The sequence below is a fragment of the Meles meles genome, chromosome 5 (genome assembly GCF_922984935.1).
Source record: "Meles meles chromosome 5, mMelMel3.1 paternal haplotype, whole genome shotgun sequence".
NCBI lineage: Eukaryota > Metazoa > Chordata > Mammalia > Carnivora > Mustelidae > Meles > Meles meles.
The window spans coordinates 21,180,319-21,424,111 of record NC_060070.1 but is presented as its reverse complement, the minus strand read 5'-3'; the positions used below and the strand labels follow the sequence as shown (position 1 = coordinate 21,424,111).

At 44.6% G+C, this 243,793-nt stretch overlaps 1 protein-coding gene and 2 long non-coding RNA genes across 8 annotated transcripts; 1 reads left to right on the top strand and 2 right to left on the bottom strand.

The window, feature by feature from the left end:
• Positions 1–3,374: 3,374 nt before the first annotated feature.
• Positions 3,375–215,529, bottom strand: FYN (FYN proto-oncogene, Src family tyrosine kinase). Of its 6 annotated transcripts, XM_046004793.1 has the most exons (15): positions 215,068–215,527; positions 186,139–186,178; positions 185,284–185,388; positions 121,189–121,258; positions 59,769–60,026; positions 55,785–55,881; positions 48,158–48,256; positions 45,332–45,435; positions 44,206–44,355; positions 41,235–41,399; positions 38,103–38,282; positions 36,338–36,414; positions 36,086–36,239; positions 16,177–16,308; positions 3,375–4,883 (listed from the first exon to the last, which is right to left on the bottom strand). In XM_046004793.1, exons 5-15 carry the CDS (start codon positions 60,013–60,015, stop codon positions 4,675–4,677), a joined length of 1,614 nt encoding a protein of 537 aa, XP_045860749.1. In that variant the 5' UTR covers positions 60,016–60,026; positions 121,189–121,258; positions 185,284–185,388; positions 186,139–186,178; positions 215,068–215,527; the 3' UTR covers positions 3,375–4,674. The 6 variants fall into 6 exon arrangements, with proteins under 6 accessions (XP_045860749.1, XP_045860753.1, XP_045860748.1 ...); XM_046004797.1 differs by lacking the exons at positions 41,235–41,399; positions 185,284–185,388 and adding an exon at positions 40,675–40,830 and having other exon boundaries at positions 215,068–215,529; XM_046004792.1 differs by lacking the exon at positions 185,284–185,388.
• On the top strand, positions 4,763–9,297 carry LOC123941511. The gene is made up of 3 exons (XR_006818300.1): positions 4,763–4,898; positions 6,210–6,311; positions 7,210–9,297. It is a non-coding gene; the product is annotated as an uncharacterized LOC123941511 (long non-coding RNA).
• Positions 14,402–15,534, bottom strand: LOC123941512. The gene is made up of 2 exons (XR_006818301.1): positions 14,868–15,534; positions 14,402–14,753 (listed from the first exon to the last, which is right to left on the bottom strand). It is a non-coding gene; the product is annotated as an uncharacterized LOC123941512 (long non-coding RNA).
• Positions 215,530–243,793: the final 28,264 nt, after the last annotated feature.

Below are 243,793 nucleotides of genomic sequence, written 5' to 3'. Positions count from 1 at the left end.
TTATGAAAGGTTTTTGGGAAGATAGGTATAGATACATTATGAAGGTCTATTTGAGATTTCAAAGATATTAAAGATACTAATTTTTCATTATTTTTCTTTTCTGTAGTTGTCACCTATTTTTGAGAATTAAAGAAACATACATTACTGGTACTCAAATCTGTACCCCAGTCTCATTTTTAGAATAAGATATTTTTGAGCTCCCTTCTCCCTACCCCCAGATTATTTTTTTTCTTTCCTTCTTTTTTTCCCCCTCTTTTTGCCCCCCCCCCCTTTCTTCCTTCCAGCAAATATTTTGGGCAGCCTAACTGAATCCCCACAGCACAGTATCTAGTGATAAAAAAAGCCAACAAAAGCCATCTAAACCTATTATACTACATTCAGGAACAAACGGACCAAACACCATTTTATCCAAATATAACTTGTTAGGAAATGCCTCTTCTGTCAAGAGAGGCTCCCTTGTCCTGAGCACTGACACAGGGACAGATGACATCCCTCCGGAGGTAGGCTCCCTTGTAGCTCCCCTCCGCACACCGCTGAAAACCTCACCTTCTTTCAAGACTCCTGAAAGAACCATTCCAATTAGTGCAGTATACATTCTTCAGGTCCCGGAGGAAATTTCAGATAAAAATTCTGCAGCTCCAACGCTACTAGAAAAATCCTCTGGTGCCAAGATGTAGCCACAGGAGGATTCCTGTCTTTCTCCAGGCGGGTAAACACCCTCTGGCACCTGTCAGAAAACCTTCAGTAGTGTGGCTGTATTTGAGGGTTTACGAATAGCCTTCATTTTTCCGGGGGAGCTGCCTGGCTCCCCATACACCTTTCTTTGCCACGACTGAGTCAGAGTCAAATAAATGCATCATTAGCTCGGTCTACACCCGGGGGCCCGAACCCACGGGAGGCCCCACAGCCCCTCCCGGCTCGCGGGTCCTCCCAGCCCATCAAGGCACCAGGGACGAAGCGCCTGGGAGATCGTGAGCTGCCGTGAGCGTGGGTGAAGGCCCGTCGTGTTCACATTTTCAGCGTCTGAGCTTTGTCAAGTGGCCTTCTCCAGTCGCTCTATTATTCGGTTTTGAGAAGATAAGAAGAAGGAGTGTATGAAGAAGTCCCCCTCTGCAGTGCAGCACTGCCGGAAGCCCGCTCTCCTAAGGCAGCAGAGACAGTACTGACTAGGCTCCCAAAGACAAAAAACATCTCACCATCACTTGCGGCCAAGGTCACAGCCATACCTCGTTATACGGTGCTTCGCCAATACCGTGTTTCTCACACGTGGAAGGCTTGTGGCGTGCCCGCGTCCAGCAAGTCTCTCAGCGCCAAGGTTCCAACCGCTGGGGCTCACTCCGCGGGGCTCCGTCTAATTCTCGCGATATTTCATCCTTCCTCGTTATTTTATTTGTTGATGAGCCGTGGTCAGTTATTACAGCTCACTGAGAGCTCAGATGCGAATCAGGATTTTTAAGTAATATTTTAAAATTAAGTTCATTTATTTTTTTTTAAATTTTAGTATATGTGCTGCCGAAGCGAGCATTTTTTTTTCTTTTTAAAGACATGCTCTTGCACACACACTTACTAAACTACCGTATCGTGTAAACATCACTCTTCTATGCACTGGGAAACCAAAGCCTCCATTTGACTTGCTTTACTGAGGCGGTCTGGGTTGGAACTTGCACTATATCTGAGGGATGCTCGTGTTTTTCTTTCTTAGCCAGACATCTTTCTGGTCAGTGAATTCAGTTTCCTCACTCCACACTTCTACAGCCTGGGCGGGGGAGGGAGGCTTCTTGGAGGTGTTGGGAAGCCCCGCAGGTGGTTTCATTCGCCTGGTCTACCTCAGGAATATCTCTGGGCAGCACAGTAGCTTCTGGAAGAAAACCCTGAAAACGTCTCTGATGTCTCTGTATCTGTAGCTACTCATCCTACAGCCCCACCAAATTTAAGAGCATTTTGTCAGATTGCCCTCGAGTTAACCCAAATCCTTGGTTCTGCTTCATAGGAGAAAATCCACAACAAACTCAATTGATGTGTTAAAGGCTACACTTTGGTTTGAAGAAACCAAATTTTGTCTTAAAGAATCTCTGTTTAGGGGCGCCTGGGTGGCTCAGTGGGTTAAGCCGCTGCCTTCGGCTCAGGTCACGATCTCGGGGTCCTGCGATCGGGTCCCGCATCGGGCTCTCTGCTCAGCAGGGAGCCTGCTTCCCTCTCTCTCTCTCTGCCTGCCTCTCTATCTATTTGTGATCTCTCTCTCTGTCAAATAAATAAATAAATAATCTTTAAAAAAAAAAAAAAGAATCTCTGTTTAAAGCAGGTTGTCACTTTTTTTTTTTTGAATGACCGAAACATAAATAACAATCCTCTGGAGAATATTTGCAAATTATCCAACCTAGTGGAATGTGAAGATGAAAAACAAAGTTATCTTTAAAAATACCTAGAACATGTTAGTAAATTGCCCACTAATATGATAGTAATTGTTGAAGATGTTTGATTTTTTATTTTTATCAATTTAGCAATTCATTAATACCAAAAACAATACCAGAAAGACTTGGTTAACCAGAAAATTCCTTTGTTTCAACCATTTTTTTTTTAAATGTTGGAAACCCTTTCTAAATATAAAGGTTATTTGGCAAGAAAACTCTCTTGCTTATATAACTCCACATAACAGCAATGATCTCAGAATTATAGGATCTTAGATCTGTAGGAACCTACAGCAAATCTCATCCAATCCCCTCATCTCTACAGACGGGACCCAAAACAGAGGTGCCAGATGGCTGCTGAGGGTCCCACAGCTGAATGAGTGCAGAGCCAGGCACCTGGACAGATAGTGCAGTCTACCCACTGCCCCTCCTACCACACGCGGTTGTTTCCCTGCTGACAGAGGTAAAGGATCACAAGAAATACATACACTGACTCTAGGGCAATAAAGATTCTTCTTGTAATTGTCTTTCTCCTACAGGTAGAATATAGAACATTCTAGTTAGAGATGATGTCTGGTAGATTAAAACGTGAAAGTACGCTTAAGCTTGCGTTAATAATCCTCTGAAATAGCTCAACAATGGTCCAGCCTTTCTAGGGGGAAGAACCCACTCCCAGTGTTCTGAATGTTTCTGTCACTTGGAAGTCACTGTACAATGGTTAAACGGACCAGAGAACTCCTTATCACCCGGTGTGGGACAGATATGTCATTACTAGAGTATCTTCCATGCTTTAAACAAATGAGCAAAAATAAAATTCAAATGTAAAATGCTCTCTTTTTAATTACTAAATTAAGAAAGTTAAACAATTTAAAAATGTAAACTCACAAATAAATCATAACAAAAAAGGAATTAAGATTTCAGAGTCGCTACCCAGTATTAAAAACTTAATAGAAATAGGCTTTTTGATTTGTTGTTGTTAAACATGTAATTCAAGGTTGGTACAAACAGCAACTAAAAATGTAATTTTTTTTCTTTTCTTTTCTTTTTTTTGGTGCATCCCCATGAAATGTAAAGTAGTGCATAGTTATTCCACTGGAGACTTCTTGGACATAGAGAAAGTCATTTCATTAGCAGTACAGAACGTTTAAAACACTTATTTTACAATGGGAAATGTCCAACCCCCACCCTCAGAAGTTTTAGTTGCATGAGAAAGTTTAGCAGGTCGCCATGATTCTAATGCTATGGGTTTTAGACCATTTAAATGTGGTTACAAGGTTTATTAAATAAAAAAAGTTTGAAACATTTCAGCATTCATATTTTTATACAAGAAGTATGTGTGGTATCCATCTTTCAGTTCCCCTGGTAGTTATTGGCCATTTGCTTGCTTCAATATGCTTTTAGGCTTCGAGAACAGATCGCAGTTAAGACAAAGCATATACTGGAAACAGAACTTGTGAATTCAGCTCTGGGGCTGCTTGGAAAGAGTCAAAGGAACAGCATCTACAGGTACAATCATTAACCAAAAAAGTGCAATCCAAATTAAAAAAAAAAAAAGAAAAGAAAGAAAGAAAGAAAAAAGAAAAAAAAGGATCATGCTTTGCAAAAGCCAAAAAGGAGGCCACTGGTTTGCAGAACGATACCAGTGCTTTTATGCTGATTTGGCAGTAAAATCCTCACTCTGGGTCCCGAGGCTTTATGGCCCAGGTGGGCCATGGTCTCCACGTTAGCACCCACATGGTGTATGTACAGGGACATATATATGATATATATTCATATTATAAAAAAGAAAAAAAAAACAAACACCTGTCCTGATTGGTTTTTGTTAAAACATGAAAAAAAATTTTATTGTTTTAGACAAAGAGGCCACTTTTGGAAAATAATACTTTTTTTTTTTAGTTGAATCAGGTGAAGACAGTTAAAATCACATAGGATTTGCATTTTAAAAAAAGGAAAGCACTAGGGTCGTTGGCACTGGAGTAACTATTTACATTGAACAGAGGTTTGGCCTTTTACATCACATCGATACAATGCATTTTCCAAAAGTCTGAGAAATAACAAGGTTCTGTCTCGTATGCTTCACAGAGGAGGTTCGGATTTGGGGGCAAGTGTCATTAATGAGGGCCATGGAAGTTCGTCAGCTTCAGAGTCACATGCAATCTGATCCGGGACGGCTCGCACTGCTCGCGCAGCTGGCTACGGAACTGAAAGCTAATGGGGAAGGGGCGGGAAGCCTCGCCGAGAAGGCCTCTCTCTGCGGACCCCGGCCTCACAGGTTTTCACCGGGCTGGTACTGGGGCTCGGTGGCGGTGAAGTAGTCTTCCAGGAAGCCCTGCAAGTACTCGAAGGTGGGCCGCTCTTCAGGGTCCTTTTTCCAGCAGTGGATCATGAGCTCGTGGAGAGAGATGGGGCAGTCCTGCGGGCAGGGCATCCGGTAGCCGCGCTCCACCTGCTCCAGCACCTCCCGGTTGTTCATGCCTGCAAGACAAGGCCGTGAATGCGCCGCCCCGCCGCGCCCCTCTCCTCCGCTCTGAGCCTGCGCATCGCGAGGGGGTGGGGAGCTTCCCGCCTCGCCCGGGGACTGGGCCGGGGGGTGTAGTCCGGCCTTTTATGGCGCGCCGCCCCCCCCACCCCCACTCCCCGCTCAGAAAGGAGCCGGGACTGCGCCGCGGCTGCATGCGGAAAGCTGGGTGATGAATCTTGAAAGCGTCGTCCCCGAAAGGAGCCAGACACAAAAGGCAACGGACTGTGAAGTTCTAGAAAAAGCAAAGCTACAGTGACAGAAAGCAGATGAATCGTGGCCAGGGGCAAGGGGAGGGGAGTGCCTGCCGAGGGTCAGGGGTCAGCAGTCTCTGCTGTAAAAGGTCAGATAGCAAATATTTGAGGCTTTGTGGGCTGCCTATGATCTCTGTCGCATAGTATTATTTTGAATAACCCTTAAAAAATATACAAAACAAAAACAGGTGGGAGTTGGATTTGGCCCACGCAAGGTAATCTGCCAGCTTCTGTTCTGTATCCCGCGTGTGGTGGTGGGGCCGTTTCTGCTTGTCAAAACGCAGTGTTCTTAAAATGGTTGAATTCTGTTGTATGTAAATTACAGTTCAAGTAAACCAATCAAAAACTATGAATGAGGTAGACAAAAATAAATAAATAAATAAAAAGAAAAGAAATCCATGGAATGAAAAATACACTATCCCGTGTTTATAGCATCTATGAACTCCATCTTTGAACTTCATAAATTTGTTTGGCTTCTACCCGGGCCAGCTTCTACCCCACCAGCTGAGATCTGCCATTGTGTCCCCATGGCTGGGCACCGTCTGGCCCAGTGACCCCGAGGTGCCCCGGGATTTGGTGACTTTGATGGGGAGACAGGGCGCCTCCAGGGCCCGTGTTTACTGATGACCTTGGACAGGCCATTTATCATTTGAAACCTTTGTGACCCTCCGGGGGAGCTGCCTCATGTTGAAACCTCAGGCTGCCCCCACACAAACAGGAGACCTCTCGGGGAGAAGGCAGCCTCCCTGCATGCTGGCCTTCCTGACAGGGCAGGAAATACCATAGGTGGGGTGAGGTGAATGTCCTGACCCCTCTCCCAATCACTGCCAGACACTCGTCTCTACTTCTCCTTCCTTTTCCTGCCCCGTTGCCTTCTGCCACCGCCCGCCAAGCACTTGTATGTTTTGGCTGCTCCTTAGCTCCAGGCTTGTAATCTGGAATCCTCCCCAACTTCTTGCCTGGTTTATTTACAAAATCAAGAACCTGGTTTCAAGCCATACAGAAACCTAGATAGATGTCTTCCCCCAGGTCTCAGGGATGTCAGCAGAAGACCACGGCATCTGCACGCAGCAGCTCCCTTCAACTCTGGAGGAACTGGGCCCAGAGCACAACCCCATCCTGACTTTTGGGGTCTGTTGCCATTCTCTTTGTTTTGCTGTTACTTTTGGAACTGGGTTTACCCCGGCTCCCAGGCTGTCAGTCACATGTCTATATGAGCCTTTTTGGGATGTTTTTTTATTCTCTGCCACTGTAACGTCTTGTGATAAAATCCATGTATCATTATTCCTGCTGTGTTGAAGTTGGCCTTCGATGTGATTATTCCAACAGAACCTTGCTCACGTTTTGGGAGTGACCCTTAGTTTAGTGAGAGGGCTTTAGTGAACCAGCATGGGCCCCCTGCCTCCACGCTTTGTCTGACTTCAGGTGCCCTGTGCAGTTGGGTGTTGGGTCAGCTCTGAGGCTAATTAGCTGAAATCCTCCTCCAACTGCGGAAGACTCATTTTGAAAACTCGGTTGGGGCGGGGAGCTGGGAGCAAGCTGGGAGCAAGCAACGTGCTGCTGCTAGCAGAATGTCCTGTGGTGCTCTGGACAAACTGGGTAAGGGACAGGGACCAGTGTTTCCTTATCCACCATCCCGAAACCCAACAGGCTCTGGAAACACAAAGTTCTGGTAACTCACCTGGCAGCAAAACAGGTCTGAACTGACCTCATTTAGCCATATAACCCAAGGCTGTTTACTGCTTTTATGTATTCATACATACTGCTATAGAAGTGATAATGTCTTATTTGAATATGGAGTGTGGCCTCAGACTCTTGAGGATGTTACCTGGTCTATGCACAGTATGGATGTTCTTTTTAAAAAGTCTGATTCTCGGGTACATCCGGGCCCAGGAGTTTTGGCTGGGAGGCTCTGGCCTGAGTGATGGCAGCGACCACATTCCAGCTCGCCCAGAAAGGTTAGGAAGCCAGCGTCCTCACGTATGAGGAACGGCACTCTCTAAAGCCTTTGCTTTGTGTTTGACTACAGGTCTTGGTTTCGTATCTCGGAAGCCATGCTACCCGAACCTGTAGAACTCCCACCCCTGCCAGGAGTCTGTAGGAACTGGGAGGAAAGAAGGGCAGAAGGTCTGAACCTTGGAAGGCTCTTCTGGAAGGGGTTTCACCTCCCCTCCACTCTACCCCCGGGCTCCAAACGCCTTCTAATGCTTTATTCTGGCATTGAGACTGTCCAAAACGGCACCATAGAGTTTAATTAAGCGTTCTCCTATTGCTCCGAGGAGCTTATGTCAGTAAATGTTTCATTTCATTAAAAAACAAACTACTCAAATGGAAAGATTTCATGTATTTTTTTTCAACTCTTCGTTCAATCTCTGCCAATGGAAAGTTTAATTGGCCACTTGGGTCAGGCCTATTTTTCCAGCGCTCTGCCCAAGTCCCAGACCCAGCAGATAGAGCAACTTGACCCTATCGTGTAGCATCCCCCGAGACAGCCTGCTTCCTGGGCGGACGTAGCCAGGGGAGTCACGTAGGCGCCAGCAGGCCCACACCATCAGTCACAGGCCCACTACTGTCTCGCTCCGCCTCCTCTCCTGCCTGACTTTCCTCCTGCTTCTCCTCTTCCTTCTCTTCTCATGCCTTCTCTCTACAGACTTCTCAAGGCATGGGGACCATATGTAACCAATTCCACACCCTGAGCCAAACCGAAACATACCAATGACAGCTTTGCCAGAAAAGTGGGAAAAGAGTGCACGTTCGGCTGGCATTGATGGTGTGAGTGGGGTCAGTTCTCTCCCTGCCGTCCTAAGCCAGAGCCCGCATGGCAGAGCGTGGATGGCACCTTCCCCACCCTGCGCGGGCAGGATATGCCCTCTGAGCAAGGTTCACTTAGCTTGGTTTTAACTCTATAAACAACAGCCAGATTAAGTGGATTGTGTTCTTCTTTAAAGAAATAGTATTCTCAGCTATAAGAATTTTGATAAATCCAAATTTGATAAATTCCAAGAATTTTTTTTTTTAGCAAAAACGGGCTTTACTCTATACATTCCTATAAAGATGAGCTTATTTCATTTTCCTTTTTAGATGGTTTCATATTTTTGTTACCAAAATAACTTGTTCCCCTCTTTTAGCCACTTTTCCCAAGATGCTGGCTTTACCTAGTACGTGGGAGGTGAAGGCCGGGGACCAAGGAGGGGCTCCACGTGAGCCTGAGTGCGGGGTGCTCAGAGGGGAGTCTGGAGGGACATGGGGCTGCCAGACAGGAATCTCGTTACCATACTTCCTATCAAGGAAGCAGACAGGGAGGGAGGAGGGCACTTGGGAACATTTTTCCTTTTTCTCTCTTTTCACAGGGGGTAATGCTAACAGAGAAACAGAAAAGGCCGAAGCTTGAGAACATGGCCTATGGGCACGTTTTAGGGAAACACTGTCATCAACAGTTTGGGCCTCCAGGTTTCCTAGCAGGAGCTTCACTAGAGACCATTTGTCAGCAGGAGGGGCTCTCCCTGCAGTGCTACCAAGAGTGTCACAGTCATGAAGCACAGTTGGATGTAGGCCCTGGTTCCCAACCTCCACCTTGGAGGAGGACCGGGGTTATGGGGTGGGGGGCTTGGCGGCCTGTGCCGCCCCAACCCTGTCCTTTTTCATCCCCAACGTGCAGCCCCTGGCTCTCTGCCCTCTCACTAGATCTGGAAAATGGGCCATATCCATGGGTCACTGCCACAGGGCGCAACTCACTGGTCCTCAGGCCACAGAAAACCCGTGGGGCCTGCTGTGCTAGGGTTTGCTTTCCAATTCCTTTTGCCTAGATCCTCCACATGGCCTCCTGTCGCCATGGATTTCTGGCTTTCAAACATGGTTGCAGAGAGAGAGCATCACTGCCAGTCCGTCTGCCCAAGGCCCTGTAGCTGAGACTCTCCAGCCAAGGGACTGCCCTCCCTTCCTGTCGTTAGGGCCGCACTATCCTTTCTAAATCATTTTGCTGGTTTCCTCGTGGTTTCTGAATTAGGGTCAAGCGTCCGACGTTCACCACACGCGGCTGCCCACCATGTCGGTTTTCACGTGAGTCTGTTGTCTTTCCCCCTCCCCTTCTTTTTTTTTTTTTTAATTTTTATTTATTTATTTGATAGAGATTGCAACTAGTCAGAGAGGCAGGCAGGGAGAGAGAGGAAGAAGCAGGCTCCCTGCGGAGCAGAGAGCCCGATGTGGGGCTCGATCCCAGGACGTGGGGCTTGATCCCAGGACGCTGGGATCATGACCTGAGCTGAAGGCAGAAGGCTTTAACCCACTGAGCCACCCAGGCGCCCCTCCCCCTCTCCTTCTTTTAGGTTGTCCCATCCCTGTCCTTCCAGCCACCTACGAAGTCCACAGAGCCTCCCTCCCTCTCTTCTGTCAGATTGTTTGCAGAAGGGAAAGAAAGCCATTTCCCCTAGCAGAGCCACTCCACTACGTCCCACTCCGCACCGCTCACTGATGACTCAGCCGCCCTGGCCTCAGTTTCTTCATTTGTCAACAAAATGCCTCCACAGTCACTGTGCTTTCAGCGGTTTAAAAAACAAACCCAACGAAACTGTTTTTCTGTGAAAGAGGAGGGTTTGGCCTTACAGCTTCCCATGTGTGCCGCTTCCTAATAAGGATCCCGGAGGGGCCGGCTCTGTGCCATCAGGCATTTTCACTGGTAGCGGATCAAGTCTGCATCTGGATGTGACCGTGGGTTGCAAGAACGTGGATTTCTGCGCCATGGGAAAACTGAGCCCTTTCACAATGGGAATGATGGGAGGTTCTCAGACGTTGAGATTCCTTTTGCAAACCGAGCTTTCCGTTCAAAGGAAATTAAGCTCTATTGTGCATCAGGCTTTCGTCAGGGGCTCCCCCTTCTTCTCTGCATAAACCCTGTGAAAAGCACCGTCTGGGTCTGTCTGTTGGGCAGCGCCAGGCTAACACCAGGGGAAGGAGGGCTGGGCTGACGGCGCTTGCTCAGTGCGGCCCTGTGCTGCAGACCATCACGTGTTCTCTAGCAGGCTTACGAGGCGACAGTCAGGAGGTGGCACATTAGGTCTGGTGAAGGATCAAAGTACAAATTTAGGGCGGATAGATACCGATCAAAGAGTGCAGGCAAAAATAAAGGAGTGACTTGGAGAAGACCCACTAATGTCCAGTTCTCTTTCTCTGGCCTCATTTGACCAGCTAACCTCGGGGCAGCTGTTTTTATTATGCCCACCATATGAATAAATACAGAAATGACTGTGACTCAGGGGCCATCATACAGAAAGGTCACTTGAAGCTGGTCATGCAGTATTATGAAGAACTCCCTTGTCTCAGAAAAGGAGAAGTGAGGGAGAGCATGAGGGTGTCCACCGGGAAGGCCGTGGAAACACCGAGCTGAGAACGAACGGCAGCAGAACGCAGGACTCAGTATAGTGGAAAGTTCCTCTCTGGCTGCCCTCTCCATGTGTCTTCTCCTCTCCTGCTTTCACCTCTCACCAGCCACACTGGCCAAGAGAAACCTTGTAGGGAAAGGTGGCAGCGTGACCCCTGGGCACTCCAGGCAGGCTTCCTGCTCTGGGGGAACCCGGGAGCTGAAAGGAGAAGCCCTGGGGGCTATGGACAGGGGCAGGGAGGGCAGGGGACAAAGCACCCTTGGCTGAGGGTAGAGGTTCCATTCTGCTTCCCATTTTCCTGGCTGGAGAGTCTAATCTTTCCCTAACCCAGGAAAAATCTGATCTGTCGGCACACTGAGCATAGCAGGAGTACTAAGACTGCCGGGGATGGACAATGGGCGGCTGAACACAGAGGAATCTAGGTCTACGATTCAGGGCTGTAGGGCATCTGAGTGGGGCAGAGGGAGGAGAAGGGAGGGACTTCTAATTCCCTAAGGAAGGTGGCTTCTAGCTTCACTAATTTCCCTGGTCTCTTCCAGTCACTGTCAGGTGATGGGATATAGTCACAAAAGCCAGGCAGCTGTTACTTACTAAAAGATTTCAAAGTGCTCCAAATGCATGGATAAAAGTGAGGTGCTTAAGAGAAGGCTCCTGCTTGCTAGATCCTGCCACATTCACAAAGCAGGTTTTCAGCTGCGAGCCAGGGCACGGAATGGCCAGGACAGTCGGCCTAGAATGGTACTGGAACACGGTGTTTCAACCAACCACAGTGTCAATTTCCCAGAACAACTCTGAGGACAGAGGCTATCTCGTGGCTGGGAGGATACATGCTGTATTTATGTGTGGAGATGATGGAATAGAGTTAAAAGGCTTTGCAAGTTATCAGTCAAACTAAAAAAAAATCTTGTTTTAAAACCTCATAGGCATCATCTTTTTTTTTTCTATCCTGACCATCCATCCATCCAACCATGTGCTTACACTTCTTGAAAGTCTACTACGGGGCAGACACTGCTGGGCACTGGGAATATCGAAAGGAGCTCCTGTCCCCTCAGAGCTGCTGTGAATTCCAGACACAGGGATGGTGGCTTTAATAGAGATGCACCGTGTGTCGTGGGAGCAGGCAGACAGGGCAAGTCCTTTGGTATGGACATGAAGAAAGCTACACAAAGGAGGTGATGTCTGGGTTGGGTTTTGCAGGATTCTGAGGCAGACAGTGAAGCCGAGAAGAGCGACTCACATCAGAGGGACAGCTCGGTGTGAGGGCTGGGGGTGGCAAGAGAGAAACCACGTCAGGTCATGTCCATGTCGCTCTCCTACTCAAGCCCCTGAGGGACTCTCCATCTCACTAACAACGAAAACCAAAGTCCTCACAATGACCTAGGAAGGCCCTATCTGATCTCCCCGGGGCCTCTCAGACCTCCTGTTCCCTCTGCTCCACCCACACTGGCCTCCCTGCTGTTTTCAGGGCCAGCCTTCCTCCACCCTCCCAGTGAGGCCCTCCCTTACCACTTTCCATCCCCTTCCCAGTTTTACTCTTCTCCCAGCCTGTTACCACCAGCCAATACAGAATAGAGTTTGCTTATTATCTTTGTTTATTGTCTGTCTCTTACAAGAAGAGTAAACGCTCATGAGGGCGCAAGTTTTTGTCTGCTGGTTCAGCGCACAAGGCAGGTGCTCAATAAATATTTGTGGAATGACTCACGGTGTCCCTCCCCCCCTGCCCCCCTCACGGAGAGAGTTATTAAGGGCCATGCAAACTTAAGGCTTCTGGAGTTTATCTGGAAGGAGAAGGGAAGCCACAGACGCTTTTAACCAGGAGAGCAAGATAGCTGGGTCTCTGTTTTCTGGGATAGCAACCCTGGTGGTGACAGGGAAAGAATGGGTGAGGGGGCAGGAAGTCCCCAGAAGAGGTCACTGCAGAGTGGATGGCCTGACACAGGGCAGTGGAGGCAGAGAGGAAAAGAAGAATGTGAGGGAGGGGGTTTGAAGGTGCCTAACTCTGACTGCATGCACCAACCCCAGAAAACTCCTTTCATGGAAGTGTCGTCATTTCTCACATTCAGCAGTCCCCTCACTACAAAATCCAGTCTGATCTCGATGCAAAGGATGGTTCTGCACCTCAGCTCACGGAAAAGCAAGGCCTAGAATGTGTTCGAGTGCGGCTGCTCCCGGGGAATCCATAGAGCAGAGCTGTTCTCTGGAACTGTGTGCATCTCTGTGACACGCCTTGGAAGCAACCTTTGTCTGGGTGGGTGGAGTGTGCGCAACTCCTTTCCGCTACCTCTCTGTTAATCTCAGCGTCACATTTCAATACTTTTTTCTTTGGCTCTAAGGCTGTCATTCCATTTGAGATTGTCCTTCTTCCCTTCCTTTTAATCCATTCCTTTTACAGAACTCGCTAACAAACCAGCCAGCCGGCCCACGTTTCATTGCTCCTCTCGCGTGGCCCCACATCACATACTCCACTCTACGCTCCTTCTCTGATTCTTACTTCTGGAACTACTGTCATGCTGGGCAGAAATGCCGGGAAAGCTTTGCGAACCTGTGGATAAGTCACCTCCCTTCCCTTGACCTCCATCCTCATCTACCAGCCAAAGGCCCTTTCCTCCCTTTGAAGGTAACAAGGTCATGCTCAGGTATGAAAGAATTCAGAAAAATACCGCCACCTACTGTTCTTGAAAAACGAATTACTTAAAAATAGCCAACTGAGAAATTTTTGCATGGAGATGTCAGGACGGAAGGCATGATGGGCGGGGACTGGGAGTCCATCCCAGAGTTCCCCCAACAGACACAAGGATCTGGCGTGGCAGAAAAGCAATGCCTGGGCACACACTGACTGGGCCACACCAGCAGTGAGAATGCAGAGGGGAAGGTCCTTCCTTTCACAGTGACGTCTGGATGAAGCTTAATGACATTGTGCCTCAGGAACTGTTATCCTTCATTAAGGTAATAGTCCTATAATTGGAATTCTTCTGTAAAAGCCTCTCCCTCAAGAAGACTTTGCTGTAAGATCCAGAAGTCCAATTAAATAGGATTATAACTATGTTAAAAAACAAAAACAAGAAGCCCCCATGGCAAGGAACAGGCCTGGGAACAATTTTCTGTGGCTGCTGGCTGTTTGTGGCTAAGACACAGCTCATGTCGCTCGCCCACTGACACAGCCCACCCCCACCCCCCACCGCCCTGCCCTCTACTGCGGACCCTCCTGGCCCCAGAGCCTCCCTGTGGCAGGGTATGAGGCCCCCACGACAACGACGGGCTCTGGCCAGCCTTTCCAGCTGCACATCCAGGCTTCACGCCGCCACCCTCAAGCTGCACCTTCTCCTGCAGCTCCTTGAATGAGCTCTGCCCTCCAAGGCCTTGGTGCCTTCCCATATGCCAATCTGTATCCAGGACCTTCTTCCCTCTTCCTTGACTTGTGGAAGAAACCCTGCTTGCCCTTTCCATGAAGCCTCCCAGACACAACCCACCCTGCTACCTCAGAGGAGCAGGGCGTCTTTCCCAGCCCACCCCTGGCACGTCGGCAGCTGCTCTGAGTATGTGACTCCCCCAATCCAGTGGACTCAGTTCTTACTGCAAACTCCTTTGCCCCTCACAAGACTCTGAGGGAAAGGCCCCTCTGCAGACACCCGAATCATGTGTCCCTGACCCCATTATCAGAATTAAGATTCGAGGCCCACAGAGGGTAAATTGAAGTAATTCATCCCATGAGGATGATTCCCTCTGATAATAAATAAGTATCAGAAAACACTGATTTCTTCCTGGACCTGATGCATATTTTATCTATGTGACTGTAAATCCCACGAGTGCAGGAACTAAATTTATTTGCTCATTGTCCTGTATCCCCAGCAACCAAAACAGTGCCTAGCTCCAGGAAGCTTTTAATCTGTTTCCTCAGAGTGTGAATGTCTTATTTGTACTTACTTCCCAGGTAGAGCAAAATGCCCGGCACAGTTCACGCTCACGGACACTGAGCTAAATGAATCTTAGTCTGAGTTATAAAATGAGGCCATTTTCCTTATGCTAAATCCAAACTTGGGCAAAGCCTCTCCCTCAGAAGCACACACCTGCCTGCCTTCTCTGGGGTCCAGCCCCTGCCCCTTTGTCTTGGTTTCTGTGTGCAACCCTGACAAACAAAAAGTGGCTTTGTGTCACTGAAAGGGTAGCCTTTGCAGAAACACAAAACAACATTAACCTTTTCCCCTCCGTGGCATTCCACACACCGGCTGACTGTAAACCTGGAGGATCCAGGAAGAAATTTGTTCAAAATCCAGCAAAAAAAAAAAAAGTGCCTTCATGTCTTTAAAACCCCCAGACCTGCATTTATTTCCCCCTAAAGAAGCCACTCAAAAATGCCCACGCTGCTCTCCATACCCCTCGGGGGCAGTCCTTCCTGCCATGCTTGCTGGCTGCTCGCGGCGCGTTTGCCCACCCGTGCATGCGGGGACCAGCCGCCGCCAGCCCATCAATAAAACTGGCTTCCACCCGCATCGCCAAGCGCCCCGTGCTGGCGCTTCAGGGACAGGGAATTTTGTTCATTTTGTCTCGGTGCCAAGCTGGCTCTCCTAGGAGTCTCAAGGCCACGCCAACCTGAAAAAAGATCCCCTCTCCCTCTCTGCATTCTCCAAAGATGGCCAGAAATAATCATAAAAAACGAACAAAGGGATTACACATTAATCTGCCCTCGCTGTCTCCTCTGCCTGCAAAGATAGAATTACAAACCCAGGATTTGCAAGAGACATCAGTTCCTCATTAATCTCCACTATCTTTTTTTTTTTTTTTAAGCTCCTTTCTTAGGCAGGGAGTGAGGAGGAGCTACGTTCTTTCTTCACTCAATAGTAACTGAAAAATATGTCCTTAACATTTCAGAAAGCAGATCACCCACGTGCTATAATATAATCACTAAAGCGTGGAGGTGAAATGGCACAAGTGTCCTTTGCATCAGCATCTGCTGAAATTAATGAAGTTAAGGGGGATCATCTAAATCTGTGGTTTCTTTGAGAAGCATGAATCTGACAGTCCAGAAAATTTCCAGAGCCCAAGACTCTCCGATTTCTTTACTTTACACTTGCTTTCGTAGGGCGTATTTCGACTGCTTGGATGGACAGCACGCGGCCTTGAAACCATGTTTCGCAAGTGCCTCTGCTCTGTCTGGCTGTCTGGGGCTGGGGCCTGCAGAGAGGGCAGGTCCTGGCATTTTCCTGCCAAGTTCACTCCATGGGTCAATGCTACAGTGTAATCAAAAAGCAGTGGGGGCTTTTCTCCTTCTCTTCCCTGCAAGGGTCTGCAAATTCTCTTTGGGTGAAACCGGGCCAGAACCCTTGTCCCTCCTGGAGCCAGAGCTGCACGCCCCTACCCAGAGAGCACAGGCTCCACGAACTGGGGTGGGCTGCAGCCCTTGTGCTAGCCGCTGTTTGCACGAATCCCGGCACCCCACGCGCGGCAGCTGCTTGTCTCCGTGATGCCCGCAGGGCTCCCAGTTCTGCTTTTCCCTGGCTAAATCCCTGTCCATGTTCCTCAAACTCATGTTGGGCAGAAAGTTGAGGGTGGGGCTTGGAAGGCAAAGTGTGAAGAGAGCCTCCAATGTGAGGCCCGCCTTGGCTAGGTCCCGCTCTTACCTGGGTATGGCACTCTTCCTTTGGTGACCAGCTCTGTGAGTAAGATTCCAAAAGACCACACGTCAGACTTGATTGTGAACCTCCCATACAGGGCTGCTTCGGGGGCTGTCCACTTAATGGGGAACTTTGCACCTGCAAAAAGAACACGTGGTAACTCGGCAGCCAGAGAGCATGGTCCGGGGTATGGGGCCGGGGGAGGAGCGCTAGGAAGTTCGCAAAGGAGGTGGGGAAGGCTGCAAACAAGAATGGGCTTCAGTCGAGCAGCTGTGGGGTCTAGTCTTGGTTCTGGTGCCTTAAGCGAGCTCATCTAATTTTATTTTTCCCGTCAAAAGGTTGGTGTTCAAAGCCCCTTAAAGTTCTGGCTTCTAGAATCTGAATCAAGGACCACCCTGAATGTCACAGGACTGGTCTGGTTGTGGGGCTGACTTGTGATTTAGGAAACTAATTTTACATGGTTTTTCTTTTGCTTTGAAATGATATAATATTCTAATTAATTCATAGAGAATTAAATCATAATGCTCCTCTCATGAATTCTTTGGTAGAGAAGGCCACAGTGTGCTTTTATGAGGTACACAGAAACCATATCCAACTACCATGCTTCTCCCAAAGGGAAGACAACTTGCGGTAGCCCATGTATTTTGTAGAAATGGGCTCTATTTCCCAAGGCCTTCAAAACTCATGGCAGAGAAATGATTTCGCCTCTGGCTACTTCCCTCTACCTTTTCCCTCATCACTGATAGTGGCCATCTTTACTCCTGGGACAGCTTCTTCTTCTGTACTCTATGATCCCTTGCTTACCTGCCTACCTTTCTGCTATTGGTCAGAGAGCGTACTGTTTGAAAGAGCAGTCTTGCTTCAGTGACTATCTTATGAGTCTGATTTCTCAAGACGAAGCAACAAATTCATGGCCAAGTCAGTAGAATCTTTTCTTTGAAACTTCTCAGATCATTAAAAGAATCCTCTCTCTAATCCAAAAGGGAGGGTGGCGTCCACCCTGCTCTTTATAAGGCTAGATGTGTGTACAGGGAATTAAAATTGATTTCAGCAGCCTGTGCGCTCATATATGAAGCTCAGCGATTATAAAGCAGTTCCAGAAATTTCACTGAACAAACTAAAAGAAAAATACAAGGAATTTTTATTACTGATGTAAACACAATTATATATTTAAAGCATGTTAATTTTCTTAGGACCTCCTAAAAAAAAATCATACAAAGGATGACAGAATCAGAATTTTTTGTAGTATCTTCTACGAAAAGTCACAATATGCAAAAGTGGCAAATAATTAAAATCTTTAAATTAGCACGGTTTTAATAACGAGAGGTATGATAAATTACAGCAATTAGATTTGTGTTTTAAACACAGTACATGATAATGTCTTTAGCAAATCTACCCTGGCATTTTCTGGCAATATAATTTTCCTCTCCATCTCTTTTATGCCAGTGTGAAATGAAATTGAAAAAATCCTACTATTTCATGATGTGGCATCTCACATTTACACTGGAGCAGAGAAGTTATTCTACAGTTTTCTTTTCCTTGTATGCGCAGAGTTATTTTTAATTAGCTGTGTTTCTCAAGCATAATTATTTCTATCTTTTCTTAAGTGCTGCATGATTCCACACAAGGCCTAGTATTCTCCGAACAGTCGTTTTGTTTTTTAAAGTTTCTTTCAAAGCGTTCTGCTGTGTGAACCTACCCTCGAGCATTCTGTTCACGCAGCTTTGGACTCTGAGCCGCTGGGATTAATGTGATAGATTTTCTTCAGTGCCGAGAACAGATTTTGCCCTGGACCAGACCTCAGCTGGAGTTCTCTTATTTCAGAGAATTAAAGGTATATTAAATTCATTCCTATTTAAACTATCTCTTGAGCCAAATGGCTTGGAAATCTATGTCCATCTCGAAAGCAAAAAGAACTTTCTTTTCTCCCCTGTGCAGACACAAATCCTGTAAATAAAATGATGACCAAAAGGAGCCTTTCTTCCCGCTTTGGAATCACTCAATGTTCATGAAGGGGTGTGTGTGTATGTGTGTGTGTGTGTGTGTGTGTGTGTGTGTGTGTGTGTGCACGCGCGCGCTTGCTTCTGAAAGGAAACTTCAAAATTTGGATAAAGTCATTTTGGATTTTCTGAGAGAAGAAGACTTCATAATCTGAGGTTAACAAAATCCCAAACAAATGTCAATACCTCGGCCGGTTGTGCTAGTCAGCTTTATCGTTTTCTCATTACATCATCTGCAACAAGAATTCTAATATGTAAACCTCTAACAAATACATTCAGATGAAGGCTGTAAAAGATCTATGATAGGAAACCATTTGAGGATATGTGCTTGGAGACTTATTAGCAGGGGCTTTCATAAATAAATTTATTTTGCATTAGTTTTCTTTCTAAAATAAGCAACATACTGCTTTTTGGTGAAAAAGAAAGAATGCCTTTGTCCAATTTCTCCTACTTCTTTTCAGCCTTAAAACAGCAGCCGCTGTTGACAAAAGAAACTTCTCTAAAGATAACTCATATTTTCCTTCTCACAGCAGAAAAAAGGTTAATAAATTACAGCAGCGATAATCTGTTAATCATTAAGTACGGTTTCAACAAAAGAACTGATGGATGTCCTCTTGCTCATCTCATTACCTCTACTTCCCCTTGCCTTGGTTTCCTGCCTCCTGGGGGTACAGATGCAGAGCCAAATGGTTTGTGGCGGGGGTGGAGGGTGGAGTGGGGGGGTGGGCAGTGGGGACTCTGTCCAGGGCCGGGCAGGTTGCACACTGCAAACCCCAGTCTATGAGAACAGCATCCCTGGGGCTGTCCGGAATACCACCTACACATCCACACAGGCGCCCCTGCGGGGGACTGTGCAGGTTCTTGCCTCCAGTGAAGTCAAGACAGCTCAGAAACCTGGAAGGAAGGATCTCCTGGGTGTAAACACTGCCTTTCCTTTGAAAATAAAGTTCTGCCCCCTCATGTTTTTTTAAAGTTGTCATGACAGGCAGTGAAAGTCAGGATCAAAGTTGTCTCCTAGGCAGTATGGATTCTTAGAGGAAAGGAGACAGGGTCCAAAGGCCTCTACTACAATGAACTTGGCCCTACTGTGTAACCAGCCGATTCACAATTCTTAAAATTCTCTGGTTTGGGAACAGGATTCAGAGGCCATCACCATTTCCCCTCCTTTGCATCTTGTCAGGGGAAACGTAGCCAAACACAGATTATCTGCAGGTAGGATCATCTGTGTTACTGGTGTCATGGGCTTTGGAGGACACAGGAACTCACTGAACTTGTTCCATGTTTGGATGGCCCAAAAAATAACTCTAGTATTGATTTCTGACTAAGTTACTTTGATAGTTCAGGGTTCTTTGAGGCCAACAGTCAGAGGCCGTACATGATACATATGCATTTAATGCGCGGACTTGAAAGCTCTTTCCACTGTTTTCCAGGCAGCGTCTGCAGATTTTGGACTTGCCAGGGGAAAGGCCTTGCAGAAAGCCTGACTCGGTGCTGTCACGGAGACCCAGTCCCTGAATCACCATCTGGACTTGCATCATTTACCTTCCTGTAATCCTAGTGAGGGCCAGCAAGACCAAGGCCGAGCCATTTTCTGTAGAGAGTAAACATGCCGGTGTTTTAAATAATAATCCGTCACCGACATCTCCATTGTGTTTCTCTAGATTCCGTTGAGAAGTGAACTCAGTTGTCATGAGCTCTGTGTGACGACAGGGGAGGGTACTCCCTCTCTTGGCTCCATCGGCTCTCCTGACTCCCATGTCACCTGCGTTTGGTCACCCGATGGGCCCTCCCTCCTGAATTCCTGATCTGTATAATCGAGTCTCTGCTCTCTGTCTCTGCTGGGAGGCCTCAAAGGGCCTCACAGATACAACATCCGAAATTTACCTTCTTTAGAATTCTGCTTCTTTCTCACCGTTTGTTGCCTTGTAAACTGCCCAGCTGACGCGACCAGAATGCCGAGAATCCTCCTTATCTGGGTGCTGGGTCTAACTGCCCATCCCCAGCCCTCACGAGGCAGTGCACGGCCTGCCAGGGAAGGAGCTGAGTCCAACTTCCCTATGATGTCTTTGGCTCCCGCTGCTTTATCTCCGTCCAGGCTGAGTCCACTTGCCGTGAATGTGTCTGGGTATCTTCACTGTCCTCAATCCAGTCCTTACTCGCCTGTCCTCTGCCTGCCCTCCTGCAAGGGCCTTCCGGCTGAGCCCACGCGCACAGTCTGGTCCCTCCTCCCTACGGCTCCAGCCGCTTCCTGTTACTGCCGCCCCCCCATCCCATTGCCCTTCTGGATTGTTCCTACCTGCTGCAGGGCCATAGGACAGGCTGTTCCCTTTGCTGAAGTCCCTACCCCACCGCTAACTCCTGCTCCTTTGCTCTTAGCCTAAACATTATAAGCACAGGGAGACTTCGCTTGATCACTAGGACCGGGGCTTGTCCCTAGCCCTATGCCCCCAGAGCCTCTGGTTCTTTGTGGCCACTACTACTCAAGGGCAGATGAATACATCAGTCGTCTGAAGCACGCCTCTCTCAAGAGACAGAGACTGTCCTCGAGGGCAGGAGCGTGTCTTTCTGGACAGCCACCTTATCTCCAGTATGGAGACCCGGGCCTGGTGCACAGAAGAAACTGGAGAAAGCTGTGCTGAATGACAGAGCAACTGGACAGCTGCTTCGCCCTTCCAGGCGGAACCACCACAGCCCCTCAGGAGGCTTGTTACTAGTTCCCTGCTCTCCGGCAGGTCCTCTCCTTGTCCTCAGTGACCAGTGTCACTGTCTGCCACCATCTGGATGCCCTTCTAAGGCTCCTAGCAGTGCCGACTGCAGTCGAAGAACATCTGTCACTCATGCCACTTAGAAACACTGGGAAAACCCTGTGTTCTTACTGTCAAATGAGGTGTGGAGTGAATCTGAGGTGGAAGGAGCCCCAGACTTTGCTCGGTGAGGAGCGGGGGGCCCTAGATCCCTGGAGCTGCAGCTGGGGGGCTTATCTCAGCAGAAAGACTAGGTGGCCAGAGGCCTGGGGAGTATTCACAGCAAAACAAAGTGGAAAATCCTTTTCTGAATAGAACGAGATGAAACAGTAACTGGATAACTGGTAACTGGTAACTGGATGCCAAGCACTCACGCCCCCCCCCCACCCCTAGGTCCCGATCTTTCTCTGGTAGGATAAGGTTAACAGTCATCCAGGCTATAGGGAGGGGAAGAGAGAAGGGCTGTGACTATATCCAGTTGTCAACGTTTGCCCACACAGCAGCATCAAGCCCCCACTCCCCGGGCTGGTTTTGTTCTCTGTCGTTTCCTACCATCAGTATTTCTGGATTTCCCACTCGTGCCGGGCACTGTACCTGGTGCTAAGGATGCAGCAGTGAGTGCAACCCGTGGCTCTCACGGAGCTTGCAGCTCAGACTGGGACGGAGAGGAAACAGATGAGGAGACATTATACATGCCAGGCAGTGACAGATGCTATAAAGAAGAACGAAATGGGCTACAAGGACAGATTTTTATGGGGCTTTGCAAGCCCCACTAGAGTCTTTGGATCCCATCCTAAGTGTGATGGGAAGCCACTGGGGCTTGTGAGCGGAACGGGATGACATCCCACCTCGCTCTTTCTCCTTCTCTTTCAAGTGTGGAGGATGACATATCGTTACCTTGAGAACGATTTATGATGAGAAAGAACGTGTAAAGCATTTTGACTTTTCAACACCCTTGAGAAGCATCATGACATTTCAAGGCCCATGGGTGACTCTTAGCAACGAGCATTGGGTAGATTATGCTTCTGTTTTCACTCCTGACATCATGTTTGTTTAACTCGTGGACCTAGTCACATCCGTGCTATTTTAGCACACTTTTCAGTATGAATAATACTAATAATCTCAGTAACAAAGGAGTAAAACTTAGCATACTCCAACACTTTGCAAAGCTCAAGCATTTCTATGAGAAATCAATTAATTATCTTCTCTGAGTTTATTCTTCCCTGATGTCCTTCCTTTCCAGCCTTTCTTGTGTCTCTGCTTTAGGCTCTTCTCCATCCTTCCCTTGCTCATTGCGAATGTCCGAGAGGCTTGAGAGGCTTCCGTGCTGGGACACTTTCCTCTCTACTTACTCCCCTGGGAGACACACCCTCTCTCAGGACTACCCCGTCTATCATCTCCATGTGAATAGGCCTGGAAACACTACACAGACTCCGTTTCTTCTTGGGAAGTCCCAGTCCTTGATTTGCCTCTAGGGTGTCCCACCCTTATCTCAAAAGTGGCAACTATGAATCTAAATTCATTATTTTACTAAGTCATCTTACTATGAATAAGACATTATGAAGGAGATTCTTGTACTAGGTGGAAAATTTTACTAAATGACAGATGACTTAAATGACTGACTTAAAAAGCTTATTCTCACTTGAATATTTTAGGATGAAAATGGAGTACTTTTTATTTTTAAAAAATATCCCTTTTCTGGGGGTCGGATCATCATTCTGCCAGGTTTCAAAGTGGGGAAAGCCAGCTGGAACTTCTCCCTCTCCTCAAACCTCCAAGCTAATCTATCATCAAGGTTTCTTTTCTCCCTCTCTCTCTTTTTTTAAGTAATCTCTGTGCCCAAAGTGGGGCTCAAGCTCATGACCCTGAGATCAAGAGTCACATGCTCTACTGACTGAGCAGGCCAGGGGCCCCATATCACCAAGGCTTCCTGTTTCTCTCTTTGACATGTCTCTCCCATTTGCCCTTTCTTGTTTAAGCTCTTCGCTGAAACCTGTCTTGGGTCCTTCCCCCCCCCCCCCCCCCCCCCCCCCCCCGGTCAGTCCTCCTGTCTTTGTCCCTGAACTGTGCCCTGCCTTCGGCTCACTGTCCTTCCAACAGGTCACTTAAACCCCAGCCCCCCAGTGCTCCCCTCGCGAACCGCACAGTGGGCCCCCCACTGCCTCAAAGCAAAATCCCCGGCCTGGTTTTCACACCCAAGTATCTAATCAGCTTCAGCTCTTGCAACCCCAAACACATCTTCTCCTCTGGTCTACTTTTCCAGAACCTGTACTCTGCCCTTGGTGAAGCCAGACCTGCTTCTTCTTAGCTTGTTCTAAACATCTTCTTTCCTTCCACCTACTCAGCGGAAGCCTACACTCATCTCAAGTCCCACCTTCCTCACAAAGTCATCTGTGATTACTTCAGCCTTCACTGACCCCTCCAATGCACTCGGAGCCAATCTTATAAGTCATAGGTTAACGCTCGACAGTAGTAGCCATAACAATAGCTACGTACATACTGAGTGCTTGCTCAGTGTCAGGCATTATGCTAAGTACTTTCCACGCAGGAGGCAGATGCCAGTAATAGTCCTGTCCTCCACATGAGAGCAGTGAACACAGAGAGGGAAAATGATAGGTCAAAGAACATGTGGTAATGTTGGAACTGGGATTTGAACCAAGAGCTTCAACACCATATCCCTTGCTGCTGTGCCCAGTCCCCAACATGGCTTTCTGCTAGTTCTGCTGGCAATATTTTTTATCTTCTTAAGTAGAATGTACATCCTTCGAGGTTGGAGACCATGTTCTGTACTTCTCTTCCTTGACAGTCCCTTGCCTAAGGCTGCTGAAAGAGCAGCTGCTCACCAAATCTTTAACTGGCTAATGGCAATTCGTCCTAGCCATTTGTCCAACTCTGTGATGGCCAAACTCTCTTCCCTTACACCGATTTAATCAAACCAGAAGAAGGAAAGAGTGAACACACAGCAGTGTAATGAACTAATAATTATTTTCACTCTTAGTGTTATAGGAATAAAATCATCCCCACCATACTCTGGGATGGTCTGACAGAATGCTCTTGGTTTTTAGTGAAAACAGGAAGACCCGTTAAATTCATTAAGTCAGGATGGTTCATCCCAACCCCCAGGATCCATTCCAGTTAATGGAGGTCCTATATCCCTAGTGGCCAGGCAAGCTGTTTTCTTTGCTTGGAGTGGAAACAGTTCTCATTCGATTCGGTTACTCACCACACTTTATGCATCTTCATGCATCAAGAGGATGGCAACGCATTGGAGACAGTCAAATGAAAATGGCCGAGACTTCCACTCCCACGTCTACCTCCTGCACTGTGCATGTGAGGAGGCCAGGAATCAAGGAGAAAATGCTTTTAAGTGACAGTGCAAAGGCCCCCCCCCCCCCCCCCCCCCGTGGCTGTGCTGTGATTGAGGGCTCATTTGTGAAGGCCCAGGATGGCCATTTACGAAAGGAGCTCTCCGAGTCAGTAGATCTGGGCTTGCACATTCGATTTGCTGGGTGACCACTTAAAACCTCCCCCAGCCTCAGTCTCCGTGTCTGTAAACTGAGACGATGATACCCTCATAAGCTTGTGGTGAGAATTATAAATAATGTAAGGAGTTCAGCAAGCCTCTGGCACCTTGTGACAGCTGCGTAAATGCCAAGCATTATTCTATCTGGACAGTAACGCAAAGGCACTGAGTCGAGTCAGGTTAGCCAAGGCTCTCCAAACTTTGAGAGCGGGAAGGAGCGTGAAGAAAACCCAGGGAGCTCATCCCTCAATTACTGACAGCTTACTGAGCATCTCGTTTGCCCCAGGCACAGGAGGAGGGCCTCCTGAGAAAACCAAGCGGGGGTACACTTCCTGCCATAAGCCTTTCCAGGCAGCTGGGGAGACAGAGCTCACAGGCAAACCCAACAGACAGCTAAATAGATGGCGGCACCGACTTTAGGGAAAAAAGGGCTCGGGAGAGAGGAAAAGAGAACACGCACGGGGAATGAGGGCTCTGGATAGAGGTGGCCACACTGAAATGCTGCAGTGTGACCCTGTAGTTCTCCTGGGAGGGGCTCCGTCCGGAGGCCAAGACGGGCCTGGGGGGTGCGGGGTGGGGAGGGAAGGGGGGTGGTTAGCCAGTTCACATCATTGGGGGTGGGGCCAGCTCACATTATTGGCTCTTGGAGTGCTGGGCTGTCAAACCTTTGTTTCCTCCCCTGTGACCAGACCAATTCCACAGTCCTGTCTCAGAAAACATCCCCTCTGGCTAAAAAACTGGGCCAAGGTGGAGGAGGCAAAGCCAGCGTGGAATAAAAGCGGCCAAATCCTTCCTACGGAGACTACAGCGGTGTCCTGATAGCATTTTCAAGGGGGGAGGGCATTCGCCTCAACAAAAGACGCTGTTTTTCTGAATTAAAGATCCATCCAGGGTCCCCTTTAATTAGAAAGCCACAAACTCTGCAAATTATTACATCCAAAATTAAATAATGTGCAGTGCTTGGACTTTCAAGTTACCCTGTGGAACAAAGGGAAAGAAATCGCACACCAGGCCAACAACAGGAAGCTGACTGCATTGGCGGGGAGGGGCGACAAGGCAGGACCAGGACGGGATATCCTGTAGAAGGGGCAAAATCAAAGCTGACCTGACCTGGAACTCTATGGTTATTTAAACAAAACAATGATTTCAAACCCAATAAAACCACACAAGGCAAAACCCAGATTTTTCACACTAGGCCAAAGGAATGACTTTCGAATTTCCCAAACATGTCTGGAGTAATACAACTGTGTGTTTTCCAGTTGTTCCTGGTGACGCATTCTGTTGAAATTTCTACTTTTAAGTTCATAAGATTTTAGCACCATGTTTTAAGAGTAAAAGTAAAGGAGAGGTACAGGGCACAACGAAGTCACGAGATGTTTCATCTGAAATGTATCATGGTGAGCCGGGATCTGAGAAGGAAGGAGGCAATGAGGAGGAGGAGGAGGAGTGCTGTCCCATCGGGTATGTGGGTGGAGGAAGAACAAGTTTGGACAAGGAAGAGAAGAACCAAGGGCCAGAGGCAGGGCCTGGACACACTACACAGGCAAGGACCGATGAGCGGGGTGTGGATCCAAAGCCTGGCATGGCCGACTCCCTGGCAGGGATGCTCAGGCTGAGAGGGGGTGAGAAAGTCTCAAGGGAGGCCCGGAATGGAGGACCACATGGAGAAGGGTGCAAGGTCCACCGGTGGGTATCGAACACCGAATCAGAAGACCCAGCCGCCTGGGAGAACAGGGGATGAGTCTGCAGCCAGGGCACTAGGCCTGGCATCCTGGAGCTGAGGAAGGGCAGGCAGGAGGTGAGCAGGGAAGGGCAGTGCAGCCTCATGGGGAGGAGAACAGAAAGCCAGCTGGGACACTTCTGCAATCCGTGGGGGAGCCAGCAGGTGATGGGAGGCTGCTCTGGCAGCTCGTCTCCCCACCACCCTTCCCAATGGCAACCCAAGAGAACTCTCCCCGAAGCATGAAAGACCAGAATGCACTAGCATCTCCCGAAATCATGGGGATTGGTCCCCTTCCTTTCAGGAAGGAAATCTAAGAACCACCCAGACGACTCTGCTTATAGACTGCACTGTGGGGGGTTTAAGTGGTTTTCTTGGGTGGAAGCGGGTAAAGGAGGAATCTTGCTAGCTATTCTAGAACTATTCTAGAACCAAGGACCCTTTCAGCTTTCCAAGAGCCAAAAGAGAAGCAAAATCAGAATAAAGATTCTGATTCGCAGTCCCAGTCGGATGGACACTACCTTTGTGGACTTTCATCCAGAATAACAGAAAAGAAAGCAGTGTGTCGGGCTTTGTAGCCATGTGGATACTGCTGTTCAGCGTGGTGGGGACTCAAACCTAAATAGTAAATGGGTGTCTGGGGATGCAGCTTAACACAAATTATTCCAGGAATCCAGCCGCCCTCAGAAGGGGCAGCAGGCCTGGTTCAGCCTGACCTCATGCCGCAAAGTATGCTGGGCAGAAAGGATAAGCACTGGGGTTGGGGAACTGCGAGGGAACAGCTGGTGGTCATATTGAGGCTTTGGTGGGAGTCAGCAAGAAATCAAAGGAAGAGAGGATATGCAAAAGGCAATAACCACATTGGGGCTGCTTTTTCCAACTGCCCCCACACACGGCCTGTGCCACGGGGGAGACCAGCCTGCTGCTGCTGTGTGCCTTCCTTCAGCTGCAAGAAATGGAGGCTTCCAAATGTGGGGCAGTTTTCATCAGCACTGCCTGCCCCTGATTATCCAGATGATGCAAATGAAGGAGTTCCTTCTGCCAGCAGAGCAAGACGAGGAAGCCAAGTGACAGTTTTGATGTTTGATGGCAGTCTGCAGTTCCTATTTACACACTTTAAAATCACAGAGGGTGACCATCTGCTTCCTTCTTGCTGATTACTAAGAAACATGGGAGGCACAGACCAAGGACATGCTCTTGACCATTCAGAAACAACCGCCAAATTGCTCTGCCCAAGACAGCACAAAGGAGAAAGACACCCACACGGAGCAGAGCACGTGACTGCCCAGTTCAGATAAAGAGGAAAGCTATTCAGAGGAGCGGGCTGTCAGGGATCAGGGCTTACAGCGGTCCCATCTGTTTCCCCTGGGCTGTCAGTGTGTGGAAGGAGTGAGTCCACCTCCTTCCTGTAGTTTTAATCTTAAAAGAGAGTCTGGGGTACGCAGGGGTGAGGTAAAGTCTCTTTCTTTTCACTGTGATCTCTGGCTTTCCGCGTGTTCTTTCTGTGCAGAAAATGGATGGTGTGCACAATTCATCTCGCTTTCCCCGGGCAGAATGACCCACCCTCCCTGGCGGTCAAGCCAGCCCCCGCAGCTCCAGGGTGGCTCGGCAGATAAACAAAGCATCCCTTTGGAAAGGCCACGGAAGCCCGGAGCGGGAAGCCGCAGAATACCAATGAAGGTGCTTTTCTGCCTAGTGACGGAAGTGTACCCAACTGGGGACCGGGAAGCCTGGATCAGAACCAGGCTCGGTTCTGGCAGGCACCCCACGAACTCAGCGGGCGGGCTGGCTTCCACCGGGCTGAGGGCAGGACGTTCTGCCCCCGGAGGTTCCCCAGGCTCTCACCAGACAGCCCCTCAGGGCAGGCTGTAAACTCTGGGGGCCGGAGGGTCAGGCCAAACAAACAAGTTTCCTGCTCTGTACTTAAAACAATGGCTGCTTTGGAAAGGGTTTGCTTTTCGTCAAAGGATGGTTTGCTTCTCTAGTATGGGAAGAATTAGATTAAGTCCAATGATTAAAAGGGTTCCCCTCCTACCTCCCCTTCCCTGACATTTGCTGTTCAGGTCACAGCACACTGTGTGGGAATTGCAATGCTGTTGTTGACAGAGAACAAGAAACGCATGTGCCGACAGGGGCAGAGGGAGGGCATCTCAGGGCGAGATCAGCCTTGATGTGCCACTGGATTACAGAGGCCTTGGATGAGGCTGATTAATAATTCTGCAGAAGCCCTTGAGCTGGAAAGCTGGCGTTCTGAGTCTGATAATCCCCAGTCATTGTAATACAAAGGAAGGACAGAAATTGAATTCACAGTTCTGAATTGCTGAAATTCAGAATTTGAAAGAAACAGGGATAGCTTCTTCCTGACTGTGTTTGTCAACCTAGCTGCCTCCTTGTTTGTGTTAAATGGCTACTGTGCTTTTTGAATCCAAAATCTGATTATATTTAATTAGTACAGGCATCTGGGATTTCTAATACACAAAGAGTTATTAAAGTAACAAATCTTTCTAAAATATGTTCACCATGAAAGAATGTGTTAATTTATGCAGTAACAATTTTTTAACATGAAATAATTAACATGAAAACTGCAACAATTATGAATTCTTCGCAGTCTAATTTATACGTGAATTTTCCTCCAGATACTAATCTATTCAACCTAAATCTGCAATACTGGGAGTGTTTGAACAGACGCATTTTTCTTCTTCTATTTAATACACAAGCCTAAACTCACAGCAGGTCTTATAAAAAGTCATGGAAGCCCCGGTTTCTACACACATTCCCAAGATCCAAAGATTAAATTGCCTTGACATTTACTTCCCCAACAACAAGCCGGTCATTAACTTAGACCTTAAAAAAAAAAAAAGCCAACCAACACACAGAGCGACTCTTATGTTCCTGTCTTTGTGATGATTCAGATCAGGAGAGGAGAGGGTTAAATAGGCAAATAGGCAGGTGACCTGGCTAGGAACTGTTAGGGACAGACCAACGGGGCCTCTGTGTGTGTGTGTGTGTGTGTGTGTAAGCGTGTATGGGAGGGGCAAGGAGGGACGGCGTGTGAGAGACACACAAACAGCTTGATCAACCCACTGGATCAGTAGTAGTGCAATTATTATCACTACTACTATGACTATACAGCTATCAGCTCAGCATTTGCTGTGTATTAAGTGCTTTACAGACATTCCCAGGAAAGCCATCCAACAATTCTGTGATGTAAAGAACTATTATTATCCCTGTTGTCGGAGGAGGGGAGGAAGGCTCAGAGAGGTAAAGAAACTTGTCCAGAGTTTATAGCTAATTAGCAGCGATGCTAAGATTCACACCAAGATCATCAGATTTCATGTGTTGTACTCTTAACCAATCCAGACAGAGAGAGAGAGAGTGTGTGTGTGCGTGTGCACGCGCGTGTAGGAAAGTAGGGTCTGGCTATCCAGAACGATGTGAAGCTAAGTGCTGCCAGGAGCAGTAGGAAGGACTGACGAACACCAACAACCTCTTCTCTGATCTTCCCAACCACCTGAAAGGTGACCAATACCAACCCTCGTCCAAGGGTGAGAAAGCTGAGGCTCCTCAAGGTGAGAGATTCTGCAAAGTCCACGAGAAGGAAGTGGCAGAGCCAGGATTTGAACCCAGACCTCCTAGCTCCAAAGCTCCTGTGCTTCCCATTACCCCAAAGACAGTCTCACTGTGTGCAGGGGGTGCTGCTGTAGCAAACCGTCCTCAAGGTATCCATGCCCGGAGAGAGCTGTGCCCGGTGCCCAGAGCACAGGAGAGCACGCCTGGGAAGAGCAAGCAGACGTGACAGTGATTTGGGCTGTTTTCACTGCCGTAAACAGATATCTGTTAAATACCTACTAGGTGCTCTGTGCTGATCTTCAGGCCAAATGCTCTAGAGAAGCAGCGAGACTGGGTCCACAGACACTTGGGAGAATTGCTGCAACAGTGCCCGTGCACGTGTGTGTGTGTGTGTGTGTGCTTGCGCATGTGCGTGCACGACCATCAGGGGCACTGCTGAGAATGCCCCACCAGACGCCCAGCTGGCAAAAGAGAAAAGGAAAAGCGACAGAGGCGACCTGGAGGCAGGGGCGGTTCTCAGCAGAGAAGGCAAGTGCGAGAAAAAGGACAGTCTGCTGGCATCTCTGGTTGGCTGTGTCAGGTTGGAGGGGCCCTCGGGGCAGGCAGGGAATATAGAGCCGTGACTGCCCAGACAAACTGACTGCCCAAACGGAGCTGCCCAGAAAATCATCAACGAGTTAGGTTTTTTTTCTCTTTGGAAAGACTGATTCTTCTTTATTGATTAGATGGCTTTTTTTTTTTTTTTTAACATTTTGTTTTTAGGTAAGAAAGATACAATATACATCAAACACAGAAGCTTCAGGTAGTAGGAATGGTTTTTATATTCCACAACCCTCAAAGAGCTTTTACAGACGGCTCGTGTAGTCCTGCACTAATTATGGGAGGTGATTATTTTCATGTCTCCATTTCCCAGATGCTATAACTGAGGCTCACAAAAGTCAAGTGATTTGTAAGTGATACAGTTAGTTTGAACCCAGGCCTTGTAACTTCGAATCCTAGGCTGCGCAGTCTCACTGGTCCTGTCCTCAGCCTGAAGGGAGGTACACACCAGCAAATAACACAGTAACCCCGTACTAGACCTTTAAAGATATGCCCACAAAGTCGGTGGACAGTATCTACAAATGCTAATGAGGTCTGTAGGACTAATGGTTCTATTTATTTATTTATTTTTCTAAAGATTATTTATTTATTTGAGAGAGAGAGCGAGCATGCGTGCGCACACACAAGCAGGGGGAGGGGCAGAAGGAGAGGAAGAAGCAGACGCCCCGCTGAGCAGGATCCCTATGCGGGACCTGGGGATTATGCCCTGAGCCAAAGGCAGATGCTTAACCAACTGAGCCACCCAGGCTCAGTTTTTAAAATTTTTCTTTAAAGATTTATGTATTTATGTGAGAGAGAGAGTGAGCATGAGCAGAAGGAGGGGAAGGAGAGGGAGAGAGACTCTCAAGCAGACTCTGTGCTGAGCCTCGAGGCCCACACAGGGCTCGATCTCATGAGCTTGAGGTGATGACTTGAGCTGAAACCGAGAGTCGGACGTTTAACCGACTGTGCCACTCGGGGCCCCTACTGCTTCTATTCCTGCGATTATCCAAGAGATAGGGAGGACATCTGTCTACCACCACGGCAGCCTAATTCCTAACGGTCCCAAATCAGAAATGCCAGTGGAAGAGAGAAGCGATGCATTTGCAGAGTGGCACACGGTGCAGCCACGAAAGGGAAAGAATCAATTCATGCAGCAACAAGGATGAAGCCCAGAGACACGACGGTGGGGAAGCCAGACACCAGGCAGTGAGACTCTGGGACTGGTGTTTATGAAGTTCCACTGCCAGCAGAAGGAGCTCTGCTGGCAGGGGTGGGGACGGTGGCTGCCCGCTCGGGCGCTACCGGCTGAATGGGGCTGGCGGTGGACTTCTGGGGCGCAGGCAGTGCCCTGTGTCTTCGTCCGCAGGTGGTTTCAGAGGCAAACCAATGTGCAAGAACTTACTGAGTTGGGCATTCCAGATTTACTCATTTTATTGTATGTATGTTATGATTAAATAAAAAATAAGTGTCCACAAAAGCAAGTTGTTCTTATCCACAAGCCAAGTCTATCTGAACTTGTTAAGTTTAAATCAAGGGCTAGTCAGTGCTGGGCTTCCTGAAAGCTTATGAAGAAGAACACGGAGTCGATCAAGAATTCTCCCCGTTCCCTGCATGTTTGGGTGAGCTCTGAAGGAACTGACAGTTGGAGGCGCTGGGAGTCTTAGAGAGAAAGGCCTGGTGGTAGCTGCCCCTGCTGGTGGTTATGGGAGGAGGTGAGGTGTGGACGTGTGAGGACAGACAGACAGACAGACAGCAGAGCCTTGGGGTGCCCACGGCACAGGCAGGGCTGGGGCCGTCTGCTGATGCTGGGGTAGAGAAGTGGCTGAGGGTGGACCTCAGGAGAAAGTGCAAGTCGGTGGGGAGAGGCCAGCGTAAGTGGCGAGGCAGGGAGTGGGGGGAGGTGCTGGGAGGTGAGCACCACAGCCGCGGCCCCCCCCCCCCGTGAGGGCTTGGACACTGCACTGGGGTGTACCACCACAACCACCTCAAGTTCAGCAAACCCAAAGCCAAACTCACCCTCTTCCTCTGAAAATGAGCTCTTCTTCCCGGACTCCCTCATTTCTGTTGCTGGCAAGTCCGTTCTCATGACACGGGCATTTGACTACGTGGACATTATCTTTGCTTCCTCTCTCCCTTTCCAGCACAGTGTTTGAGCCTTTCCATGGGGTCTAGAGTCCATTCTTGCACGTGTTTATTCCCCAAGGACTGTCTTGTACAGGATGACAACAGGAGCATTTACCACCTGCCATGTTCTGGGCACCGTGCTAAGCACTTTGCATGTATTGTTTTTTGTTATCTTGGCAAAAGTTAAAGTACAAAGCAGGTAAAACATATTTCCACCTTACAGAGAAGCAAACTGAGGTGTAGAAAAGCTCAATAACTTGGCCAAGGCCCCAGGCAATGGTTTTACGTGGCTTCGGCGCCGATTCTGTGTGTCCCTCTGCGCACTTGCAGACCTCTAGTGCAATCTCAGGTACTCTCAGGTCTGTAGCTCCTAGCAAAGTCCCTTTCCCAGACAAGGCATTCAAAAATAATTAATGCTGGCATCACTCGGACACCCTGATTGGACAGAATTTAGCAGTGTGTTTATGACTTCAGAAGATCTGCTGTGACGGAGGGAGGCGTACAGGTACTAGAGAGCAATACCAAATAATTTCGAGTTGCCTCTAGAAGGCTGTTGGCAGAGGACCACCCTCACAGGCTCTGACCCTGGTCTTGACCTTCTCCCTGACACGGCTTCTGCTTACAGTCCAGTGGGGTAGGGGGTGGTAGGAGGAAAGGACTGCAGGAAGGGCTGTTTAACACATGTCCAAATTTCAATTCTCCTTGTGCCCTGGGAAATATCGCTGGATCCACCCCCGGCAGGAAGGGGGATGGTGACAGACATTTCAGTGTTCCCTTAGATGGGAAACCCACAGCTGTGTTGAAAAACAACTGTCCCCAAATACCTGTGTTTGGCCCCTGCTTCTCAATAGTGCCCACACTTCCGTGATCAAGACTGATCCTGGCCGTGGCCTGTGGGTATCATAAAACCCGACTTGAAAATATTAGCCAGCACATGGACCAGCTGTGTGGAGGAGCTTGTTAATCCCAGCAGGAACATTAGCACGCGGCTCGCATGCCATCTGCAGAGCACACGAGAAGATACACACCGACCGGGCCCTTTCTGCCTCGTAAAGAGGCCAGGGCAGGCCAGGCCCTTGGGAGGAATTTTATAAACAGCTGGGTTGTCCCAGAGCTGGAAAATAAAGCTCTTCCAAACTCACTCACACGTGCACATCAGAAGCTCCCCCTTAACGACTTTCCCAGAAAATAAAGGGAAAAACGGACTCACGTCTAATCTTAGTTTTTAGTTTTGCAATGACTGTCTTGATGAGAGGCAGTCAGTACAGCTGACGAGAGCAGAAGCAACAGTGCTGGCCGTACCTGGACTCAAATCCCGCCTTGGCGCTTTTCCTAGCTGTGACTATAAGTTTCTTAAACCCTGAGTCTATTCCTATCAGTTCCCTCCACACTCTTCACAGTGACCCTCTCAGGCTGGCTCTCGGTAGGTATCCTGTAAATGCCCCAGCTCCTTCCTCTCCTTCTCCTGCAAGAGACCATTTCTTTTATTCTCCTTGCAAATCCTGGAGCCTTTGTTTTTCCCCAAGTTCAGTTCTCGACATCATTTACTTCTCCTTACTTATCTCCAGTGTTTAGCGCAGATGTGAAGATATTTGTGAAAGAGAAGAGAGAAGCAAAAAGGGTTTTAAGAGGGATGCGTGTTTGGAAGTTAAGCAAAGAAAACACCGTACAAAGGGTATGAAGCTGATCCTTCAAAAGGTGTCAGGACAGCAGGTGGGACAGTGACGGTGGGGGTGAGGAAGCCACCAGAAGGGGGATGGGGACAGCCAGTGGGAGACGAGGACTGCATGTGACGGCCAGGGCCGAGGGTGGCCAGTGTGGCCCCGCTCCACAGAATCAGGCCGTCAGGGAAACTGGTGAGGGGCTCTCACATGCCTTCCCCTCCGGTGCCAGGCACAAAGGGCCACAGCCAAAGGACCCCACTCCACGAACTAAACCTCTAGCCCTGTCTGCAGTGCCTCTGTTCACAGTGCCTCTGTCCAGATCCTGGGTTTCTGCCCTTCAACCTTCTGGATGGTTCAAGGCCAGAATTTGTTACCACAAATTCTATAGAGTCCACAGTCTGGGAGAAGGGGAGGGACAAATCCTGGACGGCCCCATCTGGCACCAGGACTCTACTCATGCACACAAGGATGCTTTCACGACCGTCTGCCGAGACCGACTCCCATCTCATCCCATCCCGGATCAAATAGTCACGTCTCCAAACCTTCACCTGCTCCCCCTCCTCTGGATCTCTGGGTTGGGATGTGATGGGTTTGCCACGGGGTGAACTCTCTTTTAGGGCCAGGTCTCAGGCCCTCTCAGCTCACCTTGACTCAAAATCACATCCACACTTCTCTCTGGATAACCAGCGCCAATCGCATCTGCCTGTGGGCCTTTGATTAGGGACATGGCCTGCCATCTGGCTCCGCAATAGCATGTGTGTGTGTGTGTGTGTGTGCGTGCGCGCGCATGCTGGCGGTGTGGGCATTTGGCTCCAAGACAGGAACTGCGAAGTGTTGGGAACATTCAAATAGCCGAGCTGCCTGACCAACATGTGACTGAGCATTTGGACGGTATCTGCACTAGCCAGGGTCTTTGTTTAACCATTTCCCCCTTCACTCGAGCCTGCTGAGAATGATGAGGGAAGAACAGGCATGAAATGAAAGAATTTAAGAAGAAAGGATCAGAATTTCGGGTGGCCCTTCTAAAACTCAGTAGAAAGCATTGCCCTGTAATATTCCACACACCTACCTGCTGACCGCTGTGTGCAGATCCAGGACGGTAGAAAATAACCCTGGGAATTCCCTCCCTGGCACTGGGTACTCTCAAAGCAGCTAAAAAGCTCCCCACTGGAGTGGCTGCTGGTTTGGGATGTGTTTGATCTACAGTCTGAGTTCTAGAAATCTCTGGGGGAGGGAGAAGGGAGGCAGATGATCTGGAGGGGATGGGCTGCTTAGAGGACACTGCTATTTTCTCTCCTTCTTCTAGATCCCTTTTCTGCTCTCTCCTGGCTCTGGACCCAGCTCACCAGTGGGCTCCTCTGAGCTCGGGCTTCCTGCCAGGTTGGGCAGGACATCTGGAGGAGGCCTGAGGAGTGAGCTGGGTACAAATTGCCGGATCCATGCCTGGCCTTTCTCTGTGTGGCCTCTTGTTCTTAGCTCTGGTGGCGGTTCCCTCCCTACTGCCTTCTGGCCTCTGGCCCACTGGGTAGCTCTTACTAGCTCTAGGGTCTCACACTATGCCATGTTGGTTTTTCTAACTCTGCCCATGCCTTTATGAGTAACTCCTTTATTAAATTCTCCAGGGAGCGTGTTTCTGTGTTCTGCTGAGACTTCGATGGAATGACGAGCTATTATCTGACTTATCTTTTGGCCTTCCACAGCCCTCGTTCCCCAAAAGTAAAGCGTCCCAGGCCTGGATGTGAGGAGGGCAGCACGAGCCAGGAAGACCACCTCGGTGGACACTCATTCGCCAGAAAGCAACATCTTGTCTGTCTATTGACTCCACTACAGTCTCCCACCTGCAGAGCTACCAGATTCCTGCCAGATCAAGAAGAAAAACCTCAGCCGAAGAATATTTTCTGGAGGAAGGGCACGGAAGGACAGAGGAAGGACTGTGCAGTAACTGTCCCCAAGGATGTGATCACAAGCTATCCTATGGAAATGCCCACCTTGTCTTGCTGTGTACTCGTTGTCTTCGATCAATCTGGCCAATCCAAAGTCAGCAATCTTGCATATGAGTCCATTCCCCACTAGAATGTTTGCTGATCGCAGATCCCTGTGGATGTAATTCATGCGCTCGATGTAAGCCATTCCTGCAGCAACCTGTGGGGACCAGGGAACAGGACACACGTCACACCATGACTCGATGCACCTACACGGCGCTAAACCTGAGGCAGGGGTCCAAGGGCCACGAGGCCTACCTGTGCTGCCATATCCACAAGGTTTGGTAATTTCAGAGCTCTTCCTTCTCCATCTTTTAAGAAATCAAGTAGACTTCCTGTGAACAAAATATAAAACCATTTCAATTTATTCTGAAAGAGAAAAATGCCTGACAAAGGGCGATATTTGGTTTTCTTCTTAGAACTAATGAGGTGATTGAATGAATAATGCTGTCAATGAAGAGAAGATTTATACAAAAAAAAGGAGGGTAGAAAAAAACTCTGCGTATGGAGAGGCAGCAGTTTTATCTTTCAGATACAAACAATGGTGACTCCATTTCTAAGGACAACAAAGGTTTGATAAAAACCACACGATACATGGAATACAGTTCCTTTTATGTCACAAAGAAGGACACGTGGGCACACGTGGGGAGTTGCACCATTTCAGCCTCATTCCCCAGCAGCCCCACAGGGAGGACATGGGGAAGATGCTGTCCGGCCCTGTGGTTTCCGAAGTGTGGTTCTGGGACCAGCTGGATAGCACCCCTTGGGGAATTTGTTAGAGATGCAAGCTCTCAGATTCTACCCAAGATTCAGAATCAGAAACTCTGGAAGCTGGGCCCAGAAACCTGCATTGTAAGAAGCCCCCCTGAGTGATTCTGACACATGGCAAAGTTCGAGAATCACTGGCTTCGCTTATTTACAGATTTTAAATCAAGGAAAGAATATCTGAGAAACACAGAGTGGGGCAGGTAGCTCCCCCTGCTAGTTCGGAGCCGTCCAGGAGCTCAGGACCAACACCAGGGCTGAAACAATCACTGGCAGAGGCTGGAGGCTCATAATGGTCATTCGCGATTGCTTCCGTGCTTTAATCACAAAGTTATCTACCAAATGACCCTGGACACAAAGGACAAAGCATTTGCCAGGTTAAAAAGAATTCCACACATATTGAAAAAGAAAGTACGTGGAAATGAAAAATTACACTGGTGTCCTCTGATGTGCAGTGCATTGCCTTTTAAGTTTATTTCTTGTTTGCTTTGTCTATTTTTCCAAAACAAAGTGATCTTTGGTCTTATCCCTGGCAATAATGCTTTGATTAGAAAGACAGGGAGAAAATGAGAATAAAATGTGCTCTTTGGGATGCCTGGGCAGCACAGTCAGTTGAGAGTCCAACTCTTGGCTTCAGCTCAGGTCATGACCTTGGGGTCTTGAGACAGAGCCCTGCATCAGACTCTGCGCTCAGCGTGGAGTCTCCTGACACTCTCTCTCCTTCTCCCTCAGCCCCTCCCACTTGTACTCTCTCTAAAATACGTAAATAAATCTTCAAAAAAAAAAAAAAAAAGTGCTCTTTAAAAGCATGTCTTTCTCCATCTCATGTTTAAGAAGCATGCTGGAAAAACAAAGGCGCTGAGAAGATGGAGACTAAACTGAGCACAGAGACCTGTGTCTGATATTAACTGTTCAGCCCTGAAAAAGAAAATTTAGCCCATGGCATTCGAAGTGATAGCAAATGATCATAGCCTCCCATGCCACCCCTGATATTAAAAATGAATGCTTTCATTATGGCCAGGAGCTGGGACTCCTGACATGTGCAGCGTCCAGAAGGTGTTGCATTTCATAAGCACGTGGGGGGCAAACTCAAGGTCATGGTCTGTTTTAAAAAAATGTTTTCATTAATGAGCACACAATTTGTGCTTCACTGATGGGACTGCTTGACTCCTGAAGAAACTAGGAAAAAAGCAAGCAGGCGCCGCCACTGTCCTCCGCAGAACGACCCCTGTGGGTTAGCTGTGAGGTAGGGCCCAACCTTTGTTCATGTACTCGGTGACAATGTAGATAGGCTCCTCAGACACCACGGCGTACAGCTGGACCAGCTTGTCGTGTTTCAACTTCTTCATGATCTGTGCCTCCTCAAGGAATGACTCCGGGGACATTGTGCCTGGTTTAAGTGTCTTTATGGCTACTTTTGTGTTTCCGTTCCAGGTACCTGCACACATCCCACAATATTAAGTTAAATCCAAGATCCTCTTTTGATGGGGGAAAAAAAAAAGATTTTAAATCAATAGCTACTTGCATAAAGTTAGAGTTTAACTTAGAAGAACTTAGTATCTTTTTTTTGTTGAATGAGGACAATCCAATGTAAGGACTCTGTCAAATATTTCAACAGGAAAAATGTGTTTCCTTATGGCTATATTATGATTTATAATTCTTGCAACTTTTTTCTTATTTTGATATATGCCGCTTTCCTGTTCTGTAATCACCCACGTGACTACAAATTAGTACCAAAAGCTCTGGACACTTCTTTACAAAGACGAATGTCCAAAGCCATCCCATAGCTATCCCTTAGGTAGTAGAGTGAATAGAGTGGAAGAAACTAGATTAAGTTCCATTTTATGAAGTGTGCCGTTAAAAACAAACAAACATGGCAACACATTGAGGATGTCTGGAGATTACCTCCAGACTTTCAACTGCCTTCAGTAGGTCGGCTACTTGACTGAGTCCTTAAACAGCTGATACAGAAGTAAGATTACAAGTATGCTGATAAGCATTGGCAAGAAACTCCCAGTCTACTTGCCCCATACTTCAACCAGGTAAGGAAAATTCCTCAGGTTTACTGATGGTCTGCCACAAGAACAATAGCTTCTATCAGTTTAGAGTGGAAAAATCAAATAGCAGCTGAGAGGGAACAGAAATATTTAGGCATAACATGTTAAAGTCAGGGAGGTACAGAGACAGGCCTGGTTTATGACCATTGGTTGCCTCATCTGTAAAATACAGGAATGGAGCTGGATTATCTTTCAGCCCCGAATGGAAGAAAAAAAATGCAAGTTCAATGTGTATTCCACTATTAGCCCTAGGACTTTGACTTATATCTCTAAGGGAAAGAGAAAAATCTGTGAAGCTAGATTATGCCTTTTCTATTTAGAAAAGGGGTTTAAATTAAAATTTTTATATTGAATATAATTTATTTTAGAATTAAAAAATTCAGTGAACTTTTGTCACCCTGTTCAAGACATGGTTCATACAATTACAGCATGCAACCTACAAAAATCTAAGTTATGAAAGAACAGTGGCTTAAAGAAGAGTTCATTCAAATCTTATAAAACATCTGACCACTAACCATAAATGGAAAATCTGACAGTCTGTCAGTGGTCTTTCTTATTTGAGTGCTGTTAGCATCCCAAAATTTTAAATAGAGATTTTCTTCTCTAATAACAACCCAGTTAGTCTCACTGGCATTCCCTCCTGATCCTGAACGAGCAAAACATGATGTTTTATGTTCAGTGGGAAACAGATTCTTAATAGTATGGCATACTGATTCAAAGTTGATAATTATAAAGTTTGATAATAAATTCTTATATAATGTCTGATTCTTCCTGACTGCGTAATTGATTGAATTAAAATCCTTGGCATCCACAACTTCAATTACAAACTGGGCGGATGAGGGAGAGGAAGGCCGTATAAAGATATTTATACACACTTATTATACGTTTCTTACACGTACACACACAAATGTGTATGTCCGAGCGTCCATCTCTAACCTCACTGCTGCATCTACATCTGTGTAACACTTGGTCCTTGCCAGGCTCTGTTCCAAGTGCTTTCACTGTGTTAAATCTTTTAATGCTGACCACCCTAAACACTGACAGGGACATGTGGCAACAGGTACCTACCTGTATTGTTTTTAATTGAATCTAAGAAAGAAAGAAGGAGGATTCCCTAAGCACCAACATCTGTCTCACTGACAAATGTGTTTGGGTGGGGCCAAATTTATGGATTTTCTCTAAGCAAAGCTGCAACAGGGCCCAAAGGGTGTTATGAAAGCAGTGGGAGGGGCCCCCTGCAGTCAGCCTGATCCAGACAAGACAACAAAATTAAGGGAAGTAGGAGTGTCTACTGAGCATCTCCTATACACGGGGACTCTAAGCGCATTGTCCCGTGTAATCCTCACTCTTACAAGTAGGTATCATTCAAATTTTACAGATGAGGGAACAAAGGCACAAAGAGGTTAAATTGGCCCCTTGCTCATGGTTAATCAGCTAGTAAGGATTCAAACCCAGGCCTACTGAGCAAAAAAACCCGTGGTCTTTCCTATAGTAACCCTCTGTAGTATCTTACCTTCCCAGGTCTTAGGAAGAGGAAACAATGGACTCATCGTACTGGTTGCTTGTTCTGTGTGTGCCTGCCTTCATTAACTATACGAAGGATAGAGAAGTGCAGTGGTTTTGCCACATTCTCAAATTCTGAATGTCCTGTGCCCATCTAGCTAGCCAGGTTAAATGTCTTGGTCCCAGTGGCTGCGTGGATGTTTCTGCCCCAAACGGTCTTTTAAATTGGCTCTGAGATGCATCCAAAATGAAATGTGCCCTCTGCCTTACCAAGCCACACTTCAGCGAAACACCCCTGACCCAGCTTCTTCTCCAGAAACAATGAATCACGTGCAACTTCCCAAGCATCTTTAGCCAATCCAGAAGTTTGTGGGGTACAACTCGATGCAATCCCAGTTAAGTTAAAACACAAACCATCAGCTTTCTCTACAGGAAAGGGAATTAATAAAGAAAACACAGTCCTTATAATCCATAATTATGCATGCACTAGCAAAGATGGAAGGTGACTTGCCCTGTGGGTGACACTGCACTGGGCAAACATTTGCACTTGAACATGAAAGGCAAAAGGCATTTGTGCAGGCTGGAACATGCCTTATGCTATATTCTGGCTTATATCACAGCATAATTTGAGCCATCTGCCAATCTTGACGGCTACCTCTCTTTTGGAAATTCCGGAATTCTGAAATTCAAATCGAAGGCATAATTCCCCACTATTAGTAATTTAAACCTTCTTCTAGGCCATGAAGTCTTCATTTTTCACCTTCCATCTTGGATGTTTGGGACTTCCCAAACGAGAGAGCTAGTAATAGAATAATCGAGTCTCAGCATACCCATCCATACTTCCCCAAACTGCCCATTTCCCAGTCTCTTGATCAACTGTAGGGATTCTCGAGGGATTTCCCAGACATCTTTGGTTTTGACAGACAGATCGGTAAGCCTTGGCATCCCTTTGTGGCAGGGAACTACTAGGCGGCAGCAGAGGCCTGCGGCTCTCTCTGATGGAGCGGGGACAGCAGCAGGAGAGGGAGAGAAAAGCAGAACACGTGAAACGACACTTAGAATCACACAAACCCAGCGAGCGCACGGCGTTGCTCAAAACAGTGCTACGTCAGCAGAGAACTGCACACATCTTGGAAGATTAGACACCAGACATTGAAACATGTTCACTGGAGGCAGGACAGAGGACATTTTAGGTGTGGACTGCTCTGTGCCTCCGGGTATAATATTGGCTACGCACATATACAGGTACAAGTATGTCGGTTTTGGTTATACTCACTAAGGAAGAAAAATGTTTTCTGCCCAGTATGCTAATATCATGTCTCTGGAATCCTGAAAATACTTCCATTGATTTCAAAGGGTACATCTGGACTACAGAACATCAGCACGACTGTCCCCTCCCTCTGTATGTCAAGGGCTTCGGGACTTTCTTTGCTATGAATATACTTAAAATTGTAACTTTGGTCAGGATCTTTCCACAGAATGTTAGACTATTATAAACTAGTAAGACTAAAGATTATACCTGGCAGGGGAAGAAAGAGGTCACGTTTCTCTAGGATTTCTCTGGCTTTTTAACTGACTCTATTCTACCAATCAGATACTCTTGCTTCTTTGATATTTCCCATTAAAACAAATCTTTATAACAATCTCTAATATATAATTTAGAAATCTGGTTTCAAAACAGAAAGAAAGGAAACTGAAATCTGCAGAAACTCAAGGATGTGAAAGCACTCTATTTCCTACGAAAAAGACAAAGGAAAAAAATGATCACTTATGGGTTATTTGGAATTTTCTTCTTTTTTTTTTTTAAAGATTTTATTTATTTATTTGACAGAGAGAGGGGGATCACAAATAGGCAGAGAGGCAGGCAGAGAGAGAGGGGGAAGCAGGCTCCCTGCTGAGCAGAGAGCCCGATGTGGGACTCGATCCCAGGACCCCGGGATCATGACCTGAGCCGAAGGCAGTGGCTTTAACCCACTGAGCCACTCAGGTGCCCCTGGAATTTTCTTCTTTTCTTTCTTCTTCTACTTCTTTTTTTTTTTTTTTTTTTAAGAATATACCTTTTAGAATCTGGCCGTGGTGAGGGGGAGAAATTGCTTGAATGCCAAGAGAAACATCTGTCAGGTAAGGGAAGGTAACGAAGCACAAGGAATCAGGGCTGCGACAAAGGCTGTAGAGAGTCTGGCTTGTGAGGTGGACAGAGCCCCACAGCCCCCTGGAGGCCCCTCAGACCCGGGGAAATCACATGGAGGGTTGTTATCTTTTCTCTGGGAACCAGCTCTGAGTTACTTTTTACTCCTTTCTTTGTGGTAGGATCAGGTTCTGAGATATTTAGGCAGGAAATTATTTATGTGTCAGTATTTCAAAGGCACTTTATTGTGTGGGAGAGGGAAAGAGGGAAGAGGAAAAGCCAATATAAAAACAAATCTAACTTGAGATGGATTTTTTTTGAGATTAAAAAACGTCTATTGCTCCTCCTATCCCTTCTCTCCTTCCAGCTTTACGATGTTATTAAGGTGCCCTTTCCAACACAATATTTTCAAATGATCCGAACCCTGGGGATCCTGCGGATGTCTGGCTGTAATGAAATATATTTCAGCATCTGAAAAAAATCCTTACACTTGCAGGCATTTTGAGTATGTTGTTTAAGCTCGGGGAGATATTCTGCTTCATTTCTACTACATGTTTCATTAGAACCCACATAAACGAAAGCTACCCAATGTCCTAATCAACGAGTAACTCCAAGTGTTGTTAATTTTTTCACTTTTTCATTAGTGCCCAGGATCAATCGAGAGGTGTTTCTTATTGTCATTTTCAAAAGATTGCTTTTCTTGGTGCTAAAAAATGACACACACATTTTTAAAAATGAATGTGCACAGAGCAATAGTTGAGATCAAGTCGTGTACTATTTTGTGGTGCTGTTATTGTCTTGAAGAACAACATAAAATGTGTCTGTGTGTGTATGCATATATATGCGTGTATATATATACACACACACACGCATACACATCACAAAAATACTGCTGGGTTTAAGGGGACATAGCTCTACATCTGTACATATGTATCTATATAAAAAACCCACTGTTACATAGTGGGAGGCTCTTGCTAATCTTGGAACGAAAGTGGTCATTTTGATACTTACGTGTTAAGACCACATCCTCTACGAAAATGTACAGACTGCACACCTAAGCACCTAGTAAGTGTACATCTCTAGGAACAACACGCTAGCAGTGACATCGGGGGTTAGGACAGCGACTGCTCTACTGACTGTTCCGAAGTTTCATACAAGAGCTGTGACTGAGCTACGTGTGGGGGGTCACACAGTCTACATCTTGTTAGAAAACACTGGTGGAGAAAGAGAACATGATAAGTGGATTGCAAAATTCCTCTGGTCATGGAATGAAAAGCATTGTGCAGCCACTCCTGGGAGTGCTGAGTGTGAACTGGGGGACCGCCGACAGGAGCCCCCTGTGAGTTCCCTCCCAGACACTGCTCCCTCTCCTGTCACAGTTTCCAATTCCAGACTCCAGAGGAACAGGAAAAGACAACGGCTTTTACAATTTAACTTACGGCTTTGTCCTTGGGAACTAGAATGTTACAGTCTTTTGACAAACGTATACATATGGAACTCATAATAGCTCTGGTAGAAACTATTCGGCCTCGCCCCACCTTGTGCAGCTGGCGAACTGTCACTGCTGACTTCGTATATGCTTGTACCCACTCCCCCAACACACACCCCCACCCCTCGTCTACCCATCCCCTCCAGGGTACCATGGGTTACTAGTTAGTCAGAATCAGGGTTACCTGAGTAATGTTGTACAAGCTGCTGAAGTGTTTCAAACTGGGCCCGGGTGGTAATATAGTATCCACCATTGTCAAGTTTGCGAATTTTATAATGTTTGACGTGGTCTCCTTTCATGTCGTCCCAGTCTCGGATTGACAGTGAATAGGCACCTGGTAAAAACGCACATGGCACAGCAGCTCCAATCATTTTGCGAGCTCGTTTGTTTTCTGGGTCTCGTTTACTTGAGTATTCTGATCAACGGTTATGAAGAGGACGCACACGCACGCACGCGTACGCGCTCACACGCGTGTGCACACACACACTTCCGCTCAGCGGAAGAAAACACCTTTTTATTGCAAGTGTCAGGAGATAGTAGCAATTCAGTGATTTTATCCTTGAGAATGAAAGCCCACCTGGGCTTTTCCTACAGCACTCTCTTTAGTACCCTTGAGTTGCCTAATAGGGTACAGCCCCAACTCCCCCGGGGGGGAAGATGAAGAGAAGAGAAACACAGCCCAGCCAGCTGGGGTGGCTCTCCTCATCATCCTTGTCCATGGAGTGTCGCAGAGGCAGAGGCAGTGTGAGTTAAACAGGAGTAAGGACTGTGTCTCTAGAAGGAAGCCTCCAGTTCCTTCTCACAACCCTGTCTCAGGAGCAGACCCCCATGTCTGGTAGATGGAGCTGGAAGGCCACTGCTCCTGCTTTCCCGTGGTCCAGCTTCTCTGCTGGGCTCTAACGTGTGGTTAAATAATGAAAGGCCAGTGGCAGGAGGAAAGCAGTCAGTTTTGAAAAAACAAAAGGAATGCAAAAACAACCCGTAGGATTGGTGCCTGAGGAACTAAGAGTTGAGGAAAATCGTAATTCTAAAGACCTGCTGCAAATTCTATGATCTTGTGTGCCTGCAGGAGTGAAGCTGCCTGGCTCCTGTTTTGGGACGAAGGGCTTGATTCTGAGCCTCTGCAGGCCTTTTAGCTGTCTGCAGTTCCAGTAGAGCCTGGAGGGAAAACTGAAAATAGGACTCCCTTCACAAGGCAGGGAGGATATGTGCCATTTAAAAACCCTTGTACATTAGAGATAAGCCTTTCATCCCCTCTGACTAATCCACAGATTTGAATGACAACCAAGTTCTTCAACTCCTTATCTTACCTTTGGTGGTTTCACTTTCACGGATAAGAAAGGTACCTCTCGGGTTTCCAAAGGACAAAAGCTGTCGCTCAGCATCTTTTCGGCCAAGTTTTCCAAAGTACCACCTTTAAATGAGATCAAGGGAAGGAAGCGTTTTTGTAAGGCTCATTTACAAAAATGCAGTAGCATTCCTCTTCACCTCCAATCACATCCACAGCCTTTCCCTCTACATGTCTTCCTAGCCTCATCTCGCTCCCTTTCAGTCGGCTCCTGATTCCATCCATCCCTAATCCATCTCTTTCCCTCTTTAAAGAAAAAAAAAATCAGATTCAAATTGTGGCTGATTTCCCTTCCCCTCCAGAGTGACAAGAACCGGTTTGTGTTAACACTGCCCCCTGCATTCACAAAAGGAGAAATCTAAGACCTTGTTTTGAAACGGCAACGGCAGGAGACCCTTCCCACGCACACCTCCAAGACCCTGGGATTTCGGAGCATAATTACAACCCCTGGGAAATAATGAAACGCAGCCTTCGTCTAGATAAGATCATTAATCAAGCATTTAAAAAAAAAGTCAGTCAGAACGGATAAAGAACAAAGACACGATATTTTCAGTAACTTTGTACCTACAGCAGCTTTGAATAAAATGGTCAAGACGACCCCTAATTTGAGATGACTGCTGCCCTGGATGCTTGCTTTCATGCTCTTCCTGGACAGCAGGTGTGAGGACTTGGGTAAATGAAAGGCTCTGCCTGCAGATGGGTGGGGATCTGCGCATGCGTGCCGGCACAGCTGCGGGGATGGGTCCCTGAGAACAGTCAACGAGCGTGTCCCTAACAAATGACTGGCGTTGCAGACGCTTCCTACCCTCCCTGAGACGACACTCTGGTGCCATGTAAGAAGGCAGCACCTCCAGTCGGCTCACAACCTCGGCCGTTTATCTTTTCTCTTCCCTCCCACCCTGCAGCCCTAACCGTGGCCCGGCCCTTGGCTAACGTCTCGGCACGGGGTGCCCAAGCAGCTGCCGCAGGTGCTGTGAGAACCCAAGGCGAAGTCAGGAGCGCCCTGCCGGCATCTGTCCCTGGAAAGAATTTTAGAATATTCGACTGCGAAAGGATCCAGTTTCTAAAATGAAATTTTAATTCATTATACTTGAACACAGCTATTATGTGTTCCCTGTCAAATTCTTTTGTGAATGAAAGAGCCTCCCTGAAGATGAGAAAAGACACGCTGCAAGCGAGCTCCTCAGTGACTTTTAAAGGCACCAGACTGGGTAACGATCCTAACTTAGCACTAGATGGTGGAAAGAGAATCACAACAATAATTTATGAAAAATGACTTTCTGGGTTTGCATCAGCCGCCCAATGAAAATGCAGCACGAACGCGAACAGTGCTGAAAAGAGAGCTGTTAGAACAATGGATGGAACTAAAACAATAGCATTTTCAGATAGTGGTAATTAATTGCCTATGTGAAACCATATGCGTTATCTCCTTAGAATGCTAATTTATTCTTTAAAAACAAAGTATTTAAAAAATGTATTACATTACACACGTATGTAACTTAAATATAGAGTTGGTAGGTTCCCAGTTAAATCAAAATGCCACACTTAGTGGTACCTTTTATTCGGAACGAACACAAAGATGTTTGCAAATCTGCCATAAAATTAAAATTCGATACAAATTCCTTTATTCTCTGATGACAAAACACACTCCCTAGGAGGAAAAAAATGAGCGCAGAAGCACTGAGTATTTGGGAGGAACAAAAGCAATCGTCTTAGAGCAAATATAAAGTAATTAAAGGCAAGACGGTGAACCAATTAGGGGTTTGGCTGGGGTGTGCAGCCTAACCCGCAGCACAAAATGCAGTACCAGAGCCAAAGACTGGGCCTCGTGTCTGACTTTCCTTGACTCCCTTACTGGTGAGGCAAGACTCCCAGAAGAGGCAGATCCCCAGGGCATCAGGGAGGAGGACAGGTCCCCAGGTTTGGGAGTCCTGGGCCAGTTTTCTTTCCCTCATTTCAAAAAAGAGGGTCCTCACACAAGCCACTCTGAGAGTTCTCCTTTTTGGAAGTGGCCAGGAGTCTTCCACAGGTCAGGAAAAGGAACAATGGCTGTCCCTCCTAGAATCCCCTCAGCCTGCGGACCATCTCCCCAAACTGGTACCAGTGAAATTCTTGGTCCAACCAAAGGCTAGTCACAATTTACTATCAAAGAAACCAACCAAGACCCCGACTCAAAGGAAAGGAGCATCTGAAATGCACGATCAGAGGGTTCCCCCGAGTTGTGGGACATGCTGTATGTGAGATACTTCTAGTACCTTTAGTATCCCCTTAATATTTCTGATAACATGGAGAAAGAAAATCTCATGCTGACCTTTAATAATTACTTGCCCCCTTGACCCCTCCCCCACCTTTCTCTTCCCCTCCCCACTCCCATTCTTTTTCCCACCCTCGCTCTCATTTCTTTTCAGCAGACTATAGGCTTCGAACCTTACGTTCACCTTAACAACATATGCTCTAGCCAGAACTTCATTGTGTTTTCCTGGTTAGTTTCTATCTATGGCAGGTAATATTGGGTTTTCATTAGGGTTCTGATAACGATCCCTTTCGAATTAAGTATGCTTTTAAGAAACAGGTGTAAGGAAAAATAGTAAGTTAGTAATAGTACGAGTGTTACATAGATGTGGCAAAGACCGCAGCACAAGGCCTGGCAAAACACGGCATGTCCTCTCAGCCCTGAAAGCGCTCTAGCGAATTTCTTCTCCCTCCTGCACAAAGTTAATGGCATTTTATTGTGACAGCTAGCTTTTAAAAGCAAGTAGTTGAGTGAAAACAACAAAACAAAACATACTCTTCTGCCTGGATAGAGTCAACGGGAGCCACGTAATTGCTGGGAATGTAACCAGTCTCCCCGGTTGTCAAGGAGCGGGCTTCCCACCAGTCTCCTTCCCTGCAGAGAACAAAGAGAAAAGAAAGTGAATGTGTTGACCATTTCAATGTCCCACAGTTACAGACTCAACACCGTAAGAGTATAAGACCATCTCCTAGTCATTCCACTGCCTGATTTCTCCACACTCCAACATAGCCCTTTGTAAGGGTCACATGACTACAGCTGGCGTTGACTGTTGCTCGACTCCGGTGCTCTCTCTCATTTCTTGTTTTATTTGCAAGTTAATAACATTGCACCCTAGTCATGAGAGCGCTCTCTTGGGGTGGAGGGGCATTTTGCTTGGTAAGTGTCCCTAACTTGGACAGAGGGGAAGGGAACCCAACCTCAGGCTACTTTAGAAAAATCCTGTAACAAAAACAGAATGGTAGTTATGTGAGGTGAAGGATGTGTTATTGTGGTAAATATTCACAATATATACGTGGGTCGGCCCACCACACTGTACACGGTATACCATACACATCGTACAACCCATCATGTTGTACACAACCCGTCACAACCTATACAATGTTATGTGCCAGTTATATCTCAGCAAAGCTAGAAGGAAAAACAAAGCATGCACTAAGTCTATGAATATAGCTAGGTCTCTATTTCGGTTCACATCCTGAGGTAAGCAGCATCCTCTGGTACTGCTGGACAGATGCAAACTGTTTGCTGGCTCTAGTGTTATTTTGTTGACCATTAATAGATATACCAGGAAAGAAAACAGCTCATCTGCCCATCATCTCAGACAGGAAGCCTGCTAGGAGGCCCAGGAAGGAATGAAAGCCTATCCCTCATACCTGCCTTGCTTGCTTTCAAGACAATGGGTAGAATGATAAGGCCAACAGGGTAGGCCTGGTTCAGAAGCCTTCAGCCTGAGGTTATTCCACTGACTACAGACCTGAGTCTGGTGCACGGGAGAGGAAGGGTCTAGCTGTGTGTGTACAAGTGTGTGGGGGTGGGGGAGACACAAACTGGCCAGGCACTGAGGTTCTGAGTCTCCCCACTCTGTCAGACCCAGTGTTCCAGGCAATAGCCTGTCTCATTTGGGAGGGGGAGGGCTCCCAGGTCTGCGGGCAGAAGGACGTGAAAGGGGGGCTTGTAACACCATTCTCAGCTTAGAGCAAACGAGTCAGTTCGATGGTTAGAGTTCACAGGTTAGACTCACGGCAATGGACGTGTGACGGAGAGAAGGGGCGGAATGTGTGACTCTCCCCACACACGTATGTGGGGCTGCAGCCCTGCCTTGAGCGGAGTCCACAGAACCCGGCACCAGCCTGCGGCCAGGGGTGCGAGGGCAGGGGAGGAGGCGAGGCTGCTGCCCTTGGGCATACCAAGACCTGTCTGATGGCTCTTCAGCAGGGGCTCAGCGCCTGTTCTCCTTCCTCTTTTGGTCCTTGGAGGTAGCAAGAGAAACCCTACCCTTTTTTTTTTTTTAACATCATTTTGTGGCCAGACTCTGTGTCAAAGCCCTCAGCTAGGGAAGAAAATACGTTGGCTTTTAGCCCTGGTCAAGATCTTCCTCAGGCTGATGGGATTAGGTAGAGAATAACCAGCCTCTGTATTAACACGGGCCTGACTCCAGAGCCCCATTCTCCAAAGACTGACTCTCTGAGCGAGGAGACTGAGGAGCAACAACTTAGACAGGACTTAATAAAGTAACAGGCAAACGGTGACAAGCCCTCATGTGCTCTGGGTGTGGTTGTGGGCCCGTGCTTAGTGGCCCAGTGACACAGATCAGCCCATGAGAAAACAGGGTGATGGTAAAGGCTTTTAAAACCTTATGTCTTTTGGCTTTTTAAAGATTTATTTATTTATTTTAGAGGGTGGAGGGGCAGAGGGAGAGGGAGAGAGAGACTCTTAAGCAGGCTCTGTGATGCGGGGCTCCATCCCACGACCCTGAGATCAGGACCTGAGCCGAAACCAAGAGCTTGACACTTAACCAACAGCACCACCCAGGGGCCCCCCAAAACTTATGTTTTAATTCACTTTTCAGTCTTCCCTTTTTTCACCCTATTAGACAAATTTAAACGGACAAATCAACCAAAACAAGGAGATAAGTCCTCATACCTGGGACGTTTGCTAAGAAACCTTAAATTTAATTTATGTCCAGATTTGTCTCAGGAAAAGACTGACACCACGGAGGAACATACGTGTGGATGAACCCCTGTGGGCCACCACTCGACTTAGGAGCTGGGTCTTTACTGATCGTGTGGCGTACTGTGCTGTTCCCCTATTGGATTCCTCTGGCTAGTAAAACTGTTAACCTTTGAACAGTTTGTATTGGTTTCATTTCTGTGTCCTCTAAAAGAAATACATGCAATTGTTAAGTATACCATCTAGGAACACATGTGGAAATTAATTTTTTTCTTTGAACATGTGCTAAGAAATGGCTTTGGAGGCTTCAAGCTGGTGACAATGTTTACTACTCTAAAGCTCCACCAGATGGAGACATTTCATCATAAAAAATTAACAATACCTACCATCTCCCCACTTTCTCCTTTCTCTTTCCCTTACTCCACCTCCCAAACCCCACACCCAGGAAATGCTCCAAAATAGTAAAAAATTAAGAGCTTTCATCAGCAGCTTATCTTTAATTGCAACCTCCATCAAGTTAGCTCTAATTGATTTAAATTAAGAAGACCATCTAGTATCAATGTTGGGGTACATGGAAATGTTACCTGAGGCAGGAAGCCAATACATTTTGCTGGGGCTGGGACACGCCCAGTCTTATTCAGATGATCTGGGATTTCTCTTCTTTTCTCTTTCTTTCTTTCTTTCTTTTTTTTTTTTTTTTTTTGACAGAGAGAGAGAGACAGCCAGAGAGGGAACACAAGCAGGGGGAGTGGGAGAGGGAGAAGCTGGCTTCCTGCAGAGCAGAGAGACAGATGCGGGGCTTGATCCCAGGACCCTGGGATCATGACCTGAGTGGAAGGCAGAGGCTTAATGACCTAGCCACCAAGGCGCCCCGTCAGATGATCCGGGATTAATCAAGTATGGTTGACCCTTGAACAGCACAGGTCTGAGCTTATATGCAGATCTTTCCCAATAAAAAACAGCGCAGTAAATGTACTCTCTTCCTTATGATTTTCTAAATAACATTTCTTTTCTCTAGCTTACTTTATTCTAAGAACACAGTATATATCATACATATATGAAATATGTGTTAATTGGCTATCGGTAAGTCTTCTAGTCATCAGTAGAGTATTAGAAGTTTTTGGGGAGTCAAGGTTATATGCAGATTTTTGACCACACGCAGTGGGGGGAGCTGGTGCCCCAACCCTCCCATGGCTCAAGGGTCAACTACAATTTCCATTTCAAATCCAGCACTAACATCTCATTTTGAAATTGGCACCTAAATAGTTTAGCACAGATTAGAATCCAACTATCAGCTCACTCTAAAGTCATGTATCAGGAATTCATGATTTTCTCTTAAGTGACTCCATTCATCTCACAAAGGTTTTCAGTTACTCATGAGAAAGAGAAAATTCTTTTCTTTTTTGAGGCCATCTAGGGTCACTTTTTCCATCAAAGGCAATATGAGGTGACAAGGAAACAATGTATTATGTAGTAAGCTTCACGGTTTGTGCCCAAAAAGGCTGGTACAGACTCAAAACATCTATCAAAAAAAATCTCTTGAGCAAATGAATAAATCATCTTTTCAATGCACTGGAAGTCCAATTCACCCGCAAATACTACTCTTCCACAAATCATTCACCTTGATTTAGGAAAACAGAATCTTTACTATGTGACTTATTACTTCTTAAATTATTGTGAGTAATTAACTTTATTAAAAGTGCACTTAAGAAAAACCTGTTCTTACAGTTCAGATATTTCATTAATTCAGCATTGGTGAGATTTTCTTTAACTTTATCTTGCTTTGACTCAAAAATATGATTTAAGGCTCTCATTTAGAGTTAACTTTTAAGTTTTTATAATAGCTTCCCCTATTCCTCTAGTTTAAAGAGGTACTAAAAGAGCCTGTTCTCAATCCCCTAAATCACTCACTGGGTTTGTGGGCCCCCGAGACAGCCAGGGATTGGCATCTGCACACAGAAGTGAGCCTGTTCCCTTGAGCTGTGGAGTGTTTTTATTAAAAATGCTATATTCTTTCTCAATTTGGTTCCTGTCATCTTACCGTCAGAGAGCATATCCGTAACAATGTTATCAAATGCGTAGATGGGACCCGCTAATCCCGGATTTCTCCTTAACAAGATGGAAAGAACTTTAAAGGAGTCACTACCGTGGGCACTATTCCACTCTGTGTAACATGTTTATTATTAGGTGGTAAATCGCCAAGTCACGAAATGTGAAAATAGGGAATAAAATAGATGCATTTAAGTAGTCTGTAAAATGGGTTCAAGGTTAATGATGTGCAAGTGCACTACACCGAGGACTTGTAACAGGTCCCTGAAGAACCCTTATCCTACGCAGGAAGGTAGTGCCGCCGGCTCTGGGCACAAGCACACACATGGACCCCGCGGGGCCTGCCACACTTGAAAACACAAAGGCCAGCCCTGCCGCCTTCCCTTTCTGCCTCTGGATGGGGTAAGGAATGGGAGGACACAAGTACTAGGAGGTGTGGCAGCTGCCCCAGGGAGAACAGAGTGCCATCCCCCTCCCCCCAGCGGAGGAGAGCCAGGGGCTGGGAGGGACTGGGGGAGGGGGAAGGAGGCGCTTGCCATCTGGTTCTCTATTATTGCTTTGTTTGTCCTTCATGATTTCCTCTTCCCTGTTATTACCCTTTACTTCGAGATACTGTATTTGTTGTAAAAACCTTATTTTCGCCCCCATAACCCTGGAAAAGGGCATTTAAATGGCATGTACGGCAAGGAATTTCATTGGCAAGAAGGAAAAACATTAAATAAGGGGGGGAAAAAAACCTTTATAATATTTTCTGATAAGAGAACAAGGCCAGAGGCTCAAAGCCTGTAAAACATGAAAGGCCATTCATGTAAATCATAAAACACAGATTGAGATAGACTGGATCTTCCTGGAATGTTTCTTCAAAATTTCAACTGGATGCCATTGTCTATCCGATCCACATCAACAAAGGAAGAAGTCACAAATTTGACTTCGGCAAGGACTGGCTTTCCAAGGGTCCCATGATCTGATGTGTGGATCCCCTTGCAGTGTGGACAAACCCGCAGAGGAAGAGCTGGGTGGTGCTTCCTACTCCTCCCTAGTTCTCACCTTTCTGTGGGTTAGAAGTTCTAACCAGCTTTGGGACTGAGAGAAAATGATACGGAACGGGGAGGGGAAGTGGAGGGTATTTCAGAATTCAAAGCAGGTAGACTCAGAGGAGAAGCATTCATCTGAGAATCAAAATAACAATAAGGAATCATAGCTCAGAAGAGATCAAAGCCCAATTCCCCTTTCTCCCACCTCCCAGCCGACCTTCTAAACTTTCATGTATCTTGAAAGGTTCAGTCCTCTCTGGGCTGGGGGTCGAGGGGGGGTGGTCCTCTGGGTGCCACCCCCACACCTCACCATGGCACTGCCGCCAGCTGGCTCCTCTGGGCACCCAGGCAGCTCCCTACCTCCAGCCTCTGGCTCCTTGTATGTCGAACCATGACTGTGAGGCACATCGCAGACAACTGCCTGCATGAGAACACTTGCGACTTCGTACACAGCTGGCACAGAGGAGCTGTCAATAAATGGCAGCTGTTTTCTATTAAAAAAAAATTCTCTGTGGCTGTGGGGGCCTTGTAGGGGGCAGGTCACGTTCTTCTTCATCTGGGTGCTGGTTGCACGGGCATATTCAGTTTGTGCAAATACAGCAAACTGTACACTTGGAAAACATTGTGGTAAAACATGCATAGCAAAATTTACCATTTCAACCATTTTCAAGTGTAAAGTTAGGCAGCAACAAGCCCAACGTGTTGCGTGACCACCACCATGCACACACATGTAGTTTTCTGCATGTATTTAAAAAATTAAAAAAAAAATACAAACCCACCCATACCCATTAATGATGACAATAATAAGTAAAAAAAAACCCGAGCAACCCTGTGGCTACTATGTAGACACTGGTTTCCGAGATCCAGAAGAGTGACCGACCTCTTGTGGGAGGAATCCAGCTCCTGTCCTTGAAAGGTGGTGTATTCTAAGAGTTGGAGGCGTCCCAGGAAGGGGTGGGCTTTCCAGGGAAGCAGCTTTTAGGCCCGAGGGAGTTCCCTGTTACAATGACCACTTGTCTTTCCTAGGACAGGGATGCTCTGGGGCGCCGTCTCGCTCCCCTCTCCTCTTGCTGGAGCTCTCAGGAAAGCTGAGGAGCCAGGCTTTGACCGGTCCTTCTGCCATCACGGTTTGCTCAGGGAATGGAGAACACAGCAAGTGGAGCTGGTGGCATAGGGCTTCCTGGTGGGCCCCCAGCCCTGGGGGGGCATGACTTCCCAGTCCCTGGGGAGTGCTCACAAGGAAAACTTGAGCTACAGGGTAAGAGGCCTGACTGCTGATGGGGACATCACCATTTTCTTTTTCTTTTCTTTTCTTTTTTGAGTGGATGGGGGGAGGGCAGAGAGAGAAAATCTTAAGCAGGTTCCATGCCCAGCACAGAGCCCGACATGGGGCTCCATCTTATGACCCTGAGATCATGACCTGAGCCCAAATCAAGACTTAGATGCCTAACTGATTGAGCTAGCTACACTCTTTTTTTTTTTTTTTTTTTAAGTAAACTCTACACTCAATGTGGGGCTCGAACTCACAGCTTCAAGATCAAGAGGCATATGGTTTACAGACTGCACCAGCCGGGAGCTCCCACCACCATTTTCTTTGAGGCTAGAAGTTCCTGGGCAGGCATGCTGCCTTAACCTAATAGAGGCAATATTTAAAACCCACAGGGAGATACGTTTCCCTATATATACTACCATATATACCATGTTTACTCTTCTATAGGTCTTAAGTGTAGAATTACAGTGAGTGATTCTTACCCTTAGAATGTCCACATTGCCTGTTTAACTGTTGTTCCTACGGGTCACATTTAAAACACACACATTGTAGTCATTCGCAAGTGGGCGAAGTCATTTCTCCTTCCTGCTCACAAAGATTTCAGTCACTTGTGAATTTTCACTATGGGGCAACGCCTCCAGAGCCTCACCAATCAGAGTATTTAGCAGTTTTGAAAACAGAAGGAACTTGTTGACGGCTGTGAGTGAGGGCTCAGCTAGTGCAACTTGCAAAATACAAAAAAAACCCCAAACAACCCATGTCAAGGCAGAGAGAGGGTGGTGTGGACAGCCAAGCTTTGTGCCAATCATCTGAAAACACAGATCTACAAGGGGCGAAACCGGAACTTTTCCAACCTGTAAACCAAAAGCCTCAACTCTGAGACTGTGGTGTCTTCCAAAAAGCTCCTTGGACACCAGCCCCGTGAAATACTGCACTGGTTCGTCAACTCTTGATGTCTCAAGTTCAGTTGTTACCCATTAATGAATTCAGCAAGTGTTCTTTTAGCATTTCAGAAACTAAAAAGGCACAGACTGGGAACACAAGTATCCTTTCTCAATCTGAAAGACATGCACACTTCCCTGTCCCTCTCCGAACTTACGAGCTGTTCAGTATTTGGAATTTCTCTCCTTTGTGAAAACTCAGGTCATCTTCCGTCCGTGCTTCATAATCATAAAGGGCTACAAACAGGGTCACTCCTGAGAACCAAAAGGGGAGAGAGTATTACACAAGGGGAAATTAATTCCAAGAAATGACATCGTTCACTGAAATCTCATTCTCGAAATCTTCATCTAATCAGCAGTGATAACATGGTGCGGTGATGTAATTAACATGAAACCAGGGTGGTGAGGCTGAAGTCATGCCTCGCTCTTTGCAGGGGAAGCACTGTGTGATCTCTGAACAAGTCCTCGGGAAGAGACAGATATTATTATCATGTCCACAACCAAGAGCAGTGTTAGAGGTCAGATCTGAGGAGGCCTGCGGCAGTTAAAGACACAGATTCCGTTCCTCTCAGGAGCCCACGTTAGGGTGAGGGTAAAACAGATCCCTCTCTCCCGTGACCTCACAGTAACAGAGACTGTAACAGGAAACTCCTTCTGCGGCCTGGGACTGAGAAGACCCTCTCACAAATGCTCACCCCAACTGATGTCTTGCTCTCGGCATCTGCAATTGCCCTGGGGACGCCTTCTCTCCTGCCACAAGTCTGCCAATCCTTGCAGTGATCTGTAGGCCTTATTCCTCTTCACAGCCCCCCTGTGTCTTCTCAGCTGGTGGGCTCCCCACAGAGGTCCCTCTTGCTCTGCACAAGTCTGCTATCAACAACAGGAAATCTCCAGCAGCCCATTTGACTTAGGACCTCCTTCATATAGTGGGTAGAATTCCAAGACAGTCCTCCATGATTCCAACCCCCTGGTGTTCCCCCTCTCCTGAGTGTGGGCTAACCCAGTGACTTGCTTCTAACCAAGAGGACATGGCAAAGGTGATGGGATGCCTTCTAAGTGACGAGGCTTCAGAAGATGGCAACTTCTGTCTTCCCAGCCCACTCTCTGTGTTGCCACTGTGGCCGGAACACTTTGATGAAGCAAGCTGCCATGTTGGAGAGACACACATGACAAAGAACTGAGGGTGGTCTCTGGCCAACAGCCAACGAGGAACTGAGTCCTGCCAGCACTACACGAGCTTGGCAGCAGATCCTTCTCAGCTGGGCTGTGAGGTGACCACAGCCCGGCCAACACCCCCTGACTGCAGCCAGTGAGAGGTTCTGAAATGGGGGACCCAGAGAAGCCATTCCTGGATTTCTGACCCCCAGGAACGGCGAGGTCCTAAATATGCTTTGTCTTAAAGCTGCTGAGTTTGTAGTAAGTTGTTATGCAGCCATCGTTAACTAACACATTCCATTTCTCCGCTCTCTGGCTCCTCGTTTTGATCTCCGCACACTTCAAAGTGCCTTTAGTGGCCTAAAGAATGCACAGCACGGATTCCAAGCTTTACCAAGCCGCCATTTTGCTATGTCAGTACTTCCAAGGGAGCAGATGTGCCTGTGGAACTATTTGAAGGAGAAGGAGGCAGGGCTTGTTTTTCTACCCCATCCCAAGTGGCACTTTCTGGGGGAGAACTGGCATTCAGAAGGTCTGACCATGCAAAGTAGCAGGGCTCACTTGGCAACTTTCAATTTCTTTGAAAGTTTAGAAACTGGCTTAAAACAAAGACGTGGAAGCCTGTAAAGTCACGCTTGTTCTCACTGAACACTCTATTAACAGATTCCTTTTGTTACATAATTCGAAAACAAACCCAAGCTCCATCGTGTGGAAGACAAGGCACACGAGGACAGACACTTCCAGTCTCCCACTCTTTCCCTGCTCAGCCAGTAAGTTCTCACTGGGGTTTTGATCTTTTAAGGATGGAGGGGAGAGTCAAAGGAGGTCACAGGGGCACACAGACGCTGTTCTGGGCCTTAAAGCACTAAGCACAGTGATGGAGAGACAGACACACACATATAACAAAGCCAAATAATACAAGGCAGAGAAATCTGCCAACATTTGGGAGTACTATTTTTTTTTTTTAAAGATTTTATTTATTTATTTGACAGAGAGAGATCACAAGTAGACAGAGAGGCAGGCAGAGAGAGAGAGAGGGAAGCAGGCTCGCCGCGGAGCAGAGAGCCCGATGCGGGACTCGATCCCAGGACCCTGAGATCATGACCTGAGCCGAAGGCAGTGGCTTAACCCACTGAGCCACCCAGGCGCCCCTGGGAGTACTATGTTTTAACTTCCAAATTTTAAAAGGGACCAGGTGGCCTCTTATACTAAGGTCGTCCCTGACTACAGTGTAGACTCCCATGTTCAAGGCAAGTTCCCTTTCTAGTGACTTTATGAATGATACCTACAGACACAGGGATTCAGATCCAACATTCATGAATGAATGAGCAAGGTCAATGTCTGCATCAGCAGAACTCAGTCTGGTTGGCAGAGAACTCAGCAGGCACAGGAAGTGTGTGCTGGTGCATTTTTGGCTCTTTTTCCCCCTCCCGCATCCTCAGAGACAGACTTCCGTAGAATGCTTCTTTCTTTCCTCCCTCCATTCCAGGTGCCTTCCAGGAAGGCAGGAAAGATTAGTGAGTGTGTTAACACTCATTAGCTCACGTGGGGCCTACTTTAAAGAGAAAGTTGGATCCACTACAACACAATGATATGGTGCCTAAAGCTCTGGGTCAGATCCCCTGGATAGAACTACCCTGCCGTGTGGCATGCAGAGGGGAAAAACAAAAAAACGAAAACCCTGCTAATGTCTCAGCAGTGCCAAGCCCCTAGGTAAAAAGGCCCAGTGGGTCCTCATGAAAGACTTCTGCTCCCAGATGAGCCAAGAGCATAATGGCTGATGTATATTTCTTTAAACTTTTCTAATAAACAAAACAGTTTTGGAACAAATAACGTCAAATATCTAGTTACCATGATTCACGTGCTGGGAGTGATTTGGAAGGCGAAGGATGCACGAGAGAACTTACAAATATTCTGCGAAACATATGTCTGAGCATGCATGCCAGATATTTTACAAAGTATTAGCTAAGTCAGCAAGTGTACATGGCAGTAAAACAGAGCGTCATGGTGGGAAAGGGAAGGAAACGTAAAAAAAAAGAGAGAGAAAAGGAGTCCTTAAGGATACATAAGATTTGATTTTAAGATACAAGAGATCACGATACACTTGAGGGTTGATAAACTCCGTCACATGGAAGATGATGGGAAGATCAGAAAGAGCATTACTGAGGATGAATGGCCCAAAATGAATGCTGCCAAATGTCCCCACTGGCTGGGAGGTGACAGGCAGGCTGGCGATTAGGAAGATGAGGGAGAAGGTGCTACCGCCTGCAAAGTGGCTCTTAGCTGGGGGAGAGGAGGAAAGTGCACCGATATCTAGAGGACTTAAAACGTAACAGTCTCAGATCCAGTCCCAGAGCTTCTGATTCAAAAGATCTCAGTGTTCTGAGAAAGCTGCTAGTTACTCTGAGTCAGCCAGCCACGGCTGGGACCACCGATTGGCCTGGAGTACCTTAGAGCCAGTTCTGTGTCTCCTAACCCATGCAGAATCCTCCCAGAGCGGCAACCTGGGGGCACCTCCCATGACTGAAGCCAGCATTTTAGTATATGTGCTGCCGAAGCGAGCACTGAAGCCAGCATTTCATTTGTCCATCAAATCCTGTTTGTTTTGTTTTTTTGTTTTTGTTTTTTTTTTCTTTTTTTTAAAGATTTTTCTTTTTTTTTTTAAATTTATTTGACAGAGAGAGATCACAAGTAGATAGAGAGGCAGGCAGAGAGAGAGAGAGAGGGAAGCAGGCTCCCTGCTGAGCAGAGAGCCCGATGTGGGACTCGATCCCAGGACCCCGAGATCATGACCTGAGCCGAAGGCAGCGGCTTAACCCACTGAGCCACCCAGGCGCCCCTTTTTGTTTTTGTTTTAAGAGCCCTTCACCTGGCAGTGGAGAGGTGGAGACTGATGAAAAACTTAATGTTAAAGCGGCAGTCAAAGGGAGCGGCCTGGAACAGGAATGTTCAGTTGACAAAAGAATGCAGAACAGCTCCACTCTTACCCGTTCCTCCCCTGGTACGCAAGGTCCCGGTGTGAGACGAAGAGTTCACCCCCCCGAAGACGGTGAGTCCTTGGCCTGCAGCTGCGTGGAAGTTGTTGTAGTTCGGGATGGAGGTCACGCCGAAGCTGGGGTAGTGCTGCGGGGTGGGGTCTGTGCCATAGCGGTACCCGGAGCTCTGGGTCAGGCTGCCGTCCCTCTCCTCCGTCAGTTTTGTTGCTTCTTTGTCCTTACATTGCACACAGCCCATTATCTAAATTCCTGCCGAAAACAAAAGGGAGCCACGTGAACTTGGATGCTCGGTAGCTGCTGGGCTGCTGGATGAAAAAGGAATCATTTATAAGCCTCGCCCTTGGCTATTTCAGGCCTAAAAGGGACAGGAGGAAAGGCAGTGGCTAGGGCTGATGGTTAGAAGCGATCTCATGGCCTTAACTTGACAATCATACTCGTTCCCCCTGTGCTCAGGGTGACAGAAGCCACACAGAATATGGTCACCAGGCAGCGATGTCCTCAAATGAGGCCTGCACCCCTTAAAGTCCTCGAACATTACGAACCTGCTTAAAGATAGCCCAAGACCACGTACTATGCTTTTCTTTAGTTATCTAAAAGGATAATGTATGCTCTACAAAGTGAGTCCATGCAATATTAGAATAAAACCCCCATTATGGCAAAAAAAAAAAAAAAAAAAAAAAAATCCAAGCAAGAGGGTGGAGGAGTGCTGGAAAAGCCAGAAAACAGCCCCTGAACAGCTTGTCATAATTCTTTTCTCATGGATGCCCATTATTCAGGCACACACCTGGTGAATTTTAAGCAGTCAGATGATAAGTATCAAAATTAAGAAATCTTTGCTGGATGAAAAATACAATTAGGGGCGCCTGGGTGGCTCAGTTGGTTAAATGTCTGACTCTTGATTTTGGCTTAGGTCATGATCTCAGGTTGTGAGATCGAGCCCTACACTGGACTCTGGGCTAGGGGTGGAGCTTCCTTAAGATTCTCTCTCTCTCCCTCTGCCTCTCCCCACCTTTAAAAAAATTAAAAAATAGAATAAAATTGGTAGAAACTAAGAGGTCTGGGTATATTTGCAGGATGTCATGATAGCCTACAGTAACAAAATCATTTTCAGCTGCTAATTAACTTTCCAAATTTCCATTAGCTTTTGACATCTTTCAGAAATATTTAAAAAAAAATTAATCTCAAGTTCCAGAGTTAGTGAAAACTCAGGTCATTGTCACCCCACCCTCCTCCAACCTACTTCTGTGTTTATTGTAAAAATGCCACCATCAATGACTGACTTGCTCAAGTCAGAATCCTGGGAAGCAAACTTATTTGCTTCCTTCTTACTTCTCACTCTCCCCGTCTCACACTCCACTATCCAGACATGCTGAACTTCTCAGTTACTTAAAGGTTCAGTTTTCTCTGCTTTCCTTTAGGCCTTGGAATGTGGCCTGGAACATTCTTTCCTGCAGTGCAACATACCCTTCATGTTCCAGGTAAGACACTGCTTCCTCTGCAAAGTCTTCTCTGATCCCCATACCCACCTTCCAAGGCTGGGGTGATGCTCTTTCTAAGTGCTCCCCTGGCATCTTGATTTCTCCCATCATGGCACCATAAACCATTAAAACATGGTTTGCCCACTTATCTCAAGGTCCAGTGGACTGTGGGTTCCAGGAAAACTGTCCACTTTTGTCATAGCTATAATGCCAGTGCCTGGCACACAGTAGGTGCTCAATATAGACAATCAGATGAGTGAAGGAGAATTCTCTAGCCCAGGATGTTTCTCTGTCACCCTTTCTCTCTGCAGCCAAGACCAACCCTTCTCTCAGCAACTTACATCAGCAGTTGACCATGCATTTTTTTAATCTATTGGTAATGTGAGAAAGCAAGAGGATTCAGAAATACAAGGTTAAGTTGGTTAAATGATTGTACTTTGGACTGTAATACCCATCAGGTCGATGGGGGTAGGTAGAACATGCAATGGATGTCCCTTCCAAAACTCTGAAGAGTGGTCCGTATGGAACCAAAGGATCAAATAAGAAATGCACGACATCATATGTAATTACATGTGTTCACTGGGGAGGGTAAAGCTGGTACGGGAATAGAAGGAACAGACAGTTATGAAGAAGAATGAAAGCACTAGTTGCTCTTAGTATCTTGCAATCCAAAGTGGGGAACGTCATATCAGATACAGAGACTCTTGGTGGGGAGCACTGTTCTGAGCACGCCCTTTCTGGGGAAAAGGGACATGAAAGCAGCATCAGACTGCTCTAATGTCCTCTTACATTACACATTTCAATAAATACTTATGGAATTCAATGTCAGTTCCTGAGAATGGAAACATCTGGAAACGAGCCGCCCACTGCCTGAGTTGAGATCACCCAATCTGGAACACATTTACGCGTAAATCATTCAAGATTAACTTACAATATACTGGGTCCAACATGCCCTCTAACTTATGGTAGATAAATGCCATTTTAACCAATTTCCAGTAGGAAAGGCAAACTATGTCCAAGGCATGATGTATTGAAGGAATTTCATCATTTGTTGTGGGTATTGCTTCACAGGATTGAGAAATATCTTGATTACTTTATATTAACTCCTTCATGACACAAAGTTGCTTTGAGCTCCCACAAAGGCCGGACAGAAGATGTTCTTGTTCCAGGTGCCTTTTTCAGGGATTTCACTGATCTACTGTAATCAGAAGCTATGAGAAATGAATCACAGTGTCACATTATCGACACCAGCGGTTTTCAGCTGGGGCTGACTTTTACTCCTCTCGCACCCACCAAGGGACATAACAGGCAATGTCTGGAGACACTTTTGGTTGCCACAACTCAGGGAAAAGAGGCACTACTGGTCCCTAGTCAGTAGAGGCCAAGGATACTGCTAAACAAGTACCATGCAGGACAACCTCCAGCAGCAAAGAATTAACTGGCCCCCAATGTTAAGAGCATCGAGGTTGAGAAATTCTGATTAACGGAGGAGAAAGAGATCTACATCCATTTCTTCAAAACAGTATCTAACAGCTATTTCCCTTATATGTGTGACCGATATGCAATTCACAATGCTTTTCTTAGGAGAACAGGCAGGCTAGGGAGAAGGACACAGTTTTAAAGATCGGTATAAAATGCTGAGTCTCCCCTGGAAGCGTGTTCCCTGTGGTAGAGAAAAAAGAATCTAAGCCAATGAGAACTCTCATGATGAACTACTCTTTCAAGTTCAACAAAACAGAACAAAAATGACACATCAGAACCCACTGGAAGCAGGACCTTATATCTAACCAAACTAAGAAAAAAACTCGTCTTTTACAATCCACCAAGAAAAAGTATTACCACTGGAATAAACAACTAACACCATCTGTACAGCTATGAAATAATGAAAGGAAACAGATAATAAGCTCCTTGAGGGCAGGGATTATTTTCTGGCTTGGTTTTAGCATTGCATCCTGAGGGTCTAGAACGGTGCTACATGCTGTAGGAGCTCAATAAATATTTGTTAAACGATTACACTGCAAAAACCCAAAACTCAGTCAAAATCATTTTGGAGGAAACAATTCTCTTTTGTGGAAGGGACAGCTCTGTCCCCACTACACACATTTGCAGTTTTTTTTTTTTTTTTTAATATTTATTTGACAGAGAGAAATCACAACTAGGCAGAGAGGCAGGCAGAGAGAGGAGGAAGCAGGCTCCCTGCGGAGCAGAGAGCCCGACGTGGGGCTCGATCCCAGGACCCTGGAATCATGACCTGAGCCAAAGGCAGAGGCTTTAACCCACCGAGCCACCCCGGCGTCCCACATTTGCAGTTTTGAGTAAGAAATGTTTTTGGACAGGTCTTGGCTTCCTTTCTTCCCTTGGTTGACAAAGAAACTGAAATAAATCAGTCAATGCAGGCTCAAGACATTAAAAGTTAATCACAATGAAAATATTTGTGTAAGAACTTGTGGTCTTCTTCCTCCCACTTGGGGTGGTCAGACTAACCATTTCCTGACAGAAGAGTCAGAAGCCGCTCTGTGAGCTGTACCCAACGTGACTTCAGGCTCCCTGCCATGAGACAAACTTCTAAGCACTCGAGTTAAAATAAAAACATCCTTTTTTATGCACAGTTCTGTGGTGTGGCACTTACGGCCAATGCTCTAGGTCCCTTATGAACACGAGATGTACTGATGTACCTGCCGAGATCTGTGGGGCCCTGGGAAACACGGGATAACGCCGTTCCAAAGGTGGGACCTTGGCATCACTCTGACGAGTAAATCCTGCGCCATGAACTCATGGCCATGCTTCTCTCCATGGGGCTGTGCCTAGGGAAACTGATGGACAAGCGCTTTGACCAGTAAGATCCTGTGACTGTGGTCAAGGTGTCGGAGTTATAGCCCTGAAGGTCCCCCTCTCCCCACCATTCTTCAGTCCTTTGGCAAAACCGAAGGGCTCTCTATTACGCAGGGAAAACCGGATTTACATAAAATTTCTTTAGGCCTGTGATCTTGTATGTGCCAGCAGCGTTAAGCAGCTCAGGAGAGAGCTGTCCAAGAGAGAATCTGAGGACCACCACACCCTGTTCCTGTGAGCACGGCAGACGCCATCAACTGATCGCGGCACTGTCTCGGGCTGTACCGCACGTGGCCCCAGAGTCCTCCTTCGCATATGCCCTCGTGTGGTGGATGGAAGCTGACATGAAAGATGGACTCTATCCCCGACTCCGGGCACAGGCTACTGTGATCCAGAATGAGTCCGGCTGAACACACCTGCCCTCCGGCAATGCCGCGGACCACAGTCCAGCTGCTAGGTGCACATTAAACACAGATATGACAGGTAGGCTCACATCGCCTTGGACGCCACTCAGCACAGCAACACCGTCCGCTCAGGCTATGATAGCAGGACTCCTGAGGAGAGTTCAGAGAGCTAGGGACCCAAAAGGGGGAAAGGCCACCGGCAGTCTTCTGCAACAGCAAATTACCTTCTCCTGAGACACATACATTTGCAGGCAGGAAGGAGGGATGGCAGGAGGAGGGAAGGTGAAATGACAAGAAATAATTTTAATTTCAGCAGTGTGAGCACTTCTGTCTCAGAAACCAGCCCAGGTGGGTGTGGGGAAGTGAGGGCCCTGAGGCATAAGTTGCCATCCTGGCTGTTGGCAGCACAGACTTGGAAGAATGACAGGTCTGGCCCCACTGGCCTGCACTGGGATGTGGCATGTTTCCCGCTTGTACCATTCACCACCCCTTTAGCTGGTCTCCCTTTTACTTGTGTGAAAATCATAACAAAAGCAAAGGAACAAGGAAGGGAACATAGAAACCAAACATAAGCAACCGAGATGGGGACATCTGAGAAAGAATTTAAAGCTGAATTGTAGATCAATGGCATGGTCTCATACACTTCTGCGAACACGGAAAGTACTGGTAGTTTAATGAGCCACCACTCTTTTCTGGTCAACAGTAGTAACATGAGGCAAGAGGGAGAGACGTGACAGCAACACATCAGAAATGACTTGACTTCTGGGCAGAAGAGCCACGGCAGGGGGTTCTTGATCCTTGTCAGATTGGAAACAGCCATAAGAATCCACCAGAGAGGGGCGCCTGGGTGGCTCAGTGGGTTAAGCCTCTGCCTTTGGCTCAGGTCATGATTTCAGGGTCCTGGGATTGAGTCCCGCATCGGGCTCTCTGCTCAGCAGGGAGCCTGCTTCCTCCTCTCTCTCTTCATGCCTCTCTGCCCACTTGTGATCTCTCTCTCTGTCAAATAAATAAATAAATAAAATCTAAAAAAAAAAAAAAAATAAGAATCCACCAGAGGTATCTAGCTACATTCTCCATTGAGTTAACAAATCTTCTGAACGTCTAGGGAAGGCTTACTTTTGTTTACACCATGTAAGTGCTATTAGCAGAATGTTCTGAGACATGTGAGTGCCATGTTGGAAGCAGGGCTATTGGGACACAGACCCTGTCACCCAAATTTCCCAGCACTTTCAATCCTTTTTGATGGGACTTTCCTCTTTGGAAGACATTGGGTCCTGACACCCCACAAGAGAGTAGGGGTGGTGCTGTCTTCTGGGGACACCCTGGACAGAAGGGCCACTGTTGGCTGGGGAGGCCAGAGAGAAAGCAGGACCACACTGGACCATCTTGGAAATGCAGACACTCTCCAAGATCCCAAGGCCGGGAAAAGTTCACAGCTGGGATGGGATGTTGGGCACGTCAATACACGAGGCCTGAACCACATACGGTATTGGTGTGGGGCCCAGCCAGTGGTCCCAGACTGGCTATAAAAGAAGAATACACAGGACTCTGCTTCTTTGCTGCCAAATGGAAGGAAGGAGTGAAAATCTGTGCCTTGCTGAAAAGGTGGTGTGGTAGGCAGAACTCCAAGGTAAGCCCCGGATTTCTGCCCTTGCTGTGACAAACCCCGTATCATCCCTAGGACTGATGGGATAATCACTCCCTCGATCAGGCTATTTCACTTGGCATGGCTGACTTCAACAAGGAGAAATGATCCCAGGTGGAAGTGACCTCATGAAGTGAGCCCTTGACAGTGACTGGGCTCTCTCTGAAGTAGATACAAAGTCTAAGAGGCATCCCAGGGATGTTCTATCCTGCTGGCCTGGCAGAGGGGAGCTATGTGGCCCAGAAATGTGGGCGGCCTTTAGGGACTGAACACAGCCCCCTGCTGGCAGAAAGCAAAGAAATGGGGACCTCAGTCCTACAACCACAAGGACCTGAAGTAGGCCAAGAACCTGGAAATGGATTCTTCCCTGGTCAAGGTTTCGGAGGAGAATGCTGTTGGCCAACGCAGTCTTGGGAGCCCAGGGCTCAGCCATGCCATGCCCAGACGCTCAGAACTGCGAGCTAATCAACGGGGGCTGTTTAAGCTGCTCTATTTGTAGTAATTTGTTACACAGCAAGAGAAAGTGAATACTGCTTTTGTGGAATGGGCACCACTAAGGGGAACGCTCCAATCTTGATAGTGACGACTAATATTAAACGAGGGCTCGCCGTACACCGGGCACTATGCTATGTACTGGAACATCCTATGTCACTCGACCTTCATGACAGTCCTTAGAAGTATCATGCTTTCCCCTCATTTGACAACAGAGGAGAAGAGAGGTTTGAGACTTTGTCCCCAGCTCTGTGCGGGATGGAGACAGGATGTGAAGCCAGCCAGACTGATTCCGTGGCTGGAACATGGAGCCTGTGGACCAGAGTTGCTTCCTGACCCAAGGACTCTTGGCCAGTCCAGGCAAGGCTGTGGATATGTGGTCAGAGGGGCCTGTGGGGATGGCCCCCTAGTTCCCTAGAGGCCAGCTTCATGTGTATGACTAATGGGGGCCCTGACATCAGGGACTGGACCTCACCCCCACCCCCACATTCACACCCTGCCCACACCCAGACCATGGGCTCTGTGAGCGTGCTGGGACCATGCCAGGCGTGCTGAGTCACTGGCGTCCTCCATGTGGTGTAGAGTCTTAATGAACATTTGGGCTAACGGCACTGACGTTCCCCCTAGTTTCCTGCTATTTCCTAGATGTGGTGAGTGTTGATGTACACCACAAAGGAGCGAGCACTGGTTTCCTTGGTATAGTGAGCTTGGCGGCTGCATTTAAAGCAGAATTTGCTTTACAGGCAAAACTTACTGGAACATATTTACCGTATAAACAGAGCACAAACAAGGCCTCCTTCAAGCACAAAATAACAGATTTCTACCCTTGGGAGAGCACCCCACCCCCAACAAGAAAATGTCACATCTTTGCGGTGAAAAGACTGATTTTGACACAAGAACGCATACAGGGCAGACACCAGCCACATGCAACAGTGGGAGAACGGAGCCTATTTAAAAAGCAAATCAAAGCTTTCCTTTGAAAATAACAAGAGGTGGTGTTGGATGGTCATTTGTGTGTGACTCTGCAAGGTCCTCTGGAGGACTAGGACCACGGATCTTGTTCCGTGGCGCACAGCTCATATTTACATGAACTCACATAAATCACTCTCGCAAACATCACATCACTTTAAGAAAAAAAACCCCACATTCCTGGCACCTAGAAGATTTTTTGGCTCCCCCGCCTGGTTTGTCTTGTTCAAATGACCCCCACGCCGAGAAGCAGCGGTTCACTGCCTGCAGCATGTTCTCTTTTCCCTTCTCTAAAACCTTCCATTCCCCGATGCCCGGAGAGTCAAAAGTACTTAAAAAAGAAATGGAAGCATTAGACCCCGATGGTGAGACTTAACACTGCAGCCAATGAAGAGCTGGAACCATCCCCAAACCCAAATGGCCAAATGAGGTTTTAACACCAGATCGTGGAAAGGCTCCAAAAGAAAGGGAGAACATTTTCTTCTTATGCTCACTGCACTTCAGACCTCAGGGTTAAGACAAGAGGGAAATGCTGATAAAAAACAAGGATATGTTTTAACTGTCTATGCCAAAGGGTTCAGAAAGAATTAGAGCACAGATTATATAGTTTTTCAGGCCTTCTCCCACTCTTTTGGGAGGAAAAAAAGGCTCCTTTGTGGTTACTGGTTTAAACTTTTATCTTATTTTTATTGATCTATAATTCCCATCCCATAAAATTCACCCTCTTAAAGTTTACAGTTCGGTGGTTTAAAATATATTTTTAATATATATGTATATATTACACATATAAAGTATTAATATATATTAATAAGTATACTTAATATACAAAGGAAACCATTGTCACTAATCCTAGGACATTTTCATTACCCCAAAAGGAATCTGTACTCATTCCCTTCTCAGCCTCACCTCTGGCAACCAGTGGTTTTATGTCTTTATGGATTTGCCTATTTGGACGTTTTGTATGAAGGCAATCATAAAACATGTGGCCTTTTGTGACTGGCTTCTTTCAGCTGGCACACCGTTTTCAAGGTTCATTCCTTTTGTAGCATGAATCAGTGCTTCATTCCTTTTTATAGCTGAAAATACTCCACTGTATGGATGGACTAGTTTACCAATCATCAGTAGATCGACGTTTGGCTTGTTGCCACCTCCTGGCTGGATGAATCATGAGGCTATGAACACTCACGCATAAGCTTTTGTGTGGACATATGTTTTCAATTCTCTCGGGTTCATATTTTAATATGTAAGGAATTTATATAGATTTAAAAAACCCTCTGATTAGGTACATGGGAAAGCATGTTAATTGGCAATTCAAAGAAAGGAAAAAGGGCTTGTGAAACTTATGGGAAAATGTTACCTTCAGTAGTAATCAAAGAAATACAATGTAGATTAATGAGAGACTTTCATTTCTCAATTAACAAAACTTCGAAAGGAAGTCTACCCAATAGTGAAGGAGGCCCCCTAAATGCCCATTCTCATATATTGCTGATAGAAGACCTGGAGTTAGGGTATAACCTTTTCATAGACCAATCTGACAGTGTTACATATTTTTTTAAAAATTTATTTTATTTTATTTTATTTATTTGACAGAGAGAGATCACAAGTGGGCAGAGAGGCAGGCAGAGAGAGAGGGAGAAGGAGGCTCCCCGCGGAGCAGAGAACCTGATGCGGGGCTCGATCCCAGCACCCTGAGATCATGACCTGAGCCGAAGGCAGAGGCTTTAACCCACTGAGACACCCAGGCGCCCCACATATATTTTTTTAAAAGAAAACTTAAAAAATGGGCCTGTTCTTTGTGAATCTGTGCTAAAGAGACACTTTTTGGAAAAATGACATGTGAAGAGGTCCTGTGACATGTTATTTTTAATTTGAAAGTTAGAAAACCAGCTAATTTTTTGGGGCACCTGGGTGGCTCAGTGGGTTAAAGCCTCTGCCTTCGGCTCAGGTCATGATCCCAGGGTCTTGGGATCGAGCCCCACGTTGGGCTCTCTGCTCAGCGGGGAGTCTGCTTCCTCCTCTCTCTCTGCCTGCCTCTCTGCCTATTTGAGATCTCTGTCAAATAAATAAGTAAAAAAAAAAAAAATTTTTTTTTAAAAATTAAGTTTACAGAAAATAATCAGTAATACAGAAAAATGCTCATATTATATTAAGAAGGATCACATGATTGTGACTTTATGACAAATGCCTAAAAAACCGTCTGGAAGGAAAGACACCAAGATGCTTGCTGGTGGTGTTGTGGGCGGGGGGGGGGGGGGGAGGGATAACACTATGGGTGACTGTTCTTTCTTCTGTTTTTTTCTCTCAGATTTTCTATACTGAGAAAGCACAGTTTTTATGAGAATTAATCATTGTTTTAAAATACGAAGAATCCCTTTAATTTTATCAGTTGCTGATTAAATTTATACATAAGTATATAACCATACACTGATGAAGCATGCTTTATGAACTGAAAAATTAAGAGAATGAAAGAAAGTGACTGATTCCAAAAATTAAGAGAGGGAGAGAGAATGACTGATTCTAAAGTCTATTAAGAAGCAACCTCTCCTCCTGGAAGGTTTGAAAGGTGAAAGGTACTGAAGGACAGAGAGATTCCTTTTTCTTTCTTTCTTTCTTTTTTTTTTTTTTTTGGTTAATTAATTTATTTGAGAAAGAGAGAGAGAGAAAGTATCCTCAAGCAGACTGCCCACTGAGTGTGGAACCTGAGCCCAAATCAGGAGTCGGCTGCTAAGGTGACCGAGCCACCCAGGTGCCCCTAGGGCAGAGAGGTTTCTGAGTCTTTCTAACATCGGTGCTGGGCAGTGCGCAGTGAGGGAGCAGCGCTGGGAGGGGTGGCGAATGCACCCAGATGGGTGGCCACAAAAATTTAATGAAGGCCACAGATTAAGCAAAGCCATGACACACAATAGCTCAGAGGACCATGTAGGTAGCAAGTGTCTGTAGAATCTATGATACCAGAACCAGAAGTTAGGTGGCTGGACTAGCGGGTTCTTAAAAACCTTCAGGTCCCAAACTCCAAGGTACCTGGGGAAACCCAATAAAGTCAGAATGACCGTATTCTGAACAAGTCGACGTTGGAATATAACCAAGGAGTTCAGGTTACTAAGGAATCTGCAAGACCTCTCTGTGAGCAAGGGCCTGGAGACCACACACTGGCATGACCCTAAGGAGCTGGGGAGAATGAAGCAAAACACTTCTGTTCTTTGGATGCTTGTGTTGGTGGAGACAAGGGGACTTGCTCAGGGCACCAGGCAGAAAAATTCTATCCCCTTCTCTCACTTCTCCTCTTCTTGCCCTCACCCTTTCCTGTTGGGGTATTCGGCCTGGATTTTGATGAGGTGAATTTTGACTTTGCCTAGAATCCCCCAGTCCTTAGAATCTGGTGCATTCCAAGCAGGGCACAGAGGAGTAACCAACATTGGTTTATGCGACCTAAAATTTTCCAGAAACATAAAAGATTCAATAAAGATGCTCCTTCCTAATGTTGATGTTTGTTCAAACATCTTTCTACTCTCCTTGGCCGTGTTGTATAAAAACAACCAGAGGAAAACAAAAATAAAACTGTAGGCTTCCTTTCACGAACTGGAAGAGAGTTAGTGTCACATCTGGGCCACAGTGGTAGAGACTGGCTTTCTGGGCTGAACTGGCCAAGGACCCAAGGATGGGGGTGTCACCAGCGGGGCCACAAGAAAGCACATTAGCACAAAGCAGGTGCGTGAACAGGCGTCATCAATGCCCCCTGCCTGCCAGTGTGGAGAATGAACGCTGAGGAGGTTCACTCTCCAAGGCCAAACAAAAACCCTCTGCCAATCTTTCTATTCTCTATGGAGGTTCCTCGCCAGATGATTCTGCAAATGTGGCCCCATCCTTTCAGAAAACAGTGAATTCTTTTTCCCTTTAATTCATCAGTTCCAGTCAAGAAGATCTACTCCTTTAAAGAAACAGAATGGATTTTGAATAAGGAAATTTTACTTTTCTTCTTTTTGCCCTCGAGCTCATGTTTGTGTTCCTGTCCCCATGAGACCCCCTTTCCACTGACTTATCTGGTTATGAAGTCAGAGCGCATCAAAATCCACCGCCCTGAGAATTTGGTTGTGAAGCCACTTGCATTCTGTTTTTGGGGCTGAGGCAGATGTCTTTTCTTTGAAGACTGACGTGAAGGCCCGCCCCCTCCCCCCCCACTTCCCCTGATCTTTCTGTTGGCACTTTGTCAAGGAATCAGCAACACTCCCATCCTTAACTTCTGCATCCCTTGCATTGGTTTTGAATTTCAAAGCTTGTTGGCAGCTGTTTTGGTGTGAATGCTGATGAAGTAGGCCTTCAGAAAACACGCCCCTAACTCTATGGCCTTTACTGGGACAAGGAACAACAGTGACAGTGATGAGGGGAACAAAGGAAACACAGAGGCTGGGGACTCTCGCCAGCCTCCTCCTACCACTTCCGTGCCTGAAGGGAGTGACGACTGTCTCTGCCCTCCCTCGAGCTTACTTCGCTTACCCACAGTGAGCCCAGGTCGGCTGACTCCGTGGTGGCTGCGTGAGGAAAGCTTTCACAAGAGGCCTGTACTCACGATCGCGAGCTGAGAGTCCGCAGAGACCCAAGGAAATTAACGATAAGTAAGAGGAAGAGAACGTGGGGCCCACTGAAGGCAGACCGTGATGCTTTCCCAACAGCACGTAAAAATGACAAACTGTGGCCATTCTGTGTGGGAGGAACACGTGTTGCTGGGCCACTCGATGATGACCTACTTGGCACCAGATAGAAATCCTGTCAGGTTTCTGTTAACCAATCGGAAAAGGAAAGATGTGGTTTATATAGCAGCATACACTTTGTAAACACCGCTGCTTATAAAATTTACGGTAAAGCAATTCAATAGTGACTTTTCACCTGGCATGTGAATGCGGCAGAGTGGGAATTTTAGAGTGTCTTGCACGGTCATTGAACTTGGGGTTTATCTTCTTAAAGAAGATCGCACAGCAGGGCATCCCCTTGCCGATTCTGGTACCAGATAGGGCTGTCCTTGGCCCGAAGGGCAAGGGACAAAGTCTTGCAACCCCGAGGCCCAAATCCAGATCACTGAGAAAAGGTAGCGTTTGGAGGAGCATCCCCCTCCTCCAAAGTGAGCCAATGGCTATGCACCCCAAGGCTCCACATTTAGTCTCCCTTGCAGCGAGGTGTGGCCATGTCTGATCCTAGCCATCCAGCTGAAAATGGACTTGTTCTATCCAGCCCATGTCTTCAAAAGACAGTGGGTTGCTCTCCAACCTCCTTCCCCCTTCCAAGGGCTGGACAGTGGATGTAGTTCTGGTGAATTGGCTTCAGCAAGGCAGAGGATGGCAACCCAACAGGGACTGGCAGAATCGCAGGACGGAGGACCCTGGGCTTTAGACGGTCTTGCGGAGCACAGCTGCCCATCTGCCTTAGAGGTGGGATGTCTGAGCCAACATGAGAGAGGCATGAACGCCTGTCTTGTGGGAGCCACTGGATTTTTGTGAGGAGGAGCGAGAGGGGTCTTTTGTTATAACAGGCAGCCTATACTCTACCACAAGAAGGAAGGGTATCCAGCATAGAGGTCAAAGGTGGCTCTACTGGTCACTTATTTGGTTTCTTCCCCTATAGCCTCTCAGACCAATAAGAGCTTCTGACCTCCTTTGATACTGACAGTTCAACTTGTACTGAGGCCGGCTAGCAGGACAACAATAACAACTTGTTAACAAGAGCTACCATTTACTGAGAACTTATTTTGAGCCTGGCACTTCACATGTGGTATTTCATTTAATCTTCAGAACAACCTCGCAAGGGGATTCCACAGTTAAGGAATCTTGGGCTCACAGAATTTAAGTTAACTCGTTCGGTGTCACGCAGTCAGTGGGACCAGGATCGGTGTCGAAGGCAGTCACACCCTCTTTCTACTCCTCAGGGTTCCCTTTTGAGAAGCATGTTCTGCTCCTGGCCATTTTCTCCATATTTTTTGAAAAGATCAAAGAATGAGAGATTTAATGGTGTGACAGGACCTGGGCACCGCTGTGTCCTACCATTATGACAGTTTTTGCACTAGGGCTGAAAGTGCTCTTGAAGTGTTCTTCTCCTTACAGGTCTTCAGCATAGGACTGGCTCCTAGGTCTCCAGGACATTTCAGTGCTGGGGTACCAGGCTCCTGGATTGGAGAAGCTCTGCGAGCAGTAGCATAGCCTGGGACAAACCTGGGGGTTGCCATGTGGCCCAGAACATATCACTTGACTCTGTGGAGCCTGGTTTCCTTCTCCGTCGAGTAACAAGCTTCAGCCAGGAGGACTAAGCATTCATAGCAAGCCTAACACTCCTGAAGGAGCCCAGAGCCTTCCTGTATACACTCAAGCAGAACTGAGTCTATAAACAGGCACAGAACTCTCCACTCCTCATAGCCCCAGATACCTGTTATGAATCACGAGGACCCACGGAGTAATGTGACCCAGCTGTCCGGTTTGGCCATCAATGCTCAGGTATCCCTCTACCATGGCCAGAGCCCAGACCATGAGTATTATGGGAGTTTTAATGATGTGACAGGAGCTAGGTACTGCTATAGCCTACGGCATTTATTTTATTTTTTTGCACCGTGGCCTAAAATGTCCTTTCTTACTGCAGTTTTCAGAAGACCTGACCACGCCCTCCTCTTCTCTTTGCTGCTAAAGTGAAGAACAACTTTCCACACGGCACACAGCTCAGGTACTCGAGACCTGCTGGGGTCCTCCCCCTCCTCACTGAGAGCCTCCAACTCTGAGTCTTTCCTAGCATTGCCAGGGACAGCTGTTCTCCTGAGTTGCTGGAGATGAGGAAGTTACACAGAAAACAATAAGAAGGACAAAGAAACATCCCCCACCCTCCCCAATAAAAGTTACTCAGAAATCACCATAGTAACAAATCACCCGTTTTCAACGATTTCATTTTCCTTGCATTCTTATCTCTTTCTTTACATCCAGGCCTACCTCTAGCCTCCCTTCGGTAAACGTATTTTGAACCTCTCTCTGTGACAGGTGCTGTGCAAAGGGTTGTGGGTATGGAGTCGAGTAACCAAGGGCCAGCCTGGGAGGAGCTTATATGTACTTAGGAGGGAGCCCCTCAAATCTGGACCCGGGTTGAGGAGGGAGCACTGAGGGGTCTGAATTCATCCAGGCCAGCCGCCGTGATGTACCTGGCCCAGATGAGGAGGGGGCGGAAGCATACACGAGAGGACAGACGTGTGGCTGGGCACGGTGCCGTGGGGCTTTCTGCATTTGTTCCTGGGTTTATAGAGCGCTGAAATACGTGCCAGGCAGCTTGCAAGGCTCTCAGAGGGAAGGGGCCCGGCTCCTGCTTAAAAGGAGCTTACAATTTAATGGGATGGGTATATGTAGCTGGGAAGGTCGCTGGAGATGAAGCCAGATCATAAACAGCTACACGTTCATGTTACCGAGCGCCCACTCCCGTGCCTGCAGCCGGTGCCATGTACGACAAGTCAACACTCTCCTTTGATCCTCCACCAGCGTCAACAGCCTTGTGAACGGGGTACCGTTATCATCGGCAGCATTTTACAGATGGGGGAATGCGCAGAGGGAGGGCAAGTGACTTGCCTAAAGCCCCACAGCGAGGCTGAGCTGGATTTCAACCCACAAGTGGCTGAATCTAAGACGTAATCTTAACCACGTGCTCATAGGCTAAAGTATCTGCACATTTTCTAGCTGATACTTAGTATTAAGTGGGAGTGGAACTGGGTCCTGATAGACACATACTGAAATGGGGTAGGGAGAGGAGAAGCATGGGGAGGCCAGACAGTGAAGCCAAGAGTGGGAAGAGACTGCACACAATTGGACGGAGGCATCGGGGTAAGATGTGACTTCTTCAGCTGGACAAACAACTCCATCCATTCTAGCTACCTGTCTATGCCTAATTCATACCTTGTATTTCATCCCCAACTATGGCAACACTGTAGCATCTGTTGCAAGGGAGAATACAGATCTAAAACCAGACTGCCGCTCAGGCAGTTGACTGTGGGACTGTGTAAGTTACATTTTCGGAGAGCCCTGTCACAAAAGCAGCCCAGGATCTTTGGGGGCTGGTAGGAGTGGGAGATGTGCAGCTGCGATGGCTGCCTAAACATGACAAGGACAGACAACAGTGGAGATAGCTACACACCAGCAATGTATGACATCTGTAAAAAGATAACAATTGTTCACTAAAAAGGGCATATAACGGCTAATATGCAACAATGGACTGATGACCTCTGTTGTCCACAAGAGGAGCCCCAAGAAGGAGCTAGGGGTAGGGGTGCAGGTGAGTATAAGGTCAAAAATGCCCCAACCCATGGGCAGTTTACTCCATCAAGCCAAACAGGAATGTCTTTTGGCAGAAATGGCGGTTACACCTCACCTTTGTGTGGACTACGTAATCTAACACATTCTTCAGGCTAATGTCAGAAGATGTCTTATATTTTAGCTATGATAGTTCTGCTCACATCTACAAGCTCACCATGGTCAGAGGATGGAGACTCTGCCCATCCACCAGCAACAGTCATCGCTCAGCAGCTCTGAGCAGCAATCTGGCCCAGCACTAGGCAGAACTGGCCTGTCCCCAGGGCTCATGCTGAGCTCCTATGGGGCGGCCTTATACATTCCAGGTGACAATGACCCAAGTGTGGCTTCACACTCTGCCCCAGTTCTGGTTCAATACACCTCAACTGACTGGGTGAGTAACAATGGTCCATACTTGGAATGAGCCCGGGCAACAGCTCTGTCATAATTCTTTCTGACAAAGGCTGACCTGACATGCTGATCATCAGTCCAGGAGGGGGAAGAAAGGTCCTGTGACTAGCCAGCATACACACCCTTGGTTTCTGCCAGGGTTCATCTTTATTTATTTTTACTTTTATTTTATTTTTTAAAAAGATTTTTTATTATTTATTTATTTGACAGACAGAGATCACAAGTAGGCAGAGAGGCAGGCAGAGAGAGAGGGGGAAGCAGGCTCCCTGCCGACAGACAGCCTGATTCAGGGCTTGTTCCCAGGATCCTGGGATCATGACCTGAGCGGAAGGCAGAGGCTTTACCACTGAGCCACCCAGGTGCCCCCAGGGTTTATCTTTAATATGGACAAACATTTCCTGGATGCACTCCCCACTCAGTCCCCTCTTTATTTCCTACACATTGTGCTTTTGTCTTAAGATTTGCATGTTCTATATAAGTTCCATTGCTAAAATGAAAATGTTGCTAAAAATTGGTAGATCTCTGTATCTCTTATAGAAAATTGATTATTTGTATCAACTCCTGCCTTCCAAAACCCACTAAACTGTTTCCAAAGTTTGTTTTTCTTAACCCATATCTTAACTGTTTTAAATCCGTGTCTGTCTTAACATGCTGGCTGGTTAATCTTCCTTTCCATTTTTTTCATTATTTTTTCAAACATCTGACTCTCCTTCAGCTTAAAATGATGCCTCAACTAAATTCCTCTTTTTCACGTTTGGCTCTGTTTCCCATGGCGGAACAAACAAACAAACACAATTTATCACTTTTGGGTACCAGAGCGCTTTTGCTTTCTTATTTGGGTCAGGTAACAAAATATCATTTATTCAGAAGCCAAACCAAACCTACCCCAAACTCTCTCCCCTCCTTTCTCTATTGTAATTCCAGCATAAAGAAGTGATGCTATTGGCAGAATTTTCAGTCTGCTGATACGAAATACTGATAAAAATGTGGACCAAGGGACTCCTGGGTGGCTCAGTGGGTTAAGCCTCTGCCTTCAGCTCAGGTCACGATCTCAGGGTCTTGGGATCGAGTCCCGTATCGGGCTCTCTGCTGGACGGGGAGCCTACTTCCTCCTCTCTGTCTCTCTGTCTGCTTGTGATCTCTGTCTGTCAAATAAATAAATAAAATCTTAAAAAAAGAAATGTGGACCAAGGGGTGCCTGGGTGGCTCAGTCGGTTAAGCATCTACTTTCGGCTCAGGTTATGATCCCAGGGTCCTGGGATCGAGCCCTGCATCGGTCTCCTTGCCCAGAGGGGAGCCTGCTTCTCCTTCTGTCTCTCCTATTCTCTCTGTCAAACAAAAATAAATAAATAAATAAAATCATTAAAAAAAAAAGTGGACCAACAGAATTCCCAAACACTGCTGGTGGGATGCAAATTGTTATGATTACTTTGTAAAAACAATTTTACATGAGTTAGTGAAGATGAAGATGTGTCTCTCCTCTGAGTCACAATTCCACTTCTAGGCATACATGCTGAAGAAACATGCTTATGTGAGCCAAAGGGTATGTGTCCCTGCAGGGCTGGGGCAGTGCCAGGAATCTGTATTTGTTACAGTTCTAGAGGCAATGTGGGGGCCTTACTCCACAGCAAGGGCCTGGGACCTTATCAAGGTAGGCCTACCATATCAACTCAGATCTCTCTCTGCGGCTGGGTCCCTCCCCAGCTTGTGGTTCCAGCCACAAGAAAGCTCACTGGAGAGGAGTGACAGGAAATGGCACAAGCCTGCTGGAGAGTAACTATGCTTGGGGTGCTGATCCCTGGTCAAAGCCAGCCTGTCTGAGGATCTGGGAAATTTCACGGTCATTTCCTCTTCTTCCTTTCTGTCAGCCCTGACTGCCACACGAGTTTGGGCTTGTGTTCTTCAATGCAAATTCCAACCCATCTGGAGGGGTGCTTGGAGTCAGCACGGCCATCACCTCAACTCCCGCACAAAGCCCCGAAGCACCCAGCCAGACAGGGTGCTCCCTGAATGTGCCATTCCCTGCCAGGAATGAGAAAACCTCTAGGCGCGGCTTCAGGAAAGAAGGCTGGCGGCTGAGCTCTTGTACGGAACCATGGTTCTTCTCTGTGTGAGCCTGTACGCGGGCGCCCACGTTTGTGATTCTTGGTGTACGGAGTCCAACATAAGTACAACACTAGGTAGAACTTGGCTTTTCATAGATCTTTCCAAATGACGATGAATAGAAAGTGAGATAAGGAACTTCTCAAGAAGTGAAAGCAGCTGTGTGCCTTCCGGGGTGAGCTTGCTCTCCAACTTCCTGCTGCTCTGTCCGCTCTCACTCGGGGAGTTTGTATAATGGTGGCTTATCCATCACCCTCACTTGGGTTCCTCTTTCCTCCTGGTGCCAAGAATGGCTTCCACCATCCCTCCCTTCCCCATTCTGGGTGAACAAGGGGAGAAAGTGTGCGGCTTGGCCAGATGACCTCCCTCCGTTTGTCCATTCCCATAATCCCATTTTGAAACTGGAACATCCCTGAGGCAAAGTACCGATTACCATGTGGCTGTTGTTCTTTAAGGTTTAAAAATATCTTCAAGGTGGCACAAGTTTACAGAGTCCACTGGGGACCTGAAGTCTGCCCTGTTACTCAGCCCCCGGAACGTACTGAGGGTGGAGGCAATTTGTTTAGTTTAAATCATTAAGTCCTAATAACATGGGGTTCTGGCAAGACCCAGTATGTGTGGGAGACGATGAGGTGATGTTGGGAGGAAATCAAGATGATGCTATGATGTAAATACAAACGGAGTTTGGGTTGGATTTCAGGGAGGCCACACAGAGCCCATCTCTGCATGACTTGGCCTCCTTCCCGCAGCCGTCCCAGGGTTCTGTCTCTCACTGAAGGCTGCTGTGGTCCCCACTGGAGCAGCCTGCCGCCTGCCCAGCCAACTGTCTCCAGAGAGGCCCTGGCCAGGCAGTTCATTATTTGAGCACGGAGGAGAGAGACAGGAGTGATTTTTCTTTTAATGGCTTCAATTCCACTCCTTCGGTTCTAAAATGGGTTGCCTTCTAAGTCTCTCCTCTTTGCTTCCTTTCTCATTGCCTTCGGGTGTCAGAAAGGTAGAAAGCTATGACTGAGGGTTAGAATTTATATTTTGAGTAGGTAGATAAAAGTATTCTGGTTTCTCCCTGTAAAATGGGGATTATGTCAATGTTTATAAGAATTGACATTCTACTATTAATTACTAGTAGGAAGTTACTGATACCTGACCATCTTTGATCTGAAAAAAGGAAACATCAATTTCATATAGTTCAGATGAGTAGATAATATCTAGACCATTAACTGGCCATGTAGTAGGTGCTCAGGAACTGCAGGCTTACTAGGCGTGCGTATGTAAAGAGAGGGGCCACTTAGGAGCCTGGGGGTTCTCCTGGGGTTATGGCTGGTCTTTCCATACCAGGCACAAATGACATCCAGTGACTTCCTGGCTGGCCAGGAGACAGCCAATCTGCCATTACTGGTGTCCAGCGACACTACCAAACTAGTCCCCATGGCTTAGTAATAACATTTAATGAGTTTAACTGAGTAGACAAACAAAATGGATTATTTTGACAAAAATTAAAAGACAATAAAAAAAGAAGGAAGGGAGAAAGCTGCATTTCTGCCTGATCTGTATTTGGTTTCAACGCAAGAAAGAATCCACCACCTAGAGTTCTCAAAAGGAACCCCAACATTTGTATGATAGTCACATTGTTAATGTATTAGTTGGAAGGTGAGGATGGAGGACTGTTTACTCTCAGAAAAAAAAAAGGAGATTTTAGTGTAACTCTTAGGTTAAAAATCTCAGTATGAATCACACCATTGAAGAGCCAGTTTCAGGGGCTACTAAAACTACAGCACTCCTGTCGGACAGCATTTTTGCATCAATTAAGCTCACTGTCACATAAATACTAATATCCGAAGCACAGATTTCTCAGAAGCTGTAGGCTGATGATATAACCAGAAGAACAGCACATGGATCTCTGCGGAAGGGGTGTTATATTTAGCTCTACTGCTTCCTCAGAACCACAAGAAGACTGTCCAGAAATCCCTGGCATTTTGGACACAGTCCTCATGGCCTGATGTGATCAGAAAGCTCCGAGGGAATCAGGAACAGGTGGGTTTGGGGCAGCCACATTCTAATTCCACACAGATCGCTCCTGTGGCTCCATGAAGTGTCATCAGTCTCTCCCATGACACTGTCTGTGCCCATAGGGCCCGAGTCACCTGAATGCCGACCTCTCCTTCACGCGCCAGGACATCCAGTGACTTCCTGGCTGGCCAGGAGACAGCCAGTCTGCCATTACTGGTGTGTGGTCCAGTACTGGGGCCGCTGGTCCAAGCAGGCACCAGATGCTGGCAATGGCCCCATCTCCAAGGCATTTGAGCAAGGTCACCTGAGGACCTTCTCCTTTGCCTGTGCTGGGTTAAGAGCGGAGGACTCTTCCTGCCAGATTAGACACTGAGCCTTTGAGCCGAACTGGGTGGTCTAGAGGGATACGGCTTTGCAACATTTTGGGTTAACAGTTTTTGGACTTGTGGCTTTTTCTGATGATAATCACTCTTGCGAGGCATCTACTCATAGACCTATATGCCCAACACTTATTTGTTTGCTAAAAATAGGCTCACTGGGGGTGGGGGGTGGTTTGTAATGAAAAGGAGTACACGATGGAAGAGAAAGACAGTTTGCTTGGTGGTGCCTGGAAGGTCTCAGCGTGCTGACGATATCCCCACCTCTGGTGTGCTGGGCTGCCTGGAACGTGTGTGGCCGACACCGGACGTGGGAGAGAGGTGTGAGTGTGTAAGACCAATGGGCCACAAGCACAGAAGCCCGACGGTTGAGGAGTGGGTATATAGGTACAGAGATTCCTCCTTTGTCTTCAGTCATTTGCTGAAAGGAGGCTAAAAGGCCTCGACTTCTACGTGGACACCACATGTTGGGGTGAGGCAGAGAAAGAAACCAACATATAAACTGAAAACTTATTTGGTTACTTGAAGGGTTTTTTTTTTTTTTCTTTTGGATTGTGGCCAATTTCTCTTTTCTGTGAAATAGAAAAAGCCTCCAACTTTACCTTTTTTTAGCTCCCCAGTTTTCCTGAGAAGGTGGAGAGAGTGAAGGGAATCACTGGCCACTGTCGGGACTATGTGGTTAGGCTAGTTAGACACCCCGTGGGCTCCTAGTGAATTCGACCCAGGAGCCCTGGAGACCTCCCAGTCGTAACGCCCAGGACAGCTGGGCAGGACGGGGAGGCAGATACTCGATCACAGCCATTCATGACTCAGGGAAAAACAGGCTGCTTAAGACAACTGTGCCCGGTCATACCTGTAAGGGAAGAATGGGGATCTGCACCCAGTACCTGTTACATGTTTGTGTTTCCCAACTGCCGAAGAATGAGGAGGCTAAAGAAGCACGCACTGTTACTATGTAGCTGACAATAAGTCAGCGACAGAACTAACTCTCTAACAGGGTAAGTAAAAGCAGAATCAAGCCTACAGACAAGTAATTACTTTCTTATGTTTTTCTTGTATAAAGGTGCCAGGGCCAGGTCTAGGATAAAGTGAGTGAGGCACGTGCCCCGAGAGCAGTATAAACAGATGCTGAAAGACTTAGTAATCAGGATTAAAAAAATTGCCTTAAGATATTTATCTTGATTACTGAGATTTTGTTTTTTGTTTTTTGGGTGCCTTTAAATTATGCACCCCAGGAGAGTGCTTCACTTGTCTCCCTCTGGCCCCTGCCTGGTAAAACACATCAGCTAAAGGTGTTAAGTAACTGGAGGACACCAGTTACATAATTACAGATGAAACCAATGAACAGACCCAGGAAAGAGTCTTCAAATTTCCTTAGGCTAAAGAAGTGGGGAAGGACTTCTACTCGAGGAACCATCCTAAGGAAACAACAAGAATGTACACAAAGATTTGAGAGCACTCCCTTTGCTGGTATCTCCCTTTGGTGTTCTTTTTTTTTTTTTTTTTAAAGATTTTATTTATTTATTTGACAGAGAGAGAGATCAGATCACAAGTAGGCAGAGAGGCAGGCAGAGAGAAAGGAGGAGGCAGGCTCCCTGCGGAGCAGAGAGCCTGATGCGGGGCTCGATCCCAGGACCCTGAGATCATGACCTGAGCCGAAGGCAGCGGCTTAATCCACTGAGCCACCCAGGCGCCCCTCCCTTTGGTGTTCTTCATGACAACAAAAAAATTGGGAATAATCCAAGTCCTCATCTACAGGGGATTAACAAAAGATGATTATCATACCAGATTCCTATACAGCCATGACAGAGGAGGACGCTGCACGACTTACTAATCGTGAGAGACGTTCATGTTAAAGTCAGGGGAGAACATGCAAGTTAGAAGACACGAGGTGGAAATAGGAATCTGCTTCTCCTGTTTCCATGCTCGCCCTCTATAATAATCCATCCTCTACCTAGCAGAGTGATTTCTTTTTTTTTAAGTTTCCCCTCATCTTTAGAATAAATTTAAACTATACAGCCATCTCTGTTCTGGCCTCCTCTTCTCTCTATCTCTCTGGTCTCCTCTTCTACGGCTCTCCTTCCATGTGTCTTCCCTAGCCAGACGGGCTGCCTTTAGAGCCTCCACACCAGCTCGTCACTTTGCCTGAAATGCTCTTCCCTCCCAATACCCACACAGCTGGACTGTTTCTGGGATCTGTCGGCTTCTCAGAAAGGTTTTTCCTGGTGCCATCTCTTAACTGGGCACTGCGCGGTCACTCTATAATATCACACTCTCATTCTCTCTCTTTTTTAAAGCTTTTATTTATTTATTTGAGAGAGAGAAAGAGAAAGAATGTGAGCAGGGGGAGGAGCAGGGGAGAGGGACAAGCAGACTCCACGCCAAGCTCAGAGCCCAACACAGGGCTCAATGTCATGACCCTGAGATCATGACCTGAGCCAAAATCAAGAGTCAGATGCTTAACCGACTGAACCACCCAGGAGTCCCTCATACCACTCTGTTTTATTTCCTTCATATACCTAATACTCTCAGAAGTGATCTTATTTAATTACTTATTTGTTTATTGTCCACCTCCCTCCCTGAGAATGAAAGTTCCACAGAGAGAAAGGCTTTTCTTGACTATACCCACGGATGCTACGTATGCAGGTTCCTATATCCATCTGCATTCTCATTAAAAAAAAAAAAAAAAAAGGACTAGAAGAGCACAAAAAAAAAACAACTGAGTTTTTGGAGGGTTCTAAGTTTCTTCATTTTGCTTATTTTTGTTTTCTACAACAATAATGTACCACTTTTGAAACAATGAAAACAAAGTTTCCTTCTGTTTTAGAGTACGATCACTATGAAAATGTTGCCTGGGCACAGCTAGGCTGAGATTAGAGCCACAGATGCTAGAACTGGAAAAGAGCAGAGAGAACGTTTGGTCCCTCCCAGCTCCCATTTCAGAGATGCGGAGGTCAAGGCGGAGCAGGAAAATGACTGCTGGCGCATAGAGCAGAACATATAATAACGAGTCTGGTGTTCTTCCCACTATACCAGTGGTTCTCAGAGTTAACACACATGAGAATTATCTGGAAAGGCTTGCGAATATTGACCGCTGGGCCTTACCTGCAGTTTCCAAGAGTGGGTCTGGGGGAGGGGCTGAGACCCTGCATTTCTGACAAGCTCCTGATTGATTTTGAAGCTGCTGGTCTGGGTCCACACTTTGAGAACCACTAGGCTATGCCACGTGGCCTCTCATAACTCCCACAGAAATGTCTTATTCTTCTTGTAGGAATGGTAGTGATGAAAACAATACCTTCAACCAAAGAATTAATGAAAAACTCTATCGTTTCGGCTCACTCGCCGAGTTCCTAGTGAAAAGAAGGAAAGGAGACAGGGATAAACAATTCTGAGAGCCTACTCTACACCAGGCATTGTTCTAGATGGATCTACTTTTGTTTGTTTAATCTATTTTGCCGCCGGAAACCTAAGCTACTTCAGAGGGATGAAGAAACTCATTTAAGAGCAAACAGCTAGGGAGTGATTGAGACAGATTTTAAATCAATCCATGTCTATTTGACTACATGAAGTCCACACTCATTCTCCAACCTTCAGAGAAGAAGGAAAAGCTGTCACTTGTGGCATTAAGTGTGGCAAATCAATGTCTCCCAATGCAGAAACAAACACCCCCAAGAAGTATTAATATAATGTCATGCTCCCAAAGATACTGAAGGTGTGTACAACAATATTAACATCCAGCCTTTTCTCTGGGCTTGAAGCCAAGGTTTATTCATGTACACGATACTCAGCAACTTCCAACTCAGACCCTCACAGTAGAGATGATTTGAGTCAATGCCTGGCTCATTGCAAATCATCTGTGAAATAACTGGGAAGGGAGAATGCATCAGTCTCAGCTTCTGACAAAAGGAAGAGTTCACACATGCTCTGTGGGAATAGAACCAAACAGACTTTGCAGCTGAACAGAACTGTCCCGCTATTTGAAGAACTAAATTTGAATTCAAAGGCCAACACCCAAATATGAGAACGTATCATTTACTATTTTAGGTAAAAAGTAACCTAGACATTAGTTATTGTTCCCTTTTTGTTTGTTGATGAGGAAATTAACAAGAAACAAAATCTACACAGCAAACAAATCACTCATACCTACAAACACTCACACAATCAACGAGTCACAGTTTGTCCTATTATTGTGGTCACACTCAATCCACGTTTGAGAAAGCTCTGGTAATAATGGCAAAGGACCTTGATGACATTCTTTAGCATTGTAGTTTTGATCAGGATTCCAAGTTAGGTACAAAGTTAAATGTTAGTGGGTTATTTCGGGACCAACAACAAAAAGGTGGTTTTCTTTACCTGTCTCTCTGTATTTCTTATTTCACCTCCTGATTTTCCCCCTTATATTTTATTCCAGATCCCTGAAGCAGCTATACAAATAGATTTCACATGAAAATAAAAGGAAATGCTTGCTATAATTCTGGCTATAGAATCAGAGGAATGAGGGCTTTGACGAAGAGGGCTCACATGATGGTCCCTTCTTGTGCCTTCCCCAAGCATCCTGGGAACCTCTTCTTTCAGAAGGTCATTTTCTAACTGTGATCACTGAAATGTCTGCATAGTTTGGCTAGCAAAGCTGGCCAGTGGAGACCTTGAAGATAAGTGGGAAAGAGGGAACAGGACGGAGTGGATGTGAATAAAGGAGAAGAGGACCCCAAAGATGGGTACCCGAGAGCGGTTAAAACGTGATATCAAAGGCAACTTTGCTTTAAACACAGTTGTGAATAGGTTTAAGGTTGGGAGTGACGGTGGTCTTCTCTGTGCACAAATCAGTAAGGTGGGCCAAATACCTAACCCCTCATTTACTAATGTCTATAAAGATATGGCTCTTCCACTCCCAATAAAATGCATGGAATTTTATTTATTACAGAAAAAGGAAGGTCTGCAAGGTCTTGTAGAACGAACCCTGGATCTCAAAGCCAATGGGCTGTCTCTGCAGACAGCTTCTGAGCTAGGGCTCTTACGCAAGGCGTGAGATTGGACTGTGCCGTATTAGGTATGAGCAAGCTGTCTTTTCATTCCCGACTCTCGCCTTTCACGAACAGTCTGGAAAAGAGCCATCTCGCCTTCCCCAGAGGAGTGATGCTGCTGCAGTGGCAAATGCACTTTCTGCAGCCGTTATTCCATGGTTAAATGTTTCCTTTTAAATATTAGACCGGCCTAGCAGAAAGAGCAGTCTCGCGGCCCCCTTCCCTCCCTCCCTTCCTCCCCCTGCTCCCCCCCACCAGCCTTACACACACTCACACACACATAGAACATGGGACAAAGCTCCATATCTGCATTAGCACCCACACCTGTGTCCCAGCGAGGATTTAAGAAAAGACATTCCCTAATTTCTATCCAAATGGACATTTATTCCATAAATTGCAAATATATTTTGGCAGTGTGTGGTCGCTGTTGATTCAGATTTCACAGTGGCCTCCAGCCTGGGGTAGTTCATGCCGAAGACAAAAGAACAGCTACTTGGCAGATGATACTCTTCAGGCCTTAGGGAGGGCACTCAGCTGGAAAGATCTGTTTTCGTTGGAGATCGGAAGTGCTTTTCCAGCAATTATTTGATCTTTCCTGGGAACTCGTACTTCTGAAAATCTCCCAGCCTGGTAGGAGCACATGGACTTCTATTCTGGTCTCAGCATTATCACTAACCAGACGTGTGACTCTGGGCAAGTCATCTGGCCTTTACTTCACCTCAGTTTTCTCATTTGCTTGCTGGAATAATTATCCCTTCTCTGCTTAAATTCATGCGGTTTTTGTGAAGATAAAACCAGGTGTTGTATGCGAAGGTATTTGGAAAACATAAAAAGGCAAGTTTATTGTTAGGTGGTATTTGTATGAGGTTTTTCATTTCGTCCCTGCCCTGGTGTACGTGACATTGGTATGTTCTGGTTTTCTTTCTGAGAACTAGGTAGGAATTCCCTCGTGCAGAGGAGAGGTAGAGCGCAACTCAGGCAGACAACAGGATCGGATCCTTGTTACTTCTCGGAAACAGAAAGTAAAAAAGCCAGGACCGGAACACTGTAACATCATCCTAGAAAGTCTGCTTTTGCTAGGTTTGCTAGGACCACAGCATTCTGGTCCTTATCTGCCGTATAGAGGTCCACACAGAGAAGTCTACTGCTACAGTGCCGAACGAAGGAAGGAATGAACGCAAACACCCAGCCAACCACCTTTTATGGACCAAAATTATATATCAAGCAGTGTGCATAAAATACAAGATGCAAAACGCTGTGCCCCTTCCTGAAGAGAGACCAGCCAGGCAGAGGCAGACATGCGAAGGATTTGTCCTGCCCCAGCGTGGTCAAGCGTGCCCTCCAGAGAAACACGCATGTGCTCTGGGAGCTTGAACATGCGGGTCATTCCTTCCCCGAGGAGGCTGGGACATGCTCTCAGAGCTCAGATAGCTGAGCTGGGCCTGCAGGAAGGACTGGCGAGGACAGGACAGGCGAAGTGCTCTCCAGCTCTTAAAGGCACAGATTCTAGAAGGAACATTCCAGAGAGCATCCTTGTTTGGTGTGATGAAAGCCAAGAGTGGAGATGGGCAACTAGAAAGTTGGGCAGGGGCCTAAATGTGAAAGCAGGAGCAGGTCATCCAAGCTTCTGAGCAAGAATTACACAATAGATTGGTATTTCAGAAAGATTACTTAACAGCAGGGAGGACAGACTGGAGGGAGCAGGTCGGGGGTAGGAAAACAGATTTAAAATCTAATGTAAACATCTACATTTCACAACACTGGACACTTTACAGCAAGTATGGTGTAACAGCGTTCCTCCAAATTCTAAATTAATATAGCCGATCACATAGGTGATTAGGGAGGCGAATAGTCAATGCCTTCCAGAAACTATTCTCCAAGCAATAAATTTCTCTTGCACAATTTAGAAAACATTGATTTCCCATATAATCTGGAAAAATCTTTGTGAAAAGGCAGTCACTCTGATTCTGAAATGTGGCTAAGGAGCAGAGTGAGAGAGAGAAGAGATTCTCAAGCGGACACCACGCTCAGTGCAGAGCCCAACTCAGGGCTCCATCTCACGACCCTGGGATCACAACCTGAGCCGAAACCAAGAGTTGGATGCTTAATGGACTGTGCCACCAGGCAGCCCCAGTTTCTTTCTAGGGTTTGTATAACTCACGTACAATACAACATATAGTTCAATGCGTTCTGACAAATGTACCTGTGTAACCCAAACCCCTCTCGAGAGACAGAACATTTTCATCACCCTAGAAAGATCCATCAGGGCCCCTTGCCATCAGCCCCATGCAAAACAATCACAGTTGTGATTTCTACCACATAGATGACTTTTGTTTGGCCTAGAACTTCATATAAATGTAGTCCTGTAGTGAGTACTTTTTCTATTACTTATTTTTGACATTTATCCACAATAAAATGCCCTTCACTAGTTCATTACTGTTGGGCAGTATAGCAGTTTTTACTGCTTCATTCATTACAGTACTTTTTATCACCGAGCGGTACTCCGTGGTCTGAATATACCACCATTTGGCATGTTTTTAACAGCCCTCTCTTTGGCAGGAGTGTGGAAGTGACTAACCAAGGCAAAGCAAACAAGAAAGGCAGGGTGTGCAAGGTCAGGTGAAGTGGACGACTGTTTTCTGTGTGGTTGGGGCCCGACCTCCCGAGTCAGCTTGGTCTTCAGTACCCCTAACAGCAACAGCGGCTAAAACTTCAGGTCAGTCCAGAAAACCGAGAGAGAGAGACTACCCTTTATATCTTCTTAGTGTTATATGTTTGGATCACAGAAACAGATGAAAAATAGCCCCCAAAAGGGAGAAGCCAGCCTGCTGAGAATCAGGTACTTGGGATGAATGGCTAGACTGAAGATTTAGGTAACAAAAGCCTTCTTTAAGACCTTAAATTGTGTCTATGGAGTCCTTCACGTAGCCTAGGGTTCTAGGTTGTTCCTACCGCAAGGGGCACTTCCGTAAGGGGACTGAGGGAGTTCAGCAGAGAAAGGGAGTGATTCAGAAATACTCTCAGGATTCCCAGTTTCCGACGAGAGAAGGGCACCCAGGAGTGCCGAGCAGCTGTGAGGCGAGACGGTCGCTGCGTTCAACCAGGAGATGATACCTGGAGGCTTCGAGGAGAGCCAGTGAGCTCCTGCCAAGACGGGTACTGCGCAGCACGGGCAAAGGTCCTTACTCTGTTGGCAGTGTGTAAGGAAGCATCACAAAGGATCCAAACGGCTTCCACAAAATGCTTATTCAGGCTTCCCTGGACATCTGTCACAGCTCACTATGAAATCAAATATGAATACCGTTCTGATGACTTGAAACACACCATTTGGGTCAGCTCCTCCCCCCGTCGCCATACAACGCCTGTCCTTTGAAATGAACTAGTCATTTTGGCTCCAACATTCCCATCATCACCAAAAGTGATGCTGGTTACAATCATGCTGAAGGCACACTGGAAACATAAAGCTCTCGGCTCTGGGTAGAGCCTGGTTTGGGTCCAAAAATCATGTGGATAATGTTCTACGAAAAGCTGGCGGGCTCCCTCTCCATTCTTCAGGCTAGACACCCCGATTTGCTTTCTCTTTTGCCCAACTGTTTTTTCGAAGCCCTTGCAAAGTAAATAATAACAGCTCTCATTTTTGTGGAGCCCTAACTATGGGCTGGTCACTGTGCTTTGCCCATCATTCTTACAGGCCCTTGAGGTAGGAGCTGTTACTGAGGAGTTAGGGTTCCATGGTGAGGAAATTAAGAGCTAGCCACAGCTCCTCCCATCGTCATTCCCATTCCATGTGTTGCCTTTGCCGCTCCGCTGGGCAGTGGGGGCTGGGAGATATAAGAGATGATGCTGAACAAACAGAAAGCAAAACGATCCTCTTCTCCGATCTCCCCTCCTTACATATTTTAATGTTCAGTTTTGTAATTAGGTCAAAGTGAGAGATATCACTGTGGAGAGTGACAGTTCAAGTTTAACCATTATTTCTTAGAAGACCGTTAATTAGGCGGACTGACAGAATTCATACTCTTTCTGAGAGCAGTTACAGCACAAGACATCTCATAAATAAAGGCCATTTAGAACATTATCCACAGGAAGCAGCTGCAGCTGGCAAGGGAACTTCTGACATTAAGGAAATGCAGAACTTCATGGAATTAGAGGAAGGCAGGAGTCATATATCACAGGGTAACACTATCTTAGCAAGAGTTGGACCGTGTTTTCAATAGATACACTCGTTTTACAGCAGTTTGTGCTTGCTTCCTTCTCTTGGGTTTTCAGGAGACAAGCTTGGCATGTTAAGAGCAAAAATTCAAAAGAAATGTGAACTAGACTCAGGGGTATTTACCATTTCAAAGGCTATGAGCCTGTGGTATGGTGCAAAGCTTGGGGCTGTTTCGCAGTAGAGACCTGTGCTGTCCAAAATGGTACGTCCTCTCTAACCGCATGTGGTTGTGATTTAAGTGCGAAATATATTAGCCAGATTTCAGACTTAATGGGAAGAAAAGTATGTAAAGTCAGTAATTGATAAATTTTGAAATATTGACTGCATGTTAAAATTATAATCTTGGGGACATGTCCTCCTAAATAAAATATATTAGTACAATTCCTTTCAGGAGTTTCTTTTCGCTTTTTCATCATGGCTCCTAGAAAATGTAAAATGACCTGTGCTGGGTGTCTGGCTGGCTCAGTGGGTTAAAGCCTCTGCCTTCAGCTCGGGTCATGATCTCAGGGTCCTGGGATTGAGCCCCATATCGGGCTCTCTGCTCGGCGGTGAGCCTGCTTCCCCCTCTCTCTCTGCCTGCCTCTCTGCCTACTTGTGATCTCTGTCTGTCAAATAAATAAATAAAATCTTAAAAAAAAAATGACCTGTGTTGCCTGCATTTGTGTTTTCCACTGTAAGTTTATAGACAGCACTGGTAACATACTCAGTAACTGAAAAGAGTATTTGATGAAAAGTGGTAAACCATCTGCAGTGAAATATGTTCCCTAACAGGTGAATAGAGTAATTTAAAAAGTCAACCTGCACACTGCTGTTCTGCTCTGACCCACTGGAGACCTCAGGTAAGCCACTCATTGGTCCTGGGTCTAGCCTCTGCAGTGGTTGAGTCCGAGAACGTATTTATTTATTTACTTATTTTTAAGAGATGGGGAGAGATGGGGGAGAGACAGAAGGAGAGGGAGAGGATATGATATCATAAGCAGGCTCCATGCCCAGGGCCGGAGCCTTGTGCGGAGTCGGATATGAGGCTCGATCTCATGACCCTGAGATCGGATGCTTAACTGACTGAGCCACCCAGCACCCCTGACCCAGATAATCCTGAACATTTCTTCTAGTGCTCACATTTTAAGTTTGTGCCAATTCCTAAGGGTTGTTCGCTCGAGGGTGACGTGAATAATAATAAAAAATATTTGCAGCTCCAATATTGCCTGCTGATCTTTCACAAGCAAGACAAACCTTTGACTGTCTTTCTGGAGCAACAGCTAAAATATCAAGGTAATAATAAGCAATTTTCAGAAAAGATTTTATTTATTTATTTGACAGGCAGGGAGAGAGGGAACACAAGCAGGGGGAGTGGGAGAGGGAGAAGCAGAATTCCCGCAGAGCAGGGAGCCAGATGCCGGGCTTGATCCCAGGACCCTGGTCTCATGACCTGAGCCAAAGGGAGACGCTTAATGACTGACCCACCCAGGTACCCCAATCATCATGTTTATAATAGACAGACTGGGCTCCCTGGAAGGAGGGACAGTGCCATTTGCTGGTGCATCTGAATAAGTGGGTTTTATATGATAAGACTATATTTCTTTTTTTTTTTTTAAAGATTTTATTTATTTATTTGACAGAGATCACAAGTAGGCAGAGAGGCAGGCAGAGAGAGGAAGGGAAGCAGGCTCCCTACTGAGCAGAGACCCGATGAGGGGCTCGATCCCAGGACACCCTGGGGTCAAGACCTGAGCCGAAAGCAGAGGCTTTAACCCACTGAGCCACCCAGGCGCCCCAAGACTATATTTCTAATATGGAAAAACTTAAGAGCTCCTTAACCCAACAGATGCTTACTGAAAGGTGAACCCAAGATGTTATAAAATATCCCAAGAGAGGGCAAAGAGAACCAGTTATTCTTTTAGTTCAGATTCTGCCCTATTTCTTTTTATTTTCAAAGCCTCGAATAATTTGCTGGAAGCTGTTCTGTATCTCTCAGGTAAATTACACACTTTTAAGATGATTCCAGAGTTTTTCCTTAAAAGGTAAAAAATTTCAATTTAGATAACTCAATTATAACTAATAGGGTAAAGTTGCAGCACAAGCACGACAGATGGCATTCATGACCCTGTGAAATATTTTGAGCAAATGTATGCTCAAAAATCTATGAGTGGAAACAAAATTTGGAATTAAATTGTAGGAATAAAGGCCTGCCATGTGTAGGGTTGGAAATCTTGCTTACTGTGAAGACCTCCAGAAGTACTGCATGAGCTCCCCTGGAAAGAATTCTAGAATTTACAACCCCATTTCTCTTTGTGTCCTGTTATATCTAATTAAAATCTGACACCTTGAACTTCTGAACATGGAGTGACAGTGTGTTTAACTGCCACTAAGATACTCACCCATTTTGAAGTAGTCCCTGCCTTTATTTACATGGCTCCAGATTCCTTCAGTCGTGACTTTCGGCAACATGACATTAACGTCACTAATACTGATAAATCTTGCCTGTACCAGAGTAACTCAAGAGATACTTGGTGAGAAAAGGAATGTTAGACAGGCAGGCTCCTTCTCTCTCTTCCTCTCGTTTCTTCCTGCCTTCCTTTTTTTTTTTTTTTTTTTGATCTATCCATAATCATGCCGCTATAATTCATGTCTTTTTTTTTTTTAAACTAACATTGAAGGCAAATTGGAAAATTTGACTGAATTGCTGAAATAAATGGCTTGGGCTTCAGCCCTCCAGACTTTAGGGGAACTTATTTTAAAAAAAGCAAGAAAGAGACTCCGACATCACTGAACAACAAAAGGACAGATTGGCCACCTTCACTTTTGAAATTGGTCGAGTGGGAGTTGGTCAACCCATGAATGAGAGCAAGTCCTGGTGGGCCTATTGTGCAAGATAACAATTTGACTTGAAAACGGAAAAAATGACCCTGCATTTCTTTCCCTTCGCCATTATCTACAGAAGCACATTTGAAAAAGCACGAAGAGAAGCAGATTAAAAAGAACAGCTTCTGGCTGGCTTTTCCTTAGCATTTTATACTTTCATTCCTTTGTTCTTTCCTCTTTCAACCTCATTCCCGATTATTGCACTGTTCTGGAGGCACTGGGGACAGGACGTCTGGGAAACATAACACATATTAGTCCATCTGCTTTCTCTGTGAGTTCTTTTCAGCATCTTCCCGCGGCAACAGGAAGGATGTGGGCTCCCTTTCAGATTCAAATGAAGCTAATCAGTCCTAGCTCAGGTTGACAACATCATGCTTTTGTTACAGGGTAGCCTGAGAAAGCCAGAACCACCTCACTTGTGGGGTAACCATTTCATCCCTGGGCTTAAGCTCTTATTTTTGACATCGGATTCCTAGGCCACTCCTCCCCCCAAAAACTGCTGACACAGTATGACTCAAGTGCATTCTTCCACTAAGAGAATTCTGATTTTCGCAGTTGGAAAGACCAAAGTTTCCAATGTATTTGAAGATGTTTTAAGTTGTGTGGCAAAAGGTTTCCAAAGTGGCAGTGTCTCCTTCTTTCACATTATTCATGAAGAATGTGGTAAGAAAAGCTCACCATGCCTTTCCCCCAAGTATATATTTCTAACATGTGCTAAAACAAGAAGTATTACAATCAAATATGGAACTTTTGGTCTAATTCTTAAAATTGGATGTTTTATGACTAATACTTACACAGAAAGATCAAAGAAAACCATGGAAGAGAATGTGGTACAGTGTTGGATGAATATCTTATTGTTGAATTTGGGAACTGACTCTATCATCAATTCTATTACCCAAAACTTTGTGATCTTGACAAGTTATTTATCTCCTTTGAATCTCAACACCATCATCTACCCATCCATCTAGTCATCTGTCCAACACCATGTCCCATTTACTAGCTGCCTGGCCCTTTGTGAGCTAAACAGGTGAATAAGCTACTGTCCCAGCCCTAGAGCAACTTTTGATAAAACAAGTAGAGAAACAATTCTATACAACTGTTACTTGGTAGTTACATAGCACTAACAGGAGCTCAGAAGAAGAAGAAATCACTTTCAGTGGAGGATCAGTCAAGACTTCATCAAGGAGAAGCATTTATTTTATTGCTTGAGAGAGGAGCAAGATTTCTAAATTTAGAAATTGATCGGAACATTCTCTACCTCAGGAACACTGGTAGCAAATATGGCATCAGGGAGTCCAGGAGGCAGGGGAGACTTCTAGGGAACAGTGAAGGCCCCACTCGGTGGTGTAAGTCTGAGGAATGGGGAGTGGCTCTGAGCAGACTGTCAGCCAAGGGAGCAGGATGGACCTAGTTTGGATTGTGGAAGGGAGGCCCTGAAGAGTTCTGAGCGAGTGACTTGGTCTGTTATCTCTATGCAGAATGGCTCAGCAAAGGGAGAACCCAGAAGAGGGGCACACAGCTAAGGAGGAGTTTGGTAGACCAAGCCAATATTAATTAATCTTGATTTAGGAAGTGATGGGGAGGGTTGGGGTAGAGGGACACGCAGGGTTGTTGACTGGTGGAATGGCACCGGGGAACTTGGTTTATCTCTAACATTCTAGCTGACACATTCTAGTACTTAATATCAGTTCAGCACACGTGAAGAAAATTGTTGGACCAAATGACCATAAAAGAGGTAAAAACAGCTTTGGATAAAATTCAGTCCCACTTCCACATTTGAAATCTCAAACATTAATTGGTCTTATTAAATAGATTGGTCTTGAGGAAAAAGTATCAAGGAGGGCTAGATGAAAAAAGCCCAGTTTGGGTCATCCCGTTAAAGTGTTTCAGCGTTTGGTCTGATCCCTCATATGGGATAGGGACGGTTAGCCCATTTTCTATTTTGAAAGGAATCAGAGAAATGTGGTTCTTTATGGACTTTAGCACTGCATCATCCAAAAAAAGCTTCTCACATTCCCTTGGGAGACAGGAAAATGTGGGCTGGATACCAAGGCAATGAAGGGAATGGTAATATTTAAATGGGGCTGATCAATGAGTTTGTGTCCTCTCGGAAGGTAGACTCCAAAGGACACAGAACAGGGCCCCGAGCCCTTCAACAACTCTGCCAACATCTTAGACGAAGATATGGAAAAATTACCTGTAAAATACTCAGATGAGTTTGGAGGGACGGGAAATGCTCGGTGACATATCTTGCTAGGCCAGGGTAATAGGGCCAGAACGGAGATGGTAAAATTAGTGAAGGAAAATGTGAGGGCCTGAAAAAAAAATGTTGCATAACTACAGGAAGGTGGGCGTGTGGTTTGAGCAGCAGCACGTGTGAACAAGATTTGGGGGGTGTTAGCTGAGTAATTTCAGTTTGAGTCAATTGTTTGACATGGCACAGGAAAGTCAGTGTGATCTAATGCCGTGCTTACTGAAACATAGCATTAGGCTTGGCCTCACTTGAGAGAAGGTTTCAGAAACAGAAAGACAGGAACTTTTATTATATAAACGTGTTGGGTAAACTTACTTAACAAACCTAGCTTGACTTAACCAAGAGAAGAAGTTTTGCTGGTTATCATGAGGGTCCTCCCCTCAGTCAGGCTGAGCTAAGGAGGTTAACAGATCACAAGGAAGGAGCTGTCACACTAGAGGCTGCACTGACCCATTCTTGGCAAATCTGAACTCTTGAGTCTTTAAGTTGCAATAATAGTGACATTTCAGGCACCAAGATACAGACACCATTTCAAAGGGCAATGGTGTCCCTCTCTTCCTCATTAAGTAAACGCTAAGCATTGTATTAAGTAATGAAGGTATTGTGTGTCTGTTTGAAGGTGGGACTCTTTAACTGTCTGAATAGTTCTGGGCACCAAGCTGGGGTTCGCTTTCCCTGATGGCTGGAGAGGATCATGAGGGAAAGGGGGTGGAATGCCCACGATTTATAGCCAACTCCCTGCAAGCACAATCGGGTACTATTCCCTCAGTGGGAGGAGATCTTCTGACACCTCTTATTATTCCCTCAGTGTATGAGTTGTGAATTCTAAAACTTCCGAACAGAACACTTACTTTATGTCAGCGAATCGGCATAATTTCTAAACAAAGTTGGAATTTTCTTTTTTAAATATATGAAAGGAAATCCGTTGCTGTGTATTGTTTCCCTTCCTCTTGTAGTTGCTGCTGATCTTCAGGGCAAGGACTGCATGGATCTTGGTGTACACTTTAGAACAACAGACAAGAGCCATAAATCTCTCATCTCAACTATTTCTTTTGGGAGAGAGAAATTCTTATATGATGTAGTCAGTGGGTTTGAGCCTCAATATGGCATATTTTTCTGAGGGGCTTCCCTAGTCATTATCAAATAAGATACTTTCAAAACATATATATAGAGAGAGATACATACACACACTTACATATGTGTGTGTGTACAATTTGAAAGTCTCTCAAGCCATGAGTATATAGAATCTAGAACTTGTCCAGAAAATAAGAGATATTGAAAAGACCTGAAATTATGTTGGGACAAACTAATACAAAAACTGAAAATTGTTTGGCTCTAAGCAAAAGAAGAAATTTAAGCAGTCTTTAAAAAAAAACAAACTGATGGGCTTTAAAAAAAAACAAACTGAAGAATATTTTCTTATGACTTGTTTTAATCATGAGAACTTCCCAAAGATTGTAGAGACCATGTGTCACGGGAGATGTCCTGGCGGAATTTGGATCAACAGATACTGGTTGGACTAGATGAACTTTAAGGCTCCTTGAAGCACAGTAGCTCTTCTCTTTCCCCCTGAAATGGCCCACAGTGTGAAATCTAAAAAGGTAATATGAAAGTGAATGCCTTGAGGCCAGGGCTTCTGAGAACTAGATTCATAGTTACTTAGAAGCTAAAGAAGGGAATCCATGTTCTAAGAGAAAGAGGACGGTACCAGCAAAGGGCTCTTTGACACTCTTCCATGATTAAGGCAAATTGTCAGAACTGTAAGGACAGAATGACAAACATAGTGGGAGATTTTAACAATACCTTTCTGAATGACTGGTGAATTAATAAGTCTGTAAAAGATTGAACAACATGATTAAGAGGTTTCATCTAATGGGTATATTTTTAGAGTTCTATCTCACCAGCACCCATCAGTGAATATGGATTTTTTAAGAAATCGATCACAGGGGCGCCTGGGTGGCTCAGTGGGTTAAGGCCTCTGCCTTCGGCTCAGGTCATGATCCCAGGGTCCTGGGATCGAGCCCCGCTCGGGCTCTCTGCTTGGCTGGGAGCCTGCTTCCTCCTCTCTCTCTCTCTGCCTGCCTCTCTGCCTACTTGTAATCTCTATCTGTCAAATAAATAAATCTTTAAAAAAAAAAAAAAGAAATCGATCACACACTAGGCCATGAATCAAGTCTCAATAAATTTTGTGGAACGGTTTCACATAGAAAACATTCTCTAACAACAATAGATTTTTTAAAGTTAGACTCCTAAACAAAATGGTTACTAAAAAACTCTCACTTGTTTGGGGATTTAAAATGACACGGCTAGTATCTCATGAATCAAAGAAGAAACAATTATGGTAATGATGACATTCTTAAAATTGAGTGATGATGAAAATATTCTGTAATACCACTGGGAAGAATCCACTCACAATGTAGTTAGAGGAAAATACTTAAATCTGATCCTAGGAAAGAAAAAAAGATGGAAAATTAATGAGTAGCCAACTCAAGAGGTAAGAAAGTGAATGAGAGTAAATCCAAAGAAAGTGGAAGAAGGGACTAATGAAGGGTAGAAACTAATAAAATCAGTAAACAAAGATATACTAGAGAAGATTAACAAAGAAAAAGTTGTTTATTTGAAAAGGTTGACAGGCTAATCACCAAAATCGATCAAGAAAAACAGGGAATACTCAAAATAATGTTAGGAATAAAAGAGAGAAAAAAACTATAGACACAGTAGAGATTAAAAAACAAGAGTGTACTATGAACAACTGTATGTCATTAAGTTTGAAAATTTCAGTGAGATGAAGAATTTCCGAAAAATACAGTCCTATAACCGTTGAAGAAACTGACGTATCAGTTAAAAATCTACTCGTCTCTCCATCAAAGAAAACAAAGCCAATAAGCACTAGGTTCAGATGGTTTTAGAGAAAAAAAGGTGCGAGTTTCAAAGATGGAGACTGGAAAAGCACTAGTATAATCTTACTATCAAAACCAGGCAAGGGCAGAAGGGAAAAGGTAAAATTACAGGACAATTTCAGATATTAATACAAATAAAAATCCTAAAATATATTATCAAATGAACCCAATAGTGCACTGAATATATCATGGCTAACTTGGATTTTTACCAATAATGCAAGGGTGATTTAACTTAAGAAAGTTGCTGACAGCAAGTTCCTCATTATCAGATTAAAAGAGAAAAAACCCCTTGATCTTATCAATGGACACAGAAAAAGCACTGAGTAAAATTCAACACTTATTTGTGATTTTAAAAAACAGAAACTCTTAGCAAACTAGGATCAGAAGGGAACTTTCTTAACCTAAAGTGTATTAACCAAATCCCAATGGTAAGCATCATGTTCAATGATGAGACGTTAGTTAGAAGCCTTCCCTTTAATATTAAGAACAAGTTGAGGTGTGCTCTCCCTACTCTGCTCAACTCTGTACTGTGGGTCCTATGCAAAGTGAGAGAGAGAGAAATAAATAAATAAATAAATAAATAAGAGTTGGAAAGGGAGAACTAATACTCAGAATTATTTATGGATGTCACTGATTATATAGACCAAAGAGAAATCGCAGATAAACTATCAGAGCTGGTAAAACGCCTTAGCAAACTATTAGTTCAATATGGAAAATTCTGTTCCTATACACTGGTAACAAAGTAATTTTTTTCAAAGAAATAGAACACTTATTTTTCTTGACCTTCATTTCCTTTTCCTTTTTAAAGCTTTTATTTATTTACTTGAGAGAGAGAGACAGTGTGTGAGCGTGCACACGTGAGGAGCAGGCAGAGGGAGAGGGAGAAGCAGACTCCCTGCTGAGCAGGGACCCTGACGGGAGAGCTCAATCCCAGGACCCCGAGATCATGAGTCGAAGGGAGCTGCTTAACCGACTGAGCCACCCAGGTGCCCCTTGACCTTCACTTCCTGCTCTTTGCTGTGCACCTCATTCAGATAAGCATAGGACGATAAAAAAATTATTCAGAAAAACAAGTAACCAATTATATTGCAAAACTATGAGAAGCAGATGGCACAATTTCATGGAAGACTTACAGGATTCCTTTCTAGTCTATGGTTCCCACAGAAAAATTCCACCTGAAAGAAACGGGGCGTTGTAGATGGGGTTACCTTGAATTGTGGTGAATCACATGTGTTACTGGAAAAGAAACACAAACAGGAAGTCCCAGGCCTCTGCAAATCGAACTCTGCCTCAAAGGAAAAATAAGGTTGCCACCTTCTCTTCCACACAGCTAGCAATGAAGTGAGTAGGAACCAGCCCTTCAAACAGCATCCCGCATCGGGAAGGAGACAGTTGTCTTGAAGAGAGAGGTGCGGGCGAGAGGTAGGTAGAGGGAGAGAGTTAAGAAGTTCTTCATCTACATGAAGATAATATTGAGGGTTACTTAAAAAATTTTTTTAAACTGAAATTTTGCTATATCAAGCACAGGGTATTTAAGTTCTACTATCTGCTTCCACTGAGACACCTACACTTATTCTACATTTGGGTAAATCCATCAGCAGGGGGCTTGGTCTGCTTGTGTTTTCAGTACTCTTAGAGCACTATACTATGGCACAAACAATGTTTCTCCACTCAGGGGTTGATTATCATTTCGATAAAGTGACAACAAAAATGAGATAAAACTTCATGAAGAACTGTTTATGTTCACTTGGATCCGACTGGGCAAGTCACTCAATAAAAACAAGGTTATCTGAAAATACTATAGTATGATGTTGTTTTTTAAAATGGTTAAAACCTGGGGTGCCTGGCTGGCTCAGTGGTTTAAGTCTCTGCCTTCGGCTCAGGTCATGATCTCAGGGTCCTGGGATCAAGCCCCGCATCGGGCTCCCTGCAGGGAGCCTGCTTTCTCCTCTCTCTCTGCCTGCTTCTCTGCCTACTTGTGATCTCTGTCAAATGAATACATAAAATCTTTTAAAAAATCAAAATAAAAATGGTTAAAACTTAAATCATTGGAAACAACCAAAATAAGCAAAAAAGAGGCTGTTTTCCTATCTGATTGGATAAACTCTGGCACATTCTTACGGTGGGATAGGAGATAGCACTGGCATAATACTGTAAAATAGCCTTATTGACACGCAGAAGTATTCATGGTAATTGCCAAGTTGTAAAAATAAGATCTAAAACATTAAGTGCAATTACTTTTAAAAAGTTCCCAGTTTGGACATTGAGCAAAAATACTAGCAACATGCATGATTATTTCTGAGTGATGGAATAATAGTGACTTCTGTTTTGTCCTTTGTGCTTTCCTGTATTTTCTAAGTACTCTACACTGAGGGTGTGTATTAATGTGGATATTATTTTTAAAAACTCACCCTAATGACACTTGTGACAACATGGATGGACATGTTAAACAAAATATGCCAGACACAGAGACACCAAATACCATATGATTTCACTTGTATGTGTAATCTAAAAACAAAACAAAACAAAAAAATGAACGAATATATGAAGAAAAAGAAACAGACCCATAAATACAGAGAACAAACTGGTGGGTGCCAGAGGGGTGGGGTGGGGGGGATGGACAAGATAGGTGGAGGGGAGTGAGAGGTACAGGTACAGAAAGGGAATGAATAAGCCACAGGGTTGAAAGGTACATCACAGGGAATACAGTCAGGGGGACTGGACTAGTGTTGTGTGGGGACAGGTACTTGTGGGGTACAGAGAAGCTGAACCACTATTTTGTATACCTGAACCTGTGTAACATTGTGTGTCAACTACATCTTGATAATAAATAAATAAATAAAATTCACCATAATAAAGTACCTAGAGTTCTGCAGCACAAACTTCTGGAGCTCTCCCAAAACACTCAAACTTAGCACAGCTTCGTGGCAGTCAAAAAAACCAAGAGAAGCAGTGTCTACTCACAGTCACACTAGAGGATCTTTTCTTACTCTGGTTCCACCACCCGAGGGGTGGTCATTGGGCTGCAGTATATCAGGGCCCCCAGGAGACACTGAAAAGGCTCAGTGCCCATCCCAAGGAGGAATCTGCTTCCCTCAGCTTCCCCTCCCTTAGTGCAGAGCCCCGAGCTCGGCATCTGTGGCTGCAGGACGTTAATGGGAATTCGGGGCATGGACAATGGTTCCACTTAATCACACTTCACTATTGCTTTCCTGCTCAGCACTCTCCTCAGCTCTCCAGCCCGGCTTCCAAGCCTTCCACAGTAGGGCCCCACTGTCTTCCACCGATCTCCCATGGCCCCTGCACAATGTCCACCCACGATGGTGCATGTCTCCACGGACCGTCCCTTGCAGTTCCCACACCTCATTCACATGCCAGGCCCCAAGCTGAGCTTACCCTCCAGAAGCCTTCCTTGTATCTCCTCCGGCTCACATTGATCTCCCAGTCTCTCGGTTCCTTGGCTTATCCCCCACACTTGATCATGTGGGGGTGGGACAGTCTCTTTGATTCACTGTTTCCTGCGCATGGCAGGGCAGGCCAAGTCCCAACCAAGTCCCAATAATCAAGGGAGAACCCTGATTCTCCCCCTTGCCTTCTCCCAGCTCTCAGCATGGGGCTGCGACCCGGTAGGCTCTCCCTTCCAGTCTGTCTATTTGCCTGCTTCTTTCCCTCTTTCTGCTTGTCCTGTGCTACAGAGCAGAGCACGGCATCTTCCCTGCTCATTCTTCTAAGTTTCTATCTATAGGTTTCCTCTGATGTCTTTGGCTCTTGTTTAGCTGCACTAATGGATGGCAAGTCACTAACGCAGACAATCCACGAGGGTGCCTGGTCCTCTTGCCTTCTCACGCCTAGGCACCCCCAGGGTGCTGCGCGCATTGAGGACTAGGTCTCTTTCAGTTCCTCCCTCACTCTCTTCCTTGTTTTTCAGGACTTTAGTGGGTTACATTACCCATTCATCTCCTCACCACTCATTCAACACCGTGTTACTGAGCGCCTGCTGTGTGCTGGGCACTGTTGCTTAAACTCACATTTGGCGGTCTGTTTCCTCCACTAGACGGGAAGCTCCCTGGTGGAAAATGTTATCTGTTACAATTATTTAAATATCCAGACAATTTAGCAGTGTGCTGATAAAATGTTGGGGGGGGGGAAATATGTATATATATTAAGATTTTATTTAGTTATTTGACAGAGAGAGAGGACAAGCAGAGGCAGGAGTAGAAGCAGACTCCCCACTGAGCAGGGATCCCGACCTGGGGCTCGATCTCTGGACCCCGGGATCATGACTTGAGCAGAAGGCAGACCCTTAGCTGACTGAGCTACCCAGGAGCCCCAAGGGTTTGGAAAATATTAAACTGAAACTAGAAAGAGAAAAGGAATGAAGCAGAAGGCTACAGTTTCATTCTATAACTCTCCACTTTGTGGTTTGACTGCAGAGATGGTGTAAAGACAAGGAAAAACTCCCACTCTAGCAAAATGAGTAGAGCCTTTGCTTCTTCCTGAGTTTAAAGCGGACAAACGGGACAGTGATGTAGGTGAAGGCACCCTTTAGAGGGCAGAATGGGTTACAAATACGAAGCACCGTTGTCATCATGATACGCATTATCATACCTGGATGTGGAAAGTTTGATTCCAAACCATCAGCAACGAAATCACCCCATTTTGCAACGTCCTGCAACCAGCAGCAGAACACAGCCTGAAAAGAAAGCTGATAGCCTGACAGAGCCCAAATGAAAGAAAAAATGAGCAAGAACAGCCACAAACCCAAAGAAAGAACAAACCCCACTGCTGGGAGCAAGAAATCCTCTAATTGCCTCCACACCCCTGCTTACTTCCATCTGCTCCCGTTTAAGCCCAACGACAGGGCTCCTTGCAGCTGCGGAGGAGAAAGTAAAAGCGTTCAGAGTGTCTGGACGGCTGCAGCAGGCAGGAGCCCACAATACGGACGGAAGATCCACAAGCAAGGCTAAACAGCAAAGCGGACAACAGATTCGATGTCTGTCATGCAAAACTGAGCAAACAACCTCTTAGAGACCACATGAAATGATAATGGAAATCATTGTTGGGAGGAGGGCAGCAGTAACACGGGTGGGCAGGAATGCCGCAGTGGCGTGTTGGAAGCAGCTGGGAGCCTCCCTGGGGCAGGGAGTCGGAAGGGGCCTGGGCTGCAATAGGTTTCCTATGCAGAAGGGACCAGAAGCGCAGGCACCCACACTCCTTAGCGTGCTGTAACCCAGCCTTGACAAAACTCCCCAGTGGTGATCTTCGTTTTTAGAAATGCTAACCTTTGGATTTTGGTGTCATTTTGATCATTTCTCCCCTGCTGTCTCTACCTCAAGCTCACCAGTCCCAGTTCTCAATGTTTCTGGGCTGCCCCATGCTCAGGAATTTCCCCTGTGCCCCCACAGTCTGAAGGATCCCCCCAAGGAGCAATTAGGTGGTGTAAAGTCACAGCATCTTGGAGAACAGGCCGTTTTTCGATGATGAGGTGGAGATGTACGGATGCAAAGAGACAAGGCGTGGTCATACCACCAGCTAGTGGCAGGTATATGACCCCTCATCTCATACCTTACAATATATCACACACGGGAGAAAAGGGAAACCAATGCTTAGTGACATTAGCTATTCATAGTGACACTATGTTAGGTGGCTTCACATACTTTTATCTGAGCTCCAACCTTACAATAATCCTATGAGCTGGGCTCAAAGAACTTAGGCACTTTTCCTCAAGTCTTACAGCTAGGAATGGGAGAAGTTGGGGGTCCACATCCAGTGTGATTACAAAGCCTGTTCTTCCTTCTAGCCAGGACTGCCTAAGCATTTCAGGATAAAGGAAGCTGATGGAATAGTTAACTTAAGGGACGGGTACCTTTTGAGGGCTTTAATTTCTGTTCAGGGCAGAGTGAAAGGAGAGTTGTACCATGGTATGAACGTCAGGGTCACACGGGCCCCAAGACTCAATCAGAATTTTGGAAATCAGTGGGAAAGGTGGTTACTAGAAACTTCTTGGTTTCCTTGTGTGACTATAGTTTTGCAATTTGTGGGGACCCTGGAGGATTCTGGTGGTGGCTTTCCTTTCTCTAAGCAGCTTCCTCCTGCAGAGCAGGTTAAAGCTGGAAGGGCAGGTTGGGTAATGCCAATGGCAACCACGCTTGGGCCACTGGGACACACAGGGTCTTCTGCAGGAGTGGGAAGGGGCCTGCTGGCTATACCTTCAGCAACGAAACACCCTCAGGAATCCCTTGAACAGAGTACATTTGCCTCCAACCATTGCTCCCAACAGAGCATAGACTGCTCAGCAGTTCCTGGCCAGGCCAAGTCAAGGTGAGGCCTGTGTTACACAATGGAATGCTGTGGGCCGCTCTGTTTCTGATGTAGTACAAAAGAAATTGATTATGTCTTCCCATGAGAAGGAAAGGCTTCAACATGCAGGCTGAATATACATAAAATGTTCCTTTGGGTAAATGATGGAATCCCACCCAAGGGCCAGAAATGGAAAAGAGGACCGTCCATCAGTATATTGAGCTCTAGCCTTCCATGAGCTGCAATGTGGGGGGCGGCTTCCGAGCTGTCAGCTCACTGGCACCACCTCCGGGAGGCTCTGTTTCTGCAGGGGTTTTCAGAGTTCTCTCGGACCTCACCAGTCAATGTCAGTTAGGTACACCTCCAAGCGATTTCTATCCCTGGCCTGACATTTCTAAAATTAAAATTCAACCAAGTCTCCACTCTGTCTCTTTGAGATGACATGAATAGGATGGGTAACTGAAAATAGCTTGGTGTTTTGTCCACTGTTCGATGGGTAAAACAAAGTGTGCTTCTGTTGGAATTCCCCTTCAATATTTTATTGTGAAAAACTCCAAATATGTAGTTTTAATAGTTTTACACTGATTATCTACCTAGTTCTAACATTAACATTATACTGTATTTGCTGTAGCGTACAGCTATCCACCTCCCCAGACTGTAAAACTTTCATAACTGCACATTTAGTAAGTTTACACTGAGCATGCACCTAGCTTCTAACATTAACATTATACCATATTTACTTTATCATACAGTGATCCATCTACTAAAACTTATCTATGCATTTTTTATGGCCCTTACTCTCCTAAGGTGCAGCTTGGGGGAAAAGCAATGGCTTTCAGACACGTCTGTCTGTGAACCCCTGCTTGAGCACTTACTAGCTGGGAGACTGCACACGTTTGATTTCTTAGCGCTTCAGTTTCCACAGTTATAAAATGTGGGGAACAATGCCTTGGGGTATTGTGAGGATTAAATGCCATATGGTGGGAGAAACACCTGTAAGGACATGGAACCATGTTTTAGTGCAGAGACAATGCATGAGCATAACACGCACGTATGCTCTCTCTTTTTTTTCTACGAAATGAAACTGCAGAGTCAAAAAACAGTAACAATAATCCAGGGATAGATGAAAAAAGAATGGCAGAATGTGGGTAACTGTGGGAGCTGGGTGAAGGATTCATGGGGGGGGGGGTTGGCCCATAAGGCTACACTGTTTACTTCCTATAAATTCAAAATTTTCCATAATAGAACAAAAAAATTTTTTTAAAGATTTTATTTATTTACTTGACAGACAGAGATCACAAGTAGGTAGAGAGAGAGGAAGGGAAGCAGGCTCTCCGGCGAGCAGAGAGCCCGATGCGGGGCTTGATCCCAGGATCCTGGAATCATGACCTGAGCTGAAGACAGAGGCCCTAACCCACTGAGCCACCCACGTGCCCCAGAACAAAATATTTTAAAAAATGAACTCATCACTGGATTTTGTCAGGGGGAAAAAAAAAGGCTTCCTATATTTGAAAGACTTAAAAAGAAACCTCTGAGAAAGTAATAAGGAAATGACACAGTGGTTGATAGTACAGGTTTAGGGAGGCCCTGGGTCATCTCACTCTCACGGATGGGAGGAGAAGCAGAAGCAAAGGGCTTCGGGATTTTGTAGATGCTCCCCAGGTGACTTGGTTCACTAAGGGGTGAGAACCTTGGTCCTGGCAGAAAAGTGTGAAACCACACTTTCCAGCAGATTATTGGTGAGAATAAATACTTAGCATAATGCAACACTTGTGGCTCCAGCTAATCTGCAGGCAGAGGACGGCGTGAGGAGCCTCTGCTCTAGCAGAATAAGAACTATTCGTAACCCAGCAGCCTCCCTCTGTAAGTCAGGGGTGGGTTAAGAAAGGACCCAGTTAGACTGCATTCTCCCACGCTGCCTACCAAGGGTCTAAACGGATAGAGCTAAGGACTTCCTTAGCAGCTTTCAGAATCGGGGACCTGGAGAAATCTGGAGGAACCAAACCAAACAAAACACCCGTGGACAGTGTTTAGCAGAGAAGTAAAAGGAAAGACTTCATTTCTTTCTTTTAAAACAAAAATGTCCCCCTCCTGTTCTTGTACCCTGATCCCTTCCCTTCCCTGCTGTGGATCAATCTCTTTCCCCTTCACTGGCAGCCAGGGGCCAGGAGGAGCTGCCAGGGCACTGCTGTGCTCTGGAGATGGTGTGTGTCTCCCGGAGCCCTCGCAGTGGCAGTGGGGGGGCTCTGAGGGGCAAAGGCAGCTCTACTGGGCCTGCCGGGCAGGGCTCCCACAGGTGAGCGACAAAGCCATCTGCTGCTCTGTGGGCTTTCTGCATGACCGCAGCAAAGACGAAAACTAGTAACAGAGCACAACAGGGGCATGCGCGCGCGCGTGCGCGCGCACACACACACACACACACACACACACACACACACACACCCCTCTCAGAGGAGTTGGCAGTATTTTTATTTTGTTTTTAAAAGATTTTATTTATTTATTTGACAGAGAGAGAGATCACAAGTAGGCAGAGAGGGAGGCAAAGAGAGAGAAGAGGAAGCAGGCTCCCTGTGGAGCAGAAAGCCCGACGCGGGGCTCGATCCCAGGACCCTGGGACCATGACCTGAGCCGAAGGCAGAGGCTTTAACCCACTGAGCCACCCAGGCGCCCCTGGCAGTAGTTTTATATGCATGTGTTATTGACTGAATAGTGTCCCCCCAAAATTCATATATTGAAGCTCTATCCCCCACTATCACGATATTTGGAGATAGGTCTTAGTCTAGGGAGGTAATCAAGGTTTGATGAGGTCCTAGGCTAACAGGTCTGCCCTTGTAGCAAGAGGAAGTGATACCAGGGCTGCGTCGGTACAGAGAGGCAGGTGAGGACAGTGCGAAGGCAGCCACCCGCAGGCCTCCTTGCAGACAATAGAGGCTTGACCAGGAGAGGCCTCTCTGAGCACCCGTGCTGACAGAGACACAGTGTCGGATGAGGAGGGGATTTTTCCAGCCCGAGGGCCTGAGAAGCAAGGGCATTTAGGACGAGCCTCGCTGGTGGCAGACTCAAAGAGATAGGAGGAAGGCATCCTGGAGGAGGAGAGTGAGTGTCCGAGGCCCACTGAGGGCACAGAGGCGGCTTGCTTTGGTTGTGGGATGACTATTAAGTGTAAGGGCAGATGTGGTAGAAAGGTAGGTCAGACGGGAACGGTGAAGGGCCTTGAACATCAGGTCACGACGTTTCTTTCTCAGAGGCTATTGGGAACCCTGAAAAGTTTTTCAACAAGAGGATGACAAAAATGGATATATATGCTAACAAGGGCAAAGTAAAGAGGCCGGACATGGCATAAGCATTTAATAGTGCCAGGCATCACTTGAGCACCACGTTATCTCCCGTGATTCTCGACTCCCACTTCAGAAAGTAGGAAGGCGAGGTTCACAGAGGTGAAGTGACTTGCCCAAGACCCCACAGCTCATTTGTAGTGGAGAGCTCAGATTTCAACCCTATGTCCAGCACCAAAGTGAATGCCTTGTCCATCCTGCCATTTAAAACCCTAAACCCAGTTCCCATGGCTTCATCTACTTTCCCTGCAACCAGAATGGCTACTTAAGGGGACAGAGACTGGAAGGCACATTTTCTTTAGGCTTTGGAAATAGGAAGAACAACAGCAAAAACTTCCAATGCACAGGGCACCTCGGGAAATCTTATTCAGCTTTCTAAAAAAAGCAGGATGGGAGCTAGTTCTCGTCCTTCCATGTCACAACAAAAAGCTACAAATGTTCCTGTTATGCTCAGCGGTATCAAAGTAACCAATGATGGTAATTTGCATAGTAGCTGCAAAAATGTGTAGGGAGAGCAGTTGCCCTGGGTGAGCTGACATCCTGCGCCAAGAATATTGTTTTCAATGCAGTGTCAACAGCTTCTCTCAAATACTCTTTGCCCCCCAACTCCTGAAAGAGCAGCCAGTACCCAGGAAAACACAACGCTGTGTCCCGGATCTGCTGGAAGGACAGACTTGGTAAGGGATGCCATGATCATTTCTTTTTGGCTCAATTGCTCATCCAAAACCTCAGCTATATCGAAAAGTGAAAAAGAATAAAAAACTGGGTTAGCAAGAAGAGTTACTGTTCTTGAAATATAAAAATCAAATTATACCGTGACACACACCATCAGGAACTACTTAAATATTCTTAAATGCACTCTCCTTCAAGGGCAAATATTTTTAGTGTTTAGGAAGCAATACTTACAGAGGTAACTTGGGTGCTATTTTGAAAACTACACACTACTATTATTATCCCAAGACGCAGTCGTGTATAACAGTTTGTCGGGGGCGAGGCAAACTACTGAAGGAATCAATTCAATTCAGCACACCTACTGTGTGGCATGCCTACGGTGTCAAGCACTGGGACAAGATAGAGCAGGATAGGCAAACTGAAGACTATGAAAGCGTGTGGAAATTACTTTAAAAACAACTGATGACATAATGACTTTTTAAAAAATTAACTTTGGAACCAAATAACCAAATTTTGAGAGCCATTCCTTTGTAAAACAGGCATAGTATTTTCCACTTCCTTGCCTAATCATGCCCCAGGACTCATGTTCTGTGGCTTCTCTGTGAAATTTTCCTAAGACTGCCTACCCCATTCTATCTTCAAGAAGGCAGGGGGGCAGAGCTGGGAATGTGTGTGTGTGAATGAATGTGTGTGCGTACGTGTGTGTGTTTGTTGGAGGTCTTCTTTTCCTTTTTTGCTCTATAGATATACTCATATTACACTTTCCATTTTGCATCCTAATTGGTGGATACTGGTCTCACATAAAACAAAACCCTTGTCAAGTACTGGGTCTCAATGTACCTCTGTTTTCCCAAGGCAGGAACAATGCCTAGTACTGCTTTTTAAATGTTTACTGAATGAATGAATGCTTGTTTTGACTGTGAGCTTTATCTCAGAGTCTAGTTTGGTAGTCAAAATATTCTCCATGGTGGGTGTCAGCAATTTCAAAAATCTCAATGCATGCACATAAATATACTTCAGGATATTAAGTTTGATAAGGTATAATTTACATATGGCAAAGCTATCCCTGAATTTTGACAAATGGACACAACTGAGTAAGAATGGGTGGTTCTTAATATACTGGTTGGGTCCCTTTCCCCAGGGCTTCTGACAGTGAGGCCTGGGACCAAGGTTTTTAACATCTCACGTGATCCAGATAAGAATCCTTGAGGTAGATGAAGCTCTGCCATTCCATTCCATTCTAGATTTCCTTTCCTTTCCCCGGTCCCTCATCCCTCACTCTCAACTGTTAAGATTGAAGATAAAACTGAAGCATTTCTAAAGTGAGGCAACTCAGTCACTTGCCTGGAGTCAACTATGATTTCTGGCTGTAGAGCAGAAATACAGTTAGTCAATGATATTTTGAAATGAACACAAGATAACCACTTAAAGAAATAAAAATGCCTTTGAATTAGAGTGAATAAAAGGGCTGTGATTTAAATGGGGACTGAGGGGCATCTGGGTGACTCAGTGGGTTAAGCCTCTCTCTGCCTTCAGTTAGGTCAAGATCCCAGCGTCCTGGGATCGAGTCCCACATCGGGCTCTCTGCTCAGCAGGGAGCCTGCTCTCTCCCCCCACCGTCTGTCCCTCTGCCTACTTGTGATCTGCCAAATAAATAAATAAAATCTTTAAAAAAAAATGGGGATGAGTACTGATGTAGGAAAGGGTTGGGGGGAGGTGATAGAAGAAAATCGCCCTTATAAAATATATTGTTTCGATTCCAAATGCAACCTTACACCTAAAGATTCAGGGGCCCTGTGAATAAGAGAGACTGACACAAGGTCAAAACCTAAGAATACAGAGTTGAAGCAAAATAGGGGAAATTCATTTCTCTGGTTTGATGGAGTCATCCTTCAATGACCGGAAGAGGCCAGAGGATGAGAAAAAGGCATCATCCTCTCTATCCTTTATTTAATGGAGATTGTTGGAAGATGTGGAGTCTGGCCTCTAATTAGGAATATGGGACAATCTTTACCGTATCCAAATTTCTATTTTCACAGTTCAGCGTTTCCATTTGGGTAAAGTCCATCATAACAAACTCCAGGGACCTGTCACCCTTCTTCTGTCATCCCCCCCCCCCACCCCAGGATTGTATTATAATCTAATACTTTAAGTGACAGGGTCAATGGCCAGGAGACTTGACATTTAGCGGAAATGGAATCTGACCTTTATTAATGTTTCATTGTGAATAATGTTCTTGGTTTCATTGTGAATAATGCTCAAAGTGGGACTGATGTATTGACTAGTATTTCACTAATGAAAAAAAAAAAAAAGAAGAAACCATCATGAATCAAAACAGAGGTATACCTGGTGTAAAAACAGCTAAAAAACGTATAATGCCTACTTGTTCTGCTGAGGTCCTGGGAGACTACAAGTCTGCATGAATTTTAAGAATCCATTGATTACAATGGGTCTTTCAGTAAAGATGAATTTAAAAACAAAAATCACCCTGGGTTTGCAAAGTGCCACGGAGTTACCTCCTCAGAGAAAGGACATCATGGAAAGTGCTGCGGAGACATTTGGAAGCGTGCTTTACACTGTCATTTACAAGGCCGGGGATGTGGGTCTCACCAGCTGCCAGGACTGGAAGAAAAATGCTGAGCTGGCCATTATGGCCAAACCCAGCATCTCCCTGTAATTAGACTTAGCTGGGGAAAAAGTGGCACACAGAGGATAGAAATATGTGGCCTCAGACTCGGGGGGAGGACAAGAAAGCTGATTAAGTTTCTCTCAAGACAGTCAATTAAAGAATCTTGCTGGGTGTGGCCCTGGACTGCTTTGCAGCCCAAAGAAGTAGCCAGGAGCCACACAGAGCGCTTGAAATGTGCCCTGTCTAAACTGAGATGTGCCGTTAGGTGTTACATACACACTGAGATTTCTAAGACAGTCCACAAATATTTCAATAAATTTTTTTTTAATTTGACAGAGAGAGAGGTCACAAGTAGGCAGAGAGGCAGGCAGAGCACAGAGAGAGGGGGAAGCAGGTTCCCTGCCGAGCAGAGAGCTGGATAGTGGGGTTCGATCCCAGGACCCTGAGACCATGACCTGAGCTGAAGGCAGCAGCTTAACCCACTGAGCCACCCAGGTACCCCTCAATAATTTTTAATATGGATTGATGATATAATAATTTAGCTATATCTTAGGTTAAAGTGTATTATTAAAATTCATTTCACCTATTTCTTTTTACTTTCATTTAACATGGCTACTGGCAAATTTTAAGTTATACATGCCCTTTGCCTTCTATTTCTATTGGACAGCATGGATTCAGACCTTCATTTCTTTGCTTGTTAAATGTTCCTGGTGGTGGGAAGCTGGGTCATGGAGGGTTAGCATGGGAAGAAACACGGTGTGTGTCTGTGGGACGAGTGTCCTCTTGGGGTGAGGCACTACGGTTTGTACTTGCTGACTGAAAACTTGAACTTCAGGAAATGTGAGGAGGAATCACAAGGGAACGAAGCTAATTAGGTCTGACCTAGGTCCGACTCAATGTGCCGGTGCCTCAGGTTGTTAATCTGTAAAATGGGAGGGCAGGACTAAATTCCTGCAGGATGAAGTAAGAACAGAGAGGGCCTCTACCTGCAATTGTTTCCCCGTCACTCCAAACTCAAGGATAATTTTTCCTACAAATGATTAGAGTTAACTAATTGGTCCTTGGCCTTGGCCAACAAACACACTGTGACAAGTGAGGCCCATTCTGAGGAGCCCTGCTCTGCATCCGTGTCAGCTCTGCTCCCGTTCTCCTCATGGGAACAACGCACAGTTCCTTCCGTGGCATGTTAGTGTAGTTAAATACACACAAAGAACGAGGAATGTGAGGTGAGTGAAACAGACAGGCTTCATCTCCTTGGTAAGGACTCAGAGAACAATTATAATATATTTTTTGAAGATTTTGTTTATTTGAGAAAAAGAGAGTGGGAGAGAAAGCACGAGTGGGGAGGATGGACAGAGGCAGAGGGAGAAGCAGACTGCCCTCTGAGCAGGGAGCCCACCGTGGGACTCGATCCCAGGGCCTTGAGAGCATGACCTGAGCCAGAGGAAGACGCTTAGCCGACTGAACCACTAAACTGAGAGGTGCCCCTCAGACAGCAATTTCAAACAGAAAAATCCTACAGATGATATTCAGAGGGAAATGTGTTTGCCTTTGTTCAAAGCCACAGATGAAATATCCACCACTGTGCTATTAACCTACTAATTAAGAAATACAAGGATTAATAATAATATATCAGTTAAAGAACACGTCTATAAAACCCAACTTTCCCCCTCTTCAAAAACCAAACGCCCCTCAAATCCAATTCCAAGAACGTGAATCTTTGTTTAAAAGAGTATGTGAAACGCAAGCAGAGAATTCCATTTTAAACAAAGCCTTGGCTGAGAGAGGAGCCAGCCAGCCGCAGTGCAGGTGCTGAAACCTGCCGGTTCTGCTGACGAGTGTCAGAATATATCAATGAGCTCCAGACACTGAAAACCTGGGAGGGTTAGAATACAGCTCGAGACTTCTGATGTACTGGGCCCGCAGCTGTCTGTAACCCCGGAGCACATGCACTTTTTGGGGGTGGGGGGGCCTTGCATTTCTCCAGAGGCACAGCCCCCCCCCCACCCCGGCCAACTCTGCCTTGTTTCACAGACCTGGGCATTCATCTAATGGCAGGAACTGTAGGTGCGAGGCACCGAGAGGGCCGGGAATCAGAGGGAACACGGCAAAGTGGAAAATCCCTGACAGATCCTGCTTGACCTCAGCTCCACCAGAGGAGCCGGGCGACCCTGAATGAGTCCCTGTGCTCGCTAGCCTGAGCCGGTGTGTGGGGGAAAAAGTGAAAAAAGTTCTATAGTTAAGGAGCCTATGTGGTACTCTGGCAGGTGGTAAACAGCTTTGTTAAAGTTACTCCTTCTTACCCTAAAGACAAGAAATCTATTATCACAGCAAAACCTAGCTGACCACGAGGGATGTGGCTAATCATCACTGTCAAAATATGAAGGCCTAGATCATTCCCTATAAAGAACCGAGGAAGAGAAAGCAAAGGGTAAAAGTATCAGACACTACCCCAGTGAGGCAAGTGATCCAGGCAGGGATTACCCAATGCTGCTCGCAGCACAGGACAAAAGGCAGGAGGGTGACAAGATGTTCACAAAGGATCCACAGAGCAGCCCGCAGATGCCTCACTGACTCCCGGTGTATCTGGGCATAGGGAAGGTCTGGTTACTACCGCGCCCGAGAGCGCGAACTGAACTCTTTGGATGGCGGCACAAGTTGACATTGTCAGCCTCCTGCAGCGATGTAATATCAGACACACATTACCATCTATGAACTATCCTTGCCAAAAAAATGTTTAACCCGCATCTAACACCAAGCCTCTAAATCTAACAATGTTCAGGAAGAGAGAAGGAGTTAAGTTGACCAACACCATGAAGAGACAGGCAAGGCCAGAACTCAAGATGTTCTATACCACATGCAGCCTGGATAATGGGGAAGGTCTGACTATGGACCAGACGCTAGACAGCATCATGGAATCACTGTAAATTTCTTAGGTGTAAGAGTTTGTGGCTATGTAGAAGAATCCATATTCTTAGGAGATACACAATGAAATATTTGAGGTAAAGTGTCAAGATGTCTGCAACTTTCAAATATGGCACAGCAAAAATTTATATATGTCATATATATTACATGCAATACATAGAAATATATATGTATAAATAATTGGAAGAAGGAATAAAGAAAACAAGTATGGAAAATTCAGAACAATTAGTGAATCTAGGTAAAGGGCATGTAGGTGTTGGTTTTATCATTCTCCTAAACTAGTGGCTTTGTTAAGAATAAAAAGTTGGGGGGTGCCTGGGTAGCTCAGTGGGTTAAAGCCTCTGCCTTCAACTCAGGTCATGATCCCAGGGTCCTGGGATCGAGCCCCGCATCAGGTCTCTGCTCAGCGGGGAGCCTGCTTCCCTCTCTCTCTCTCTGCCTGCCTCTCTGCCTACTTGTGATCTCTCTGTCAAATAAATAAATAAAATCTTAAAAAAAAAAAGTTGGGAAAGAAACTAGAAGAGAGATAAAAGAAAAGAAATAATAGGAAAGAAAAAAAATAATGTAATATCACTACCTCTTCTTTTCATAATCCTCTCGATATTTTTATTCAGGTCAGCTTCACTGTGTGCTTCGTTCAATATGGTTACATTTTTACCATTTTAATAAATTCCGTATGTGCTCATTCAAACTGAAGTAGCCACTGACTGGCTGCTTTGTTAGCCAACATCAAAATCAAACTTCAAAAAAGCTCCAAGAGCCGGCTCTTGAAGTGCACCAGGTAGGTATAAAGCCTAAGATATCATATCAAAAAACTCCTGAAATTGACACCCAATTCCCTATCTAGATGGTTTTTAAGTCAGTAAGACTGGATCAAAGGCTCCAGGTGGAGCATCCTTTTGGGCTGTGATCCTTTCCCAAGATGGCGCTCTTTCAACCAGTGCGAGGCCCTGATAGGAGACTGACAGGTACTGGGTGCTGGTCAACCTGGGCCACAGAGGTTTCAGAAAGGCTGTTTCCACACAGAGTACGCTGTGCCTGTGTTCTGGTGCAGAGCAGCAATGGCACAACCCAAAGAACAATCATTCAGAATTTGATTTTTAAAAAAATTTATTTATTTGACAGATGGAGATCACAAGTAGGCAGAGGGGCAGGCAGAGAGAGAGAGAGGAAAGCAGCCTCCTGTTGAGCAGAAAGCCCGATGTGGGGCTCGATCCCAGGACCCTGGGATCATGACCTGAGCTGAAGGCAGAGGCTTTAACCCACTGAGCCACCCAGGTGCCCCAGAATTCGATTTTTAATGCAGTGAGAGCTCTCAGTGAAGCAGGAATTCATTCTGTGATGCCTTTAACAGGGAGGGGGGCCATAAAGGGCCTGGATTCAGATAGCACAGATACAAGCCCAGTTCAACTGCACATGTTAGCCCTACAACTTCACAGCAATGTTACTGAGTTAGGGTGCAACCAACACCATGCCGGGAACAGCTCCTCACTGGGCAGGACTGTGAGAGACACTGTAGGACATTTACCCTCCTTACCTGACGCCCCGTGCCAACTGCATGCCAACACTCCTCCAGTCTTTGAGAGGAGGACAACACATAAACCCTGGGACATCTGGGTGGCTCAGTTGTTAGGCATCTGCCTTTGGCTCAGGTCACCCCAGCATCCTGAGATCAAGTCCCACATCGGGCTCCCTGCTCGGTGGGGAGCCTGCTTCTCCTTCTTCCAGTCCCCTTGCTTGCTTGTGTTCCATCTCTTGCTGTCTCTCTCTCTTTGTTAAATAAATAAATAAAAATCTTAAAAAAAAACAAAACAAAACAACCATAACTCCCAAATGCCTCCTAAGGCATAGGCTAAACACTCGGAGTCGCAGATTTTATCTGGGGATAATACCTGTTCCACCACCCAAGAAGTGATTTGGGAGGAGCGAGTACAGTGCAGCTCCTTATAAGCTTCTGTTAGCTCTACAAATGATATCACGAGACCCATTTACACAGACAGCCAGTTAGAGGCAGGGCTCTAGAGTTGGTCCCAATACCTATATCCCAGGTGGGATTTATTACACAGCGATAGCTGTCCAGCATGTACTAGAATATGCAACAGTTACTTATTCTGAAAGTGTTTCCTCTCCGTGAGTGGGAAATGCTGGTTTTATGGCACCCACGCTATAGTGTAAATTTTCGGCGGATCCATGGGCTACTGGAGTAGACAAGAAGGACACAGTCTCAAAGCAGCTTCAAAGAATCTGGCTAGGATGGCCCCACACTAACCTGGAATGAGAAGGACGCTTCTCTCAGTGAGCAAGGAAAAAACCCAAGGATCAAGAGAACGAAGTAACAATATGGTGCTCTACCCTCCCACGCACAGCAGAGCAAGGAGCATCACTCACAGTTTTGACCTTCAAAATGGCTGATCTGTTCTTTGCATTTTTCAGCCATGCTTATGGAAGAGAATCTTAGAGACTGGGCAGGGGTGCATATTAGTATGGACAAGAGCCGCCTGGAGAGTGGCGTGAAGAACACACCTGACACAGGGGTTTGGATTCTAGCCATCTGGACTGAGCCCGGGGACCCACAGCACTTTGAAATTCTCTCTCTGGGTGATCCAGGCACAGGCTGCAGCCTCTGGGAGAACAGGGACACCTCTCCAGAGACTTCTAGTTAGGAGGCTTTGCTTTCAACCCTCCCTCCCAAAACTCCCTCATGGAACATTGTTGCTCTCATTTTATTGCTTCCATGACTTAGAATTTAGGTGAAAGTACTTCTCTGCCCTCAGGTGTGATTGGTTTTGGGGTTAAAAAATTGTTTTTACTCGACCTCTGTTCCTCCTCCCCACCCACCTACCACACACATTGTGTAAGCGAAAAGTGAGTTTATTTTGTTGATCTAATTTCTCCTTTATCATTCGCTGTCAAATGAGAACTAGGAAATGCTGACTGGGCAGAAAGTTCCAACCCTTCCGCTGAAGAAGGCCAAAGGCCTCCGGTATTAACAGAGAAGTGAAGGAGGCCACCAAAGGCAGAGCTGGGGAAAGGCATGAGTCTTGACGAGCAAATGTGCAAACGGACACCCAGTCTAGGTCGTCAGCTGAGATAAAAAGGCAGTGAGGTGGCCCACAACAATTCCCTGGGGGTTGGAGAGGCAGTGCTGGCAAATCAGGAAGCGATAAATGTGTAGCTTTTCTATCATTTCTTATATTAAATATTCAGCATCACCCAACGCTGCTTACTATTCAGCCTTGGTACATTTCTCCAAATTCTATTCATCTTTTTTTTTTTTTTAAGATTTTATTTATTTATTTGACAGACAGAGATCACAGGTAGGCAGAGAGGCAGGCAGAGAGAGAGGGGGAAGCAGGCTCCCCACTGAGCAGGGATCCCGATGCGGGGCTCAATCCCAGGACCCTGAGATCATGACCTAAGCCGAAGGCAGAGGCTTTAACCCACTGCACCTAGGCGCCCCAAATTCTGTTCATCTTAAACACAGCAGACTGATGATGTAAAGGCCCTAAATCTCTGGACTTGGCCATCTGAAATGAGATCTTTAATCCTTTTCTTCTCCACGTTTCCAGAACGCATTTTCATAGCATACTTGCAAAGGGAAAGATTATCAGAAAAAGAAAAATGTTTGGTAGTAAACTAGAAAGAATATTATACCAAAGGTTTTGGTGGGAAAATATTTATGTCCACAAGCACAAGCCACACCCTTTCTGGGAAGATATTACTGGCCTTGAAGCTGGGTTAGTGGATCCCAAAATACACCTCACAGAAAGCACAGTTACCCTCCCAAAATAAGCCCTACAATTAAAGTCTTTTCAAGTGGATTGTCCTATATCACAACTTGACATATGTTGCTTCTGCTTCAGCAAATGTAGCCGTCTTTGGGCCTATAGAAGCTCTCAACAACTTACATTTAAACCAGACTGTGGTGTCACTAGGAAATTGATGCGAATAAACAGCCCTGTGTACCAAAATACCCAATCTCAATCATCTGTAATGAGATCTCCCTCCTCCCTAAGCACATTTTCATCACAACAGAATCACTGCCCTTGATTCAAAAGGAAGGACTAGCCCAGATTGAAATGCCATTTCATCTCAGAGACCATTGAAAGGCAGGCAATTCTGAAGAAGCTGGGGCTGAAATTAAAATTGGAGACAACCTCCTTTGTGTGAATGTGGGGGTCATGTTGTGTGAGTCTCATTTTTCGTTGACAATCATCAGTATAAGGCTTCAGACGCCCAACTGTCTGTCTGAATTCATTTAAATCAGTTCTTGCTTGGAGTTAGGGGTGGGATAAGAGAGAGATCCTCTTACAAGATCTTTCATCCCTATGATTCTCTGACCAAACTTCTTTATATTTTCTAGTTATATATTTACATATAATTAGATGTTAAACTATTTAAAATTTTAAACCTTCAAAATAATAAGTACTTTGGATATTTGAATTTTTTTATTACTTCCAAATCAGGTTTCTTGGTGTCAGCATCACTGGGGGCCTGATCATTGTGGGTGGGGGGGTGCTGTCCTGTGCCCTGCAGGACAGTTAGCTGCACCCACGGCCTCCACCCACTAGGTGTCAGTACACACATCACATCCCCCACCCCAACCCCCAGCTGTGACAACCAAAAATGTCTTCAGACATTGCCAAATGTCCTTTGGGAGAACAAAATTTTGGGCTGAGAACCACAGCTCTCTCTCTATATTTATGTATTTATATATCTCACCATGACATGGCCGGGGCGGGGGTAGAATTTAGATTTTTTAAGGCACTCACAAGTTCACGTTTTAAGAATTTTAAACTTCCTGTGATTCATAATGAATTGTTAAGATCTGTGACACAGTGCTACCTTGACAGATTTATAAACAGCACTACTGCTGTCTTCAACAGAGGGTGGCAAGGCCTGGCCTCATTTCAGTCAAGACACTTAAGAGAGAATGGTTTTGCTGTCACCCTATCTCTTGGATGGCTATCCTCCCTATGAGTAGTTCCATTCTTAGAAGACTACTGTTAAGAAATCCTTCACAATCTATTACCAGGCACTCAGTACCGACTGCAAAGGAAGAGGATTACGGTTGGTAGCTATTGACATTGTCTATAGAAGCAATGGCCCTCTGTACTGCTCATGGGCCAGATCACCTTAGGGGCAGTGTTCCTAATGCTGGAGAATCAGGGTGGGGAGGGAGAGGGAAATAACGTCAGGACACAAACAGTACAAAGATGGAACATGGTTAAGTTGAGCCCAGAGAAGACAAGAAGAATGATGAAGGAGAGGGTCTTCAAACACCTGAAGAGCTGGTGTGTGAGAGAGTGGGTAGACTTTTCTCTGTCTGCTTAGAGCGTGACTACAAGCATAGTTGGCTCAATAAGTATTTATCATAGGCCTTCTAGGTGCCAGGCACTATCTATGCACTGGGACCAGAGAAAGGAAGAAGAGCAAGTTCCCGGCTCACGGAGCACATACCATTCAACCTAATGACTAGATTGCTTTCCTCCCCCCTCTCTCTCCCTTCTTTCTTCCCACTTTCTTTTTAACAATTTGAGCTAAATATCCCGGTTTTTGTCTAAAAATATAAAAAACTGCTTGGTTTTTTATTTTTCCTATTTTAAAACTGAGATTTAATTAACAGCGCAATTTACCCTTTTATCATAGAGCTCTGTGAATTTTCATGAAACATATAGTTGTATAAATATGGCCACAATCCAAGATCCGGAACGATGTCGTCACCCCCTAACCTCTTCCTGTGTCCCTTAACTGCTTTCTTTACTTGGAGCATGCTGCTGCTCTACGCAGTAGCAGGCTCCTCACCTCTGAAAGAATTCGGACTCCCCTGTCACAGGTTCCATAGAAGAGACCTTGTTTTGGCTGGTGGGAGAATGGGCCAGACAAGCCCTGAGGCCATGGCCATCTCTTCGATTCTGTGAAACTGGAGGGGTCCACCTAGGGACACCAATCTTAAATACTAGCCCATCCGCAGTGAGTGACCTGGTTGATTCCTTCCAACCACAGATAAAAGCCCTATCCCAGAGCCAAATTCTTTTAGTCAAAGCTCAAAACTCTCAGCCCAATAACTGGACCTCTGCGAAGGGTACCTGGTAAGCACAGATGAAAAAAATCAGAAGAAAGGTTTGGAAACGAAAGCCTAAATATGGGAACTGCTCCCAACTCTTCTTTTCCTTCTCATTATTTTTGTTCAAAGTAACATTAACTTCAAAACCGAACAAAACTCTGACAAGTGTAACTGTACGTGTCTGCAGAGGTGGCAGGAAGGGAAGTTAAATTTGCCAAGCCTCTCTAAGAATGGGTAATCAGGAGGCAAGAAGATGACAAATGTCTTGGGGTTGCCACAGTGTGTTATGGAGTGGACTCTGGAGGACAGTCTGTGGTGACTAGCTGTGACATCCCTTGGGACAGCAAAGGTGGTGTGCCATCCCCAGGGGCCCTCCTGCTGGGAGATATGTGCACCTTTGGGTGGTTTGACTTCAGTGATAAATGCCCCGTTTCCAAACAAGGCTGTCCCGTTTTCAAGAATAACTGTTTTACTGAGCCACTCTTACGCCCCAGCACCACCTCGTTCAGTTTATTCTCGTGACAACCATGCGAAGTGTGTAACATTACAAGCCTCGTTTTACAGATGAGGAAACCGAGGCTCAGAGAGTGAATGTACCAACCAGTTAGCATTGAACTTAAATTTTAGCCCAGATTGCCTGACCCTGAAGACTTCTTCTTACTACTGCTAGCAAGGTATTCTGGGTGGTTGCCGAACTAATGTCCTTGATCTCTTGGGCCACTGTCATTGCTGGAACTGACTTCCACACATGACGGGGCTCTCGATTCCCTTCCGTTTCCCATTCCCCAAACAGCTAACTGCCCATTTCTCATTTCAACAGACAGGCCGGAAGGATTTCTCTGCTGGGGAGACTTTCTGTTGCTGTTGTTACCCTACTGGTCTGCCCTTCATCACGCTTACATTCTGTGGGTTACTTAGACCATAAGCTAACTGTCAAGGGTATTCTTTACCCTGTGTCCAGAAGCTTCCCTAAATCTAGACTTCTTATTGAACCTTAGACAACCCCCTATTTCTTAATAACATCAGCAATGACAAGAAAAAAATGTCATACTGTCAACAAGTACCGACTGAATGTCACATCTAATTATAAAATCCCGTTTTGTCTAAGTTTAGTGCAGATTTAAAAGATGCATGAAACGAGGCAATGGCTACCCTTTGGGACACCATCTTACGACAAAAGGTATTAGAAATAAATGCAGCAACACTTACCAAAATGTCCCCCAACTATCACAAACTTTATATACACCGCATGTCTTCTTCTATAGCTGCTGGACCGGTCCTGAAAAACAAACCACGACAAAAGGAAAAAAATACATCGCTGAACAGAAGTCATTTACTTCTGGAAACCACGTAGTCTTCCTCGTTTGGGGCACTCTTCCCTGTACCAAAGCCTTACTGCCAGATTCTTCTCTTTTTTTTCCCAGATGGAAACAATGTATAAGTTAACAAATAAATAAAAATCTGGAGGATGAAATAAACCAGAAGCTTTGCTCCTACTTTATTTGAATGTTTAGCCCTTTAAAATAATTGAAGACAAAACAATGCAAAAATATCTAAAAGTGAACTCCTAAAAATTTTCCCCAAACCAATTCTTTTTCCTATTTCTTTCAATAACACACTCTCTTTTCCTTTGCTGACTATGAGACCCTCACCTTTCGTTTCTGGAGTTCATTTTCTTATCTGTAAAACAGGGATTATTGTACTGACCTCCCAGGGTGGTTATGGAGATTAAAAGAGATAAATTTAATGACATATAAATGTCACAGAGCAAGACTTAAAACAGCATCTGGCGTGTTGTAAACACTTAGTGCATGCAAGGAGCTATTATCTATGTCCTAATCAGCCAGGCCTGAAAACAAACACGGCCTTCCTCACCTCCTTGGTAAGCGAGGGCCCCAGCCTGCCCTTCTAGTCCTGCGGGTGTGCTGGAACTCAGCGCCTCTCTCCATCTTATCATTACACCAGCTGGCATTGCTCCTTGAAGAAACCGGTTCCCTAGCCCCGGGTTTCTTCCCTTCCAATCATGTTCTCATGGTTCTGGAAGGCCTTCTTCCTAAACACGGCTTAAAGCCTTGTAGAAACACCTTCTACTGCTTCCCGTGACCTACAAATTTACGTGTGACGTCACATTAGCCTGGGACTCCAGCTCCCCTCTGCTCTATCCCCACAGCTTCCCACCGGAAGCTATAGTGTCCCGTCACCTGTCCTGCCTGAGCCCATGGGCATGCCAGTTCCTTCCCCAAGTGTCTCTGTCTCCTAATTGCCGGAGACCTAGATCTATTAAGAGGCCTAACCACTCTCTGTGGCAGGGGCTCTTTGTCTTTTTTGTCCCATAAGCAGTCTAGAGACATGTTTCTCAGAATAATGTTTTTAAATGCTTGAAATTATTGCAGGAAATGAACAGGATTCAAAAGAAGTGTATTGGTAAATAGTTATCAATATATATAACAAAATTATGATGTCTTTCTTTTCATATTTAAATAAGTTCCAGCAAAAGTCTAAAAATTACTGTAATTTGAAGTACTGTTGGGCATAAATGATATTTTAGGATATCTATAACCAAAATGTAATATGAAAATACCCGTAATTTCTATTGGTGAAAAAGAACTAATGCTACTTTGTAATAGAAGGAAATATTAGATTTTGGTTAAGGGTTAGTGAAAACAATTTTTCCCCCCATTCCAAGTTCACAGAGCCCTGAATTCCACTCACGGACTCAGGTTATGAGCTCCTGCTTTTAGGCCTGGCCTAACTCTCCTCTTTTTCTTGAGTCCGCCCGCGCGCACCCACCTTCCCTTCCTTCCTTCTTTCTTTCCCTCCTTCCAGATTTTGTTTGAAATAGAGAAAGAAAGAGAGAGAGAGAGAGAGAGAGAGAGAGAGACAGCAAGCATGAGCAGAGTTGGGGGCAGAGGGAGAGGGAGAAGTAAGCTCTCTGCTGAGCAAGGAGCCCAATGCAGGGCTTGATCCCAAAACCCTGGGATCATAACCTGAGCTGAAGGCAGATGCTTGACTGACTGAGCCACCCAGGTGCCCCTCCTTGAGCCCTTTCTACCTTAATTTTCCCAATGGCTATGATCTTACCCCTCTTTTTCTCTTTTCAAAAATTATGTTTTATTTGATACAGATACTTGAAATACACTTACTGTATCCTACTTTTTAGGCTGTAAGGGAAGGTGCTGTTTTTTGATTCCTCCCGTGGCTAATAGCATTTTGCCTCACAGCACACAGAGGCTGGAAGGCATGCAGCTGGCACTGTTTGAATCAATCAGTGAGTCTAAGGGCTTTCTTGCCTGCCCCCCACAGATCACCTATTATGACTATGATTTCACCTCTCTTTGGCAGGCTGTAAGGTCCTATATATGTAGACAGGACTCCTAAACACTCCATATTTTGAGTATAAATTACTGCAGCTAGGCAAAAAAGTGTTCTCTTCCTTTACTTCTCTTTAGAGTATGGACACTCAGCTAGGGCTGCTGACTGACAGATCTCCCGGGAACACACCAGCGGTCCAGTCACCCCGTCACACTGGGGTTCCTGCATGATGCAGGCACAGTTCTTGCCTGAGTCCAGCACTGAGTCCAGCAGCTTTCCCCACCTGGTAGAGAGGAGCTGGGAACCTTTCACGGGTTTTGCAAAGATGAGAAATATCTGGTGATTTCCTAAGTGTGGGCACCTTGGTGACCTATGTAGGCAAGGCCAGTGAAGATTTGCTCTGGCTTCCCATTTGTCTTACGGATGTGAGCCTGTGGTTCCCATAGATGGGGAACTGAAATGTCATCTTCACCCCTAAGTGACACCGTCCTTGCATATGATGTCGGAGATTAAAATCCCACCGAAGAGACTGTCTCAGGAAGGTCTACTTAACATCTGTCTGCGTACTTCACTCTGAGCCCCACTGGGTTTATGATGGATCTGTCGCGGCCTTTGGTCTCACCAGCTTTTCCCCTAAGCAGCTGCAGCCCAGGACTGCTGTGTATCTTTTATTAAGAAAACTTCAAAAATAACAGAATAGGAGTGTCTATCTAGTTCAGTTGGAAGAGCATGTGATTCTTGATATCAGGATCATGGATTTGAGCCCCAGACGGGTGTAGAGGTCACTTAAATAAGTAAACTTACAAAAAAAAAAAAAATCACAAAATAGTTCTTCCCTTTCAAATGGTGAGAGCATAACGATTTTCTCCCCTGATAATCACTCACAAAGGCACTGTGACCATTTGCTTTGGCATAAATCCACCACTGGCAGCATTTTTCATGCTCAACATCGTATCAAGTGACTCTGAGGACAGTAGGGGTGTACTCTCTCTCCTCGAGAACTAAGACAGATGACACATTCACTCAGATCGAAGGCTGGGCTTGGCACACTCTTTTTAAACTTATGGACATTTACATCCATCTCATTTGAATTTGTTCTTTTCGAGACACACTAGATAGATGATACTAAATAAAAAGAACTGAATGATAACGAGGAGGGCAACATGACTGTTTAATCTTTTGTTTCAAGAATTATGACATATACATCCTCATAAATAGTAAGATACTAATAGGCAGTCCCACACAACACATCGCCCTGCACGAACTTTTTTTTTTTAATATTTTATTTATTTGACAGAGAGAAATCACAACTAGGCAGAGAGGCAGGCAGAGAGAGAGGAGGAAGCAGGCTCCCCGCGGAGCAGAGAGCCCGATGTGGGGCTCGATCCCAGGACCCTGGGATCATGACCTGAGCCGAAGGCAGAGGCTTTAACCCACTGAGTCACCCAGGCGCCCCTGCACGAACTTTTTGCTTCTACTACCTAGACCCTGTGCAGCTCCTGGTTTAAAGTCAACATTCTCATTACCACTGGGAACAAATACCTCTAATACAGTCCTCAAATGCATGGGTCGATCATTCCTTCGCCCTTCTTCCTAACAGATCCCCTATGTGCCTTCAGCCACAGTGCCTCAGGGGCAGGTGACAGCCCTCCCAGCTGCTGGGTGGGGACCTGACGGGCCCAAGGCTTTGTGGTGTGCCACCCAGCAGAATCGGCATCACCGGGTAGCTTCTGAGAAACGTCAGCTCTGAGGCTCCAGCCCAAACCTACCGAACCAGACTCTATTGTATAAGATCTCCAGGTGATCTGTGTGTCCACAGGGTTTCAAATGCACTGATCTAAGGGGAACACATTCCTCTTGACAGGGATTGGTTCAAGATTAGGCATGTGACTCAATTCAGGCCAACACCATGTGAAGAATGTTTTTGCTGGGAACTTCTCATTCTGGGACAAATCCCCCCCCTGCTGAATGTTGTGTGGGACAGGGTGCCTAGGACTTCTGTAGCTCCCTTGCTCCAGTCTAATGACAAAGCTGGCTCAGAGACGAGGGCAAAGACAAAAAGCCCCAGTGAAGTGGAGTTGGGGTGACTGTATCAGGTCAGTCCTGAAGTCTGCGGAGCCAATGGAGCTCCAGTAAACTTAGTGCTGCTCAGGCCTCCTTGGGTTGGGTTTTCAATTATCTGCCGCTGGAAAGCATCTTTCCAGCAAATCAGTGCCCAGTAAAGCATTATAAAAAAGAACAGAACCCCTAGACTTTGGGCTCAGCCACATGCTGAAGAGTCCAGACAAGTCGGTGCATTGAGAGACTATAGCAACAGTTTAGAGACTTGTTTTCTGTGGGGAACTGACCCAGGAAGATTTCTGGTTCTGACAACCTTTGTTTGCTTTGCGCATTTCCGAAAGCTTTCTAAAGCAGCCAGTTTAAGTGATCAACCAGGGGAAGTGCTGAACACTTTCCAAATTGTTTTAACCAGAGTGGTCAGCAGTTGCTTACCCCAGTAGCCACACGGATGTCATTTCCTGTAAAGACAATGGGAGACTAATTGCTCAGCCTCAGACTCCAGTAGGGAAGGCAACCTGTGACATGTAATTACTGGCAGGGTAAATAAGGAAAAGCTTGAGGATCTCAGAATCTGCTTCTGAATCTACTCCAATAACTCGGGGAAAAGTAAAAAAAAAAAAAAAACAAAACAAACAAACAAAAAAAACAAAAACAAAAACAAAAAAAGCACCAGCTGGTCTAGGAAAAGATTTGAGGGGCTAGCAACTTAGGTAGTCATCTATCGCATTTTTACATACCCTGGACCTTACATACCCAGACCTTCCCAAGGAGACCAAATAGAACTGCTCTTGTAGAAAACCATAGAGGACTCTGGTGTAATTTTGCTTCATATACGGGAGTGATGTAGTCAAGGAGGCCAGGCGTCTAACTGGACATTATCTCTTCTGTGTGTTACAGCTTCTTAGCCACAACAGGATACTTTGAGGACGGGTTTGCTGTGTTGGCCTGATGTAGAAGGTGCTTTCTATCACGGAGTGAAATTAGTTGGTTCTCCACAGAATGTTCTTAGGTTCTATCACCTCAGGTCTTCTTTTCTCTCGAAACCTTTTTGCTTTCTCTTTGCTGGTACCTTATAGGCTTCCAAAGCTCCAACCATCACCCCTTGTCATGAGTTTCAAACCACACCCCTAAATCTATCACCCATGCGCCCAGTTCCTCTGTTGCCTCCTAGACATAACGTACTCTGGAAGTGGGGACTTCATTTTGGTCACTGCTATATTATCAATGCTTAGCACAGTGGCTGGCACTGAGTATTACCTGTCTGTTGAAGGAGTCCGTGAAAGCCCTCATGCAGAGTCTTAGGATGGCTCACAGAAGTTCTTGCTATCACGTCCTAATCGGCCTCTCTGACTTTGGTCTCTCCTTTTCCCACTCTATTGACATGCATGAAAGGTCTGAATTATTGGGGATCATGTCACTCCTAGAATGATCCCAGCTGGGAATGACTTATCAGTCCAGCCCTGTGTTTTCCAGGTGAGACACCGGTCCCACTGATACAGGGAGACTTGACTGTGGTCTTATGAACAGTGGGTGGCAGAGACAGGATTCTAACCCAGTGGTTCTTGCTAACATGCCATTGACTGTTGGAAATCTTCAATGGTCTTTCAGTAGAACCCAGTGCAGGGCTAAGAATGTAGGAGTCACTTAAAATATATTTGTTAATTGACTGGAAAAATGAATGGGTCTCTTTTGCATGTACCAATGGATTTGAGTTATTCTTAAAGTGGAATACTCTTTAAAGAAAGACAATTCCCCAGTAACAAAATGGAGACGAGAAGAGCTGCTCTGGACCTCTGCCCTGCAGTGTTTCTGAACCAACTCCTAGGAACCTCAGGGCTTGGTGGCATTGCAAACAAACAAACAAACAACCAAACAAAAACAACCAAACAAAAAAACAATGACTTACATAAACTCAGACTCTTCAGCTTTGTTCCCAAAGCCACCCACTATTATTCCAAACCCATCTCAGCCTTATCTTCCATTTCTTCTTCCTCCTTCATGCCCAGTCTTACCAAAGCACTTGTTGTTCGGGCACTTGCCCCTCCCCCGGGCCCTGTTTCTTCCCTCTTAGGTGCTCTTACCTCTACCTGCAAGAATGGAGAACCAACCAGTCCCTCTGGTCCAACTCTAATATAAACCCCTCCCTGAAGTTCTTGCCCAATTTCTTCCACTGGAATTAATCTCATTCTATTTGTACTTCTAGGACAGAACTTACCATACCTTCTGCTTCAAGGGAAAGAGTCAGCTCCTTGAGGGCAGGAACCTCCTCTCAATTTATCTTTGAACCACTAGCACCTTGCCTGATCCAGTGCCTTGCACAGAAGAGGTACTTCTAGTCATCTTGTTGCATTTAAAGGGCATTATCCTTTTGGGTCCACCTCTGTAACCAACTTACATAAACTCTGTAATGGGGATTCCAAGTCTCCCTCTAGATGATACAGGCTGATGATAAAGCCAGCACACAACCTGGGTGGAGCCCACTTGCTAAGAAACAGCTGTGGGAGTCTTTGCTGAGTTTTATTTTCAAAAGCAAGAAATGTGGAGGCAGGGAGAGTGACTCTCCCTCCCCTCCATAGCTCTCCTGTGGCTATGGCTGTCCTGCACGGCATGAGGCACAAGCTGGGCAGCTTGTGCACAAAGGTAACAATAGATTTAAAATACAGTCCTGACCCTTCCATGCTACCATATTCTCTGCGAGTCTAAAGTCAATTGTCTGAAAAATTAAAGCGTTCCAAATGGTGGGATAATGCATTAAACAAGCTAGCACACAAAGCCCAAGCACAAGGGAGGAGGATGGGAACCAGAAAACACTGGTTCCCTAGGAAACCAAGCCCACTTTATGACTGACTGTGGCCTTCATTGCTTTTGGGGGAAGAGAGGGGTGCTCTGAGAAGGTACCACTGACCCATCTGCTTCCCCTGCCTGCAAGGCCCTATTTCTTCTGGCTTCACTCCCACAAGTTTGGGAGACTTGAGCAAGGCTTGGTTTTTGCTTGTTTTATTATTTGCTGCAGGGGGGAGTAAAGAGCAGAAGAAAAGAGGAGGAAGCCAGCCAGACAGAAAAAGAGATGAGCACAGAAGGCACTTGGCCAGAGAAAGAAATTACTGACCACACAGTAGGAGGGCAGGAAGGCAGAACTACAAAAGGCCATTTCAGGGAGTTAGAGTCTCCCTGTGAGCAGGGCACCACCAAACCAGCAGATGAGTTTGTCCTCAGCGGCCCAAGAGGCCAGCTCTGAAGTCAGACTAGAGAGGTACACATTTTGGGTTCACTGTCACAGATGGTTGGACTGAATCATGCAAAGGGATGCTGGAGGGGTTGGGTGGGGCTTTAGGGCACCCCCTCGCCCCTGGTAACTCTCATCAGCCCCAAGCAGAAGTAGTAACGACATAATTTCTAATAATAAGAATAAAATTATTAAGTTTAAACCTTTGGGCTGAAGACACCCAGTTTATTTGGGGAAGAAATGCCACTGGAATAACTAATTAGTTAACTGTCAGAAGGAAAAATATTCTGCTTCTATAAGACTCATGAGAATGAAGTACAGATTTATAATAATCATGTCTTTTCTTAAATGAGTTAAAAGAATGAACAATGAGTTTCTGTCAGGTGATCACATCACTTATGTATCAGGTAAAGAGAAAAGAGAAACTTTTTATAGTACATTTGAATTTTGACTTTCTGACTTGTCCTTATAAGTGAAGCTATTTCTGGGATCTACAGTCCAGGGTCTGAACAGAAACACTGCTTTGCTATGATACAGGTGCAGTTTCTGGACAAGTCCCTGAGCTATCTTCCAATCTGCATACTACTCCCAAGACCCTTCGAACAGACATTCTGCACTGGCTCCTGGGAAGGCCTGTGGAACGCACATGGTATCACGACACTGCCAAGATCCAGGTTAATAATGATGTGTGCAGAGCCCCTGGGGTGTGTAGGCTGGCTACAATATTAGAATCCCAGAATCCTAAGGAAATGTTAAAGAACATCCAGTCCGGTAGTTTTAATACCATTATTTAAATCTAAGAACCTTGTGAATTCATACACATTTGTCACATTTTCAAGATTTATACTAAACACCAATATATTAAATGAAAGTAGAATGTGACAGTCCCGGTTCAAGGGGGGAAAGGACTCAAAATGCCACCACCTGGGCCATTCTCCTGGCCCACTTGGCACTTCTGGGGAACCCTAATGTTCTAAGAACACTGACCATCCAGATCTAGTCCCTGCCCCCACCCCGGATCTGCATCTCGTCTTCATTTCTTCCAGCCCAAGCACAGGCACCCCATGTAGCACTGTGGGTGACCAAACATCACCTTTCTTCTATCAAGGGCCTATTTTTGCCTACCCCCAAGGGCTCCACATTACGAATGATTTCACCTCATAAAAATTGCATTCCTGAAGCAATAACTAGTTTATTTGCCTAGTGAGACCTCAACTTAAAGCTTAGCCCTGCTGTGCTTGCTTAACTTGAGAAAATTCCTTAATAACATAAAGTAGAAGCCCAGTAGAAGCTTTTCTTCTCTTCTCTGCCTCCTATTTCTTCAAACAATCTCCATCAAAGAAACATCAAATACCTAGGAATAAGTCCAACAAAGAATAAGTCCAACACAAAACACTGAGAGAAATTAAAGACCTAAATAATAGAGGGTCATGCATGTAGAAGGCCTGGAAGTCTCACTGTTTTTAAGACGTCAGTTCGCAGGTGCCCAGCAGGCTCAGCTGGAGGAGTGTGTGACTCTTGATCTCAGGGTCATGAGTTTGAGCCCCACGTTGGGTGTAGAGATGACTTTTTTTTGGTAAAATATTACATAATTTTTTTTACTATGAAATGAGAAAAATCTCATTTGTTACATCATAGAGATTACTTAAATGAAAATAAAACTTGAAAAAAGTTTTCTCCCAAATTGCATCTTCAATTTCAAAAAAAAATTTTTTTTTCCTGGTGCAAACTGACAAGCAGATTCAAAAACTTATATGGGAACGTAAAATGCCAGGAGCCAAGATAATTTTGAAGAACAACAACAAGGCTGGAAGACATACTCTATCAGATTCAAAATTCATTATAAAATAAGAGTAATTTAGACAATGTGGTATTTGTTTAAGGATAAATAGGCCAATAAAACAAACAAACAAACAAAAAAGGAGGCCCCCAAATAGACCTACAGAGATAGTCACCTAAATTATGACGAAGATGACACTGAAGTTCAATAAATTGTGCTGGGTCCACTGGGCGTCATGGGTTGAATCGTGTACCCCAGAAAGATACACTGAAGTCCTAACCAACACTCCCCGCCCCCGCCCCCCACTTGAGAAGGTGATCTTATTTGGAAATACTACTTTGTAGGTGTAATTCACTCAGTGAGGTCATAGTGGATTAGGGTGGGGCCTAAATCCAATATGACTAGAGTCCTTAAAGGAAGGAAATTTAGACACAGGAGACATGAGGGGAACAGGGTCATGTGGTAATGGGCACAGAGATCAGAACAATGCAGCTTGCAAGCCAAGGAGTGCCAAAGATTTACTGGCTATCACCAGAAGCCATGAAGGATTCTTCCCTAGAGTCTTCAGAGAGAGCATGGCCCTACTCATACCTTGATTTTGAACTTCTAGACTCCAGAACTATGAAAGGACAAATTTCTGTGGTTTTAAGCCACCCAGTTTGCGGTACCGTTCATCAACGGTAGTCCTAGTTGATGAATACATTGGGTATCCATACGAAAAAATTATTCTTAATCTCTACCTTACACCATGTAAATATCAATTCCACATGGATCGTAGATCTAAATGTGAAAGGTAAAATATACATTTAGAAGAAAACAGAGAACACCTTCACACTTTGCAAGAGGTGAAGATTTTTAAAGAACAGAACCAAAGAAAATGCTAATCATAAAGGGAAAATATGATAATTTGGAGTATATTAAAACTAAGCATCTCTTTGTCAAATGACATCAACAGAATCAAAAGCATGCCCACAGTGGGAGATAACTGCATTACTACATCCAGCAAATGCCGCCTGCAAATCCATAAGGAAAAGGTAGGCACCCCATAAAGAAATAGGCAAAAACTTTAGAAGAAATTTTGCAAAAAAGAAAACCCAAATGGCCATTAAACAGATTGAAAGATGCTTTAGTCATCAAAGAAAAGTAGAGTAAAATCACAATGCTAGCAATACACACCTACCAAATTGTCTAAAATGACAAAAACTACAAAGTGTTGGTGAGGATGTGGAGTAAATGGAACTCTTGTACGAACGTTGATGACAGTAAATTGATAAAGACACTGGAGAACTCAAAGTATCTGAAGGCTGAACACACCCATAACCTATGACCCAGGGTCTCGCGATCAAGGGGTCTATCCTACAGAAATGTTACATATGCTCACCCGCTGATATGTACAAGAATGTTCCTGGCAGTGCGCTTTTTGATAGCCCCAAGCTGGAAATGACATAAAAGTCCATGCGCAATAGAAGAAGGGTTAAATACATTTTGGGGTAGTTATACAATATTACATAGCGAAGAGAATGAACAAAGTACAACTCATAACAACAGGAGGAATCGTCCAAATATACTGTTCAGGGGAACACAAGATTACATGGTGCAATTTTACTTATGCGAAGTTCAAAATAGACAAAGTCGATGTTGTTAGAAATAATGCTATTAGTTACTTTTGGTTGGAGTGGGGGTGGTTAGGGACTGGGAGTCAAAGGGGCTTTGATTATTTGGGTGACATTCTTTCTCCATCTGGCTGTTGTTCACATAAGTGTTCACTTCATGAAAATTCAGTATCTGTGCACTTAATTTCTGTGTTTTTCTGTATGAATGTTATACTTCAGTTAAAAAAAAATCTTGGTGGTTAATGCAGTGAAACCAGAAACAAAACAGGGCTCTTACACGTACTGAAAGAAGAAAGCACAGCAATTTAATTTAAGCAAAATAATTTAAAAATTTGCTTTGCTAAAAGCTTAAAAAGTGCCGTTTCATTAAATTGTGTTTCTTATTCACTTAAGAGGACTCTCATGCCAAAGCTATTTTATTATTATATGTTAGGATGGAATGAAGGGAAGAGTTTCAAAATAAAATCACACATTTTATTTGGTTTCTTAGAGTGAAAATTTAGATATTAAGCCCATTTTCTTCATGTCAGTTAGTTTTCTGGGTCCTTGGTTTACAGTCTGAAGAATCCCTACATGGGAGAGCCCTGGGGATAATGGCATTTTCCTTCTGTGCACACAGGCACTCAGCGTTTCCCTTCCAGAGTCTCTCCGTGAGATCAGCTCATCTCTCCAGTGGAAGCGACAGCAGTTCAGCTTGCCTTCACAACCTGGTCGTCGGTAAATGTGGTTTCTACCTGACAGTCTAAAATACTCAAGATAACCCCCAGGACGCTACTCCAGCGTTGGCCAACTTCGATGGCTCTTTGGATTCCTGCTACGTCACAGGCAGAGTTCTGACCTCCCTCAGAGCAGCCAGCATTAGAAGGATGGAGAGAGAATTCTGTCCTCTTGTTCTGGGGGGCAGCTCAGTCCACAGCTTCTCCTGGGCCCTCCTCCTCTTCTGGTCAGTGTCTGGCGAGGGGCGAGCTCATCATCATTAGACACGTGCTCTGTACAACTGCTCCAGCTACCACTGAAATAAAGCCTTTGGAGCACAGAAACCAGACGGCCAGACTCTTGGCTTTCTCAGACAGCTTTGTTCTCTCAGACCCTCTGGGAGGGAGATTTGTTTGAGTGCTTGCAGGGCATCCTGAGCCTGTACTCACTTCCCCACAGGAAGTGAGAGCTGGCCACAGCCACCATGGCCTACATGGTGAGCTGGGAAAGAAACTATGTGAGGGGACTGTGGAGGACGTGGGGCTGCTCTGAGGGCAACCTCACGCACCCTCGCCCTGAGAGGAAAGCGTGGGGACCGGGGCCCTGGATCTGAGCTACTATCCTCTATCTGCCTTGAGAACACCTGGGCCTTTCTCTGGCCACTCTATTTCCCTAAATATCAACTTCTAGAGACTCTTTTTAGATTCAAGTTCTGTTGTTTTGGTGCAGACTTTCTGTGCTAATTCTATTCCTAACTTTATTGCTTCACAAACCATGACTTTCTGGGCGCTTTAAGAATATTTCCACATCCCTAGAGTTCCCTCTGGTAAAACAAAACAAACAAACAAACAAAAAACAACAACACTTGCTTTTTAGATAATTTTTTTAAACCATGAGTAACCATGGAGATTTTTCAGAATTTACATGGACTGAGGAAAATCATCCAGGTCAAATTCCTTGAGAGCCTTTTAGCTAGACACTTTGGTTCTGCCGGCCAGGGAAGGGGTCGGCAATCTACAGCCTGTGGGCCAGATCTGGCCCACAGCCTGTTTTTGCCAGAGCCCATGAATTAAGAATGGTTTTTACATTTTTAAATTGCTGAGGGAAAAAAAGTCGAAAGAATATTTCATGATATGTGAAAATTATAAGAAATTCAAATTTCAGTGCTTATAAATGAAGTTGTATTGGAAAACAGCCATACCCATTAACTTACCCGTTGTCTCTGGCTGCTGTCATGATACAACAGAGCTGTCTTGGCAAAGATCGTGGGGCCACAGAGTCAAAAATACTTGCCATCTGGATATTTACAGAAGTTTGTTAATACCTAAGCTTAGGTAACTGTTACGTGTTTGCAGAAGGTTGTCCCCTCTGATCTTCTTACTCTCCCATACATGTTTTCAGCCTCTGAGGCTGTCTCTACAGACAAAGGCAAATCCTAATGCTGGTCCCAGTTTCACACTAATCAACACAACCCACTAGAGAAGTGCCTTTCAACGGTCTGGTAATCAAAATAGTGGACTGCAAAAATTGACTGACTTGGTTGTGCCCAGCATTTTCTTTGATAAAATAACAGAAAAATATCAAGGGCATTGTTAGGGACTGGATTATGTTCCCCTTGCCAATTCATATGTTGAAGTCTTGAAGTTTCTGGTACAACTGGTGTCCTTATAAGGGGAGATTAAGACATGCACAGAAGAGAGGCCATGTGAAGGGCAAAGATGGCCATCTGCAAGCCAAGGAGAGGCCTCAGAAGAAGTCAACCCTGCTGACACTTTCATATTGGGCCTCTAGGCTCCAGAACTGTGAGAAAATACATTGCTCTTGTTTACGCCACTCAGTTTGTGGTACTTTGTTATGGCACCCCTAGCCAACCAATATAGGCATCATTCATAATATTATTTGGTGAAATTTCCCTTTTCAGCCATGTAAGCATGTGATATGGTTGTGATGTAAAAATGTATATTAAATCCTTTGTGTTAGATGAAAAATAAATTGACGAATACTACACGGGAGAGAGACACGTGCTAGGTACAGAATCACAGAGGGATGCTCTAACTCAACCGAGACAAGAAAGGGGGGCGGGGGCCGGACCCTTGCTGACCACATTATTTCATTCTCACAGCAGCCCTGTGTATGGCTTATGCTACAACCGCCTCACACAGGTGGCAGGGCCAGGTCTGACTCCAAAGCTGATGCTGTATTATTCCTCCTCATCAATCAGTTTGCACTTCTAAGTCCCTGAGAATAGGTGTAGTTTGACAGTACTAAGGGATCAAAAGAAAGGGGAAACATTTACAAGTAAAAATAGTGCACTGACCAAGCACTCCCTGGTGCCAGGCACGGTGCTACGCTTTACGTAAATGACCTCACTTCATCCTTATCAACAACCCACAGGGTAGGTTCTGTTGTCCACGATTTTTAGCTGAGGAAGTCCGGAAAAAATTATTAACTTGCCCAAGGTTACAAAGCTGGTAAATTGTAGACCTAGGATTTGAACTCCCACTGGTCTGATATTTGAGCTGGAACTCTTGCCTACCACAGTCTCTCCTTTTGCCTGACTGTACTTATTGTCAACCTAAGTATAGAACTGTTTGCCGGTAGTTTCCACATGGAGAAAAAAGATGCATACTCTTTGTTCTTATATCCAATAAATACCAACTGAACACATATCACAGGGCCTGGGGGTAGGGATACAATAGTGATCAAACAGAATTCTTGCCATCATGGTGATCATTTGGAGAAGACTTTAATAATAGAACCATATTGTGGTTATTGAAATCCTCTCATGTGTGTCATGAGGAATAAGATTCAGGTGTGTTAAAGGCACAGACCAAGGAAACTGAAGAAACTGTAGAAAACAAAGGAAGGTGGGTAAGGTTTACTAGGTATTTCTTGTAATTTTAACATCTCTGGCATCCAGGTTTACTTATCATGTGGTCCTGTTGAGTTTCCAAGCTGAATGGAAATTTTTCAATGGCAGGGGCTACGTCATACTTTAAAATATCTCCTTTAGTCCTTGGCACAGTGCACAGTAGTTTGAATGTATTTACTTATTTTTAAGTTGTTTTCAAAAGAGATATATGGAGGTTACTCAAGGACTTTCAAGTCAGATGTAATGACAAGATTCAGACAGTCCTTGGGAAGTCCCAAGAGGATAGATAGATCCTGTCATATGGTATCTAGCATGTGAGCAAAGAACTAAACATTTAATGGGAAGAATTTTAGCTAAATCAAAGGAGATACCATTACAATGGTTAAGAATTTATAATGAATCCCTGGTCATGAGAGTGTGAGAAAAAACTTACTCTGAGTGAAAGGAAACCAGGGTGTGGAGCGTCAAGAATTCTAATATATTTGTGGCAAGTATTTTTCCTATGGTTTATTTTGGCTTTACTTAGGATTTTACATGTATAGAAACTTCATATTTTTAGTCAAGTCTATTGATTTTTCATTAAGAAATAATCAAGGAGATAAGCAAATATTTACATAGCAGAATGTTTACTACATGTTATTTATAATAGCAAGTATGAGAAATTTTAATTGCATTGTAATAGGATGGTGAATGTTTAATTATGTCTATTCATACAGTGGAAAATCCCATAGTCATTATTTAATTACATTAGAAAATGACCATAATTTAATATTTAGTAAAATCAGAATCTAAACCTTACATATATATATATGCATACATATATATATATATATATATATATATATATATATGATGCACATCCCCCCACACAAAGGAGGGGAAATAAATAGGAGCTTAACATTGTTATCGCAATATAGTGGGATTAAGAAATGTTTTAATTTTCTTGTTTACAGCTCACCATATTTTCTACAATGAGTATATATTTTAAAACCAGGAAAAAAATAACCATTAGAAATAATCTTAAATCAAAGAGAAAGTTTGCATATAGTTTCCCCATTCCACACCTCTGATTTGTTGATGGTCTTGGCCACCAGGGGCCTTTGGCCACTTTGACACATATGGCTAATTCTGGTAATGTTATTTAAAAAAGAAAAAAATAAATAAAATATGTATTTTTAACACTTACCTGCAATGGGGTTTCAAAATAGATTTGGCCATGGCCAGGGCAGTCACAAGGATGTGATGATAAATTATAATGAATTACGAGGCTTTGACAATACTTTCATTCACAAGCCTTTATGGAGTGCCTGTCATGCTCCAAGTACTCTGTGGGGTACTGACAGGTCAAGTTGGGTCTCTGGGAACAACTGGCCCCATCGGGCTAACACTGGCCCTGCACACCCCGACTCCAGCTAGGATCCAGCCACGGGCAGGGTTGGGCAGTAATCCTGCAGGTCTGCCCTCAATCCTCCTGACTCTTCTGGGCCGGGATCTGCAGCCCTGAGGAAGGCTGGCTTCACCTCCCCAGCGTCGGCCGCCTCATTTGTAAAACAAGAATAATCCTGACCCAGTTCCCAGTGCTGTGGTGAAGAAAAAGTAAAAAGTGTTCTGGGCTTGTTTCTATCTATTCAGTGCCAGATAGATTCTACCTGTTAATAGCCAGCATTGCTTCCTTCCTTTGGAAACTGTGTATTTATTCTTAAAAAAGAAAAAAAAGAAAAAAAAAGGGAGGGGTTGGAGATGAGGTTTAGTGTTAAAGGGATATTCTGTATTTTTCTTCCTTAGAATATCTAGATGAATAATTACAGAAATGAAAACTTGTTTCTCAACCTCCAACAAAAGCAGAGGAGACTCAAAGTTCTTGCAAGGTCTGACGACATTCCAAGGACAGAACTAGGTGAGATGCTGCCAGTCTTTAGGGAAATGATTCAATTATAACCAGCACTTCAAAACCTAATAAAATTAACTTATAGTTTTCCATCTCCCATGTTGGGTAGGATGATTTTCCAAAGAACAACATTTAAAAACACACAAGCGTTGGGGCACCTGGGTGGCTCAGTGGGTTAAGCCGCTACCTTCAGCTCAGGTCATGATCTCAGGGTCCTGGGATCAAGTCCCGCATTGGGCTTTCTGCTCAGCAAGGAGCCTGCTTCCCTCTCTCACTCTCTGCCTGCCTCTCTGCCTACTTGTGATCTCTCTCTGTCAAATAAATAAAATCTTAAAAGAAAAACCACACACACAAGTGTTAATCCAAATGTTACAAAATCTCAACCTTCCTAAGAAAGACGAACCAGCACTGAAAGGACACCATACGGTATGCCCAAATCAGACATAAATATGAAAATACCCCTTCTCTCACCCAAACTGAACTCATTTTCCAAACATTGAGAATATTTGTGTAATAAGCCCTATTACAGGCAGAAGAAGAGGTAAGGAAGGAGCAGGCAAGACAGAAGGAGAAACACACAAACCCGCAAATGGGGCACACCACGAGAGAAGTTTCCCTGGATCGGCTATCCGGTGAACACACAAAAAACATGCAGCAAGAAAGGGCAGCGATAACACCTCGTGTTTGCATTTCACCAGAAAGATGAAGGGTATTTTCAAGTTGTTTCTACACTGTCTTCCGATTCTTTGTGGTTCTTCTACCATAGCAAGGATTGGTAAATGGAGGATTTCAACAGCTTTACGTGTACCTGGACTGACTCCCCCCAACTCTCCACTGTTCATTTCAGGGACATTATCTGTCAATAACCACACAAATAGCTCAGGTGAAGCCAAAACCTCTATTTACTTTTCTTTGTCCTGTGGGTGACAATGTGTATGGCCTCTGTCCCACTTCCGGTGCCTTCTCCAGTGTTGTGATGCCAAGTCCCAAGTGTTCCAACAGCCCCCGATGGATGGAAACATGCAGGAACGGCGGGCACAAGGTTAAACCTCCCAACACGGACATTGCTCGGACGTTGGACAAAGCTGGCAACTTCTAGCCTGGGTGGGGCAGGACTGTACGAGTGGTTACACTGTTTATTCCCAAGGACTTGGGCATGCCGTGGTGATACATCCAGTAATTGCTCAATTTTTTAAAAAGGAGTTGTAAAAATCATATTTAAAATGCTTGTTGATGCCCTGTGGGTATGAGTCACTTTGCAAAGCAGGATCAAAATGGAATCCTCTGTTACCGGCTCCTGCGGGTTCTTTGATTCTAAACAATTTTATAAATGTTAATGGGAGTTACGCACACATCAATGAGAGAATAAATTCCTTGGGTTTAGTGGCATTTCAATTAATGATTTATAATAAGCAACATAAAATGCTTTCTAATTCTTTTTCCAGGTAATGACACACTACCCCAGGAGAGCTGAAGATGAGGCCCAGGTCTTACCCCGGGGTGGGGAGGACCAGAGGGGTGGCAGAAAGAAGGCTCTCCAGCTGGTCGGAGGCTCGCCCGAGGCTCTGCAGAAGTCCTCTGCGAAGCGCGTGGGAGCACAGCGGGAGGGACAGACACAACTCGCCCAAGGGATGATGAACGTGATGAAGAGAAGAAGAGAAAACTCACAAGGAGCGAGCCTGACGCAGAAGGAATTTACTATAATCTAAAATGGGAATGACTGCTGCCGTGCTTCTTAAATCTGTCACAGGATCATTCCCCCCCCCTTTTTTTTCAGAGCATAAGTTAATACTATTCATTGACTTCCAAAAATACCCACGAAGATGAAAATGGGAATTTAAGTTCCAGGGATGATGCAGCAGGATTCCTAATGAATAGGTTAGTTTGCAGTGACACAGAGATCTGCCTTGAATTTCTGGAAACCCAGCTTGCGATTTAACCCTCTCTTGCCCAGGCCTGCAGGCCTGTCCTCACCTCTTCCCATGGAAAACCAGGTGCCAATGATTGATACTTGTGAGGCTGGGGTGGGATGCTGTGAGGGCCCACAGCAGAGACAAGTGTAAATTGCAAAGACCTACATTCCACCATTCGGGAAGAGAATGGATTAATGTTCTCATCTAGGAATCTCCTCGGTGTTTGCTGTTCCATACTTAATCACCTTAGACCTCCTTACAATTTTATCCTAGTAACAGATACTGAGAAGACCTCTGCCCACAAATAAGACCCCACAACATCAAGAGCATCTGCTCTTAGCCACCGAGAGTCTGGTGTTGTATCTAAGCGATGCAGAAGCACTAAGTGCATCCCTTGTCCTGCTGCTGGGGGCTAAGCTCCCCTCCAGCCTCTGGCAGCAACAGGGCAGCGCCCTGATGGTTTGCTCAGCAGTCACCTCCCACTCGGCAGTTTCTGGAGCACTTTGGATTTTAAGGGTTTTGCATTTAGACATTCCAGTGTAAACCGTTTCCCAAATAACCAAGGCAGGGAGGGGTCCATACACCGTGGGCATTATATGAGGATCAGAGAGCTTTGCGAGGGAGTTCTTCCAGTAATATCTGCCTACAGGGAACACACGGAAACAGAATTCAGAAACTGTTAGGATGTGTAGTTTAACTGAACAAATATTTGTAGGGAGAAAAGTTTGCTGGCTAGGGAAATGAATACCAAAATTCGACAGAATTTCTCTACCAGCCACTCAGATATATCTGGGAATGGCATCATTCATTCTACGAATTATCAGAAACCTGAGGGGTCTCTCCCAGTGATCCAGGTCATACTAGAGAAAATGAACCAATGACACAAATAGCAAGTGAAGAGAATAAAGTATCCAAAACCATATTAGCCTTCAAGACATGTGAGATACATCCACATGTCAGATTGACTTACCAATGCAATACTTAACCACCGACTGTTTGCCAAGCTCAATGCAGAGTGGGTTTTGAAGAAACTGGGTAAAACTCCTAGATTTCCCAACCATACGTGTTTTTCTTGGCTAGGAAACTGGAAAATTTTGGACCAGAAGATGACCAAAATCCAGCTGAAGTTTTTCTAAGTGAGAAAAGTGACAACTACTCCAGAAAAAGGCCCCATCCGCTTTGGGAACTATTTCCCGGATCTGTCTGCCTCCAAACAGCAAGTTCCCACTGACCTTTAGAGACCACTGGGAGTTCCAAGGGCATGCTGCTGCTTCCTCCTCTGAGCATTGTTCTGGGCTAATTTATAGTTTTTTGGATTTTCTAAATCAGGTACCTTTCAGGGGGTACATACTTATCTGGCTCTTTTAAAAGTAGGAATTTCAATCAGTTTAAATATTTGGGCTTCATTAGAAAGATTTCCTTTCCAAACCATGCTGCTTTTGTGGCTTGACTCTGGAAGTGAGGTTTCTTCCATCCTATGGGTCATTTTGGGAAGTCAACAAGTACTCTAATAAATGTCCAAGAGGCTTTCTTATTCGCAAGCTACGCAGATTTGAGGACCAGAGTTTACAAAGCCAGTCAGCTCCTGGCCAGTTGTATTCCCATAGATCCTTTGCTTTTTTACTTTCCCATTCTCCAGTCTGCAAATGGTCAAGTATGATTCTTGGGACCATCAGGGAAGAAAGTTACCCACTTCGTAATGTTTTCGGCTGGCGTGGGTGTGGGGGGTGGAGGCCACGGAGGTAAAGAGCGAAGGAGGAACCTGAGTAACAGGTGTCTTGGCCTCCGGCTCTAGCTGTTTAACACTACCGCTCCTGAGATAATAAAGCAGCTGCTGAGGATCATCTCATTTCCGCAGCAAAGAGCGCAAACTGCAGCAGCACCTGAAGAAATAATGTGTGGAGGAGCATATGGGATTTCAGCTTCCCAAAGAAGCCATGCAACGTTAACGTGGGATCTTTTGCTTTCCAAGAAAACATCGCAAATATCCACCATGTCAGGAATGGGGCAAACCACATGAGTGGAGAAGAAGAAAAGCATCTTCTTTCCCATAAATGACCTTCTCCCCTCTAAATAGTTTCCCACGTGCTAATTTACTGAGAGGCTAAGACAGTGTGGACACAGCTATGGGTTCACTGAAGTATTCTTATCCTCAAATCCACAGTTTACATCAAAAGCTGCTAAAGTAAACAAAATAAACTTTAAAAAAAAATTTCATTCCCGCATATTTAAAAGCCAGGAAAAGGCACAGTGGTCCTGAAAATATAGGAAAGACTTGCTTAAGGCGTCAGAAGAGAAAACAGGGTAAATTCAAGCTTTGGGTAACATCGACACCTTCTGTTATCATACAGCACTCGGTCCCTGGAGGAACTGGGGGTGATGGTTTTTTCTAAGTCAGAAGAGACCCTCCCCATTCCTCTCTATCCTAAGCATTTCTTTCTTCCCAACCAGGCACTGTGGAGGGCCCGGGAGAGCTCATACACAGGCTTCTGCTGACTAGTCCGCCTACCACATTTTAGTCCTAAATAGGAATGAGTGCTACATTGCAAAATCACTGATACTTATTTTTTTTTAAAGATTTATTTATTTGAGAGAGAGTGAGAAAGCATGCACGACTGAGGGGAGGAGCACTGGGAGAAGCCGACTCCCCACTGAACAGGGAGTCCCATGCCGGGCTCCATCCCAGGACCCCAAGATCATGACCTGGGCTGAAGAAGGACACTGAACGGACTGAGCCACCCAGGCATCCCACTGATTCATATTTTTAAGCCAGAAGGAAGCACAACTTTAGGTTTTTCTTTCATGCTACCGAGTAGCCAGATTTTGGAAACATAGATAACCGCCCCCAATCGCACCTAATGCAATGAATGGCAAAACCTGGATGCTTCTGGTCCCTGGTTTTTGTTAACTGGGATCTAAAATGTAACCCAGCCTCTTGGTAATAAGGGGCTACACCAAGAAGGTTCTTACGCCAACAGAGAAGAAAATGAGGACAGTGATTCATAAGCAGAGAGTCCTTCCCACCGGGTTGGCCCGAGTGGGTAGAGCATCCTGAGCCGCGCTTGTGTGGAAACTTGGAGGTCTGAGTGTCAGCACTATGGACTGGAAAGAACTCAGGGAGGACTTAAGAAACCCGATTCTGCTCCCAGCTTCACGGATGTTGCTTTTCTGCGGCTGAATGCTCATTTCACATTGTCCTCCATGTCCTCTGAGGAAGGACAGACGTTCCTTCCAGGCCTCTGCCCCAACCCCACCTGTGTGTTCACTTCCTGGAGTCTCTGTCCTCCCAGCTCTCCAGGCCTTTTGGAAGGAAGCCCTCTGCCAGCCTCCAGGGCCCTCAATGCCACCGAGATAATACCAGATGACCCAAAGTGTGTTTGTGAGCCTGCTGTCTGGTGCTACGGTGCGTGCTCCATGGTTGGTCTGGGGGAACTGGGAACACCAGCTGCTGGAGGCTTTTCCACCAGCCAAGAGACTAGAAACCACAATCCCTCCTAGCCTCGGCTTTCCCATCACTGAGGTGGGGCCAACAACATCTTTCCCACAGAACTGCTGAGTGTCAGGCGCTCAGCCATTCTGAACACTGCCAGATAAAATTCAGAACACCCAGTAAAATCTGAATTTCGGGTAATCTGGGACAGACTTATACTTAAAAAATTACTGTTTCTCTGAAATTCAAATACTGTATTTTCTTTATTTGCTAAAGTTGGCAACCCCACATATGATGGATGGTGCTGTTGGTGGTGTTAGGTACCAAAACAGCCTTACACAAAACAGAACCCTTGCTGGCCTGACTTGGTCTTAGGAAAAAGACTCTATGTGGTTAAGGTTCTTTCTCCCGCATCTTCTCGCCGTTCCTAAGCTACCCCCTTCTAGTCCCGCATTGGCTTTATATCACCACATCTCCTCCCTGGGTCTCTCCGGGGTACCCAAATTGTCTACTGACCACTTTCCAATCACCCTCCCCTTCCCCTTGGCTGGGAAATCGGATCCAATGAATTCAACGTACATGTGTCACTAGTCATTTCATGAGTCATTAACCTCCTCTGAAGCAACTTTTTTCTTTTTCAAAGGTCACTTATAACCTCAAATTAAAATGATTGAACTGTAGGCCATCAAAAAATTGAGGTGAAAAAAAGTAGGTTGTGTGGGGAAAAAAAAAAGAAAGCATGGCAGGGGTTGGGCAGGGCCGCCCCCCCCCCCACCTCCTGCTGGCTCTCATGGCAGTTCCTCTAAGGTATTTCTGCTGCTTCTAGCCTTTTCCTTTTGTCGCCTTCTGAGCCCACAGCAGCTCTCATGGTAGCTGAAGACCCTGTGGATAAGGGGCAAATGGAAGGGTGGCATCTCCTAAGATGCCGGTCCCCACACCGCCCCCCCCTGCAGCCACCCTCTCGGTCACCAGTGCAGGTCCTGGGTGGGGGGGGGGGCAGCTTATCTAATTCAGTTAGACCGCGGAAAACACAAACCCTGACTAGCCTTTCTCTTTTTTGAGCACCATGTGTTCAGAGATGAAACCGTACTGCACACACCTGTAACTCCTGGCTCCTGAGTGCTGGTCGAAGGAACTCCCGGGGCCTTAAGGACTTCCTCTCTCTTTCCAGGGCATAATAGTCTAGATGGCTCTAAGAGCTAACCTGGCAAGGAGCTATCGAGGCAACGAGTGCCTTGAGGCGGATGGACACACTTCAATCCAAATCGCTCAAGCACCCCCAAGTGGGTCAACGGAATTCCTCCTGGCCCAGCTCTGCCCTCCTGGAAAGGATCTCTGTTCTAGGCTGTTCTATTCAAGATGACCTTTTATCTGAATCTCCACAACCCGTCAGCTAAAAGCATTTCGCCAAACCATTAAAAGGAAAGGTTTAAAACGAACGAAATGGCAAAATATTATATAACACATAATTTATTATCCTTCTCTAGCAATTAGCTCTCAGCAGAGTCCCCCTCATTCCACCTTCTGGGAAGACAGAACTGCTACATGCCTTGGCTCACTATTTGGCTGAGATGAATTACTACTTAACTTGGGACTGAGAAATTCTCTTATAATTTTGCAAGGCCCGTTGCAGGGTAGATGGGGGCACCTGGGGTCTGCCCTACTGACTCAGCAGGCTATACTTTGCAATTATCTTGACATCTTTGTAACTGCCCTGAGATTAGAGATGTGAATTTTTTTTTGTTTTTCTTTTTAAAAGATGATAACAGAGTTCTGGTGGGGGCAGTGGTTGGGGGGCGGGCAGGGAGTAACACTGAGACTCTCACATGTCCCAACAGCTTAACTAGGAGAAGCAGATCACTTGGCCCAAGCAGGATTTGAACCTGTGTCCTCTGGACACTCCCCATTGTCCATGATACCATTTTATTCAAGGCTTTGAGCCCCAATCTCTCTTTTCCCTTGGGAGTGTGAATGCTGACGCTTTTTCAGAGTGTGGTCACTGACAGGGACTGACTAAACATTTCATCGGTGATAAACAGCAAGTGCTCTACTGAGGGATTTGCTTTAAAACAGGATTTATAACTTCTTTTTTGCAGAAAGTGTCCAGTATTTAGAGAATTACGTTTTGCATCTTGAGTCACACTTTGGTAGTCAACAAGATTTTTCCCTTAACAGATGATGGTGAGGAACTCTGACAAGACAGACACGAGGCTTTCCTCCTGGATACTAGGCAAAGGTCTCTTCCTTTCCAAAGCTTACCCAGGAACCAGGAATCTGGCCATTTCGGCATTTAATGCATCAGTTCACTGTTGTTAACAAGGAGTTAAGAGAGCAGTTATTCTCCTCTCTGAGGTTTAGTTTTATTTTCTTTCTCATCAAACTATTTTCCAAGAGAATCTGTATTTACAACAATCAGGTGTTTCTCTCACTTACTTCCAGGTAACAGTAAAAACATGGCTCCTAAAGCCTAGTGCCCTTGAACCAGTTACCTGTTCAGAAGGTCACCTGGGTTTGGGACACTCTAAATTATCATATTCTGTGTCTAGTGAGCAAAGGTCAAGAGGTACAAGGGCCTCAGAGCCATCCTCAGCACCCTGAAGCCAGGAGCTGGAAGGGAGGGGCCTAGGAACCTGCATTTTCACAACCTCCCCAGGTGATCTTGAAGCACCTCTGAGTTTGGGGACCGTTCTGGTACACAACATATGGCTGTTAAAGCTGAGGTCAGAGGTCAGGCCGTTTGCGACCGGTCAGTTTGGCTGTGCTGTAATTTGCCCAATTCACCAGTCAAGGTTCCAGCAGGAAACAGGCAACATTCTCAAATTACGATAATTTGAAAGGAATTTAATAAAGGGGCTATTTACAAAGAAGTGGGCGGGGTACAGGAAAGCCACAAGACCTAGTGCAGTCCCCTGGGTCAATAACATGGGGGGAATCCAGTAGGCCAGGCTCTGTCATACCCCAAGGCAGAAGGGGCAAGATGAGAAAGTGGCTACCAGAACCTGGGACAGAAATGCTTGTTGGACGGCATTGCCTGACAAGAGCTGTGATCACCCTTCACGAGCCAGGGCCTGAGAAACCCCACAGAATAAAGGATCCTGACCTCACTCCCGCCCCCCAGGTTCAGGTGCCCCCCGTGCTGAACCCAACTGGGAACCAGAGGTAATGGCACCCACCAAAGCAGTGCACAGAAGTCAATTTTCAGGGGCACAGAGCAGGGCAGGAGAGGCAGGGCAGTGGACCTGGGTGAGCAAAGGGAAGATGCCTGGTACGGTATCACTAGAGAAACCACACCAAGGAGCATCCAGTCTTCACCAGCATCACAGATGACAGATTCCGTCTGCAAACGCCAAGTGTCTATGCTTCTGCCACACCCACTCAGCAAAGCACCTGGAGGGATAGATACCTACAGGAAGGGCACAACTTTGTCAAGTATTTCAAAAATAAATTCACAAATGTACCTGTCAACCATCTACTGAGCACCGATTCCATGAAAGACATGATATTTCACACTTTAGTAGTAAAGGTCTTGGTGCCTTTTATGTTGAACTCAATGGGGCTACTGCGGAGAGACGTGCTCACAGGGTTTAGAGAAGTGGCTGCTGCTGCTTCCTAAAAACGTGTGCACGCGTGTGTGTATGTTACAGAAAAGAAAAATATCTCAGATTTTTAAAGTGGAAAAACTGAATTTCTGCATGTACTCATAGCCTACAGCAAAAATGACTCCCCCCCCCCATTTTAATATATATGACTTTCCAACTAGGTTTCACCTGCATGTGAGCAGGCGATTATGCACAGAATGTGAGGTCAGGTGGCCTGAAACAAATGGGTGAGGGATGATTTATTCCATCCTTCAACTTCTACCCTGCTGATGTTGGTTCTGTGAAACCTAACAAGTTCTCAGGAGGCCTCGTGTTTGATCACCATCTCTCCTACGGTCACCTTCACTGGGTGCTTAATCAATGACTTTCAAGTCTCACCGTCTCCACACTGACCTGGTTCACTGCGCGAAGGGAATAGCCGCACGGTGCAGCGGGGTCTGCCACCAGGGATGCCCCAGGTGACTTCAGAGGCACATCACGGAATTACAAAATGAAAACCTTATTCCTTTCCCAGTGCTTTTCAAGCCTTCTCAAACACCGAAGTCTCAGCTAGATGCTGCATGTCTATGACAGCTCTCCTCCGGAACACCTGCCAAGGCCCCCCTTTCCCTGCAGAGGGACGGCCTTAGGTCCTAGTCTTATTTCACTTATTTATTTTCATGATGATCATCTGTTTGTATCAAGTGATACAAACTTTCTACTTGAGGAGGTCACAGTCTCCTTTCAAAATAAGTTTGGTTTAGTATAAAAAATTAAGGGCTATTATATAAAAAATGCAGGTGGTACATAGATACGGAGAAGATAAGACAGGTGGTGTACAAATGACTAGAGTCTGGGAAGTACTGATCTAACGCCAAGTATATGTCATGAGTCACAGAGACTTACGTTTAGTTCTAACTGCCATCCAATAGCAATAATGACTAATTTTATTGCCTTGTAAACAAACAGTTCTCTCATGGAAGGTAGTAGTTCTGGTCAGAGGGTTGCAGCTCAAAGAGAGTAATAAAAATTTAGTAAAATTGCTTTGTAATCCGAATCCTATCTTGTTCTTAACAGAGATGTCCCTGATAAATATTAAACATTTATACCGAATACTACCATAGGATGAAAACACAGTATAATAAATTATGAAGGGAGAAGAAAACAGCTAAATCTGCTCTCTTCATCAGGTCTGACAAGAGGGCCTTCGGCAGTCCCTGTAATGCGAGGAGAAAAACCTTCCCTCATTCACATAAGATTCACTGACCGTATTCCAGGTCCATCCAGGCAGAATAAATTACAAAAGCAATCTGTCATGGTCCGTGAATCCTTCTGATGTTTGGTAAAGGTACTGTGTATTCTGTGGTGCTGATCAGGGAAGACACGGCCAATGGTCCCTTCCTACACGAACTGTAAAGCTCCGAAGGCATTTTACTTCAGCCCTGTTTTGTTTCAAGTCACCCAAAACCCCCAATTCTAACCTCTTGAAAAATTTACATTTATGTTCACGTTCCTTTCGAGTCAAGACCTCAGGAAACATTAAATCAACCAATGCGTGGTGGCTTTTTCTTCTTACTATCATGAGCATGAGAAAGCAGAGTGTTGGGGCGCGCTCACGCCCACGTGCGTGTACACCTGCACACACACTTGCCCCCACCTGCCAACTCACCCTCGGGGTAGAGCCGGAAACCAAGGCTGCCCGGCTCATTCCAGAAAGAGGTGTTTGAAATGAAGTGTGCTGTCCTTCTGAGCCCGTATTTATCCTTGTCCTTTACTAAATATCACACATCGGCAGACACTCCGGAGCTGGGGCCCCTTCCCTATGCACTGTCTGCTGTTCACTTGTTTTAAAAATATTTCTACAATGCATCTATTGTTCTCCATTCATCATGTAATTGTATGATACATGGGCAAACAACTGTTCCTCAATGAATAAAAGTGTGTTTACCAAAGAGTAATTGGAGTTACTTGGCACAGGGACCAGACCTTGCCCAGCACCAGCTGATAAACGTGGCAAACACGGAGCCCTCGGCCTTCTGCCCCTGCTGCATGCGCACGTGGTCGGTACTTGTTAATCCCGCGACCTCAGTTTTAGCCATGTGAGATAACGGAATGCTATTTTATGCTGTATGATTTCATTTGTAGAATTTTTAAAATTATGCAGTTGCTAGAATTATAGAAAATAGACAGATTTTAATTTTATTTCAATTCTAAAATTTAGATGCAAACAAAATGGTTTAAAACAGGCCATAACAGATAGTAGTTTATTTTGGCGGGGAGTGGGGAGAGGTTCCTGTAACAGCATTTAGAGTTATAAATGTGCATATAGTGAAGAGAGGCCAATACGGTCAAGAGACTGCTATGCTCCTTATTCTAACAGAACCCAGTTTTGTAAAGAGACTTGTTTGAGGACAAGTATTTGAGAGCAAATACAGTTTTATGTTTCAGGTCTCTCAAAATCGTGTCTGTACCATACATGTTTCTGGGTGTCTGCCCCATCCTTGTCCTGTTCTCTAGGAATCTGTCCGCCAGTGGCTCAGCAGCAGATCATGTGACCACAGCTATCCGGCAGCATAAGATTGGACAGAAGCGTACAAATGAAATTACTGAATATCAAAGGACAAAAGGGGCTGCCAGAGCAAATGCTAAAGGGATGAAAGTAAGAATCATCAATTGAGGATTTGATGCTCCAGAGGAAGAAACCTTACTGATGGGACTTCCACATGCTGGTGGTAAGGAAGACTCACAAACGCCCCAGCAGATCCCAAGTGATTACCTCATAGCGCACACCAGTGGTTCCACGTGAAGTTTCCAGGCAAGAACAAAAAGGTCGTAACCCAAATGCCAGAGAGAAATGTGGCACCTGTGAGTCCTACCCAAAATCACAACTGCTGCTTTGCTGTGACTCTCCTCTACAGTAATTTTTAAACATTGTGGCAAGACGACCAAGGATTACCTACTCAGACAACACAATTATCTTTATTTCAAATTTCTAGGAGGTAAAAGAAAAGTCTGATCCTGACGCTTTATACATGCTCAAGGCCAGCTTATAAAACACTCCATTCAGTGATAACATAAATATGCAACAATGAAAAGAAACTGGCAAAATCCACCTCTTGCCATTCAGCTGAAGGAGCCCCACCCACAAATGCTGGCTGGGAAGCTTCGAGCTGTACAGCTTGGCTTACAAAGATAAGTCAAGCCAATCAGATTGCTCTGCCAGGAATTTGGAACTAGAAAGTGGAGAAGCTGTTACTGGTTAGCTGTGGGCTGCTAAGTTAACAGATCATTTCAGTCGCCAGGCTTTTTAAATCTCTTTTAATTTTGGGAAGGGGAGTAATAAATAGAAATGGCCAGATGAAAAAAAAAAAAAAAAAAAAAGAAATGGCCAGATGAAGTATCCACAAAGTTTTTTCTGTCCCAAAGAACATTTGGGGTCGAAAAAAGTTCGGAGTCCCTGACCTTTAAATACAGTTAATAATTATTCACCTAGAGAGAACATTTGTGAAGGAAGAAAAGCGTGTACATGATTCCATGGTGAGCGGCGCAGAAAGTAGGGGCTACTGCCTGGTTCCTCCGATGCGTGAAGTCTCGCAGGCCAACAGCTGCCGGCTCTCCAGGCATCGCAGGTGACAAGCCAAGCTGCATCCTTGAAATCAGAATACAAAGAAGAAACATATGTGCCAGCTCCGAGGGAGCCTGTCTGAGGACCCTCTGCGCCCCAGGCCCGAGGCTGGTGCGCGGAAGGTGCTCATGTCTGTGGAACTGCGTGGGCTTGAACCTGGCCCAAGAGCAGCCTTGGGTGGAAGCCGCACAGGCTTTGAGTAAAACTGGGGTGAGTGAGGGACGGGGCGGCTGCTGTCAGCACTGGGTCTGAGTGAACCAAGGGTGTTCTGAAGAAGAGGCCAGTGACTGCCTGGGCAACGGGGGAGGGTGCCATGGCCTCACAAGGGGCCGGGCAGATGGTGATCCTTCAGGGGAGCGAACAGAAATGCCCAGAGCGAAACCCCGAGACTCCTTCCTCTAAATGGATGTGCTAATGGCTCCCATGGCGCGGGTGGAAGAGGCCTGAGCACATATGCCTCCGTCTACTGCACTGGCTGTAAACAAACCATGTGCTCGTCGACGCCATCTGTTTCGTGTGCACTTTGTGGAACTGTGTGAGAGAAAAAAGTGTCTGGGGCCAAATGTCTAGAAATACTTGCTGTATACTTAGAAACCAAATGTGCTTACGCAGCTAAGTTATTACATTTCTTTTAAAGTGGGTAATTAATTTAAAATGCTCCCCCTTTTTAACAAGGGGGGCAATGCTGGACAATAGGAGGCCACACGGCTTTGAAAGGTCAACCTGTAGGTCGCAGGCACAGAATGAGGCAAGTTATCCTACAACTAGAGTACAATCTTGAGTCAGTCATACTTAGCCAGTCTTAACCATAAATTCCTCATCTATAAAAGAAGGGTGTCACTCATCTTCCTCAGAGTGGTATTTTCAGGAATAATTAGTTCCTTAGATAAAATATAATCTGAACATACAACACTTTTTTTTACAACACGTTTTTATGGAAACAGTCATGCCCTCTATAAAATACTTAGTATACATCATACATGATCATTGGCCCAGATATACACCGAGTTTTGCTTATTGTTCATTATTTTTAGTTCCTCCAAATTATATAAATAATGCAACTAATTCACTCATGAAGCAATCATTTACTGAGCATTCAGTATGTTCTAGACCATGGAATAACTTACATTAGAAGTAAGACACCTACAATTATGTTCTAAAATCACGGACTTAGTATGTTGCATGTAATTTCCAAAATACATAGTTGGATTTGTGTTTTCAAAATTAAACAGTTTACAAAACTTCACAGTGGGGTGTTTTCCCACTTCTGTATTGGTGATGATCTAAAGTTTAGTGATTCTGAAGAGTTCGAAGAAATCCCTCATCTAACCTGGATGACCTTTTCCCCCAGGACTAACACAGCAGCAGTTCGGGTAGATACTACACACACTGCCAGACAACCCAACGATTTTACGGAAAACTCTAGAATATGGCGTGAACTCCTGCTATATGAAGTGCAAAGTGAAAGAATAACCACACCGTCTGTGTTAGACTGAGTTACAAGCCACAACCCATGGTAACGGAATCCCCAGAGATAATGAAGGTCAAATCCTGATAAAACGAACCCCAAGGATTGCTCAAATACTTTTTATGGAGCAGAACTTGGGCTCCATCAGAATTTGCTTAGAGGAAGGGAAGGTAGTGAGTGCAGTACTTGGAGCTAGCACTTCGGTCTCAAAGTCACACGCCACGATGGATCAGTCATCATTTTAAATCGGCTACTTTAGGTTTTGTCTGTGGTTTTGTCATCTACAAAATGGAGACGATAATACCACCTATCTCAGAGGATTTCCAAGTGAAACAGTAAAGGTCTTAGCATATGGGAAGGACTCAATAAATATTAGCTAATACAGAGATCTTCACCGTGTGGAAACAGAACTGGCATGGAAGCCAGGGGGTTATCAAAGTGTTATTGAAACTGGAAAGTGGGTTGAGGAGGGGGAGACCCTGCTCCTTCTATGTTCCCATTGGCAGCTCTTTCGCCCTTGCTAGGTAGAAAGCACAGAGGTGCCAAGGAACTCGAGGGAGATGGACCATCCTTCTAGTCTGTCTCAGCAAGACTCGAGCTGAAGACAGAGTACAGGCCATTCTGGAGGCAGCGCAAGTGAACCTTAATTTCATATCATGTCCCAAAAGGGGAGTGCCTTGGTACCATCTCGATTTATGTTAATTCCATAAAGAGAAAGCACAGTGTGTGCTCTGGACGAGTTTTTAAACTAAAGGGGAAAATCCCACACTCACAATGCATTTTAATACTGTTCTTATTAAAATACTTAAAAAATAGGTCAAAATGGTGGGGAGAAAACAAATCCTAACCACTGGGTTAGTTTCAGAAGTGGCGTTGGTTTTACAAACTAAGTTTTGATTCTAAAGACAAAAGTGCAGAGGAGAATGATAAAGCTACAACTCTCTGACTAGGTCTCAGATTCTCACCCAAAACAGAAAGAAATAAAAGCCTAAAGCATGAAAGGATCTTTTTCTGTATGCGTTTGGAATTTCCTAGGAGAAGGATAAAGATACACCTAGAGCTGTGAATTTAACGCAGGTAAATTTTGATCTTCTCTTTTACCAAAAGATTGGAAATAATTAAGAACCTCAGATGGAAACAGGTTTATGCAAAAATTTTTAATACGTGGTACATAAAATGTATACATGCATCGAATCAAGCAAATATATACCTACACTATGAATTTCATACAGTGACAAGGATATTCTCAAGGACTATTACTAAACAAAATATTTTTAAAACATCTTTGATTTAGACCTTTGAAACAACCCCACACTTGTTACAAAAAAAAAGAAAAAAAAAAGGAAAATGGCAGTAAAATTAAGATGATTTTTCAACTAAAATAAATTACATGGAAATCCTAGGAGGGCAGAAACAAAAGCCAGGACTTGACTATAGAACACACAAGCTGAGTACAGAGAATATTTGAGTTCCCTCCTTTCAGAAAATTTATGAAATGTAATTCCTGGATAATCTCAATATGCAAGGCAGATAAACTGGTGAGTTCACAGGTGTGTGTGTGTGTGTGTGTGTGTGTGTGTGTGTGTGTGTGTGCCTGTTTTAAAAAAGATAGACAACAAGGCTTTTTTGAAGAACTGGCTTCAAAGGAATTCGAAGACCTTAAAAGAAATATGATAACAAAAAGTTAATTTCGACACTATAGTAACACAACTATCTCATGAAATCCAGCTCAGCCACACGGGATGAGACAGAGAGAGCTGAGAAAGATTCAGTCCACATTTGGTCAGTGCAAGATTGCCTCGCTGTTCTCCTGGACCGGAAGCAGTGTAGACGGGCTATAGCCTCAGCCTCCTACAGTCTGTAAACATCTTCAGAAATAAGGGGAAAAAATGGCCACATTATTTGATTGCATAACAAGAAGATCTGAATGATGAATTCAGAGGAATTGCAATGTTTATAGTTTAAATTGTCCAAAATGTCTTTCAATTACACTTAATCCTCACTCTAATAAAAAATGTGTTACAAGTAAATAGTAACACAAAATTCTCAATTAAACCACAATAAAAAAAAATCAATCTGGGTAACTACTCCTTCTTATTGTTGAAAAATTAAGTATAAGCATTTGCTGAAATTCAAAATCTTGTACAATTTTAGTATAGTCCTACTTTTGCAGAGCAGGTATCTGGAGAAAAAAAGGACTGGAATAAAACACCCCAAACCAGAAACACTGGTCCTCTCTTCCTGGTGGAATTTTAATAAAGGGATTATATCCTTTTCTGATATATGTTTCTAATTTTGCTAAAATTCCCTATAATCACTGAGCATGTATTAGAGGCCAGGCGTATCCAAGATGCTTTCTGCATCTCACAGAGGGCTCACATCTGCAAGAGGTGGGTGTTCTTATCTCTGCAGATGTGGAAGCAGAAACCCAGGCAAGTACCACTGGAGCGGTGGGGACTAGAACCCAGACCTGCCTGTTTCATAATCATTCTGCTGCAAACTGGATTTCATTTGTGGCCAGAAAACAAACAAACTTAAGAGTAAATTCAAGTGCTACACAGGCAGGTGAAGGGTGAATGAAGACAATATACTTCTAGGCTTTTTTTAATGTTTAAGATTTTTATTAGGTAATCCTTAAATTTAGCAACTATGATTCTTTTTTGTTGATATTTTCAAAAGTATGGCATCTATTTGAAAATAAAAGGAAATGAATGAAATCTTACACGATGCTAAAAGCAATGAACTGGATTTTGGTCGGTTATCATGTCTATATAACATCCTTTCAGTGAGGATTCTTTGACCTAAAGCAGACAATCTTCTCACTAACTCTAACCTGACTCTGAAGAAAAAAGTAAAAAAAAAAAAAAAAAAAAAAAGAATCTTCCCTTTTAAGAGGTATAGAGATAGGACTCACAGCAAATGGTATTCCATAGACCACATATGGAGGCCATGATTTCCTGGTGGCTAAAACTCCCATCCGAGCACCACAGAAAGCCAAGAAATAGAGGTTAAAACAGCGGAGCCTCATTTTTCACCTGTCACACTGACAAAGACGATAACCAATGAAAAGTATTATCATAAAAGTATTGAAAAACTGGCACTCTCTAATCAGTAGAGAGTGGGGAGGCAATAAATATGGATCAAACTTCAAAATGTGTAAACCACTGCCCAGCCAATTCTCCTCCTAGGGACTTACTCGAAGGAGAAAACTGGGTTCTGTATGCAAAGGTAAATGTGGCAGTAATTGCTACTCAATGCCGTAGTGCTTATAGCATAGAAAAACTGGTGAAAACCAAAATATCCTCTGATAGAGGAGTTTGCTGCTTATCCCCAGAGTTTAGCAGTGTCTACTTGTACAAGTAAAAATAAGTTTCCGTGGATGAATAAATTAACAGGGCAGAGCTATACAACGGAATTTTATGCTGACATTAACATTCCTGATGTAAAGCTATATTCAACCTAGAAAGGAGTCTGCAGCATTTTGTTAAGTGATCAAAACAGATTACAGACTAGCCTATGTCGTAACTGATCCCCCTTAGAAAAAATCCTATGCGTGTCCACCTGTATGTAAATGCATGGAATGGCAGGATAGGTGGGATTTGTGAAATTTTCATTTTTTTTTTCTTTAAACTTTTCTGTATTATTTGGATTTATTTTAAAACAGTAGCTACATATTTTCTATTTGGCTGAGGAGGAGGCTATTTTTTGAATTGTTATCCCAACCACTCAAACTCTGGAGAAGGACAACTCCTACCTACTAACAGGTAACATCCAGAGGATATAAGACAGTTCTTTCCCCCTTGACTTCTCAAATATTGTGCTACTTCTCTTTTCTGCAACTTACTCCTGTAACAGGCCTGAAGCAGAATGAACACAAGGCACATCTGTTTTAAAACAGTTGCAATCACGTCCTGGTAACCATTACACCCAAGAGAATATCTCAACGCACGGTATTTCACTATTTGGACTTTCTTTGTCCACAACCCTTCCAAACCCACCCTTGTTAACTTTCTGGCCGACCCTCAACGCCCAAGGATGCTCTCTTGTGCATTCAAGTGTATCCACCATCAATGGACGTCATCTGTCAGCTCTACACACAAAGACCGTCAAGTTATCTGGCAAAGAGACACTGCTTTTCTTGAATGCTGGATTGAGTTTAAAAGTGGACAGTTTGTATTAATAACTAATGGCTTCTGGTAATTTTTTTTCCAGTCCAGGAGAAAATACAAGCATTCCTAATAAACAAATGACAAAGTGTCTCTTTTTGGATTCAAACGAGAGCAACGTGATTCCTCCATTGGGGCACTGTCTGTGATTGTGGCCAGCCTCTGAAAGCAAGAGTCAGGGCCAACAGACGCGGCATCTGTGCACATGTGCCCCGAAGAACAGCCAGCTGTGAGAAGGACAGAGAGAACACATGAGCTGATGACTGATACGCTGCCCTTGCTGGATGCCACTTATCTGAAAATATAAAGTTGGCTGATGAAACATGCCATGCCAATGCCTGGGTTCATCAAGTCAAGAATAAACTACATATTCCAGTCCTGTCGCATCTTCTCCCAAATAATCAAGCCCAGAGAAAGAGCGAGATGGAGGGCTGAGAGAACAGAGATGGAAGGCTGGAGGACAACGCACATCTCTACTTCCTCCCTGCAGTTCCTGGGTGTGCTACCATTCCAGGCGGGTGTTGGGGACAGCAACAGGAGACATTCATTGTGAAAAGCATTCTAAGCCCCGGGCATGAGGGTGGCTGACTTGATCTAATCAGGTAGATTATGGATTTAATGTGGCAAATCCTCTTTTCTTAAAAAGGTACCACTGTCTATGAAGACGAGCCTAGTGGCATGAGCTCTGAGTGCAGGTGCAGTGGTGGTGACAGTTTGTAATCACACTGTTGAGGCCAGTACCACTCATTTACAAGACGCTCGGACAGCCTGGGGGCCGGTGCTGTTTGACGCCCTGGAGCCTCAGAAAGGAGCCCCGACCACCGCCCACCTCTGGAGCCAGGCTCCATCACGGTGACAGGTGCTGGATCTTTCACCTGGCTGCTGGCACTGACTAGTTTTCTCTGACGCTGCTGTCATGTGACCTGTCTACTCAGACCTGTCAGCTTCCAAGCCACAGCATTTCCTGAGGGATATAAGACTCAACAAACGGCAAATAAACAATACAAAACATGATTTCATGCTGTCACGCTGCTGTTTCTCTAGTCTGTAGCATTGTGGAGGCTCCCTGATTTATAAGTATCATTTGACACTCACTTTTCTCTTCCACTTACTTCTTTTTCCTGTTTTTACCCTTAGGCCATCAGCAACCTCTAATGCCTATACCCTTCCCCTGCCCCACACCCAGGACCCTGGCTTTTAAGGTCACCAGGCTACAAAAAGTGAACTTGTAAAGTTCACCAGCAAGTTAACCTAGGTTGTTCTCAAGAGTTTAACACTGTCTGTGTGTGTGTGTGTGTGGCTTTTGCTGCCAGCGTTGGCTATGCCTGATCATCCTCTCTGTCCAAATCAGCCCTATGTGCTCACTTCAGTCAGAGGCAGACATCCTCCCAGGCTGGGAAACTCAGTCTCATCTCTTTCCCCTTATTTCATCCCCTATATCCAGGCAGTCTGCCTCCATCAAACCTCGAGATTCAGTCTTCAAAAAGGCTTGCAATTCATCAAGATTTAATATAGATTTAATAAAATACCATTCCTAAAAGGAGTCTAGGAACCATAGTATGATATACGCATACAAGATATCAGTTATGGGCATAATCATTTTACTTCAATTATGTTTCCTGTTGAACTCATTCCAAGTCTTATTCCAGTATTTAAATCCTTCTGTAATCTGGAGTCACTTTAAATCTCTAACTAGATCATGATTATTGTTTTACGGTGGACCCTGCAAATGAAATATACCCTTTCCTCTAAAAACCTTTCTTTAAAAATGCAGCACTTGAACCGCCTTCTCCAAGACCTTGACCCAGATTAAATTGAGTTTTAGCCACTCCAGTAACCCCTCGGGCAGAATTTTAATTAGTTTAACAGACATATGTGCATTGCAGAAGTCTTTATGTAGTTTCCTTTTTCCTGCTTCTTTATTTTCTAATTTGTGTTTACTTATTTCCCAAATCAGCACAAGTAGGGATCATGTGTTAATATGGACTATTAGTGACCAACAGACTTCAGTTCACTACTGATGACAGATTAGTCCCAGCTCTCTTTGTTTGTTTAAGATTTTATTTATTATTTGACAGAGGGAGAGACAGGGAGAGGGGAACACAAGTAAAGGGAGTAGGAGAGGGAGAAACAGGCTCCCCACTAAGCAGGGAGTCCCATGCGGGGCTCCATCCCAGGACCCTGGCATCATGACCTGAGCCGAAGACAGAAGCTTAGCAACTGAGCCAACTAGGCGCCCCACCTCCTTCACTTTTTAAAATACATAAATATTAAAATATTATTCCTATACACTCACCCTTGGTGTCTCCTCCAGAGGGTCCAGTGACGAGAGAGTTACTAAGAGTATTTAAAAGCCTCATTTCAACTCAGGAGCAAGAAATTCATCTATCCCTGACAAAAACAGCTTAAGAATAAATTCCAAACACCCAAGTGTTATTTTCTTCACCCCACAAACCCACAAACATTATGCGACCATGACACAAGCTGGGACGACATCCCATGGCAATCAGATGATAGATGTTTCCACTGGTTTCTCCTTAAATCAGGGCTATTAACAGTAGCACGATACTGAATGAAAACCCTCAGCAAAAGAGCTCAAATTCTATCCAACAAGGCTCACTTTATAAACCACAACTACTTTCCTACTGAAGGGAGGGCGTATTAAGTCAACTCTGTTTATAAAACCATCATGTATTCATGTTCTCTTGAAACATAAATGATACTTTTATGAAGAGTGAATTGCACACAACATACTATCTGCCTTGGAAAAATGCCAATATACACAGTTACAATACACAAAACAAAAACAACCAGCCACCAATACTTCTTTGAAACAAAACAAGTAGTGTGCAGAATTCTCTTTTGTATAGCAGGGTGATCTTAATGAGGGAAGCAAAATTAATGTTACTGATAGAAAATGACCCGAGAAATAGATTAACTGTACCTTATGATAACTGCACTAACGTACTTACCATACAGCTTAGGATATTTTAATTTGAATTTAAACTATAATATTATATATAAATTAGAGTGAATGGGCAAAAATACCAACTTTACTCACTCATGAAATATTTATTGACAGGTGTTTTGGTAGGGGAATACGAAAACACACTGTCCCTACCATCTCAGAGTCTTAGGGAAAACAGATACATGACCATAAAAACAATCATTTGTTAACTACTATAATTATTCAATCGGCTTTGCTCGGAAATACCCACATTTAAGAAGTCGGTGAATCATAAAATGGGTATGGTGGAGATCTGTTTATCTTGACCGATGGCCTCTCCAAATAAAAAAGCAGCATGTATAAAATTATCCCATTCGTGATGAACACCACCAAACAAACAAGATTACATGGAAAGTGTCAGGAAAAGAAACCCATTTGCCTCTGGGATGAGGGTGGGTGGGTAAAAAGGATTAAAAAAAAAAAAAGGACTTTTTCTTTTTACTTTACATAATTCTGTTATTGTCTGAATTTTTAAAGTCATCTATATGTTCATGTAATACTTGACTACTGAAGAAATAAGTAATTTAAGCAAATAGCACAGGAGAAGCCAGCAAAGAAGACTGAGATGGACTCCCAGCAGAAGAAAATCCAGAAGAGGGAAGAGTCCTCGAAGCTACTGGAAGACAGTGTGGAGGGAGAGGGCTGGTCAACCAGATCACCAGCCTGCGTAACAGATGCGGAGGAGGACAAAGACTCAAGCAAGGACAGGCTCCTAAGGAGGAGGACTCTCTACCTGGGGATACGGCAGTTTCCCTGGAACAGCAGCAGTGGAAATCAGAGAGCAGCGGGGTGAAGACGTGGTGTGAGGGTGGGATGAGCAGCAGCAGGAGATTAAATGCCTGCAGGATAGTAGCAGGCAGGAATGAGGTGAACTGGGAGCAAGCTGCCCCGTCTGTGTCTTCCAGGTTGCCAAATGGGTACAAAAAAATACTTGTCTGTTTTGTGAAAATTGACAGTGCAAATGTGATCGCGAATGGCAACTAACACTTGTGGCCACAGATGGCAGGGGTGGGGACCCACCAAGAACCTGACAAACTGCCTAGGAACAACTGATGGGGCGGCCGCCGTGCAGCTCCTTCTCCAGGTAACGGCTGCCAAGTGGTGATACTCGCCCAATGTCGCGGATCATCTTATTTTTAAAGAGAAGCCATAAATCTGGATTTTCTTTTTTTTTTTTTTAGTGTGAAATTTCTTGGCTTTTAAATGCTGGCTCAAATTAAGCAAACCAAACCAAAACAAAAACACCGGACTAGGCAAAATATGCCTGTGGGTCACCTCTAGCATTTTGACTCTTTCAAGTTTGGCACTGAAGAGAAAATGTCAGGTAAAAATTTCATTTTTTTCCCCTTCACGCATGTATGTATGTATTTATCTTTTAAAGAATGAGAGCTTTTCACATGTTGCTAGGCTAAGAGTGAAGACCTAATAAGTAAAAGCCATCGTCTCCTTTTTTTCAGTACTTGAACAAAAAAGGGTTCACTTTGCTTGTCTTTAAAAGTCTATATACTGGGGTGCCTGAGTGGCTCAGTGGGTTAACGCCTCTGCCTTCCTCTCAGGTCATGATCTCAGGGTTCTGGGATCAAGCCCCACATCCAGCTCTCTGCTCAGTGGGGAGCCTGCTTCCTCCTCTCGCTCTGCCTACTTGTGATCTCTCTCGGTCAAATAAATAAACAAAGTTTAAAAAAAAAAAAGTCCATATACTCACAGGGCATCTGGGTGGCTCAGTCTGCCTTTGGCTCAGGTCATGACCTTGGGGTCCTAGGATTGAGCCCCATGTTTGGCTCCCCGCTCAGCAGGGAGTCTGCTTCTCTTTCTCCTGCCCCTCCACCCTGGTCCTTCTCAAATAAGTAAATAAAATCTTAAAAAAAAGAGAGCCTACACACTCACATACTCTACTGGTAAACAGTTAATCCACACTCTTGTCTCTTGCTAACATAACGGACCTCAGCTAACTATTTATTACAAGTGTTAAAGTATGTGTTTGGGTGGGAAGCACAAATTAACTGGTAATTTTTGAAAGGAAACATGAGGAAGGACCCAAAATTCTCACGGAAAATATATAAACACTCAAGTGGACTTTCAGTTTATCAAATTTCCTCAGGAAAGAACTTCCCATGTGCAGCTGACTTATATTACAACAACACACCCAGCAATTTCATTAGAACGTTATTTTTAATCAGTTCATCATATCGCTTTGCCTCAGGAACTGGAAGCAAGGAGTACATAAAGTCACCAACTATGGATACAGAACATTCAGAGTTCAAATAGCATTTTTAACCGGGAAAATAGGAAGGCACAGCATTGCCACAAAAGAAAAGGTATCAACAATTGACTCTCTCGCGTGAGTACACAGTCTTTAAAAAAAAAAATCTTCACAGCGAACTTTTGAAAACTGAAAAACATCTATTGCAAGATGTGAAGAGTCTATTTGGTCGTGACTCATCTGTGATAACATCACTGGCTGGGTCATTGCCATAGAATCTATTTTAAGCTCATTTCACTTTGCTCTAATTCTCCTAGTTTATTAAGGGGCAATTTGGATGATGATAAGTATTAGTGCCTCTACTTTCAAATGATTTTTCTCCTGACCCAACAAATACAATCTCGGGCCTGTGGAAAGAGAACTCAAGTGAAAACCCTCCTGTATACTAGGCTTAACTTTCTACTGAAACTTAGGGGAAAGCCTGACCACCATCCCCACCCCTCTGTTTAGCATCATTAACGCTGGCAGACATTCTTGCCTGTGGCTCTGTGTCTTTGTCTTTTCATCTCCAGTACATTTCTCTGTCACATGTCCTTCGTCCTCAGCTCATGCGTAGCTCTGCTCTGGCTTGCCTTTCCCTGTTCACTCTGTCTCATCTGTTCTGCCTGACGTGCTCTCATTCATTATTTCATATTTGTATTTGTTTAGGTTTAGCTATTTTGCTTCTCTGGTCTCTTATCCCTTCTTCCAGTTCGGACCCTTTCCTCTCCCTGCCCAAATGAGGTGGCCACAAAATGCATTCTTTGTATACTTTTACCCTTAAGCTTCTTATTTGTGAATTTATCAAATTCACAAATCCACACGCTGAAGCTGTGTGTCTGTCAGAAAATATATTTTATACTTGTGACAAAGGAACTGCTCAAATTTCCTGTAATTCTGGAAGCTTCTTCATGCTTCCATCTCTGTGCACTGCAGGCATTTCCTTAGACTGCCGGGCCCAACATTAGCAGGTTGTAAAAACTGCTAAGAAGACTGAGTCAGGAAGTGATGGCCTCAGATGTGTGGGACCAGTGGTTCACAGAACCTAACTGGGCTCTCTCTGGCCTGTGGGCAGAGAGGCCCAGACCGTTCTGTTTCCAAATAAGACAAAGATTCCACTCCACGTTGGGGGAACATCCTCTTCTCCAGTTAGCTCCTATGCTTCCAAAATCTTTGCTGACAGATTTAACTGCTTCAAACAAACACCAAAGACTTAGTTTTGTACTTGCGCTTCCCACCCAAACAAGTCTGCAACTGAAAGAACATGGAGCCTCTGGGATTTACGTTACTTAGAGGCAGCGCCACATAGGACCAAGAGCACCACTTCTATAACCAGACAGAACTGGGCTCAAATCCTAGCATTGTCTACAGAGCACACCACACAAGTTACTTGACTTCTCGGGCTTAGTTTATTTCAGCAGCAAAATGAAGCTATCAATACCTACCACCCAGGATTTCTGAAGGTGTAAATCACATGGGGCACTACGGAAGAATGACTAGCGCAGCAGTGAACAGTGGTGTGAGGGGAGCGGAAATCAAGAATGCCTGCTTTTAGGCTCTCTTCCTCCAGCCCCGAAGGTGGATTCTGACTTGGCTTTGCGGGTTTTTCCCCTTGCCTACCCTTCTGGGAAAGTCCTGATCTTGCCCCCCCCCCCGGGGGGGGGTATCTTATGATGCAGCATGAGAAAGGAAAGTGGAAAAGAAATGGGTCATGGTTAGGAAAAGGCAGTAAGTGTCCAAGTGCTGTAGAGTGTGAGGAAATCTGATGGGAGAACAAGGGGCTTGAGGTATTGCTGTAGATTCTATGTCCCCACTGGCGCCCTGACAAACACAAAGAATTTGCTCTTTGCAATGGTCACCACTGGACTGTATCTGCTTGACTCTAACATCATCCTGAAGCTGGACCGTGGGGCTCTGGAGGCATGAAGGTTCGAGTATTAAACCAGTCTTATTATTATTTAATTATCCAGACTTGGGAGTGGAGGTGGTTCATAAGCAAAAGGGAAGGGGGAGTCAAAACAACCAAGTTGTCTGCCTCATTGTAAAAGGAATGTAGGGAGGTACTGGAGGCGGGTGACTGATGGTCCAAGGGCCGGAGCCGGTCCTATTACCCATCCCTGATTCACACGGCTTCTGGTGAGTCATTAGCATTTCTGTGTTCCAGTTCTTCCCCTGGAAAATGGCAGGATGGGAGGGCTATATTATTATGGCCCAACAGCTGACCTTTTAAAAGCTTGCTGGGAGATGTGCCAGCAGCTGGGTTCACCCAACTCTGGCTTGTAGTGCTCCTTAAACAGAAGTACGTGTGTGTGCACACGTGTGTAAACACCTATAAATACATGTGTGTATGTGTGCACGCACCACACACACACACACGCACGTATGCACAAATTCTGGAGCTATCCCTGCACAAACAACTAAATCACTGGAAAAGAAAGCCTTCAAATGGATCATCTGGTTAATCCTGCTACATCTGAATGAGAATATCCCTGAATCTAAAAAGACGAGTAGAATGTTCCTTTCCTAAAATCTCCAAGGGAGATGTTTATAGCTTCCGATTAACAACGTACTTGATTTTCTAACAACTCTCATCATGGGAAAGTTCCTCTTTGTTACATTTTTTAAATTGCACTCCTGCCTGTGTTCTCGATCCCTCTTACTTACCACACTATTTTGTTCTTGGACAGAACACATCACCTTCTAACAACTATATAATTCACTTATACATTAACGTTTACTGCCTATTGTTTCATTTCCTCTCCCCTAACTGGAATAAGCTGCCTCATTCAGGGATCTATCCCAAACACCTACCACAGTGCCTAGCTCATAAAAGGCACTTGATGAACATTTTTAATTTGAAGGTGAATTCTTTTTGTGTTTAATCTTTGATAAATATCATCCACCTAGTGAGCTGGAAGGAACCTCAGCAAAGGATCGGCGGGGATGACAAAGCCGAGGCCCAGTGAGAGGAAGCAGATCGCCCCAGGTCAAACGGGTTCCATCAGGGCTCCTTCCCCTTCACCTCAGCACCTCCATATGGAGCTGTGATCCCAGGGGAACAGCATGGCTGGAAACTGGCCAATGAGCGAGGCCAAGTCTGAACTCATTAAAAGCAAAGGAGTCCGAGAGGATAAGCCATAGTATTTATTTACAGAACATAAAGTCTCCTATAATAATAATAATTTGTGCATCAGCAGCTGCTTTCATCTAAGGATCCCAGAGAGCTGATGAAATTCTCAACCCGCGGTGCCGGCTCTCATTACCTGCTCTGGGGCAAGGGCGCGAAGACACTGGTGGCCCTGCGGCCTTCCTGGAGGCAGCTTCGAGCTCTCTGCAGCTACAGATCCACTCCGTAGTTTTATCTTCTCTCCATGTCCTCATCTTTATCAATATCGCAAACAGCCTGACCGAGCTACAGCAGCTCTGTAACCTCCTGGTCTGTTCTCTTTCAGGCGCCCCGAAGACCACTCAGGCCCATGCCAGTTTTCACACCAGTATAGACAGAAACAACCCTGATCACATGGGCTGTTCTATCGTGTAGTAACTCCTTCAAGTCACCAAGGGCCGACCCCTCCTGAGCTTGTCCAGGAGAGAGGTGACCACGAGGACAGCTGATGTGTCCAGCGGCTTTTGGGGTTGGGACTTTTCTTCTTTCCTCACTTTACTGCCTTTGCCCCACATACCCCTTTTTCCATCTGCGGAAAGCAGATCAACTCGGTTGGCATTTCTACCTACCCACACAAGGACAGTATTTACAACGACCCCTCAATTATTCAGGAACCACATTAAGGGCCAATTAGATGAAGTCAGCACAACAAGTGGAGGAGCTCTTTCACACGCGGTTCTGACCAGGTGGCATTCCTTCCTCCTTGAGGAATGAGGGAAACGGTGGCTTTTGCACTCCAACACTTCTCACTATGAAGCCCTCTCCAGGCCCCTTCCTGCGTGTAGGCAGGGGGTGGCTCTTCCTCACTGTCCCACTGAGCGAAGGACCAACCTAACCAGTGCCGCCTACGTGCCGCCACGGCAGCCTCTTGGCCGGTGCCAAGTTCACAGCGTCAGTTCCAGGCGGAGGAACCCGGGCTGCAGTCTGTTGTGTATCCTGTGAGCTTCCTCGGCTTCTGCAGTTCCGGGGACCACCCTGCTGACTTCGCTCGTAGGCTGGCAGCTTTGGGGCTGAAATGCCCGGCCAGCATCCTGAGGTCTGCCGGCTCCTTGGAATAGGAGGAAATCCTTGGCACAAGCAGAAATAATCCCAGGCTCAGGATTTACCAGTGTTTTCTGGGAGGCCCGGGTTCTGGGGGATACTCGAAGGTACAATGTGGAAAAAGGATTCTGTGGTCAAATGAATCTGTGAAACTTGGGCAGGAAAATATGTTAAACAATGGTGGTTGCATAAAAAACTAAAAACAGAATCAACATATGATTCAGTCATTTCAGTTCTGGGTATATATCCAAAAGAACAGAAGTAAATTTTTTTTTTTTCTTTTTGGAGAAAGAGAGAGTATGGGGTGGGGTGGGGGGAGAGGGAGAAAGAATCTCAAGCAGGCCCCATGCCCAGTGTGGAGCCTGATGGCAGGATTTGATCTCACAACCCTGAGATCATGACCTGAGCCAAAATCACGAGTCAGATGCTTAATGAACTTAGGCACCCAGGCGCTCCAAAAGTAAATTCTTGAAGAGATAGTTGCACACCCATGTTTGTAGCAATATTATTCCCAGCAGCCAGAACGTGGAAACAACTCAAGTGTCAACTTGTGTTGGATGGAAAACAAACACGGACTATCCATACAACGGAATATTACTCAGCCTTACAAAGGAAGGAAGTCCTGACACATGCTACAACATGGACCAGTCTTGACAACATGTTGCTAAGTGAAATAAGTCAGCCATAAAAAGGTAATACTGTATGACTCCATTTATGTGAGGCACCCAAGGGTAGTCAAATTCACAGCGACAAAAAGTAGAATGGTGGTGGCCAGGGGCTGGGGGAGGGGAGAATTGTTACTTAAGGGGCGCAGTTTCAGCTGTGCAAGATGAAAAGAGTTCTGGAGACTAGTTGAACAACAAAGTGAATATACTTAATGCCACTAAACTGTTCAATGAAAAATGGCTAAGATGGTAAATTTCGTCATGTGTGTTTTGCTGATTAAAAAAAAACAACACGTACATTCAACAGTTATCCTTGCAGTAGGACTTGTCAGAACCTTTAAATGCTAATATGTATAGGGAATCCTCAAGAGGGGCATATACCAAGCAGCTCTGCCCAGCTTATCTGGCCATGCAACCCATTTTTCACTGAGTATCTGGCAGGACCAGTGTGCTTCAGAACATACTTTAGGAAATGAGCCACTAAACTAGAAACTGTTAGAAAATAGGAAATCCTAACTTTTTTATATTTACATCAAGGAAGGAAGGATTCCAGAGCTCAAAGCCAGATTTTCAAAACAGCTTTAACTTGCTATCATCCTCAGACGCTAACCTCAAGGGTGTCACTTATTTTAGCCACATGGTCTTGGTCTAGAATAAGTCACTATTTTTATCTCCTCTGATGTGTGAGAATAATACCGGCTCAACCTATCTTACTGGTTTGTGGTGAAAGCTAATGGAAAAACATATGTGAAAGAACCTGAAAAGTACAAAGTGCTATTCAAAATGTAAGATAATTGTTAAGTACTTATGCTTATTAAAGTGCAACAGATAACTTAAGGCAGCACGAAGAGCTCAGAATATCCAGAGGCCCCAAACAGGTACTAATAAGCGTAGAGATGAAGGAGAAGGGGAAAAGGAAGAATGGTGGGTGGAACACTTGTAGTGTAGGAAAGAGAGAGACTAGGAGTCAGAAAACATAGCTTCAATAGCTGGTTTTATTGCTGTCTGACCTTGGACAGGTCACTTAACCTCCCTGACCCTCAGCTTGCCCAGCTGTCAAATGAGGTGGCTGGAGATCATGTCAGAGGTCACTTCCAGCTGCGAAACTATCAAATACCATGAGAGATGCACTGTGGCACCTGCACACATCCCTTATCAGATACTTAGGCCCACCCTTGTCTCGTGCTAGGACACAAAGATGAGTAGACGACAGGCCATACTCCTTGGTGAGTGAGCGGGGGCTGCTGGCCTGCAGACCAGCAGGCGAAGATGAGAAGGTGCACGTGGGGGAAGCCACAGATTTATTTGCTTCATAGTATCCTCCTAGTCCCTTGCCCCCATGCTTTTTTAAAAAATCAACATATACTCTATTATTTGTTTCAGGGCTACAAGTCTGTGATTTGTCAGTCTTATACAATTCACAGCGCTCACCATAGCACGTACCCTCCCCAGTGTCCATCACCACACCCCTCCATCCTTCCCACCCCCTTCTCCTCCAGCAATGTTCAGTTTGTTTCCTGAGATTAAGTGTTTCGTATGGTTTGTCTCCCTCTCTGGGTTTGTCTTGTTTCATTTTTCCTTTCCTTCCCCTATGCTCATCTGTCTTATTTCTCAAATTCCTCATATCAGTAAGATATGATAATTGTCTCTGACTTATTTCACTTAGCATAATACTCTCTAATTCCATCCATGTTGTTGCAAACAGCAAGATTTCACTTTTTGACGGCTGCATAATATTCCATTGTGTATCTGTGTGTGTGTGTGTGTGTGTGTGTGTATCTCACATCTTCTTTATCCATTCATCTGTTGATGGACATCCAGGTTCTTTCCATAGTTTGGCTATTGTGGACATTGCTGCTATAAACATTGGGGTGCATGTGTCCCTTTGGATCACTACATTTGTATCATTGGGGTAAATACCCAGTAGTTCAATTGCTGGGTCATGGGGTAGCTCTATTTTTAACCCTTTGAGGAACCTCCATACTGTTTTCCAGAATGGTTTCACCAGCTTGCATTCCTACCAACAGTGTAAGAGGCCCCCATGCTCTTTTCTAAGAAGGTATTTCCAAAGTATCTTTACTTCAGTAATGACTCAATTGAGCTAGATGGTAGGGAAAAGTTACTAAATGAACAGAAATACAGACTTCCACGGAAGTAAGGCTGCCCAGACCTGGGGAGCCATCTTTCTGCCAGGTTCAGTGACTATTTACAGAAAACGTGAGATGCCCAACCACTGCCTATCAACAGACCGATCATCTGTCCTAGGCTCTCTCTTGGAGGGCCAGAGCTGTTAGCAGTGCAGGAAGACGGGAGAGGAGTGGCTGGATAGGGACAGGCAAGGCGCTTGGGTGAAAGAAACAGTCACTGGGGGAAATGGGAGAAGGAGAGCCAGCCCCCATAATTAAAGAGCTGGTGGCTTTTAACCTTCTGTGTGCTGTGATAGAGAATCCCCAGAGGTGTCCAAGAGGGTGGGGGCAAGGTAAAAGTGTGCCTGTGTGAGGCAGGCCACACACAGGAAGATGGAGTCCCAAATGAGGAGTGGGACAGAGGAAGTTTGGGGAGGGGAGGCTAGGCCCATTTACAGGAGAGATGTTTGAGGCTTGTAGCAGGATGGTGTTGATAAACGACGGAAGGGATGAAAGCAGTGGAAAGAACATGTGACAAAACGGTTATCAATATATGAGCGACATGGGGTAAGACAGCACCCTTGTTCCAGCTTTTGGGGAGACAGGGTAGAGGGAGAAGATGGTGACCACCTGTAAGGACTGAAGAAATGACAGATGAGCTAGAGATCAGTAGTGGTGGAAAAGGGAGCTCTCTATTTCTGTCGCATTTAGACTGAACTGTTAATGGAGACTCCGAGTAAAAATGTCCTATGGCAAAAAGGTATAAATGAAAATGAATTTGCAGACATGGGCAGTGGAGAGCCTAGACATAGGGCATGTGCAAAACAGAAGGGGCTATTTGTACAATTTGCATATAGATCAAGGATTCACATCTTTGGGTCCATGAAGAGGCATTCCGGAAGTCAGTCCACAGACATCCTGAGACAGCATACCGTATTAGTGTTTCTGTGTATGTGTGCACAGGTTTTTCTTGATGGAGGACTTCCCTAGCTTTCATCTGGTCCTCTAAAAGGCCCCCAACCAGTGGTTTAGTTGGTATTAAGATCCTCAATATTTGATGGAAATTTCTCTCCTATCTGCTTGACAAATCTACCGTGTGAGAGGACATTAAGAATACGATATTAAAACTGCACTTATTACCAAATTTAAGAACCAGGAATAGTCACTCTCCTATCATCTTATCAAAACTAAGGTACATTATAACACTCCAAAGACTACTGACACTGGCAAGCATGTTTAAATATTTTAAATTAAAAATGCTAAAAGTATATTTAGAATTTTGCAAGTACAGTTTCCTTGCAAGAGGTTTACTATGTGTGGTATTTTAATATAAAAGTACCTGAATCTGTTAATATTCACAGCTAGATTCAAAGACCTGCCAAAAACAGTTATTGGAACTTTTAATAGTCATGACCCCTTTTCCCCTAAAGGATGTTATCAAGTACACTGTGCAGTAATGACTATAAATACATGACATGTCTGTTACTATAAATAAATATTGCACATTCTCCCAACCCATTTAATTACCATTCACCCAAAGCAGTGCAATTAAGAAACTGTCTGTTGAATTCTGAAAATGGGAAAAGCCCTCGTGTCTCTCTTAGGTAGTTTTACAATCCTAACAATAGACTTAATGAAGCCTTTTAAAACAAGGACGATTACATTAAAATGACCGGGGCATATAAAAATTCATTACATAGACCCTCCTGCTGTCTGGTGGATTAAACGCCTCATCACACCCTGGAGAGAGGTAAGAACAAATAATAAAGAAAAATCACAACTTTCTGAGTGAACATCTTCTGCATGAGATTTAATTTGGCCCCATAAATCACTCAGGACTTCACTCTATACCCAAAGTGCAAAGGAGGTATGCTTGGTACCAGGTAAACTGTGACGTGGCCGTAGGAGGGCTGCATGGCTTGTTGAATACAAGATGACATTACAATCCACATAGTGATGATGCTAAACAATGATGCAAGTTGATACAGATTTCCCCTTGAGAAATGATAACGGCTACAAAAACCAAGTCCAATCCCTGCACAACTGTCTGGGACCATTAGCACCCATTACCCTTAAATGCCCTCAGAAACTGCACCAGCTGATAATTTTGTTACATTTATTTTTAAGTATTTTATGTGTTTCTCTTGCTGTTACACAGAGTTGTTTCTTAGCTTCATTTTCCACCTATTGGCTGCTAATATACAGAAATACAATTGATTTCTGTATATTGACCTCATATCCTATGACTTCACTAAGTTCATTAATTCTCGCTAGAAGTGGTTTTATATTCCTTAGGACTTGACTATGTAAACAGTCGTGTCACCTGTAAGTAGAGAGAACTGCCCTTCTTCCCATGCATTCTGTATGCCCTTCATTTCTTGTTCCTGCTCGATTCTCCTTCTTAAAGGGCTATAGCAGCTTGTTTCACCAGTGAGGAACCTCCTGCCACTGCATTCCAGTTGGCATCATGCCATGCCATCTTTGACCTTCATAGGGCCAAGAACACCATGCCATGGGGAACTATGGCCTTAGCAGAAAGACCTTGACCCTGCCAAGCCACCCACAGAAGACAGGAGGCCTGATTCTGAGGCTCAAACTTGAAGGAACAAGAATTTATAGTTGATTTCCTATAGTTTAATTACTTATACCTCTCAAGACACTGGCATGTAGAAGGAGAAAGAAGGAGAAGAAGAAAATAGCCAAGGGAATTACTGAATTTTTGGACTTTGGACCCAGAAGAGTACTTAGAGATTAAACCTCTCCTCTTATAACAAAAGTGAGGCTCAGCATGTCCAGTGACTCATACAAAGCCAGCTGGAGGTGGACGGAGAGTCTGCTATTCTAAACAGGACATGAACTGGGAGTGCACAGACCTGGATCCTAGCCTTGAGTAGGTCAGGAATGTACTCCTGTCTTCAGACTCTAAGAGTCTAGAGGAGATCTCAGATACTCTAAGAACTGGTCCAAGTAGATGAGATGACTCAGGCCCTGTGCGTATGGGCGTCCTTCTTTGGGCCTTTGCTAAGGATATACCCTAAACCAGGGCAAGATAACATTTTCCAGCACCTGGTCCATCTATAGCTGGCTCTTACGCTTAAGAAATGAGTTCTCAGGGTGCCTGACTGGCTCAGTCAGCAGAGCACGTGACTCTTGATCTCAGATTTGTGATTTCAAGCCCCACGTTGGGTATAGGGATTACTTAAAAAGAAAATCTTCAAAAAAGAAAAGGAAAAAGAAATGAGTTTTCCTCTCCTTGCCTGAATAAACTTACCCTGAAATAAGTTAAAAATTAGGATCTCATTGAGCAGCTCTGGCCCTGTTTACACCAACTGCTGAACATGATCATCTCCTATCATCAGGAAGCTTGGTTAACATCTTAGGGCTCACACACAGCCCCTGGGGATCCTGCTAAATCTTCTCTCATATGTTATTTGTATTTTTCTCTTTTTTTTTTTTTTAAGATTTTTTTTTTTAAGATTTTATTTATTTATGACAGAGAGAGATCACAAATAGGCAGAGAGGCAGGCAGAGAGAGTGAGAGGGAAGCAGGCTCCCCGCCGAGCAGAGAGCCCGATGCGGGACTCGATCCCAGGACCCTGAGATCACGACCCGAGCTGAAGGCAGCGGCTTAAACCACTGAGCCACCCAGGCGCCCCTGTATTTTTCTCTTAAAAGAACTTGATAGAGACAAGAAAATCACCAGTCTGTTTAGCAAGCATATAACATGTTCCCTCCTTATTACAAGGGATGTTAAAATGTCCTCAAATAAGGAAGCATGTTTCTGTCAAATATATATATATGTATATGTATATATATACATATATATATATATTTGAACAGCTGAAATTCTCAAACTTTTAGGAAGTCCAGTTCCTCAAATTTCCCCTCCTGTGACATAAGGCCAAACATTCTTACCAATCACTTCTCTAAAATAACCATCAGTTGTCACTGCTAAAACAGAAGTTCCGAGAGGTCAAAAGTGTTTACTGACATCAGAGTGAGGCTCCAACTGGACGAAATAGAAACCAGATAATAAAAGAGCATCACTCATGGCTGTTGGGTGTGTACTGGGCAAGGCCTGTTTCACAAGAGAAGGGGAAGCTGCAGAGGACAGGAACCGCCATACTAGCTACTTGCACCAGGGGCGGGGTGCTTGGGAATATTACCTGACTAGCAACAACCCTATGGGGGCAGATATAACATCTTGAACTCCTGAGGAAGCCAGTTAAGTAGCTTGCCCAAGGTCAAACAGCTGGTTAATGGTAGAGTGGCAATTTGAATCCAGATTGATCTCTCTTAAGTCCAGCCTTTTAATTAATTTTATTATAAAAGTAATATAACCACATTAACAAACACTGAGATAAAAATCCCTGTAATCTCATAACCTAAATACAACTGTTAGCATTTTGGTATAATTGTCGTAGGTTTTTCCTAGGTATGCCTTATGCTTTGCAAAATTACAATCATATTCCACAATTTGGTATCAAACTAAACTTTTGTCTAACTTATTTAACAATTTTTCCAATCATTTAAATTAGAGATTATATTCCAGAGTAGACATGTCATAGTTTACATAATGAGCCCTCAAACCGTGAAACACTGGTGGTTCTTTGCAGCTTTGGGAGCAAAGCATGGTTTTTTTGTTGCTTTTGTTTTTGTTTTTTAATGTTCAGTTAGCCACTAGATTGTACATCATTGGTTTCTGATGTAGCATTCAGTGACTCATTAGTCGCATCTAACACCCAGTGCTCATCTTGCGTGTAACATGCTGCCTTCCCAAATACGTACTGTCACCACTGAAAGCTTCAAATAGACAATACCAATCAACAGATGATTTAAAAAAAAAAAAAACTATGATGAAAATATTTTGAAAATGCTACCATCCCTGAGTTCTTAGGCCTAGAAGCAAATAAGTCCGATGAACACTATTAATGAAGGGTCCTCCCAAAATAACAAGTTCAAAGAGGCTGCACTTCTGAGACCCCAGACAGCATGTGCTGTGAATGATTCAGTGTTCTTACTTTCAGTTTCCCAGGAATGCCAACAAAAGAAGTTATCCTCACTAAAATCTAGATTTGGAAGAACGGAAATTCTTTGGAAAGAAAACAAGTCCCATCCGTTGTATGTATCAGAGCAGTCAGAACTTACAAAAACAAGGCCAACGTGCTCACCCAGGACTGTGTCATGTTTCATAGTTAATTTCCTATTCAAAATGCCACGTGCCCATTTTTCTCAGGCCAAGTGACTGAGCAGCAGCAGTGCAGCTCTGGGTTTTTGGCAAATAACCCTATGACGTAAAAGAGTCAGCAATATTGAATCCTGTGTAAGCTGACCGAATTAATAAAGTATAAAGCATGCCTGTCAGAAAAATCTCTTATGGGTGCCTGGGTGGCTCAGTGGGTTAAAAGCCTCTGCCTTCGCCTCTGGTCATGATCTCAGGGTCCTGGGATCAAGCCCCACATCATCAGGCTCTCTGCTCAGCAGGGAGTCTGCTCCCTGCCCCCCACGTCCCCACCTGCCTCTCTGCCTACTTGTGATTTGTGTCTGTCAAATAAATAAATAAAATCTTTCCAAAAAAGGAAAAATCTCTTATCTTTGGAGAAAAGTAATATCCAAAATGCCCATGTGCCTCTGTGTCTGTTTTGAAAACTTTATTAGAATCCATGCTGCCATCGGTGTGATGTGGGAACAGTATACTTAAATGCCCAGAAGCATCTATCTGCTCCCCAGATAGAGCACTAAAGATTCCCGCTGATCAGGGAGAATGAAGTAAAAACAGGGACAAATGGGGAATTCATTCCTACGGAGATGGAATTATGCCACTTAATGACAACTTGACTATAGTCCATGCGAGATAACCTACCACCCTATCCACAGTGCCTGTTTAAAACCCGTATCTTTTTCTTCATATCCCCAGCTCTCTGTACCGCACATTTTTTAAAAAGATTTTATTTATTTATTTGAGAGAGAATGAGTGAGAGAGAGCATGAGAGAGGAGAAGGTCAGAGAGAGAAGCAGACTCCCCAAGGAGCTGGGAGCCCGATGCGGGACTTGATCCTGGAAGTCCGGGATCATGACCTGAGCCCAAGGTAGTCGCTCAACCAACTGAGCCACCCAGGTGCCCCCTGTACTGCACATTTTGATGGTGAGTTGTACTTCATCAGACCCTAATGATACTCTTTTCCTCTCCAACGTTTAGTGAGTCCTGCACTTCGAACTTCCCCCTTCTCTTAAAAGTTAACATGTTTACTCATGGGAATGTCAAATGGAATGTCCAAATATAACCACTTTGGAAAAATAATTTGGTATTATTCAGTAAAGTCGAAAATGCACATACTCTAAGACTCCAAAATTCTTCTCTTAGGCACCTGTCCTATGAGTTTGTTTGCAGGAGGCTGTACATACAAGAATGCTCACAGCAGCACTATTTAAAATGGCACAACATTGGAAATGACCCAAATGTCCATTGAGAGGAGACTGGATAAATTGTGGTATCTTCCCGCAATACAAGACCATATAGCAGTAGAGATAAGTGAATTTCATGTTTGTCATTTCATGCATCAACAGGGATGAATCTTAAATGACTGATTAGAAAAAAAGCAAATGGTACAATACTACATGTCTATATATCCATATCTATATATGCCCAGGGCAAACAAAACTTAATAATAGATTACATAGAAAAGCCGTAGGGAAGCATACTTAAACAGATAAGCCAGGAAATAACAAACACAAAATTATTCAGCAGTGGTACCAGGAGAGAGGAATATGGCCAGGGTGGAACACATTAAGGATTCCCAAAGTAATGGTGATATTCTAGTTCTTACGTTGCAGGATGGGTACAGGGGGTTGTATTTCTTACCCTTTTTTTCCCCTCCACTCTCTTCTCTGTGTATGTATATCTGTAATATATGTATATAACTGATGCATACGCATACCTCTTTGTAGGAATATAAATATAATAATACATAATAACAAATATACTTATTATAGAATATTATACATATATAAAATTACACCAATATAATATATAGTAATAAATATAAATACATTATCTATCTACACACACACACACCTTTGTAGACATCCTCATGATCATCATCATTTTCCTTTTCACTTCGCACCCTGGACCTGCCTCCCTCAGCCCCTCCTTCCAGGCATTCTGACCCACGTGGAGTCCTCAGCTCAGACGTTCGTCTTAGACTTGAGTGCTTGCTCTGTCCAACTCCCTCCTCTAAACATGATAACCACTGAAGACCCAATATGACGGCCTTTATTCTCTGCAGATTCATGTGGAACATTCACCGTTGATGGAAGGTGAACCTCGTGGTGAGCTCTCATTCGGAAGGTGGTAACAACTGCGCTGCAAGGGAACCTGAAATGCCACTCGGAGTGCAATGACTGTTTGCTAAATTACACCAAGTTGCTGCAGGCAGCAATGTTGGCCTTGATCTCCCAACCTGACCCAACCACAGGGTGTCCTGTGCTCCTGAGAAGCTTGTCAAGTTTGCTCTATTACTGCTGCCTGGCCAGATTTCTCAAACACCCTTTCTTTCTTCCTGCAAAATAATCTTAATTCCACTCATCTCCCAGACACCCGGGCTCCTAACCTTAACAAAATTCTTCATCTTTTTTTTTTTTTTTTTAAGATTTTTACTTATTTATTTGAGAGCAACAGTGAGAGAGAGCACAAGTAGGGACAAGAGGGAGAAGCAGGCTTCCCAAGAAGCCCGACATGGGGCTCAATCCCAGAACTCTGGGATCATGACCTGGGCCAAAAGGAGAGGTTTAACCGACTGCGCCACCCACGCGCTCCAATTCTTCATCTTTTTACCTCTTTTAAGGGTAAGCTCTGACATTACTTTTCTCCTCCAACCTCAGGCTCTCTCAGGAGTCCCTGATCATGGTACCACAACCGTCATTTAGACAAAATAAGAATTCTTATTAAATTTGTTCCATTTCAGTAATGTTTATTCTAAAAGCTTTTCTTATTTCCTACTCAAAAATTAAAAGTGATAAAAAAATTATTTCAAAACAAATGAATTTAGCAAAGTTTTTTACATTGGGTTTTTCTCTCCTATTTGGTAGACTGCTTGGGGGAAAAAATACATAAATTGTAACCACGATCCTACAGATCTGAGTTTAGGGAATTTGATTTTCTTTAAAAAAAAAAAAAATTAAAAAAAAAAAAAAAAGGATCACAGTTTGCCAGAAGTTAGGGGTGAGGGAAGAATGGACAACCAGAGCACAGAGGACTGTTAGGGCAGTGAAAATACTCTATAATAGCATAATGGCAGATACTCGTGGTCGTACTTCGATCCAGCATACAACACCAAGACTGGACCCTAATGTAAACTATGGATTTTGGGGGCTACTGCTGTGTCAACTTAGGTTCATCAATTTTAACAACTGTCCAACTCTGGTGAGGGTGTTGAGAACGGGGGAACGCTATGCATATAGGGGAACATGGATATTTGGGAAATCTCTGTACTTTCCCCTAATCTTGCTATCACCTGCTCTAAAAAAAAAAAAAAAGTCTATTAAAAAAAAAAACTTGGGAAAAAAAAAAAGAAACCAAACAAGTGCTATTTCCCCCCCTGAGACATCTTGTTCCGCTGGCCCTGAAATTGTTTCTGAAGCTTTTTACTTTTTCCTTCAAAAAACATTACACAGCACCTTGTCGTTGGTGTATTTACTACCTACAAAACGTGGAGGCCTAATTATATTTTCCTCTAAGCCACTGCAAAAATAGAATAATAATAAAATTACATAATTGGGTAGTGGCCAGTATTTACATTAAAAAATATAACTGAATATGAGAAAATACAGTAAATATTATGGTAACCGTCAACATTTTTTTGTTCTTCCAGTTCATGGGTTAGACAGTGAGAAGCACTATGGACATTTTGCTAGTGAGTTCTCTCCTGTACCTAACACTTCACTGTGGATCCCTGTGAGGACTTCCAAACTCTGTGAATAGGTTTTAGAGGTTATTTCATTTCAATACCTAAGAATTGTACAAACTTGTAACCTCATTATCAAATTTATTTTTTGCAATAAGCATCACCTTGACACATGGGTCAGGCTCTCTGGTAAAGAAAAAAAAATTTCCCCCTTATTTGATAACTGTATAATAGGCAAAGTGACTGTTACTGTGTTTTTTAAATTACTGCTTCCCATACCACCAGTTTAGTAGGACTACTTTTCAGAATATTCTTCCAAAGATGAACAAAATCTCCCCACCACACACACACACACACATACACACACACACGTTCTGTTTGTTTTAAATGACTATGGCATTAAATCTTGATGAAGAGCAACAGAAAAATTAAAGTCATAGAAAGGAAACTTCCCCCTGCCCATTCTTCTGGCCCAAGCATGGATCTGTCCCGGTCACACTGGGAAGTTATCCGATCGTTGGCCAGTATTGCCCAAAGAAGGAACAGGAAACAGAAGTTGCGAACTCCGTCCTGGGATCCTCCTGGATCATTTCCCCAGGCCCCCGCACGTCCCCTCACTCACCACTGCTGCAACTCTGTGTCTGACTCGCCGCTTCCCCCACGGCCAACATCACACAGCTCTCGGGTGGCAAAGCAGGACCTCGTCAAGCCCCTGAGGCCCACACAGTCTTTCCACTACATCATGCCGCCTCGTGACTGACCCTGAAACCATCTCACTTGGTCTTGGCGAGTCTTATTTGGAAGAAATATGCAAATGAATGAATTGTTGTTTTCCCCTTCTTTCGTTCACATAAATGATCCACACAGCATCTCACTTCCTTTCCTTCACTTTACATGTTGACTACACTTAGTAGTGGCACATTTCACAACTTCATGAACACCCCTGCATCTTCCAAGATGCGGCCTTATGCACCCAACAGTGAGTCGGCTCTTCAGAGACCATATGCAATCTGCAAAGGAGGATGTCTTCAGTAATGGTGAACCCCAGAAGCAATGATTAGGACTCCTCATCTGATGCAGGCTTTGAGTCTCACCTTCAAAATCACCCATGGCTAACACCCACAAGTATGCTACAGGATGTGGGGCTCAGGATGGGGCTCACGGACATCAGTGAGAACAACCGAGGGGACCTCCGCCCTCACAGCAATGCTACTAACTCTCCCTTCCTGGGGCACTGCCCTCATCGCAGGGCATTTTCACGGGACTATCAGAGTGGTACGTTATGGACACAGAGCACCTGACCTCAGCAAAGCATCTGTCGCTCGAAGCATAGCTGCTCGAGACGGAAGGCCCTGGGCTAGGTGACAATTCAGTCTGAAGGCCCCAGAGGTGATGAGCAACCATACCCAGCAGTGCTAACATCGCCGAGGAGCAACACTGACCTGGAGGGAGGGCCCTGCACAGCGGGGCTTTGTAGGTTCATCCCTGGTAAGGTTTTCATCAAGATGTGCTTAGGCATATCACAAACAATTCACAACTGAGGGGACAGTCAATCAATTAGAGGAAAGAATAGAGATTTTCAAACATTTCAGCCAGCTGGAATGACTGATGGAACAGACCAAAAAAGAACCCAAGGAGTTCACAAAAATAAAACCCTGCCTTAAACAGTAAGAAAAAAAAATCAATTGTGGATATATAGGAGGGTTTCGTCACCTCCCTGACATCCTCTAATCTGCTCAGCTAGGACAACTCAGCCCTGTTCACAAGCTCGGCCATGTGACCCAGACCCTGGGCTCTGAATGGGCGAGGCTCCAGGCCACTGACACACAGACCCACCTCAGTGTTGTGACTCTGACGTCACACCAGGGGCTTCCTCTTACTCCCTGGGCTCAAGCTCCTATCTTGGGCCCTCCTGCCTTGGCAGTTGGTTCGAACTCGTTATTCGGGACTCATCTCTTCATCAGCTTCTTGTCTGAGTCTTGTTGCTGCCAATACCTGTCCATCTAGATGGCCACCTATGGAGGGCTTTCTCCAGTACTGTGCCTCACCAAATTGCCCTAACTGCCCTGTTTACTGTCTGCGGCTGGTACCATCCCCATGAGCACGCCCCAGCTTGCCGATGTGTCTGTTCTCTGGACCCCTGTCTGGCCTCTGTCTGGATCCCAAGCTGATCCCATCCTGCTACGGACAGAAATCCGGCTCTTCTATCTGGCAGGGCAAAAGGGGATAGGTTTAAAGCAATTCCTATTTTAAGTCTTAAGGATGTGTACCGAACCCAAGGTCGATGCAAGGCAAAAGTGTGACAGGGTGGCTAAATAGAGGTGTGACCTTGGTTCCCCTAGTTGTAGCACATAATGATGCAGAAAACATGTACATCTCACAAGACCAAACAGTTCCAGGAGTAGAGTTCTTATCCTACACTGGGCAAGTCGTCACAGAAGTACCATTCATGTCTGAGTGCTACGTTCTTAAGGGAACGCCTCCAGGGGGATGTGACCAGAATGGCAGAATTCCTAATACTAGATACTGTAAGAATATCTGTAAGAACAGGGCTGATGGCTGAGGAAAGGGGGATTTGCAGGGATGGGGTTCTCCAGTGCCAAAGAGCTGTCACATGAATGATGACATGGAGACTTACATGACGAGAGGACTCTCACACAGGGTCGCACACACAGGGACACATACAGGCACCCATGGAAGAGGTGGCCTGAAGCAGGAGGTGCTGGTCCCACCTCTGCTCCTGCCTCAGATCACCCTGTATCCTGGCCTCAGTTTCCCCCTAAGACTGGGAGACTATGATTTTGAAGGCCCCTCCCTGCTCTCAGAAACCATGATTCCTCAACCTCACATTAACCCCAATCTGAGAAAGAAGATAGACATGGTCTTGCCTGTTCTGTGGCCTGGGAGACCAGATGGGCTCTTAAGTCTCCCAAGGGCCCCTTGTAGGAAAAATCAAATTCATTGGAAGTATTGCGTGAAACCAGTGGTCAAAAGCTTTATGTTTCAGGAAATGAAAAATGTGGAAAAGAGAAGGTGTGGGAGGCAGAAAAATGTCCACCCCCTCCCCAAGATTTTCACTTCCTAATCCCTGCAATCTGTGACCATCAGCCCACACAGAATGGAATGCTAGGGTCGAATGAAGTGAAGGATCTTGGGAGGAGGAGCTTGTCCTGGATTATCCAGCAGGTTCTAAAATTTGCAGGGAGAACCCCATCCCTGCAAATCCCCCTTTCCTCAGCCATCAGCCCTGTTCTTACGGGCATCCTTACAAGAGAGATGCACAGGAGCTCTGATAGAGACGCACAAAGGAGAGAAGAGAATCTGAAGGCGAAGGCTGAGGCTGCAGTGATTGGCCACAAGTCAGAGGAGCGCCTGTACCACCAGGAGCTGGCGGGCAAGTAACAGCTTCCCCCCCAGCCTCTGGAGGGCATGCGCTCCTGACAGCCTGCTGTGGGCTCTGACCTCCAAAACTGGGAGAGAAGAAAGCTGTTGTTTTCCACCGTCCAGTGTGTGGTTGCTTGCTATGGCAGCCACAGCAAATGAACATGGAGATTTTCTACTTAAACTTTTGTGTAGTCCCCACGAAGTGGGCAGTAATAACCGCGGTTAGGGGAAAACCTTGAATTTTCCCGTATTTTTAGGTCTCTTCCCCATACACACAGCAGCTCAGAGCAAGTGCAGCTCTGCTTTTGAAAGTGTTTTGGGGCAGTGACAAAAGGATCTTCTTAGCCATTCTTTACACATATTTTACTAATAATCTCTCCTTCACAGGTGATTTCAGCAGACAATAAATCCATGCAAGGCAGACGACTGAAGGATTCCAACCTCCCCCCAGCAGGCCTGGCTGCAGTGGAAGAAATTATGCAGCAACTCACGGCTACAGGAGAAAGCCTGCAGAGTAGGTGGGAGCTTGTCTTGATTCTCCATTGTGACATGGGCTGAGTTTCTCCCCACTCTCTCTTGGCAGCATCCAGCTCTCTCCTTGTAGAATGATGAATGTTACCGAGAGGAGGACAATGAGATGATCCGGAGCCCAAGAACGGGACTCCCCGGACTCCCACTCCTACAGAATGCCATTGTGGAAAGTCACTCTCATGTGGTCACCCCCAAGGGACCCCCGGGTGGGACCAGTACAAGAGAACACCCACCGTAGAGTGAAAACAGAGGGTACTCTGAGTTTGAGAGCTACTTTTGGATCTTGTGACTTCCCAGATATAAGTCCTTGGGCAAATCATGTCATTTCTGTTGGGTTTCATTTCCCTCACATGTAAAACAGGACTACCGAGTAAGATAACATGTGGTCTAGGATGGTGGTTAGCCCACAGACGTTTGTTAATGTTTGAGGAACAAATGAAGTATGTGTTCAGCATCAAAGACTAGACAATTCACCCATAATTTTCCAACTCTTTCCTTGGATTACAACTTACATTTTGTTATCTATAGCTCTTCCAATGGTCACCAACATCTGCCTGAGTTTATAATGTCTAGGAAGAGGGAATCTTTTATTATCTTAGAAATTCAAATTAGCAGAGGACATGTTTTTTCTTCTCCCACAGCACTTAGGTTTATAATGCAGAGATTTATATAAAAGAAAGTTGGTCAGTTATTATGCGTGATGTATAACAACTGCTTTCGATGCAGAACTAGAATGATTTGCTCTTTGACCTAAAGCAGAACTCCATGGAAGTTCCTCCCTCCCAAACAACCCCCTCCCACCCAAATCATTCCTAAGTCACCAGGAAAGCAGGCAATAGGAAACCTGGTCTTTCCCCATGCCCAATCTCCAAGAAAATGGGTCAAGGCATGGAGAATGGGAGACAAGTGGGCATCCTATATGCCCTGGGGTTGACAGCCCTAAGCATGTGAATCACAGAAGGCCTAAGGCGCAGTCCCATCTGCACACCAGGGCTGCTTTCTCCATTCCCCACACCTACCTAGTGAGCCCTCCACTCCATTCAGGGAGTAGTGGCTTCTACAGAGGGCAGGGAGTTCTGCTCATGGGTGTTCTTCCCTCCTCCTCTTCACACCTTACGGCAATCAGCATACACAGGGACACGCTACACCCTGACACCGTCTCCTGCCCCCCCCCACAGACACATTGTCACTGAAGACACATCCTCATACCTTTGCACTCCCCCCAAAAAGCATTGCTGACCTCTGACTCCTGGAAATCCTATTCCTCCTACTAAAGAAGAATCTTACATGAATTAATTTTTCTACCTCTCAACCAGCTACATAGGAATCCAACATACAGGCCTTAAAGCTTGGATCCGGATGCAGTCTCAAACTTTGAACCAATTGTTTAGAACGACTTTTTTTTTTCTTTCCTTTTTTTTTTTTTTTTAAACAAAAACTATCAGCTCCACATTAAGAAACTAGGATATCGTTATCACTTCTCTTGGGACTTACTAAAACAAAAGAAATTGGAAAATGGAGCAACTTCTACGTGTACATACTACATTTATGGATGAACACATTTTAAGGAATTCACTGAGAAAAAGGAAACATTCTAAAGCATTCTGTTTACTTTTCTTTTGAATGACAATTTTTATTTGGGGTGCCCTCTGTAGCTATCAAACAGACAGTAGGATCTATGGCCATATTTGTGGCCTGAAGGCAGCCATCTAAACTTGCAAACGTAACAGCAATACAGGGATTCTTGTTCTCACTGAAACGACAAAAATGACAGGTCTCTCTCAAGGCAAGTGCCAAATGCTTTCAATCATGCTAGACAAAATCATGTAGGATACATGGATTTCAAGCCTCTCTCCTCAGTTCTTTGAAAGTCATTACGACCAAAGAAGATGTTGTTTTAACCAAACCCATTTAAATCATGATTTAAATTACCAAATAAGAGAACCCAATTTAATTAGTTTTATTTTGTAAAAAGTATATTTTGTCCTTGTGACATAATCTGATTACATATTCTAAAATTCACTTGAGTATCGGTTTTACTTTTAGAAGATACACTGTATATATTTAAATCAGTGATTTATGTAGACCATACTCAGAAATGTATCCCTTAATAATTCAAGAAGATTCTGTGAAGAGACCAAAACAAAGCAGTATTAATGTCTCCCTTCTGCTCTTACTGCTCCTCCCTCTTTTATCCTTAGGCTTTCTTTGCTTGCACGATTACTTAATTCTTAAGGATTATCTATTCATTTGTCTGCTTGGAACTTCATACTTTTGAAGAGGAAGCCAAGGAGTGATTGTCTTATCTCCATATAATGCTATTAATTAGCATGGCTTCCACAGATAAAACCTATAGATGGAAAAAAGGAACATGATTTCTGGAGTACACAGTAAGATTTTTTTTTACCTTGCCACTTACTAAAGTGGCTTTCACGGACTCTCTTTATCTGCTATTTTGGTCATGTGCCATTCTACTCACGCCTGTAGTCAACATTTTAAGAGGGCATTCTAGAAGTCAGGCCCTAGGCTTAGCATGTCAAGGAGTCAGATCTGACAAAGCTTACAGTTCAGGAGGGAACAGATACTAGATGGCCACTGCACAAATGACAGTACAACAATGGTAGCTTTGAAGAAGGGCGTGGTGGCATGGCAACCCTGTGGATCGTGAGGGAGTGTCAATGAAGACCTCTCTAGAAAGTAACATTGCTTTTTTATCACTCATAAAACTTTTTAGAAAGAAGTCACACAAACATATTATCCCAAATATTGTATCAATTTTAAGGTAGGGGATGGCATGAGAAAGAGAAGGCTCTAGACCCAGACAGATGTAATTAGAATCCTTGTGGTTACTGTGGTGCCTCAAGCAACTCGTGGTAAGGGACATGGTTCCCTCACAAGATTGTTGTAATGGTCAAGTGTGACACAGAGAAAGCACCCAGTATGTAGTATAAGCTCAATAAACTATAGATAATAATAATTACAGCATTTAGTTGACTTATCTTTGAGCTTTCACATGTCGAGATAAGGCTAATTTTCCACTCACAGTTCTCTCTTTATAAAAATGTTCAACTGAACAAGAAAACTCAAAAATCCATTTAGAAAAAAACACACCATGACTTCTGGGATTTTTCTTCCCTTGGGTTGGCCAGCAGGTATCATTTAATTATACAATGGAGCACACTCTACTCTAGATTCTTCTTGGCAGATATATAAATACAGGCGAAAAGAACAATTTATACATCTGTGCTCAACAGCTTTCTATCAGCATTAGAAAAAAAAAATCTGGAATTGGAGCTTTTGAATTAGAACTTTTAAAATAGTGAAGTCCCCTAGGGCAGTTAAGTATTTTCCAGGTCATTAACTATGGGACCAAGAGGGTGCAGCAGGCAGAGTCCTTTGCAGGCAGCTCAAATTCATGCAGCCCAAGAAGCATTTCCCACCACACTTTTAGCATCTCTTATTCTGAATTCCCCTCAGTACTTAAACAAATACCCAACCCACACGACTGGGTCGGTCACAGTTCCCTCATTAGACACTCCCTGCTGCCAGTGCATGAGGGTACAGACAACAGACAGGGCTGCTCCTGCCGGGAGCGCCCAACCTCTGGTGGGCCTTATTAAGCATCCTTCACACATCCTTCACACTTCACACTGGCGAACAGTGCTTTATTCTTTTTGGTACAAAGACTGAGTAAGAAAAACAAAAATAAGTGTCATTTGTGTTTTTGAGTTAAAAAATGAAGAATTTTACTCGATCCTGGAAGAGGGACCACGTTACTGATAGGAAAAATGAGGCTTGCACAAGAGAAAAGTTTTGCTTAAGGTCTCAGAGCAAGTGAACAGCAGAGCTGAAGCAAGACTCTAATTCATTCCACTCAGGGCTTCCCACCCCATTTACTGAGCCGTCTTGTCCGCCTGGCATTGGGTTATACTGAAAACACAATGAACAGACCCGCCTCCTCCATAAACTGGACCTCCCCCTTTCACGGTTGTAGGATTCACCTCACACAAGGCAGGGCAAGCCCTGCAACCTGGAACAGCTCCAGGCACTTCCTAAATCGTCCCGCCAGGGTTCTGGCTATGCCGGCTCTCCCACACTACACCATCCCAAGGTGGATCCGGGCACCCAAAGGCTCTTCTAACCTGCTGTGGGGCCAGCCTGGCCAGGAGGACCCACAGTACTGGCCCTCCCCACCCCTCCAGCCCCCATAGGGAGTATCTTTGCCAGCCTTTGGCTTCTACAGGCCAAACCTAAGCACCCCAGGATTTCAAAAATGTTCCCCTCCAATCTAGCCCTGACTAGAGCCCGAGTCACCTTGGTTTGCATGAGCTGAAAATGCCATGACTGAAAGTAGATCACAGTCCATTCTGCAGAAGCTAGGGGGCTACATGGGTCAAAGGTCAGGGGTTGCTCATAATCGTTCTAGAAGGAGGTTTCAGATAGTATACTTCCTCAACTTAAAGGTACAGCAACTGCATACAGAATGGCTCTAGTTCAGGGAAAAGAACCCGTCTTACACACCAAGTTCAAAACAAGAAATAACCCCAAGTCATTCTTAGACAATGAAGGAGAGCCCCTGAGTGCTCAGCCCCTGAACTGCTGAAAAATTACCTCCAAGGCAATGTGACTGGGCCGTGGAGACCAGGGCAGAATAGGATCCCACGGATGGCGAGTGAGACATGCTTAAGTCCAGCCTTTCATGGGAACCCAGGGCACCTGGGAGACGAGAGAAGGACAGGCAGAGAAGACTCAGCAAACGCTTGCAGAAGCAATGGATACATGGTTCCTTCACACATGCCCTCCGTCAGGGAGCTTTTCTGGACAGTTCAGCCTCAGTCTGAGCTTCCAGAGCCCCTTCTGCACACTTCCATCACATTCTATAATCATTGCCTGTTTACTGGTCGGTCACATTCATTTTTGTCTCAGCAGATTCCGGCATGGTGCCTAATACCCAGTGAGCATCAAAAAGTGTTCAGTGAATGAAAGAATGACCTGTGACACAGTGACTACAATTTGAAGGTACAACTAGGGCAGAGGTAAGCAGTAGTCGTCTCAGAGCAGAGAAAAACGAAAACAGAGGGACTGAAGGGGACCTTCCTTAACCAGTCTGAAGACAGAGTGCTACCCACCCCTCAGCAGCCCCTGAAGGCTCATCAGCCACAGGACAGCTGTCCCATTCTATTTCTGGGGTAAGGAGACACATCGTATCGCTAAAACATATGTTTCCCATAATTATCAAAACCAAGTGTTACAACTAAGAGAAGGGGGGAAATGGCAGAACTCCCTAAGTGAGGGAAGACTTTCTACTCATGTACCAATTCCATCTCCAACTCAATCTCTCTCTTAGAAACGTACAGACTCAGAGTCACGATCCCAAGTTCAAAGTGGACCAAGTCCTGGGTCCCAGTGGGACACCCTTTCTAATTCACAAGGCATGTGTTCTCAGTGCAAAACTTGTCAACTTACTTTTTCCACGTCTAGATCAGCATCCTGCTTCTTCAAAAAACTGTAGAAGAAAAAAAAAATAGACATCAAAAGAGAACTGAACACTCTTTGCCTGTAAACCTCCCACGAAGTACCACCACAGAATTTCCATGTGCTGCAGACAATCAGCTTGCTCACAACTTTTTTCTCGTTCATATAATTGTTGCTAAGTCACAGTTGCCACAAACACCTGCCTGCAACTGCAAAGACCTGGCCCTCCACCATCAAAGGAGGCCAACATGAGATTTTGAGTTTCTGGAGTCAGGAAAGATAAAGATGGAGGTCTTACACATACACACACACACACACACACACACACACACACACACACACTCTTCTGAGTGCCTACAAGTCATCCACAGTTGGGACACATTAAAAAAAAAAAATGAGTCTTCCAAGGTCTTATTCAACTCACCTCTTGGCTTAGATCTTCCCTTAGCCCCCAACCTATATGTGCCCTACTTCCTGTCTGGCTGTGGGTGGGCCTCACTGTTAAAACAGCCTTCTTAGGCTGGCCCCTCTTTCCCGTCAGCTGGTGTTCCCCTCTCTGGGAGGTGTGCCAACCCACCAGCCTGCACCAACTCGCCCATAGAACTCGATTCCCAGGATAACCTTAGAACCTTGTGCCAAGCCCCCGACAGAGCTGAGTGCTGATTCTGTGGCACCTGTGCCCATTTCACGTTACTCTTTAAAGTGCCAGGAGCAGACGGCAGCTTTCCAGTTTGCTCATGCGCTCTGCCTACAACCTGCCAATATTATGGTACCTAATTCGTTATATGCAATTTTAGCTATTTGAACCAAGTTTTAGTTTTAATAAGATGTTTAAAGAGAACAAACATGGCTGACTGGAATTATGTCGATAGTGTTAGGGAAGAAAGTAAAAGGTTTGAGGAGTGTGAATCAAAAAGCAGAAACAATTTTTCCTATCGTAGTAGAGACTCACACTTTTTTTCATTATGATTCTTCACAACCTGGTCCGTGGTTTAAAATACTGCCATCACAAATCTCTATCCCCATCAAAACCATCCCTATGCACGCACAGAAGAATTTCTGCACTGTTTGAAAGGGTGCATAATTAACAGTAACATCTTTGTTTTCTTTAATCAAAGATGACTCAGAATGAAGGAAAGAAAAAAATGACCGTGGGGAAGAGAATTAGAAACTCATATATTGTCTTCTGCAGACGGGTATTCAAATCATGAACTGACTGCAGGAGAAGCAGCATGAGGCTGGAGGGAGAGAATGTGCTAGTGAGCAGGCTAATGCAGCTGGTACCTTAGCAACCCACCTCACCCCAGCTCTTTCTTGCTTCGGACACGCTGTCCTGTCCTAACTGAGATGCCACCAGGCAATATATGCCTTTGCTTCTGGCGAACCCACTGGGGATGCAGACCCTGCCCAGCTGGAAAAAAAAATGGGAATCCCCATTGTCCAAAATTTTTAACTAGCCTCCCTGTAACCAGCAAAGAGTAATTCAGTGCCATGAAAACTTTTCATCGGGGGTGTCCGTGTGGCACAGCCAGTTAAGCAACAGACTCTTGGTTTTGGCTCAGCTTGTGAACTCAGGGTCCTGAGTTCGAACCCTGCATTGGGCTCCATGCTCAGCTCAGAGTCTGCTTAGGTTCCTCTCTCTCCCTCTCCCTCTGCCCCTTCCCTGCCTCTAAAGCAAATAAAAAAATCTTAAAAAAACAAAAATAAATAAAACCCCCAACTTTTCACCAAAGGGAACATATATAAAGTGGAAGTCTGACTTCCACTTGAACGTTTTCCAAAGAGGTTTAGGAAGGCGGTCATTCGGATTTACAGAATGGAATTTTCTATTTGCAAGGCAGAAGATTCCTTCACCTGCCACAGAAAGCGCACTTGGAGAATGACTACTCTTTCCCAAAGCAGGAAGCAAACTCGGCCTCTCTTATGTAGACAGCACAGGGCAAGCTCACGGGATGCCCAGTTCAACAACAGGGTCTTGAAGAATGAGCTTCGGCTCTGCAGCAGTTCGGCAACTGGTAGCAAAAGGAAAACTGAAAACCTGTCTGGAGCGGCTGGCTGCCCCGTGCAAAAGGAATATTACCCATCCGTGCCTACATGCAGCTGCATCCAACCTCTCTTTCAGGCTTTCAAAACAGGTGGAGTTAATTAACGAAGACAATGCATATATGTATCATCCTGCAGCACAACGCAGAAGGATGCCACAGCTTTAACTTCAAAGCCTCCCAGCAAGCACGGCCCGAGGTATTATTAGGCATCAGCTCCATTGTTTCAAAGAAGATCTGGTTTGGTGAAATAAAACTGCCACAAAGTAAAATTCACAGGACAACCCTACCTAGTACGAAGAGTGGCATCTGTTTTTAAAACCAGCATCTCTGTCTTAACTAAAGGGTGTGTTTCTAAAAGTTGAGAATAAATTTTGTCGTGAAATGTTTAAGTGAAATAGAAGTACCTTCTATCTGGGACGCCTGGGTGGCACAGTTGGTTGAACGTCCAACTCTCGGCTTTGGCTCGGGTTGTGATCTCAGGGTCTTGAGACTTCTTTCAGTCCTCTTCCCCTCCCCCTTCCCCACGGACCTCCCCTCATGTTCAGGTGCACCCACATACTCCCTTTCTCTCAAATAAATCTTAAAAAAAAAAAAGGTATCTTTTATTTGTCTTAACTTTAAAAAATCATTCTTTAAAAATTGACCAGTTATCCCATTTTATTTTTATTCTAGATCTAAATTTTTGGAATATCCAAGTTTTAAGTTTCCAAGGCTTAAGGCAAGATAGACCTCTCCTTCCCTGGGCGTGTGTTTTTGTACAGACACAGATGTGGATATGTGGTTGAACAGACCCTTTCAACAGTTGACTCTGTATTCAACTGTGGGCTTGTGGGCATTAGGGCATTTTCCATGCTTTTATTCTTCCTGCTGAAGTAGTGCTAATGTTTTGTTTGAGAAACATGACTGAAGTGACCCAGATTCCCCAGTGGAAAAGGCTGATCGATGAATGTTGCAAATGTGTGACTACCAGCAGGAATGGAAGCCAGAGAATAAGGCCCCGGCCAAAAACGAGCTACTCCCAACTATTTAGATCGGATCAAATCCTCTGTCTTTAGGAGAATACACAGAGATCTTTGTTCTTAGAGAAAACTCTAAAAATAAAACTGAGAAGCCTCCAACTGTGGGTTTTCTCTTGATGCAGCCATCCGCATAGCCCCACCACTCTCCTACTTCCAACCATCTGGGGCACGTCTCCCGCGGCACCCACCACAGGCACCTTACCCCAGGGCAGAGGAATAAATAGACACAGTCAATGGGGCATCAGCCACATGTTCAGAGAATGGCAAGAGGCCTGCGGGGACTACAGGGCAGAGTGGGAGTTAAGAGGATGGTGGTAGGCTGGTGGGAGAAAGGTGGGAAACTGAGGCAGAGGCCAGCTAACAAGTCAGCCAGTTGAAGGCACACTCCTGGGGTTACCAGTGTCTTTTCTACTTGCCTCTATCCCAGGAAGGGGCTGAAAAATAGATACAGCCTCCAGCATATTCCTGGCACTGGACAAAGCATCGTCACTCCAATCTCACCAACCCTGCTGGGTTCAGGACAGGGTTCCCCTAATTAGCTGTCGCTGTCGGGACCCAGGACAAAATCACCTTCTCACTCCTGTTTTCCTTTGGTCCCACTTCTGTGCAGAACTAGATTTCCTCTCCTCAGTGTTCTCATAGCACGTTATACTCAGTACCTGCTTCACGGTCTCCCCTGCTCAGACGCCAGCTCGTCTGTGACCAGGGCCATGCTGAGCACAACAGGGGTTGGAGCAGCTCTACTGATGGAGGGGTGAAGGGTGACGAGGGGTGGTGACAGAGTGACAAATGGAGAACTGACCAGATGGGGATGAAGGAAACAAAACTGCCCTGACTCAAGCTGCAAGTACAGGGGCTGGGGGGAAGGAGAAGAATCCAGGGTGTGTCCACATACCACACATAGCTTATAGAGAACCAGAAGATGACCTTTCCTTCCACTTAGTCCTGTGTCTTTAGCTATAAATAAATGACAAAGATCCAATCTGGAGATTCCACTGTTATTTTTAATATTAGCCAGTGTTTCCTTTCTACTTAAAAAAACGTGACTGAGAAACTGAGGTTCAATACATGAGAGTCATAGTCACAACTCCCAAGTGAAGAAGGAGATGTGAGGAATATCACAAATCCAAGATTTGAATCCTGGTTCTGGTTTTTGTTTGATTATTTTAAGAAAAGGAAGATTGAGAGAGAAATGAAATACACTTTTCTCTTGCCACAGAATCTTCTCTATTTCCAATTCAACCCTTTTTACTTCTTGAAAAAGATTTAAAATATTCACCAACCTGCCAAAAAACATCTGCATGTTACTAGACACGTCTATTCACATCTAAATGGCTGCTTTCTGCTCCAACGATCATGGCTCTATTCAATCACAACTAAAGTGAGAACCTCAGGACTGTACATGGTGTGATGTCAATGGCAAAGAGGATGAAATGGCCATTGGACAGCAACTTCCATATCAAGTATGTCAACAGGGGCACTGTTCCTTCGGTTATTAACTTAGGATCCAAGGCACAAAAAAGACCAGGCAGGGCCAGACTCTGCCACAATTCCAAAGAAAGCTGAGACACATACAGAGCGTACACAGAAGCTCCTCAATGTTCCCTCGTGAAGGGGCGGCCCCTGGCTCCCTGCCTGCAGCCTGGAACAGGCCCACTCTCTCAGTGGGCTTCCTGAGCCTTCCACAGCTGCACACAGACACGCGGCGCAGTGTTTGGGACCAGCCACGCTCAAGGTCACCACAGTCTCCTGTGTGCCCAACTACTGGGGCAGGCCCCGGAGACAGGAGCCAGCTCAGACAAGGTCCTTTGTTGTGGGGCATTCCTCATTGCCTGGTTTCCCCAGGAAAAATGGATTTTCCTTTAGCCATTCACTCTGGCCCCAGACTGCATCATTCTCCTCTGTCCTCCTCCACGTACGAACCTTCTAACAAAGTTCAAGATGGCAGCAACCACAACCCCTTCTCTCATCTTACCTGTGCCCCCCACCCAGCCCCTTGCCAAAGGTGCAGTGACCCATCCACATTCACCATGGTGAAGGGCACAGGGCCTTAGTAACAAGTCGAAACTCCTGAAGGAGTTTGAAGAAAAGGGTCTAGTCTGGGAGACGACAGCAAAGGTGGCTGGGGATTGCCTTTGAGCATTCTAGCCTGGGAAGATGGGATGTGGCTCCGCCAATGTCCTAAATCCTTTGTCCTACTACCACATTCTTATTTGTTCTTATTTATGCTTATTTACCTCATTTATTTACCTCACTGAAAAGGTAATCTATGCTTATTGAAAATCCAGAGCCCCATTATGATACTGGAGCTTTCCCCTTCTGGCTAGTTTTTCGATGCTGATGGAACTGTTACCCTCTAGCACCGCACCTCCATTCTGCATGTAACAACTCATAGCTCATGGTACTACTCTACTTCTGGTAGAGGCTAATGGGCACATACCCCAATATGAACCATGTACCTAGTGCAATTAACTGCAGGGTCTATTTCAAGTGCAAAGGTGCAAACTAGAGGCTGTATCACCTAATGATTCCTCTCACCATTGACCTGTGACTTACTCTCTAAAACACAGAATTTCGGTCCACGGTGAGGGAGGAAGCAGTTGGACCCTGCTCTATTCCCTCGCTCTGCTATTTCTTTGTTCTGGGCTGGGTGAGGGAAAGGGTGCAGGAGGGGGTCACATACCACATAGCCCACAGGGCCAGGCAGGTAAAACACGTGAACGAAGCAGGCGAGGTGGGGCTGGGGGAGCTGAAGGGCCCTGCCCCCACCCAGAGGACAGCTGCAGCAAGGCTGAGGCAGGCCGCGGTCCTGGGAGAACGCAGGCTCGGTTTTGCCAGACCTTCCAATTCTTTTCAAAAGAAACGGAAAATCTCCATTTTTATATAAAACTGCCTGATTTTAAAATGTTAGTTTAATGTTTTTTAAATGTGTCATGTGGCCTAACAAAATATAATTATTGAGGGTATAATCCAGCCCATGGACTGGTTGGCTATCTTTCTGAGTCATAAGATCTAGCCCTTGGTTTCTCTTAATATTAAATAGGAAATTGGCTGCTATCTGCCCCTTGGGGTTATTTAAGAGCACAGAGGGGGTTTTTATTATCATGTAACAAAATAACCCAAGCACATTCAGATGCACAAAGCAGAGTAACACAATCCCTGATCCCTGTTGTCTATGCAAATGTTAGTACTATGGGGCTTCATGTTTTGTAGAATTATTCGAAATGTATAATTACACTGTAGCTTCTAAATAAACGAAAGAGGTAACTGTAATAGCTTTAGAGGACAAAGGTGTGACCAACTGGATCAAGCAGTGGGGCGGAAGCGTGCAGAGACAAACCCTGTGCAGAGACAGGTAGTGTAGACAAGCCTCTCAAGACACACAGCCATAAAGGCAGCAGAGCAGTGAGGCGGCTGCTACGCGAGAACACGAGGTGAAGACACCGTATCTTCAAGATGGATGAAATCACAAATGTCTGTACGGTGATGGAATGAGCATCATGTCAAAGTAAACACCACCGCCCCGCCCCCCCCCCCCCCCCCCCGCCAAGTACCAAGGAAGGGAATTACGTCAGCAAAATACTAGACAATACTAGGGGCAATAAAAATTTTATTAGTAGGAGTTAAGAAGCCAAGATCTAGTTATACAGGTTTTCCTAAACAAGAAGTCAGGAAAAAAAAAAATCTCTACTACAACACACATTGCCCCACATTTACACTGTGCCATTTCTGTATTTGTCCTTTTTAGCCTACTTCTAACAGTCTCTCTTTGCTAAAATACATTAGTTGCCATGGAAACGATGTCATAGTGTGTAAAACCATTTACTGTCCTTGGAAAGGCCTTCATGATAAAAATTGAACAGCAGCATGTTTTAGAAAGAGACCCAATAGAGAGCAGGTGTGTAAGAACACCACAAGATCTCAAAATCGCAACTTCAAAGTATTTTTGCCACCACTGTCATATGTCCCAGTTCCCCCCAAGTCAACCGGAGAGGCACCTCTCCTCCTCTCATACACCAGGAGTACTGGAAACAAAAGCTCTGATCTAATGTTGGTGCAAACAATAGACTCCCTGTAATGCACACTTACTTTCCTGGTGGGGTGGGGCTGGGAGACTGCACCCTCAGAATGGTGTGTAGGCATCATAACACCTCAGCTAATGGGAAGGATTTAGTCCTATGATACCTTCTGCTATCGCCATGAGAGAGAGAAAAACAATATTTAGTATGCAGAGATTTAGACTTGCTTTCCTTATTGCCACAGATTGGCAAGACAATCCCCCCTTTTCCTTTCATTAACTCAAAGTAGACCATATTTATTTCTTCTGAGGTAAGATATTAAGCAGCTCTCATGTGCTACGTTGGCAACAAACAAACAAACAAAACAACCAGACAATGTATGGGTCCCTTAGAGACTTAAAATCTGGTGTGGCCAGTTGGGTGGGAGCATGAAAGGCCTCCTGGACTTTGGGGGAGGGCGGATTTTATTCTAACTGCAATAGAAAGACCATTGAGTGGTGTTACCCAGCAACGTGACCTCCCAAAGATTTTTAAAAGCTCACTCAGCTGTCGCGGACAGTGGAATTGGAAGTCAAGAGTGGAGGAGCATAGAGCAGTAATGTTATCAGAATAGTCCCGACAAGAGAGGACAGTCCAAAAGCAGATGGAGAAATGGGATCTCTAACCATGGTGACTTTATACCTTGGCTCCTGTGTGAAAGTGTTAGATTACACCTACTGCCTTGGGAGCGATTAAACATCTGTACAGACGTCTCATTTTTTAGACCCAGTATTAATAGCTGCATCAAAATGATGCAAGGTTGTGGGGCACCTGGATGGCTCAGTGGCTTGAGCCTCTGCCTTCGGCTCAGGTCATGATCTCAGGATCCTGGGATCAAGCCCTACATCAGGCTCTCTGCTCCACAGGAAGCCTGCTTCCCCGCTCTCTCTGCCTGCCTCTCTGCCTCTCTCTGTCAAATAAATAAATTAAAAAAAAAATGATGCAAGGTTGAATTTGCATCATTCAGTCAAGACTGAGTTTGGTAAACTCCACTTTGCCTTTCCGACTTCTGCCATAGTCTTGCCTGCTGCTGGGTGAGATGACCCATGACGAAGAGAGTTTTCGTCCTAATGTGATTAAGTCTGAAAAGTGACCAAGAACGAGCCACCTCCTTTGCTGTCCTTCTACAACCCTGGCCTAAGTAAACACCTCCCTTTCAAGGAAAACATGCAGGATGCTTATAAAATAAAGAATACTTGGATGCAAGCGGCTAAGGGCAGCTAACTCCTCCTGGTCTCAGTAGGCAGGGCCCCCATCAGACACTGGATGCAATGACGGGTTGGGCTGGCCAGAGTTGCGCAAGACACCTGACAGAGGGTCGATGGGAAACAGAAAATTACAGGTTAGGTGTACATGAAATATTTTCGGGAAATGATCCTTCTCCAGAATGGTTTAAGTGCTTGTGTTACAGCGTTTTTGTCATTTACTGATGGCTATCTATTTCACTTTGCAGTACTCCTTTCAGCAGTAATGAGATAAAAATGAAAAACGAGTGAAAAGTGAAGCACTGGGGCGCCTGGGTGGCTCAGTGGGTTAAGCCGCTGCCTTCGGCTCGGGTCATGATCTCGGGGTCCTGGGATCGAGTCCCGCATCGGGCTCTCTGCTCGGCGGGGGCCTGCTTCCCTCTCTCTCTCTCTGCCTGCCTGTCTATCTACTTGTGATCTCTCTCTGGCGAATAAATAAAAAAAATTAAAAAAAAAAAAAGAAAGAAAAGTGAAGCACTAAATTTTAATTTTTCAAGAAAGCTGATGATGAAATGTTAATTCACACAAAATGTTTGTTGAGGTTTGCTCTCCACCATGGGAGCCCCAGTGACACCCTTCACGACGTGAACCACAGCCACAGATCTGCAGAAATCAGCAGCTACTTCAAATGGGAACTATTACTGTAACGAGGCTGTGTCCGAGGACAATTTAACACGTGCAGCCACGGAAGACTCACCAATACAGCACTTGAGGAGGCATGACCTTTCCTTTAGGTCGAAAGATTGCCAGGAGATCACCGGCCCTGGGCTCCCTGCTCAGTGGGAAGTCTGCTTCTCCCCCTTCATCTGCTGTTCCCCTTGCTTGTGCTCTCTCTCACTCCTGTGCTCCCACTCTCTTTCAAGTAAACAGATAAAATCTTTTTTTTTTTTTTTAAGATTATTTATTTATTTATTTGACAGGCAGAGATCACAAGTAGGCAGGGAGGCAGGCAGAGAGAGAGAAAGGAGGAAGCAGGCACCCCGCTGAGCAGAGAGCCCGATGTGGGGCTTGATCCCAGGACCCTGAGATCATAACCTGAGCCGAAGGCAGAGGTTTTAACCCACTGAGCCACCCAGGTGCCCCATAAATAGATAAAATCTTAAAAAAAAAGTTGCTCTTCTAACTTGATTCTGCTTATTTCTGAGTTTGGATTTTCTGGGCATATGTGAAAAGTAAAGCAATAGCTTTTAATGTGTTGGCTTCATTAGCAGAAGAAAAAAAATTAACAGTTAAATGATTCCAGTTTTATGTTAGTATTATCAGGTGTTTTATGCAGAAAAGTCAATTAATTCCAATAGTGGTTTGATTTTTTTTCCCCCCATCTATTTCCTGGGCTCAAACAAAGCTTGTGAAGTTCATTTGGTCAGTAGTGAAACATCTGTTATCGTGAATGCTACTGTTAATTGTAAAAAATTTAACTCGAGAGATGAAACTGTTTTTGTAGTGAAATACAAATACAAATTTTATGATGCTAAAAACAACTGTCCTTACTAAATCAAGAAATCTATGGAGCAGAGGAAGTCACTTGGAATTGTGGATGCATAATTCATAACTGCCAATTCAAACAAGGGGCTATACCCTACCAAATGCAAAAGAAACTATAGCTAGATATAGATATAGATATAGATATAGAAATTGACAGGTAGGAAAACTAAAGTGCAAAAATATTACAAACATGTCAGCACCGTAATAGGTGCTTTCTATTTTGCCACCTGTCATCAGCAACCAAGTTTTAGAAATGTATGAGAAACGACTCTCTAAATCAACCTAGTTGTTTCATAATGGTATGATAGATGAATCCTGTAAAGTTTGGGTGCGATCTGTTCCAAAACAGTTGGAAATCTTTCATCAAAGCAGTAAGTGAAGCGCCAAAACACTTCAGCTTTTAAAGCCTTTAGCCAATTGCAGTTCTTAAAAACAGGGCTTGCTAAAAGGAAGATGCTGAAAGTTATCCCAACAAAGCCAAGGAGGAACTAAACGCAGTGTCCAAGATTTAATTCTGAAATTATCTTAGTATGTTTTGAAGGAACTAGACTTGACGTGATCTTTTGATGGCGCTCCTAATTTTAACTGGATATACCGATATTATGAACCAGAATGCAGCGAAATTATGAAGATCCATGATTTGAGTCATCTAAATGTGATAAGCCATTCAAAAGGACCACAGTGGACTTTATTTTCATGAATTTAATAAAAATGTTTATTTTTTAAAAAGATTTATTTATTTGAGAAAGAGAAAGTGTGTGAGTGCAAGAAGGGGGAGGGGTAGAGGGAGGTGGAGAGGATCTCAAGCAGACTCCCTGCTGAGTGCAGAGCCTGTCTGGGGCTCCACCTGAGGACCCTGAAATCAGGACCCAAGCCAAAATCAAAAGTCAGACACTCAACCAACTGAGTCACCCAGGAGCCCCTGTAAAAATATTTATTAATGATAAAAACCTGAATGGGGGTAAAATGGGGGTGAAAATATTTGGGTTAAAATATTAACACACTTCTAGGTGAAAATAGTTAGTCTGAGAAAAGCCTCCATTTAGCAGAATTTGCTCTGAGCTTATTTGCATCTGTAGAAAGAGCTATTTTTCTCAGTGAAAAATATTTCACATTTTCATAAATGCCAAATGAAGATTGTGACAATTTCAAATATTGACTATAAGACACAACCTTGAAGGAGACTGCAGGCAAACCTATGAGAAAACTTAAAACACTTCATTCTTCATAAAAAATATGTGACATGGGTGTTAGAGACATATGGCTAAAAACTGACTAGAGTGACTATATACCCCCAAATAATTATGGTCTTTTGCTCTTTCAAATGCTTAATCAGTATAAAAAAGTTTTGGTTTTTTTTTTCTCTAATGTATATGGACACCTCTTTAATTTTTAGAAATTTTATTTTTGAAACTTTGAATAGAACCATTTCCACGGTCCAAAATATTATTGAAATGATGTCAGTTAATAAATCAACTTTTTAAAATTCTGTAATATGATTTCAGTGACTCCTCTCAATACTGTTAGGATCCCACATCTCTCTCTTGGCTCCCACTGAGAGATGTGGGAAAATATGAGATGCATTTATGTTTTGAGATGATACACTCAAAGCGTCAAATTTTCTAGTAGAAAAATACATAAGCAGTGTCCTAACCACACCACCAAACTTTTTTTTTTTTAAGATTTTTATTTGTTTATTTGACAGACAGAGATTGCAAGTAGGCAGAGACAGGCGGGGGTGGGAAGCCACGCAGAGAGCCCGATGCGGGGCTCAATGCCAGGACCCTGGGATCAGGACTTGAGCCGAAGGCAGAGGCTTAACCCACTGAGCCACAAAGGCGCCCAAACCTACACTTTTTAAAGCAAGACTAAAAACAAAAAGACTAAAGATTTCCCTTCCCAAATCATTACGCATTTCAAGAAACAGCAGGTTTTAAAACATCTTCTTCAATGCAGCTTCCTTGTACGAAAGTCAAAGAGAGAGGAAACATAATTGAAAAGAGCTAACTGGTTTGCTGCCCCCTCTCTCATTTAGTGTTCTGGTACCTCCTTATGAATTACACTTGAGAAAGGAATCCCTTCATCAACTCATTCTTTATTTAGCGCGTGAGGAGTGAAGAACAATGAAGAGCTTCTCCCCTTACAGACTATAACCTTTACTACTCACCCCAATACCTTTAAAATACACAATTGAAGGATGGCACCCAGTAAAAATTCATTTCTAGTCTCCAGCATCACAGTAAACTCATTAAAGAAAGGCCTGAAATTCTAATACTTTCTACTGACCTGAGGCTCCATGGCAACTGAAGTCCTTCCTTCCAGGGCACATGGAAGGAAGCTAAACAATGGAAAGCCCCAAATCCCCACTTCGCGGTGGAAGATCTGGTACACAACTCTGCTCCCCCACAGGGCAGATCTCCACACTTCTTGCTCAAAAGGAACTTCGTACAGGCATGTTAAGGCATGACTTACTCCGAAGAACAAGCGTACTCTAAGAATATAAGCAAGTGACTATGCCGCCATCATTGTTATCATCATCATCAAGAGAAAATACAGCTCTGACACTGTGGCAGGATTGAAGTTTATGCCTAATACACAGCTGTAGACAAAAATGTTACTTCAGGGGCACCTGGCTGGCTCAGAGGTGGAGAGCGTGACTCCTGATCTCACGGTCATGAGTTCAAGCCCCGAGCTGGGCATAGAGTGAGCTTATGTGCATAAATTTATTAATTAAGTTTTTAAGAAGATTTTATTTATTTATTTGATACAGAGAGAGAGAGAGAGAGAAAAAGAGAGAGCGAGCGCACACACAAGCAGGGGGAGCGACAGGCAGAGGGAGAGGGAGAAGCACGCTTCCCGCTGAGCAGGCAGCTGGACTCCAGCTCTATCCCAGGACCCCGGGACCATAACCTGAACCGAAGGAAGACGCTTAACCGAATGAAACACCCAGACGCCCAATACATAAATTTTTAAGGAATGCTACTTCATTTCTCCATAGTAGAATTCAATTTGATCATGACCATTGCATTTCTCATTATGGCAAAAAAAAAAACAAAACAAAAACAAACAAACAAAAAAACCCAATCTTGCCACTTCAGGATAATTTAATCTCTTCAGATTTAAAATTTTTAGTTGCCTCAGGGCATCAGTCAAGTTAAACCTATCTCTAGCTTCTTCTCTGGGGCTATATGCCTTTCCCCTGCCCTTCTCCCTGCACCCCGCCCCTCGCCTGGTTTAGATGACAGACCACCACGGGATGGGTGAGGACCCAGTCCAGGCACTGCCCTCCACACCCTCACCGGCCTCCCTGGGACTTTCTTCCCTTCATGGTTGGGTGTAGGCTTCATTCTGCCGCTCTGCTGGTGTGACTGGTAGATGGAACCCAACCAGTCTCCAGGAGTGAGATTGCACGGTTCCTTCTGTGCCACCTTCATTTTGCCTCCAAGCCGCTCGCACCCAGCTCCCTCTACACCTCCACCAGCAGGCCCTCGGGATCTCTATGCCACATGCACGCCTTGGGCAACTGGGAGGAGACAGCACTTCAGGACTGGTTTCTGCCTAAACATGTCCCACTGCAGGGCACCCCACAGGTGGTTTCCTTCCAGGGTACCAGGCAGGAGGCAGAGTCTCCTCCACCATCCTAAAGGCGGGGATCTCGGCGACCCATCCACTTCTCTCTAGTCTCCTCTAATCTCTCATGGCTCCCTGCTCCATCCCAGGAAGGTACTTCCTCCTTCCTGCAGCCTCCTTCCTGCCTGGCTTACTGTACAATACATGCCAGGCCTTCTGAGATCTGCCTCCTTGGAATCCACAATCAGTTTTCTAACAAAGCCTGTCTCTTTTGAGTGAAGGCCTGGGCTAGCTCTGGTCTCTGAAACATGCTTCAAGGGCCTGTTTTGAAAGTCAAAAGTTGAACAATGTCTTCTTTGTCCTAGACCATATTCTGTCCTCCCCCTGAAGTAATGGAATCCTTAGCCTCAATGGGGGAGAATCCCAGGGCAACAAGAATTAGAAGGGAAAGTAAACTGAATACTAGTCTAAGATATTATCACCACTGAAGCAGCTCATTATAATGCAAGGTTTCAGAGATCCCAGAATACACATCCAGGATTTTAAAATATTTTTTAAAGTAAATTCTATACCCAACATGGGGCTAGAAGTCACAAGCCCAAGATCAAGAGTTGCACCCTCTCTCTGCTGAATGAGCCAACCAGGCACCCCATCATTCAGGATTTTTTTTTTAAAGTGCAACGTACTGACATGTCATTCTTCTAGAAGACATAGTTTATAGTCAACCCTGGAACAACATGGGTTTGAACTGTATAGGTCCACTTATACATCGATTTTTTTTTAATAAGTACTGTACAGTACCGTAAATGTATTTTCTCTTATGGTTGGTTTTCTTAATATTTTCTCTAGCTTACTTTATTGTAAGAGTATGGTATGTATTATACATATAACATATGAAATACGTTAACTGCTGAAGATCAGGGAGGCTTCCACTCAACAGATAGCCACTAATAGTTACATTTTGGATAAGTTAAAAGTTATACACGGATTTTTCAACTGCCCAAGGGGTCAACACCCTTAACCTTTGTGTTGTTCAAGGGTCAACTACATACATATTTGAACCTAGGGCAAAAGAGGTCTATGGATTTTGGTTTCTTGAAGTATTTATAACTAATGTTCTTAATCACTATCCCGGAGATGAGTGGAGCTCCATTCAACAGGAAGCCACCCTTGTTCAGCATCATTTTAGAACTCTTCACTCCCCTCGATTTCCTTTTCCTAAGGCCTTCCTGCCTTTGGTTCCCCTCCTCCATATGTTCTGTGTTCCCTCCTCACATCCTTAGGGGTGCCTGGGTGGCTCAGCGGGTTAAAGCCTCTGCCTTCAGCTCAGGTCATGATCCCAGGGTCCTGGGATCGAGCCCCGCATCAGGCTCTCTGCTTAGCGCAGAACCTGCTTCCTCCTCTCTCTCTCTCTGCCTACTTGTAATCTCTATCTGTCAAATAAATAAACCTCCTCACATCCTTAAAACCTCAGATCCTTCCTTACTGTATCCACCATCCCAATTCCCAATAGCTCCCTACCCAGCCTGAATCCTACTCGCAGCTGATTCAATGAATATTTTCTTTAGTCTCTTAGACACCCTCCTCACTTGACTGTCAAAATCAATTCTCAACTCTATGTCACCACAAGGTCAGATTTTCCATTCCAAAGTAACAAGTATTACCAAGCAAAAATCACAAAACTGGCCTAAAGGAAACCATTAAAAAGACCTACAAATTCCAAAGGGGCTTCACTATTTCTCCGTAATACTTTTTTTTTTTTTTAAAGATTTTATTTTTAAGAAACCTCTACACCTAGCATGGGCTCGAATCCACAACCCCAAGACCAAAAGTCACATGCTCCACCAACCAAGCCAGCCAGGCACCCTCTCTGTAATACTTTTTATCCACTTATTAACATGTTACCCTACATTTTCATGGCTGCTTGGACTTCTTCTAGATTCTCCAAGCCCCACTTTCATATCCAAACCTTCCAACCCTGGATGATGGCTCAGTCTCCAATTTTACTGAAAAGCTTCAAGACACTCCATGTGTCAGTATCTTTATCCTTGCAGTAATAGTTAGAAATCACACATGTAAAATACTGTGCCTTCCCCTCAGTAGGCATTCAAACTTACAAAGACCTTTCCATGTGTTCTTTCTCGTTCCAAGTTATTGCTAATTTTTATCCCTTTGAGAGCTATAGTGGGTTGAAAAGTGGCCCCCTTCCCACTACAAAACATGCCCATCTGGGATCTGTGAATATGACCTCATACGGAAAAAGGTCTCTGAAGATATAATTAAGGATCTTAAGATGAGATCATCTTGGATTAGGTTGGCCCCTAAATCCAGTGATAAGTGTCCTTATAAGAGAAGGGCATGCAAAGACACTCAGAGGAGAATCTCATGTGTACTAGAGGCAGAAATTGTAGTGATGGTCTAAAAGCCAAGGGACACCAAGGATGGCCTGCAGTCACCAGAAGCTAGGAAAGAGGCATGGAACAGAATCTCCCTCAGAGCCTCCAGAAACAGCCAACTCCAGCGACATCTAATCTCAAGACTTCTGAACTTCAGAAGTGTAAAAGAGAAATTTTTCTGTTGTTTTAAGTCATCTAGTTTGGGGTGATTTGTTGCAGCTACAGAAGACGAATACAAAGGCTCCTTCTATGCCGGTACATCATGATCTTGCCCCTGCCAGCTCTTTGCTGGTCCATTACCCCCTCTCTCTCCAGTCTCACCAACATCACTCTCATTAGTGGATCATGTAGGAGGTTCTGAAAGCCCAGCTGAGCGTCCTGGTGGGGAGCACAGAGCAGGGCTCTTCCCACGTGGCAGTTCTGAATCACAAGGCACGAGAGCATTACTGTGGGAGTGAAGGCCAGGGTACTACATTCCCTACAAACAGAACCTCGGTCACAGCTAGGGACAGGAGATAGGGAAGGCAGTGCAGTTTGCCTTGGGCACCCTAGATCAGGAACTCTTAACACCTTCCCACGCTGGAGCATACTTAGGCCAAAGTACTATCAAAGAATGTTTGGGGCTGCAGTTTTCCAAGTGCCAATCCATCTTGTATCACACTTAGGTATAAACTAAGCAGAAATTCCCTGGAACTACTGGCACTCATCGACATATCTGGCTCTGTTCGTTATACTGTAGTCCTTCTAGGTCCTTTCCAGCCACACACCACTGGCCTTCACTGAGCAATTCTTGGCCTCTTAGAGAACTACCTCCAACTCTTAGCAGTCTGAAATCAAGAATCTGTTGGATGATGACTACAGGAGAGTGGGAATTATATGGGCAACTACACTTATATGAAAAGAAGAGTGTGGTATGGTACACTATCGACCTATGCTTTGGACAGGATTTGGAAGTTGGCATCACCTCATTTTCACCCAAGGAGTAGAACATAAGGCAGAACCTGAAACACTGCACAACCAAAATCCAGATTCTAAACATGACTCTGAGGATCTACCAATGCAGAGGACCTAATGTACTACGTACAAGAAGAAAATTTATTCACGATGCATCTCCGTCTAGAAGTACTGAAAACATTTGTAAGACCTCCCAGCTTGGAAGCTTAGAATCATAATCAGCAAGCGTTTAATAAATGCACAGTTCAGTGTCGTACTATATAGCACAAAGCAAATTAAAGAGGTGGGCTTTCAGCCTTCTGGAAGCATGCTACTGAAAATGGCCAACGCTGACAATGCTGTGTACAAAAGTGACTGAATACGAGCAAACCGGATAAATACATGAAGTGGAGACATCACATGCCAGCTCAGGAGAAAGTACATTTTGACAAACATTGGCTGTTGTACTGTTGTGCATTTTGTTACAGAAATGATTCGAGTAATGACCCTAACCATGGAACATTTTATAAGGTTTATTTTTAGTCTTTCTTTTGAAGAATATGTAGAGGCTCTCGTTGGGATACGGTGTTAGTCATTACTTTGTAGGACATTAAGTCCATGGAAATTTCCCCCCCTACTAAGGAGATTTTTCAGATCGTGATACTACCAAGGGAATAAAATTAACACATGGAGAGGAAGGCACTCCCACAGCCACAGCTGGGTGTCATGTGGCTGAGGGACTCAGGTAAATGCTGCTTTGAGAGGTGCAGGAATGGGTGGGCGTCGACCTTCACTGGTCCTCACAGGCTTCCAGGCACAACACTGGTGGCCACTCTGCACTCATCCAACTTCCACTGTCCACTACTGTCGTCTCCCAGGTCCCTCCTTGTGTTGAAACATTCTGCATTTCCCCCAGGTCTTGGATGTCATTGCACCGGTAGTAAATCCCTATGGTTTTGGTGAAAATCTTATTGGTGAAAGCCTAATGGCAGGGGACAAAGAAGTATTTCCCTGACTACTCTAAATTTTAAGAAAATATTTGTGTGTGTGTGAGCAGAGAGTGCGAGAGAGCACGAGAAAGAGCAAGAGCGAGAGAGAGAGCACGCGTGAGAGAGAGCAAGGGGGGTGGTTGGCAGGGAAACGGCAGAGGGAGAGAGAATCTCCAACAGATTCCCCTCTGAGTGCAGAGCCCAACGCAGGGCTTGATCCCACGACCCTGACATTGTGACCTGAGCCAAAATCAAGAGTTGGACGCTTAACCAACTCAGCCATCCAGGTGCACCACCCCTTCCTTGACCCCTCTAAATTTTTAACAAAAAGCCCAAGATTATGAGGAAAAGCTCTTCAAACATATATCATTCTCAAAACATGACAGTGGTTCCTGAAACTGTCTGAGATAGTCATTGGCCTTAAACCATGTGGACTGGTAGAGAGTGAATCTGGTGCCATCAGAAACTACAGTAGCTCAGCATCCAAGGAGATGCTAGCCTAGCCCTACAGATGGCCGGGAAACCTCCCACACATTCCAGTGCCCTGATCCAGGGCCTGTCTGAATAAACATCCACTGAGTATCTGCACTATGAATAACCTTGTGCTACATGGTATAGGGGGACAAAAAAGGGAGATGGGCAGCAAACAACACTTTTGCACACATGAGATCAACAGTTTCTTGAGAAAACAGGACCCAAGCATATAGATTTCTCGGAGACTGGATTCTAGCCTAAACTAAATTATTGGATGGATGACCTCGCGCAAGTCACAAAATTTCTCTGTACCTTGGAATCCTCATATAAGAATTTAACAGCATTAAGGCATCATTTATTAGAAGACAATTGCTCACAAATGTTCAATGCAAGAGGATGAGGAGATTAGGGATTCTTCCCAGAGCTGGAATTCCAGTTGGGCCTTGAAAAATGGGTAGAATTCTGAGGGGAAAGAAGGATCAAGGGTTCCCAAAAAGGAAAACAGGGGCTGGGACACATACTTCATATTAATGAGGCAGGAGACTGACATCTGGCTAATCAAGTCTTAGTGTAGTGGTGAATGAAGTGAGCCAGGTACCACCAAGATGTGGAGATGGTAGAAGGCATTGAGTGCCAGTCTACGGAATGTGGCCTTTCTCCTACTCACTGGGTTGTTAGTAAAGGAACAAGGCAAGAGAACCAGTGTCTACACCAGCCAGCACATCCATTTCACATGGATTGACATCTCCTCGCTCAATTTAGAAGGTATAGGAGTGAAGCAACTGCAGTCGTGATTTGCAAACCATGGGAGAGCCCGAAGGACATAACAAATTAAGGGAATATAGATTGGGCAAAGGTATATATATATATTTTAAAGATTTTATTTATTTATTTGACAGACAGAGATCACAAGTAGGTAGAGAGACAGGCAGAGAGAGAGGAGGAAGCAGGCTCCCTGCTGAGCAGAGAGCCTGATGCGGGACTCGATCCCAGGACCCTGAGATCATGACCTGAGCGGAAGGCAGTGGCTTTAATCCACTGTACCACCCAGGCGCCCCTGGGCAAAGGTATATATAAAGGACAGCCACATGATTGACATTTTCAAGTAAGAGATGATGATAGGAGATAGAGAATGACAGAATGTTAGTGTTCACTGATAACTCAACTGTTACATCTGAAAACAATGAGGTGCTCTGTTTCTATTTATAGGTTAGACAATTAACTCCACAGTGAAAGGTGAAAGCCTCCAAACTCTGAGAGCAAATAAGAGAAACCTTTAAGAGAAATCAGCACTTTTCAAGTATCTTTGTGTGCATGTGCCTAGTTATAGGCAACATATCACACAGTTCTGGAATAAAATGAAAATTGAAAACCAAATTTTACAAATGACAATATTTGAAATTATTGCTTTTATTATTTTTTTAAATATTTTATTTTATTTATTTGTCAGAGAAGGAGAGAGAGAGAGAACACAGGCAGGCAGAGAGGCAGGCAGAGGTGGAGAGAGAAGCAGGCTCCCTGCCGAGCAAGGAGGCCATGCGGGACTCGATCCCAGGACCCTGGGATCATGATCCGAGCTGAAGGTAGCGGCTTAACCCACTGAGCCACCCAGGCGACCCGAAACCATTATTGCTTTTAAATAGATATGACAATGTGTGGAAACGAAGAAACTTGTCAGTATTTATTTGCCTTTTCAGTAGAATTTAAATTGGAGTGGGGGGAGGATCTCATAGAAATACAGATTCAGTAAGTTTTTCTGGGGATTAAAAGAAGAAAGGATTGGGAAAAGTGCCCTGGGCTTTGTTGTGGGAAAGGCGATCTGGCTCATTTTTAATTTTCCATTAAAGCCCTACTTTTTGGTATAAAGCAGATGGAATCCTTATACAACTCCATGAAAAGCCTACTATTTTTGGGAACCTCAAAGATGGAAGCTCTGAAAAAAATGAAAGTGTTTAAATTCATCAGATAAAATCCCACCAGCACATTCAAAAGGAGCAGGTACTTAGAAATCTTAAAAATACAAAGCAAGTGGTCTTCCTGTGATTGATTTCTGATCCCCAGCCTCCCAGGGCAGCGGCTCGCTCTGGCTGATTGATGATTTTCTACCGCTTCACGGCCTGCTCGCATCAATGTGGCCGAGACTCACTACGCTTGCTTCATTCCTTGTCTTTCAGAAGCTAGCTATCTTCCTGATGGTTCATTCCCCACTGCCATTCTCCTCTCCAGAAGAGATTTCAGCGCTCAACCCCACCTGTCCCAGACCACTGAGTCAGAAGAGGGCCTGGGAATATACACTCTAGATCTCAGAGATATTCATGTAATCATGGCCCTAAAGCTCTCTCCTTATGATTATTATGAGCTAAGACCTAGTTCAGATTTTCTGTTGTTGTTCTGCCAGGGTGGATGGAAGAACAAGAGGGCTGATGTGTACTGGGCTCAGAGGTAATAGGCGCTGTCTCCATCCTTACAGTTTATAATCTCATTCGAGAGGTGGAACAAACTTAGTGTTAGGAGGACAGCTTCTGGAGTCAGACTGACCACCTGGGTTCCGCTTCCAGCTCTGCTGGGGACTAGCCATGGGAGCCTGACTAAATCACCTCCTATGCATCAGCTTCCCCCTCTGTTAAATGGGAATAATAATGATAGCACATCATGGAATCATGCTGGGTGTGGTGCTGGCCAATCAACCACCAGCAGGATATAGTCCCTGACTTCCAAAGAGCTCACAAGTCAGTGAAAAAGACCAGTATCCACCCATTCTCTCATCCAGCTGGTGTTTTGCTTTCTAAGTCAGACTGTGATGAGGTGGTAACCAAGCGCCATGGGGGCCCAGAGAGAGAGGACCAAAGACGGGGCTTCCGGAAGGTAGTCTTGAATGGAGCAATGAAGGAGTGAGGTTTCCACTAGGGGATAAAGGTGTCTTTACAGCCTCCAACACTTAACACAGAAGCAACTGCAAGGCAAAGGCAAAGACCTTAGAAAGCAGGCAAGGAACGAGGAACCACAGTTATGGAGCAAAAGCAGGCATGAGCTTAGGAGCCAGACAGACCTGGCTTCTCTAGTAATTAGCTGTGTGACAACACACAATTTACTTTACCTTTCTGAGCCTCAGTCTTCCCATTTGATCAATGGGGATAATAACACCTGCCTCACAGAGCTGTTACAATTAAGTAAATTACTGTATGTAAAGAACTTAACAAGGCCTCCAGGGTGCAATCAAAGTGGTAGGTATTATTATTTTTATGGTATATTTGAGGAGGGGTGAGTAGCTGTGGTGTGCAACATGCTTTTTTGCATTATCACAGGCCAGAAATAAGTAGCCCTCAGAAAAAGCCTTATGAGTTAAAATAAGAAATGAGCTAAGACCTTCCCATACTGTATATTTTTCTCCCCTAAATTTATAGTTAATAGATGTTCAATCCATATTTGCCCAAACCAACAGGGTGCTGCTTGAGGTCACAGGTCTACAAGGGCAGAAATATGTGATGATCTCCACTTCCTAAAAACACCCAGGAAGGACCCAAGTCAGCTTCACATGGGAGGTGAGGCCTCCCACAGGTCATCCTGGAAGTGCTGAGACGAATGGGAAAACGCTCGCATCCAAACATTACGACAACTCAGAGCCTTATACAAATGTTGTTAAAGTTTCATGAGTCAGTAAGCATTATCTTTTCTTCCCACGTTTTTATTAGACCATAAATCCAGTTCAATTTATATCCTTCTAGGATTACTGTGTTCTAATCAAGTCCAGAGTGCCACTTACGCCCAGGCTGTCTGTCCTGCATGTCACCCAAGTCCATTCGGGTAATACTCTTTGGGCTACTCATGTGTTTTAGCAGCTAAAAATTAGATTTGCTCAACTAGAAACACTGGGGGGAAAAAAGAAAAGGCATTTCTCTGAATAATCCAACTCACCCTTTTCTCAGAGGAACCAAGTGTCTGAGAGTCATAACTGGGGTTTTCTCCCTCTGCTCTGTCGTCTCTACCGTCAGGAAGGATGAGGACATTCGAAGTCAAACTCAAGGGATTTACATTGTAAATAGGTCAAATTCTGGCTATCTGACTAAAACCAAGAAACCCTTTCACGGGGCTCATTTCAAAGTGCTTTTATGTTCTTCTATCCTCAAGAATAAAAACGGCTCTGCATTTCTTAAGAACACTTGCTAAATATCCTGTTTTCAATCATCCTATATAAACTTTCCCATCTTTCCAGTAATTCTTTTTTTTTAAAGATTTTATTTATTTATTTGACAGACAGAGATCACAAGTAGGCAGAGAAGCAGGCAGAGAGAGAGAGAGAGAGAGAGAGAGAGAGGAGGAAGCAGACTCCCTGCGGAGCAGAGAGCCAGATGCGGGGCTCGATCCCAAGACCCTGGGATCATGACCTGAGCCGAAGGCAGAGGCTTTAACCCACTGAGCCACCCAGGCGTCCCCTTTCCAGTAATGCTTGACCCGGACCTGACAATACCCAAATCGCTTTCTAAAATATTCAAAATTTCCTTTTATGAAGACAATATATCTTTCCCTTCCCTAAGGGACATATCTGTTGTGTGTATACATGTTACATGTGTGTGTACACGAGCGCACGCAAACACACATGAAACAGCAGCAGCAAACTCACAGACTTTCCCATGTGTGGGGACTCTGCTGAGTGCTCTACCTTTATTACCTCACTGATTCCTCACAGCAAAGCTCTGAGGTAGGAACTATCACCTCCAGTTTAAAGGTGAAAAAAGGAGGCACAGAGAGTTTAGGTAACTTGGCCCAGGTCACACTGCTGGAGGGGGAACCAGGACAACACCTGAGTCCGTGCTCTTGACCACATCCCTCACCGGCTTGACGCTGGCTTTACATGGTGATTCCGCCACCTTGGACAAGTCACTTGGCCTCTCCAGGCCTCGTTTTTTGTCCTAAGTACAACAGACATGTTGGACTACATGATCTCCAGTCCCTTATGGCTCTGTGTTCTGCGGGTCTGATACAGGCTTCTACCTTGGCCTGGGAGCGGCAGAGTTTTAGACGTCCAACTCCTTAATCCCTTGATGCTGCTCTCGCCAGATTCTGAGACCTTTGGTGCTAAATCAAACTACACTTTCCATTCTTAACTTTGCTTCATCTCTGGGGCATAACCCGCCCCTCCCGGGGATCAGGAACACCTCTCTTCCTTGGGCCTGCTCAACACTCTGGCTGTACCTGTCCCACTGAGGGCCTGGCTCCTCTTCCTCCTTCATTCCTGGGCTCTCCCTCAGCCCCGCCTACAAACGTCCTGAGTGATACCACCCATATCCACTGTTACAAGTCGTCTCTAATTTGCTACTAATAGGCTTATATTTAAGTCCCAGTCTTCCCTCCAGAACCATCTATCAACTGCCTTCAACACACATCGACCTGAAAGTCCAAATTCCATGATAAAATCATCATTGTATCCCCTGCCCTCTCCTGTCTTACTGTATTACCTATCTGCACGTGTCTCTCCACCTAATTTCTCAGGAACCCTCTTCTGCACCCCTCTCCCCATATACTGTCTCGCTCCCTCTTATTCTTTTTTGTTCCATTCCCATTTCCATTCCTTCCATGTGGACCTTCGTCTATTGCTCATGTGAGTTTCCATAACTACCTTCCCTGCATCGGTCCTGACTGCCTCTGGGCAACAGCCTACACAGTGGCCAGATGCTCTCTTATAAAATACAAATTATATCAAAGCATCATTTCCATACTTGAACAATGCAGGGGTTAGGGGTGCTGATCCCCATGTAGTCTGAAATCCGTGTATAATTTCTGACTCTCCCGAAACTGACTACTAACAGCCTACTGTTGAGGGTGCTGGTAACATAAAGAGTTGATTAACACACATTTTGTATGTCATATCATATACTGCATTCTTACAGTAAAGCAAGCTGGAGAAAAAAGGTTAAGAAAATCATTAGGAAAATACATTTCCAATACTGTACTCTATTTATCAAAGAAACGCATGTAAGTTGACTGCACAGTTCAAACCCATGTTGTTCAAAGGTCAACTGTAGGTACAAGAACATTCTCAGTTTCTCCTCTAACCCCATCTTCTTCCTCTGTCCATTTCTCCACAACCTCCACCTACTCTGAACTAACTACTTGCAATTTCCCAGGAGGTCTGTACATTTGCCTTCTGGGCTGTTCCTTCTGGGGCAATGGCCTTCAGACAACACTCTGTTAGCTGACTCCTACTCTTCATCTCAAAGACACCTCCTCTAATCTTTTCTGCCGGGCTACCCCACTTTCCCACTTCTTTGCAGAGATCACGCTCCCTTCTGTATGTTCTCTTGCTCTCGTGAGGATCTTTGAATCATGATGGTCTGAGACTTCCTTTATCCAGGTAAGTTCCTTCAGGCAGGATCACACCTCTGCGCCTAAAGCCTCGAGTGCAAGGTCTGGCGTGATGGATACAACGAATGAATGCTGCTGGAAGAGTAAATACATAGGACAATTCACAGACACAGACCTGTCTGTGGCCCACAGAAGGATCCAGCCTAAAATAGAAATCACACAGAGTAGAAGTACTTCCACTACCAACCTGCCTTGCTTTCCCATTTTTTTTATTTTATTTTTTTTTAATTTTTTTTTCTTTTTTACAGAGAGAGAGAGAGAGAGAGAGAGAGAGATTACAAGTAGGCAGAGCAGCAGCCAGAGAGGGGAGGAAGCAGGCTCCCCGCCAAGCAGAGAGCCCGATACGGGGCTCGATCCCAGGACCCTGAGATCATGACCTGAGCTGAAGGCAGAGGCTTAACCCACTGAGCCACCCAGGCGCCCCTGCTTTCCCATTTTTAACTTTATTTAATATGAAGTGGCTTCACAACAACTAGAAGTATCAATTTCCAAAGCATTTAGTCATCCCCCCTTTATGGAGTATTTTAATTAATATCATTACATCCATATATAGTATTTTGCATATTGTCTAATGGCTAAGAGCAAGGGCTCTGAAACCAAACTAATGGGCCTGGATTCTGACTCTACCACCTGATAACTCTATGATCTTAATTAGATACTTAACCTCCCCACTTCAACTTCCCATCTGTAAAATGGGGATAACCAAACCCACTTCATATCGTTTTTGTCAAGACTAGAACTTCAACACTGCTTGGCACATAGTAAATGCTCAACAAAAGTTAGCTATTATTTGTTTATTTATTTTTATCTCCTCTAGCGGACTGTGAGCCCCTGAAGAGCAAGGACAGCAGAAGCATTCATTTTCATGACCTTATCTCCCGGTGCCTTGCACAGAATAACACACTTGGCTAATGTTTGCAGATCAGATGAATATAATGAACTGTTTATAGAAAAATATGTGGATTATTAAGTACGATGAATAGTACAGAACGCACTGCTCCAACAGTTTGGAGGCCTGTGGAAAACAGAGACGATCCAGAACACTAGCAGTTTGCCCTGCTCCTGGAGGTCTGGAAGCTCACTTACTTTCCATGGAGTATGCAGGGTAGGGTTCACGGCCCCCAAGTCAGGGCAGCTGTGTGGTGAAGGGGATCCAGGCAGGACGGGGCCTGCCGGGACTCCCTTCCCATTAGCATGGCCCCCCAGGCGAGAAATTTCTCCTCTGCAGTTTGCTTACTTTCCCCTTTCAATTAAGACAAGGTAGAACTGTGATCTCTAAGGACCCTCCTAGCCACTTTGGGAGTCTTTAAATCAGCAAATAAAAAAAGTGGGCCAAGAAAGATGCTCTTGGAGTAAAAGAACCATTTCAAAGTCAACACTGGAGGTCTAAGATCACCGTATTAAAAGTAATCACTGAGTGGGAACTATTTGAATGGACAAAAAGCAAAAGTTTTTTGAAACACATTTAAAATAAAAAGATCTGAACCCCACGGAATCAAAAGAATAAAGCAATGATGGGTACAGGCTCCAGGTTTCCAGATATTTTAATTCTCATCAGTCTGCAAACTCCTTGAGGGAAATGACTGTTCCTTGTTGAGTGGCAACATATGTCAAAGCTGCTGGCCCACAATACATTTCTTCTTGATGTTTTTTCTTAGTCAGGTGGCTACCCTGTATTTCCCAGGCTCCCCTGCAGTTAAATGTGACCACATAACTAGCCCTCGTAGAAGCATAGAAGCCCATGCATAGAAGCGGTAGGTGTCATTTCCAGGCCAAAGCATGAAGAATAATAAGTATCTATTGCTTTTGAGCCATTACATTTTCACAGGCCTATTTGTTATAGCTGCTAACATTAGCTGAATGAATCCAGGTGCCTGGCACATACCAAAGACCTAATTCACATTTAGTGAAACAGTTTTAAGTAAGACAGATTCCTTCTTTCAATGTGCTGACTAACTAATGATGGAAGCAGAGACATGCCAAACATAATGCCCACTGCTGAAATCTGAAAACAAAATTGGAGGCGTGGTGATTTGTTTGGAAGGGAAGATGGAGAAAGCATCAAAGACTTTTGAGCTGAGCCCTAAAGCTTAAGTAGAACCCAAGCAAATCAGATGGGATTGGAGAGTCCAGACCCAGCACGAAGCATAAAGTACAGAAAGCAGAGTGGGCATTTGTTCACATTCAACCTTATCATTAAGTCTCTTTAGCTTGGTCAACACAGTGTGAGCTTATTGTGCACGGACTTTCCTTCCTGGGTCTGGCATCAAACAAACAACCCTTTGTTTTTACAGTACGCTCATTAACCTTATTGCTTTTTTTTTTTTAAATATAAAAAGTTCCATGATGAATGTCCTTAGAAAGTGCAGAAGTAAATGTTTAATGAATCATAACTCTTTTCTAATAAAATTCTTTTAGAACAAACTTAAGGCAGATCTATTACAACCGTCAAGGAGCCATGCTCTTAGGAATCAATGGGTTTAAAGTAAGTTTTCACATTATCAACTAAGCATGTAACAGTCTCTGGCTTACCAAATGGAACATTAAGCCTCTAGATTTACATTAACATTTCCTCTTTAAGAGGAACACCAAACAGATGGTTCAAAGTTCTGTCAAAAGATTCTCTATATCCTTTGCTCATAGTTAAGTGCCCCCAAACCTGAGAGAGTTAACAAACCACTTCCTCCAAAAGTCTGTGAGTCCCTTCATCTGCAAGCACAGTACCCACGGGACCAGGACTCAAGAGAAAGAGCACAAAGGCTGGAAAGTATTGCCATCGCTTGGGTGGTGAGAGGAAGGATGTGGGGTTACCAGAAGCGGGGGAGAGACATGGTCTTTAGAGGTCTTCCAAATACCAATTTATGCTGGTTTTGATGGCCCCAGAAACTTGTTTAAGTATAAGGGTAAAACCCTACCACTGGGCAGACAAAATTTCATTTCAAGCTTCAGCACTTCTTAGACTTCAGAGAAGAAGTCTGGCTGCCTCACTCTTATCAAACACGAATTTAATCATCTGATTCAGAAGCAAAATTCTTCTGCCCCCCCCCAATGCCAATTTATCCTTCCCCAGCTCTTTCGTACCTATCCCCAAAAGAGAGGAGGTTAAAACAAGGCAGAGGAGGTCTACCTTGATAGTAAAGCAACTCTTAAGACTGCTGGAATCATTTCCCCCCTTAAATCTAAGAAATACTGCAGCTGCCAGTCAACACTACTGGGTCCATGAATACAGCAAAATGACAGCACCTGCCACCCTGCAGCATCTGGGGCCTTTTATTTTTTTGGTAAATGTGGCAGGAAAGACTCTCAGAGAGAAAATCAACTGCTTTATCTGAGAGAAAGGGAAGCCCCAGTGAAGAGAAATAAGAATCATCGTGCCCATCCTTGGGTACTTTGTGCGTCTCCTCTCTGTGCACTGAAAGGGCTCTTTGTGTCACACACACACACACCCGGCGAGTCTCTGTGATTTATTAAGGGAGGAGGGGCAAGAAGGGTGATTTTATTATCCCTCTTCTCACTGAGTCCCAGCAAATCTCCGTCTGGGCCCAACCACGGTGGCCTCTTTCTGGCCCAGTCCCCTCGGCCTGTGGCCGCAGAGATAAGAAAGGTGAGGCGACCAAACAAAAAACCAGCCATCGATCTGGGGAAGTGGAGAGGAAATCCAGCGAGCAGGGAAGGGAGGAGAAAGGAGCTTGAGGGAGCAGAAGGGGTGGGGAGGCAGAGGAAGAAGAGCGAAGGCAACAGCACGAGGGACAGGGGAAGGTTGGGTGGGTGGCGGCACAGGCAGAGTGAAGGGGAGGATGGGGGAAGTGCTAGGGAGGTGCCAGAAATAGGCAGGAGGATGCGCCGAGGAAAGCGACGACCGCAGGAGGCCAAGAGGTGGAGGAGTGGGGCAGGGGTGGGGTGGGGTGGGATGGGGTGGGGAGGGAAGCAGCACGGGGCATCAATTATTAAGTGATTACATCATCCCTGACATTAAAACAACACACAGAGACCGAGTCCCCGCGGGGGGCCCCCGAAAGGAGGGCGAGGGTGGAGTCTGGGCCAGCCTCGCCCCCCAGCCAATTCCCATTCTCACCCCGCGCCGGCTCGCAGGCAAGGAAACGGCCCCCATCCCTGCGCCACCTCAGGGCCGCACCCCGCAGAGGTGTCCTCCGGCGCGGCCGTGGGAAGACTCCGAGCGGGGGCAACTCCCCGGCAGCCCCGCGGAGCGCCCGGGAGCCGGCGGCGGCCGGGAGACTGCAGCGCGGGCCCCCGCGGCGGGGGCGGCGCAGCGCGAGGGCGCGGGTGGCCGGCGTCTCCGCAGCATCCCCGCGGCCCTCCCGCGACGCATCCCCGGCCGCTTACCTGCGCGGCTCTCAGGCTCCGGAGCCCATTCACATGGTCTTCTCCCCGCCCTCCACCGGCGCGACCGAGGCGACTCCGCTGGCTCCTCCGCGGGCCCGGGAGCCGGTGGGCCTTCCGAGAGCGCCGAGGGGGCGGCGCCGGGTATCCCCGGCCCGGCGGCCGGATCCTTCCGTGGCACGATCGGCGGCCGCCGGGCGGTGCGGCGCGGGCGGCGGCTTTGTGTGCGCCCGGAGAGCTCTCGGTGCGCTGGCTGAAGCGCCGCGCGCCCGGACGGAAGAGGACGCGCGGCTCGGGGGGCAGCCTGCCACTGCTTTCGCGGCCGGCCGGCGGGCGGGTCTCGGCGGCCTTCGGTCACGACGACCCCTCCTCCTCTCCCGCGGCAGCCCCCTCCCCGCCGGCTCCGCTCCTGACAGATGGCGCAACTGCAACAACGCGCCGCCGCCGCCGCGGCTGCTCGCAGCTACTCACGCTGATGCTCCGGCCCCTCCAGCTCCAGCCCTGAGTGAGGACGGGGCGGGCCGCACACTGAGAGAGGCAGTCCCCGCTGCCCTATCAACGCATCCGTCGGGAGCTGCGGGCGGCTACCATTGGTGTCTGGCTCGGGGGCGGGGCTGAAAGGGGTGGGGCCACCGAGTGGGTTGAGCGTTACTGTGGCAGCAGGCATCCTGGCGTGCGTGCCGTGTGGGTTGTGAGAGGGGATGCGAGGTTGGAGGAGTTGTGTATGTGCTTTTAAGGGTTGTGTGGACTTGCGAGGTAGTGGGTTTGGGCGGGGGAAGAAGCGGAGAGTGTGAGCTGCTTTGCGGAAGGTTGCAGCTGCCACTGCAGAAAGGCATCTGCCATCCCCCCCCCCCCCCCGCCCCCCAAACCATGGGAACCTGGCTTGGGAAAGGGCTATCTTGCCTTTCTGGTGTCTTTTCATTTGAGGGTGGGAAGATAAATTGGGAAAGTGTTAGTGATGAAAACGTTTTTGCTGATCAAACTGAAGAGTGCGGAGTAAGGTAGAACTCCATCACAGAAACTTGGAAAAACCAGGAGAACCTTGGAAACCCACAACTAATATTAATAATAATAAAGAGAAGGAGGAAGTTAAGATTCATCTGTTAGTCTATTTTCGTAGACACACACATATTTATCTTCAAGCAAAAGTCTGGAAAAAGTATTACTGAAATAGGGGGAAGGGTGAAGAGGGCAGGTGACCACTTAGGAATCTGAAATCACAGAGTAGAAATTTGTTGGTATAAATTTTCCCCAAATCAGGTTTAATTGTAGCTATTGGTTGTCTTTGGTTTCTCGTGACATTTAGCCTTCTCATACTTTATTCCTTCACGAAATCTGAGCTTCTGCTCAGATTTTCCTTGTTGAAATAATAGCCGGTTTCATATACAGTCAGGAGTGCATCAGTCTTTATTTCCTATCCAGCTTTTCTATGGCAGGATGTAACTTCATAAAAAGAAACACTTTGGCTTCCTGATTTTCTTTATAGTTAATTCCTGTTTACTGAAAATTCTCCTTTAAGGCATGCTCAGATTCATTCTCCTTAGTGATTTTGGCAAGTACCTTACCCTCCCCCCTCAGCAAATCTAATGTTCTGAGAAATAGAAGTGAATTAGCGTCTGCTTCTATGCTCAAAATCTATATTACCTTTCCGGCCCTCTAATTTTTTTTTTAACCGTAGTTTAAAATTATCAATCGCTTTTGCTGACTTCTTTTTGTACACAGTACTTTGAAATAAGTTGCCTGGGGGACCTGGTTGGCTCAGTCAGAAGAGCTTGTGACTCTTGATTTGGGGATTGTGAGTTCAAGCCCAACACTGGGTGTAGAGATTACTAAATAAATAAATTAAAAAATAAATAAAAAATTGGCAACATTTATTAAAGGATCCCCATTTTATGGATAAGGAAACTGAGGACAAGAGAACTTAATAACTAAACTCAAGGTGATCACACAGGGTAGTTACCATGGGGTGTTGCTTCCTCCTTAAACAAAGTGATAAATGAAACCATGTTTAAATTACATGTCTGGTAATTCATTCCACAGCCCCAAGCAATGGAACCACAACAAGAACTAGAGGACTTCCATATAAGAGAAAACCAACTTCATCTAGCCAAGAATTGTTGATCTCAAGAGAAGGGATTCCTCTTCCTTAGTATTAGCCTGACATGGCTGTCCTCAATTTGAATTGGGATGGAGAGGCAACGGTCTAGAGCAATGGTTCTCAAACCTTAGCATTTTTCAGAATTACCAGAAGGGACTTGTTAAAATGCAGATTGGTGTTCCCCAATCCCACAGGGTCTGATTCAGTAGGGTTGAAATGGGGCCCAAGAATCTGTACCTCTAACAATTCCCTGGTGTTGTCAGTGCTGCTGGTCTGGGTACCACGTCTTGAGAACTGCTAGTCTAGAACCAGGCTGTCCAATGTGGCAACCACTAGCCACGGGTAGCTGTTAAGTACCTGAAATGTACTTGTGTATTTGAAATGTGGCTGGTGCAAATTAAGGTATGCTGTAAATAGAAAAGACATACTGAATTTCAAATATTTAGCATGAAAAAAGAAATGTAAAGCATCGAATTAATTTTTATATGGATTACATGTTAAGAAGATAGTAGTCTGAATGTACTGTGCTCCGTAAAGTAGATCATTAAATTTTACTTGACATATTTGTTTTTATTTTTAAATGTAGCCACTAGAGAATATTTTTAAAAGATTTATGTATTTATTTGAGAGAGAGAGAGAGCACATGCAGGGAGAAGGGCAGAGGGAGAAGGAGAGAAAGTCTCAAGCAGACTCCCTGCAGAGTGCGGAGTATGGGGCTGGGCACAGGCCTCAGGCCAGAGGCTCAAGGCATGGGGGCCCAAGGTGGGGCTCGATCCCAGAATCCTGAGCTCATGACCTGAGTTGAAACCAAGAATCTGACACTTAACTGACTGAGCCACCTAGGTACCCCACTACTAGAGAATTTTGAATAGCATATGTGGCTCACATGACATTTCTATCGGATAGCAGAGTTTCTGATTCCCGCTCCATGGCTCACAATGTCAGCACCTTGATGAGGCAAACCACTTAGTCTTTGTGGATCTTTGTGTTCTCATACATAAAATAGGGGAGTAGTAAAACTGATCTCATACTACTTTGTGAAGACTGAATGGGCATGGAAGCGATTTATGCATACTTTCTTCCTTTTTAAAGATAAACGGTCCTGCACCCTCAGGAAAACCACTCTTAAGATACGGACCTCCTTGGTTTGCTCCTTGGATCCAACTTATCTTATGTGAAACCTGGAGTAGGTGGGGTAAGACGACTCCTAGTTTAAGGTTTCTTCAAGAAAAGTCACTTTTTAGTATCCGACTCTAATAGCTTCTTGATCTAATTAGTGAACAAAAAGAACAGACAATGCAATTAAAATGACAGATTAACCTGCTTCATCCTGTTTTTGTAATTCTTTCCTTGCCTACCTTTTTATCTGTTGCCCTTCTTAAAAGTCATTTTAAATGGATTTGGCCTCCTCAGGAGGATTTGCTAATGGCCTGAACAAGTATATAGAGTTCTATGAGGGATTTGGATACTATTCCATTTTGATCTACTGTGCAGGTGTCTGCAGACACCATGATTAAAGGTCCATGGCACTGTCCCCGGCCTACCTGTGAGAAGTCCTATTGTCCTCTGCACCCCTGATTTCTTTAAATTTTCTTATGGATAGTTTGTATTATACAAATTAGAATGTCGGCATTGTTCTAGAGTTTTGCTTTGATATGGCTGGTACTAGTTACTTTTAATTTTTCCCATTTTTATTTTTCTATTTCTTGACCTTAAGGTTTCCTATTTCTATCTGGGCTTTATTTTGTCTCACCTGAATTTCTTATCTTCTTGTTTTTAAAAGTAACATTTTCCTTATTTTTGATTTTATTAGTTAAAATATTTTCTCCCCTAATGGTTACATTTAGGTTTAATCTTCTCTTAAATGTTATCTCAAGAGCAACACATATGGCAAGGGTAAGAGTCCAGAATATAGAGTTCTTACAAATCAACAAGAAAATAAAGATGGGGGCGCCTGGGTGGCTCAGTGGGTTAAAGCCTCTGCCTTTAGCTCGGGTCATGATCCTGGGGTCCCAGGATCGAGCCCCGTATTGGGCTCTCTGCTCAGCGGAGAGCCTGCTTCCTCCTCTCTCTCTCTCTGCCTGCCTCTGCCAACTTGTGATCTCTGTCTGTCAAATAAGTAAATAAAAACTTAAAAAAGAAAAGAAAAGAAAAGAAAAGAAAGATGAACACTCTGATTGAAAAACACCGAGCAAAAGAAATGCATCTCCAAATGGCTGGTACACATGAAAAGGGATTCAACTTCACTTGCAACCAAAGCAATGCAAAGATAGTTTTTTTTCTCCCTGCACAGTTGGCCAGAGACATAAAAGGATGTAGGGAAATGGATACGCACACCCTAATGCTAATTGGCATAGCACTTCTAGAAGACAGTTTACCACCATTTCTGAAAAGTATTTTGAAAAGTATGCCTTTGACCCAGCAATTCTGCTTCTGGGAAAGAATGGAACAAGTTTGCAAAAATATACGTGTGATGTGAGTAATTGGAACATTGTTTATAATAGTGAACAACTGAGAAAAGTCCATTGGTAAGAGATTGGGTGAATAAACTATGCTATGATAGAACACTCCAAAGTCAAGAAAATAATGATGATGGCATTTATTTTTTTTATGTGGAGAAATTTTTAAAATAAATTAATATGTGTATATATAGGCCTCTATATATGTATTTTTATGTAAACATATTCCATTGTTCTAAAATTATAAATGTAAATTTTCATAAGAAAGCATGCAAGTACATACACAGAAATTTTAAGGGTGATTTTCCCCAAGTTATCAAATTATAGATCATCATTATTTTTTATCTTTTTCTCAATTTTCGGAACTGTTTGTATTGGGCACCCATTATTTCACAGAGGAAACAATAAAAGTTAAACTTTTTCCTCTCTTTGATACTTTAATTTTCCCTTTTATCCTTTTATTTTATCCTTTTTTATTTTATCCTTTTATTTGCCCTGTTGATTTCTGCCCCTTTGAAGGAGTCTTGCCACAAGGGTGTATACAGGAGAGCATCCCTGCCAGGGCCAAGAGGGTTAGAGACCTTCTGGTCCCATCTGCCCACACTCACCCTTCTAGCTTCTGGTAGACCTCCTTGGCACTTGTCAGAATGATTCTCAAAAAAACTTTACTGACTCTGACAGCAGGAGGATGCTGGGAAACTAGTCCCAGGGCTAACCTCTCTGTACCTGGTACACCTGGTTTACTGTGAAATTCTTGCTTCTGACATATCATCAAGTTCTTATAGAAAGAGCTACATACTTTAAAATCCATGATGTTCAGAATATAGCCAATAGTAGGAGATGGTCCTGGGAAAATCTCACGTGGAACGGGAAGGACCCTCCCTACTACGCCCCAGCCTGAGTTTAGGAAGGGGTAGGGGTAGGTGGTATCAGACCTGCCTTTGGAAGAAGCCCAGCCACGCTGCTGACACTGGGATTCTGGTGGTACTTTATTCCAGCTCTCTCATGTTCAATTTTACCCAGTCTGAATAGTTCCTGAATATGTCACAGCAGAGCCTTCTTGGTATGTGGCTCCTCAGCTCCCTTCCCTTTTAAAAAGATGGAAACTGGGCTAAATAGATAGGAGTTACCATGCATGAGGTTCTAGTGTCCAAGTCCACTGACCTTTGCTGCATGCTCTCAGGGTTATTACTGGGCAAGCTGGGCCTGTTAGGGAGAAAGGATTTGGCTTACAGAGGAAGAGAGGCCATATCCCATCCAATCCACAGGGAGAGTGGGAAAGGTGGTGATGACTGAGGATGGCCTTCTTTGATTCTTTGCCTGACTCCCCAAGGGAGGCCTCGATTATTGTCTGGGGATGGGACTAAGTCCACCTCGAAGGTCCCAGTGGGAACACTTTTGATTTCACATATCTGTTTTCCAACGGATCTTCTACAGGAGCCCTTGTAGGAGTCTAACTAGGGAGGCTCTCTTGTCTTAGGTTGGCCTGTTCCTTTCTTTCACATCCTAACTAGCTGTCCCTCCCACTCTGACCAGACTTGATAACACACTTGTATCTATTTTCTGGCTACACTCCATGCAGTGATGGTGCCTGAAGTTCCTCCTGTGTGGCTGAGACTCTGGGGCAGATAACTGGATCCGAAGCCTCAGATTTCCTGTTTGCCGGCATAGGCATAGTTCACTGGGTGAACTGAACCTGATTTACCGTCCCTGGGGAGACATTCAAGACTTGCACAGTGAGGCTCAGCAGGAACTCTGTGCGTGTGTGTGTGTGCGCGCACGCACATGTGTACGTGTGTGTGTGCGCGCGTGTGTGTGTTTGCTCGGGTAGAGCTCCTAGAGTGTGCCCTTGATGACTCAGATATTTTTCTGGTCATGGCCTGATTCTTTTCCTAAAGAAAAGAAGATAATGTCTCAACTTTCTAATTACTTTAGTGATCTACATCTTTATGAAATGTGGATTTTATAACATTTATCTCGCCACTTTGAAGAGTTCAAATAGTCTATGTGTCAGGTTGTCAAAGGAAAAGAATGAACAGAAAGAAGTAAATTATTTTATCAGTCAAAGATCTTGGTTACAAGCATTAGAAACTCTGTCTATTTTAAGCAGAAAAGGAGTTTATTAGAAGGATATTGGGTATCTCATAGAATCAGTGTGAGGACTTGAAAAGGAAGCTCCGCAGATAAGCAGGAATCGGGAATTACCACCCAAGGGCACATCTGAGGGCCGGTAAGGAGGTCTGTTGGGGCAGTCCCACAGCCAAGGACTTCTGCCATTCCTGCAGATGGATTCCACACTGTCTCTTCATTCTCGTCTCACTTGCTGAAGACTCAGATTCTCGGGTGACAGCATCCTGCAGGCGGGTCCTACTGCAGGTGTCGGGGGCGTTGGAGAGAAGAAGGCAGAGGAGGGGAACAGGTATCTGGCTTTATTCAGCTGCTGTGGAAAATGGTAAGACCTGGCCCCTAGCCAACTCAGATGATAGGACTCTTCCCAAAATAGGAGGGGAAGTGGGATATTGGGCCATAATTTCAAAAACGACTATGCCCCTCCCCCCGTAATTGTTCACCCATATCTCTATGAACCTCAAATTTCCATAATTGAGTGCCACTGCTCATTTAACAAAAATTTCTTCCTTTCCAGTTATGTTTCGGTTTTCTGGCAAGAGGGGGACAGGCTAGGTCCCACACTGACATTTCTCCAGCAAGGTATACAGTACCTTCTTGAACATAATGTCTCACATGAATGATCTTTAACTTTCGTTTATTCCACATTCACGTGGGAGGTAGCTGTCTCTGGGAGTGAAGGGTTTATGACAGGTCTTATAGGGATGTGAAGCTTCTGAGGAATGGGACTTTGGGTAGAATTTTTACCCTGGCTCTTACCCTGAGAGGCAGCAAAGGAAGTTCATAAGAGGATTTGTCAGCTCTAGTCTCTTCCTATTTATTATTGTCCTTCATGTAGGAGACACTCTTCTTGTGGTTTCCCAGCACACAGTTAGTCCCGTTTTGGGGGAATAGCTCCCAAAAACCCAGAGGGGGGCTTCGAGAGACCATGTCTTTGTGAAGTGACCTTACAACACCATAGCCTAGCCATTGCCATGGGGGTAGGGGCTTATCCCATAAAGAGCCAAGTATTACTTACCAAGAATGTAAAGATTAAATCAGAGATATACAGACTTGAATGTATTAACAGGAAAAGCCAGCTGCCATCACAAACTATCCCCTGATCGCTATGGCTGTACGTAGCAAAGATTTGGCTGGGTTTTTGTTGGGCAACTTTTCACAAAGTGACTCAGGGACCTAGGCACCCTTGGATTTCCCTGGATTCTTTTCATACCACCAGGAAACAAGGGAAAAGAGAGAATTGTGGGGCACATTTCAGGAGTCAACAAAAAAGGGACGCATAGCGTTTCTGCTTACATTCTAATGACTAGAAATAATCACAAGGCTATCCCGATAGGCAAAGGAGCTGGAAAGTGTCGTCTAGCTGGTGTAAGCAGGAAAAAGAGGAAATGGCTTCAGTGAGTGTCTAGCCAGCGTGCTGAACCGGGAGATGGTAGAACCGAGCCGTGCTCTGGGGAGATGATCTACCAAGTCCTGCTGCTGAAGTCCCTTCAGCATTCTGACTTCTCTTCCTCTAATGTGATTAATCAACACCTTCTTGGACCCACTAAAATATTGTAGTATCTGCCCAATACACATCTTCCTATGTTCAGGGTAGCCAGATACGTTTACATGTGTACAAGATGGTGTGTACATAAGGACAAAAACTTCAGCATTTTTTAATCACAAAAGACTGGACATCTCAAAAATCCATAGGTGATTACTCGAAGAAATTAAGGTACGTGCAATTCTTTGTGCCTTAAAACAGACTAAATTATTTTTTCAGACCTGGTAGAAAGCGTTTATTTCCCCTTTGCCTTCCACTTTAGCAAGGCTGACCCAGAACCTGCCATCACTATTCTGGGGGAAGTTAAGGATCAGGAAAAGAATAAGGTAAACTGTGGAATTCTCAAAATATACCCATGAGGAATAAGACTTGAAAAGTTTTGAGGAATACAAAGTTGCATCTAGGATTCTTCAAGGAAGAGCTTTTGCCTTGCACGTGCTAAGAACAGATGTGGATGCTGACCGAAAATTGGCGTCATCTCACATAAGCCCAGTGTCTTATGTCTTATGTCTTGCCCTCCCGCTGTCCAGCTTGATGAAGGGTGTTAGGTTTAAGACAAATGAAGCAAAATGCGCACCAAGTTCATAAAGCAGCCCCCAAGATGAAATTTAGGTGGCAATAGCTGAATATCAGTTCCAAATTTTAAAATCAACTTACATTTTTGTAGTTTGTGTTTCTGTGAAAACACTTGGGTCTGTGGAAACCAAAACTAAGAACAGAAACAGTTACGTGGGGTGTGTATTTGGCGAGTATGAGTATGGAATCTCAGATCCTGTTACATTTTAAAGACTTTGTTTTTCTAGCTTATAAATCAAGGTCAACTGCCCTAAACTTTGGAAGTCCCAGCCCATTCTGAAGAAGCAACTTCTTCATATGGGCCATGGGATCCAAAGTCCAATGAAAATAGAGCTGCCAGGGAAGATCTCAAATAGAATAGCTTATAGAAATCTCAAATAGATGAGCTTATAGAAATCATATTCATTTTAAATTAAGAGAATCAAGGTTATTAGCAATGGTCTATTGAAAAATTGGGAAATATTTCTTGCTAGTGTAAAACTGAAAGTCCATCCTGCATTCAATGTGTCTGCATTCAATTTATCTGAATTCCAGTTTATCTGAATTCAGTTTAATTTGCAATTTATTTTATTTAATTGCCTTTGGATAAACCATACACATTCCCTCAACACTTTCTCACACATTATCTCAATAGAAGGAGAAACACTCTATTTCTATTCAAATCTGAAATTAGACGAGGACAGTCCTTTCACCACTAATACTTAACATTGTTCCGAAAATTCTAGCAAGTGCAATAAAACAAGATGAAGAAACCACATGTATAAATAATGAAAAGGAGACAAAATTTTTATTATTTCCTGTTGATGTGATTATCTACCTGGAAAGACTAAGAGAATCAATTGAAATGCTATTAAAACTAATAAATGAATTCAGTAAGGAAGCCAATTGCTAAAGATCATGAGGTTCTAAAAACAGTGAACAAGGTAAATGTGTGTAGGCAAAATCACAAAATTCTCCAAATTGTCTTCGAGATACTGTATACATGGAGATTATGTATGTAAGTCTATGCACTATATCTGTGTAGATGTATAAAACATACAGTATTTGCACAGTACGTATGTAAAACAATTTAACAGTACTCATTTTTTCATGGCAAAACTAATGTTAGGGTATATTATTATAGGCTTATATGCTGTATTTCTACCATAGACAAAGAAATCAATAACTTTCTTATATTGCTAGTTAGGAATTATCTTTTTTTTTAGAAGTTCCATTTACAATAGCAACTAAAAATAATTAAGGGTTTACGCCTTGGTTGAGGTTTCCCTAGAAGCTAACCTTGAGACAAAGACAGAGACAAAGACAGAGTTGTTTACTGAAGGGTGATCCCAGGAACCCAGTCTGGGAATGAGCAAGAGAGACAGAGAGGGGAAAAAAGTAAAGGTGTATCATCCAGTTAGTGTTTTCTGGGGAGGTTAGAGGCTCATCCCACTGGGTCCTTCTGGGGGATGGCATGAACATATATCCAGGGACTTGAACTTCGGATTTCCAGCTGGCCCTGCCAGCAGGCCTAGGGTGCTCTTATGGGCAGAAGAGACCCCTTGTACAAAAGGTTCCTCGTCCCGGGGAGGTCCAGTCCTTGCTTGGCACATAGACAGGAATGCCTAAGTCATTTTTGTAGGTAGGGCACTGGCGGGGCCTATCACATGTTAACCTAAAAAAGAATGGGACCTATATATAAAACCACACATTTTTACTGAGACTCACAAATTTACAAGCTTAAATGGAGAGATGGACTTTGCCCCTGGGAGAAAAGACTTAATAATGTTAAGATTTTAGTTTTCTCCAAATTAAACTATAAATCAAATATAATTCTGACTAAAATTCTACTGGGTCTTTTTTTTTAAGGTTTTTTTTTTTTTTCAGGTAGGGAAAAAACGAGTAAGAATAGTTTAAAATGTTTGAAAACTTTCATGGAATAAGACTACCCTTGAAAATCCTTTAAATAATGAAAGCATATTGACTTTACCAGATAATAAAAGAATGGGCCTGGTATAGGGATAGACAGACAAACAAAGGGAATATTTTAAAGATTATAGGAACATACTCAAATACTTATTAGCATATAATATATATGCCATGTGCCATTTCAAATCATCCAAAAATGAAAGGAATACTGAATAAATACTATTGGTTTAAGTTAAACCTTACATCATGTCATATAGCAAAACAAATTCCACATGGATATAAGATTAAAACGTAGACAAGTCAAAATAGTAAAGATAAAACAAATGAGGTTGAATAGAATGGGCAAGTCCAGCCTAAGCTTGACACCTGAGAGAGAATCTTAAAGGACAGAAATGATAGAATTGAGTACATTTCCAAAAGTGGAAAACATCTATTGACCTAAAACACCACAAACAGGAGAGAGAAAAAGATAAAAGAAAAAGAAAGCATTTCTATACATAATATATAAAAAGTTCTTGAAGTTTTTGAAAATCAATAAGAAAATATTAAAAGACTGATAAAAATTAAACTGGGGCAAAGTAGCCATCCATCCATTGTTCAACAAGTATTTCTTGAGAGCATGTTCTGTGCTGTGAAGAGAACAGGGAGTATGGAGTGGAGGTACTGAGATATTGGCCCAGGAGAGGCCTCTAGAGTCTCTGCATACAAATTCAAGAACTTTAAGATCAGGAAGAGACTTCTAAGTGAAAAGGAGAGGAAGTGGAAAAAGCATTTCAGTAGGCAGGGACAGCACGTCCAAAGGCCCTACAGGAATGGGAAGGAGGCCAGTGTGGTGAGGAAGAGGGTAGAGAGAGTGGTAAGGAGTGAAATGGAAGAGGGAGACAAGCACCAAGTCATGCAGAGCCTTACTGATTGTAGTAACTGGTTTGGAATTTATTTGAAAATTTGTGGGTATCCAATGAAGGGCTTTCAGCAGGAATAACAGGATCCATGGGTTAAGATCTATTTTGGAAAGAGAAGTACTAGAACTAGAAGAATAGAAAGGGAAAGCAATCAGGAATGACCCTGGTTTCTAACTTGAGTAGCTCTGAAATGGTAGTGAAGTTTTTAAGTCAGGGGAGACTGAGGAAAGAGAAGGGGGGGTTCCTGTTTCTTTTAGAACATGTTGAATTTGAGAGTCTGTGACAACATGCAAGTAGAGATGTTCCTGTCACTTGAATGTCAGAGTCTCAAACTCAGGAGGGAAGTTTTGGTTGGAGATATAATTAGCATAAATGGCAACTGAATGGAAAGTGAGTGCGATCACATAGCCAGGGCCCAGGATTAGGCCATGAGGGGTTAGACAGAGGAGAGTGAGGAGGAATGGCTAGAGAGACAGAAAGATGAGGTATCTCAATGGGCAACAGAGGAGAGTCTTTTAAGGAGAACATGGTTAATGGTGTCAAGGACTGCCAAAAGGTCTAGAGAAAGGAGAGCCAACAAACAATCCCAGAATTAGGTAAAGATGAGATAACCGGTGATGGGTGGCGAGTGGATTGGGAGGTCGGTGAACAGCTGTGCCGACACGGGCAAATCTCAAGGGCAAAGCAAAAATGTCCATGAACAATGAAAAAGCGCTTCATGTCAGTAGGAACCCATGAAAAACGAAAACAGAAAGGCAAATCACTTGTAAACGATCAAATTGGCAAAATTCTGAATATTCCCTAAGGGACGGGGTGGCATACGCACTGAAGGAATTGTAAAGTCATGTAACATTTCTGGAAACTTAGCTGTGTATTCACCATTTTGACTCAGCGATGTTATTCCTAAGAATACATCTGAAGGAACTAACCAGGGATGTGCGCGCAAATTTGGCTGTAAGTGGTTTTGTCACGGTGTAAGGCGTAGAAAATAGTGACATATTGGAAACAACTGAAATGCTCAACAATAAGAGACTGGTTAAATTATAATATATTGTTACAATTCAATTCTTCGCAGTCACTAAAAATATGTTGTAGAAGGCTTGAAATAACATGAAAGAGATAACAGTGTATGTTACAAAACATGCAACGGCTCTCATTGATTTAGTGCTAGTATGCACCAGCGGTATTATTAGTGCTTTACATAAAGTAATTCATTTAATGGTCACTAAAAAAACCCTATGAAGTAGGTATTATTACTATTCCCACTTTATAGGTAAGGAAACCAAAACCAAGTTTGGTTAAAGAAACTTGCCCCGGGCTGTGTAGCTGGAGCACAATGGAAACAATACTCTGTGGCTTACTAATACTCAATTTTTAGTCACAGCAATGGTATATCTATATCTATATAGATAGATATATAGATATCATATAGATATCTATCATATAGATATATATATATATCATATGTATCATATATATGTTCATATATGCTATCTATCTATATATCATATATATGTTCATATATATATATAAAATATATAATATATATATTATATATATTCATTCAACTAATGAATCCATAATGAATTCAAAATGTTACACCTTGTGGTGGAACTGTGGGTGATCTTTACAGTTTTTTGTTTTGTTTCATTTTGTTTTCTTATCTGTATTTTTTAAGATTTGCTACAAAAAATATTGTTTTAGTAATAAAACAAAATAAAATATTGTTTTAGTAATAAGATAACTTGAAAGAATAAATGTTTTCATAGAGATCAGAGTTTTCATATCAGGATTTATGATATGCCTTAACAGACAAATGGACCTGTGGCCTAATTTCTGCCAGAAAAAAAGTAGGTCACTGACCATAATTTCAAAAGCAAAGTCATCTCTTTGGTCAGGGTCCCCTGGCTTCTCACTGACGTAGCAGCCGCCCCCGTGGTGGGCAGTCCATTCACTCAGTTATGTGGAATGGATTACGTGGTTTATTTCGGCTGGGTGCCAGGAAGACCGTTAATGACAGACATTGTATATTTGGGAGCTTTCCTGAGAGTTCTCTGTATGATGCAAGTAGGCCTGATTATTCTTGCACTCAAAGTTCTTCTAAGCCAAGATTGTTAGAGACACACTTTATGGCATAGACCTTCAGTGCCTCGATGACCTATTTGTGTATGTCTCGGAATAAATTCAAAATTATTTCCTGGGGAGAATCTTGACCCCTGTGAGTAGTGTGAGCCCATCTCTGCATGAAGATGGTCGTGGTGGCAGGAGGGGGTAGCTATCACGTGGTTTTGTTTATACCACAGGTCAAGTCCTGTCTCTTGAGATGTAAAACAACAAACATCACTGAAGTGTCTGGAAGGCATTAGGCCTCACTCACAGCATTGATGTGAGGGCAGATTTTCCTTGAGGTGGTGAATGTCTTCAGATGTAGGAAAGAGACCGCACATGCGTCTTGGTTCTGCTACTTAGTAGCTGTGTGGCCTTGAGCATGTTACTCAGCCTCTCCTAGTTACAGTTTTCTCATTTATCAAAAAGGTTTAAAAGCCTTCACTTTAAAGGATTTCTGAAAGGTTAAATGACATAATGTAGTCTAAACTCTCAGCGTGGGGCCAGGAAAGACTTCAAAATAGGTTAGGTAGAAGCTCAAAATATCTGTTTTTAATTATTTCAAAGATGCAGACTGCTTTGTTTATCTTGGAAAGAAGACAGTGATTGTTTTGGTTCTTATTCCTCATTTTACAAATAAGGAGACAGGACTTGAGAAGTCATTTACTGTATTTTAGTTTTTTTTTGGTTTTTTTTGGCTCGATGTTATGCTACGGTTTGGTTTTAGAACCAAGACTATAATTTCCTTAGTAACTAGGAATGCTTTCAGCTGCAAATAACAGAAAAATTCAGGAACAGTGGCTAAAACAAATGGATTTATTGTTCTCATATCAAGAAGTCTAGAGATACCCAGCAGCTGGCATTGGTTCATCGTCTCAGTGGGGTCACTGACACTCCAGGCTCTTTCTATCTTTTTTTAACCATCCTTGGCATGTTGGCTTTTCGTCCTTTCCTGGTTGCAATATAGCTGTCACGGTCAAAAGCATCACAACATCCAAAGACCAGAAATGGCAGAGGATGGGTGGATTGGGTTGGCCTGAAAACAGCCAGGCAGAAAGACCTTTCTCCTTACACACCTCCTGTTTTTACCCAGAGCAGGCTCACCCAGCAGACTTGCCCTTATATATCATTGTAAAGAATGGGATCACATGTTCATCTCTCCCCAGAACAGAGGTCAGAACTGTTTCTTATCAAAGCCTCTCTTCCTAATATCAGAACATGGTGGGGCATCTGTTGGGTAAGCAACTATAGAGTCTGCCCAAGTCTCTATCTCATGACATATGAGTCCCTACTCCTTCCCTCTTCCATAATGCCTCTCTGCTCTGATCCCAGTCTATCTGTCTATGTTCTGTTGTTCTGCCTATTTTCCATAGCATTTCTGACAGGGACCCTGCAGATAGGATTGCTGAGTCTCTATTTCAGACAAATCTCTTCACTAATTAGTTAAAAAAAAAAAATACTCTTTTGTCTGCTTTATCACCCCCAGAGTTCTAAATACCAAAAATCTAGTAAAGCCTGAATGACTGATGAGGATTTTTGGTTTGCAGTCAAGCTATTAAACTTTTAATATAACTTAAAGTTTATTAAAACTTGTATATCGGTTACATACATTCATAAAATGCATCTCTCTTTGCAACCTTTAAAGAAAAAACCAATAAATCCAGATTGTATATCAAAAGTCCTTATATGCTGTCAGAACCCACACTGGAATAAAGAAAACATACTTCTGAATGCAACTTATTTCTCTTGAGACATCTTTAGGTAGATTCTTATTATAGTTCAATTTCTAGTGCTTTCTTTGCTATGAATGTATTCCTCACGAGTTCCCAAGACAGAGAACAATTACTAAGGATATAGCTGTGGTCCAGTCATGTTACAGGTTTCAATATTCCTCAGGAAAGCACAGTCAGAACTTGACAGGGGCGCCTGGCTGGTTCTGTCGGGAGAGCATGTAACTCTTGACTTCAGGGTTGTGCTTCTAGCTCCATGCTGGTGGTAGAGTTTACTTAAAACAAAACAAAAGGAAAAAAAAGACATGACAGGCCACGTGATATATTGATAGGAAACGACTGATTTAAAAAAAACAACAATCCCGGAGGGGTGCCTGGGTGACTTGGTCGGTTGAGCATCCGACTCATTTCCGCTCAAGTCATGATCTTGGGGTTGTGAGATGGAGCCGGCGTCAGGCTCTGTGCTGGGCGTGGAGCCTGCTTGAGAGGCTCTGTCTCCCTCTCCCTCTGCCCCCACCCCTTTTCTCTCTCTCTTTCTCTAAAAACAAACAAACAAAATCACCGGAAAACTTTTACTTTGCACTGATTTTGGATACCTGAAAGGCGCAGAGCACATACGGTTATTTTAGAACTAAGATAATACAAGTTACTTTAGCAGATACTCCATCATATTTACTCCAGCTAAGAGGGTAACAAGGTTGAATCTTACAGTTCTTGGTAGGACCTTGTTAACACGAAGCCATACATGAATCTGATTATTAAATCATTTGGAATCTCTCTTCTTCTTATCTTCTATCTTACAATACCCAATATTGTAATTTTTTCCAGCAACACGGTCTTGGAGTTCTGCCTACATTTCTGGTAAATCTTTTAAGACTCAGGATTGCTCCAGGATTTATTCTTTTGAAATCTATTAAGAGGGTTTCCTTTCTGCTAACCCCATGGTGTGTGTTCTTTCTTTCTTTGTGTTCCCATAGCTATTTCCACTGTGTCTTTCAAATAGCACAATGCAATGATGAAGAAAGGGAAACTGGCTGAGAATTTTGAAGATTGGAAAATTGGGTCAATGCCAGAAAGTATGAGCCAGCCTGTTTTCCCCCTCTGCTCATCGACTTGCTCAGTCTACTGAAGACTGGAAAGTCTGAGGCCAAAACAGATATGAAGCTTATCTTGTGTCAGTAGAAGCAAGCAAATGCACAGGTTTGCACTTTTAAGCAGTGTTATAACTATTCCGTGCGAAGAAAGGGAGCTCTCAGGCAGATCCATGAAAAACGATATGCGTGGAAACAGCAATGCAATCTGAGAATTAAAAAAAAAAAATTATTATTATTCATTATTATTATTGTTGCTACTACTTCTGAAATTCTGAGTCTTCCTCATCTACTTCCTAGTTCATGGTATTTTTCAAATCTCAGGTCTCTCTTGTCTTTGGAAAAGAGGATTGGGGCTTTCTCTCTAATTAGACACTCATTAAAGCCCAGGCAGCAGCAGGAGGCTTTTCCCTTCCGAGGAGGAGGAGGGGCTCCAGCCAGGAAAAGGACAGAGCTTCCTGAGCGAAGCCCTCCGGAGGGAGTCAGAGATGGACCTCAGCAGGGGTTTAATTTTTCAAAGCTACTCTTCCCTTTTGGAGGCGAAAGAGGAGGATCAGAGGGCTAAGGTTCCCTCCGAGCACTTCTAAAACCCACTTAGGACTCAGCACTACTGAAGCAAGGCAGCGATGTACACAGTTGGTATGGCCATTTCAGTTAACGAAAGGAAAACACAGGCCTACCCACTTGCAGATTTGCAAACAAAAGCCCGGGACTAGGACCACCCAGGTAATGGTAATTATCACCACCATCATCTTCTTTGCAAATGAAAGGTAGTCACATTTTTGCTCACACATCCTCAGGGAGTATCTGGCAGGATGCCCAGGAACTACTGCTCATGGTTACCTCTGAGGAGTGGTCACAGGGCAATGATAGCTGGAGGGGCTCTTACCATCCATTTGCTTAATATCATCTGTTCTGTTGGAATTTTTTTATAGTAGTTTTATTTAAAACTAAACAAAAACAAGTGATTCAGCTTGTAAGCTATTGAGTAGACACGATGTTTTCAACGAGCCACTTCAGTACTTAACACAAAGAGAGGTAGAAAGAAGAAATTGAAGAAATCTTTATTTTTCTAGAGTACCCTTCCCCCCCCCCCCAAGACTATAATACCAGGCCTGTCCATTCAGATAGAAAGATGGACAAGACGAGGATGGCCTCTTAGTGCTGGGAGAAATTGAGCTTTAATACGGTGCCGCAAACCTGGGCGCGCCATGTTGGATTTCTTCTTCCTTTTACTGTTCACAGATTTCCTCATTTGCTTTTGATTGGTGGTATAGTCTTCCGACAGACCAAGAGGGGCTTCAGGCCTTGCTTTTCAGAATCCCATTGTCTCACCAGGTTGCTGAAGCCTTCTTCCCGCTGGACTGCATGCATGGCTTCAGTGGGATTTCTTTTTCCTGTTTCAGTTTCAGCACATAAATTGAAAACTTAAAAGCCCTTGGGTTAGAACGAATGAAGGCTGGGAATAGATGTATCTTCTTCCACTTGGGGCTCTGAATACAAATCATTGTTTAGGCACGAGGAAAGAGGGGGAAGCAGGGCGGGAGGGAGAAGAAATGGAATTAATGGACATAATCTCATTTTATAATTAGAAATAGGAAACTTAGATCGATGGGTATTTCTCAGAGATCGTACAGCAATACCACAAGTATGTCTTGAATTCTACAACTGAAGTACTTCTTCCAAGAGATGTAAATCTATTCCTTTAGCAAATCACGCAACAATGTATGGGCCCAAGAGGAGCCTCCCACAGAAAGGACTCTAATTAGGAATATTTTTATAAAACTCATTTTATTAATTCTCTTTTCTCTTTTATAAAGGCCTCAGCCTTTTTATTGTACTCCTTTTTTTCTTCTCATCAAATGGACTTAATTATGACACTTTTATCTTAAAACAAAAAGGAACCCTCGTCACTAAAATAAATGTCTCCACTAGCTACTATACGTTCTCCTCACCTTCACAGCGGATTCTTTTTTTTTTTTTTTTTATGATTTATTTATTGGGGTGCTTGGGTGGCTCAGCCGGTTAAATGTCTGACTCTTGATTTTGGCTCATGTCATGATCCCAGGGTCATGAGAGCGAGCCCGGAGTCAGGCTCTGTGTTCAGCGGGGAGTCCACTGGAGACTCACTCTCCCTCTGCCCCCGCCCCCTCCGCTCACGCTGTGTTCTCGCTCTCTCTCAAATAAGTAAACTCTTAAAAAAAAAGAGAGAGAGATTTATTTATTTATCTGAGAGAGAGAGAGAGAGTACAGGGGAGAGGGGCAGAGTGAGAGGCAGAGTCTCTAGCAGACTCTGGGCTCGATGTGGGGCTTCATCCCATGATCCTGAGATCACGACCCCAGCTGAAAGCAAGAGTTGGTTGCTCAACCAACTGCACCATCCAGGTGCCCTGCTAAGATTTCTCAAAAGGATGGTCCCTCCTTCACTGAGGCAGCATTACTTCCCTGAAGTCATCAACTCCTTGATATGAAATCCAGCACACTTTGGACTCATTTGACAGACCCTCCAGTGTTCTTTGTCCCTCCTGGAGTGCTCTCCTTAAAACATTTTCCTTCCTCCTCCCAAGGGTCCTCCTATTTCTTCTCTTGTTCCTTCGCATTCTCTTCTCTGTGCTCTGCTAGTGATGCTCGGTTTCAGATGTCAGCCGTCTCATGCTTGTACTCCAGAGTTCTCACTCCCTTTGGGTCTGCATTTTTATTCACTTAAATATTTCTTGAGTTCCTTCAGTAAATAAGGCAGAGTTCCTGCCACTGAGCTTGCAGTCTAGTGACAGTGATTTTCACAAATGCTCATGACCATGACCACCAGGAACCCAGCCCAGATCTTTCGGGTTCTAGTGTTCTTGTGTGTTTTGTCGCCACTTCAAGTCAAACATATGTAAAACAGTATTGTTTCTCTTTCCATCTCTACACAAATACTCTCCTTATGGGAGGGTGGTAACTCTATCTACTCAGTCACCCAAGAGAAAATGGGACAATTTCTTGGCTTCTTCTTTTCCTTTCGCCTGTGCATCAAATTTTTCACCCAGGTTAGTTATATCTTCTTGAACATGACTCAGATCTGTCCTCAATACCCCCTAGTCCCGATGTGTCCACCTTACTTCTTACCGCTATCATTTCTTGCCTCCTAGCTGGTCTTCCTGACTCTACACCTGCCCTCTTCTTTCTTTTTCATGTTTCCTGAATATTTCTAAAATGCAAATGTGATCCTGTCACTTATCGATTTAAAATCCTCTGCTCCCTGTTGCCTACTGGACAATATCCAAACCTCTGTACTATGACATGCTAAGCAACATACTAGATGCATAGTTGAATATCTTTATAAATTTCCATAGCAGCTATACTGGACTGTGAATTCATAAGTAAGTCCGTTCCCGGAATGCGTTGGCTGTTCTCAGGCCTTTGTCCCTTCGCATAAACTTCTCTTCTTCCTGGAATGCTTTTCTTTCTTTCAACTATCGACTTTACATTTTTTCTTTAAGACCTAGTTCAATGTCACGTTGACCAAGAAGGCTGCTAAAGCATCAGTCTGGATAAGCACCTTCCTGTGAGATTTCCTCTCACATAGAACTTACCACATATGTCTATTCTTGTATATTACATCCCTGTACAAATATGTGTTTATTGAATGAATTATTAATGAATGGTGAATATAATCTCTTAATTTATGTTAGAATCACAGAGTTGTAATGCTGAAAGGGATCTTACTGAATGTCTCATCTACAGAGGAAGAAACTAAAACTAATATATAGCTCTCTTGTTTCCTATTTCTTTTCCCCTTTTCATGCTTTCTGAAAACTTTTTTTCATATTTCTCCTCTGATGAAAGGGAGGTGCCTTGTTATGAAGTTCTGACTAGAAAGTGACCAAAGTTATGCAAAGGCATTAACATACCTATTAAGGGGATACCCCTGGGGCAAATGATACATTATATGTTAATAAAAATAATTAAAAATAAATAAAATTTAACACACTGACTGTTAGAAGAGTAGTGTAGTATGCTCAGTACTCCCCTGTACTCGGCTCATGGTACTGATTTATGCATGCACAATGTGTCCTGCTAGTATTTAGTATGTCGCTTTTAAAAAAACCCTTTAAAACCTTTTAAAATCCATTTAAAAACCCTTCTTTCTTAAAAGGGAGTAGATAACAAGTGTTTCTCAGGGAGAATTTTCATTCTCCTTTTCCCTTTTCTTTATAGATTTTCCTTCTAATTACCATCACCATCACCACACAGAGAACTAAACCAATGAGCAAAAAGGTTGCTGGCACATTGGAGACCAACCAAACAAACTACAATGTGGGTTAAAGGGCATATGTTTAAGAAGCAACAAAAATAATTTGGCATGCACACCCTGGAAGAATGGCAGGAAAACAAGGATATGGTGATTTATAAATAAATAAGAGCCACTAGAAAGAAAGGGAGGAATGAAATATTAGATGCGGTCAAAGCTGTCGAGGCAAGAGAAGAATGAAATAAGAAAGAAAATACAATGTGTGAAAACCATGTGGCAAGTAAACCTGGAAAGAAAAAGAAGAAATTAAGCTATAGATATGGAATGCTTACTAAATATCAGACACTATTTTCTATTTTAACAGGGTTACGCATCTTAACCCATTAAATTCTCATAACAACCCAGGAAGGAAGGCATCTTAATTCAGAGAAGGCAACTGAACTCTAGAAACATCACCCAGGCTTCACACCTCGTGCTCTTTTCACTGCAGTAAAATAATAGCTAGCATTCATGAAAGGTTTACACTTTTCAAAAGAATGTCCAAACGTGACTTCATCAGTCTTCACAACAGTCTTGTTATTATTCCTACTTAGAGATAAGGGAAGACTTGGAGAGGGTAGGACTTTTCCAGGGTTGCTCCACCCGTACATGGTACAAGTGACTTTGAAGCCAGCTTGGCTTCCCTGCGAGCCTCTAAAACACTGAGTCGAACTGTACATGGATAGCACTCAAAAGACAGGCCTGACCCCCTTTGGTTAATTCCTTTTCTTTCTTTTTCTTTATCTTCCTTTCTCTCCACCTTCCTTTCTCTCTGTCTGCCTGCCTCCCTTCCTTCCTTCCTCTTACCTTTTCTTTTCTTTCTTTCTTTCCTTCTCTCTCCTTCCTTCCTTCCTAAAACATGTGCTTATTAATGGCTTCATTGAGCTATTACTCACATGCTATAACATTTTCTATATATACTTCAATGGTTTTTGCTATATTCAGAGTTGTATAACCATCGCCACAATATAGCTTTGGCACATTTTCAGCAGCACCCTCCCCCCACTCCCTGCCACCACCAAAGAAAACCCAAACCCATTAGCTGTTGTCCTCCAGCTCCAGTCCCTTTTTCCTTCTCATCAAATGGACTTAATTGTGACACTTTCATCTTAAAACAAGAAGGAATCCTCATCACTAAAATGTCTCTACTAGCTACTACCCTTTCTTCTCCCCTTCACAGCTAAGATTCTTTTTTTTTTTTTTTAAAGATTTATTTATTGGGGTGCTTGGGTGGCTCTCTTAGGTGTCCCTAGCAAACATGACTCTACTTTCTATCTATAAGGGTTTGTATTTCATAAATATGGAATCGTAGAATATGTGCTCGTGAATGTCTGACATCTTTCCATTTATCATGTTTTTGAGGTTCATTCATATCATTGCAGTACTTCATTCCTTTTTATGGCTAAATAATAATCCATTGTAGGGCTACACCAGGTTTATTTATCCATTAATCAGTTGATGGACATTGGGTTGAATCCACTTTTGGGCTATTATGGATAAGATACTATGAATGTTCATGTATGAGGTTTTGTGTGAAAGATATGCTTTTTTATTTTTTGAAGATTTTTTATTTATTCGTCTGAGAGAGAGAGAGACAGCACGAGCAGGGGTCATGGTAGAGGAAGAGGGAGAAGCAGACTCCCCGCTCAACAGGGAGTCCGATGCAGGGCTCCATCCCAGGACCCCGGGATCATGACCTCAGCTGAAGGCAGACGCTTAACTGACTGAGCCACTTAGGTGCCCCAAGACAGTATTTTTAGACTTTTTAGATAGCATTTAATACTTACACAAAAGTCTTCAGTTCCAGAGAGGATGAGTCCCATAAGATGCTCTGTAAAACAGACAAGTTCAACGGTTGAAGAAGTTTGGCTGGTGAGTCTTTTCCCAACTCTTTTAGACTCACGTTGCAGGATAAAGGCACCAAGCAAACCTGCTCTATGAAAGACTGTTTGCCTTTTTTTTTTTTTTTTTTTTTTTTTGCCTAGTGTTCTTCCAGTGTTTGTTGTGCTGGAAACTTCTTTCACAGAGCACATTAACATTCTGAAAAACTAGTGTACTACGGAACACATTTCAAAAAATGCTGCCCCAAATGTTTAGCAAGGAGAGGCTTTCAGGAAGCAGAATGCTTGGAGCTCATTCTGGGATTCTCCCTTTCCTTAATCTGATCCAGCATCTTTGCATATGACACGCAGAGTATAATAATAGACCTAACATTATGGTCCCCATTTCTATTTTGGGCTGGGGAAAACAGGTTAAAATTTCCTCTTAAAACACAGCTTTTTTGGGTAAAAATAGTCAGTAGGGTGCTCCGACAGCCCTGTCTCAGGAAAGCTCGATGTCAGTGATCAGTCATGTCAGGAATGAAGATTTTGTGACCCCGTGGTTTCATGCCTTCATCGTCTCTGTGATTCCTCTGGGACCCAGCAGGCGGTCTGCCCCTTAGCCGGCACCCAACCTGTTAGTGAATGACTGGATGTGGGACACAGAAGATGTTGGGACCCACCATTCTGCAGAGGAAAATCCAGTCCCAGAAGGCCAGAGAGACCTGCCAAAGGTAACTCGGCTTCCAGCAGCAGCACCAGGACAAGACCCATATCCTTGGGCTTATAATTCTGTCTTCTTACTCACACGCACAGTTTAGGGTTAGAAACTTATTTTTTTAAATCCAAATTTCAAGTGACACTTAAGATTTTTGTGAACTGGGCTTGACCTAGGTAGGCTAAAGGGAATTGTGCCAAGAAATCAAAGCCTGGGGTGTTTCTTCCTTGACATGGCGGAATCTGGGAGAGAAAGTAAGCTCGGAGTCCCCCTGGAGGTGTGAGCAAGGAACCGTTAAGGGAAATACTAAGACCATGAAATGAGAGCCACCCCACAAACAGCACGTGGAGTTTCCATGTGCTGCCATGCATTTTCAGCACTAATCTACACACCCAGTTTTCGGAGTGGCAAAGCTATCATCAAAATGTGTGTCTAAATACAGTCTGTACTAAACAAGCCTTGCAAAGATGAGCCACTTGCTTTTCCTTTGTGATTTTACTGCGTCATTCAACCTTCCCTATGGTACACAAATCTGATGTGTCACAATGGAGAAAAATGTCATTTATATATCATAGGAACGTACATTCAAAAGAAACTAGACACCCAAAGACTAAAAGTTCTGCTTAAATTATTTACTGATACTCGTAAGTCTACCCTAAGAAGTTACTTAGTTTCACATTTTTTAGAAAGATGCTATCATGTTGGAAACTCAGTATAAACTCAGGAATCCCTGTGTTGTTTTTTTTTTTTCCTCTCAGAAAGAGTTATCTTCATCTCTTTTGCCATTTTAGATATAACTGTGATATCCTTACAGAAGGAGAATTTCAAGTTAGTTGAACTTAAAAAGCATTCTTGAAGTCATTTTGCTCATTTTTACTAGAAGTTATGAAGGTGCCAGACAGTTTTTCTGGGTCCTTTCCTGGGCTTCCAAATTTGTTGTCTTTTTTTAAAAAATATTTTATTTATTTATTTGATAGAAGAAGAGCACAAGTAGGCAGAGTGTCAGGGAGAAGCAGGATCCCCACTGAGCAGTGAGCTCCCTGTGGGGCTCCATTCCAGGACACTGGGATCATGACCTGAGATGAAGGCAGGCGCTTAACTGATTGAGCTCCCCTGGCGCCCCTCAAATTTGCCCTCTTGCCTTATTTTCCTGAATGACAACATAAGGCCCTGGTTTGTCTTCTCTTTGCTGCCATGCTAACTCAGTGTATTTCCCTAATATTTAATTTCAAACGAACACACTGTACATTCATAATATTCCATTTACCTAATAATAACAATAGCAATTCCCTGTAACATCAGGGGGGTGCTAACCTCCGTGTTCAGTACGAATACTTGCCAAATAGAAAGGAATATGTAAAATAGAAGTTCCTTTTCTGGGAATAGGAATCAAGTGTGAAAAGTGATGTTTCTACCATAAATATGCAGGAACTTGTCAGTCTGGGGGTGGTGGAGATCATAAACCAGAGGTCAAAGACTTTCCCAGAGTATAGAACCATCACTGTCTTCCTCTCTTACTCTGGCCTGCCCACCCACAGGGAAAAGGGGTTTGGTCCTCACCAGTAGAATTACCTGGTTATGACTGCTTCAACCCTGCATCTGGCCTCCTGTATTGCAAGTCCTGTGCATTTTCTCAGCGGTGTGGGGCCAGCTCCCATCCTTTTACGCTTCTGATTGCTAGAGAATGGTCTTTATTATTCCGATACCTGGTAAAATAGATAGAGGTAAAACCACTTCTAACACATGATATAGCCCCTCATCAGAGAGAGCAGCACCCTTAATGCCAGACTGAGGACTGAGGAACGTTGCAGACGTGGAGGCAAGCTGGTTTGGAAATGGAGCAGTTTTGATTTTGGCCTGTTCATCAACTAACTCCCCTGTGGTAGTAACTTAACTTCTGGGGCCTCCATTTTTCCATAAGGTCAAATAGGATTAATTCTACCAGCCCTGAGTCAGCTCATGGAATTGTTGGGAAAATAATAATAAAAATACTCATAGACTTGAAGACCTTTAAACACATTGACAAGAATTACCCAAATGTAGCAGATATTACGGTTACCATGTCAAAGTCTTTTGACCATGCCCTTACAATTTTAACAAAGAGACCTGCAGAAAATAGCAATTTCCCTGCTGGATGAGCCAGAACTTTACTCAACCAAGTACACTGACAATCAAGAGGGTATGGGGAAAGCTAGGAGCTTGGCTAAACACAGTCCTGAGTTTGGGTCCAGTTTGAGGAACACTGGGTAGATTAGGAAAACAATATAGAGGTTCCTCAAGAAGCTACAAATAGAAGTACCCTACGATCCAGCAATTGCACTACTGGGTATTCACACAAAGAACATAAAAACACTAATTCAAAAGATTATATGCACTTTTATGTTTATTGCAGTATTATTTACAATAGCCAAATTGTGGAAGCAGCCTGAGTGTCCATTGATTGATGAATGGATTAAGAAGTGGAATAATGGAATATTAGCCATCAAAAAGAATGAGATCTTGCCATTTACAGCAACATGGATGGGGCTAGAGCATAATGCTAAGTAAAATAAGCCAGTCAGAGAAAGACAAATACCTCACTCACATGTGGGATTTAAGAGACAAAACAAACAAAGGGGGAAAAAAGAGAGAGAGAGAGAGAACACAAGAAAGAGACTCTTAATTATAGAGAACAAACCGATGGTTACCAGAAGGAAAGGAGAGGATGGGTTAAATAGGTGGTGGAGATTAAGGAGGGCACTTGTTGTGATGAGCTCTGAGTAATGAAGAGAATTGTTGAGTTATTATATCGAACACCTTAGACAAATATAACACTGGATATTAACTAACTGGAATTAAAATAAAAACTTAAAAAAAAAAGACATTGGGTAGATTACATGAACAGTTTCCGCAAGTGTACAATGGGAAAATCTATGCTTGCTTTACATCGCTTTTGTGAGAATTAAGTGAAATAAGGTATACATAGCCCCAGCCATTGTAGCTGGAATCCCTGGGGGGCCCGTCAGCTCGGGAGACACCTATGTACATATCACCTTGTGGAGGAGAACTTGGAATCCAATAAACATTATTTTCTTTCCCATTTTGCAGATTCTTTTCTTTCTTTCTTTCTTTCTTTCTTTCTTTCTTTCTTTCTTTCTTTCAAGAGAGAGAAAATCTTAAGCAGGCTCCACACTGAGTGCAGAACATGATGTGGGGTTCAATCTCATGACCCCCAAGTCAGGACCTGAGCCAAAATCAAGAGTCAGATGCTTAACCCACTGAGCCACCCAGGTACCCCCAACCCCCATTTTGCAGATTCTTATGAAGCAAAACTCCCTTGAAAAAGAATTGGCTCTGCCTGCAAGAGTCCTTTCTACCCACTCTCAAGTTGATGTGGGCTGACTTTGCATTTTGACAGAGAATATAATACAGTTTGTCCTTTTCATAGCCGACATCTAAATTACTTGATTCTTACTTTACAAAGAAGATAAATTTTACTCTACAGATCCTTCTTGGAGATTTGGCCATGAATTAACTCTTCCAGCACGTATTAAGGGCTCAACTGATGAACTTAATATTTGGGAGAGAGACCTTTAGGGATAAGGATCACCATAAAATCTAGTGAATGTATAGTTCTATCCTTCCTTCCTAATTTAATCACAAATGAATGAATTCAAGTGGCAGAGAGGACAATGTAGCTGTTGAATGTTGGTTTTTTTTTTGCAGATAAAAAAGCTGAAGTGACTACTTGATAGAGAGTCGCGACCTGACTCCCAGTCATGTGCTGTGAGTTTTATACCTGTTGAGTCTCTGAATCCCTGGGCCTTCTATTTAGTCCCCTCTTTCCCTTCCTCCTTCCAGAAATTTGTTATTCAGGGAAGGAGAGATACTTACAGTGAACCTTTTTCAAGTTTTTGTTTCATGAAAAAAGCTCCATCTTCTGGAAAAGGGTGTGCATTTTTGAGAGTCTAAACCTAAGAACTAAACAGCCCACAGTGTCCCCTGGAGAACCCAGCCTACGTCATGGCCTATAGAGACTGCTGATCTCAATGAATGGAAGCTTCTATTTCTTCCAGGCCCTTTGGTGGTCTCTTGTTTTGATTTCCTAATCATATGCTTTCGCTTAATCTGATAAATTACCTCAAATCCTTTTGAAAGTAAACAGCTTGTAAGTCCTAAATAAATAAGACTACCACAGCCAAGCCCAGTTTTGGGTTCCCATTGAGGACAGTGATCTGCAACCCATTCTATACCACCCATCCTGTGGGCTTACAGTTCTAGCTCCCTGGGTTCCTCTGAATCTCTGACTACCTCCCCTGGACATCTGTAAATGCAATGGGGAGAAGTTTTCCAATATTTGCTCTCCCTAAATGTGGAACAGATGAGGGATAATTAGAAATATATGTATTATTCACTTAATCAGGCACCCCAACTTCTGTCCTCCATGCAATGGAGGTTGGATAAAAAGTTGCTTGCAGCAGTATGAATTATTCCCTAAACATATTCCCAAAACTAAAGCTCCACTCGACAAATGAGCCAAACCAGAAACTTGGTGGTAATTCTGAGCTTTTTGTGTCCTCCGACAGTCACTGGACCAGTCCTGTGACTTCCATCATCTAAACGAGTGGTTTCCAAGCCTGGATACATATTAGAATCATTTGGAAGACTTTACAAATGTGGATACATGGCTCCATTTCCAAAACATTCTGATTCTGTGGTCTGGGTGTAGGATCTTGGGCAGCGATATTAAAACAAAACAAAACAAACCAAACATCCCCTCCCCTGGGGACTATAATGTGCATCCAGTGTTGAGAACCACTCAAACCCAGCTACAATCAATCTCATCCTTTGTCACAAACTGCCATTTCTGTGGTTCATGGCCTTACCATGTCTCTCTTAGACTATTTTCAATAGTCTCAGTTTCTAACTCATTTCCTTGCCTCCTTTCTTCTCCAATCATTTTAGCTGAGACAGTTTACTTCTTTATAACACCAATTTGACTTTTTTTAGCCTCATATCCCCAAATTCTTCTTTCCATTGTATGAAAATCCTTTCTTACCTGTATAATGGCAGTCACTAACATTTATTAGAGTCACTGACTTCAGGCACTGTGCCAAACATGAAGATTTCATTTGATCCTTACAGCAACCCAATGAGGTAGGTTGTAGCATTATGACCATCTTACACAGAGGAGACTGAGGTTTCAAAAGGTGGAGCAAATTAGAGATAGTGTGCGATGAAGGCAGAATTTAAATGCTGGACTATCTGAGTTCCTAACAGTTAAGATGTTTTCCCCTTGTTCAGGTTAAAGAAAAACATGCAAGTTTACAGTCAGGGGGTTCAGAAAGCCTCCTAAACTATTTGAAAGAATAAAAGAGGCTTCAGCTTGCAAGCAT

Coding starts and splice junctions, on each gene's coding strand:
- FYN (XM_046004796.1), bottom strand. CDS start 60,015: ATGGGCTGTGTGCAATGTAAGGACAAAGAAGCAACAAAACTGACGGAG. Junction 48,257..55,784: donor TTCCAAATACTGAACAGCTC/GTAAGTTCGGAG, acceptor TGTTCTCTGCAG/GGAAGGAGACTGGTGGGAAG. Junction 44,356..45,331: donor TGAAAGTGAAACCACCAAAG/GTAAGATAAGGA, acceptor CGTTTTTACCAG/GTGCCTATTCACTGTCAATC.